This window comes from Ammospiza nelsoni, chromosome 18, assembly GCF_027579445.1.
Source record: "Ammospiza nelsoni isolate bAmmNel1 chromosome 18, bAmmNel1.pri, whole genome shotgun sequence".
Taxonomy (NCBI): domain Eukaryota; kingdom Metazoa; phylum Chordata; class Aves; order Passeriformes; family Passerellidae; genus Ammospiza; species Ammospiza nelsoni.
The window spans coordinates 9,729,039-10,005,308 of NC_080650.1; the positions used below are offsets into that span (position 1 = coordinate 9,729,039).

The 276,270-nt window shown below is 50.7% G+C and overlaps 12 protein-coding genes across 15 annotated transcripts; 5 read left to right on the top strand and 7 right to left on the bottom strand.

The window, feature by feature from the left end:
* The first annotated feature begins 44,986 nt into the window (after positions 1 to 44,986).
* Positions 44,987 to 50,926, top strand: LHX5 (LIM homeobox 5). The gene is made up of 5 exons (XM_059485115.1): positions 44,987 to 45,159; positions 46,750 to 46,973; positions 48,090 to 48,367; positions 49,436 to 49,601; positions 50,559 to 50,926. Exons 1-5 carry the CDS (start codon positions 44,987 to 44,989, stop codon positions 50,924 to 50,926), a joined length of 1,209 nt encoding a protein of 402 aa, XP_059341098.1.
* Positions 50,927 to 53,556: 2,630 nt separating this feature from the next.
* On the bottom strand, positions 53,557 to 58,516 carry SDSL (serine dehydratase like). Of its 2 annotated transcripts, XM_059485116.1 has the most exons (9): positions 58,322 to 58,377; positions 57,602 to 57,756; positions 57,205 to 57,399; positions 57,064 to 57,103; positions 56,834 to 56,973; positions 56,510 to 56,598; positions 55,767 to 55,994; positions 55,565 to 55,689; positions 53,557 to 54,940 (listed from the first exon to the last, which is right to left on the bottom strand). In XM_059485116.1, exons 2-9 carry the CDS (start codon positions 57,659 to 57,661, stop codon positions 54,747 to 54,749), a joined length of 1,071 nt encoding a protein of 356 aa, XP_059341099.1. In that variant the 5' UTR covers positions 57,662 to 57,756; positions 58,322 to 58,377; the 3' UTR covers positions 53,557 to 54,746. The 2 variants fall into 2 exon arrangements, with proteins under 2 accessions (XP_059341099.1, XP_059341100.1); XM_059485117.1 differs by lacking the exon at positions 57,602 to 57,756 and having other exon boundaries at positions 58,322 to 58,516.
* Positions 58,517 to 59,936: 1,420 nt separating this feature from the next.
* Positions 59,937 to 64,291, bottom strand: PLBD2 (phospholipase B domain containing 2). Its single transcript, XM_059485118.1, has 12 exons — positions 64,039 to 64,291; positions 63,820 to 63,913; positions 63,581 to 63,739; positions 63,075 to 63,175; positions 62,472 to 62,686; positions 62,309 to 62,403; positions 62,078 to 62,238; positions 61,439 to 61,534; positions 61,083 to 61,154; positions 60,831 to 60,983; positions 60,565 to 60,727; positions 59,937 to 60,417 (listed from the first exon to the last, which is right to left on the bottom strand). Exons 1-12 carry the CDS (start codon positions 64,287 to 64,289, stop codon positions 60,250 to 60,252), a joined length of 1,728 nt encoding a protein of 575 aa, XP_059341101.1. The 5' UTR covers positions 64,290 to 64,291; the 3' UTR covers positions 59,937 to 60,249.
* A 1,184-nt stretch (positions 64,292 to 65,475) lies between these two features.
* On the top strand, positions 65,476 to 70,987 carry SLC8B1 (solute carrier family 8 member B1). The gene is made up of 15 exons (XM_059485089.1): positions 65,476 to 66,068; positions 66,492 to 66,644; positions 66,742 to 66,794; positions 66,889 to 66,946; positions 67,140 to 67,272; positions 67,365 to 67,532; positions 67,609 to 67,716; positions 67,799 to 67,855; positions 68,008 to 68,138; positions 68,284 to 68,425; positions 68,762 to 68,883; positions 69,049 to 69,202; positions 69,287 to 69,367; positions 69,846 to 69,910; positions 69,993 to 70,987. Exons 1-15 carry the CDS (start codon positions 65,931 to 65,933, stop codon positions 70,188 to 70,190), a joined length of 1,761 nt encoding a protein of 586 aa, XP_059341072.1. The 5' UTR covers positions 65,476 to 65,930; the 3' UTR covers positions 70,191 to 70,987.
* An 878-nt stretch (positions 70,988 to 71,865) lies between these two features.
* TPCN1 (two pore segment channel 1) lies at positions 71,866 to 114,056 on the bottom strand. Its single transcript, XM_059485223.1, has 27 exons — positions 113,921 to 114,056; positions 113,168 to 113,739; positions 96,473 to 96,597; positions 93,886 to 94,062; positions 92,928 to 93,041; positions 91,988 to 92,118; positions 90,728 to 90,816; positions 90,109 to 90,143; positions 89,516 to 89,574; positions 88,682 to 88,781; positions 87,680 to 87,796; positions 86,702 to 86,826; positions 85,082 to 85,130; positions 84,821 to 84,884; positions 84,029 to 84,073; positions 82,777 to 82,833; positions 82,633 to 82,686; positions 82,223 to 82,295; positions 81,918 to 82,025; positions 80,684 to 80,755; positions 79,666 to 79,755; positions 78,884 to 78,999; positions 78,181 to 78,227; positions 77,629 to 77,782; positions 76,205 to 76,341; positions 75,452 to 75,532; positions 71,866 to 74,478 (listed from the first exon to the last, which is right to left on the bottom strand). Exons 2-27 carry the CDS (start codon positions 113,277 to 113,279, stop codon positions 74,356 to 74,358), a joined length of 2,454 nt encoding a protein of 817 aa, XP_059341206.1. The 5' UTR covers positions 113,280 to 113,739; positions 113,921 to 114,056; the 3' UTR covers positions 71,866 to 74,355.
* A 998-nt stretch (positions 114,057 to 115,054) lies between these two features.
* Positions 115,055 to 118,247, bottom strand: RITA1 (RBPJ interacting and tubulin associated 1). The gene is made up of 3 exons (XM_059485435.1): positions 118,012 to 118,247; positions 117,455 to 117,888; positions 115,055 to 116,648 (listed from the first exon to the last, which is right to left on the bottom strand). The coding sequence occupies exons 1-3, from the start codon at positions 118,245 to 118,247 to the stop codon at positions 116,491 to 116,493; spliced, it is 828 nt and encodes a 275-aa protein (XP_059341418.1). The 3' UTR covers positions 115,055 to 116,490.
* An 81-nt stretch (positions 118,248 to 118,328) lies between these two features.
* On the top strand, positions 118,329 to 123,856 carry DDX54 (DEAD-box helicase 54). Its single transcript, XM_059485121.1, has 20 exons — positions 118,329 to 118,369; positions 118,996 to 119,137; positions 119,224 to 119,294; positions 119,371 to 119,556; positions 119,645 to 119,694; positions 119,803 to 119,844; positions 120,077 to 120,172; positions 120,265 to 120,386; positions 120,547 to 120,608; positions 120,729 to 120,860; positions 121,082 to 121,292; positions 121,534 to 121,668; positions 121,884 to 122,105; positions 122,195 to 122,268; positions 122,353 to 122,550; positions 122,709 to 122,854; positions 122,927 to 123,040; positions 123,127 to 123,231; positions 123,385 to 123,488; positions 123,568 to 123,856. The coding sequence occupies exons 1-20, from the start codon at positions 118,331 to 118,333 to the stop codon at positions 123,789 to 123,791; spliced, it is 2,475 nt and encodes an 824-aa protein (XP_059341104.1). The 5' UTR covers positions 118,329 to 118,330; the 3' UTR covers positions 123,792 to 123,856.
* A 298-nt stretch (positions 123,857 to 124,154) lies between these two features.
* Positions 124,155 to 126,279, bottom strand: CFAP73 (cilia and flagella associated protein 73). The gene is made up of 7 exons (XM_059485458.1): positions 126,209 to 126,279; positions 125,607 to 125,757; positions 125,406 to 125,546; positions 125,140 to 125,340; positions 124,834 to 125,055; positions 124,410 to 124,568; positions 124,155 to 124,313 (listed from the first exon to the last, which is right to left on the bottom strand). The coding sequence occupies exons 1-7, from the start codon at positions 126,265 to 126,267 to the stop codon at positions 124,218 to 124,220; spliced, it is 1,029 nt and encodes a 342-aa protein (XP_059341441.1). The 5' UTR covers positions 126,268 to 126,279; the 3' UTR covers positions 124,155 to 124,217.
* A 601-nt stretch (positions 126,280 to 126,880) lies between these two features.
* VSIG10 (V-set and immunoglobulin domain containing 10) lies at positions 126,881 to 133,244 on the bottom strand. Its single transcript, XM_059485338.1, has 8 exons — positions 133,082 to 133,244; positions 132,585 to 132,869; positions 129,640 to 129,921; positions 128,606 to 128,899; positions 128,415 to 128,525; positions 127,789 to 127,801; positions 127,516 to 127,676; positions 126,881 to 127,418 (listed from the first exon to the last, which is right to left on the bottom strand). The coding sequence occupies exons 1-8, from the start codon at positions 133,164 to 133,166 to the stop codon at positions 127,351 to 127,353; spliced, it is 1,299 nt and encodes a 432-aa protein (XP_059341321.1). The 5' UTR covers positions 133,167 to 133,244; the 3' UTR covers positions 126,881 to 127,350.
* A 738-nt stretch (positions 133,245 to 133,982) lies between these two features.
* PEBP1 (phosphatidylethanolamine binding protein 1) lies at positions 133,983 to 137,081 on the top strand. The gene is made up of 4 exons (XM_059485354.1): positions 133,983 to 134,175; positions 134,486 to 134,595; positions 135,194 to 135,294; positions 136,301 to 137,081. The coding sequence occupies exons 1-4, from the start codon at positions 134,041 to 134,043 to the stop codon at positions 136,516 to 136,518; spliced, it is 564 nt and encodes a 187-aa protein (XP_059341337.1). The 5' UTR covers positions 133,983 to 134,040; the 3' UTR covers positions 136,519 to 137,081.
* A 906-nt stretch (positions 137,082 to 137,987) lies between these two features.
* Positions 137,988 to 216,646, bottom strand: TAOK3 (TAO kinase 3). 3 transcript variants are annotated; one of them, XM_059485352.1, is made up of 21 exons: positions 216,521 to 216,646; positions 183,079 to 183,168; positions 181,697 to 181,907; positions 179,077 to 179,148; positions 178,126 to 178,227; positions 177,819 to 177,864; positions 177,125 to 177,221; positions 175,003 to 175,116; positions 173,180 to 173,271; positions 171,212 to 171,305; positions 169,798 to 169,879; positions 166,454 to 166,621; positions 163,531 to 163,737; positions 155,715 to 155,849; positions 146,932 to 147,168; positions 146,075 to 146,203; positions 145,162 to 145,365; positions 142,367 to 142,606; positions 141,094 to 141,306; positions 140,556 to 140,738; positions 137,988 to 139,503 (listed from the first exon to the last, which is right to left on the bottom strand). In XM_059485352.1, the coding sequence occupies exons 3-21, from the start codon at positions 181,814 to 181,816 to the stop codon at positions 139,342 to 139,344; spliced, it is 2,697 nt and encodes an 898-aa protein (XP_059341335.1). In that variant the 5' UTR covers positions 181,817 to 181,907; positions 183,079 to 183,168; positions 216,521 to 216,646; the 3' UTR covers positions 137,988 to 139,341. The 3 variants fall into 3 exon arrangements, with proteins under 3 accessions (XP_059341335.1, XP_059341334.1, XP_059341336.1); XM_059485351.1 differs by lacking the exon at positions 216,521 to 216,646 and adding an exon at positions 215,783 to 215,857; XM_059485353.1 differs by lacking the exon at positions 216,521 to 216,646 and adding an exon at positions 199,797 to 199,814.
* A 3,497-nt stretch (positions 216,647 to 220,143) lies between these two features.
* Positions 220,144 to 237,766, top strand: SUDS3 (SDS3 homolog, SIN3A corepressor complex component). Its single transcript, XM_059485086.1, has 12 exons — positions 220,144 to 220,351; positions 221,818 to 221,887; positions 222,789 to 222,844; positions 223,147 to 223,218; positions 224,596 to 224,615; positions 225,163 to 225,319; positions 227,524 to 227,619; positions 229,284 to 229,345; positions 230,227 to 230,248; positions 230,903 to 231,008; positions 235,290 to 235,374; positions 237,008 to 237,766. The coding sequence occupies exons 1-12, from the start codon at positions 220,192 to 220,194 to the stop codon at positions 237,104 to 237,106; spliced, it is 1,005 nt and encodes a 334-aa protein (XP_059341069.1). The 5' UTR covers positions 220,144 to 220,191; the 3' UTR covers positions 237,107 to 237,766.
* The last annotated feature ends 38,504 nt before the right edge of the window (positions 237,767 to 276,270 follow it).

The following is a 276,270-nucleotide window of genomic DNA, read 5'->3' on the forward strand; positions in this document are numbered from 1 at the left end:
CACAATCCTGCCCGCTTGTCCGACACCCCCTCGCTGCCCTCCCCTCGCTTTGCTCTCCCCCGACCCCCCTCCAAAGCAAGCAGGCAACACTTTGTTGCTACTGAGCTGAAATTGGTCTCCTCTCCGCGCGGCACACAAAGAGAATGGCAATTAACCTTCCTGTTCCCTGGTGACAGCGATCTAATCAGGGCTGTGCGCCCAGGCACTGCCAGCGGCCCCAGGCAGCGCCTTCGTGCGGGGCACGGAGCGGGGAGGGGGCTCCGGGCACGGGCGGGGCACTGCCAGCCTGGAGCAGGGCAGGCCTGGCTCAGAGAGGGGCTCTGGACATGGGCTGGGCACTGCCAGGATGGGTCTGGGCTCAGGGAGGGGGCTCCGGGCACGGGCTGGGCACTGCCAGGCTGGAGCAGGGCAGGATTGGCTCAGAGAGGGGCTCTGGACATGGGCTGGGCACTGCCAGGATGGGTCTGGGCTCAGGGAGGGGCTCCGGGCACGGGCTGGGCACTGCCAGGCTGAACCAGGGCAGGATTGGCTCAGAGAGGGGTTTTGGGAACTGCCAGGCTGGATCCGGGCAGGATCAGGGCAGGATTGGCTCAGAGAGGGGGCTCTGGGCACTGCCAGCCTGGAGCAGGGCAGGCTTGGCTCTGAGAGGGGCTCAGGGACATGGGCTGGGCACTGCCAGGTTGGGTCAGGGCAAGCCTGGCTCAGAGAGGAGCTCTGGGCACTGCCAGGCTGGGTCAGGGAAGGCTCAGGGCAGGCCTGGCTCAGAGAGAGGGCTCTGGGCACTGCCAGCCTGCATCAGGGCAGGCTTGGCACGGGCAGGGGCTCCAGGCATGGGCTGGGCAGTGCCAGGCTGGATTGGGGTAGGCCTGGCTCAGGGCTGGGCTCTGGGCACTGCCAGTCTGGGTTAAGTCAGGCTTGGCTCAAGGAGGGGCTCCAGGCACTGCCAGCCTGGATCAGGGCAGGCTTGACTCAAGGAAAGGCTCTGGGCAGGGGCTGGGCACTGCCAAGCTGGATCAGCCCAGGCTTGGCTCAGGAAAGGGCTCTGGGCACTGCCAGGCTGGGTTATGGCTCAGGACAGAGGGATCCTGTGGGTGGGAATGGGATCAGCAAGCTCCCCAAGGATCAGAAATCTCCTCTCCGAGCTCTGGAGCAGGACACAGATGTGCTCCAAAGGCTGCAGAACTCTCCCAGGAGAAATTCCAACAGAACTGGGGCTCAGCCTGGAGAGGAAAAGGAGATCTCGGTGCCTGAAGGGGCTCCAAGAGAGCTGGGGACAACCTGCAGCAGCAGGACGAGGGGTTGTGGGTTTAAACTAAAAGAAGGGAAAGTCAGGAGATCGAAGCTGTCACCCTGTTTTTTTAAGTTTTTTTGAACTTTCTGATGTTTACATTCTTGTAACAAACTTTCTCACAAACTTTCTGTAAATAACTGATTGTTTTGCATTCTTTTATGGAGGAGGAGAAACTTGATGGGCTGTTGGTTTGTCCAGTGTCACTGGAGAGGTGGCACTGTCACCCTCCAATCCACCGTCACTTTTGGAAATCTATAAATGTTGGAGTCAGAAAATAAACTTCCCTTTTTTCACCTTGAGAACAGCAGTGCGTGCTCATGTTGTTTCCTGTCCTACAGTGACAGGAAGGAAGAGTTTTGTGTCCTGAAGGTGATGAGGTGCTGGAGTGGTGGAGATGCTCCATCCCTGGAAACTCTCAAGGTCACTCATGATGGGGCTCTCAGCAGCCTGGTGGTTGGTCTAGGTGGCCCTCAGAGGACACTTCCAACTCAAAACACTCCTTGATTCTGTGGAATTCTGTGCAGAAACCCAGTGCACACCTGGCCCAGGTTGCCCCAGTTGCTGGTGGCCCACTGGAGGCACAGTCAGCAGCAGGAGGCTCCAAGGGCACTGCAGGAGGTGCCTTCCCTTCCCTTCCCTTCCCTTCCCTTCCCTTCCCTTCCCTTCCCTTCCCTTCCCTTCCCTTCCCTTCCCTTCCCTTCCCTTCCCTTCCCTTCCCTTCCCTTCCCTTCCCTTCCCTTCCCTTCCCTTTTTTTTTTTTTTTTTGTTTTTTAAGTGAAACCCAGCCATAGCCACCCTTACAAAAGTCACTATTGAGCAGTGACACTTTTCAGCAATGCTCTTCCACTCTATTTTTAGGTTTTTTTCCATTTTTGTGAGGATTGGGGATGAGGAACTGCCAGTGCATTACTGCACCACCAAGATGCAACTGCTGGGTTTGTGCTGCATTTGAGGCAGAAAACATGAACCTTCCGAAGGTCAAAACCACAGAAATGTTTTCTTTTCTTTTTTTTTTTTTTTTTAAACCTCTGAAAAATCACTCCAGTGACCAGCTCTCTAATTGTGACAATGAATGAGGCAGAGGTCTCTGGATCAGCCTTTTGCTTTCTGATTAGCCTTACCTTAGATCCCAGCAAAGCAGGAAAATGACAGCGAATTGTCCTCTTGCAGACAAGAAAAAAAACAAAACAGCTTAACCCAATAAACACCACCACTACCATCTCAAAAAAAAACCCCAAACTCAATTCACTTTTTATTTTCTCTTGTTCTAAGGGAAAAAAAATCTTGAAAGTGTTGCCAAACCGGTGACAATTCACCTCTTCCTCACGTATTAGAATAAATTTTCATTCTGTGGCCAAGCAGAAGATCTGCACCTGCACCTTGAGGACAACCTGATGAATGCTGCATATTCCAGCTTGGAGATTTGCCATCATTGCAGGAAACCTTGTCCATAAAAGCCAATTCCTGATCATCTTTGTCATGTTGAGGTTAAAGTTTGGAGCCTTCTGGTGGCCAGGGCTCTTCTGATTGTCCCCTCCACTGCTTGGCACCCCTCAGTGACAGCTGCAACCCAAAAAAGTGCCAACAGCTTCAGTTTCCTAAGTGGTTTAGAGGCCCCTCTGTTCCCTGGGAGGGGATTGAGGGAATCCTCCCCCTGAGCTCACCAGGATCAGCCATTCGGGAGGGGATTGAGCCTCTGCCCTGCCCCGTGCTTCGGGGGATGATCGCACCCACCTCCGGGAGATAGGCACCAACATCTCAATTACACCTAAGGAGGAGCATAATTGAGCCTAAATTGATTCAAACAGAGGCAATTAAAGCAAAACTCGCCCTCCCGCTGGGGCGCCGAGGCGCGGCTTATTTGGAGCTCACAACCACAGCAGAAATAACGCAGGCAGGGCAGGGTGGCACCGGCCCCTCCAGCCGGGCTCGGCTCTCGGGGGATGCCCGCGCCTGCCCCGCGGCTCTCGGGGCGCCGAGGGGCCCTTCAGCACCATGGCCAGCGCCGGGGCTCTTCCTTTTCCTTCTTTTCCCTCTCCCGGCACTCTCCCTGCCCATTCCCTGCCCCTTCCTTGCCCTCTCTCTGCCCTCTCGTTGCCCGCTTCTTGCCCTCTCTCTTCCCGTTCCCTGCCCTCTTCCTTTCCCCACCTTCTCCCTCTCCCTGCCCATTCCCTGCCCCTTCTTTGCCCTCTCCCTGCCCATTCCCTGCCCTCTCTCTGCCCCTTCTTTGCTCGCTCCCTGCCCTCTACCTTTTCCCACCCTCTCCCTTTCCCTGTCCATTCCCTGCCCGTTCTTTGCCCTCTCCCTGCCCTCTATCTGCCCTCTCTTTGCCCTCTCCCTGCCCTCTCCCTGCCCCTTCTTTGCCCTCTCTCTGCCTGCTCCCTGCCTTCTCCCTTTCCCTGTCCATTCCCTGCCCATTCCCTGCCCTCTCTCTTTCCCTGTCCGTTCCCTGCCTTCTCTCTGCCCCCTCGCTGCCTTCTCCCTGCCCTTTCTGTGCCCTTTCTTTGCCCGTTCCTTCCCTCTCCCTGCCCTTTCCCTGCCCTCTCCCTGTCCTCTCCCTGCCCCTTCTTTGCCCTCTCCCCACCCTCTCCCCGCCCACCAAGACCAGCGCTCCCATCTCAGCTCCCATGGAGTTCCCTCCATACAAAGCTGAGGTCATTGGGGTTCTTCTGCCTGGAGGAGACCGAGGAGAGGCTCATGGGGGGCTGCAGCTCCTCAGGGGGAGGGGCAGCTCGGATCTCTGCTCTCTGTGAGCCAGGGAAGGGCTGGAGCTGGGCCAGAGCAGGTTTGGGTTGGGTTTTAGGGAAAGGTTCTTCCCCCAGAGGGTGCTGGGCACTGCCCACGCTCCCAGGGCACAGCCCCGAGGCTGCCAGAGCTCTGGGAGCATTTGGAAAACACCCCCAGGGCTGCCCAGGGTGGGATTGCTGGGTGTGTGTGCAGGAACAGGGGTTGGACTCCATGACCCCTGTGGGGCCCTTCCCACAGGACATTCCATGGCTCTGTGATCCCTCCGTCCCATCACAGTGTCATGGCCAGACCTTGGTGAATGCTGCTTTCTGAGGAACATCCTGGGCTAGGAGGAGACTGGATGGATCCCCAGATCCCCAAATCAGTGGCTGGGGTCGGGAGAATCCATTCAGGTCACCCACCCACCCCCTGGCCAGGCAGAGCCCCCAGAGCACCTCACTCAGAGCTGTGTCCCACATCATGTAACCACGTTTGAAGTGATGGGCAGAGCACAGCTCCAGCCCCTTGCAGCACAGAGCCCACACTGGATGTAGGTTTCTCCAGGTGGGATGAGGCTCCAGGAGGTCTCTAATCCACCCCTGTGTCCACTCAGCCCTGGGTGTCTCCAGGGAAGGAAACTCCACCAATCCCTCTGGACAAATCAGAAAATTGAGGGAATTCTGCCCAGCATTCAGGTGGAACTTCAGCCTCAATTTCTGCAGCACTGAGCAGAGCCTGGTCAATCCTCCTGTCACAGGCACCCCCAGGATCCCCTCCCAGACCTGGGCAGGCCTGGTGAATGCTGCTTTCTGAGGATGTTCCTCCATCCTGGGCTAGGAGGAGACTGGATGGATCCCCAGATCAGTGGCTGGGGCAGGGAGGGAGCATTCAGGTCACCCACCCACCCCCTGGCCAGGCGGAGCACCCAGAGCATCCCACACAGCCCTGGGCGTCTCCAGAGAAGGAAACTCCACCAATCCCCCTGGACAAATCAGAAAACTGAGGGAATTCTGAGGGAATTCTGAGGGAATTCTCCCCAGCATTCAGGAGGAACTTCACTCTCAATTTCTGCACCACTGAGCAGAGCCTGGCCCATCCTCTTGTCACAGACACCCCCAGGATCCCCTCCCAGCCCCCTGCTCCAGGATGGGATCAGCATTGCTCTGTGTGGAGAGCAAACAAGCAGCATCAATTAGCAGTAATTACCACCCCCTCCCCATAACTTAAGAGGCTAATATTAGCCTTCATTTTTAAGAAAGGTAATTTGACGACCATAAATTACAATTATAAAAACTTCATTAGAGTCGGTAGCAATCCATCCACCATTGTTCTAATTACACACTGTAGGAGTAATGAATGCTAATGGTTTAATGTACAATAATTACCACAATTGAAAAATAATAATAATACAGAACAACCTCAGTTATCCAAATGTCATGGGGGACGTGGAATGGGTTGGGGTAATCGTGGTTGCAGATAATTGAGGGGCTCTTCAGAGTGATTAATAGGGGATGTGACCTCTGGGTGGGGAATGAGGAGTTTTAAATGAATGCAGCGTGGTCAAGTGAGGGAAGGCGCTGAGCAGGGAGGAAAAATCAGGAATCTTCTGTCTTAGCTTGGAATTTCACTGGATATTTTCGACTTGAAGTGAATTCATTGGGTTTGCAACTGAACTGTGCCAGCTCCTGATGATTTCTGGGTGTGGCGGGCAGGGATTGAAAGCAGAAATTCGGGACCACGTTTGAAATGATGGGCAGAGCACAGCTCCAGCCCCTTGCAGCACAGACCCCACACTGGATGTGGGTTTCTCCAGGTGGGATGGGGCTTCAGGAGGTCTCTAATCCACCCCTGTGTCCAAAGCAAGCCCACCACTGGATTCAGAGCAGGTTTTTCAAGCATTTACCTCGAACATCCAAGGATGGGGATCGCACCATTCCCTTTGCCCCGTATTGCACTGCTCATTTATTCTCATGGTGAATTTTATTTCCTCACATCCCTTCAGATCCTCTTGGAGCAGCCCAGGCTCAATCCCCAGAGCCCTTTAGCCAGCCCTGGTTTTGTGAGACATCCCTGGAGGCTGAAAGAAGATCCCAACCATGTCCCAGGGACTGATTAGGAACAATGAATTCTTGATATGCTTCCTCTTTAATAGCATCCTCATTTATAAAAACGCAGATAATATATCAATGGAAATTAACTTCACACTTTCCTTAGCCTGGCAGGTTGAGCTGCAGGTGAGTGCAATGTAATTAAGAAATTAAAAGGTAATTTCCACATATGCTTTCTGCTAATCTAACTCGGCAATCATTTAATTTACAGCAGGGGGACTGGCAAGGAGGGAAGCCAAAATAAATATGATAATAGTGGGTTTGGAATGGAATGGAGGAGTCCAGAGGTGTCTGTGTGGAGCCACAGGGAGAGGTGAGCTGACCCTGCCAGTGCTGCTGATTGAAAGCCAGGCTTGCTTTTAATTTCACTCCCCAGAGCTCAAACTTTGAGCCACGCAAGTTTTCTGATTTCTAAAACTAATTTTTTTAAAGTTAGCTTTACATTTCCTCTTCAAAATTTTGTTCTATTTCTCATAACTAATTGTTTCTGCAGCACCTGACAATTTTGACTTCAAGATCACTGCAGAAGAGTAATTTAGAGTAAATTTTGGGGTTTTTTTCCTGGATCAGTGAATCTTTTTCCATTCCCAGCAGCTGAGGTGTACCAAGGAGCAGCTTTGCACTGGGGAAACTGAGGCACGGAGCGACCAAAGGCATTTTCCGAGCGGCTCCAGCCCCCAGCGCTGCTCAGAGCCGGCGCTTCCCCTCGCTGGCCCCTGCATCCCGCAGCCGGCAGTGCCGCGGGGAGGATGCAGGGATGCAGGGAGAGGATTTGGGTAGCACCTGGAGCCATGCATGCCAGAGCCGCCTCAATAGCGGCAGCAGCAGCTCAGAGCCGCGGGGCCTCAGCAGGGGATGCTCCTCATGCGGCTCCGGCTTTTTGTTCCCAAACCTGAGCTGGGCAGGGGGGTCCTTCCCACCCCCTCCTCCACCCCCTGCGCCCCTCAGCAGCAGCTGAGCCGCTTCCTCCCATTCCCCGGGGTCCCAGAGCATTCATATGGGAGCTTAATCCTCCAGGGATGTGGGACACGGGATTAGCGGGGCTCCTGGAGAGAGGGGGCCCAGCTCCCGGCCAGCAATCCCCCACGGTGCCAGGCAGACCCTCCTGCTTGGCACGGCAGGATGGCACAGAGCGAGGGACCCGTGCCTCTGTGCCACCACCCCCGAACGGGGCTGCATTATCCCCTCTCAATAATTTATCTGATGAGTTGCAGCCTGCTTGTGCCCAATGAATTATTCCCCGAGCAGAGGGAGGTTATATTTGTACTCTTCAGGCAGCTCTAGAAATGGTCAAATAATATTTGCCCAGCAAATTGTTAAACGGCAATTCCTCTGTCACTCAGCGAGTGAATTATTCACTGAGCACTTGTTTACCTGGGCCTGGGGCTCCCTGCCTGCCCGTGCACAGCCTGTGCCAGCCTGGTGCCCTGCTTGGTGCCAGTCTGTGCCCAGCCTGTCCTGGAGCAGGAGGGCACCTGGGCAAACAGGCAAAGGGGGGCACATCTGCCTGCACCCCTGAAACCTGGCCACAGTCTGTGCTTCCTTAGGGATGGGATGGGGAAAAGCATGTCTGGAACTGGACAATGCCTTCAATGGCCCTTCCATTCCATCTCACTTTTCCCCTCCTTTTTTTCCCCTATTTTGCCCAAATTTTCCCTTCCCTTCCCTTCCCTTCCCTTCCCTTCCCTTCCCTTCCCTTCCCTTCCCTTCCCTTCCCTTCCCTTCCCTTCCCTTCCCTTCCCTTCCCTTCCCTTCCCTTCCCTTCCCTTCCCTTCCCTTCCCTTCCCTTCCCTTCCCTTCCCTTTCCCTCACTGTCAATTTCCCTTTTTCTCCTGTTCCCCTCTTCTCCTGTTCTCCTTTTCCCCTTCCCTTTCCCATTTTCCCTTTCCTACTTTCCCATTTTCCCATTTTCCCATTCCATTTCCTTCCCCTAACTGTCAATTTTCCCTTTTCTCCTGTTCCCTTCTTCCCCTTCCCTTTTCCCATTTTCCCTTTCCCATTTTTCCATTTTCCCTTTCCCTCCCCTTCCCTTTCCCTCCCCACACACACCAATTCCCAGCACACCAGGCTCTGTGCACTCTCTATTTCCCCCTGTATTTCCCCTGCACGGGCTGGGCCAGCCTGGCCTCTCCAGCCAGTAATTCACTGATTGGAAAATGTTCCAGGGGCTGAGGAGGGAGAGGCAGGAGCAGGGAGCCAAGGGGAGGGGGAGCCAGGAGGGATGAGATGGGAGTTCTCAAACTGAGAGCCCTAATACCAAGCATGTGGCCATATATTATTTTAATAAAGCCAGCACATCCTGCGCTCACGACAGCTGCTCTTCCCTTTCTCTCATCCTGTGAATCTCATTTATTCCTCATTAGCAAAATCACCTGTTTGTCAAATAGGGACAGAGCTGTAAGACATTAAATTGTGTGAGGGCTGCCAGGGGCCTGGGGAGCGCAGGAAGCGCGGGAGGAGGAGGAGATCCTGTGCACAGATTGAAGCCAGGAACTGCACCAAGATCTCTTGAAGGTTGAGATGGGAACGAGGATTTGGGCAAGTGGATTATCCAGCAGCTTCAAGCACTCTCATTTGCTTTTCCCTCACCCTGGGGAAGGATGCAGTGCCCAGCACTGTGTGCAGGGGGTTCAGGTGCACCCTCTCCGTGCTCACCCGTCACCTCTGCAGCAGCAAACAATTTCAGCCCATGGTCACCCACCAGCAAACAATTGTCCCTTTTGGGAGAGGTCAGGCACAAAATTTCAGAATCACCATTATTGGTTTGGGTTTTCTCTAAATTGAGCAAAGGCGCTGGTGGGCCCGACCTGCTCTCTCCGAGACCCAGGCTTTTGATGAATCAGGATTTTCCACTAACATTATAAAAAAACTCCCTGGACTGCACTAAATTAAGTGTCTGTCTCCCCCTCCCAGCCTGGCAATGGAGCCTTTTTCTGCTGGTTTTGCAGCTTACTCACTGCTTTCCCTAATGCCAGCCCCAGCTTTTCGCTTTATCAGTTGAGTGACATGAGGAGAAACAGCTGGCTGCAAACCAAGCTCTCTGGTTTGCTGAAATTCTCCCTGCTTTGGGGAGATTTGGAGGTTTTGGTTCAAACTGGATCCCACCCAACCATGTGTATGGGAAAGATACAGGGGGAAACTTGGGGAGAGCAGGGAGATTTCAGATCCTCCTGCGTGGTTTGGGTGTTGCTGGTGCCTCCTTGCCAGGAACCAGCAGGGCAGCAGCTCCTGGGGCTGCAGCCTCCCCAGGGAAGCTGAGACTCCACATTGCTCCCAGGACGCTCTGGTGCAGTTTGGGACACTCCAGCTGGCGTGGGAGGGTTTGATCCCAGCTCAGGATGAGCTCAGGGATGTGCTGAGGGAGGCTGTGAGCTGCTCTGCAGCCCTGGCTGGCCAGGGCACATCTGCCAACTGCAGCCCTCTGTCCCCAGCTGAGCTGGGACCTGCAGTGGGCATCACCAGCTCTCAGACTGGTCATTTTTAAACTCATGGGGAAATAGGGATTAGGAGGTGAAGGAGAGGACATTGTCTGTGCACCATTTTTCTGCTTCTTTTTTGTGTACTGCTCTTGCTGCTCCTCTTTAATTTTTTCTCTTGTTCTGACCATCCCTCCATCCTCTCTTCATCACCATCATCATATTTTTTCCTCATATTTCCCTTCCCCAGCACACTTTCCTCTACTTCCTCCCCATTTTCCACCCCTTTCCCCATCCAGCTCCTCTCCCCATCTCTTCATCTTCTCCCTGATGTAGAATCCTTCCTCTTGGCCCACCTCTCCATCTCTATCTCACAGCCTCTTTCCATCTTGGGGGACGTGTGTGGGGACACGCAGTGTCCCAGCCTCGTGGCCCACGAGTCCTGGAGCCTCAAGCCCAGCTCACTCCACATCCCAGTCCTTTGGGGGACACTTTGTGAGTCACCTCCACCACAGTGGCCCCTTCCCAGCTTCCAGCTGCCTTTGGTGCAGAGCAGGAGGGGCAGAACCCACCCGTGCAGGCGCCAGGAATGCAGATGTGGATGTGCTGCCTCATGTGCAGAGGGACCATCCCACAGCCCCTCATCCCCTCCAGCCCCTGTGTCCCTGCCCTGCAGAGCAGCCCCGTGTCCCCGTCCCCACCCGTGTGGCAGTGCCACCGTGTCCCCCCGCCCTCGTCCCCCCTTCCCTCCTCTCTCTCTCTCTCTCTCTGAAAGTCATCAGGCCTAGCGAGGTCTTCTCCCACTTATGCAGCTCATGAATATTTAACAGCATCTGCTCTGGAGGCGATAAAGCCTACCAATCCTTGACAAATATGGCCTAATCTTTTCAATTTCGGGGTGCAAATATTCCTTCAGAGTCCTGTTTGTCACCTAGATTAATGACTCCGGCTCCCATAAGCCTTTGGTGCTAATTCAAGTGGTGGCTGCGCATGGCGAGGGATGCCGGGACACATCTGAAGGAGAGATTACTCACCGGAGAGCCCTTCCTGCAGGGCTCTGCTCCTCCCGAGCCACCGGGGACCGGCACCGGGCTCTGCCTGGCTGGTTGTTTGTTCCTCTTTGCAGCTCCCGAATCCCCATCCTGGATCCGGTGTGCCCCAGGGGGATGGAGCTGGGAGGATGGAGGGGTGGCTCCCCAATTCCTGCTGGTTTTCCCCCTTGGATGGCGGGTGGCAGGAGACATGGGATTGTCCCCAATCCTGGCGCCTCGTCATGTGAAACCGCTGCAAACAGCAGCCACCAGGCTGTGGTGTTTGTGAGGGTCACCAGGATGAGGTGAGAGATGAGAATCTGACTCCATGTTCTCAGAAGGCTGATATTATAATATATAATATATAATATATAATATATAATATATAATATATAATATATAATATATAATATATAATATATAATATATAATATATAATAATGTATAATATATTGTATATAGCATATTGTATATTATATATTACATATTATATATTACATATTATATATGATATATTATATATTATATATTATATATTATATATTGTATATTGTATATTGTAGATTGTATATTGTATATTATGTGTTATATGTTATATATTATATATAATTATAATATTATTCTATTATATCATATCATACTATATCATATTATATTATATCATATTATGCTATACTAAAACTATACTAAAGAAAGAGAAGGATACATCAGAAGGCTTAACAAGAATGAATAATGAATAACTCATGACTGACTCCTCAGAGTCCAACACAGCGGATGGTGATTGGTCATTAATTAAAAACAATTCACATGTTTGCACAAACAATCTCCAGACCACATTCCAGAGCAGCAAACACAGGAGAAGCTGAGGCTTCTCATCTTCCCAGGAGAAGAAATCCCGGCAAAGGGATTTTTCAGAAAATATGACAGTGACACCAGGGCACCCAGGTGGCTGCAGGACTGGGCTCCCAGTGAAGCTCCATCCCAGGGAGTGTGGGGTACAAACTGGGAGTGTAGGGTACAGCCAGCAGCGTAAGGTACAAGCTGAGCGAAGAGGGAATTCTTTCTCCCCCTGTTCCAGGACCCCTCCTCACAGGCTGGTGCTGCCCAGGGTAGATGTGGGCTCTGGGCCGGGCAGGGCTCAGCTCTGGGAGGTTTTGGCCGGGCTCTGGATGGTGCTGGAGCTCTCAGAGCCGCAGCAATCCCTGACCGAGAGCCAAAGCAGCCCTGGCACCCACTGCTGGTGTGTGTTTGTTCCTGACCACCGCAGAAAACACCGAGGGGAGCGGGCTGGGAGGGGCTGGGGATCAATGCCCCAGCTGATCAGCGCTATTGATCAGCGCTGGTGGCTCCGTTCCCCATCCCTGTGCCCACAGGGGCTGTCCCCATCTCCGGGGCCGTGCAGGGACAGCCCAGCCCGGCTCAGAGGCATTAACAGCAGCCAGAAATCGAAGATTAGTTATTATCCAGCAGGGGAACAATGGCCTGGCTGGGTGTATCCATCAGCACTCCGGCCCTGGGGCTGGGAATTTGTTGAGATTGCAGATTATTTATTTATACTGGGAGATAGGGGATGCTGGGGGCACAGAGGAAGGAGTTGGCTCCTCTGCGCTCCACCCAAAGGTTCTGACTGAGGGCAGAGGGAGGGATTGGGATTGGGAGCATCCTCCAGGTGAAGAGGGGAAGGGAATGTTGAGATCTAGTGGAAATTTGCAGGTGAAGCTCCCAGCACCATCAGTTTGTGTTGCAAGGAAGCTCCGTGGGATGTGAGACTCTTGGAAAGCAGGTCCAGAGAATCCTTTGCTCCTCTTGATGCAAAATTATTTATTAAATTCTCTCTGATGGAAGTATCTAAGCAGGTCCAGTTTGGAGGGTGTGAGATCTTTAAGGTTCTCATAAATATCATTTTTGGCTCTGAATATGAAGTGTTGGTAAGGGTAGGACAGCCCTAAACTGACAGCTCAGCTCTGCACCAGGGAGCTGATGTTCTCCTGAAAAATGGCTAGACTTGGGTGGAGGAATGAAGAGGTGAAGAAATTGAACCAAAAACCTTTGTCCAATAGTGGCAGCAATCATGGGTGTACACATGAAAATGATCCTGAGTAAAATGTCCTTGCTGCTGCTAGATGGGAAAAACTTCCACCTGATACAGGGAACTGCAGAGCACAGTGAATATTTACAGCTCATGAGCAGGAAGGCTTTATTTTTAGTTTTGTTTTACATTTCCATAGCAAAAAATGCTTCCTCAGCCAGAGAAAAATACAATTGTGGATGAAATAAAAGTGTGAAAACATCTTTTTTTTTTTTTTTTTTTTTTTTTGGTAAGCAATAATCAGAAAAATACTACTTTTCACTAGCTACAGACAGAACAAAAACTTCTGAACAAAGCAAAAGAAAATTTTCCCAGCATAACCAAATCCCAGGGGCTTGATGGAGTTTGGGGTTGAGCTGGGAAGGCTGGGGGCCACCACAGCCAGCAGCAGCTCCCAGGGAAGCTGAAAATAGCAGCTCAGGTGAATAAAACCCACTGCAATGCAAAGGGATGCTCCAAGCAATGCTCTCTCCACTGTCAGGACCCAGAGCATCCCTCTGGCTGTCCTGAGCAGCCAAGAGCCCTGCCAGGGGGCTCAGAGACCCTGGCACAGAGCCCAAAACGCCTGTGGGTTTGATTATTACCAACCTTGTATGAGATCAGCAAACCACAACAGTTTAAGTAGAGTATTAGTGAAGTTATCACGGGGTGAAAAAGTAGATTTTGGGGTTTTGGTATGGGGGTTCTGGAGGCCAGATGGAGGGAACTGGGTGTGTCCAGCCTTTCTCCTTCTTTTTCTTGGCCTCCATCTTCTGCTGTGATGTTGGCACTTACAGATTGGTTTAGAGTAGAAGCTCACTGTCTAACATAGGTGATAGGTATTGGAAAGTGATTGTAAACGTGTTACACGTAGTTTTTAGTATAAAGAGATAACACTGCCCTGGGGGCAGGCAGAGTGCCTGGAACTGTCCTGCTGGACAGACCTCAGCAGGGCAGGAGAAATTTTTTTATAGATAAGAAACAATAAACAACCTTGAGACCGAGAAATGAAGAGCTCTGACTCATTCTTCAAGTGCCGGGCTGGGAAAAGAGACTTTGGAACTTTTCTTGGGGTCACTGTGACCAGCAGAGATCCCGACACTCCCCCTCATCCCCTTCCACCCACCCTTATCCTTGGGGGAAACCCAAACCCACCCTGGCAGCCTCTGGAGTTCCCCTGTGCCCAGAGCTGGGATCTGCCCTGCCCTGGGGTGGCACAGATGGCACCACCAGCCCCGGCCGTGCCCCGTGCCCGGTTTGGGGACAGGACAGGGAGCGTGGGGACCATCCCCAGCCGCTGTGCTGGCATGTCCCCGCTGCTTCCCGCTGCTCCCTGCCCCCTCTCCTGCTATTTTTTCCCCCTGAACAGCCTCCAAAGGCCTTTGTAGCACCGCAGCATCTTTAGGGCCCTCCTGGAACCGGGGCGGGCCGGGGGAGAGAGCGGCTCATTAGCCGGGCGCTTTGAAGTGGGCTCTGTTTGGGGTTCATTTGTATGCCGGCAGAAGGGAAACCTCTGTGTTTCGAGGATGTTTTTCTGGAGGGGCTTCCTGGAAACAAAACAAACATGACCCCGAGGAGCGGCGCGGGGCTGGGCTCGGCACAAAGGCAGCGCCCGGCGGCGGCAGCAGCGCGGCCGATTCCCCTGCGGAGCTGCGGGACTGGCACGGAGAGAGGGGATTTGTGCACAAACCATCGCTGTGTGAGGGAAACAGAACTGCTGGCTCAGCCCCGCAGCCTCCTGTCCCGCCTGTGCCCGAAGGTCAGCACATTCCAGGCGCCCGATGTGGGCAGGGATGGCACTCACAGCATCAGGGACCAGCCCGGCCCGGCCTTGGACACCTCCAGAGGTCACAAATCAGCACAAGGAGGTGCCGGGTTGGGTTCTGCTCTGTGCCACAGGTCCTGACAAAGCAAAGATGACTCCTGAGAGGCCATCGCCTCCTCTGCCTTCAAATCAAAGGGATCCTGAGCTTTGGGGTGTTTGGAGGGATCCCAAAAGGCATTCCTGAGGTTCTCTGTCTGCTTGGGATGAAAGATGGATACCCCCATCCCTGCCCGGCCAGGGCACAGCCGGTGGGAATCTCCAGGAGAGGCAGAAGCCACCCTTGATGAACAGAACACGGATGGCTGTGCCACTTCCCTCACCCTCTGTGCCTCCCTTTCTCCTCCTGCTTCCCCCTGGCTCCGTCTTGCTCTGCCTCCCCTTCTCCCCCCGCCGCTCCCGCGGCGCTGGCGGTGACAGGGAGCAGGGGACAAAGACGGATGGCGGTGACACGGGAGCTCCAGCGTGACCGCCCGCGGCTGATGCACGGGCAGCCCTCGCTGGGTGCCCGTCCCCAGGGCCACGGATGGCAAACTGACCCCTCTGCCACGGGGTCAAGGAGCTTTGAAGGGCAGCAGGGCTTTCCTCGGGGAGGAAAGCAGTGCCCTGTGTTTTATCCGGCACCTGGAGCACCTTGGTGGTGGTTTGGAGCATTGTCACAGTGCTGAGCTCCTCATTTCTGCCTGCCGAGCAGCAAAGAGCCATCCCCCATCTCCTCCTCCTCCTCCTCCTGCCCTGACAGCCCCAAGGGAGCACTGGAGCTCCAGCCAGGTCCATCAGCACTGGGATCCCAAATTCAGAACCCTGAGCTGATGGTGGTGGAGCTCTGCCATCCTCTGCATCCCTGCTGAGGTCCCTCCCTGTCACGCCCACCCAGCTGAGGTGTCCCAGCACAGCCAGCCCTGCCAGAGCTGCCAAGCTCCCTCCTGGCTCCTGGAGCTGCTGGACAGGCACAGAGGATCACTGTGGGCTTGTGGTGTCACCTGATGGAGAAATTATTTCATCCTCGGGATGGATCTCTGGGGTCACCTCCCTTCAACTTCCCCAAGGCAAACCTGGCCAAAACCTTCAGCTTCTCCCTCAGCTCAGGTCTGCAGCACTGCATTTCCAGGATGGAAATGAATTCCTCTGGTGTTTTGTCACATCCTTTGGGTTGAAGATGCAGTGGGCTCCAGCCTGGGAAATACTGTCAGACAAATCCACTGTTCTTCAAACTGCTGCCTCAGGATGGCTGGGAAATTCAGCTCAAAGCCACAGATTCCTGTCACATTTGGCAAAGGAGCTTGCCTAAATAAATGTGTTTTTAACAGAGATACCACACTGGAGAAGTTGGATCATTTCAACTTGATGTTTTCAACTGAAGTGAAACAAATTCACATCTTTCATTTCCCTTTGATAGAAGAGTAAAACACAGGTTAAAAATAGTATGAGCTACTTTATTTTTAACCCATCATTTCAATCAACTTGAATAGAAGAAGAAATCAATTATTTTGGTGGGTGAGGGTGATGAAATTTTTGCCCCAATAAACCAAAATGAGTCGGGATCTGGGAATTTGTTGTGCCAGGTCCTGTTGCTCCAAGGTAGCTCAGGGAGAGGTGACAGCCCTGGGTGGGGGCACTGCCCAGCCATGGCCATGAACCCAGAGCAGTGTGTGCAGCCAGCAGGCTGCCTGAGCTGGCTCTGCCTCCTCCCCAGGCTGTAATCCTGCCAGGAGGAGTGCTTGGAAAAGAGCAAGGAAGGAACAGCCATGCAAGGCCGGACAGATGCGGCCAGTTGGCAGCAGCCGCTAAATTAGCAGCCAATTTCCCGTGCACAACCTGGGGACCTGGGCTTTCAGCTGAGCACATTAAGGCTGGAGCCCCTTTTAATTGCTGCAGATCCTAACATGTGTCCCTCAACTCTGGGGTCTCTGGCAGCCAGGACAAAGGCAGCTCTCAGAGCGGGGGAAATGCTCTCACTCGCTTTATTTAGGGTCTTGCACACCTGGCGCACTTGGGGTGGGCGGATTTAGGGTTTGGGGTTGATCTTTCTCTTAACCCAGTGTTTCCAACTCCATGGATAGCAAAAGTTGAGGAGTTAAGCCAGGCTGGGGGTCAGCAGGGATGCAACGAGGCCGGGATGTGCTCGAGGCAGGACACGGAGCTGAGAAAGCTGTGAGACCCTTAGCAGGTGCTGTCAGCCTTATTCACACCTTATCAGATGGGGGAAGCCCAAAGGGCTGTGAGGGAGGTAATTAATCTTGGTCTCGAGCAGAAAGGCCCCTGGAAAGGAGGGGGGAGGTCAAAATGAGGCACGGTTTGAGGAGAGATGGGAACCTGGTGAACGCTTGAATGCTTTTTTTGCCCTTAATGTGAAGTTCACCCCAGATCTGAAGACACCTTTGTACTTCCCCCCCGATTTAATTTGGATTTTTATTTAGGATCATCAGTTTCTCCTCACCATAAAACACATCATCATCACTGTAAAGCACTTTTATGACACCTTTATCTGATTATCTGAAAGCACTTAATCAGCATTAACTCATTAAGCTTCCTCAGGCCGTGGTGGGAGGGAGGAAGGGCTTGGTGCTGGCTTCCAGTGAGCATCCCCACCTCCACAGGCATTCCAGAGGGAATTCCCTGATTTTCCTCATGGATGGAGGCTGAGGTGGGCACACACAAGGGCTCCTTGGTGGGCAGCTTTCAGGGGAAAAAAGGGAAACCACAACACAGAGATTTTCAGCACCACCAAGGAGGTGCTAGGAGTGCTCCTTGAGATGGAATTGGGGTTTCCCTGATGGAACTTGCCCTAAAACAACACAGAGGGTCTCAGAATATAACACTGAGAGTCTCTGACTGCAGAGCAGGACAGAGTTTGTTAAACAATCCCCTCAACTCTCGCGTTTGTGGCAAAAATGAAAATATCAGGAAATACCCGTTTGTTTTGTGCCAGCAAAGAACCAATCTCACCTGGAACTTGCTGAGCCCTTGCAGTGCCTGGATTTGGCCCTGAGGATGAAGGCCTTGAGCCCCCAGCCCCAGCAGGGTTTTGTGGAGGGGTGGTGGCTGTGGGATGCTGCCAGCCCCCTCATGGAGCTGGAGCCCCTCCAGGAACATACCAGGACAGGGCACCCCCAGCCCCAGCAGCAGCCCTCACTTGTCAGGAACGGCCATTCCCCGGCCTCCACGGCAAATTAGACCCCTGGAAAGGGGTGGTGGGCAGGGTTGCCCATCTGCTCCTGTTTTTGTCCCTCAATTAGGGCTCATTTCCCCGTGCTCACTGTGCTTCATTGCTTTCCGCTTCACGTTCCGCGTGCTTTGCAGGCACCAGCACACGGCAGCTCTGGCTGTCTCCAGAGGGGTTTGCCTTTGCATCCTGCCCATCCTTTTCTCCCCCCACCTTTTCTTCCATCTAACTGTTTTTGCCCCCCAGGTTCATGCAGACAGCACAGCTCAAAGGGGAGGCCCTGACCAAGCATGCCAGGTGCTCCAGGATGCCCCAGCAGTGCTCACACGCCCTTCATTTCACCCCCTGTGTGCTCTCAGACAGCTCCACACCTCTCTGCAGAGCATCCTCTACCTCCAGGGCACTGCTTCTGCCCCACATCCATGTCTCCTGGCTGGCAAAGCCACAGTTCTCTGCCATTTGCTCCTGATCCAAACCATTCCTCCCTCCTGAGCTCCAGCAATCCCATCAGGGATATTCCCTGCACACATGGAGCAGCTCCTTGCCCATGCCCAGGGAGCCACGTGGACCTTCAGGGTGGCCGGGCTGCCCCTGATATCCCCCCAGGTCCCTCTCAACTCCAGAGTGCCCAAATCCTCTGCTCTTTTCTCCAGCAGGAATTGGATGCAAACATCTCTGTTCAAGTCCAGGGCAGCAGGGCAGAGGGGACAAACCTGCTGGGAATGGCACAGGACAGGGAACCCAGAGCCCTGCAAGGGTAGAGGGTCTGTGGTGAGAGGAAGGGATGAAGATCAGCTGTTTCTGAGGCTGCTTCACCATCGTGAGCTTGAAGGGAAAAACATTTGCATGTGGACTCAGGGAGGTGGCTGGGTTTGAATTTTGGCCTGACTGAATGACAAGGTGTGGGCTTGAGACTGGATTGCAAGTCCAGCTTTCATGTCCTGGGAAATTCTGCCTGAGTTTAGGGGGAAAAAATGGAATTAGATGGGAAAAACCTAGATACATTTTTTTTTGGGAGGACTTTGGGGTGCTTGGCTGTGCCCCCCAGGCAATGGAGTGCCAAGGAGCCAGCTCTGCCAGGCTGTTTGTGCTGGGAACTGCCCCTGGGTGGGCTTGGGGACAAATGAGGGGTGTCCCACTCAGTCCTAGCTGGAAAAGCTGGTGGGGAGCAGGAAAATGGTCTGGGGGCTTTGCCCTGCTTGGGTCACTGCTGCCAAGGTTTGGGGGCCATGGAGGGGTTTGGTTACCCCTCCCACAAAGCATCACTTTGTCCTCCCAAATCAAATCATTAGAGATTGTTTGGTTCATATAAAATAAATAAATCAAATCATTAGAGATTGTTTGGCTCATATAAAATAAATTTAAAATCTCCTTGGCATGTCTGTAGGTTAAGTCTGTGTTAGGTAACAGAAGTTCATGAAGGGATCTCCTCCCTGTTTGAGCTCCTATCCTGACTTTTCCTTTTCCATTCCATCCAGGCATTTTTACCTTCCAAAGATATTATTATTTCATTCCCTTTGCAGCTGCCTGCAGCTCTTGATGGCCAAGCAGTTCCTTGACTGATAAAAAAAAAAAAAAAAAAAAAAAAAAGGAAAAAAAGTTGAGCATCAGTCAGTAAATCAGTGGCAAGAGAAATGCTGAATCGTTAAATCTTACACTGGAACCTATTTTAGCTGGCTTTAGAACACATCTCCAGGGCTGTGCATGGAGGCAACAGGCTTTAAAGGCAAAACCAAAATAAAACACTCCAGGGAAAGCAGAGCAGTCCCTGGTTTTCATGGTTAAGGCCAAGGCAGCTCCAGTCCCTGCCTGAAGGTAAAAATCCTTTCCCCTGTGAAAAACTGTGGATTTTGAATTTGTCCTGAGTAAAAATTTAGAAATAAAACAATTCTTTTAAAATGGAGGTTTTAAGTCAGGGGCAGAAGGGAATCATGCAAATTCAGAGCTGGTTTCTGAGCCCTGGCTGCACCTCTGGCTCAGGCAGGTGTGAGAGTGAGCCAGCACTCAAGCAGGATTACACAATCCTGCTTCCACCCACAGGGAGAGGTGGCTCCTGTCCCACAGGGATGCTCAGACTCTTCCAGTTCAGGGCTCAATCCAACCTGGATGAGGAGATCTCACTCCTGCAGTCGTTTCCTCTCAGCAGTGACTTCTCTCAAAGAGTTTTTGCAGTGTTTCAGAGGGACAGAGCTGCAGGCTCCCATGGGGACCTTCCTCCAGGCAGGGAGCACACAGCCAGGTGTCACATCAAACCTGGAATCAGAGACAAACAGGTGAGTGTGAAGGGAAATGGACTCAGTGATGCTCAGACTCTTCCAGTTCAGGGCTAAATACCAACCTGGATGAGGGGATTTCACTCCTGCAGTCACAGCAGTGATTTTGTCAAAGAGTTTCTGCAGTGTTTCACATGAAGAGAGCTGGAAGCTCTCACAGGGACTTTCCTCCAGGTAGATCCACAGCCAGGTGTCACACCAAACCTGGAATCAGACACGAACAGGTGAGTGTGAGGGGAAATGGGCTCAGTGATGCTCAAACTCTTCCAGTTCAGGGCTCAATTCCTGCCTGGATGAGGGGACCCCACTCCTGCAGTCACAGCAGTGATTTTGCCAAAGAGTTTTTGCAGTATTTCAGATGAAGAGAGCTGGAGGCTCTTACAGGGACCTTCCTCCAGGCAGATCCTCAGGGAGCTCACAGCCAGGTGTCACATCAAACCTGGAATCAGAGACAAGCAGGTGAGTGAGGGGGGATTGGGCTGCTGGGTGGCAGGGAGGATGGAGGGAAGGGCGGGACGGCAGGACAGGGACAGGGATGGAGGGAGAGGAGGACACGAGGTGCAGCACACACCTGCCTGCAGGGCTCAGTGGCCAAGGGGCAGAGCAGTGCATTATCCCCTGCTTTCCCTCCCTTCTGGAGCGCAGCAGAGCCAGCCAGCCCCGGGGCCGTGCGGGGGAGCCCAGCCGCATCCAGAGCCGTGCGCCAGCAGCATCCAGGGCCAGGCGGGGTCCCAGCCCTCCGTGGGGTGCCCGAGCGTCTGTTCCCTTTGAAGTGGGAGAGGATTTGGCAGGTCGGGCTCAGAACAAGATGATTGGCTTCCCTCCCTGCGGCACACGGCTCTCCCGCCCCGCGGCGCAGCCGGCGAGCCCCCACAATGTCCCGTGTCCCCCCCGGGCCGGGCTCATTGTCCCCGGGAGATGTCTCCTTCCCCCTCCCCACCTCTCCCTGCGCTCGCTGGCAAACTCTCCCCCTCCTCCTGGATCCAGCCGCTCTCATAATAGCATCCTTTTCATGGAGACAAATTGTCCAGCCGGGGGCTGCACCTGAGGGCTTTCGCCCTTTAACAAATAGCCTTTTAATTTTCTGCCAGAAGGGCACGGAGAGGGGGGCAGAGGGAAAAGGGGGGGGGCGGAGAGGGGGCTGCACAGAGGAGAGAGAATCAATCAGACATCCATCTTCATCATTGCTGCCAAGGGACCGCTTGCACTGGCTGGATGCCCCTGGGGGAAGGTGGGGTGGAGAAGGGAAGGGGTTGGGGCGAGGGGGAAGCAGGAGGCGGTGAGGGGGGGCACACAGAGATCTGTGGTTCCCCAAATCCACATGGAAGGGTGGCTCTCCAGGAAAATAAACAGCAGCCCTCGGAGGCCAGGGAAGGGAGGAGAGGGGGTTTCCAGCTCTTACTCTGCTCTCTCCAGCCCCAAAGTGAGTCTGTGGTGGCTGCGGCCCAGGGCAGAGCAGCAGCCAAGGGGGATCAAAGAACAAAGAGACACGGGGAGAAGCTCCAGCAGCACCTTCTCCTTCCAGGATGAGCCTTATGAGCTTGTCACAAACAGCACTCACAGCTTCCACAGCAAGGCACAAGGGTCAGAGGAGCTGGGAATCCTCCTCTCCCCGGTGCCTGGACAGCAAGGAGGGAGCCAGCAGGTGAAAACAGCACATCATTTCATCATTTGCCTCTCCTCTCCTCCAGATTTTCTTCTGCAAAGGGAAACCAAGCCACGCTATCAGCTTTAGCTGGAATCTGTCGCCTCTCCCACCAAAAGGGGAAAAAAAAAAAAAAAAAAAAAAAAAGGAAGGAGGTTAATTAGATGTTTGCAATCCAATTTACGTCTTGTTTGTGAAACCAGCATTTCAGCTGTAACCCAGCCCGGGAGCCCCCCGTGCCCTCGCTCTTTTGCTAAATTTATTTCACAGCTTTGCAGGACTGGCTCAGGCGGGTCAGAACTCTTCCATTATCATTTTATCGCTGCCTCTTACTCTGTAATTACAAGCTGCTTCCCTCGCCCCCTCCCTCCTCTCCTTCCCCAGCCCCCTCCCAGCACAAGGTGGGAGATGCTGCTCTGGCTTTAAGCTCCTTGCACGATTTGTCTCAGCCACCGAGGCCGGGGCAGCCTGGCCCTGGCTGCAGCAGATAAGGCAGGGAAGGTGCCTGGGAAAGCAGTGGGAGGATGCTGCTGCTCTGCAGGCCCCCCTCCCCAAGGATTAAAATATTCAGATGCACCGATGAATAGCAATGAGAGCTGGAAATGAAGGCCTGGAGACTCAGCTTAGAGAGGTTGGGACCAAGCTGGCAGGGAGGGGATGAGCTGCAGAGTCACGGGAGGATGGGGCACTTCCCCTCCTGTGTCCTGGGCCGACCCTTGGCACTGGCTGGGAAGGGACTGTTTGGAATGGGCCAGGGTTGTGCCAGGAGAGACACAGAGATGTGCTGAGCCCTCATCTGTGTCCTGTGGATGTGAGCAGAGAGGCTTTGCGAGCCCTGCTGGCTAACATTCCAGCAGGAATGGAATGGTTCTTGAGGAGCATCTCGGATGCAGAGCCAGGAACCAGCACGTCCCAGCAGCTCCTGTGTGCACACAGGACAGCCAGCCATGGGGACTGGAGCCCCGGGGCTGGCAGGGCCACCAGAGGGCTGTGCCCAGCCAGAAGGGTCACTGGGAACCACTGGGACAGCAGCAGGATGCCCACAAGGATGATCCCCCCAACCTCAGTGGGGCTTCAGCCTCCACGTGCAGGCAGGGGCTTTGCTCTCCTGGCATTCCCTGCCCCGGCTGTGCTGAGCTGTGTCCCCTCTGTGTCACCTGTTCCCTCTCCCCCAGTCCCCCTTGGCACCAAAGCCCAGACCCTGTCCAAAACTCCAGGAAGGGGAAGGGGAAAGGGGAAAGGGGAAAAGGGGAAAGGGGAAAGGGGAAAGGGGAAAGGGGAAAGGGGAAAGGGGAAAGGGGAAAGGGGAAAGGGGAAAGGGGAAAGGGGAAAGGGGCCACATCCCCCCCAGGGAAGGACCTAAACTCAGGCTGAAGGGCTTCCCTGGCAAAGCTCAGGGAGAGGAAGGGACAGAGGGATTTCCCCACCTCTGGGGTTCTGTAACCTCTTGGTGCGACATCACAGCACTCCAAACATGAGTTTGGGATGGAGGTGGCCCTGTCCCTGTCCCTGTCCCTCTCCCTGCCCTGGGAGACAGAGCCATGCCTTGCTGTGTGTCCAGGCCCTCGTTGCAGCTGACACAGCCAGCAGGGCCCTGCTTTGTTGTAGAATTTGGCTTCCTTTCAGTCACCTGTGACACGAATCAGGCAAGAACTCGCAGGCAGCATGAATACGCACACACAGGGCCAGCTCAATTGCCCATGAGAAGGTTCATGTAATTAACAGGCAGCCAGCTTTTCTTTCATGTGACAAAGGAAGGATGGGGAGGGCTGGGGGGCGTTTTTCTGTGCCCATCCCCTGAGAGCAAGTTCCAGCAGGACTGTTCACAGGAGCAGGGAGCACAGCCAGGCTGTGAGCAGGACCCTGGGGGCAGGGAGGGATGCACCACAGCCCCCTTGGCCCAGCCCTGATTTCCCTCCATGCACAAACGGGGTCCTTTCCCATCCTTGGGGGTGTTAAAGCCTTTCCTCTGTGCAGGGAGGAAAAAAAATGGATAATTTTGATAAAATGTTGGATAAAATGGCACAAGGATGGATCTTTCTGCTGTGCCAAGGATTAAAATATTCAGATGCACCGACGGACAGCAATTCCTCTGAGCAATCCCTCACCCTGTACTGGAATCCCCCCAGGATCCATGAGGCCAGCACTGGACTCACACCCATCACCACAAACACCCAAATTCCAGATTCCAGATTCCCAATTCCAAATTCCCAATTCCCAATTCCAAATTCCCAACTCCAGCTTCCAGATTCCAAATTCCCATATCCCAATTGCCAGTTCCCAATTCCCAAATCCCAATTGCCAGTTCCCAGCCCTGGGGCACACCTGGCCCTGCCTGTGCCGTTCAGCCCTCGGTGCCCAGAGCCGCACGGGCAGCGGGAGCACAAAGACGCCTCCTTCGAACAAAGATCAGAGCCCTGCTCGGAGCTGAGGAGCCGGGAACACTCAAAGCCATTAACCTGGCTGTTGTTAATCACGCAGCATCCCCCGGTGGGGACAGCCCTGCCGAGGTGCCCGGGCTCCAGGTGACACAGGACAGGCTGGGATCGCTCCGGAACCGTGCGGGAGCTGCCCAGAATGGATTCCCGGCGCAGGAAATTGGAAATAATCACCCCGAGGGGAGGCAGGGAGCGCCTGCAGAGCCTGTCACCCTGCTGGGGATAATCCCCTGTGTGGCTGGGCTGGGGCAAGGCGAGGGAATCGCGATTTGTCATTGCTGGAAGCATGGCCAGCCTCGGGAGGAGGAGGAGGAGGAGGAGTTCCAGCCGTGCTGCTGGGAACAGGGAGCAGCGGGAGAGATCCGGGCCAAAATCAGCTCTGGATAGGGAGATAGGGAGAAAATGGGACACACAGGGACACATCAGCTCACACTGGGCAGGGGACACAGAGGGGACAGATCGGCACACACTGGGCAGGTGACACAGAGGGGACAGCTCAGCATAGACTGCGCAGGTGACACAGAGGGACAGCCCAGCACACACTGCACAGGTGACACACAGGTGACACAGCCCAGCTCACACTGCACAGGTGACACACAGGGGACACAGCCCAGCACAGCCTGGCAGGGAATGCCAGGAGAGCACAGTCTCTGCCTGCACGTGGAGGCTGAAGCCCCATCAAGCCCTCACAGCTCCGTGATATTAAAGCTTTCCCCTCATGCATAGAAGCAGGCAGGGGGGCTAATTGCTTCTTATGACACTATAATGGTAGGACTATTTACACTAGATTAAAATCCAATTCATAATGAGGTATAATAACTTTGCAAATGCCAGGATTTGTCAAAGGGTGAGGGAGCAGCACCGAGACAGAGCTGAGCAGCCTCGGACCTGGGGTGCCAGCCCTGCCATGGGGGGAAGGGGCTCTTGGCACAGTGAGGGTGTCACCCTGATTTTTGAAGTTTTTTCTAAGCCTTCTGATGTTTACATTCTTATACAGAACTTTCTCGCACACTTTCTGTAAATAACTTATAGTTTTACATTCTTGTATGGAAGAAGAGAAGCTTGATGGACTGTTGGTTTGCCCAGTGCCATTGGAGAGGTGGCACTGTCACTCTCCAATCCGCTGTCACTTTTGGAAATCTATAAATGTTGGAGTCAGAAATTAAAGCGTCTCTTTTTACCTTGAAAGAGCAGCATGTCCACATTGTGTTATTTCATGTCCTGTAGTGACACGAGGGTAGGGTTTTGTTGGGTTCTCCCTCTTTGGTTGCTTCTTCTATAGGTTAACCAATGGTGGAAGGGGATGAGCAGGACTCTGGAGCACCTTTACAACCAAAAAGGGAAAGGCAATGCCTGAAGTAAGGGGCTCTGCAGTGCCTGGAGATGGGAAAGGGCTGTGGACAAGAGTTTGGATCAACCACAGAGCTGCTGGGTTGTGGGAATCCATAAATTCAGGAGGTTTTGGGAAAGCTGCAGAAGGCAGGCCTCAGAGGCAGCAGAACTGTGATTAGAGCTAAGCAGAAGCCATGAGATTGGTCAGCAGAAAAATGATGTAAAATGTAGAAAAGCAAGGACAAATAGAACAATGATCTGTGTATTAACACTTGACTAGAATAAGTCCCTAAGCTACAGAAAAGTTTATCTAGCAAGATATTAGGAAGTTTGAAGCTTAATAATGGAGCTCTGTGCATTGTGTTTTAAGGCTCACAAGCAGGTATTGTATCTGAAATAAGCAAGCATTGTTTAACCAAAGGTACCTGTGCTTACAGTGATTGGATAGAACTGCTGTCAATGTGCTTTTGATTTGTGTGATTGGGCAAAAAACTTATAAAGTGAGTTGTAACATTGAGTTCTGTGTCTGCTGCCTGAGATGTGAGCTGCTGGCATCTTCCCATTGTCATAACCATGGAATGAGGCTGATGGTGGAAAATCAAACAGCTCAAGGCGGTTCCTGGCAGTCCTGTCCCGTTTGTGATTTGTACACAGACCCCGGCTAGTGACACTGGGCTGCACCTCAGGAGCAGAGCTCTCCCAGGGAGGTTTTGTCCCAGACACAGAGTCCCACTGGGATCCACCAGGTACCAGGGGTGCCGAGGCAGCCTCTGGAGCAGGAACAGGCACTCTCATGGAAAACCTCCCTTGCTGGATGTCACACACAGGGCACACCCTCAGAAACTCACCCTGCCCTCCCAGTGTCACTGTGACCCTTCCCAGCCACCCTGTCCCTGAACCCCTGCAAGGACGGAGCACACCTCAGCCCTGCCCTCCTGTCACCACATTTCTCTCCACAGAGAAAAGCAAAACACAACTCCCCAAAAATATTTCTGAGATTCACATTCCCTGAACCTCAGAGAATGATCAAAACAGTTCTTATCTCATTTGCTGCGCCTGTGCTGCTCACAATTAAAGTACGTTATCAAAATTTGTTTATCTAAAAAAAAAATCAGTCATTAAATTCTAGTATAAGTGTTTTAATTCATTAATTAATTAAATCCATGTGTGTGTGTGCGTGTATCAAAACTGTCAGCTAATAATCACAAAATACTATACGAAAAAACAATTAGGTACTTAACAAATTATAATATAATATAATATAATATAATATAATATAATATAATATAATATAATATATTATATTTATTATATTTATTATATTTATTATGTAATGTAATGTAATAATTAATTAGCCTTCTGATAAGATGGAGTTAGCTGCATCTTTCTCCCCTTCACTGGGGGTGCCGTGTTCCAATACCCTGTCCCCAGAGGGTGCTCCTGCCCCCAGGGGGGACATTTTTCCTGCAGGAAAGCCAGGATTGGATCCAGCCTGGATCTGCTCCGTGCCTCCCCAGCCCATGTTTACGGGTGTGACCTTGGCTGAGCCCAGCAGCACATCACTCCTGACGTGCTCCAAGAGCTGTTTATTTATTTATTCCCTGCCAATGACATGGGCTGGTGGTGCCCTCTGAATTCCAAGCAGGTCTCAGCTCTGTGTTCCTGGTCTGGGTGGCTCTGCTGGAGAGCAGGCAGGGGAAGGAGCCCAGGAGCTCCATTTGCTGGGGGAACATCCCTGCCCAGAGCCTCTGTGCAATCCCTGGGTGCTCAGGGTAGGGCTGGCCCTGCATGGGGGTTTGAGGGATGGAACTCTGCTGTCCCATGGTCGCAGAGGTCTCCTGATGGAGAAAGAGCTCCAGAGTCCATCACCAGAGGGGTGTGACCGTGTTCACAGGGGTCTGAGGATGAGGGAAGAGATGAGGATCTGACTCCATGTTTCAGAAGGCTTGATTTATTATTTTATGATATATATTACATTAAAACTATACTAAAAGAATAGAAGAAAGGATTTCATCACAAGGCTGGCTAAGAATAGAATAGGAAGGAATGATAACAAAGGTTTGTGTCTCGGACTCTCTGTCTGAGCCAGCTGACTGTGATTGGCCATTAATTACAAACATCCAACATGGACCAGTCACAGATGCACCTGTTGCATTCCACAGCAGCAGATAACCATTGTTTGCATTTTGTTCCTGAGGCCTCTCAGCTTCTCAGGAAGAAAAATCCCAAGGAAAGGATTTTCCATAAAAGATGTCTGTGACAGAGGGGGATCTGCAGAACACAAGTCCCAGTTAGGTGGAGGTGAAGGGGTGCTCAGTGAGTGTGAGCCCTGGAGTGCTGACAGGAGTCACTGTCCCAGTGCCACCAAGCTCTCTGAGCCTTCCCACACCTCTGCTGCATCCAAAACAGCCACCTGCTAAAATCCTGGTGGCAAAGCCTCCAGAAAAGCAGCTCTCCAGGGCTGGGGTTTGTCACTTGTCCTGCTGGGACTGCTGGTCCCACACACCAAGGACAAGGAGAGCTGTAAGGAATATTGATTTCCTGAAGGGTGATTCCTCCAAAAAAACTCTTCCCTGATGGGATCACTGGAAGAGCAGGAGCACAGGAGGAGAACTGAGTTATAAAAACAGCAAAAATCTTAACACACCCTATGCTCTGAGGAAAATCAGCTGAGCCTCAAGGGCAGCAAAAGCAAACTGAATTGTACTAAACTCACATCTAAACTCAGGTTCAGGGCACTCCCTGGCTCCATGGAGCACTCTCCCAGTGCCCAGCAGGACACAGCAAGCCCCATTCCAACCTCTCCATGAAATGTGAGTGCTCTTGGCTGGGTTGAAGCCTTGTCCTCAGAGAGTGCTGGCGGCCATAGGGCTGGCCAGGGAACTGCCACAAGAGCCACAAGGGCTCTGCAGGGCACCAGGGCTGCGGGGACGGGGGAGAGCAGGTTTGGGGACAGGGGAGAGCAGGTTTAGGGACAGCTCTGGTCACCTGCAGCAGGCACCTGGGCAGACCCTGCCTCATGGTGGGGCTGTCAGGTTTGAGGAAGAGCCCAAGAAGAGCAGAGCTCCTCCTCACAAAATTATAGAGATCTCCCTAAGGGGAGGCAGAAGATGCTCACTTGGCACCATCCAGCAGAACACAGGGATGTTGGATGTATGAATATGTTCAGGGTGTAAAAGAGGAGGTGTCAAAGAACCCAGCAGGAGGAATGAGGCCCAAGAACACCTCTGACTGCATGGCACCTCCAGCACCAACCCAAGAATCTCCTTGGCCAGGGTTTGAAGCAATTCTCAGCAGCACTGAAAAGAAAACACCGTTTTCCCACCATTTCCCCATTCTGGTTTTGTTTGTGAGAGAGAGAGCGAAGCAGAAAGGGATGGAGGGGTGGCACTGCATCCCAAATGGAAAAAGCCAGTGGCCACTGCCCAAGTCAAATTCCAACTTTATGACATAATGGGCTTTTTCTAAGCAGAGCTTGCTATTAACTCCAGCACTGGCTTAAACCCCTTGGCCTCAGGCACAAGCAAAGCAGAGCTCACACACTGTAAATGTTAATACTGCTTTAGCACTGTAATAAGCTAAAAGGTGGATGCAAGATCTGGCACATTAATTCCTTTTTTCATCTTTTTAGCACATTTCAGGGTAATATGAATAATAAATATTTGAGCTCATGAAGGTTAACGGATGGATAACCCTGGAGACTGGGACTCCCCAGGTAGGAAGGCAGCAGTTCCTTTCCACATGGCAGTGTCTCCAGCAGAGAGCCAGGGAATTTGCCTCCTCCTGAGAAGTCAGAGTTGCTTCTTGGCAGGGAAGTGTTTGACATTAAAACTCGCTGCCCAGCACATTTGTTCACACTTCAAATGTTTGGGCTGGGCAATGAGTAGAGGTGAGTATTTCCAAGCATCACAGGGCAAACCTGTGCAGAGAGGGAAAGCTCCTCCATCCCAGCACTCTGTTCCCACTGAACAGGAGCCAGATTGGTCAGCAAAGGGCTCTCAAAGCTTTTCAGGCTTTAATTAGGTTTAATTCCTCCTGCAGCCAGGTGTGGATTCACCTGGCCTGAGGCTTGGTGGCAGAGCAAGGGAGCTGAGCTGCACCTCCAGAGTTCTGGACTCCGGCTGAGGGAATGTCCTGAGGGCAGAGCACTGCATGGACCTGCCCCATGTCACCACCAGCCCCAGGGACCTGGCCTGGCCTTGTTTTGCATGTACTGTGTTTAAATCACAAGGTTTTGGTGTCTGTGAGGTGACACCAAACACCCTGAGGAGAGCAGCAGGGTGAGAAGCTCTGCTGGAGCTGCACAGCCCCTCTGGATGACAAAAACATGGGGAACAGGGCTGTGGAAGAAAGTCACACAGCCAGGTGCCACAGGAGTGCCCCAGCTCATCCCAGAGCCGTGGGTGAGCTCCCAGGAAAGCAGCCCAGAATGGAGGAGGAAATTCTAATCCCAAACAAGGTCAGGAGAGGAAGGATAGGTCTAGTGACCCAGGGAAGGGTTGGAAACCCATGCTTGGAGAGCAAACACTGGGACATGAGACTCCCCATTGCTTATCTGTCAGCAGAGACCTTGCAGGTAGGAGCACTTGCTGGGGGAAAAGGGCTGAGGATGAACCCAATGTGATCCCTTGGGATGGAGGATGTGGGGCTTTCCCAGACCCCATCTCCTCCTGCAGCTTTGTCCTCCTGATCCTCAGGGTCCAGACACTGCCTGAGGGGCCATGGGGCTGGGAAAGCCCCAATATTCCTGCGGAAGGGAAGGGAAGGGAAGGGAAGGGAAGGGAAGGGAAGGGAAGGGAAGGGAAGGGAAGGGAAGGGAAGGGAAGGGAAGGGAAGGGAAGGGAAGGGAAGGGAAGGGAAGGGAAGGGAAGGGAAGGGAAGGGAAGGGAAGGGAAGGGAAGGGAAGGGAAGGGAAGGGAAGGGAAGGGAAGGGAAGGGAAGGGAAGGGAAGGGAAGGGAAGGGAAGGGAAGGGAAGGGAAGGGAAGGGAAGGGAAGGGAAGGGAAGGGAAGGGAAGGATCCCTGTCCTGCCCCGGCAGGCGGTGCGGAGGCTGCCGGGGTCGGAGATGCTTCATCCCCCCTGAGATCCCTGATCCTCCCATCCCCAGCAGGGCCGCAGGGAGCTGGGACAGGCAGAGATCTCTGTGTCGGTGCTGCTCGGGGTGGGGGGGACAGCCAGGCCAGCGGGGCTGGCCGGGGACACGGCAGGGACAGGCTGGGGAGCGCTGCTGGACAGCGAGCGGAGCCGGGCGGGTATTGGGGTGACCGCTGCCCATCTCCGCTTCCCTGGGTGGGGAGCAGCCCCTGGGCAGCCCCTGGGGAGGTGGAGAGGCGCTGCCCACCCTGGACTGTGCCCGCTCCCATTTGCGCGCTCGCAGCCGCGGCCGCGCATCCTCCCCCAGCGCCGCGCATCCCGGCCGGGAGGGAGGGAGGGAGGCAAGGATGGAGGGATGGAAGGATGGAGGGATGGATGGAGGGGGAGCTGCCCCCGTTTTCGGGGCGCGGATGCTGTGCCAGGGCAGCCATCCCCCAGCCCCCCGCTCCCCTGTCGCTGCGCTCGCTGCAGCGCGGCCCGAGCCCCCTCCCCGGCGGTCCTTGGGGAATATCAAGGGCAAGGAAGAGAAGGGTTACCTGGAGGAAAGGGTTGCTAAGCAACCCCTCCCCCCGACCCCCCCCCAAAGCACCGCAAACCCAAAACTCGTTCCAGGCCTGCAACCAGATTAGCATATTAATGAGGCTGTAATTTCCCCGGAATTGTCTGCACGTCTATGCCCGCTCACAGCACACTGGCCCAGGAGTTTGCTATGCAAATAAACTGGTTTTACAGGCTGTGGCTTAATTAACTCATCAAGTTCATCTTCCTAACAAAAAAGGCAGACTAACTGCGGATTAATGGACCTGTGTTTGCTCTTCTTTCTCTCCCCCTCTCAGCCGCTCCCTCCCGGCGGCTCTGCCTCCCTGCAGCTCCTTCCATCCATCCATCCATCCATCCATCCATCCATCCATCCATCCATCCATCCATCCATCCATCCATCATCCATCCATCCCCGGCCGCTCCAGCCTCGGTGCTGGGGAGATCCTCCAGCCCCACGAGGAGATAAATCCTGGGAAAAGAGATGGGGAGGGGGGAAAGGAATCTTAACACCGCTTCCAGCAGAGTCGGGGAGGTTTTCCTCATCGACTTCAAGGGGAATAAGATGGATCAGGCCTCGAGGATGGTAATTACGCCTTCAGTCGGAGCTGGCAGGTGACCACTTATGAGAAGGAGGTGGCACACGGTGACACTGTCTCTTTAAAATGGCTGTCTGTGCGCGGATCAGGGGTCGGGGATTTTGGGGAGGCGGATTAAGGCAGCGTTTAGAGGGGAGCTCTGGCACTGCTGCCCCTTCCCTCGCCGAGCAGGGTCAGAGTGGCGAGAGGGACGCTCTCCCTCCTGGGTTAATCAGCGAGGCCCTTCTGCCTTCATGCCATGCTCAGAGGCAAGGCGGCTTTTGGAAACCACCCCCAAAAAAGGTAAATATAAGGATTTGCAGAGCAAACCCCGGCGCTGGGGAGCTCCCTTTGAACATCATCACCATCATCATCATGACTTCACCTGCCCTTGCCCACCTCCCTGGCACCCTCCTCCTGCCCTGGGAGCCTCCTGTGTCCCCGGGATGGGCTCAGATGTCCCCACACGGCTGCCACCGAGGCTGGGAGTGCCCAGCCTGGGGCTGTGTGTGGAGCAGCTCCGGTGCAGATGAAATGTCTGAGCGGATCTGCTCCCTTTTAATTCGGGCTGCATTGTTAGTTAATTGTAGTTTGACCTCCAGGGAGGTTTTCCGCGGCTCAGAAGGTGGCCTGGGAGACCGAATTCAGAGCCTGGGGTGGGAATGGCTGCTTTGCCATTCATGGCATGGATTGTGGCAGCCCGAGGAGATGCAAGGAGCCCCGACCCGGGAAAGGAGGAGCAGGTAAATGAATATTGGCAGGGAGGGGCTGAGCACGGACCAGGCTCCTCTTGGGAGCGCCAAGCAAGAGGACGAGAGGAACAGGCAGGGAGTGATGCCCAGGAAATTCCACCTGAACATGGAAGAGCTTCTTTCTTGTGACCAAGCACTGGAACAGGCTGCCCAGGGAGGCTGTGGAGTGTCCCATTCTGGGGATATTCCAGAACCACCTGGGCACAATCCCTTTCTGGGGATATTCCAGAACCATCTGGGCACAATCCTGCGCCCTGTGCTCTGGGGTGACCCTGCTGGAGCACAGATGATCCTGGCTGTGGTCCCTTCCAGCCTGACCCATCCTGTGGCTCTGTGGTGACCCTGTGGCCACCCAGCTCGGGCCCTGGGCTTCCCACCCGTCTGTGCCCATCCCCATCACCCTGCAGCCACACTCCCACAGCCCCTCCCTCGCTCTCAGGCCGCCGGCATCTCCCCATGTGTTGGAATGCTGGGGGACACAAATCCATCCAATGATGGATTTTGGGCTCAGTTAACGTATGAGGTTTGATAACAGGATGGAGCTTTGAAAATGGAGTTTTGAGAATTAGACTTAGGTTGTGAGAGGAGTCAATCAAATGGGTTTATTGGAAAAAGAAAATATCATTAAACTTGTAAGAAAATATAATTATGTTATAATTATTTAATATATAAAAATATAAATATAGATATATAAAACTATATATAATAGATAATATATAATATATATTATATATTATATATTGTATATTATATATTATGTATTATTTAATATTTATGTAATATAAATATATCAAATATAGTTATATTTATATAATTTAAATATCACTAAAAATGTAAGAAGATCCAATCAAATGGGTTTATTGGAAAAAGAAAATATCATTAAACTTTGTAAGTAAGAGATGTTGTTACATGTATAAGTTTGTGCATGTGATTTTAACCTAATTATTGTAGTACACATTACTCGTCTCCTTAAATTAGTATATAAGTGCTTGTGTTTTGCAATAAAGGACACCCATGCAACCCCCAGATCTTTGGGGGTGGCAAGGGGCTGGTTTCCAGCCAGCTGAGCTACCAGAGATCTGCTGGCTGCTCCAGGCACCCAGTTCTGCATCTCCTCCTCAGGAAAGAGCCTCACACCTCCCCTGGAAGTTTCAGAGCATTCAAATGACACTCAGCTGAAGCCCATCCCTCTTCCAGCTACAGCTGCTTTAAAATGGATTTAAGTCGAAGCTTTCTTGCTAAATTTGGTTTCGACTGGACAAAGTCCTTGAAAAAAATCTGACTGTACTCAGAAGCTTCTCTGCATTCACAGGAAAATGGACTGGCTGACCCGAAAGGTCTTTTCCATCTCTAATTTCTGTGGTTGTGTGATTCATCCCTCTTCTTTGAAAGTGTTTCCTACACGAATCGTCTCGTCAGAGGAAAAAAAATATATACTAAATAATCTTTTTCCATTTCCTCTGCTCATTGTCAGAGCCTGGGAGAGGTGAGGGATGTGTGTGCTCCCGCATGAACCCAGCAGTGGAAGAGAAAAGGCAAACCAGGACTCAGCTGAGCAGCAGAGGAGGAAGCTGCTCATGCCAGGTGGGGTAGGAGGAGTTGTGCTGGGACATCCTTCCTTCCTTCCCTGGAGCACAGCTGATCCTCCCTTTGTCAGATCCGGAGAAAACACCGAGCTGGGGAGCAGACCCACTCCCCAGGACAGAGCAATGGCCCATCCCAAGCGAGGAGAGGACATCCCTCAGCCTGCTGCTCCCAGGAGACCAAATCACAGCTCCTCGGGTGCTCCTGGGGCTCAGCATCCCTTACATCCTCCAGGAATTCCTCTCCTGAGAGCTTGCCCAGTTTCCTCTCAATCCTGCAGCAGGAGTTCTCGAGATAGCTGCTTGCAAGAGGCACAGCTTGTTTCAAATCTTGCTTCTGCCACCTGAACCTGAGGGCATTAAATGGGGTTTGGTCCCATTTGGTTCCCCAGTGTCTGTTTAGGAATTCTGCCAGGGGCATCACATAACCTCAGAAAGGAGGCAAAAACCTCCTGAGGTCAGTGAAGACAAGTGAAGAAAGTGCAGCTTTCCATCCTGCAGCAGCCCTGCATGGGGAGGGAGCTGGGAATTAGCCCAGGACAGATCCCCTGTGGCCACCAGGCCCTGCTCAGCCCATCCCAGCCCCTGAGGCCTCCCCCAGTCCTGAACCACCCCAGGGAAGTTGTCCCATCCCTGTATCCCTCCTCTCTCTGGATTTCTGGTACCCCAGTGCTGGGGTTGTCTCCTCTCCCATGGCTCTCAGTGACTCCCTTCTCTTGAGGCACAAACTGAAGATCACCAAATTATTCCTGTTTTTCCCTTGGATAATGCCTCCCAACCCAACCCATCATTTCTTTCCCACGTGTACGGCAGTAGGCAGAGGGTGATGTTCCTGGAAAATATAAATATTATAAACCTGCTTTCAGCCGGTTTCTGCTTTAAAATTTGAGTGTGAGGTTGGAGGGAGGCTCACATGTGCTGGTTTCCAGAAAAGCAGGGGAGCTGCTGTGTTTTGGGGCTGGCACCCCACTTGAAGCCACCAATCTGATGGGAGACAATGGGGGCAGAGCTGTCCCCAAAACGAGGGGCAGAGGGGAAAACAAAAGGGACAAACCCCTGCAGGAAGGCAAACTCAGCATCTGATCCTGGCTCGCTCTCCAGCGAGGTTTGGCCAGGGATTTGGGGATCGGAGGTGGTTTGAATGATAATTACCCATCTTCAGCTGTCACCCTGTCACCCAGGAGGTGTTTGTGTGAAGAATTGTTGTGACCATAATATAGGACTTTCAGCTCCTTTTATTTCGTTGATTTAGTGGAGTTTCATTCTCTCTTTTCTCTCCTTTTCTGGAAGCACTATAAACCCAAAGTCCTCCAGCATCACCCCTCTCTACAAAATGCAGATTTATTTTTTTTTAAACAAAGACTAAAGCTGAAGTGCTTACAGTTAGGGAATCACCCAAGATTTGAGCACTTGCCAGGTACCATTTCCACCCTTAAGAAGCAACAATCCTTTTTCCAGATGACATTCCAGGACATTGATTTTGTTTTTCTTTTCTCCAACATCGCTGCTACTCCAACAAAAGAGGGAAAATGGGTTTTCTTACACAGAGGAGGCAATCCAAGGAGGTGGAAAGCTGGACCTACACAAGCTGAGCTTTGAAATGAAAATCTGCCCTTTTAGGATTAACGAGGAGAGCGCTGATAAAACAAGGGAACAAATTTACAGAGGGAGATATCAGCCCTCAGCTGGCAGCCCACAAGTTGTGGGGCAGGATGCAAAAATCACCCCCAGCTCCCACTCTTTGTGAGGTCAGGCTCCAGGCTCGCTGGGGTCCCTTCTGGCCCTAAAATCTATGAATCTATTGATGCTCTGAGGCTTAAAAAGCAGCAGCTGCTCCTAGGCAGCACCTAGTTCTCATAAGCATTTGGAATAATGGATCCATATTGTGCCAATGCATACTAATGTTAATAATATACATTTGCAGCACACAGTGTGATGGCTTTGGAGACACCCAGGTGTCAGATGGAATCAGTGTCACTGCCACACCGTACCAGGACTCTGCTGCAGGTCCCTCTTGGCTTCTCCAGAGGGAAGCTTTTCCTTCTTGGAAATTATTGTGGTTGTCCCTCGTGTTTCTATAGGGAAAAAAAAAAAAAAAAAAAGAGAGAATTATAAAGGGATTGTAGCAGGATTGGTGCCTGAGGTTTGCAGAGGGTTGGGATGGGGATGTGAGGGGGAACAAAGAGAGGAGCTGTGCCCCAGGAGCTCAGAGGAGAGCCCCTCCCCGGGGATCTCCTCTCATGCACCAACACAGAGAAACCCAGAGCCAGGGCTGGGGCTGCCCCAGCTCGGTCCTGCTGAGGTCTGCACCAGTTGCACAAAGAATTTGTGAGCCAAAGACCTGAGCCTGCCTCTGCCGGGTGTGACCCCCCTCAGATTTCAAGGCAAAGGGAAATTGCCTCTTTGGTTGTGTTTTGGGGTCCTGGGGGCACAGGAGGAGCAGGATCCCCCCTCCAGCCCCACACCCACAAACCATGAGGGGAGAGGAGCACTCTGGGGTGCCAGGGGAAGCTTTTGGAGCTTTGTGAGGGTTTAGAGCATGTGTGGAACATCTTCACATCCACATATATACACACAGACACCTCATCTGCTCATAATTAGCATCAGCCTGGCCTAAAATCCCTGCCAAACTCCCCTGTTGTGCTGATATGCGCCCTCATGGGAAGCTGCCCGTGTCTTTATGGGAATTCAGGAGAGCAGCACTGCACCCAGCAAGTCCTCAACTGTTTAATGCTCATTATTCCAATTGCCCAGCCCTTCCCAGTGCTTGGGACAAGGGGATTTTGTCATCACCCAGGCACTGCAAGGGTTAAGGCTGTGCCTTGGGCTGATCCTTGGCCATCCCTTTGTGAGGAGTTACTTCCAATGGAAAAGCCTAACCTGTGTTCTTCTCCTGATGGTTTTATTTTTTTCCTCTTGCTATTTAAAAAAAAAATTTTAAAAATTAAAACCTATCAGAAATATTAAAAGAAAAAAAAAAAAAAAAAAGGAAGAAAACAACAGCTTCCAAAGTCACAGGGACTCGGATCCCCTTTAAACCCTGCACAGCCTCACAGAGTACCCTGCTTCTGGATTTGCTGTCTTCCAGACACCCTGGGAAGCCCAAGATACCCAGATATCATCGGGGTACCCAGATATCGTGGGGATACCCCTCAGTCAGAGCGGGTGAAGCCATTTTCGTGGTTCTGATTGCGATTAAGGGGGCAGGGGTGCATTTCCAGCGAGGAGAAGGGAGCGGGGCTGGAGGAGAGGGGAACGCAGGAGGGGAAAGCAGCGTGGCCCTGTGCCCAGGCGACAGTGACAGCCCGTGGCCTGTGCCCGGGTGGCAGTGACAGCCCGAGCACCCCAGCACAGCCGCACATTAGGCAGCTGATGAGGTTAGAGAGGTCCGGGGCAGCTTTCCCGTTCCCTGAGGCCACGGAGGAATTATCCCATCCCTGCCCAGCACAGGCACCACCCGCGCCGTGAAACCGCTGCTGGAGCGATCCAGGCCGAGCTCTGAGCCCCATCCCCGGGGCCAGGACACCCCCAGAAAGGGCTCTGTCCCCTGACCTGCTCGGAGAGACGCAAATCTCATCCCCGATGTAAACCATGGGGCGCAGGGATGGTTCGGCTCCCCGGAGCTGGGGCCGTCACAGAAGGCAGCCGTGGGTGCTGGGGGGGACGTGCGTGTGCAAGGCTCGCTTGGGTGTGTAACAGCGGCGTGGGGAGCGAGGATTTGGGGCGTGGGTGTGAGCAGGGGCCGCGCACACGCGTGGAGGAATGCGGGGATGTGCCGGGCAGGGAAGGGAAGGGAGATGCGGGAGGGGATGAGGAGGACAAAGAGCTCTGCGGGCGGACAGGGGGACACCCCCAGCCCCATCCCTGGGGGGGACACCCCGCAGGCGGCCCCTGCTCGCTGTGCTTTGGGTGTGCAAGCGTGTGAGCACAGGAGCGTTCACACAAATACCCGAGCATCGCCTCTCCGTGACACCCGGGGCTGCGTTATTGCCGTGAGCTCCCCCCCTGCGCTGGCACCCGGCTTTTTGGGGTCGCTTTAATCGTTTTTAAAGTGAAAAATAAAAAAAAAAAAAAAAACACACTGAGTTCCCTCCTGTCCCAACGGATCTTGGAGTCCTGGGCAGCGCAGCCCCTTCCCCTCAGGATGAAGGACTGGGGGCATTGCGGGGGTGTCTGATAATTCTGTGGAGGTGTTCCCCAATTTTCCAGTCTTTCTCCGAGAGAAGGGAAACGGGAATTGAGAGAAAAACAGAGAGTGGCAGAGAGATCGGAAGGGAATGTTTGTGAAACGAGAGGGGGAAACGAAAAATAGAGCAGCAGAGGGTGTGGGGAGAGAGAAAGGAGGAGAGAGAAAGGGAGGAAGAATCGAGAGAGGAGAAGAGAAAGAATTGAGGGAGGGAAAAGGAAAGGGGAAAAATAAAAAAAAAAGAAAATGAGGGAAAACGAGGGGGAAACAAAAGGAAACAAAAAAAATAAAATTAGAAAAATACGGGAAAAATGTAAGAGAAATAGGTGGGAAAAGAAAAATAACGATAACAACAACAAAAAGAAATAAAAGAGAAAAATGGGGGGAAACACAGAAAAAGACAGAAATACAGAAAACCAGGAAAAATAAAGAAAAAGGGGAGAAAACAAAAAGGAAAAAAAGGAAAATCAACCAAGGGGAGAAAAAAAAAAGAAAATAAAAGAGGGGAAGATCGAGGTGGAGAGCACGAAGGCGATGGAGAATGGGGCAGGGACGAGGCGGGGGCCGGAGGAACCGTGCTGTTCAGCACCCTGGAGAGCGCCGCGGCTCCGGCGGGACCGGAGGGACACCGGGGACACCGAGGGGGACCCGGCGGGGCCGGGGCAGGCCCGGGGAGGGCTCGGCGGCACCGCGATCCCAGCGGGGCTCTCCATGCCGGGGCTCAGCCCTGCCGCTGTCACCGCTGTCACCGCCGTCCTGCCGGGGGCTCCTCTGCCGCTCGGGACGGGCAGGGCAGGGAGCGGCGTCCCTGCGGCGCTTTCCCCCTGCACACCGCCCCGAGCCCCTCCCGGGGAGCTGCTCCCCCTCCGTGAGCTGCAGAGCGAAGGGTGCCAGCAAGGGAGGACCCGTGTGTCCCCCCGTGTGTGTCCCCCTGTGTCCCCAGCGTGTCCCCAGCGTGTCCCTTGATGTGTCCCCCCGTCTTTCTCCGGTGTGTCCCTCTGTGTGCCCTCGTGTCCCCCTCCCCCATCCCGCCCGCTCTCCCCCTCCCCTTGCCCAAACAACCCCAGGGGAGGGAGGAGAACCCCGAGGGGCGCATCCTCAGGAGGTCACCGCACTCCCCGACAGCTTCGGGGGTCCCGTGTGCTGGCTGAGACCCCCCCAGTGCCCTGCTCAGCCCCGGGGCGAGCTCCCTTCCCCTCCCTGCCCCCTGTGCCCCCCGGCCCCCCCCGCTGCCAGGGCGGGCTCCCCACACGCACCGGGCTCGCTCCGTCCCGCCGCTGCCGCGCGGAGCTCCGCGGTTGCCGCCGGCTTTTCTCATGCAGATTCCCTCTTTCACACCTCCCAAACAAAAGCAAACGGGGGCATCGCCTCGCCGTGTCAACACACACGCTCATTAGCGGGGAGGCGGCGGGGGGAGCGGCTGGGAACGGCTCGAGCAGCCCCTCCGGGGGGGCGGTCGCATCGACGGCAGGTTGGAGCGGGCCGGGGATCACCGGGGGAAATTTGGAGCGAGTTCTTTGCCGCATCCCCCGCCAGTCACTAAGTTTGCGAAGGTGCGGGTTCGCCCGGCTCGTTTCTGGCAGCACAGGATGCTCCCGGCCGGGCTGTGCCCACCCGTGGGACCCCAGCAGGGCCGGCTCAGCCGCGGGGAAGCGTCGGGGCGGTGGGAATGGGGGTCCCGGCATCGTGCTGCAGCCAGGGAGGGCTGGGGGTGCGATTAAAGCTTCGCCGATTATCGCAACGCGCGGAGGAAATAAAAAATAGTCTGGTTAAAATGGCTGTGGAGAAGGATGGGGGATGTGGAAAGGTTGAGGGGAGAAGGGAAAGCAACACCTGGCTCGGCGCTGGCTGCCCCCAGAGCCAGGAGCGGCAGCCCCGGCCGGGGTCCCGCGGCTCTCGGGGCGCTCCGGGACCGCGCTGCGCACCGAGCCCGCACCGACGGCTCTCCGAGCTCCGCCAGCCGCCTCTCTGCCCCTCCTCGAGATTTCTGTGTCTTCACTTTGGTTTGGAATTTATTTATTTTCCTTTTTATTATTATTATTTTTACTGATGGTGTGGTTTTGTTTTGCTTTTTTCCCGTTAAAGGGCCTCGAACGAACCCGGTCCCGCTCCGCCTCTCCCGGCGCTTCTCCCCGCCGCTCGTTTTGTGCCTTTTCTCCCACCGAAACCCCGCGCCGGAGCTCGGAGGGAAGGAAACAAAAATTCGTTAAAACGAAGTAAAAAGGGTAAAACCCCGAATTTAAAATCCCCCGGTTGTTGGATTTTATTTATCCGCGGTGCGGCTGCAGGGCTTGGTTTGTTTGTTTTCTTTTTCACACCCCCCGGCGGTTCCAGCAGCACCGAGGGCAGCGAGGAGCTGGGGCATCCCCGGGCACCTTCCCGGGCCCCTTTTTGGTGTGGGGAGGAGGAGGAGGAGGAGAAGGAGCTGCGGGTGGGCTGCGGGGGCTTTGTGCGGGCCGGGGGGGCCGCATTGTTCACTCGCTGTGCACGCCCGCGCTCACACTCACACTCACACTCACGCTCACACTCACACTCACACTCACACTCACCTCGTGTCCCCCCCCGCCCCAATAACACGGAAATTTCCATGTCCCAGCTGCCTTCCCCTTTTAACCTTGGTATTAATTTAGGACGGATCTTTTTAAACAGCCCTGTAATGCATTCAGACGTTGCTGGAGGTTTATCTTTTTTTTTCTTTTTTCTTTTCTTTTCTTTTTTTTTTTTTTTTTTTGTACCGTGGGTTATATTTACACCCAAAACAAAATAATTACACTTTTGTTGGCGAGAGAAAGCTGGTGATTAGACTGTGGCTCTTTGCAGCAAACCCTTTCTCAGTGGTACACCAGGACAATTTTTCACGGCTGGGTGAAATCAGACGCGGGAGGTAATGAATCCTGTGAGCTATTTAAATTTACAATTTGTAACGCAGTCACTCAGAAACGCCTATGGCCCGGCGAGGAGATGCTTGCTGGGTTTGTTTAATGTTAAAACCTGCCCCGTCCCCGCTCTTACCAGGGGAAAGGAGGGGAGCGCGGGGGAGCAGCGGAGCCGCCGCCTCCCTCAGCGCGCCCGGGCTCGGCATCCTCGGCATCCTCGACCCCGCCGTGATCACCGCCTACAACCCCAAAAATAGTTGGGAATATCTACGGAGTCGGCGGCGGAGCATCCGAACAGATAGATAATTAATTACAAAACACAGGGGGAATATGCAAACCGCGTATTACAAATTCTACAGGGCTTAACTGATTGGAAACAGATTATTATCTTGTTTGTCTTTTGTCTGTTTCACTTATCCCTCTGCCGTCTGTTGTGTTGTAAGTTGATACACTTTATTCTTGAAAGGGGATTTTTTTTTCCCCTTTAATAATATAGTAAATTCCATCAACATCTTGTATAAGAGACGCTGCTTCTCCACGCATTACCCTGTTAAAACACAAAAGGTTTATTAGTTACATATAGGCGGTCTTATGGGCCCTGAATTACCATCTGTTACCGTGGGGGAATGTGGCTGGGGGGAGATTCTTGGGGCTCGGGGTGGCTTTTCCCCTTGGATTTATTTATTCCTCGGCTTTCAAACGAAAGAGGAACCGGAGGCGGCCGCGGGGAGCAGGGGACGGGGTGGGGGTCCCCGGGTGGGGGTGGGGGGGACAGAGGGTGGCGGGGAGGGGACCCACGGGGGTGCGTGGGCACAAACAGAGCGCGGGTGCCGCTCCCGCAGCCAGCACGGGGTGTCCATACAGCCCGGATTATCCATGGGTTATCCATGGGGTACCCATGGGTTATCCATGGGGTATCCATGGGTTATCCATGGGGTACAGCCGCGCTCCGCTCTCGGTGTCGGCTCTGGGCAGCCCTGCCCGGGACACGCGTGGGCCCGCGGCTCTCCAGCCCCTCGACATCCCAGCCGTGCCCGAGCGGGGCCTGCCCGGTGCTCCCGATGCCCTGACCCCGTTCCTGTGCTGGATCCTGCCCCGAAATCCTGGAGGATGCGCTGGGAGCGGGCCCTGCACATCCCCGTACATCCTGCACATCCCACAAATCCTGCTCGTGCCCGCACATCCCCCAACACCCCGAACATCCCTCTACATCCCCGCACATCCCCGCGCATCCCACACATCCCGCACATCCCAAATTCCCCAGGAGCGCCCTGGGAATGCCGCAAACTTGGGCAGAGCGCGGCCGCGATCGGCCCCGGGTCCGGTCCCTCCTCCTCCTCCTCCTTCCCGTGCCTTCGATTTCTTGCCCGTTTCTCCTCTTTTAAACTCGTTGCAGTTTTCATTTCCTTTCTTCTCTCTTCCGTGGCTTTTTCTCCTTCTTTCTTTGTTTTCTTTTCTTCCTCCTCCTCTTCCTTGCTCCCTCTCTCTGGCGCTTTTCCTTCGCCCTTCCCTTTTGGTTTCCATTCTTTTCTATTCTAGCCGTTCTTTCTGTATTTTTATTTCCTCCATTTATTTTTCCTTTTCCCTTCTTTTTCCTTCATTTTCCCCCCATCTTCTTCCTTGCCTTCTTTATTTCTGTGTATTTTTTTTCGTTCATTTATTTATTCTTTCTTTGCTTCTTCGCTTTTCTCTTTTTTTTCTTCGTTTTTCTGTGGTTTTCCTCTGCCTCTTCTTAGTTCCTTCCTTTTTCGTTTCCGTTAATTTATTTTTCCTCATTCTCTCTCTCCTTTTTCCTTTCCCTTTTTCCTTTCCCTTTCTCTATCCCTTTTTGTCCTGCATACATTTTCTCCTTTTCCTCCTGCGCTTTTTCTCTTTTTATTTCCCTTTTCCTTCTCTTTTACTTTTCCTCCCCGAATCTCTTCTCTGTGTGTATTTTCTCATTTCGATTCTCCCTCTTTCCACAAACATCCCTACACACAAAACCTGCTCCGCTTCCCGCCGATGGAGGATTGGTTGAGATTTTGACATGGGGCTTTTCTGGGTTTTCTTTTTGTTGTTTGGGTTTTTTAGGGTTTTTTTGCCACTACCCGGAGAATTTCCCAGCACCAGGAGGCTCCACAGCCACGGGTTATTTCGGGCCGGAGAGGGGGAAAATATATTTTTTTATAAAGTATATATTTTTAATATAAAAATACAGGGATTGTGATTATAGAAAATGAAGGGGAATGGGAAGGAATGTTCGGCCTTCACCTGCCCCGCCGCTTTCCTCCTCCTCCTCCTCCTTCCCGCACGGTTGGACCCCAACCCGAAACCCTCGGGCAGCGCTGCCCCAGGATGGATTTTCCTCCCCAAACCCTCGGGGAAGGGAGGCAGCGCTGCCCCACGATGGATTTTCCTCCCGAAACCCTCGGGGAAGGGAGGCAGCGCTGCCCCAGGATGGATTTTCCTCCCGAAACCCTCGGGGAAGGGAGGCAGCGCTGCCCCAGGATGGATTTTCCTCCCGAAACCCTCGGGGAAGGGAGCCAGAGCTGCCCCAGGATGGATTTTCCTCCCCAAACCGGTGGGGAACGGAGGCAGCGCTGCCCCGGCCCCAAACTGGATCTTCCCCCGAACCCCCCGAGCCCCGGCGCTGCCCCGTCCCCTCCGCGGGGTCTCGGCTCCGCCGCACCTGGAATTAAAGAGAAATCTCAGTGTGGGAGGGGGCGCGGCCGCCGCCCCCCGGGACTGCCCGGCCCCGCTCCCCCCGCCGGGCCCGGGGACAAAGCCGGGGAGCTCGGGGGGGCCGCATACCTCCGGGGGAACTTTTCATGTGCTCCGCTGCGGGAGGGAGCCCCCGGACCCCTCCCCATCCCCTCCCCCGCCCAAATCGATCCCCCCCTCTTCTTTCTCCCACTTGTTGCTCTTGCAGACAAAAGCTTCCCTTCCCCTCGCGCGAAACGAAATAAACCCCCCAAAAACCAGGTGATGCTGTCGCCCTGAGCAACTCGGGACCCCGCAACTCCTCCCCGAGCATCCCTTGAACAGAAACGAACGCAAAAGAAAATAAAAATTAAAGGAAAAAGCGGCGGGCCAGCGGATTTTCGGCCTTGCCCCCCCGGCCCCCCAGCCAGGTGCGTACTCACTTCGCGGCCCAGGTACAAGCCACCCTCAACAATAGAGGCGCGTTGTTTTTTTCCCTCTGTGCCAAGCACAAGGCTGGAGCCAATTTAGATATGCTATAAATTAAGAGGTTACCATGGTTACCGCCCCGCCATTGGCCGCATCCCGGGTGACGCTGCCCTCGGCGTCACCAAATCTGAATAAGGATGCGCGAATTACTAAGGCGGGGGACAAAGCTGGCGATGGGGACAGCATGAGAGTGGCGGCGCGGCGGCGGCGGAGCACAGCGAGGCACCGGGGCTGCCGGCTGCTCGGGGGGGTTCATGCAGGACCCCTCCCGCTGCCGCAGAGCCCAGCAGCAGCGCGGCCGCCGCTCCGCCGCCTCCCGGGCCGCTCCGCACGCACCCACCGAGCCCCGTTTCGGGGGCTGCTCGGTGCTGCTGCTGCTGCTGTTGTTGTTGTTATTTCTCGGGGGTGGTTTGGATTATTCTTGGGGGGGGCATCGTTTTTTCCCTGCCGTCGTCGAGGCTCCGGAGAGAAGAGGGGGAAGAACTTGACAGCAGCCCCGCTGCCCTCCCCTGAATTTTTTGTTGTTCCTTCTTCTGTATTTTGTTAGTTTTTGGTTTATTTCGTTCGGGTTTTATTTTCTTTTGGTTTTTTTTTTTTTAATTTTTATTTTATTTTTATTCTCCTTTATTTTAATTTATTTTATTTCTTTTCATTTAATTTCATTTAATTTTAATTTTTTCCTGCCTTTTTTTTCTATTTTATTTTATTTTTCCATTCTTTTCCCCCGCTTTTTTTTTTGTTTGTTTGGTTTTTTTTTGGGGGGGGGAGAGGATTTTTTTTTTTTTTTTTTTTTTTTTTTTGATTTTTTTTGGTTTTTATTCCTTTTTTGCCGCCTCCGTGTGCCGGCGCGGGGCTGGCTTCTCCTTTCGAGCGTCTCCATCCCCCGGCGGAGGTTATGATGGTGCATTGTGCGGGCTGCGAGAGGCCCATTTTGGACCGCTTCCTGCTGAACGTCTTGGACAGGGCATGGCACATCAAATGCGTCCAGTGCTGCGAGTGCAAGTGCAACCTCACCGAGAAATGCTTCTCCAGGGAAGGGAAACTCTACTGCAAAAATGACTTTTTCAGGTGAGTCCTCACCCCCACCCCAGCGGAGGGAGAGGAGTTTTGGGGAGCTCATGGGGGTCCCCTCCTGTCCGTGTGTCCGGGGAGCCCCGGGGGCACCCGGCGGCCGCTGCTGCAGCCCGAGGAGGGGGCGGCGAGGCTGCGCCCCCTCCCCATCTCCCCACACCTTTCCCCGCATCTCCGCCGCTGCCCCCGCCCGTCCCGCGGCTTGCGGTGACAGCGGGCACCGGCCTGGCACTGGGGTGACACCGGGCACGGGCCTGGCACCCCCAGCTCCCCCCGCACCGCAGGCCCCGCTGGAAGCGGTGCCCAAATCCCCCCTCCCTGGGACCCCGCGCCTTAAACGCCCCTAATGAGCGCGATAAGGCCGGGAGGGAATTCGGGGCCGGCGAGGCAAAGGGGGGGCCGTGACTTATGGCTCCTAATGCTGGCACTACATCAACGTCACGGCCGGCAGCGACACGGGCACCGCTGGGGCCGCGGCCCGAGGGGGACAGGGGACCCTGCGTGGGCACCCCGGGCCTGGCAGCCCCCGGGGACAGCCCCTGCTCCCCGTTCTGCGGGCGGAATTTTTGTTTCTGTGAGGGTTTTTGTTTGTTTTGGAGGTTGGTTTTATTTTTTCCTTGTTTGTTTTTTTCTTTTTTCTCGTAGCATTATATTTTTTTGTTTGTTGGGTTGGTTTGGGGGGCTTTGTTGGAATTTTTTTTTTGTTGTTTTATTTTGCTGTGGGTTTTATGTTTTGTCCTTGTTGCTTTTTATTATTATTATTTTTTTGGTGGGGGTTTGGGTTTTGGTTTGTGGGGTTTGTGGCAGGTTTTGGTTGTTTGGTTTTGTCTCTTTTTTTTTTCCTTTTTTTTTTTTTTTTTTTTTTCCTTGGGAGATTCCTAGTCGATTCAGATTCCCTGGAATTAATTTTTTCTTTTATTTTTTTTTTTAATTTTTGTAAAATCACCTGGAAAAAAAAAAAAAAAAATCACACCTAAACCCAGACCCGCTGTGGGAAGGAAAGGAAAACCGGAGATTTACAAAGCACTCTTCCCGACCTGAAAAAACTCCCTCTCGGCTTGGGGAGCGGATGGGGGATTTGGGACCATGGGACGCTTTGGGGAGCGCAGCTCCCTCCTCCGCCGCCCGTTGTTCTGATCCCCGCACCCGCCGCTCCTTTTCCCGTCTCTCCGGCCGTGATCAGCCCCATTTTCGGGGATTTTCAGGCCGGAGCCCCGGGAAGCACCGGCTGAAACGAAACCCTGCCCTGCCCTCCCCTCCCGCGCGTCCCCTCTGGGGCCAAACCCGTGCGAGGATGTTCGTGCGTGTCCCCCGCGCCTGGGGACACCCCAAAGCCGCGCTCTGCCCGCAGCCCGGCCCCAGGGCTGGCGGGGATGAAGGCTCTCCTCATCCTCGCCCCGCAGGTGCGGTTCGCCCGTTCCCCCAAATCTTCCATGGGGACAATGGAGGAGATCCCCCCGGTGCTGGAGGAGCGGGGCTCCCGCGGGGGCTTGGGGAGGGGGGATCGGCGCAGAGCACACACACAGCCCCCGCCGCAGCCCGTCCTGCCCGGGGCTCCAGCTCTTCTCGCTTCTCTCCCCTTCCCAGGAGGTTTGGTACCAAATGCGCCGGCTGCTCCCAAGGGATCTCTCCCAGCGACCTCGTCCGGAAAGCCCGGAATAAAGTGTTCCACCTGAACTGTTTCACCTGCATGGTGTGCAACAAGCAGCTCTCCACGGGCGAGGAGCTCTATATCATCGACGAGAACAAATTTGTTTGCAAAGAGGATTATTTGAACTCTCCCAGTTTGAAGGAAGGCAGCCTCAACTCAGGTACGAGCGGCTCAGCCCGCCCAGCGCTCCGTTCTCGCCGCCGGGCAGGAGGTTTGGATGTGTGGGGTGAGGGGTCGGCCCGACCCCCGGTAATCCCGGCCGCGGTAATCCCGGTACCGGCAGGAGGGGCAGCGCCGAGAGCGCCGGGCACAAGCCCCGAGCTGCCCGTACCTCCCGGTGGAGGCGCCCCCCGGCCGGGCAGGACGTTCGGATTGGGCTCTCTACAGTTGTGGGGTGAGGGGCTGCACCCCGCAGCCCATCGGGGAGGGAGCGATGCGGGGTGAAAGGCTCGGAGCGGGTGGAAGCCTCGGTGACGCCCCCGTGGGACGCGGACACGCGTGGGGTGCGCTCCCCGCCCCAGCCGCGGCTCTGCCCATCCAGCGGGGCTGCGGGGCGGGGGGAGCCGCGATGCCCCCCCCGAGGGCTGCCCCGGGAGCCCCCCACTCCCTCCCTCCCTCCCCAGAGCCCCCCTGAGAACGTGGCCGCTCCCCCCGCACCGCGGGCCTGATGCTTCGCCTCCTTTCACCCAGAGGCAAAGCTCCCATTTGACTTCCTTGGAAGCTGTCTCTGCGTCAGGAGAGCAGGGCCAGGCCCCCTCCTGCTGTCCCAGCCATGCCGGGCGCCCCTGCTCACCCCCTTCCGTGGGCTCTCTCTCCGTCCAGCACCCGGGGCCGGATCCTGCCACGCCAGTCAGTGGGGCCGCTGCTGTGAGCGAGGCGAGTAGAGCTTGGCCTTGGGGGGTGCTGGCTGAGGGTCCCGGGGGGAACACGGGGCCTGGGGGCGGGGAGGTGAGCCAGGCTGGACACAGAGACCGGGGGGCTCCCCGAACCCCCACAGGGCCCGGCTACGTTTTTCCCGGCGCGGGGATAGAGGGGGAGCGCGGGGGGCAGCGCGGGCATGGGGGGCACCCCCTGCCCAGCTCCCCCCACAGGGCTGGAGCGGTGCCCGGTGGTGTTGGGGGGCGATGCTTTGGGGGGGCAGAGGCCGTCTGCACCCCTCGTGCTCTCCAGCACCCCCAACCCCTCTCCGGGCAAGCAGAGGGGGACAGGAGAGGGGGGTCAATGTCTCCCCGAAGTCATCCACCCCCCCCCTTTCCTCTCTGGGTCTCCTTTACAGTGTCCTCATGTACAGACAGGAGTTTGTCCCCGGATCTCCAGGACCCCATGCAGGACGACACCAAGGAAACGGACAACTCGACCTCGTCGGACAAGGAGACCACCAACAACGAGAACGAGGAGCAGAACTCGGGCACCAAGCGGAGGGGGCCCCGCACCACCATTAAAGCCAAGCAGCTGGAGACCCTCAAAGCCGCCTTCGCCGCCACCCCCAAACCCACCCGCCACATCCGGGAGCAGCTGGCCCAGGAGACCGGCCTCAACATGAGAGTGATCCAGGTGGGACAGACAGAACGACAGGGGGGGGTCCCGGGGGGGGCACAGGGGGTCCCGGGGGGAGCCCGGACGGTTCCGGAGTGGGAACGGGCCAGCCCCGTTTGTGACAGTGGGAACGGGCCAACCCCGTTTGTGACAGTGGGAACGGACCAACCCCGTTTGTCCCTTCCAGCACCACCTCAAACCCGCCCTGCAGCCCCCCCACGCTCTCGTGGGTGAGCGGGGATCCCCCAGCCGTGGGAAGGGATGAAACACGAGGTGTTTCATTCCCGAAACGCGGGGCCGAACAGGATCCCCGGCGTGCCGGGAGATGGATGCTCCAGCCTTGCATCCACCGCGCTCTGCAGGCAGCCGGCACTTCCTCACCGCGCTGCCCCCGTGAAGAAAATCCCTGCGGAAATGTAGGGATTAATGGGCTTTAATAGAGGCATTAATAGGGGAGGACTCTCCGGCTTTGCCGGCGGCGGAGCTGCGATTCCCGGCTCCCGGCAGAGCGGAGCGCGAGTCCCGCAGGAGCGCGCTGTGCCCGTCCCCCCGCGCTGCCCCATCCCCGGGGGAGTCCGACAATAATCCAGGCGCCCCACCAGGCTGCTGAGGCGAGCGGTTCCGGAGGAGCAATGCCCGTGGAGAGGCGGCCACATCTCCCCTTTCCCTTTTATTCCCATCCTCACCGCGGGCTGTTCTGAATCCCTGCCTGCTGCCGCCGGGGCTCATCCCCCTGCTCCCGCTTTCTGCCTGCTCCTGCCATAATCCAAACCCCCTTTTTCCTTCCCACGTTTCCTCCCTTCTTTCCCTTATCCATGGGGAAAATTTCCCCCTCCTGCCTTTTCCAGCTGCAGGGGCAGAGAGGCTGAAGGTGTGCAGCTGCGGGAAGGAGGGGCAGAGTTTTAAATAACCTGGTTATTAGCGGTGTCCCCATGTACTTTTTGAGCAGCAGCAGGAAAGGGGGTCGGTGTTGATTTAAAAAAAAAAAAAATAGATGTTAGAAAAGCCGTGTGGGTGCAAGATGGTGAGCCAGACGGGTCCCTGCTCGCCCACCCGCGCTGGGCACTGACCCCAGCCCGGCCGCAGGTGTGGTTCCAGAACCGTCGGTCCAAGGAGCGGCGGATGAAGCAGCTGAGCGCGCTGGGCGCCCGCCGGCACGCGTTCTTCCGCAGCCCCCGCAGGATGCGGCCCCTCGGCGGCCGCCTCGACGAGTCCGAGATGCTCGGCTCCACGCCCTACACCTACTACGGAGGTGAGGGACCGTCCCTGCCCTGTCCCCTCCTGTCCTTTGTTCCTCCCATCCCGTTCTCCGCGGCTGTCCCCTTTCACACGCGTGCCCGGCCCCACGCACCCCACGCCCCCCCGGCATTGCGGGGCCCCTCTCCCGCGAACAAAGCCCCAGCTGCGGGGCTTTTGTCCCCCTTTCAGGCCGCATTTGCTGCAATTACCTCGCGGGCCCGCAGCATATGGAGGGTCAGTGCGGGCCGGCCGCCCCCGCTGCCCCGGCGGCCCCGCAGAGCCCCCCCAAAATCTGCGCTTTCAAAGCCTCCCATCTGACCCGCGGCTTTCCAGGCACCCCTTGTTGCTCTGCAGTTAGTGTCCAGATCCCTTCCAAGCTGCTTAAACACATATACTAATTCCACATTTTATATATACTTTAATGTATTTTTCCTACTACATATATATTAATGTATTTTTCCTATTATATATATATATTAGTGTATTTTTCCTATTATATATATATTAATGTATTTTCCCAGATTATATATAATTTCCCCAATATGCATATATATTTTCCCATTATATACATTTTCCCCGTTTTATATTTGTTTTTGCTCATTCTGTTTATAGCTATATTTTCCACATCCCCTTTTTATACACATATATATAAATATATGCACGTTATTTTTTCTCCATTAATTAAGCACTAAACTGAGCCCATTTTCTCGGCCCTTTCACCTCTCCCAGCCCGAATTCGCTGCTCTTCCGCACCCCAAAGAAAGGGTACTAGAGAGGATGGGCAAAGAGAGGATGATGGGCAGTGCAGCTCTTAGGATGGGCTCATTCCTCCCAGGTTGGATTTAAATCCCAGCCGTCCTTGGGGTCCCCGTTTGGGGGCCAGCAGAGCGTTTTGGAGGGGACAGCACGGGTTTGGGGCGCAGAGGGATTTCGGGAGACCAAATCCATCCCTTTTCCCCCCTCCCCACAGATTACCAAGGTGACTACTACGGGCCGGGAGGCAACTATGACTTTTTCCCCCACGGGCCGCCCTCCCAAGCCCAGTCCCCGGCCGACTCCAGCTACCTTCAGAACTCAGGACCCGGCTCCACACCCCTGGGACCCTTGGAGCCCCCCCTAAGCGGACACCACTCCTCAGAAAACCAAAGGTACACGGATATGATCTCGCACCCCGACACCCCCAGCCCCGAGCCGGGCATGACGGGCTCGCTGCACCCCATTCCTGGCGAGGTCTTCAGCGGGGGGCCCAGCCCGCCCTTCTCCATGTCCAGCAATAGCGGCTACAGCGGGGCTCTGTCGCACCCCAACCCGGAGCTCAGCGAGGCGGCGGTGTGGTAGGCCCGGCCCGGGCACGCGTGTGCGTGTGCGCAGGGGGAAAAGCCCCCCTGGTCCCCCCAGCCCACGCGTGTCCCCTCCTCGCCCCCAGCAGGGGCTCCCCCGCCGATGCCCGAGCGCATCGCGGCATCTCCGCCCGCCCTCCCCATCCCGCACCCCGGGAGCTTGGGGCCACCCCGCTACCTCCCCCCTCCCGGCAGCTGCCCCCCGAGGCTTTTTGGGGGGCGGTGAGGGGTGCCCAGCCCTGCAGAGCCCGCCGGAGCCGGCCCAGCGCCTCTCGGACCAAAGCTGAACTCGCCTGGACACGGGTCCCGCACCGGGGAGGGGCTGCGGCAGGGCTGCCCCTGCTCATTAGCGTCCTTTTTAATTATCCCCCGCCACAGGAAAGGGGGGGAACGGGGAATAGCAGGGATAACCCCCCCGTGGCCCCTCCCTGGCCTCGTTTTTATTGTTCCCGTTTCACCCCCGAGGGGAAGGTGGGTTTGGAGCCGGATTTTGGAGCGGTGGGGACGATGGGGCTGAGCGGGGCCAGGCCCCGGTGGCTGGCTGAGATTGGGCTCCCACGTGGTGGAACAGACACCAGAAAACAGGAAAAAACAGAACAACAACAAAATAAAACCCCAAACAAAACAATAAACCCCCGAACTAAACCAAGCCAAGCACAGCAGCAGAAATTTCACCCGAGCCTCGACGCCGAGTCCCGCCCCAACGATTCCCAGAGGCTCCGCCAATTTAAGGATGTATTATAGTTTTTGCTTCTAGTTTCTTTATTTTGTATAAAGGAGAAACAAATAAAGTATGTTTTTGTGTTTACTGATTATTTATTGTACTTTAGTCATCGGAGGCTCCGAATTTTTTCTATTTTGAAGGCAGGGAGGGGATGGCGCCGGGGAGGGGGGTGAGAGCATAGAGAGAGGGGGGGAATAAAAGGAAGGAGAATGGAAAAGGAAAGGAAAAAAAAAAAAGTTGTTTTCTGAAAGCGTCGTGGGTTTCCTGTCCCCGCTGCCTCTTGCGGAGGCTGTTAGTGTGAATGGCTCTTGTTGTTCGATGTGAATAAAAAACCTTTTAGTTACCTACTGTTCGGTCACCTGGTCCCTTTCATTTTACTTTATTTGGATTTGTTTTAACACAAGCCCGTGAGGAACGCTGGCCGGGCTCCCCCAGCGCTGCCCTGGGTGAGGGATGTGCCCCTGCACAAGGTGATGCTGCTGCATCCCCATCCCTCCCCAGTTCCCCCCAGTCCCACAGCTCCCCGGCACTGGGAAGGGACACATTACCCAGCTCAGACAGCACAATGCACAATTTCCTTCTCCTGGGGGGCACCAAAACCCTCCCAGAGCAGCCCCAATGGGGAACACCCCAAGCTGGGGTTCAGCAGTGCCAGCAGCAGCTTTTGCCCCATTTTCCCTGTGGGATCTCCTCCCCAGCACCGCAGTTCACTCCCCTTCTCTCCTGCTTTCTATCCCTCAAGATATAAAAATAAAAAGTCCCAGGCAGGCTGCAGCTCTGAACTAATATTTAAAATGCAAAATCATGGCAGAGTTTTTCACCCCCCCACCACCAGCCCCCCTGCTCCTTGTCTTGCAGTAAAACGATATAAACAGAATAAATTACCTTCCCTTGCTGGCTTACCAGAGTCCCTCTCTCCTGACCTGAATTTTAAGTCCTGGCTCGGTTGTAGCAGGGAGCAGCGATGATTTATGGAAAGCCAGCCACAGCTCTGCATATTTTCTCTGTTCAGCCAAGTGCTGGAATTTATCCTTCCTGTGCCATTACTGGCATTAATAACGGGGTGGCCAAGGAGGCACACTGAGCCCCCTCAGCCAGGAGCTGGGGCCAGCACAGACATTGGGGTTCCCTCACCCCCCATCCCCAGGAAAAACACCTCCTCCCTTTTCCCAAAGGGGGAAACTGAGGCAGGAGCACAGCTGGCTGCTCCAGCACTCCCAGGCTGTCAGTGTTAGCAGGCAAGGGGGAATTTTCATAAGGGCAGGGTGATGTGTTGGTAAATAACCCACTCACAGCATCATTTTGAGGAGTATAAAATGGTGAATCACGGGGTGAACACTAGATATTATTACTACTATTATTATTATTATTAATTCAGAATTCAAGGCATAGAGCTGAGGGTTGGTTTTAGGCTGCTGGGACACCCCATCTGTGAGACCTGGACAGAAGAGGCTGCAGGAGGGATGGGGATGATGCTCCAAGCTCCCAGAGGATGGGACTCAGCAGGAGCAGCCATGCGAGCAGGGAAGATCCCAAGGAACAATCCCTGGCACAGAGCAGCTCTGCAGCTCCGAGCTGGGTGCAGGAGCCCAACCCGGGGTCCCCATCACCCCAGAGGTGCCAGGAAGGCAGCACACTCAGGATTCCTGCCTGTCCCCAGCTGCAGAGTGACACAGCTCACCCTTGAGGGTGTCACAGGCACATCCAAAGCCCCCAGCTGGCACCCAGGTGAAGGTAAGGAGGGGGAAGTCTCCTTGCTGGGTCACCCCAAACCCTCCAGCCTGCCCGTGCCACCCTCAGCAATGACCCCTCTGTGCTGAGGAATCACCATGGGGAGCTCCTGACTGCCCTGACTCCCCCTCAAACAGAATAACGGGAATAAATTCCTTTTAAAAGCTATTCCATTTTGTTTTTCGTTTCTTTTCCTGACCTTCTTGCCTTTTTTTTTTTTTTTTTTTTTTTTTTTTTTTTTTTTTTTTTTTTGGGGAAGGGGGAAGGTCTGCAGAAGGTGGAAAGTAATCAGGTTTTGGACCCGGGATAAAAAATAGCCCGAGTAGGTTGGGCTGACTCCCTATAATTAATAGTGTGCCTCGTAATAGGATTCTCCAGCCTTCGGTGCTCCCTGGAAACACCTTTTTACATAAGGTATTGCTCACGACGGAGTGGCAGAGCTGTGATTTATGGGGGTTTGGCCTCCACCGAGCACCTGGGAAGGTGCAGGGCAAGGGGCTGAGGCAGGGAGGGGTTTCAGGTCAGGATGTGTGGGGGGATGTGGGTGAGCTGCTCCTGGGGCTGGCACCCTTCTGCTGCAAAGGGAGGGGGATGAGAGGGGTTGGGGGCAGAAAAATGCTTCTCTCCCTGCCCGAAGCACAGGGCACAGGCTTAGCAGGGGAACCGCACCAGCAAATCGGCAAAATCACCCGGAATGGGAGGAAGGAAAGGGGAGAAAAGGTGGGAGGACACGAAAAGAACCCCAGGAGGCGCCACAGCAAAGGGCTAAAGGCAAACACAACGCTACAGAGAGAATCCCTTTCTCTCTTTCCTGGGGGAAAGGGAGAACGGGAAAAAGAGTGGGATGGGGGAAAAGGGGGATCTTAGGGGCTCTAGGATGGGGTACATCCCCTCCGCATGTCAGAGCACCTCGGAGCCCGCGGGTGTTAAACCCGGCCGGGGATTCCCGCGGATAAACCACCCTAACAAGAGCGCTGTTCTCGTCTGGCCACGGCCAACGTGGCAGGAACGAGAGAGGATTGTAATAATTAATAATCATTACAATAATAATGCATAAAGACAGTAGCACAGTAATTAGTCAGAGAGGGAGCGTTTGCTAATTGAGGAGGGGAGCTGCAGCCTGGGGAGGGAGGAGAGAGGGACACAGGGGAATACCTGGCACGTCCCAGGGGAAAAATGGGATGTGTGGGGGGCTCCAGTCCCCCCTCAGCACAGGCACCACCCCCGTGCCTCAGTTTCCCCCTCCCTGCATGGGCGCTGCGTGCTGTAAAAAGCTGCATGAGGAGCCCCGCGTTCCCAAGCTTTATTTCTGTTCTTTGGGAAGGAAAGCGAGCCGGGCGTGCCAGGCGGGCTCTGCCCGGCGTCAGTGCAGCCCCAGCTGGCTCTGCAGGGCCCGCAGCCGGCCCGTGTGGATGTTGCTGCCGCCGCACACCACGAGCAGCACGGGGCGCAGCGGGCTCGGCAGCCGCCCCTCGCTCTGCAGCCGCTGCAGCCGCCCCGAGTACAGCACGGCCAGGGGGGCTCCGCACGCCGGCTCCACCAGCGCCCGCTCCTCATCTGCGGGGACACAGCGGGGACGTGCGGCACACAGCGAGGGACAGCTCGCCCGGCACACGGCGGCCCCAGTGCCCGGCGGTGTCCCTGTCACCCTGACCCCAGGTCCGGCGGTGTCCCTGTCACCCTGAGCCTGGCAGTGACCCTGTCACCCCAACCCCAGTAGTGTCCCTGTCACCCTGACCTCAGCAGCCCAGCAGTGTCCCTGTCACCCCAACCCCAGCGCCCGGTGATGTCCCCGTCACCCTGACCCCAGCATCCCGCAGTGTCCCTGTCACCCTGACCCCAGTGTCCCCAGTGCCCGGCAGTGTCCCTGTCACCCTCACCCCAGTACCCCCCGAGCTTGGCAGCGTCCCTGTCACCCCAACCCCAGTGTCCCCAGAGCTTGGCAGTGTCCCTGTCACCCTGACCCCAGGCTCCGGCGCTGTCCTTGTCACTCCCGACCCCGGCGGTGTCCCTGTCACCCTCACCCCAGTGCCCAGAGGTGTCCTTGTCACCCTGACCCCGGCTGTATCCCTGTCACCCCGAATCCAGCACCCCCAGGCTCCGGCAGTGTCCCTGTCACCCTGACCCCAGCGGTGTCCCTTGTCACCCTGTCCCCGGCGCTGTCCCTGTCACCCGGCTCACCCAGGAACTGCTGCACAGCCCTCACGGCCTCCTCGTCCTGCACCACCTGCGAGATCACCTGGCACTCCCGGGCACATTCCAGCGCCCGCGCCGCCACCGTCTTGGCTCCCAGGCAGGTGGCCACGCTGGGACACAGGGACAATGCGGTCAGGGCGAGGACACCGGCGAGCCCTGCCAGCTCCCTGCACGCCCGGCTGCTCACCTGGTGATGTCGGGCAGGGTGACGAGCCGGCCGGCCTTGAGCGCCTCGTGGAAGCTGTGAGCGCCCAGCGTCTCGGCGGCGATGACGGGGACATCCTGCCAGCCCACCTGCTGCAGGCCGGCCACCACCCCGGCCAGCAGCCCCCCGCCACCCACCGCCACCACGATGGCGCCTGGCTTGTCCTCCAGAGAGTCCTTCAGCTCCCGGACCAGGCTGGCGTGACCCTCCCTGCAGGGGCAGGGACGGGAGGATGCAGCCCGGGGGCTCCCCTGGGTCCCGGGATGGGGACAGGGACAGGAGCTGGGGATGCAGCCTGGGGGCTCCCAGGGATGGGGACAGGGACAGGAGCTGGGGATGCAGCCCAGGGACTCCCCAGGGATGGGGACAGGGACAGGAGCTGGGGATGCAGCCTGGGGGCTCCCAGGGATGGGGACAGGGACAGGAGCTGGGGATGCAGCCCAGGGACTCCCCAGGGATGGGGACAGGGACAGGAGCTGAGGATGCAGCCTGGGGGCTCCCAGGGATGGGGAGGAGCTGGGGATGCAGCCCGGGGGCTCCCAGGGATGGGGACAGGGACAGGAGCTGGGGATGCAGCCTGGGGGCTCCCAGGGATGGGGAGGAGCTGGAGATGCAGCCTGGGGGCTCCCCTGGATCCCGGGGATGGGGACAGGGACAGAAGCTGGGGATGCAGCCCAGGGACTCCCCAGGGATGGGGACAGGAGCTGAGCCCTGGCAGCACTCACCACACCAAGGGGTGGTCGAAGGGGGGGATGATGACCCAGCCCTCTGTCTTAGCCAGCTCCTGGGCTCTGCTGTTGGCATCATCCCACACCTGGTGAGGGCAAGGGGGGCTCAGCTGGGCTCCACAGAGCCCTCAGAACCCCGGGTGGGTCCCTTGTCCCTGCAGGGCTGGGGGACACCAGAACGGGTGAGGGCTTCCAGGGTGACCCTGCTGTGCTGCAGGGGATGCAGGAAGGTGACATTTTGGGGTGGGGCTTGCACCAATGAGCAGCTGAGGTCAGGCTCAGCCCTCTCTGGACCCCCCCAGACCCCAGTTTTGGGGGTACCTTGCCGTAGACCTCGACGGTGGCGCCCAGCTCCTGCAGCTTGCGCACGGCGGTGGGGCCGCTGCTGCTGGGCACCACCACGGTGATGGGCATCGCCAGCTCCCGCGCTGCCAACGCCGCCGCCAGCCCCGCGTTCCCTCCTGCCCAAAGGGAGGGGGCTCAGCCGCGGCTCGGCCCCCCCGCACATCCCCACATCCCCCAGGAGCATCCCCAGCTCGGGGCGGCGTTACCTGAGGAGCAGACGAAGTGGCGGCAGCCCTTCCTGGCAGCCTGAAAGGAGGAGAGGAACAGGGGAGGGGGCGGCTGTGTGCCCGCACTGTGCCCCCCGCGAGGGCAGCAGCACCCCCCGCACACCCCGTGCCCACACTCACAGCCTGGCACAGGTGCCCGATGCCCCGGATCTTGAAGGATCCCGAGGGCTGGACGTTCTCCATCTTCATGAAGACCTTGGTGCCCGCGGCCTTGGAGAGGGACAGGCTCTCCAGGACGGGTGTAACGATGTGGAAGGGCTTCTGGGGCTTCTGGCCCTCGGCCGGCTGGGCTGCCATGGCCTGGCAGGGGACGTCCTGCCAGGGACAGGCGGTGGAGTCACCAGCTGCTCCGATAGGGACAGGGCTGTCCCCAGTGTCCCCTCCCATCTCTAGGATGCAGCAGCTCTCCCTGGAGGATCCCAGCACTGGCTGTGCCACCCCCTCCTGCACCCTGGCGGTGTCCCCAGCCCCGTTGTCCCCAGGTGCACAGCTTGGCCTGTCCCCAGGCTGGGGTTACCTGCTGTCCCGGGAGATGTCCCTGCTTGTCCTCACCCACACACAGAGGGACAGGTGACATCTGAGGGGCCGTGCCGGTGTCCCCAGGCCGCCGTGCTCAGTCAGCCAGGGGGCAGGGCTCGGACATTGCCCCGGCTGCTCGCTGTTTGCTCAGCCCTGGGCGGGTTTTACAGCCGGTGACCCGCGGGGACAAACACGTGTGGCCCTGCCAGCTCTCACATGCCCTGGGACGGGATGTGGGCTCCCAGGAGATGGGGGAAGAGGAGAGGCAGCTCACAAATAAGTTTGGGGGCCCTCAAGGGTTTGCACTGGGTATTATCTGGTCCACACAAAAACCATGTACCAGCAGATTTTAGGATTTTTGCCCTGGTGTAGCCAGGGCAGCCTGCACACCCCAAACCCCCAGCCAAAACAGCTCTCATTGCCTCCAAACAGCCATCACAGCCCTCTGCTCACCCTGCCAAGCCCCACCCCATGGCAGCTGTTCAATTCTCTCCCAGGTTCCCATCTCCAGCTGGGGGAGACCCCCGGGATGAGCCCCCCATCCAGCTGGCCATGTGGGCACCCCATGGGCAAAGATCCCTTGGGGAGGGGCTGTCCCGAGTGACCCAGGCAGGGCTGGCCCAGACCCAAGGCCCAGCAGCCCCCAGGCAGAGCAGGCAGAGCCCCCTCCCTCCCTCTGGGACCCCTCCTTGTCACCCAGCCCTGGTAAAAGTCCTACCTCTGCTCGGAGGGGCTGGTTCTGTGCACAGCAGGCAGGGAGGAGGAGGAGGAGGAGGAGGGTGGGATCTGGAGGAAGGGCCAGCCTGGCCCGCAGCCCCGCAGCCGCAGGAGGCTCCTCTGTTGTTCTTGGCAAGCTGGAGCAGCCTGGAAGCAGAGGGCACAAGGAGTCCTGAGGGAGGGACACTGAACTGGCACCAACACAGGCCAAACTGGGAGCACTGGGAGCCCCACAGTGTGCCAGCTCTGCCCCAGTGCCAGGGACACTGCACTGGGACAAACACAGGCCAAACTGGGAGCACTGGGAGCCCCACACTGTGCCCAGCTCTGCACACAGCAGTGAAAACACAATATGGGATTTCAGTGCCCTGACCCAAACTGGGCTGCAAACTCCCCAGAGCAGCGGTGCTGGCAGGCAGAGAGCAGGGACAGAGCTCTGGGGCTGCCCTGCTCCTCACGGGGCTGAGCTTTGGGGCCAACAGAACATCCCTGGGCTCCTGAGAGCAGCACAGAGCACAGCCCTGCCCCTCTGCAGAGCCATGCTGCTTTTGGGACACAGGGGCCTGCAAAGGAGGGCAATGAGGGCGATTTCCTGAATGAGGGCATGGGGGGGACACAGCTCCAGCTCCTCTGGGGCCTTTGGAGTGACCCCCTCATCTCATGCAGGCACTCCCATGAGGGTGGGACAGCAGCAGGAGCCTGTCCCAGCTCACAGGGGTGAGGCTGGAGACCCCCTTGGGAGGACACCCCACATCCCAGCTCGGCCCCGGGTGCTCCAGGGTCCCTTTGAACCCCATACCCACCTCCCTGTGCCTGTCCCGCTCCCCTTGGCTCCATCCCTGCCATGAGGAGGGCATGCCAGGCTGTCACCTGCTCACTTCCCTTGGCCAGCGTCCCTGGCTGACACTGTGGCAGCAGCTGGGATAGTTTTTAACAAGTTTTTGTTTGTTTTTCCATGTTTAAGGAAACAAAAAAAGGGAATCAGCAACACTGTGGCATTTCCAGCACGGCCTGTTCCTCTTTGCAGCTCAAGAAGGAACCTCCCCATATGTCTGGGGAAACTGAGGCACAGGGAGCCCAAAAGCAGCCCCCCCACCACGGGGACACAGGCTTACCTGCAATCTGTCCCAGCACAGCAGGGCACAGACACACACCTTCCCCAGGGCACCCATGCCAGTTTTTGGGGTGCCAGCACCCCAACAGCCCAGAGCTGCTCCCTCCCACCCCCCTGCAGCCCCCAGGGCCCCCAGCCCCGGTGGGAACCCGGTGCCTTCAAAGCTCTGCCGAGGCACAGCTCATTAATCCCCCAGTAATGACCTCGTTATTCCTAACGAGCCAGAGCGGATCAAGGGAGCTGCCTAAGAGGATTTTGCAGCTTTTGGGGACGGGGCACACAGGTGCCAGAGGAGAGGAACACAAAAGGCAGGATGAGGATGGTCTGCCACTCCTGGGGGGTGAGAGTGGGGCTCCCCCATCCCACAGCAGAGACATCTGCACCCCAAAAGTCTCACTGGGCACAGGCCCTCCCACCAGCAGAGGAGATCACCCTGTTAATGGGGAGGGGGCAAGACCCCTGAGTGAGCCCAGCTCTAACAAAGCCACCAGAGAGCCTCAGCAGAGGGCAAAGCACAGCCACCAGCACAGAGCACTTTATTATTTACCACAGCCAAACCAGCTCACCGCCCTCCTGTCCACACTGGGGGCGAGCCCCAGCCTCCCAGAGGATGCCCCTTTTCCAGGGAGAGCCCCCCCCAAACCAGGCATCAGCACCCAGGGAAGAGCCTGGAGAGCCCCACAGCAGGGAGGGGACACGCTGGGCTTGTGCAGCACAGCCAGGACCCCCAGAGGCAGAAAGAACAGGGGGGGACCCTGTTACACAGAGCTGAGACCCCCCCATAGGACAGATGGACAGACAGGACCAGCGCCTGCTCAGTCCCAGTGGACCTTGACTGGGGGGAAGGTCCAGAGGTCGGGGTGGCCCATGTGGAGCAGGGAGCTGCACGGGGACGTGCTCCAGCGGAAGGGTGGCACGTCATCCCAGGCGGGGCCGCTGACCGCCACCAGCCCGAAGGAGGGCACCATGCCCGAGGAGGTGACCTGCAGAGGGGACACGGAGCAGGGCAGCGAGTCAGCACTGGGCACAGGCTGCACAGGAGGAGCAGGGCAGCGAGTCAGCACTGGGCACAGGCTGCACAGCCCCAGAGGAGCCCCTGTGGGGTGGGCAGGGCTGCCTGGCGGGCACACCTTCATGTCGATGCCGCCGTGGCAGCGCTGGCGCAGGGCGGGGAAGGGGTAGGTGCCGTTGGCAGGGTTGAGGTCGGAGCGGGCAGAGATGGCGTTCTCGGCGTTCTGGGGCGGGTCACAGCCCCTGCACCGTGACAGGGGGTCCTGCAGGTAGTTGTTGGACCTGCAGAGGGAGGGGACAGAGCCCAGTGAAGCCCATGGACCACAGAAAATTCCTTGGGGAAAGTCCCTCAGGGAATTCCAGGTGTGGGGTGCCCAGCACACACCGCATCAGGCGGATCATGGAGTCCAGGTCATGGACCTGCGTCTGGTTCCTGTGGAAGATCTGGGCACGAGGGTTCTTGTCATAGGTGAACCAGTCACCATATTTCCTCACCAGCTCCAGGTTCCCACTGGTGTTGAAGATCTGCTCGAAGTACCTGGGGAGGGGGAACCCAACAAGCTGGCACCAAGGGGGTGTAAGGTGGGCACTGCTGCCCTTCTTTCCAGGGCAGGCCATGGGGAGGGATGGCACTCACGGCACGTTGTAGCTGGCCCAGTAGCCCTGCTGGTACAGCAGCTTTGTCTGGTCAGCCACCACCACTAGGCCCCTGTGCTGGGAGGAAGAGCACTGGTCAGAGCAGAAGGGGAAAAGTCACTGGGGATAGGGGGGGGCATGCTGGGCTGGGGGGAAGACACACTGGGGGTCCCCACCCCAGCCAGAGGTGCTGGGCACCCATCACCTCAGTACCAGCACCCCAGAGCATTTAGCCACAGACAGCCCTTTTGCCCTGTGACCACCCATTGGGCTGGGCAGGCATCACCCCCTGGTTTTCCCAAACCCACAGGGATGGAGAGGAGACAGCAGGGCTCAGGGAGGAATGGAGCCACTCACGGGATCTGCTCCAGCACTGTCAGCACGCCTGGCGGTGGGCTCGCTCTGCCCGGTGTGAAGGCATTGTAGTCCACCACCATCCACTGGTTGTTGTACCTGGCACGGAGAGCAAGGAATGCATCCCTCTGGCAGCCTGGGCACCCTCCATCCCATCCCACTGATGCCTTCAGTTTTAGCTTTTCTATGTTTCAGATTCTGTGCTGCTTTAGTGTGTAGTTCTGACCTTCATATCAGGGGATGGTGAACTCTCTTCATAGAGTAGGGAGACAAAACAATTCCTTCTCTATCTAGGGACCAAGGACAAATGATCCAAATCTCAGGCCCAAGAGCATAAACAATGGCAGAATGAAGACAGAAAAACAAGAAGGATGGCACTTCATAACCTAAAGCTGTCAGTGGACAATTAACTCCAAGATGATAATGGAGCAGAACTTAAAAAAGTGAGAGACCCCGTGAGCGGTCATGCATTTTGTGACCATTTTGGTTCATCCTGGGTGCAGCCCTGCTTGGGCTCTTGTGCTGCCCAACATGCATCCATTGAGGCTTTTAATAAATCCCCGCTTTATTCTTTACCCCTGCTGTAGATCAGCCTCCCCAAGGCCCCACCACCCCTCCAGGCCCCATTCCCAGCCCACTCACGTGCCGCTGTTGAAGCGCCGGAACAGCGCGGCCCACTCGGGCCCGCTGCGGGCCAGCCTGTTGGCCACGATGTTCCTCAGCCACTCCAGCACGCTGCCCCGGGGCTCCAGGTACTTCCACAGGGCCGGGTTGTTGTTGCCAATGGTGGTTTCCAGCGTGACCTGCAGGGCAGGGAGCGATGGGGAGGGCAGCAGGGCCGGGGGGAGGTGCAGGAGGAGCAGCCCCACTCACCAACCCGCTGCTGAGGATGTAGAAGTCATCCATGGAGAAGATGGTGCCGGGGTAGGAGGAGAACACCTGGATGCTCCCAGGGATCTGGGATTTGCCTGCAGGGGGGATGCAGAGTGTCAGAGGGGGGCTGTGAGGCGCAGCCCCCCCAGCCCAGCCCACGCACCGCCGGCCGAGGCGCGGAAGGGCAGCGTGTACTTCTTGATGACGCGCAGCATGGCCTGGTAGGAGCTCCAGGTGTCGTGGGCCACCAGCAGGTCCCGCTGGCCTGGCAGCAGCTTCACCAGGGCCGAGCAGGAGCCTGAGCCCAGCACACGCTGCGGGGAGGAGCGGTTCAGGGCAGACTCCAGGTCCTCCAGGTCACCCCCCAGCTGCAGCAGCCTGGGGGGAAGCAAGGCGTAAGACGTCAGGTGAGGGGTGCCCCAGGCCTGGAGCTGAGCTGGCTCAGAGCTCTCTGTCCGTCTGTCCATCTCCACCACACCCCAGGGCAGGCGCTTGTGCTGGCAGCACCCTGGTAGCATGAGCAGGGAGGAAAGGGGGAGCACTGAGGCAGGGGCTGTGGGGGGAACCCACCACCCAGCCCATGGCATGGGGAAGAGGATAACCTGCCTTAGCTCCGACTTTCCCCAGCAGCCTAAGACAAATCCCCAGAAAAGGTGGACCTGGAGTAGAACTGGCTGCTCCTGGACATGCAGGGACTGTCCCCACAGCACTCCAAACCCCGGGACAACCCTCCCCCACTCTCCCCCAGCTCTGAGAAGGAGCTTACAGGAAGCCAAAGGGTGACAGGGTGATCCTGCCCCTGGGGAAGTCCAGGCGCCCGTTGTAGCTGTCCTCCAGCCCCTTCAGCTGCAGCAGGGCCAGGCGCACCTGGGGACAGGGGACAGAGCTGGCACTGGCTCCTGTGAGGAGGCAGGCTGAGAGGTTTTGGGGGACAGGGTCCCTCATTGCCCCAGAGGACAGAGCACATCAGTTGGGTCTCAGTGCTGCTGCAGAGGCACAGGGGGGAAGTGTCACTGTCAGCAAGGTCATGACTCAGCACCCATAGCCGAGGGTGACAAAGCCACCTCCTGTGCACCCCAACTGCAGCATGCGAGGCTCTGGCGAGGAGAAAGTCACGAGTCACCTCTCCTCACCCCAGGAAGGAGCATGACCAGGTCCCTGTCATCCCACCTGGAGCTGGGCCAGGACAGCTCACTGCCCTGAGCTGTGCTCTGGGCTAAAGGCCCAGGAGGACCCAGGGGGGCTCCCCTGGTGGGGGCTCCCCATCCTCACCTGGTGCCAGTACTCGGTGTCCTGCCCTTTCTCCATCTGCTCCTCCATCCAGGCCAGGTTGGCCTCCAGGTAGCTGCGCAGCTTCTGGCAGTACTCGCTCTCGTACTTGAAGGGGCCGCAGTAGCCCACCATGGTGTTCATCCAGTGCATGTACATCAGCTGGGGACAGGGCAGGCTGTCACCGCCGGGGACAGCCTGGGAGCCACCAGGACACACATTCCTGGAGGGGTCCCCCTTACCTGCTCGGTGACAGCAGCCTCGGCGAGCCCGGCGGCGTAGGCCTGCAGGCTGTCATTGTACGAGGCGTTGGTGGCCACCTCCAGGAAGGCCCAGCTGTGGGGACACGGCCACGGGGGTCACGGGCACGGCTGGGACGGGGCACCCCACCCACCACGGCTCCCCTGAGGCGACCCCATCCTCGCTCAGCCCCGTCCCGTCCGGTCCGGCCCGGGTCATACCCGACGTGAGGGATGCGGTCATCGAGGCTGGCCCAGGCGACGGCGGCGGGGTGGCGGCCGGGGAGGACGCGCAGCCGCTCGGAGCCGGGCTCCAGCAGCACGGAGACATTGCGGGGCACCGGGGACGGGGCTGCGCCGGCCGGGACGGCGGAGAGCAGCGGGGAGAGGAGCGGGGAAAGCAGCGGGGACAGCAGCGGGGACAGCAGCGGGGACAGCAGCGAAGCCAAAAGCAGCGCCCGCGGGGCCGCCATGGCGGGGACACCGAGGGGCGGGGCCAAGGAGGGACCACGCCCCATTAGCACGGGCGCGTGTGAATGGGCGGGGAAGGGCGGGGCTTCGTTGTGACCACGCCCCGCTGCGCACTGTGGCATTGGCAAGGCGGGGCTGGATTGGGGCGGAGCGTCAGCGTGGCCACGCCCTCATAGGGGTATCAACTGGATGGCCCGATTTGGGGGCGGGGCGTTGCTTTGGCCACGCCCCACAGCTCGCCTCTGTATAAACATCTCACAGGGCGGGGCCTTGGGCGGAGCTTCTGGCGTGGCCACGCCCCCAGCCACTCCGAGGCCGTGGGGACCCCTGTGACTGTCCCACAACGCCCCTGTCCCCCCATGCCACCCACGGCCTCACACTCATACCCACGGTCCCAGCCCCACACTCACACCCCCGCTCCCATCCCGCCTCTCCCAGCCCCACGCCCTCAGGAGATGCGCGCAGGTTCCTCTCCCCGCCTTCGGGGGACACACATGGACCCCTGGTGTGAGCTGTCCCCGTGCTCGGGGCAGGGGGAACACACGGGGCGCTGCTGCTTCCCTCGGGCCCCAGGGCCGCGGCGGCCCCGGCCTTGCGCAATTCCCTCCACCTCTCTGCGGGGGAAGGGCAGAACGCTGCTTGGGGGGAAACGGGCCAGGGTGGGAAATGGACCTTTGAATGGAAAATGGATTCTTTGAGTCCTGTGAGTTCTTAGAATCCCACGGGTTCTTTAAATTCCACGGGTTCTTTAAATCCCATGGATTCTTTGAATCCCATGAGGGTCTTGTGGCTCCGGCCGTGACGGCCAACCTGCGCCCCACGAACATGGCACACGGGGCACGGCTGAGGCTGGGGTGTCCTGGAGCTGGGGACACCGGTGCGGAGAGGAGCCCGGTCGCTCCGGGGGGTGTGTGACCGCCAGCCCTGTGTCTGTGCAGCCCGGTGCCGAGGCTGTCGCACACGGGACACATCCCGCGCTGAGCCCGCCCGTTCTCAGGGCTCACCGTGTGGGGCTGTGTGTGGATGGCTGCCCGGCCTCGGAGGGCCGGCCCGGAGCACAGCGCCGCGTGTGTCCCCTGTGGGAGCCGGCCGTGCGGGAGAGTGTCGCTGTCGCTTTAAGGGCGGAGGGTGGCGGCCCCTTTAAGGCGGGGGGGCCGGCGGGGATCAGCTGCCCGCGCTCGGAGCGGGGCCGAGCCGACACGGTGGGGCCGCGCCGCGGGTGGGGTTCCCCCGGTACCCCCATCCATCCATCCCTGCATCCCCGCATCCCGCCCGGGATCCCCCACACCCCCGGGATCACCATCCCCACCCGCCCCGCTGCCTCTCTGTCCCCTCCCTGTCCCCTCCCTGTCCCCTCCCTGCCCTCGCGGGTGCCCCCGGTCGCTCTCCGCGGGTTGTTGGTGCCATTCCCCCGGGCTGAGCCTCCCCAGCGCAACCTGCCGGCGGGAGGCTCTGCTTTTTATCCTTTTAATTATTTTTAGCATTAATTATAATATCCAATTTTACTATTCATTTTTACCCCCTCCTGGCCCCGCCCGGGGAGCGCGGGATGGGGCTCGGGGGGCAGCCCCCGCTCGGTGTCCCCGGGGAGCGCTGCCCGTGGTAGGTGTCCCCGGGGCTGTCCCCGCCAGGGACAGGGCACCATGGGGCCGGGACCCGCGGGGCTGCCCGGGGCGCTCAGCCTGCCCGGGGCGCTGCCAGCCGGGCCCCCGCTGCTGCTGGACGCGGGGCACACGGTCCCTCCCGCCGGGGATGCTCTGAGCCACGCACGGAGCCTGGATGTAAGTCTGGGCATTTGGGGGGGGCACCGGGAGGGATTTGGGTGCTGCCGGGGTGGTGGGGTCCCGTCCCGTCCCTGCTGCCATGTCCTCACTATCGCAGCAGGGATCTCACCCGGATTTCCTCCGCTGCCGGTTTTCTCCTCCGAAAACCTCTCTGCTGCCCGGCCGGCGCCTTCCCATGGCCAGGCGTGGGTGTGGGCTGTGTGGGGACATGGGTGGGGTGGGGACAAGGGTTTGCACGTCTGCTGGCCCTGGCACAGCCCTGCACCCACGCACGTGTAGCTCAGGTGGGGAAACTGAGGCAGGGCTGACAGTGACCTGGCAGAGCGGCCCCATGGCAGCGCTTGGGGGGCAGTGTCCCCTCGGGGTGGGCAGTGTGCCCTCGGGGGGACCCGGCCGAGCACCCTCCGCCCTGCTCCGCAGTGCTGGGAGGTTCGGGAGCACAACAGCTCCGAGTGGTGCCACTTCATCCGGAGCAACCCCGACTGCCGGCTCGACGGGGGCTTCCTCGACTACCTCGATGGGGTTTTCTGTGTCTTCCCGCCCCGGCTGCTGCCCCTGGCTGTCACCCTCTATGTAAGGATGGGAAAGGGCAGTGCTGGGGATGCTGTGCTGGGGGGGTGTGTGGTGGGGACCCCACTGACCCCTCTGTGTGCCACTCCTGACCCCACAGGCTCTCTGGCTCCTGTACCTGTTCATCATCCTCGGTGTGACAGCAGAGAAGTTGTGAGTGGCCCTGCAGAGGAGGGGACCGTCCCCAGAGCGAGCAGGAGCCCCAAGTAGCCCCATCACCTCTCTGTCTCCTTTTCTGCCCTTCCAGCTTCTGCCCCAATTTATCAGCCATCTCCACCAACCTGAAGCTGTCCCACAACGTGGCAGTATCCTTGGCAAATCAGTCAGGAGGGATGTGGGGACAGGGCAGGGGAGGTGGCCGGGACAGGGTCACTTTGTGTCCCCTTGGTGCTGTGCCAGGGGAAGCCCATTGGGAGGTTACAGTGGGACGAGCGGTCATGTGCTGGCACTGGACAGAGGTGCACAGCACCCATGTCCCCACAGGGAGAAGGACACCAGGTCTTTTCCTTGACGTCCCCTCTCCATGGTGTCACCTTCCTGGCCTTTGGGAACGGGGCCCCTGATGTCTTCAGTGCTGTGGTGGCTTTCTCTGACCCCCGGACAGCAGGGTTGGCCATTGGGGCCATCTTTGGTAAGGGAGCCCCAGTGCCATCTCCTCACAGGGTGACATTTTGGGTTTGTGGGATGTTCCCCTGTCCCAGGAGAGCCCCCCTGTGTCGGCAGGTGCCGGTGTGTTTGTGACCACGGTGGTGGCCGGGGGCATCGCCCTGGTCAAGCCCTTCACGGCCGCCTCCAGGCCCTTCCTCAGGGACATCATCTTCTACATGGTGGCCGTCTTCCTCACCTTCGTGGTGCTCTACCTGGGCAGGATCAGGCTGGGAGAGGCTCTGGGTGAGTGCTGGGGGAGCTGGGCACGGTGGGAGCAGCCAGGGGGTGCCGTGACCCCCCCATGACTCCCCCATCTCAGGTTACCTGGGGCTCTACGTGTTCTACGTGCTCACCGTGGTGCTCTGCACCTGGATCCACCGGCGGCAGCGCGGGGACGGGCTGGCCTCTCCCGGAGCCTGGGAGCCAGGTAAGGGCTGCCCAGCTGGGATGGGACCCCCGGGGTGTTGGGGTGCTCTTCCAGTTCCCCTGCCCTCTCCTCTTCCCCACAGAGATGCCGACAGATGTGGAAGAGCCGGAGCCCTCGAGCACAAACAGCGGGGACTATGGTATGTTGTTCCCTGTGGGATCAGGGCTGGCTCTGCTCTGTCCTCGGGGGTCCCAGAGCCCCCCAGTGACTGAGCCCGTGGGGTGACAGCCCGTGGGGCAGGGGGAGCTCTTTGGGGACACACAGCCCGCTCAGCCCTGTGACATCTCACAGGGGAGGAGTACCGGCCCCTGCTGCCCTCCCGGGAGAGCTCCCTGCGCATCCTCGCCTCGGCCCTCAGCCCCCTGGACTACCGCAAGTGGAGGAGGAAGCCCTGGTACTGGCGGCTCTTCAAGGCCTTCAGGGTGAGTGGGGGGCAGGAGGAGCCCCCCAAGGGGCATCCCCATCCCTGCTGGCTCCTGGGGCTCTGTCCCCCCGGGGCTTTGGGACAGGGGCAGTGGGTTTGGGAGCACCTCGCAGGGTGTGCCAGGTGGGTCTCCCTTGTGCCAGGTGCCCGTGGAGCTGGTGCTGCTGCTCACCGTTCCTGTTGTGGACCCCGACAAGGATGACCTGAACTGGAAGAGACCCCTCAACTGCCTGCACATCCTCACCAGCCCCCTGCTCTGCGTCCTCACCCTGAAGTCAGGCGCCTGTAAGAGCCTGGGGCGGTCCCAGCTTGCAGAAGGGACAGGACTGAGAGGCCACCAAAGCCCTGGGGACTGCAGTAGCCCATCAGAGCTGGCTTCCCATTGTAGGGAGGAGGGATGGACAGGGGAGAGCCAATCTGTGTTTGCAGCTGGATACACCCTCACAAGGCTGGGGGGCTTGAGGTCCTGGGGTGGAAATGGAGCAGGTCTGGCCTGGCCTGGGGAAACAGAGGCACGGAGGGGAGCAGCTCTGTGGGGGTGTAGGGCAGAGGTGGCTGTAGCTGGCAAGGCTTTATCTCCACCTCAAGCCTCTCTGTTCCTCCTCTCCCCACCATGTGCAGATGGGCTCTACCAGATCCAGGGCATCTTCCCAGTCTGGGCACTGGTCACACTGGTTGCCTCTGCCCTGGCCCTCATCATCTTCATCACCACGAGCAACGAGGAGCCACCCAAGTACCACTGTGTAAGGTGTCCCCCAGCCCTGAGCACCCACCAGGGACCAGCACAGCCTGCTCCAGAATGGGGCAGAGCAGGAAGCTGGAGCTCTCTCCCAGTTTCCAATGCCCCAGGAGGTGTGCAGGGTCCTGTGGGATGCACACAGGGACCAGCTTGCTCCTCTTCCCATCAGGTGTTTGCCTTCCTTGGGTTTTTGGCCAGTGCCATGTGGATCAACGCCGCAGCCACGGAGCTGGTGAACATCCTGCGCACCCTGGGCATCATCTTCCAGCTCAGCAACACCGTGCTGGGCCTCACACTGCTGGCCTGGGGCAACAGCATCGGGGGTGAGGGCTCTGCAGCTGCCAGTGCCCCCTGGCACACGCTGGGGTGCCCCTGCCATGCCCCAGGTCTCCTTTGTCCCTCCACAGACACCTTCTCCGACCTGACCATGGCCCGGCAGGGCTATCCCCGCATGGCCTTCTCCGCCTGCTTCGGGGGCATCATCTTCAGTATCCTGTGTGTGCCAGGGACAGGGTGCTGCCACGTGGGGCAGGAGCTGCCTCAGTTTCCCTGCCTACAGACCAGGAGAGCCCCTTGTGCTGTGGGATCCCTGCAAAGGAGCTGGGATCCATCCCAGAGTCCCTCCAACGCTGGTAAAGCCCACGGCGTTCCCACAGTGCAAGGGGACAGTGAGGGGTTTGGGAGGGGCAGGGATACAGCCAGCAGCAACCCCCTGTGGGTACAGGACCCACATCTCCCCCAGCCTGGCAGGAGTTTGGGCTGGAGCATGGCAGATTTGGGATTTTACAAAGGGAAAGAGTGAAGAGGGCTGTGCATTGCTCAGGTGGGTTTTGGGTGAAGCCTCTCCTCGAGTGCTCAGGGTGGCATTCAGCACAGAGACAGAACGCTTCAGCCATGCAGGAAGGAGGAGGATGGGGGGCAGAGGGATGGGCTCAGTGCTGTGTGTCCATCCTGAACGTGCTGCAGACATCCTGGTCGGTGTGGGGCTGGGCTGCCTGCTGCAGATGACCAGCAGCCAGCCGCTGGTGAAGGTAAGGCCGTGGTGACACGGTGACACGGGCCAGGCTGGCAGCAGGAGCCGTTGTCACCACAATCACGCTGCTGTCCCCACAGCTGGAGCCCGACAGCCCCCTGGTGTGGGTGCTGGCCGGGGCGCTGGGGCTGAGCCTGGTGTTCTCCTTGGTGACGGTGCCGGCGCAGTGCTTCCAGCTGGGACAGCCCTATGGCGTCTGCCTCATCGCCTCCTACCTGCTGTTCCTGTGCGTGGCCCTGCTCACCGAGTTCAGGGTCATCCATTTCTCCACCCCCTGAGCAGCTCCAGCCCCGGAGCTCGCTCTGCCTCCCACTGCAGCGGGGCCTGGCCGTGCCCTCCCTGTCCCTGCCAGGGGACAAGGGCACCTCCACCTCACCGTGCTGCTGGAGCTGCCAGCCAGCCCTGGGGCCCTGCTGTGCTCTGGGGAAGGAGCTCTCAGTGCCCACATCCTCTCCTTTCATCTGTAATTTAGGGAACTCTGGGCAGGAGCAGCATCAAAACCTCAGCTGTGTCAGGGGGCAGAGCAGGAGCAGGGCATGGGGAAGCTCCAGCTGGGGGGCACAGAACGGGAGGTTCTGCTCCTGAGCTCACCTTCCCCTCCTCAGGTCCCTGCCACGCTCTGGGACAGAGCTGGGACAGCTGACACTTGGTTCTGCCTCCTCAGCTCCATGCCACGCTCTGGGACAGAGCTGGGGCAGCACAGGGTGGCACTGCCAGAGCCCAGGCACACCTCTGTCCTCAGGAAGGACTGTCCCTGTTGGCACCATGGGCTGGAGCAGCAGACAGGGCACAGCCAGACAGGGTTAAGGGGACACTGCTCCAGGGATGCACTGGGTTTAGTGCAAGCAAAGCCTGAGGGAAACACAAACACCAAACCAAGGGAGGTTGGTTTTTCCCCTGCTTTTTTTAGTAACGTTTTTCAACCTGAGTTTCAGATCCTACTTTTCTCCTCCTCCTGGGGTGGGCAGAGCTGTAGGAAAGGACTTGGAGGTTTCCACAAACAGTGTTGACCTCTGGCAGGACTAGATTTAGGCACTGTAAAAAACTGCAATAAAAAAAACAAACACCAACACAAGCCCAACCTTGACTTTTGCCTGCTGCAAGGGCCATTGCTCCTGCTCTGTGCTGGTCTGACTCAGGCCTTACTCAGCACAGAGCCTTTGGGGTGAGGAGCCTGGGACACCCAGAGAGGTTTTTCCCAAGGGACTGGGGAAGTGGTTTCCAGTAGCTGATGTCCCAAGAGCAGTCACGTGCTGTGACACTGGGAACGGGGTCAGCACGGCTCAGCGCTGGGGACAGGGACTCCTGCAGGGCCCACAGTGCCAGGAGAACGGGGGGGTGGGCTGGGGGTGCTGCTCCCAGCTGGAGAGGACACAGGAACAGGCTGGAACAGAGGGACCCCACATCCCTGCCCCACAGAGAGGGGGTGTTGAGCAAACACCACAACTGGTTCCTCCTCCTTTCCTCCTGGGCCTTAAAAGCATTTCTCCTTTTTCTAACAGACACCAGCAGCTTTCACAAAAAATAACCCTCCCTGTGCCCACAGCCCTTGGCTCTGCCCCGACCTTGCTCTGGCAGCTGCTGGAACGATCCGGGACACAACGCCCACTTCCTGCCACAAAAGCAACCCAAACCCTGGCACACATCCCAGACAGAGGTGCAGGGTCAAACACCCCTGCTGGCCTCAGCACTGCACCTTAAAAAACCCAACTTTGAAAGAGTTATCTTGATGTTTAGGGGAAAAGCTGGCAGGGGGAAGGCAGAAGGGAAGGCAGGCTCTGTAATGTCCTGGAACAGGAATGTGGAGCAGCTCAGTGAGGCATGCACACAAAATATTCCCAACACAAGCACTTGCCACCAGAGAGGGCAGGCAGGCTCCTCTTCAAACACTGGAAATGCTCCAGCATGGCCAACCCCACCTCTGGAATAACAGGGCAAGGAGGAAAGGAAGCCTTTACGAAGCCGAGGATGCTCTTTATTAGTGCGCCTGAAAAAAATCTAGAGAACATCTGACAGACACGTCCATAAAATCAGTTTTTTTATAAACAAAACGCCAGCATACAAAATCCTGCAGTGCTTCCTCCCGTGCTCCCTACAAAATGATTGTCTCCATTGTCAGTCTGTGTGTGGGGGGAGGGAGAGGAGGATAAATAGAAGGGGATGCCCCGTACTCGAACTTTGTTTCCTTCCAAAGTCAAATGGAAGAAGCAAACTGCTGCTGCCCTCCTTGGTTATACAAAAATAATGAACACAGGGGGTATGTGGGGGAGGATCAACACCTTGGAGGCAGCACCCTGACCCCCAGCCCTCCAGGGAGCCCTTTATTGCATGATCAGCCCTCAGTGCCTTCCTCAGCACAGCTTAAAGCCACAGCTCCTTTCACACACAGAAAACAACCCCCAAACTAAAAAAAAAAAAAAAGTCACCGATAGCCCTGCCAGGAGAAATCAGCTGTAGGGGAATGTGGAGATTAACCACAGCCACATTTTTTTCCCCACTAACCTTCATAATGCTCATTCACCCTGGCCACAAGTTAAAGCACAATAAACACCATCTCCTGCAGCCCCAGGACTAATCTGGATAAACCTCCCGGGCTGCCACTCCACGCAGAGCACCTGCAAGAGCAACAACTGCTCTTCTTCATTTGTGGTTGAATTTATGGTTTGGAAAACAGCCCTTTAAGGTCCTTCATGGGTCAGCTCAGAAGCAGTTTCATACCTGCAAGTATCCAGAAAGAAAACAAAGAGTTGCCGTGAGGCACCCGGGGAGTTTGGCAAGGGTTGGGAGCAGCCACTGGTGCGTGTGTGCTGCTCTGCCACTCCTTCCAAGTGCTCCCACTGTGCCATGGAGGGAGAGATTTCCAGAAGCAGCTCTGTCTTGCCTCCCTCTGAAAGTCTCACCCACCCAGAAATGCTCCTGAGCTGCCCAGGTGGGATCAGCCCTCTCCTGCTGTCCTCGTGCCACGAGGTGAGGCCACCAAGGACCGGCATGTGGGACAAGGGGATGGGCACACACATCTCCCACGGCCTGGGGCACTGGGAGAAGGGGGAAGCCTCCTCAGGAAGCTCCACTCTTAATCTGAACCTGAGGAAAGATCAAACAGCAAGAGGTGAGGGAACATCCCAGCTGCCAGGGAGTGTCAGCCCTCAGAACTTCCAGTGCCGACAGGGAGAAGAGGGACTTGGAGAGACAGGTTCAAAGGTGACACAACTGCCACCATCCCACAAACGTGGCAGAGCTGAGAAGGGATCCCTTCTCCCCCCTCCTCCTCATCCCTCAGCTCTCAGGTGCAGAAAAGCAGACAGGTGAGAAGAATTCTTGACTTTCATGTTCCTCCTGCATCCAAAACCCAGGGGAACAGTTGAGTTCTTCAGTGGATCTTCCCAACACCTGACTGAGCTGAACTTCTCCAGCCTGAGAAACATTCCTGCAAGGGAGGAGCCCCACTCTGGGCTGGGAGTTGCTCAGCTGGAATGAGGACTGACCAGCAGGAGTGTGTGATGCCCAGGAGCTCTGCTTAACCCACAGCTGGGCAGAAAAAAGCCAGACTTGGAGCTGCAAACCCCTCCACTCTCCTTCCCAGCCATTTATCCCAGCTAAGGACCTGACAGAGAGGTTTCACAGGGCAGGTGGCCAAGTGGCAGACCCCCACAGCCATGTCACCCTCAGAATCCCCCTCCCTGAGCAGAGAAGGAGCTCTGGGCTTTGCAGAGGTGACCCCAAGGCCAGGCAGTGCCAGGGGCAGGGCTGACCAGCAGTGATGCAGAGACAGAGTTCCCAAAGCCCTGTCCCACCTATGGCCATAGCATGATGAGGTGCTGGCCCTCAGTTCTGCCTCAGAACTACTTGGGGACAGCAAAATTCAGCAATCAGAGCTGGAGCTACTACAGAGCTGGAGCTACTGCTGGAGTGCATCTAGGAGTGCCAAAAGGGAGGGGGAGGGCAGGCTGCCCTTCCAAAAGTGCTGAGATTTCACACCACCTCCCTTTTCTTTGCATAAGGAAGGTGGAGCAGAAACAAAAACTCACTCCCTGATCTTTTGTCCCTAGGTTAATGGTACCCTTTGAGCAACAGGGATCTTCCAAAAGGGCCCAAGTTTTACTGTTAAGCAGGTGACTTCAGCGAATTCCCTGCTGTTAATGGATTACACATCCCTTTCCCCAAGGTCTGTTAGTGCTAAGACAAGCAGCAGCAGCAGCTGGAGCCTGGGAAGGGGCTCAGAGGGACAAGGGCTCTGTTCTGCCCAGATGTGCATCACATCTGTGCGCAGCAGCCTTCCCCTGAGCCCCCTGGGCCTCTGGCTTCTCAGCAACCACTGCTGGGGGCAAGGTTTGATCCCTACACTGGTACACTGACAGATCTATATACACCCTCCCAAAGTCCAGGCAGGCTGGGCAGGAACACTCTAGGTTATTGCATAGAAGGTGGCTGTGTTAGCTGGGCCTAAATGACAGTCTGGGAGCGCTGCCGGAGGCTCAGGGGCTTCAGGGAGCTGCTGGCAGCAGGTGCAGCCTCTTGCACTGGGGGCTGGCATTCCTCCTTCCTGGAGTGCTCCTCATACCATTCCTGCAGCAGGGGAGGAAACAGGCAGGGATTAGGATCACCCCAAAAGGGCAGAGCCTGCTGTCACTGCGATTTTTCCAGGCACAGAGGGCTCTTCCCAAAGCCCTGGGTGCAGCCTAACAACCCAGCTAACTGCAGCATGCCTGTGGTGCAGGCACTGAGGCCAAGGGAACTTCCCACCCTCAGGATGTCCCTCCTGAGCATCCAGGCCTTGAGGATGGCTGTCCCCATGATGTCTGGGACTGGCAGAGCAGCATCCAGGCTGTGCCAATCCCTCAGGCACAGACCAAGCAGAACACACAGGGAGCTTCTCTGCAGGTGATCCAGCCCCATGGTAAATAAAGTGCATTTTCCTTAGGGGGACTCAAGACTCAGCCCCAGTCTGTCTGCTCTGGGGACAAAGGACAGATTCAAATGGTTATAAGATTAATTTTTTCAGCACTAATCATTAGCCTATGACCTTCAACTGCCTTTGGCAGTGACCAAACCCATGGCAGAAAGCTCCTGACCATGGGTGGCACTGGCAGGAAGGTGCTGCTAAAACTCCAGGGAATCTGCTGATTTACCTGTCTCCCATGCTGCTCAGCCTGCAAACCAGGCAGGCCAGCCTGGGACAAGCCAGCCTTGCTTTCTGTGTCAGACAGACACACCTAAGCTCACACACAACCACATTCCAGAGGTTTAAGAGCTCTGTGCTCAGCAGCCAAGCCCTGGGCAGCACCAAAGTGTGCTCACAGCCCCAGCAGAGACCTGGGGAGCCCAGGGCAGCTCAGCACAGCAGGAGTGCCTGTGCACACCCCCACGGTGGTCACTGTCACACCTGCAGCCACTGAGGAGCTCTGATGCGCCCTGTGGGGCAACAAACCCTGGGCTCAGAGAAAGCAGTGCCCAGTGCTTGAAAGGACAGGATGGGCTGTTATCCCAGGGAATGCTCTCACCACAGACCTGCTGGCAGCTCCAGCTCAGCCCCACATACCTGGATCTCCTCCTCATACATCTTCATACTCAGGTCACTCTTGGTCCTGGACCTGCGTCCCAGGAACACTGTGGACATTTGCTGGAGAGTTGGGGAAGGAGGAGGAAACACCAAGACAGACATTCATCAGTCACTGAGCAGCTGGAACTTCAAGCATCACCCACTGATGAGCTCAGGCCATCCCAGGCTCTTTCTGCTGTCACCTGAGAGGCTGCAGCCCCTGTGCCATGATGACACAGGGGTACCATGGCCATTGCTAAAACAAACACTCAGCTCTGCCCAGCTGCATGAGACAACAGTTCTGACACAAGAGCTCATCTTCCCAGTATAGAATGTTTTAGAATGGAAACATAAGCAGTGCAATGGAGAAAGGAAGGGTCAGGAATTAATGCCATCATGCTGCTGCATGGACTGTCCCAGCCCCAGTGCTCTTTGATGGCACAGAGAGACAAGCAGGAGAATTATGAGAGAGTGGCTTCCTTAGAGGAAATATAAATATGCTTTCTCTCCAGTCAGCAGGGGCCAGGACAGCTCTTAGGGAAGTTTTGAGGCAGCAGGGACCAGACTTTGTCAGGGCTATTCAAGGAGCAGCTGCTGCTTTTCCAGAGCAGCAAAATTCTGAGATGCTGCAGTTCCTCCAGCAGCTCAGCCCTCACACTACACAGGCAGGTGGATCTTCTCTCTCCACACAGACACAGTGGCCCTGGCACATCTCCCTCCCTGAAGGTGAGAATTCTCAGTGTTTCCTCTTACCCCATATTTGTCCATCTGCAACACAATCTTCTGCAGCTGAGCTGTTTCAGTAGCAGCTGAAGTCCTCTTGTACAGCTCAATTATGCCAATCACCTCCTCCTTGGAGATCTCCTTCTCCAGAACAATGCCATTGTCTTCTGGAGAGGCAAGAAACAGAAAGAGGGGGAAAAAAAAGTCACCAAGATGAGCATTGCTTCAGCAGCTGCTATGATAACCTGGAAGGCAAAGCTAAAGCACACAGGGCCAAGCCAGAGCTCAGGTGCAGCCTGTTCCTGCTTCTGTGACTGGAACATGGATACGTTCAACCCAAACAAGGCAGGGAGAAAGTTAACTAGTGAGAAGGGCCAGCAAACCTTCTGACTCAAACTATTCTCATCAGGCTCCTTGGTATCTTAAAAGAAAATAAATCTTGTAGCTTTTTTGCTGGCCTGTAAGTTAAGAAATCAAATATCACTTAAGAGTTTCTGCCTTTTGACCTTCACCTGCCTAAGAGAGCTTGGGAGCCCAGGGCTAACCAATGTCCTTCACTGCTCCCTTCAAACTGGGTGCAGGAAGGATCACACATGTTTCTCTAATTAACAGCTTCTGGGACACACAAATTTGATCTTCTGGCACCTAAAAACCCAGGGGGGTGGAGCTTTCACCTGAAGCAACAGCAGGAAAAGGGCTGTGAGCCATGAGTGTGGCTTTGGCACCTGAATTAGCAGGTCAGGAAGGGGCCTGCAGTTCCAGACCCCCCACTCAGGAGGAAAAGGACAGTGAGTAAGTGATGAGGGGGATGCAGAGCCCAGTTCCTACAGGGAAAGGCATGTCCAAAACCAGCACAGAGTCAGCAGCCTGAGCACAACCAGAAAATTTGGGAAGAATTGGACAAGCAGTGTCTGTTGTCCTCCAGGTCGTGGCAAAAAGTGCTGGCAAATCACCTTGGAGACACATCCTGCCACCAGTGAGGGCATTAGTGAGGAAGGGAAATTGGTTTAAAAAAATTATCAATCTTCCCTTCCTGCAAGGTCCCTCATTGAGCTTTGCTACACCACTGCTGCAATGTTTCCTAGAAACCTTGCATGAAACGTACACAGACTTTCTATTTCAAAGAATTTGGCTGAAATGGCTAGAGTGGTTGAAGTTTGTATGTGTGTGTGCACAGATATATATAAAAGCCACATAAATACACCCACCCATGCTTTTTGGGGAATTCTGGGGGAGAGATGAGGGGCAGAGCAGAAAGACCAGACAGAAATATCACACAAAGAACAAGCTCGAGCAAAAGAACAACGAGCAACAGAATTAGCTCAGGATGTCAGGTTAAAAAAAATAATAAAAGATCTGTTTTTTCCTGGCCAATTCCATTTACTCCTAGAGACATGAAGTAGGAAGGGGAGAGAAGACACAAGGCTGCAGGTGAGCCAGGCCTCAGCTCTGACCTTCTGAATCCTGGTTCTTGCGAGTGTAGTTCATGCGGAACACAAAGGCGTCCAGGATGAAAGCCACGATGATTGTCATCACCACCATGGTCACAATGTAGAAGATCATGAAGTACAGACGGCTCCAGTGAGTGGTTTGGGATGTCACCCCTTCCTAAAGAGGAGAGGGAAGAAGTGAGCAGTGCACAAAGGAGGGAGAAGCAGCGGTTAACTGCTTATCAAAGGCACAAAGCAGCATAAACACTCTGCCCCCAGGGACTGCTTGTGCAATGCTCAGTGCCCCAAGAGATCCTTGCAGCTAAAAAGAGATGTTCCTACAGGCAAACACACAGAACATCCAAAGCTGGTGGCTTTGGACAGCAGGGTGACAAACTGGAGCACAGGGTGACTTCATTTGTCGAGCCTGTGAAGCCTGAAACGTGCCCAGCAGCATGGCAGGGGCCAAATGCCTCCCAACAATCAAGGCCAAAAGATACCAGGCAACAAAGGCACCATGGGAGGAAAGGAATGGTGCTGTGGAAGGTGGCAGTCTGTGCAGCCTGCATCACTCACCATGATGATGTACCAGTCGTTGACCACCGTCAGCTCAAACAGTGTCACTGCACACAAAAAGGAGAAAACACACACAGGGAATTGTTTTATCCACCCTGACCTGCTTTACAGTGATTTTTAGGTAAAGTGTCTGACAGGCAAGACTGACGCAAGCCAAGTTTGAATAAAGACAGCAAATCCAGAAAGAATGCAGACCCTCCCCACTGCAATTCCTTCAGACACACAGAACCTGCAGCCTGGCTTCATCTCTGTTTCCTAAAGAAACCAGACCTGACTCCTCACCAGAGAGCATGGAGAGCTCTGAAATCTCCAGGAGATAAGCACTCTGCTCACACATTATGGAAAATCATGGAGAGCAATCAACACATTCAAATTATTCTTCATCAGAGGGTTTAAAGAGAGGCAACGCTGCTGGTTCTTTAGAAGGGCAGTGCCTTAATGCCCTCCTTGAACACCTCTGCTCTGATCACCAGCCAGAACAGATGTGCTGCCTTCCAGCTGGCTCTGAGAGACCTCTGCTTACCCTGCAGAGCATCCTGGCACAGTCAGTCAGCTGGAGCTCTCCAGACAGAAAGAGCAGGATGTGAGTGAGGTGCATTAGCAGGACTGCCTGGAAGAGTCCCAGGCTCACATGAGCATTACAGAGCCATCCAGCTCTGCAGGAACACAGGATAATCTTTCCTAGGGACAAAAGTGCCCTTACCAAAGCTGTTCAGAATGTTGTCAAAGTTGTTGAGATAGTAATAACCTTCCTCCACAACTGTTTTGTTGCCAACTGTGTGGTTCACCCAGCGGTAGGAATCTGCGACTGTGCTCGTGCTGGGTGGAGAAAACAGGAAGAATCAGCAGAGAGCAAGGAAAATCTAAAAAAGTTATAAACACCAGCCCCTCTAGAAGGTGGTAAGAAGAGTGGCCATTTCTACCTCTAAGCCAATATTTGTCTTTCCCTCTGAAAGGAATCCTCTCCCCTTCACAGCACATGGAGTCTTTCTAATCATTCAGCAAATATTATACCAGAGAAACTGAGAGTTTGAGTTCCTTCACTCACACCCTTCAAACTTGGCATTTCCAAGTGGTATGCCATCATTAAAGGTGAAAAGGGCACAGCACAGCTTAGAGTCCAGGAGCAGGTGAATTTCTGTTGGGTGAATTTGCTGCTGGACAAGCAACTCTGGCATCATAGAAACAGAATGGTTTGGGTAGGGAAGGACCTTAAAGCCCATCCAGTTCCACCCCCTGCCATGGGCAGGGACAGCTTCCACCATCCCAGGTTGCTCCAAGCCCTGTCCAACCTGGCCTTGGACACTGCCAGGCATGGGGCAAGAGAAATGAATTATCTCCTGGATTTTTGCCATGTGTTGCCTTAGCTACAAAACCCCACTCAGCCCCAGGCCACTTCTCCACAGGGAAATGGAGCTGCCAGAGCTCCCTGCTGCTGGCTGAGCACCAGAAGCACTCTTGAGGGGGCTGGATTGAGGTACTCACTTGCAGCAGTTTGGGTAGACCACGCCAGCAAAGAACTCCATGCCAACGATGGCAAAGCAATAGTAGAAGATCAGCAGGGTTAACCCCAGGCTGGAGGCATAAACAGAAAGAGCACTGTGCTGCTGGAGAGTTGCTAAGGCAGGGAAACACAAAATGCTAGGCTGGTTGCTCTGGGAGGGATTTCCAAGGGATGGGAAGCAGCACTGGAAAGCCCAGCCCACCCTCCCTGCTGCTCGGGCTCTGCAGCTCTTGGCTGCTCTCATTCAGGGAGCCCTTGGACAAGGAGTTTGCCACTCTCTCACTGAAGAGAGAAACCAAAGAGCAGCCTGGATCCCCTCCCAGCCTGTCCTTTTCTGTTCAATAAACATCTCTCCACAGCTCCTTCACTAAAGAACACCACACACTGTGTGTGCCCTCTCCACATCCTTGCAGCAGGGACCGTGCCAAGAGCAGGGCTCTGCAGCCAGCTCAGGACTCCTGGCAGGGAGGCAGGGCTGAGGAGCAGCTCTCAAGCTCCCTCTGCCTCACCATTCCACAAAAATGCTCTCCAGGGGCCCTGCTGAGGACAGGGAACAGCAGGGGCCAAGGGCATTTGTGCTACTGTTCTTCCCACAGGGGCTTTGTCTTCCAGCAAGAGCTAGGATGGGGGAGAAAAACTAAAAATAACTCTTAGTTATCCTCCTACCACCAAAGCAGGGGGAGCTCAGGGTGCTGGTGTTGTTGGAATTGGAATTGGAAGACGAACACTCCACTGGTTCAGAAGAATCAGTAACTACCCACTGACACATCAGGGCAGGTTGGACAGGTCCCTAGCCTGACCCTAAACCTTCAATCCCCTCTCTGCCATCACCCCTAAATCCCTTCAACAGGTTGCACAGGTCTCCAAGCCTGACCCTAAACCTTCAATCCCCTCTCTGCCATCACCCCTAAATCCCTTCAGCAGGTTGGACAGATCCCCAGCCTGTCCCCAAACCTTCACTGCCCTGTCCCTGCCCTCACCCCAGAGCAGAGGTGGTACCTGGCCATGCGAGGGAACAGCTCAAACATGGTGTCCAGCACGTTCCTGTAGCGTTTCTTCAGCTTGAACAGCCTGAAAGGAGAGGCCAGGAGTTACCCACACCCACAGCTCTCCTGGTGTCAGGGGAAAGAGCAAAAAGGAGAATCCCAGCCCTCTCTACCTTGCAGGGCAATGACAGTGAGGTTTCCTGACTTTCCTAACTTCTTGTTCAAGTGGTCTCTGCTCACCTCCCTGCTGTCCCATCTAAATGTTTATGACACAGGACTGAGGGTCTCAGGGAAAAAAGTCTGTCTTTTTACATGGCATGATGCATAAACAGCTATTTAAAACTCCTAAAAATTGTAAGAACTTACTCATGTACAGGGTCAGGATGCATTCCTGCTTCCCCCAGACACAAGCTTTTCTGTGTTTCCCCCATGACCCAATAAAAATTGATGAAAGAAAACTACACTGTGCCTGCTAATTTAGGATTTGGCAACCCCATCAGCCTTTACAAACACAGCTGCCAAACAGGCTTTGGCAGGGGAGGAACAGAGAAAACATTATTTTTTTTTTCCCCTCTTGAGTGTCATGAAGTGTTCTTAAAATCCTCACTGAAGAGCTAAATTACATCAGCTTGTTTTTAATGAAACATTTCACCTCAAATCCCTTCCCCCTGTGGCTCTGGAGGTGTTTGTGAGGGTACCTCGACATGAGAGGGTTAATCAGCCCTGAACTGCAGAGAGGTGACAGGCCATGGTCTTGCTCCAAGTGTGAGATGCAGTTGGAGCAGGGCAGTGCTTCACCCTAGAAAGCAGCATCCTTTGAAAACTGTAATTTCTGGCAATTCAATGGAAATTATTAAACTGGCTCAGACCATCTCACCCTGACAGAAAAGCTTTTCTCTGAACAGCATCAGACAATTTAGAGGAGGTGTAAGAACCCCACGAAGGCAGACACAGGATAATCTGCCCCCAGTAAATCCCTTGATCTCTATTAGAGATCAGCTTAAGCTCCAAAGCACGGGGTGTTCATATCGCATCCCAAGTTTTTGTTATCTCTCATTTTGATAACTCGGGCTAATCCCATTACCCCACGCAATTCCTGTTGGCCACGGTCACATTCCCACAGAGCAATCCTTGCCCTCTCCTGCTAAGGAGCTCAGTCCCCAGTGGGACTGATGCAAAACAAGCCCTGCTTTCTCCCACCTGCTCTCTGGAATCCCTCCCTTCCTTCCCAGCCTTTCCCAGCTCACCTCAGCAGCTGGAGGGGCCGCAGGACCACGATGAAGTAAAAGGGCTCCATGTCGAATGCCAGTGCCATGAGCCCCAAAAATGCAAACAGGGTGACTGAGAAGTCAAAGCTGGCAAGAAAAATGAAATAAAATTAATGTAAGAGCAATGATTTATCAGCAGACAAGAGGGGTTGGTGCTGCTCCAGCCTAACAAGATGCACGAGGCCAGGGGCAGAAGGATTATAACATTTGGCTGATGGCCTCCTGTCTCCAGGCTTGGCTCAGGCGTTGGTGTTTCCAGCCCAAAAAGGTGGATGTGCACTTACAGATTCCAGCCTGAGGACAGGTACTCCACAGGCCCCAGCCCAGTGGTCTTCAGGAGCAGCTCCACGCCATAGACTGCAACACAAGAGCACAGCAATGAGCAGCCCCACAGGAAAGGCCCATGGGAAGCCCTGCCCTCATGGATGTGTGGTGGTTTTAAAGGATTTCTGATAAACAGGGGTTTAACAGACCCCACCCAACCTCCTCGTTCTCAGTGAGGTGCCAAAGAGACTTTTCCCCTCCAAATCAACACATTTCCCTGTGTTCATGGAGATTTCTCTCTGGAGGAGTCTACAAAACAATCCCTGCCAGGCACACCATTGTTCTGGATGGAGGCTCTACACCCATAACTTCAATTCCCTCCCCAGCTCCTCAGGAAATGACACAGCTCTGCTGGGAGGCATCAGCTTACTTGTGAGGAAGACTATGTAGCTCCAAGGGACATTCCTGGAGAAGAAATTCCCTCCTGCAAGACACAAGAACAGCTTTCTCAAGTCCTCCCTTTTTTCCAACCCCTCAGCACCACAGTGGAGCAACAAGCTGTGATGTTTGCTACCTTGCAGCATGAAGGTTTCAACAAGAATCCAAATTCCATTCACAGCCACCACAGTGTCTGGAAAAGAAAGGAAAAACCCCATAGCAAAACCACTCCTGGGTATCCATTTCGTAGGCCAACAAAAAGAATGCAATATAGGACAAGTGGCATTGGTTCCAATCAATGAGCAAAGGGAACTCATAAATTGTGAGTCTTCCCCCATGTCTTTCTCCAGGCCTTTAAGAGAGGCAGTGCCTTTATGTTCAAAAAGAAGCAAAACTAAAATGTAAAAAAAACCCCAAATTACTGAGCAGGAACAATCACTTAGAAGCCAGCAGGTAGCAGCAGGAGGAAGCACTCTTCCTCCTCTAGAGGAGAGAAGCACAGACTCCCTGCCTCAGGCAGCTCAGCTGCCAAGCAATCCCTCCAGCAGTGAGGATGCTCACAGCTCCTTGAGAGCAAACAGAATGTGCCTCACTGGGGAGGCACTTCCTTATCCAGAATATTTCAGCTGTAAAATAAACCCCCCAAATTCTGGGAAAGCTGACCACCAACCCACCTAAATGCAACAAGCCCCACAGAGATGCTGTGCAGTGAGCCAGGAAGGCTCTCCAGAACAAGGGGCGAGAGCCCAGGCTGCTGGGACAATGCAGCAGTTCTCTCCCTCCCCACCAAAACTCCAAAACTTGTCCATGAACCACAGCTCAGACCACACCAAGGTTGGGAAGGATGTTGAGATGCTTGAGTGCATGCAGAGGAGGCAGCAAGGCTGGTGAGGGGCTGGGAACACAAACCCTGTGAGGAACCCCTTAGGGAGCTGGGGGTGCTCAGCCTGGAGAAAAGGAGACTCAGGGGTGCCCTCATCACTCTCTGCAGCTCCTGAAAGGTGCCTGTGCTCAGCTGGGGCTGGGCTCTGTCTGCAGGAACTGACACAACCAGAGCACACAGCCTTGAGCTGCACCAGGGGAAATTTAGGTTGGATATCAGGAAAACTTTTTTTCCAGAAAGGGTGGTAAAGTTCTGGAATGGCTGCCCAGGGAGGCGGTGGAGTCCCCATCCCTGGGTGTGTTAAACAAAGCCTGGATGTGCCACTGGGTGCCAGGGTTCAGTTGAGGTGCTGGAGCTGGGTTGGACTCCATGATCTTGAAGGTCTCTTCCAGCTTGGTCATTCTGTGAATTCTGTGACAGTTCCTTCAAATTCCTTGGAGGGCTGGCAGAGCCAGCACACCAGAGCCACACGAGCAAGGGAGCCAAGCAGATCATTCCTACTCACACATGGTGTACTGGAACACACGGGACTTCACCAGGATGTTGATGCCTGTGTGAAGGAAAGGATGACAAAACAAATGTTTACACCATCCTCCACACGACAGATCCCTCCCTCTTCTCCCTAGAGACATTTGCCATAGAAGCTAAACAGATCAGCAGATGATTAACTTCCACTTTTTGGGAACAAGTTTAAATATCTTTTAGAATTTTAACAGCAATGAAGTCCTTATTCTTAGCCCCCAAGAGGCCCTGTTTGGTCTCTATGTGCTAATTCTGGGGTGGACAGAGGTAAATGCTCTGTGTTTGGAACAGCAAGGAGGGTTGGGAGCATCAGCAGAGCTCTGAGAGCTCCTGTGGCAGCTGTGTTTGCATCAGGAACACACACCACCTCAGAAGAGCTGCAGGTTCTTAATTCTGAATGGTGACATCCAGTCAGGGAACTTGGGACACGGGGTAAATTGGCAAGACATGACTCTGATGGGGGTTTCAGGCCTCTCTTTTTCCCTTCCCAAAGTGCTGTCCTTGACCTGAATGGGACCAGGCAGCCTAAGAGCTTTTGTGACAACCCAAATCCCACAGTCACTGCAGGAATATTTCCACGACAGAATCCTCCCTGGAGACTCTGAATCCAAATCTCTGGCCTCAGAGGCTCTGGATGCACATGGAGTTGGTTAGAATGCCTTCCCTCAGGTGTTTGCCAGGGACACAAGAGCAAGGCCCTTCAGAGTGTCCTGTCTTTGTAAAGAATGCTGCTCCTGCCAGCTGAGCCCGTGGTGCCATGGACAGAGTGAGTTACCTTTGAAGATGAGGAAGGCAGTCCGTGGCAGGTCATCAAACCAGTGCTCGCGGTTCCGCTTGGCCTGGAAGCACAACAGCCTCGGTGAGCAGCAGCCAGAGCCACACCCAGGCACAAAGACAGGGCAGGGATGGAGACCCACCCTACCCCAGCACTGCTTCTCTCAGATTGCCTTGTTTCTCACCCAGCTCCTCTCTAACCACTCCTTTTCTCTCCCTCCCACACACGGTTTTCTTTCCTCTCCACCCAACAAACTCTTACCTTCCATTTTAAGCCAACAACTTCATAGAAATTGTAAAAATCCTTTAGACTGCAAAACAGAAAGAAACATCTGATCAGAGCCTTGAGGGTGAGCAGATCCTTAATTGTCCCTGTCAGATATCACCAGTGGAGAGTCCTGGAAGTCATTAACTCCTTATCAGAACTGCAGCCACAGCTGATAGGACTCAGCAGTGACCTCCACCCAGCCTGGCCAAAGGTTCCTGATTGACAATAGCCAGAATCTCCTTTCTGTAATGCTTCAGCCTCAAGGGAAACTCTGACTCTGCTGAACCCCAGTGAGAGGAAAGACCTGAGGCTTAGATGCCAGCTCCAAGGGATGGAGATTGCACTGCTCTTCATGAAGAAGTCTTGGACTGGCTTAATTACTCCTACAGTCCTTTTCTATCATCCTTGCACATTTTCTTTTCAAGGTAAAAATGAAGTTTGAAAAAGGACATGAAAGCAAAGAAACTCATAGAACATGAGTGCCTGTCTAGGTGCCCAGGGTCAGGCCTGTAACAGCTTTTGTGTGTCTGGAAGTGAGGATGCTGAACTTCTCTGACTCTTACTGGTGACATTGGTGCCTAAACTCCACAACTCAGTCTTTCTCCCTGTGCCATTTTCAATACTTCTCTGTGGCACTTGACTTCAAGGAGAAGCATCAGCACCAGTTTCATAGGAGACTCACTTGGAACCTGTCTGTGGCCAGAACAAAGGAAAAGGAAGAGAAGGTCTCCTGCTCTAATTCCCTCTTCTCCCTTGCTGGCTGGAGTTAGCTGCACCCACCCCCACCAGAATGGCAATTCTCTGCCTCATAACACAGAGGATGGCAGCCCTGAAAGCACCAGCAGAACCAAATTTTAATTAACAAAACCCTGGGGGGGACAGCCAGCTGCTGGAAAAAAAGCAAAAACTTGTTAAAAGCTGGGAGGCTGCACTGAGTGAGGAAATGCTCCAGGCAGGCTCCAGTGCTGCTCCCCAGCTCCTGCTCCCTCTGCTCTGCCAGGGGAGAGGGAAGCAGCTCCTGCCTGGGAGTGCCAGCAGTGCTGTATCCACAAGAGGGCACGCAGGAACTCCAGCACCTCAGCTCTCAGGGTACCCACCCCTCCCAGCTCCCTAGAAAAACTCAACACTCATTCCACAAACTCAGCCATCCTCTCCAAAGCACTGCCCAGCTGCAGGGAGTGCAGCAAGCTCCCTGCTCTGGGTGCAGCAGTGTGCTGGTGGTGTTTGAGGGTCCCCAGGATGAGGGAAGAGATGAGAATCTTGACTTCATCTTGCAGAAGGCTGATTTATTTTTTTATTATATATATTATATTAAAAATGCTATACTTAAGAAAGAGAAAGGAGACATAAGAAGGCTAGCAAAGAATGATGATAAAATCTCTGACAGACCAGAGCCTTGACACAGCTGGACCATGACTGGTCACCAAGTAAAAAGAATCCACATGAGACCAAAGATGCAGCTTTTGGTAAACCATCTCCAGACCGCATTCCACAGCCATCAGACAGTTATTGTTGACATTTCTTTTCTGAGGCTTCTCAGCTTCTCAGGAGAAAAATCCTAGGGAAAGGATTTTTATAAAATATGTGAGTGACACAGCAGCAGGACCATCCTACCTGACTAAAGGGGTATTGCTCTGGTTCAGTGCTTTGAAGGTGAGATATCTCTCCCTGGCACACATCCGAGGCTTGTAGAACCGCAGCAGCCCTTCAAAGTGCTTGAAGGAAATTCCAGATGGCCTCTGGCAACAAAGGAACGCTGTCAGAAGCAGCAGCAGCACGCAGGAATGAACAGAGCTTTTAATTCTCACTCTGGATTTGTTTTAAGCAGGATTTCATCCGTTATAACTGAGCCCCCAAAGCACCCTGAGCTATTACTTTAACACACCAAGCTCGTCCCAGGGCACAGAGATCAGAAAGCCTTTCTGGCAATGGGTCCCTTCAGCAAATGCAGAACTGTTCCCTGCTGCCCCATCACCTGAAAATTGTCCAACCAGACACCCCAAGCAGAATTCAACCCCTCTTCTTGGGAAATTAGCAGGCAGCCTAAGAGATCCCACCATGGCACTTTTTTAAGACCATCAGCTATGTGCACTAAACATGAACTAATCTGCTAGAAGTGGGTTAGTTATTTTTGGGTCTTATTTCTCTTGCTGCTCCAACAAGTTAAGCAAGAACTCAACTTTCTCCCCACAGTGCTTGTCTCTGTTAAAAGCCGTTTGTAGGTGAACTCCTTCTGTTTCTGCACTGCTCACTTGTGCAGGATCTGGAAAATGGATTGTATTTTCAATTGTATGACCCATCCCTCCTCTCAGTAGTGATGCCTGGTAAGCCAAACAAGTCCTCAAGTGACCCAGAGTGATTCAGAGAGAAATCAATGATCACATGCACTCCAGAACAAACCTCCCTCATTTCACCAAGCCATAACCTCACGCAGGGCTGAAATTCAGAGCACTCTGCTTTTTCTCTGCTAACAGAGGTGAACATGAATGAAAAAAAACCCAGCCCATGGTGAGCCTGATCACAATGAAGAGAGATAAAAGCCATTTTTTGGAAGTCAGCAGCCAGGCCAGGGTGCTGCTGGCCCAGCTGTACCTGTTTGGTGACCAGCAGCCGGTACGCGTGCTGGATGGCCGTGCGCTTGTGCAGCAGCAGGGACTTGAACTTCCTCTTCTCAATGTCATTGAAGGTGTCAAACACAACAGCCAGAAGCTGAGAAGACAGGAAAAAAATAAGAAATAAGTGCTGTTTTGACCTTTATACTCTGCAGGGTTTCAGGGAGGCACAGCAGATGCTGATGGGGTCAGTGAGGTCCTGCTGGCAGCAGGGATCCCACAAAGGGATCCCCAAGATCTGATCCACTTTTTAGAGGAGGTCCAGATGTTTCTGGCCTCTCAACACCTGCTAGTGGGTTTTAAGAGCTACAAAAATGCCAGCAGAAAACCGTATCAAAAGATTAAAATGCCCTGATCTGTCCCTGGAAAGCAGGGTTTGGGGGCTGCTCTCTGGATCCACCCTTCCTGTGAGCTTTGGCTAACACACAGCAAATCCAACCCTCCATCTGGGGAGGCAGTGAAATCCAACCACAAGCATCAAATCTCTCACCCTGGGCTGCAGAATTCCTCAGCTCCTTTGGCAAGGCCTTTTCCAGCACTCACATCCTCCACCGGGCAGCCATGCTCTCACTCTGCAGTGATCAGCACTGCAGCCCTGCCATCCTGAGTAATTCCATCCCCTTCAAACTGATTTACAAAGTATTTCGGGCAAGTCCAGATAATAAAATGCCATTTTATGATAAATAATTAAGACAGAGAAGGATAATAAATTTCATGTAACTGAGTATGTCACTCCAAGCACGATATTAATGGGAGAGTAGTTGAAAGATGCTCATATAATTTGGTTTTCTGTGATTTAGTTCAATTCCTCATGGTTAGACATTAAAAGAGTTCTATCTGTAGCCAAGCTGCCACCTCTAGAAGTGTTCTGCCAAAGGGTCTGAGATGATTGCAGAGCAGTTCTGGGAATGGGGAAGACTCTGCTGAGCAATGAGCTCCACAAGCAGGCAGAGGGAAGGGAAGTGCTCCCCTGGGCACTCACCAAGTTCATGATGAAGTAGAGCTCGATGGAGAGGTACACGATGAAGAACACACAGGACCAGGGGTTGCGGGCGTAGGACGGCATCATCACATCAGGGAAACTGCACCCCAAAGGACACAAGGGTGAACCCCAAAAATCTCATGGTACACAGCCCACTGCACAGCAACAGGCACAGGGCATGGGGGGGGTGTGTGTGTATGAACTCACATCTACAGATCTGCACATTTGTACAAAATTCAGAATAAAAATAAATGTGGCAAGTGCAATCCTCACACACCCCAAACACCAAATGGGATTTGTGGTGTGGTTAAGGGCTATGCTTTGGTACTTAACAACAGCAGTACAGCCTCAGTGCAGGTGTTACCACCTCAGATTTCTTCCATCCTTTGCTAATTTCCTAATCCCCAGGGCTCTGCCTGACAGCAGATCAATATTTACTCACTGCTGTTATCCCAATTTCCCTGCAGACAGGTGAAGTGCAGCACAGGAATGGGAAGCTAGGTCTCAACAGTGAGCTGTTGGCTGACAAAGGAGCACAAACACATTTTCCCTTCTTGCACCAAGGCCTAACAAAGCTGTTTCCCCCTTAGTGCCCTCACAGTGATGAAGACATCTGAGTCCTTAGAGATAACTCTGCAGCTGAGGTCACAGTGTCCTAAAGCAAAATGGAATAGCAGCTCTTCCCATGCAGGCTGACCCTGCACATCTCTCTCTCTCAAGCAGAGGAAAGGGGTCACATATTTAGAGACAGAGCATTTCTGCAGATAAACTCTTGGCTCTGCCAGACTCCTTTGGGACAAAGAGAAAGGCTGAGATAGAAGAGCATGAACTTACTTTGAAGTGGTCAAAAGCACAAAGAGATTCACCAGGCTGTTCTCTAAGGTATTGAAGTACTGAAAGAAAAAATTCTCATGACAAAATGCAAGCAGGAACTCACAGGGACATTTTGTTCAAAGAAACAACCACCCCTCTGGATACAGGCACACCCACAATTCCCTGATGCCTTCCATAGGGAAAAGTGCTTCAGCACTTTTAAATTTCCCTGAGAAATGGTGTGTAAGGGTTAAACCAAAAGCACATTTTTATAAGTATTTTTTCCCAGGCAGCAGCAAGAACCAGTGGCTGCTGGACTCTGACCACAGCAGTGGAAGTGGCTGAGCTTTGCCCCAGACACCTCCTCCCCTGGGGACAGTGGCAGGTGGCTCTTCTGGCTGAATGAAGGCACCAAGAACAAGGAACAACTCTGAGAATGCTCCCTTTGGGACATCCTCTCTTGGAGGAAGCTCCTTTCACAGTCTTCCTCCCCACAGAGGGTAAAGCAGGGTGGCACTGCCAGGAGCAGCCAGTGTTTGATCTCACATGGTTTAATTAACTATGACTGCACTGTAATGCTGAATTCTTAATGAAAAAAAAATCAAGATACTCACTGGATCCGAGTGGTTAGGAGAAAACAAGTAAAAACCTAAAGAGGCAGCAGAGAAAACAGAGGAGGAGAGAAAGGAAAAAAAAAAAAAACAAACAAAAATAAAGTCAGTTCAATGTTGAGCAGTGGAGCAGTTCCCAAAGGGAAGGTCCCACTAACAGCAAATCCTCTCTGACACCCTGAGGATGGGAGTATGTGGAAGACTTTCTCCACAGAGATCTGCCAATAGATGTCATTGGCATTTCCCTGCTCCTTTTGGAAAATAAACTTTCTGGGAATGGTTTGGGCTGTAGCAGGCACACTCCAGACACATGCATTTGTGGGGATGCAGAATCAAGTGTTAACACTGAGGAAGAGCTGGTGGAAGCAGAGCTTGAAAACACACAGCCACTGACTGTGCTCTGGAAGAGGTCAAAAGGGCTTTTGTCTCAAAATTAAATACTCAGCCTTCAGATGTTTTGGATGTTTTAACTCTGCCTGAAGACTGCAGATGAAATAGAATAAATGGAAGATGCTGGCAACACTTTGGATCTGACCAGCTTTACATTCATCCAGGCTGCTCATGCTGCTTTTGGACAATCACTGGTTAAGAGCATCTCTTCTCCAGCCATAATACAACTCACCCAGAATAGCAAAAATCACCATGAAGAAAAGCAGGAGGAGAAGGATGTCAATAAATGGTGGGAGGGACTGGAAGATCTGTCGCAGATTTCTGAAAAATAAGAGAAAACATTAATAAATTAAAATTTGCACATTTACTCCTCCAGGTTGTCAGGGGAAAGAAAATAACCCACCACCACCCCCCACACTTGAGGGCTTTCTTCCCACTCCCTCCAAGGATCAAAAGTAGAAAGCTTGCTAAATTAGGATCATTTCCAAGCTACCCATCTGTCCTTTGCAGTCAGCTCTCAGGTACTGCAAACAACACTAATGTCATGTTGTCAGCTCTGCTTCTGCAGACTGAAGACCAGCCCTGATTCACTGTGCAGTTTCCAGGCAAGCCCAGGAGCAGGGCCAGGGCAGCCACACCCTGTGCTGGTCTCTCTGAGCTGGTTTATACACCCAAGCCCTGTGCACCACCAGCACATCCACACTTAGCTCACAGTGGAACCATCTCCAACACAAATGCCAGTGAAAGACACTGACTTTCCCTGGATGCTTGCAGGATTTTGTTGGAATGCATGAAACAGAAGCCTCTCTGAGTCCCTCAGAGAGAGAAAGGAATGCAGGGATTAAATTGGAACCTTTAGAGAAAATGAAATATATTAAGCCACACAGAAATGAAGTAAAAGTGTAAGCTTTCGTTTTAAGTAAGTAGAAATATATTTTAAGTGTCTTAAGAAACTGTGTTAATTAGTAAAAGCCCTAAAGTCTAGTTTAAATTTCAGTAGTGTTACCTTTCACAAAATTAACTTAGTGCTAGGCATAATGAAAACAGAACATTGCTTGCATTTCTGGATAGAACAGACAGAACTATTTGCATGAACAGACAGAACTACATGTGTAGATTTTGGGTAAGAACTGACACTGCTTTCACACATTAGAATCAAGCTCAGATAGGAAGAATGTTTTAGAATTGTGTTTTTAGCTCATTGGATGATTTATGAATAAAAACCATCTGTATTGGGGTGCAAAGGAGAAGGAAAAGAGGGATAGTAGCTGCTAGCTGCTGCTCAGAACATCAGGACTCTACGCCAGGAAGCTTTAGCACGGACCTCAATACTCTGAACTCTTCGAGACTGACGTATTCACGCAATAAACAACTTTACAACAACTACAACATCTCCCATCTCTTTGAAGACCCAGAACCCATGCCCAACTCCAAGATCTGAGTGCTTTCCCTCCAGCCCAGCCCCAGGAGCGAGGGGAGAGCCCAGCATCACCTTCTGACAGCCCCACAGTAGCGGCAGTCCACGAGGAAGATGCAGCGCAGGGCGCGGGTGATGCGCACGTGCGAGGTCTGGCGCACCAGCACCACGATGGCCTCGATGAACTGCACCAACAGCACACACGTCTGCAAGAAAGGGGGGATCACAGGCAAAGCTTGGCCTCAACACCTGTTCATCTGCACATCTGAAGGACGGGAGGTGTCCCTGAGTGTTGGAACCCAGGACATCCCTCTGGCTGCCCTGCCCAAGGAGCTCAGAGACCTTGGCACAGAGCCCCAGACCCCTGTGCCTTTGATCTTGACCCATGGAGCAAATTACCACCTTTATATGAAGAATTACAAGTCAAAAGAGTTTAAGTAGAATAATAGTCTGTCACAGGGTGAAAAAATAGATTTTGGAGGTTTTTATAATGGGGGCTCGGGGTCCCATGATGGAGGAATTTGGGTGTGCCTTGTCCTTTTTCCTTCTTCCTAGCCTCCATCTTCTGGGTGATGCTAGTACTTTTGGATTGGTTTAGAGTAGAAGCTCACTGTCTAACATAGGTGATAGGTAGTGGGAAGTTATGGTAAATAATGTACATGTAGTTTTTAGTATAAAAAGATAACACCACCCTAGGGGCAGGCAGAGTGCCTCTGTCTGACCTGCTGAATGGACCTCGGCAGGCCAGAGAAAGCATTTTATAGGTAAGACACAATAAACATCCTTGAGAAAAAGAACAGAAGAGTTCTGACTCCTTCTTAGACTTTCTAATGTATTTTGGGGTGACTGTGAGCAGCAGAGATCCTGAGACCTGAGGGGATCTCACATGAATCATCCGGCAGCTGGGACACAGCAGCTACATCACCCTGCCGCAGTGCAGGCCAAGATTGCATCTGGCTCTTTGGTTCTTGGAGGTTCTAAAGGAGAAACCTTGACAATCAAGCAGAAAACTCACCTTGACCATAGTCCTTTTGTGCCTGATAAAGGTTTGGAAGCCCAGCCACCTCATCTTCATGGAGAGCTCAAAGACGACCACGATTAACGCGAACAGCTCCAGGGTAGCGTGGACCTGCCGCAGCACAGGTTCGGTGAGCACAGCAGCACAGCACAGGCCACACTCCTGCCCCTCCTTTTCCAAGGAGCAGCTGGCTTTGACAGCAGTCTGAGCATTGCCTTGTGGCATGCAGGAAAACCCCAAGCCACTCTTTTACAGCTAACATAGCAGTGTTTTTCAAAATTTCTATATCTATTTCAAAATTTCTATATCTACTGCTTTGTGCTTTTATTAAAGCCTGGGCAGTTTTTCTCTAAGCAGTACCAGGCAAGAAATTCTTGAAATCCTTCTGGGCTTGAGCAACACAGGAAAAAACTTATTGATATCTCGGCCTTTTGTTTCAAATGTATCAATAACTTGAGCAGAAACACTTTGAAAAAAGATGGAGACTGTAATTTTTTTTAGTGGAACACACAAGGAGAGCTTCTGGGCAGGGAGAGTTTATACAGAGAAGGGTTTTTCCTTGAATTAGACATTCTGGATAATCACAGGGAAGGTCCCGATCTGTGTTCTAGGAACCAGTGGTGGTGATGGGGTAATGACACCAGCCCTGACAACAGCTTTGAAACCACCTCATCAAAGCCCACAGACTGCTGACTTATCTCATGAAAAAGGAAAAACCCACCAATTTCTGTTACTAAATGAAGAACTGCACAAACTGATAACACAAAATGAGTATCACTTTCATTGTGGTCTGCCTAGATCAGACGGAAAAAGGAAGTTTTGCTGTCTGGCCTATCTGCTGTCAACCATTTACAGAACAAAGCAGGTGGATTTTTTTCCTCTTACTGCCTCCTCCTTCCTCTCGGTTTAGCCATCATTTCCCTCTTCCCCAGGCTGCAGAGGGCCAGGTACTCACAAAGATGCCCAGGCGGAGCATGGGGACGGCTGGGGCCTCGCACAGGGACAGCAGCAGCAGCAGCAGGGCCGTGCTCAGCTCCATCAGGTAGAAAAGGTGGTTGTGTGCAAAGAGGTAGGCAGCGAGCGCTTTGGCATTTTTGGGGTGGGTGAAGAACTTGTCATTATTTTCTCCTTCCTAGGGCAGCAGGAATAAAGGAGGGAACAGCATTAGTGACTCTTGGTACTATAAAAGAGTGAAGAATGCAGATTTTTATAGGGATTTGATACAATTCCCAACAGACTACTCCCATTTACAGCCTGTTGTTGATGTGTTTATTGAGGAATGGACTCTACACACACGGGACATCCCCTTCTGCTCATAACCACATTTCAGTAATGAAACTCTTTAATACCCACAAACTCCTGCTTCAGAAACCCCTGAGGCTTTTCACAATGAGGCAGAGAGCTGGGAGAATTTGTAAAGGCAGGCAAAGAAGCTTCAGCCAACATCCCAACACAAACACAGCACTTCATTTACTTGCAACTATTTCTACATGTTTACAGACTTGTTTGATTAAACTTCTCCAGGACAGAACACGAAAACACCCAGATAAGCTCCAGGGCACCTGGCTGACAGTTGTTCCTCCTTATCTTGGCCTTGCAAAATGTCTGGGAGAAAACATTGGAGCACACACAGTGTTTTCTGCTTCAGGAATGTAGACAGACTCTATGCAAAATTAACAAGTCTCTATGCTGATTTGTCACTCCCTCTTAACTAGAAAGCTTAATTAACATTAAAAGGTCAGATGCTCCATCTTAACACTTTGCCTACAACTGATTTTCAAACAGCTACATCATGACTATTTTTACCCCTAGGATGAAACTTAGTTTGGGGAGATTTTAGAGGGTTTTCATCAGAACCACCCAATAGCTTCTTCTTTTTCTTGAGTCAACAGTTCTGGCAAGGGAGCTTTTGTCACTCACAGGAAACTTGCTGCCTCTTGGGAACTGTCATAAGAGATCACTTTTCCCCAGCAGGGCCACACAGATGCACAAGAAGTGGTGAGGTTTTGTTTAAATTAACATCTTCCCAGGCAGGCAATTACTGCAAGGACAGCCAAGCTATTACTATCAAAGCAGAATAGCTGTGATTGCAAAAGGATAACGAGGTCAGGGAACTCTCCTTTTGGAAGGGAAGCATTCCCCAGACTTGCTCAGGAGAGGGTTCCCAGTGTGTCTCACTGGATCCAGCTCACACTGGGGTTCAGAACAAACACTGCTGGGTCAGAGATCTGGGCTGGAGCAGGACAGAGCCAGCCCTGCACAGAGCCCAGGCTGAGATCAGCAGGGTCCTTTCCATCCACCCTGGCAGGACACACTTGTGGAATGACAAACAGCCTAAATCCTGCCTCCTGGGAGCCAAACAATTCCAAACGTGCCTGGACAGCAAAACCCTCCTATCCAGACCCAACACTTGCCTGCAGCCACTGCTCACAGAACTCTCTTTAACTGATTCTACCTCATTTCAAGGACAGTGTCACCGTGGCCATTGGTGAAGGCAGCAGCAGCAATCATCCCCATCCGAAGGGCCAGACCTGCTGTGCCCATTACCATCAGAGCTGCACAGCTCAATGACCCTTTGCAGAGCTGCTCCAATAATCAGGAGTTCAAACAAAAGCCTGGGATGGAGGCTGAAGCCACCCTGCCATTGTCACACCACGGAGCTCAAGTGTTGTCAAGATCCAGCCTACACTGGTTTAAAATATCTGAGAAGTGAGATTTCTCAGTCCAGCGGGGTCAGAGCATGGAGGAACAAATGGTTTTTATCACCTTGAAGTGGCTTAAACAAAAAAAACAACCTGCTGGGTCCAAAGCATCCCAGAGTTTTGAAAGGGAAGGAAGAGAAGGAAGGATGGACAGTAATGGAACCAGCAACCACTTCAGACTGGACAGCTCTGGGAGAAGCTCAATTTTGGGGGCTAATTCCTCACACCAGATGCACAGCAACCTTAAAAAAGCAAACCCTTTGTTGCAGTAAGGATGGTGTTTCTGCTAACTGAAGCATGGGTGGGGTTTGATTCTTCGTTGTTTTAAATATTATAAATTTCACTTCTGGGCTGATCCTAACCCCAGCATCCTTTAATCCTGTAGAAATCAAGACCTCTGCTTTCTCTTGTGCCTCACATGACCTGCAGGACTTGACTGACACTAATTGGGCCATCCCATGGCCTAGGCAGGATTGGGACCTGCACTTCCAGAACAGGAGAGCACTGACCATTCCCCCTGGAGTGACTGCAGAAATGACAATCTGTGACCAACTGAAATGACAATCTGTGACCAGCTGCAGAAACTTCCATGCCAAGGTGGCAGAACTGTGCATGTGCTGAACCCCCAGCCAGCACAGCCCTTGGGACAGGATTGGGTATTTTGTTGTTGGTTGCCCCAAATGACTCCCAAAGCCCACCTGGAGGTGCCCCCAGCACCGCCCCACTCCCGAAGCAGAATGCATTGAATTTTCAGCCCCAGCACAGAAGCTGTTTGCTTCCCATGGCCAACAACCAGTGTATCTCCTGCAGAGCACTGTCCCCCCACGCAGCAGGGCTCACCTGGAGGTAGATGGCTGCCTCTTGGTAGTTCATCTCCCAGTTGTGGCGGGCAGAGCCCTGCTGGGCGCAGCACTCCCTGGCCGCGGGGCTGGAGGCATCGCTGACCACGTCGTAGCTGCCTCCATCTGCAGCAGAGAAACAGGGATCAGCCATCAGGAGGGCTCTGGGATCACAGACAGCCACAGCAGCTGGGAAGTGGCAGCTGCACACTGACAAATTGACTCTTGGCAGGTAGGAGCTTTAAAGAGACGCTCAAAGGCAGCACTTGCACACGGGGATGCTCCCGGAAGATCATCGGAAGAGACAGCTTCCTACTCAGTGCAGCAAGCAGCTCTCCTGGCTCAGGGGGGTGTGCTGTCATGCCTGAAGCTTGCTATCAGCAGCACAATCTACAAGCAGGCAGGTAAGAGCCACCAGCCTCCCAGGATGGAGAAGAGTGTTTGCTGAAGGAGCAGGAAGAGCAGGAAGCTTTTGCACATATCCCTGGAGCAGAGGCCATGGAAGGATGGACACAGCACTGCCCCTGCCATGGGGCACCAAAGTGAGGAGAGAAGCTGTCAGTATTTTGAGCAGAAAGCCCCATTTCTCCCAGCACTTCACTAAATAACACATCAACACTCTGAGGTGCTGATGAGTACTGACACCCCTCTGATGCAAACAAACCACAAGATGAATTTTCTGTTCACACTGCACGCATTAATTCTGACATTTCTGAGGGCCTGTCCTTCTCACCAGCAAAGAACTACACAACAATACCATATTGAACATGTGAACCAGATTTTGTAAATAAAGATTTTGTTTAAAAATACCCCAAAACAATTAAATTGCAAAACAGCAACTCCCAAGAAGAGCTACACATCCACAGTGCCCTTCCCACAGGAGAGTTATACAGGGCATGTATGTAAACTCCAAAATAACTGCCATTTTTGCATTCTGCAGCCTCAGTGCTATTAAGACAGATGAAAACTAAGCGAGAAGACAATTACTCTACAAAAAGGGAATGTCACTTGGTTTCTTCTTCTGGGACTGGGGGTTTTATTTTACCTTTGACAAAGAATACTGAGCAGAGAACCCCCAGCAGTGACACCTGCTTAGGGCCTGTGGTGGAGCCAGCCATACTCTCAGTTCTTCAGAGTTTCAGACATTTCCCACATCACATGGTTGTTCCTGCTCTCAGAAGAGACTTCCCTTCTACAGTGCCTCATGTTCCCAAAGTGGGTACATGTAAAACTGAGCTTGCCAGCACAGCAGTGCTGATTTCCCCCTTTTTTTTTATGAGCACAGGAGCTGTGGTGTGGCAGCTCGTTCCCTCTGTGTTCAAAGTTGTTATCTGAGAGTGGGCAAAAAGCACCACGAGGTTCTCTTCCCCTCTCATGACAGCCTGCTGAAGATTTGCTGTGACAAAATAATCCTGGATGAATTACTGATTCAGTCTCTCCAGAACACCCTCTGGAGTGGAGAGGGAGCCCATGCCAAAAACTCTGCACCCGCCAAGAGAAATGGCACCATGTGCTGCTGGCAGAGGCAGGGAGTGGGAAGAAATCAGAGCCCCTTCACCAGTGCACAGCCACAGCTGCCTCTTCCACCCCCAAATCAAATTAAGATAACATTTCTCTGGGGTTTGTGAAGACCTTCCAGATTGCACACTCAGGTTGCTGAGCATTCTGCAGCACGAAGCCTGTTTCTCTTCCCTGCTTCCCCCACACCCTTAAAATACCACTCAAAATCTGGACAAATGTTTGAATGAGGCCGGTTCCTCCCCCACACCCCTTGATTTAGCACAGCTCTTGGAAAAAAAAATAAAAAAACTGAATGATGGAGTTTTTATTTATCCATGGAGCTGGAATGGCAGCCTTCTGGTTTGTCTGCTTTTTAACTAAGAGATGACAGCCATATGCAAAAATCAGAAGCGTTATATTGCAAGCTCTAAAAAGTTCTTAAATGTTATTATTTATAAAGCTTTTGCTGGGGATGTGTCTCAAAAAGACAGACTCCCTCAAACTGCAGCCTGAAAGCAAAACCTTTTCATATTTGATGCTTAATAGTTACAGGAGGAGCATATCTTCATCAGAACCTGGGCTTTACATTGCAGAATATACAAAATTTACGAGGATCAAAACACACTGTGACCAAAACAGCAAAGGTTTGTAGCAGTAACCTAAACACCAACACACTGGACCCTGCCCAAAGATGCCAAAATCACCTTTAACCCCGACAAAGATGCCAAAATCACCTTTAACCCTGACAAAGATGCCAAAATCACCTTTAACCCTGAAGCAGCTCTTTTGCAAGAATTAACCTCTCTGGAAAGGACAGGCACTAGGAAAAGACACACTCCAGCAAAACCCAGGACAGGACCCTGCTCTGTGCTTCCCACAGGAGAGCTGTCCCAGCTCTGAGACCAAGGTTGCAAATACAAAACAGCACTCAAGAGATGCAAATCAGAACCAAAAAACAGCTCTAGAAATCAAGATGCTTTCCTGCTGTCTAAACCAGGCACAGACAACAGCACAGGCACGCCAGTGTTCCGGTGGGGAGCTGCATTTTGTGGATCAGCTCCTTCCCCATCAGGTACCAGAAGGTTGATCTAGCATCCCTGAGGCAACAGCATCATCTGGGTCATAAATAATAATAAAAATAATAATAAATTCCAAGAGCAGCCCTCTGACTGTGTGCTTGGCAGCCCTCCAGCGAGCTAATTTCCTCAGCTGCTCCCATGATAACAATGACACAGACTAATGCAAGCTCGGCTCCGCTCGTGCTGCACCACATCCCCGACGGCGTTTACCATCAGTATGGAGCTCAATGAGATAGGAGGATCTCTGCACGGGGCTCCCGGGATCCTCGAGGTAGATGGCAGGCAGCTCCCTCCACTGCATGGCAGCCCCTGGTGCTCGCAGCCCGCCGCTCCTGCCTCCCCTTCCTTCCTTCCCACAGCTGCTCCTCGGGGCAAAGCTCCGCACAAGAGATCCTGCTCTGCTGCCTGCAGAAGTGAGCGCCTTCTCCCCTCCTCCCCTCTGAGGAAGAGCTCCGTGAGAGATCCTTTCCCTGGCTGAGATTTGGGAAGGTCGAGCTGCAGGATGAGGAGTGAGATCCTTTGCCTGGGTGTTTCCCGGGGTGAGGTTTGGGAAGGTTGAGCTGCAGGACGAGGAGCTGCCAGGCACAAGCGTGGTGCTGGCGAATGTGCTGCGCTCTCGTGTTTTGGCATTTAGCACAAGTTGCTCACGATGAGCTAACGGGGAGAGGAGTGGAAGTGCTGAGCAGGCACAGCGAGGGATCTCCGGCACGAAAAAGAAAACAGATATTTGGTGAAGTTTGCGGCGTGAGGGGCACGCCAAAGGAAGAGAAGTGAGCCGGTCACAGATGGCAAAGCTTCCTTCCTTACACTTGTGTAACTTGTCCCAGGCGTTCCCTGAAAACAGAGAGAGGCAGGGAGGGAGGGGAAAAAAGAAAAGAGCGGGGGGAAAGAGGAAAAAAAAAAAGGAAAAGCAAAACCAGCTGGCTGCTTACACAAGGCATCCAGAACGAGACTGCCGGGACTCCAGCATTTCCATTCAGTGCAGCCGAGCATGCTCCTGTGTAAATAGTTTCCATATGTCATCATTACAATAAAAAACAAAAAAACAAGGAAGAAAGAGAAGGAGCATAAACTTTCCAGAGCCCAAACCTCTCCCTCTGCAAAACAAATTCCCTGCTTAGTGGAAGGAAAAACTCTCCATGGGCCGAGAGCAAACAAACTCCTCTCATTCAGAGGAGCTCATGCAGCCATGGGGGATCTCCAGGGCAGAGCTGAGAGGAGAATAAGGGACAGAAAACATCCACAGGAGGCTGGGATAAATCACCCTTCCCAGGCAGCTATTATACATCAAACTCAAGTCACTCTGGAATTCCTGGTTTTTGATGTCTGCACTTCTTCAAATAAATAGTAATTTTTTTCAAAATTCCAACAAACTAGTAACCTCCTACAAATTCAGAGAGTTATAAACCAGCCCTGCAGGGCAGCTCTTCCATTTGCCTTGGAGCTCCCCCAGCCTGGCTCTCATTAGCCAGCTTGCCAGATGTTCTGCCTGCCAGCCAGCACACACTTCCTATGGCCTTGCACTGAAACAGACTGAGATTCCCTCACTGGCTCACTGCCCGCCTCCAAAGCCTTCACTGGACTTCCCAGGGCACTCTCCTAAATGCTTGAGGATGGTTTGGATGATAAGTCTCCATCTTGCCCAGATATTGCTATTTTAGCAAGTACACCCGTGATGACAGAACATATGAAGGCAGAAGTGACTTAAATCAGCAAAAAATATCCTTATTCTGTCATCCACACTGTTCATGCATCACGTGTGGAGTCAGTGTAAGATGCAATATGCAAGTTGCTCCAGTGAGCTCCATGTGTGAGTAATGTTTCGCTTGACAGGCAAAAACAGAAATGCCAAGGACACACAGCTTTGGAGACAGACACATCTTCATCCACGTGGCCTTGCAAGGTCCCTGATCCATCAAAAGAGGGAAGAGGAAGGAAAGCATCACTTCCTGCATGGGGGAAAGGTCAAACTCTCCAGGCACGTGGGCTGGGCAGCTCCAGTCACCAGTGTGTTCAGGGCTGGATGGAGCTTGGAGCAATCTGTTCTCCAAAAATGTGTCTCTTCCTTCCAATCCAAAGCATTCCATGATTTTACCATTCCACCATTCAGTTGGAGTAATTTTTTTCAGGCTTTGCATTCCTCACTGCCATAACCTTCTCTATTTCACCATCTTCACTGGATCTGTAATTCCCAAACTCAGTCACAGAGCCCAAGCTTTTGGTTTAGTATCAACATAACCAGGAATCCCACAGCACTGAACATGAGCCCAAGGAAGAAGGCAGATCCCAGCAGGATCAAAGGTTCTCTTGGTGCTCCTGGATCTCCTGAGCTCACACCCAGGAGCCCTGTGCTGGCTGAGGTTTCTGGCTCTCTCAGCTGCTCCCTGAGGCTGTGGTGAGGATGGACAAGGAGAAGGACAGCACTCCAGAAGCATTCCTCTCTCCTGGAAAGCTCTCATCAGCTGAACACTTACTACAGAAGGCGCAAATCCATAAAAAAACATGGAAACAAGGTAGATGCCTATCCTTCCCCAACACAATCTGTGCAGGCATCTTCAGTCCCAAAGCCAAGATTTTAGTCAAGTATTGGAGTTGTCCCAGCACCAATGATGGCATTTTCCCTCCCAATGGCTCACAGGCCATGCAGCTTCACCTGCAGAGGATAAATCTTCCCTCTGTCCTCCAAGAAGGCTGATAAGAGACTGCTCCTTCCAAGCATTGAGGCACAAACACACATGGGCTTGTCTCTTCAAGGCCAGGCTCACCTACCCCGGAGAAAAAAAGCTGCCTGGAAAGCACAGCTGGTCTGGCACTTGGCCACACATCTCAGAGGTGAGACAGACAGACCGACAGGGAAATCTCTGCCAGATTGGCAGCTCAGCGCCGTGCCAACGGGAGCATCGCAGGGCTGGTCCCTGCTGCCCAAAACATCTCAGTGCCTGTCCTGGTTCATTGTGGGAAGGAAGAGAACAGCCATGGGGAAGTCTAAACAATTTGCTGTCAGTTTGTTGCCTAGGAAAAAAGGGCATCTCCAACAGAGAGCAGTGCCAAGCCCTTCTGCTACAGGAGAAGTAATCTACTTCGGAATATTCCGAGCCAGCGTAACTGAGTCATGCTCTTCCTCGGAGACAACAGCACAGCAGAAACACATGCAAAGGCCTCAGGGCTCTTTGTCTTACTGTATTCTCACAGCACTCCCTTGCTGTGAAGTTCAACAAATAAAGTCACTTCAGCTTCCTATTTAAGACAGGAAAGTTTTTTTAAAAAACACGGACGTTGCCACTTCCTGTGAGGGGTGAAAGGCGACTCCGTCCTCGCCTCGACTCGAGGATGCAAGCAACACGAGCTCACATCCTGCCTCCATCACCACAGGGAGCTGAATCCTCGTGAAGGAGGAGCAGATGTCCCTCAGCATGGTAAGTCACATTTTCTATATCATTGCCTCTTCTCAGTCGTGCTCCTTGCACGGCAGACAGCTGATGGGCAGCGCTGTTTAATTAGGGGAGCGCTGCATCCTCGCTCACATCTGCACTGCACACATGGAAAACCCCCTGGGCACAAAGGAGCACCATGCCAGAAGAGCTAGAGCGTGGTAGGAAATGGTTTAGCCCCAGCAGAAAGCCTGGCTCCATCCAGGGAGCTCTGAGTGAGGCACAGCCAGTTAACCCTTTGCTGTGAGGCTCAGGAGAAGGGTCGTGGTGATTCACCACTTCCTGCACCACCCTCCTGGGGACAGAGACATTTGTAAGGAAGAATAAAAAAAAATTAAATTAAAGACTTCCAGGAAAATTAGGATAATTTTCCCCATGTACAGCAGCCAAGCTCTGTTGGTTGGAGATGCTCATCTGTGCAGTTCACTGCCTCATCTCCCCAGGACACCTGCTCTCCTCTGATCTCATCCCTGAGTCACTCCAGCTTTTTTTTCCTCTTGAAATATGATGTGGGAAGTTTTGGCCAGGAACTGTTTGATCCTGGGACAACTTTCACTCCTGAATACATAGCAGCAAGAGGCAGAGGGGCAGATCTCTCCTTTCTGGGATATCTGGAATCCATAATTAGGTTAGCAAGACTTCAGCAGCTGAAGATGAACTGACAGATGCAGACCACCCCCTGTCTAAGCCCTGCTCCACAAAGCTGCCTCCTGACAGATGTGGGATTAAACCCTCCTGCATCTGAGAGTCCATGAAATATCACAGGGAGAGCTGGAAGCAGGCACTCCTTCAAAATAAAACTGGAGCACAGGAGTTCCTGCCTTAACAGAGCTGCCAAGTCCAATCCAAAGCATTTTTACTCAGTAAAAGTCCCACAGAATGAAAGGCTGCATTAGGAAGCTATAATTAAGAACCTCACTTGTGTCAAGCCAAATTGCTGCTGGTTTCATATCCTTTATTTCTTATCTCAACAAATGAACCACAACAGCACCAGGAAGGAGAAGCCAAAGCCACAACAGAAGGATCACCTACAACTCCCATTATCCATCCTTTCAGCAGCCAATCTGCTCCATAATCTCATCACTCCGATCGTATCACAGCAACAAAGGCTTCACACACACTGAGATAAAATCATACCATAACTGGAATTAAATATCTGAGTCATTGAGGGGCTCTGTGGAACAACTAATGAATGGAAAAAACAATTGGAAGCAGTTAAGGTTTTGCTGAACCGAACCAAAAAGGAAAAACAGGAGAGACAGCTCTGCCTAAGGCAGAGAGAGAGAGGCCAGACATGAAATACACACACACACATTTCTAATTCATAATTTTGGAGGAAGCAATGGAAAGAGACAATATCAGAGTCCCTCAGCTCTAGCATTTCTTTAACATATCCTGTTACATGAAGGAATTTCCTCTTTTTGTTCCAAAAAGGGAAACCAGTGTCTCCTGCTTTTAACACATTAAAGATCTGCTTTGGCTCCAGTAACAACACAATGTCAGCAGTTTAAGAGCACGTTCCTCATTTCAATTCTCCAAAGCAGAGCCTCTGGATTTCCCTGATGCAGCTTGGAAAGATGTTTGATTAAGCTGCAATCTGGCCTTTTAAAGGAGAGCAGTGTGTGCCAGGACTGACTGCCAGCTCCAGCCACCAGCAGCTCCCCAGGGAAGTCACAAATTCAGCACTGGGAAGCAGAGAGGAAGCTTTGGGAGAAACCAGGATTAATTTGGGTAACAAACTTCCAGCAGGGCCAAAGCAGCACTAGAATGAAGAAAGCAGTAATAAGGTATGTGCCTTACTGACCTTCTTTCCCTGAAGAAAGAGGGATAGCAGGAAAATGACATAAATTTAAAAGTTAAATAACAAACTCTCAACATCTTCCCATGACAGGCTGAGACCAATTAGAGTTATTTGCTGTGGTGCAGCAATGCTGAGGAGGTAATTGTGTTTTGTAGTGTCAGAACACGACTCCACCACGCTGATTCCTTTGAAATACAACACTGCCACATCTCCTCTGCCTTGTCCCTCACACAGGGAAGAGAAGCTGCCAACTTCAGAGGAAGACACGTGTAAAGGAGCAGGGAAAAGCAGGGAAAACCCCAGCCCCCAGAGCTGGGGAGCTGTTCTCCATTAGGAAAAAAGGCTTCTGCACATTTGTGGACACCACTGCTGGCAGCAACTGGAGGTTGCATTTAATGGCTGGAGAGGAAGGAAGGAGTTAAACCATTGATGTGGCATCTGCTGAACAGCTGATTTTCCCTCAACTGGTCCTTGCTTCAAGTCCTACAGCCCTCATAGAGAACCACAGCTTCAGAAAATGGACAACTTTGACTCAAAAGTCTTCCACACACACAAAAAAATGTCCTTTGAATCCAGATTTTAGAAGAGCTGCTGCTGATTTCCCATTGTTTGCCTGGAAATCTTGGCTGGCTGGCCTGCAATCTCCTGCCTGGTGCAAAACACCTTCTGGAAGAAAGTCACTCTCATCAATGTACAGACTGCCTCAGCTGCAGAAATCAAAAGTCATCTGCTGATTTTTAAATGCCAGCCTTTAGAATCAGCTGTTTAATCTCTATTTAGTGTGGGGATGGAAGAATAGGTCATACAATGACTGTGTCATCTGGCTTTTCAGCAAATACAGAATATATTCTGTATTTCTTGAGCTTCCCTGTAACACTGTTGCTGGAGTGTTAAACCCTGAACTCCTGACAGGCTGGAATCATTTAATATGATTTTTTAATTTCTCAAGTCCTTTAGAGCACCTTTAACTCTGCTGACCACAATTCTCTTCAGGATTTTTCTCCACTCCAGGTGCTATTCCTTCATTTGATATATATTTATCTACATATCTGATTATCTTTTGTGCTAGCCAGCCCAGGCATGTTGGTACTATAACTTTTTGCTGCCTCTCCAACAGTTTTAAAGCTTCCATGAGCATTTCTGTTTTCTAGGCATTTGTGCTGCCTCAAAGTATAGAAAATTTTGAATGTTTAGTCTTCTCCTTCACAACCACTAGAGATAAGGTCCTGCCACCAGCCATGTATTTGAAAAGATAGGGCTTTGAGAGGGTCACTTCACCCCCCTGACCCAAATGTCAAAATTTTCCTCAGTGCTCCCACTTCCAGGATTGATTCCTTAAGTCTTAATTCTTCATTTGGTTAATGAAGACCAGGAACATATTGGTGCATTCTAGTGAAATCCACTTTGCTTTTGTGCCATAAACTTCCCCAGATCTGTGGGGGATAATGAAAATTCTCTCTGCAAAAACAGTGATAGCTGGAACAAACCACAGGCGTTCCCAAGTGGCAATACAGAAACACACACACATTAGGTGGGAAATACAAGTGCAGCTGAGCTGTCCAGCCCCACAGAACCAGGGGGGTTTAACACAGCTGTGCAGACACATGCATACTAAATTTTCTTCCCTCACACACAAGCAGGTGAAGAAAAGCCTTTTGTTCCAAACAGACATCACCAGAAAAAGCAGCACTGGATGCTCCAAACCCCCTCAGTGTGATTCAAACCACAGCAGTGTCCCCTTGCCATGCCCAGGATCTGTCCCCAAGGCCAAGGTGCTGCTGTGACCAACACCAGGTCACCTCTGGTGTCCCCAGGTGAGGCACAGGTGCCCGAGCATCCTGCAGAACCACTCACAGATGGCCCAAACCCCAACCCTGCTCCTGCAGCTCCCAGAAAGCAAGCAGCCATGTGAAAAGCAGCCTTCTTCTCCACATGCAAAAAGCAATTATGGTAAAGACACAGGGAGAGCCCTGCGAGGTGCAGATCAAAAGCCAGAGACACGGGAGGCAGCAGGAGAGCCCGATCAAATTCACCACACTCTCCCCAGCTTAAGGATCAGAAATGGAGCGTTCTGCCTCATAAATTCTACTTCCAGCAAATTCAAGCCTAAATCCCCTGAAGGCAATAAGGAAAAGGCAATCAACAACAACTCTAACCACTTCCCAGATGCTCCTGTTTAGTTTATACAGCACTTCTTACAGCATTGAAATGGGTAAAATGGGATTTCAACGCAGGGGGGCTGACGGCAGCAGGCAGGATTCCTCAGTGAAGATACCAAGGGCAAAGGAAGTTCTGAGAAGCATCATATTGGTTATGATGAGTGAACTCAGCGTGCTCAGCCTTTGCTCATTTTAATCTGCCAGTACGCAGGCTTGGCTAAAGTGAACATCCTGCATCTACAGTGCCTTAAAAATCCACAGGAACCACAAAATGAGGGGGGAAAACGAACAAAGTGCTGCGTTCCCTGGGAAGCCATGAAAAAACTAATCACTGTTTGTTTCCAACTGTTGTTCCGCTTCCTGAGCCAAATGTTTCCAAGTCAGCTGTGGTGGCTGAGGAGTGACCGGTTCGAGCTGGAAAGCTGTCAATTGAAAATTGCAGCTCCAACACTTTCAAACTCCTTAACATCTTTTATAATGCCAGGACCACCTGTTCAAAAAAAAAGCAGAGCCCCCTGATGACACGACACATGGCTTTATCCCACATTTTCCAATGAAAGCAGTCAGCTCAGGGAGGAAACACCCTGCTTTCCTGCTCTAGGGAAGAGACACACAAAGGGCAGGGGCTCCATCCCTCAAAGCATCAAGGTCATCACTCCCATCTTCAGGCAGTGTGGAGCTTCCAGAGTCCTTGCCCCACTCTGCAGGATCCCCCCTGGATTTACAGTGTGAGGGGATCTCCATCCCCAGTGCTGCAGGAGATGACAAAGGAGAAAGAACCATTTGACTCCAGGATAATGGAACACTACCCCAAGTCTTCTCTACCTTGTAGATGCAGTTACCAGCTCAGATTTGAACAGCATGGGGCATTCAAGACAAAAATCACTGGGTTTTTTTCTTTCTTTTTTTTTTCTCTCTCTGCGTGAAAGAGTCAACAGTGCAGAGATTCTGTTTGACAGAGCATCCCACTGTGAGACACACAACGTGTGCATTGTGCCAACCACTCTCCTGCAGAGCTCAGAAAACAAGGAAGGCTTGGAAAAAATACCCACAATGACTGCAGCCCTCAATACCTCCTGGTGCTTCACTGTGCTTGGGGCTCTTCCCCTGCAGGCACCACAGAGCCACGGTGAGAATGTCTCCACACAAATGCTGCTGAGCTTTGCACAACACAGGGCTCTTTCTCATCAAAGAAAGGCACCAGCTCTACACAAGTGTTTAAGCACAGCCCTGCCTTAAAACCTGAGTTCTCAGGACAAGTGAGATCCCAGAGGAAGGTTCAGAGCAGAAATATTTTTCATTATTTCTAATATCATAGCAAAAGATCCCAAATATCTTCTAAAAAAGCAGCATTTCCCTCCTTCCTCTGAGCTTACAGAGCTCATCACCCAGGGAAACGAATTGTACTGAAGGAGAAAACAATAATCTCCTTATGTTTTGGGTGTTCGTTTCCCTTTCCAAGATTTTCACCCCTCACTCATCTCAGAGGCAGTTTTTGCTTCGCTTTGCTTGCTTAAAACATTCATTTTAAGTCATCTAGGCCAGGAAAGGATTAGAGGAGCCCTGGCAGAAGTTGCAGAATGCAAGGCTGTTAGGTCAGAGAAATGAGACTTTCAGAGGCAGAACCAACAATCCACCACAAAACCACCACTCGTGCTTTGGAAAAAATTCCACTCTCTATAAATTTTAAGCAGGTGCATATTAAGAAAAATGAATCATGCACAGCAATGCAAAACAGCACCTCCTCCTAACAAAGGAATGAAGCCTGCCTGTCCACTCCTGCACCAGGTGCAATCAGCACTTCCCAGGTGAGATTGTGACCCACAGTGGCATTGCCTGACTCACCCTAGGTGCAAGGAGGAGCTGCTCCCCAAAATGAGCCCCCAGTCCTGTGCTCTGGCCATGTTTCACCTCTAAAGGCAGCAGCAGAAGCACTGCTGCTGCTGCTGGAACTAATTAAAGGCAAATTGGTAGAACCAGGGGCCATGACGTGAGGAAATATCCTGCACAGCATCCAAGAAAGGCACCAGATAATCCAAAAGGCTGTTTAAGAGCCTGGCTGTCAGAAATCTTGGGATCTGCCAGGTCCAAAGCAAGCTTGTTCCCTCATCCCCTTCATTCCTTCACCTTAATTAGCTGCAGCATTTCTGACCCAGTGCCTCAGCCCCTCTGGAACAACCCTTGCTTCCACACAAGGATCAAAACCTACAGATCCTGCAGGATTTATTAAATCTTCCTGAAATGCCTCTTTCCCTCCAAAGGCAGCAAAGCCACAATGCCTCCACAAGCAGCACAGGTCCCAAGGGTTTGTGTGGTTGCAGCATTTCCCAGAGGTGGGAAATGTGTTTCAGGTGTTTGTTCTCTGCTTCCTCAGCCCTTCAGGAATTGTTTTACACCTGGAAACCTCACCCATGGCATGATGGTGGAACAGGATGAGTTTTGAGGCCACTCCAACCCAAACCATTCCAGGATTCTCTGAGATGATGCCATGACCAGATGGGATGAAGCTGTGGAATACATGGACAGGTTTAACCCTCTCACTGCCAACACAAACGTGTTCAGGAGCCAGATCCAACACAGAGGAGATTTCTGTCACTTCAGGTTGCATTGGCTACCAAACACATCAAAATCCAGGTAATTCACCTGCCTCAAAAAGAATATTAACTGCTCCAAATCCTAGGTGTCTAGCTGGGGCTTAGTAAAGGATTTTTTTAAAGACAAGTTTGGTGTCTACAACATCCTGTAATGCTGTAATTAGACTCTGTGTTCAGAACCACCCCTGAGTGTCCAGCAGCCAGTTACAAAAGGAACAGCTTTGCTGAGAGCCCCTTCCCACATCCCACCAGGGAACTGTCCCAAGGCAAGGGCAGAGGGCCCCTTCCAGCACACACTGTTCTGCCAACACCCTGGGCTTTCCTCATCCAGCACTCCAGGGCAGCCCCTCCAACCTCACCAACTGAGAAATCTCATTTTCTTCACACACCTTGGGCCACCTGCTCGTCCCCAGCAGTGCCAGGCATGTATTCACCTTCCCAAATAACTCACCTGCCCAATAGGCCAGGCTGGCTCTGGCTTTCCTGACAATTCACTTTTCAGGCAGCAGAAAGTGAGATTGCACCTCACTCAAAGTAGTCACAAGTTCCCATTTTCCAACAATCCTTCTAGAAAACATCACTCTTGGCTGTTGCAGTTGCTCCCCCACCTCCCTAATAATTAGATTTTTACCTCAAGAGCAGATGCAGTTGCTTTCTTGTAAAAAACCCAGAGTTGAAAGATGACTTCTTTCCCCCTGCCATCACCCATTGTGTGAGAAAACAGACAATACCCCATTGTTCCATGTACAACACTCTGAGCTGTACTTTCTGCTCTGAACACACTGCAACTCTACTTGAGGCTCCAGCAATTTCCATGCAGGAGGCAAAGGAGGATCTTGTACTTGATCTAATACAGGATAAATCAATGTGCACTCATTTCGTGTTTATAGCTCCCATCAGCTCAAGGAGAGACACTGTCCTGGAGTTTCAAGGCTATCCAGGCTGCCTTTGTGGATGGAAACAGACACTGCACTTAGGAGGTGTTTTGAGAGCTCTGTTCAAACATTTCCCAGGAGTTCAGGAGGGATGGGAAATCACTAAACCCTGGCAGCTTCTCATCACTCTCAGGACAGGATTTTGGGAAAGGCCAAGCCAGGTTCACATCTCCCTTCTTGCCTTCTATAGAAATTTAGTCTCCTGTTAGTCACTGCCCTCAGGCAGGGGCTGGGGAGCTCAATTGGGGTTTGTGTGAGATGCTCAGATAAGAAGAGCTGGGGAAGGGCAGCTCACATTCATTACTGTGCATCCAGGTGATGCAAGAGCTTCTCCCTGTCTCCTTCAGCTGCTGGAGCTGCAAAGAAAAATTACCCAGCCCAGTCAGAAAACCATCAGCACCACGGGGAGCACATTTTTCTGGATGTGGTCTGAATTCCTGTCGACTTTGCAGGATTCTGACCCTTTGTGGTGGCTGCAGATGGGAGCTCCCTGGAAATCCAGTATCCCAGCACAAGCCAAGCAAGGCAGAGTTTAATATTCCTCCCCATGCAAGTATTTTCTCTCATTAAATGCTTAAGAGCTGGAGGATTTGGGAGATTAATTTTTGCAGCTGGACATTTTCTTTAAGAATGCAATTTTCCACACAATTTTCCTCCTTTAGCTCTCTTTTATTCTAACCCCAAGACACCCACTTACCCAGGAGAGGACTCTCCTGTAAAGTCTGGAAAGGAATTCACTTCAGTCCTTTCTTTTCACATCTGCTACAGGCTTGCTTTCAGAAAACCCTGTTTTTACTTATTTCAACCCAGAAACTTGTCTCCAGTTCCAGGCAATCAACACCAAGTATCCACAACTACAAATTCATTTATCCAAAGACCTTACTGGAACAAAACCAGTCCATGGATAGATTTTTTTTTTTTTTTTTTAATTTAAAAGCACAAGAAGTTCCTTAAAACCACAAGAGCTGATCCACTGAAGCCCAGAGGCACACAGCACTCAGTGACATGGTTGTGACAGGCTGGAGAATGGACTGCAATTCAGAGGGGTTTGTGCACACACGAACACAAAGCAAGGGTGAGATTTAATTATCAGCAGCCTCAAACATGTGATTGAACAAGGGGCAGCTACAGCCACCGTGTCTTTCCCCAGGTGTCACCTGGAAGAGGATGGGGGGTCCTTCACTGCCTGTTGTGGGGACACAGCTCAGTGACAGTTTTGTGTTTAACCTGCCATTGAAACCCCTGGAGTTGATGATGGCCAGGCACAGTAATGAGGGAGATGCTCCTCCAAATTCTGAATATTCAATTATGAGAGTTTAGGCAAAGACAGAAGGGAAGAGCCTCCTGACCTTCCCTGTCCCCGTGTCCTCACCTTCACCCTGGCAGCCTCTCTCCCCTTTGAAGCACTTCTCACACTTTTCCCCTGGAAAATAAAAGCTTCTGGCTGAAAAGGTGACATCCCACAGTTCTGTTAATGCCATTTCAGCCCTCAGCAGCCAAGGGGAGGCAGAGCAGAGGGGACACATTTGACTCCTCAGAGCCTCCACGAGACACAACTTTGCTGCATTTCACAGCAGATTTTCTGTGCAGGCAAAGAGCAAAAGCTGGGCTGCACTGCTGGTTTTTAAACAAGCTTCCTTTTGCCAGTGCTGCTGTCAGTGGGCTCCCTCCCTGATTTAAGCTTCCCGCTTCCCAGAGATAAAGGTGCCTTTCAAGTTGTTGATGCCAACTTTCCCCTCCTAATCCCTCATCCCACCCTGACTTCAGAAGGTTCTGTATCATCCCCCATTGCTTCCAGAGCATAAGCTTTATATTTCTGCAGCAAATCCAACTTTAACAGTGATTAAAACACACAAATAAGAGCCATTTCATTTGAAGGATGCCAGGAAATGAGTTCTCAAAAACCACACAGCGATCCTATAAGAAGCACAAAATTGGTCCCTAAAGAACTTCCCTGTATTTCAATGTGGAGAACTTTATTTATTAATACATTCATTCTCATGCCTCTGCTTTAACACAGTCATGCTGGCTTCAAGCAATTGTTAAGCCTCACACAACTTCTTCTTTGAAGGGATGGGAGGCGAGGCAAAGAAAAGAGGGAAGAGTGATTAAAATTAGTCACAAGGAATCCTATAAATACACCCGTGGATGGAGGAAGAAATCTCTCTTCCATTTAACTTAAAATAGAGGGCTAAACTTTAAAAGACAAACAGATGGGATGAAGCAAGGATAAAACAGAGCTCAAAGAAAGTCAAATGGGCAATTTATTCAGGGATCTGTATTGTGGGGTGGCAGAGGAGGAGGAGGGGAGGAGGAAGAATCTTGATTATCCAAAATTAATTCCTGGGTTGAGAAGCCATAAGGAATGCTTGAGGTATTAAATCTCAGAGGCAATATGGCACAGAGGTTTAATGTAAAAAAAAGGGATCCCTGGCCAGGAAATAAAGCATTTGTTCCAAAAGTTCAGCCTGTGGCAGCAAGGGCTGGATCACAAGACCTGTGTGTGTGCACCTGCAATGGGAAGTCACGGGGATGTGCTGGACAAAACTGCACAGATCCATCCACGAGGGGTAACACCAACCAGAAACTGTGTGAACACACTCAGACACATCTGCTGGCCACGTCCAGCCTGCTGCAGGGTGAGGGCTTTAATGAAGGCACAAAGGAGAAAAGCAAAGCTTCTGAGGGATGGTGGCTGCTGTTTCCCCCTGCCAGTGCTCACAGGCTGGCTATGCCCCACTGAACAGCACATATTGTCTAAAAGTACTCCAGATTCTTTGATAAGAACACAACAAAGACATAGAAGGGATTTATCAACACTTCCCTTCTCGTAAAAATCAGGACGTAAACTAGAAACAGACAAAACAAGCCTTACAAAGCGCAGATGTTTATGGTGCTAGGAAAAGACATGCGATAAGTGCAGTGGGACGGTGCCAAGGGAAGGACAGCGCGCAGGAAAGGGCTTAAGGTCATGGGGGAAACCACAAAACTGTGTGATAGAAAAAGCACTGGTAAGACCCGAGCGGCTCCCGTGGTGTCACAGGGAGCTGTGAGCAATAAAACAAGCAGGACAAGCGGCAGCCGGACCCGCTGTTACCGGGCAGCCCCGACACCGAGCCCAGCTCTGCCGGTCCCAGGGGAACAGCGGCCACCCCTCCGCGACAAGCGCCGTGCGGGCAGCGCCAAAGCGCTCTTACTTTCGTTGGGCAGCTCCTCGCGGTCCGGCTCATCCAGAGGGGCTGAGGCGCTGCTCCCGCTGTCGTCCAGCGTGAGGATGAGCGGCACATCATCGTCCATGCTCACCGCCATGCCGTCCCTCCGGGGCTCTCCGCAGCTCTCTGGGGCGGCGCGGCTGTCAGCAGCTCTGCCGGGCCGGCCCGAGCCTGGGGCGGCCTGCGGGGCACCGGGACACCGCGCTGTGCGCACCCATCTCCGGACAGCGCCGGACAGCGGGCTCGGCGGGGCACTGCGGCCTCAAGTGAGGCTGTGAGGGCTCAGTGGGTCCGTGCGGGCTCAGCTCACACGGCGGGGCCGGGGCTGTCCCTCCCGGCCGGGGCACGGCCCTCTCAGCGGACTCTCAGCACGAAGCGCTCCTGGGCGAGCTGCAGGTGCCGCGGCTCCGGGAGCAGGGCCGGCATGGCGCTAGGGGTCCCGGGCACACATGGCTCCGTCCGTGCCCCGCAGCGCCCCGGGCCGCCCGCAGTCCGCGCACATCAAGTTCCCGGAGCGCTTTTGCGAATTGCGCGATGCCACAAGGTCACGGATCGCTCTAAAAGGTGATGGAAAAGGAAGATGAGGCAGGCCCAGGACGGCGCCACGGGGACAGATCAGAGCCGCCGTCCCTGTCCGGCCAGAGGGACAGCGGCACGCCGCTGTCACCGCGATGGGGAGGCCCGGCCCGGCGCCCTCCCCGCGCCCTCCTCCCAGCCCTGGGTGAACCCGCTCCTCACCAGCCTTCCTTGCCCGAGGCCTCGGGACTCTCCGGACCCTCCAAACCCCCCGGGACCGCCCGGCCCGGGACCCCCGCACCCCCCGGCCCGGTCCGGCCCGGCCCCTCCGAACCGGCGCCCGCAGCGACGCGGCTCTTCCGCGCCCCGCCCCTCGCCTTCCATTGGCTGCTACAGCACGGGCCCCGCCCATAAGGGCGGGACCTCATGGCTCCCGCCAATCCGCGCACACAGCCTGCCCCCACCCCCTGCCCGAGGATCCGCGCTAACACCGCCTCCACTCCCCGCCTCACGCACCTCGCCTCGCCATTGGATAGAAGCGCTGTCCCTCAAAACAGACGCGGGTGCTGATTGGTCTGAGGTGGCGGGAGTGGGCTCTGGGGGAGTGAAGCGGGGGCTGCCATTGGCTGCGCCGAGGCCCCGCCCCAAGTCAGGGAGGAGAGGAGCGGTCACTGGGCAACGGCGGAACGCGGGCGGGAGCGGCTCGGGGAGCGGGCCCGGGACAGCCGCTTCCCCCCCGGGCCGGGACAGCCGCTTCCCCCCCGGGCCCGGGACAGCCGCTTCCCCCCCGGGCCCGGGACAGCCGCTTCCCCCCGGGCCCGGGACAGCCGCTTCCCCCCCGGGCCCGGGACAGCCGCTTCCCCCCCGGGCCCGGGACAGCCGCTTCCCCCCGGGCCGCACGGAGACGGGAAGAACGGAGACGGGCCCTCGCTGTGCGCAGGCCCCGCGGGCGGTAGGAATGGGTCGGGCCCGAGTGCAGCCCAGCCGTGCCCTGGCACAGTGCGGGGCCGTGAGGGGCATCCAGCAGCGCTGGCTCTCCACAGGTCCTGCAGGACACGAACCCTGCCAGGGTCAGCTCTGCTGCTTTTGGAGGGTCCTGCTCCAGCCCAGTGCTCTGCTGGTGTCAGTGTAAAGCAGGCCTGCAGCAACACAGCTTCAAATCCCAATAAGCAACAAGGCAGGGTGGTGTCAAAGGTGGAGAGTGAGATTTGTGTCAGTGCTGAGCTGGCAAAAAACGAGAGCAGCAGCAGGGAGGATCCCCAGCCTGGTTTGGCCTCTGTATCAACAACTCTGGCCTGAGCTGAGCACCAGGCTGGATCTGCAGGGAGGAAACAACTGAACACTTCCCCCACCTCATTTCATTCAGATTTAATGTGGTTTTTATTCCACGTGAGCATCAGCTCCAGCAGTAACAGAGCAGCTTTTGGTCTCATGCTGAGCTGCACAGACCTGGCAGAACAAGAGGACAAGGCAACAGTAAAGCACCAATGTAAGTGAAAATCATGGAACAAAATGCAAACACATTTATACTTAAACAACATCCTCATGTGTAAATAGCAAGAAGTGCCAGTTCTGATCTCCTGGAAGGCCTTGGTGACAACCTGGCCCAGTGTGGGACAGGGAAATGTGGCTGATGAGATGGGCTCTAGTTTCCCCCACTGATTCCTTAGACCCTGAGCACAGCAGTGGGGGTAAAGTGGCCAATCTTGGCCACACAGGCCACTGCTTACTTGATTTTCAGATTAAATCTCTCCTTATTTTAAGAGGCTTCCTCTTTCAAGGACACCAGCTCTCCAAGATCACACTGGACCACACTGCTGCTTGGACTCCAGGGCAGTTCCCCCAGTTTGCTGAGGACTCGCCTCTCTGGATCTCCCACCTGCTGCTGGAACAGCATTCCTGCTCCTGTGTCAATCCTCAACCCTCTTGTCTCCATCTAGTGTCCAAACCACATCTGGGCTCTCTCCCAGCCCAGTGAAACCTGCAGCCTTCACATCAGTGTGCCCACATCCCAAACACAGCTGACCAGGCTGGGATGGACACCAGCACTGCCAACCCCTCCTCTGAGAAGGCCACAGTTGTTTCTTGTCCCTCCAATTTTACCCAAGCTGGAGAAGAGCTGCTGGATTGCCTCAGTGGGAAGCACAGGGAGAGGTCTGAGAGCTTGGAGTGAATCACAAGGATCCTCACTCACCTTCTCAGGTTTTAATAATGTCAGGTTATTCTTGCTTCCTGTCAGGCCCAGAAATGAGCAGGAATTCCCCGCAGTGCAGGCTCCTGGCTGGCTCCAGCTCCACCTGCTGGAGTGGGTCAAGACCTGATCCTGCTGCTGCTCAAGGTGCAATAAAATCATTTCTGGGACAGAATGATGCTCTTAACCTGGCTTGGTGTGTCCTTGGGTGAATGTGTTTCCCTCGGCATGGGAGCTACCAAACTCCCATTAACCCCAGCAGCTCCTCAGCGCAGCCTCCCTGCCCAGGGAGCAGTGGCTGCAAACCCCACTCACCCACCCCATGTCCTTTATCCACTTCTATCCACACAGAGCTGCTTTTCCCACCTCAGCAAAGGAAGTGGAGGAGCTTTGGAGGTGCCCAGGTCCCTCAGCAGCATCCCACAGATCCCAGATTTGTCTCGGAGCACTCGGTGACACCTCACAACCCCCAGGCACACAGTTATGGATCTACTCAGCACCTCCTCATCACCATGAGCTGCCAAAATCCCTGGGCAGGTCCTTGTGTGTCACAAATCCCATCCAGCCTGGGACCAGGGCAGTGCTTTCCTCACCTCTGTGCTCATGCTGCTTTGTCAGAGGAGTCCATAAGGTGCTGGTGGCACAAAGCAAGGACAGCAGGGAGACACCAAGGCACGTCCTGTGCATGGAGGCAGAGGGAATGGAGCTCATTTCCTGGAGAAGGGAACCTTTGGGAGGGCCTCAGCAGCCTCTCAATACCTGCAAAGAGGAGGCGGCCGTGAGGGCTGGGCCAAGGTTTGTGCTCAGGAACAGACACAAAATCAAACTAGAAATGCTGTGACTGGATAAAGGGAGAATTTCCACCCTGAGGACAGTGGAGCAGTGGGAAGAGAGGCTGTGTAGCCTCTATTCCTAGGGGTTTCCACCACCTTGGACAGGTCAGACTAGGGGGATGCCCTGCATTCCTGCAGGGACGAGCACAGGTGGGATGGAGCAGGACTCCTCTCAGCAAAGGTCCCTGTCAGGGCCCTCAGACCCCAACTGCCCCAGCCAGACTCACCTGGGACCCCACCCCAGCAGCACCCCCTGTCCTGGGAGCTGCACAGCCCCTGCCTGTCCCCACAATGTCCCTGTGCCTGGACAGGCCTTGCACTGCACTTGGGGACACTCCTGTTCCCTGCTGCTCCAACCTCCCACTGGATTTCCCAGACAGCAGGAACCTCCTCTGACACCCCTGCACATCACAGGGTGCTGCTCCCACCAAGGCTCTCCTGCTCTGGTGCCATGGGGTGTGCCCTGAACCAGGAGGTCACTGCTCCCAGCACTGTGGTCACCTCTGGCTCCTGGCTTGGCTTCCAGCATGGAGCAGCCCCATCCTTCGTTTCCAGCCATGGAAAAGCCCAGGGTCCTCAAGGGCTTGGCCTCAGGGAGGCCTCAGGTGGATTAAGACTGTGTGTACATCCAGAGGGACACTTGGCATCACTTCCAGGGGGGTCTGGCTGAGCAACCGCCTGCTCCCTTGGCATTCCTGGGCACCGGAGATCCGGACACGCTGTTGGACCGACCCCTCACCCGCGGGCCCCGGGGGGCTGCAGGGGTTGTTGGAGCGCTCTGGTTCCTCCAACTTTCTGTGCTGAGACTGGAAGGAAGGTGAATCCTGTCCGGGGGGGTGCTCAGCCGGCTGACAGACTGAGAGCGTGCTCTGCCAGGAGCAGCCCAGCCCTTGGGGCAAGCATCGCTCCCGGGATGTCTCCAGGCACACAGCTTCTCCCGGGGGCCGGGCTCGGACGTGGCCGGGGGATGGACGGCCCGCAGGGGAGCGCCCCGGCTGTGTGGGGACAGGCCGGGCTGGCTCTGCGGGGCGGGCGGGGGGCTCCAGAGCAGCGAGTGGAGCTTGGCTACATCCTCCTTCCTCATCCGCGGAGCGGCCCAGGCAGCGCCCTGCGGCTTGGCACCGAACAGGGACTCGTCACAGAAGGACGGAGCGTGGCTTCGGGACCTTGCAGGGCGACAAGCGGAGAAACACGGGCTGGTTACAGCGGGGAAAGCAGAGGGGGACTCGAGGGGCTCCGCAGGGCACCGACACGGGGCAGCGCAGGGAGCGCCCCGCGGCGCGGCTCACCTGCACTGGCTGCCGGGCCGGGCGCCGCGCGCTGAGGGAGCCGCCGGAGCCGCCCAGGGCGGCGGGAAGGCGGGCGGCGGCGGGCGGGCCCCCGCGGGCCGGCCGAACAGCGACTCGTCCACGAAGGACGGCCGCACCCGGCGGCGGCCCCGGGGACCCCGCGGAGGGCGGGCGGCAGCGGCAGCCGAGCCACCACCGGCCGGGACCGGGGCTGGGGCCGGACCTGCCGCCCGCATGGCCGCGGCCCCGGGGCGGGCTCGGACCGGGCCCGGCCCCTTCCGCCCCCGCCCCGACACGTGGATCCGCCGCCGGGACCGACATGGCGCCGCGCAACCGCCGCCAGCCACGCCAGGCGCCGGTACCGGGCGGGAATGGGACGGGAATGGACGGGACGGGGACGGGGACGGAACGGGAGCGGGGTGGGAACGGGGCGGGCCGGGCCCGAGCGAGGCGTGTCCCTGCGCCCGGTATTGCGGCCCCGGTGTCCATGTGCCCGTGTCCACAGTACTGGTGTCCTTAGTGCCAATGTCCCCTGTGCCCGTATTCCTGGTATGCGTGTTCCCACGACCAATGTCCCCACGATCAGTGTCCCAATGCCGGTGTCCTGAGTAGCCGTGTCCCAGTACCTGAGTCCCCAGCACCCGTGTCCCAGTACCCATGTCCCCAGTGCCAGTGTCCTAGCACCCGTGTCCCAGTACCCATGTCCTAGTGCCAGTGTCCCAATACCCATGTCCCAGAGCCAGTGTCCCCAGTACCCGTGTCCCAATATCCATGTCCAGTGCCACTGTCCCAGTACCAGTGTCCCCAGTACCCGGGTCTCCAGTGCCACTGTCCCAGTACCAGTGTCCCCAGTACCCGGGTCCCCAGTGCCAATGTTCCCAGTACCCCCAGTCACCAGCACTGGTGGCCCTGCCTGTCACACCAGCAATGCAGAGCTGCAGTGACCTGACCCTTCACCACAGCCATGTCCCCCACTGTCCCCAGGCCCCTGCGGCCCCACTGCCCGCCTTCCCTACGGCCGCCGAGGAGGACGATGGCGCCGACGCTGATGCTGAGCTGGACACTCAGGCCATGGTGCGGGCCCAGAACCAGAAGAAGAAGAAATCTGGGGGCTTCCAGTCCATGGGTGCGTGTGAGGCAGGGGACAGCTGTCCCTGGGACAGGGACTGTCCCCTCCTGCCCATGCCCCCTCACTTGTCCCTGTTCCCCCAGGCCTCAGCTACCCTGTCTTCAAGGGCATCATGAAGAAGGGCTACAAGGTGCCCACGCCCATCCAGAGGAAGGTGAGCCTGGGCAGCGGTGGGTCCCTGCCCCAGGGGGTGGCAGTAGGACAGTGACAGTGACGGTGGTGTCCCACAGACCATCCCTGCCATCCTGCGTGGCCGGGATGTGGTGGCCATGGCCCGCACGGGCAGTGGGAAGACGGCCTGTTTCCTCATCCCCATGTTCGAGCGGCTGAAGGCGCCCAGCCAGGCCGGGCCGCGCGCCCTCATCCTCTCACCCACCCGGGAGCTGGCCCTGCAGACCCTCAAGTTCACCAAGGAGGTACAGGGGACACGGGGGTGAGTGGGAAAAATGGGGACAATGGGTTTGGTTCTGCATCCCACCAATATGTTTATTGCTCACCCTGCAGCTGGGCAAGTTCACCGGCTTGAAGACAGCCCTGATCCTGGGAGGAGACAAGTAAGATGTCCCCATGTCCCCTCCAATCCCTGCTTCCCTGAGCCTCCCCAAAACCTGGTGAGGGGCTGAGCTGTCCAGTGCCACCCCAGCCTCTCCCCTCTTTCACAGGATGGAGGACCAGTTTGCTGCCCTGCATGAGAACCCTGACATGTGAGTGATTGGGGCACAGGGAGGGGACCCAGTGGGGAAATGGCCACCAGCCACCTGGGGACATCACTGGTGTGCCTGATGGGCATTCCTCGTGTTCCCTTGGAGCAACTCCTGTGGGACAACAGGGTCTCTGTTGTGTCATCTTTGGGTGAATTTGGGACTTGCTCCCAGAATGGTGTGGGGACACTGTCTCCCCCTCGGCCTGGTCCTGTCACCCCCTCTGTCCCCACAGAATCATAGCCACCCCTGGGCGCCTGGTGCACGTGGCAGTGGAGATGAAGCTGAAGCTGCACACCGTGGAGTACGTGGTGTTCGACGAGGCAGACAGGTCAGCAGGGCTGTCCCCAGGGCTGGCAGTGTCCCCACAGGGATGAGAAGCCCAGGGAGGCACCTGCCATGTCCCATATCCCCTCCCTGCAGGCTCTTTGAGATGGGCTTTGCTGAGCAGCTGCAGGAGATCATTGCCCGGCTCCCTGACTGCCACCAGACCGTGCTGTTCTCCGCCACGCTGCCCAAGCTGCTCGTCGAGTTTGCCCGGGCTGGTGAGGACCTGGGCCAGGTGGCACTGGGGACAGGGACCTGGCACAGCCCCACAGCCAGGCTGAGCCCAGCACTGGGAAAACCCAGCTGGGTTAATGCTGGCCAAGTGGGTGTCCCCAGCAGGACAGCCCTGGGTGACCCATGTCCTGTGTGTCACCACAGGCCTCACTGAGCCCATGCTGATCCGCCTGGACGTGGAGTCCAAGCTGAGCGAGCAGCTCAAGGTGAGATGGGGGAGTTCAAGAGGGGCTTTGTGCCCCCTACCCCCTGCAATCCCCCTGTTCCTGAGGAGGGGACGAGGGTGGCACTGGTGGCACGGGCTGAGCGCTGCCCTCGTGCTGCAGCTGGTGTTCTTCCACGTGCGTGGGGACGACAAACCGGCCGTGCTGCTCCACCTGCTCCGCAGCGTGGTGAAACCCCAGGACCAGACCGTCGTCTTCGTGGCCACCAAGCACCACACGGAGTATCTGAGGGAGGTGAGTGGCATTTGGGGGTGCCCATATGGGGTCTGCAGTGAGCTTTCACTGGGTTAAAGGAAAAATCCCAGAATATGTGATCATGGAGGTGCTGCATCCGTTCACCCCTCAGAGAGAGGAGGGAGCACATCAGTGGGATTTGGAGGTCCAGGTGGCCACTCTGGAGTCTCTGGCCCTGTCTGCTGAGGGCACATCCATCCATTCTTTTCTCCCCTTCCCAGCTGCTGACAGCACAGGGCATCCGCTGCACCCACATCTACAGCTCTCTGGACCAGACCGCCCGCAAGATCAACATTGCCAAGTTCTCCCAGGGCAAGTGCCCAGTGCTGCTGGTCACCGACGTGGCTGCCCGGGGGCTGGACATCCCCATGCTGGACAATGTCATCAACTTCAGCTTCCCTGCCAAGGGCAAGCTGTTCCTGCACCGTGTCGGTGGGTGCCAGTGCCCTCACTGTGTTGTGGCATTGAGGGACAGACTGGGGACAAAGCAGTGATGTCCCAGCTGGACTGTGAGGGTTCTTGGTACCTTCCTTGTAGAGTTTCCCCTTGTCCCTTGCCAGCCATGCCCCCGTGGTAAATGTCACATGTGTAGACTGCCAGGGACACCAGGGATCCCTTACCTGGGTGGGGCCAGGCTGAGCATGGTTTCCCATCCTCCTCTTGCCCGTGCCAGGTCGTGTGGCCCGGGCTGGCCGCAGTGGCACTGCCTACTCGCTGGTGGCTCCTGACGAGATGCCCTACGTGTTTGACCTCCACCTCTTCCTGGGGCGCCCGCTCGTCCTCGCCGGGGCCCAGGAGATGCCTGCAGGTGAGGGGTGGCTGTGTGGCCACTGGGGTGTTCCCCTTGGCCACTGCTGGAGGTTGTGGTCTTGTGGTAGTGAAAATGGGGTGTTGGGGGCTGTGATACACCCTGTGTGTGGGGGTTGCTGATTGAACAGTGCCGAGCTCCCTGGAGCTGGCAGCTCTGCTCTGATAAATACAGGCTGGGTGCTGGGAGGTGACACGCTGTGCCCTGGGCTGCAGATGCTGGTGATGTCCTGGGCCGTGTGCCCCAGAGCCTGGTGGATGATGAGGAATGCCTGCTGCTGACGGACCACGAGAGCTCTCTGGAGCTGCGCAGCCTCCGCCGCGTCGCCGACAACGCCCACAAGCAGTACCTGCGCTCCCGGCCCGGCCCCTCGCCCGAGTCCATCAAGAGGGCCAAGGACCTGGATGTGTCCCAGCTGGGCATGCACCCCCTCTTCAGTGAGTGCCGGGGGGATGCTGAGGGAGGGGACCCCATTGCCCTCCCCATGAAACTGATCTGTGCCCCTGTCCCTGCCTGACTGCCCCAGGAGCTCGCTTCGAGGACACCGAGCTGCAAAGGCTGAAGTTGGTGGATAGCATTAAGAGCTACAAGTCCAAGGCGGTGAGTTGAGACAGTGGGATGGGATGGGATGGGATGGGATGCCCTTGTGGCTCACTGGGAATGATGCTCCTGCCCTGGGCACAGACCATCTTTGAGATCAACGCCACGTCCCGGACACCGGCCAGCACCGTGATGCGATCGAAGCGGCGCCATGACCATGCCCTGATTGAGAAGTTCCAGCGTGGGCAGCAGGAGAAGCGGGCAGCAGCACTTAAAGGGCAGGGGATGTGCCCAGCCCCTCCTGAGCCCCAGGATGGGGAAGGAGAGCAGGAAGACCTCCAGGTAATTGGGTCACGTATGCAGGAACTGCTGCAGAGCTGCCTTGGCCCGGTGCTGGCAGCACCAGGGCCCAGATCGTGCTGGGGTTTGGGGGCTGGTGCAGAGACTTGTGGGGATGTTGGGGGGACATGGCTCCTGAACCCTCCACTGTCCCCATACAGGACGTGTTCTCCAATGTGGGGGGCCAGAAACGAAAACGGGGCCGAGGAGGAGAAGATGGTCCCAAGAAAAAGCCACAGCAGCTGGCACAGCAGGCTGAGGACTTCTACATCCCCTACCGGCCCAAGGACTTTGAGAGTGAGCGGGGGTAAGTCTGGGGGGCTCCTGCTGCTGTGCCCCCAGCCTGTGTGGGGGCTGCTCTCATCACCCCCCTTGGCAGGCTGAGCGTGGGCGGCGAGGGCAGCGCCTTCGAGCAGCAGGCGGCCGGGGCCGTGCTGGATCTCATGGGCGACGAGAACCACAACCTCAACAAGAACAAGCAGCTGCTCAAGTGGTGAGTGGGCTTTGCCCATTGCCTGGAGGGGGAATCAGTGCTGGGGGTGGCACTGCTCGGTCCCACCACCCCTCTGTCCCTCGCAGGGACCGCAAGAAGAAGCGGTTTGTGGGGCAGACGGGCCAGGAGGACAAGAAGAAGGTGCGGACGGAGAGCGGGCGCTACATCAGCAGCTCCTACAAGAACAACCTGTATCCTGCCATGGGCACTGCTGCCTGCCTGGGCTGGGCACTGCGGGAGCAGGGCTGCACCTGTGTGTCAGGGCTCCATCCCCTGCCAGGGGAGGGAGAACAGTGGGGTCAAGCGAGGAGTCCCCACATGTTCCCTTAACGCGCCCGTCCCAGCTATGAGAAGTGGAAGCAGAAGTACAAGGTTGACGAGCGGGACGAGGATGAGGAAGGGCCACGCAGCAGGGAGCAGTTCAGAGGGAAGCACAGGCGTGGGCAGGGTGAGTACCCAAAGCAAGCAGCAGAGCCCTGCCCTGTTCCCCTCAGCCTGGCTCTGAGCACAGCCCTGTCCCCCTGCAGGCCCCACGCAGTCCCCGGCGCAGGGCAGGGTGCGCTCGGAGCTGAGGAACAAGCAGCAGATCCTGAAGCGGCGCAAGAAGGCGGCCAAGCAGCGCTTCCTGCAGAGCGGGGGCCTGAAGCGGCTGCGGGCGCGCGGGCGGCAGCGCGTGCAGGAGCTGCGGCTCATGGCCTTCGGCCGCCGCGCCGGCCCCGCCAGGAAGGGCAAGCTCAGGAAGAGGATGTAGGACACACGGTGCCTGGGGTGGGAGCTGGGCAAGGGACAGTAAATATTGGTTGGTTTTGCATCCCAGCTTCTGTCTGTCCTTGCTCCAAGCGGCGTGCTTGGGGTGATTCTTTCCCTAGAGACGCAAGAAGAAGCAGGTGCTGTGCTGCACAGCTGGGTGTATTTTAATGTGAAGCACCTTCAGCAGCTCTCTCCTCCTCGTCCTCCTGCCTGGGGTGCTCTGTGCAGGAGGGAACCTCAGGAGTGCCCTGGCCCTGCCTGGGTGTGGTGCCACCCCAGTGTGACTGTGCCACTGCTGTCCATGTTGCCTCTTGACATGGGTTTCCAGACTTGCGGGAATTGCCTGCATACAGAGGGGTCCTGTGGCTCCATGCTGGCCCTGGCAGCCTCTCTCCAGCCCCAGGAGCAGGCAGATAGTCCCCAGGGGCTATTTGTGACCCTGAAGCAGCCTGACACTCCTGTGCTGCTGTGGGTGTGTGCTGGTGGCACAGATGTCAGACAGAGCCTTCACGCAGAGCAGCACCTGTGGAGATGAGAGACTGGTGCCACAGCCATCCTGGGGTGTAAGTGCCCCTGTGAGTCCCCAGCCCCACTGCCCCGGGGGGAGGGTTGTGCTGACCGTGTCCAACTGGGCCTTTGTGTCCTCCTGGGCTCTGTCTGTGAGGATTCTGAGCTGTGCTGTGGTTTGCTGGAAGAGGTTCAGCACAGCCAGCTTGATCTGCCCCAGCAGCAGGGTCTTCTGGGTGGCTGTGCTCTGGATGTGGGTCCAGCAGGACTCCTGGGGGACAGAGTGAGCCCCTGGTCACTGCCCTGTGTCCTTCTGTGCCCCCCAGGCCAGGCCTGGGTAACCCAGGAGTCCTGGCTGTGTATCCCCCCCCCATGCAGAGCTGCTGCTTTTTGGGCAAGTGGGGATCCTCAGCTCAGAAGGGTGCAGCCCAACTTGGCACCTCCACCACACTGGGCATCTCCTTGTGCAGCACACCTGGGGTCTGTACTGCTGCCCCTCTCCCTGGGGGTCCCTGGGCACCCCACATCCCCCTTACCCACTGGCGCACATCCCGCTGGGCAGCCTCCAGGCGTGTGTGGAGCCGTGCCAGCTCGTTCCAGGTGCCCAGGAGCTGGGTGCTGCTCTCCTGACGGTACCGCTGGAGCTGTGCCCTGCCCTGGGCCAGCTGCTCCTGCCCGGCTTCTGCCTCCCGTGCCAGGGCTGCCCGCACCTCCGCCAGCACCCCCAAATGCACCAGCATGGCCGGCACGTCCTGGAACTGGGCAGTGGGAGGCGGCTGAGGCCGCAGGGATGACCCCTCCAAGGGCTTGGGGACACGCAGGATGGCACGGCAGGAGCTCACCTGGCCCATCGCGGCCAGCACGTCCCGCAGGTAGTCCCCGAAGGGCCGGAGGCTCCGCAGGCGCCGGGCCAGGCGCTCCCGGTGCCGCCGCAGCCGCTCCAGCTCCCGCCGCAGCCGGGCGCTCTCCGCCCGTTCCGCCGCCGCCCGCGCCCGCTGCTCGTCCGCCCTCCGCAGCTCCCGCTCCCGCCGGGCCGCCGCCGCCTGCACCGGGGCACGGGGTCAGCGGGGACCCTCCGGCCGGCCCTGCCCCGGCCCCGGCCCGGTACCTTGAGGAAGGACTCGAATCTGAGCACGGCGTCGCGGTGCTGCTCTCGCCTCCGGGCCAGCTGCTGCCGGCGCTGCGCCAGGCGCTGCATCCGCTGCTGGAACTCCTGCGGGATGACAGGGGGCCTGGAGCATCGCCCAGGCTTGTGGGCACCCGAGGGGAGCTGGGGACACCCCTGCCAGCCCCTTGTCCCCAGGCACACCCGCAGCGCCCTCACCTGCCGCTCGTTCTGCAGCTCCCGCTCCGCCTCCGCCACCTCCCGCCTCTTCAGCAGCACACGGGTGGATGGAGGGAGCGTGGCGGGGCCCCGCGCTGTCCCCGTCCTGCCACGGGCTGCGTGCAGCTCGGCCGGGCTGCGGAAGGAGAGCTGGGCAGGGCATCTGCCACCGTGCCACGGGCAGGGCTGCCAGGGGCCGCCGCTGTGCCTGGCCCGCTCACCCGGGGGTCAGGACCACTCAGGCTGAGCCCTGCCTGCATTCACGCTCTTGCCCACCCCTCCCACTTCAGCCTCCCCTGCTTGGAGTTCCCCAGCACCAGCGAGATGGAGCTGGTTCCATCTTTGTTCAATTTGCTCCCCAGGGAAGGACAGGTCACATCACAACCTCAGCTTTCTTGTTAGAACCCGTGAATCCCCCTGCCTGCCCCCAGCCCATGGCTGCAGTGTCCTCTCCTCCCTGACAGCCATCCTGGCAGTGGCACCCGGAGATAGGAACACAAACTGAGATCATGGGGCATACAGGACACGCTGGCCTGGTGCCAGCCCTTGGGTCACCTGTCACGGGAGGGCACAGGGGTGTCACTCACAGCAGCCGCAGCTTGTCCCGCAACGCCTCTCGCACCCGCTCCTCCAGCTCCGGCTCCATCTCGGCGGTGCCTCCTCCTCGCCCGGGGCCTGTGGAGGAGCTGGGATCGGGACAGCCGAGGAGGCGTTGGCAGCACAACAGAGTTGCCAGGGGCAGCCAGAGGCTCCCGCGGCTCCCGGGGATTTTCCTGGCTCGGCTCCGAGCGCCGCTGCGAGGGCGCGGTGCGGGGCACAGGGAATGCACCAGGGCTGCTTGCTGCGGGGCTCCCACTCTCAAACCATCCCATCCTTCCACCCACACTCTGTTCCCTCCAGCCCTCAGACCCCACTCCAGCCCCTCAGAACCCTCTGTTGAGGCTCCATGGCCCTCCAGAGACCACTGTGCACAGCCAGACCCTAAGCACAGTCCCCGGCCCACCCTCAGCCTGCTCCAGCTCACACTGTTCTGACAACCCAGGGATGGCTCAGACCCCCCAGTTTCACCCACAGCACAGACCCTGCCTCTCTCTGCATGTCCCAGGAGAGCTTCCCTTCTGCATGGGCCATCAGATCCCCTGTAAGCTGTCAGGTCCCCTTTGTCCCCCCATATGTGTGCTCATGTCCCCGTTACCCTGCACACACACAAGGAAGAGATTAACTCCTGACTTGGACACAGAGCAACACTGCAGAAGGAATAGGGGAAAAATATTTATAATAAAAACAATTCAGCCTTCCCAGGGTCAGTGTCAGCCATGTCCTGCCCACACAGCCCTTGTTTCTTCCCTTGCCCCAGGACCGCTGTGGCCCCGTGGTGACTTTGTCCATCCCAGAGCTGCTCAGGGGGACTGAGCCAGAATCCCATATGGGAATTCAAGTCTGTCACAGGCATTGAAGTGAGGGAGTGTTCCCATGCTCTGCCTGTGCTGGGTGCCACCTTGTTTTAGGAACACCCAAGACAAAGAGGAAAATGGAAGACAGAAGAAATGCAGAAACAAGGCTGGAGAAGGATGGAGTGAAACTGTGGAAGTGGCAGGTGGAGAGAGAGGTGCCTGAAGTGTCCTGGGACAGGACACTGACAGGCTGTGCTCAGCCACACACAGTGAGGGCCTGCTTGATGCTGGATTCCAGCTGGAGCTCCGTGTGCTTCCTCAAGGAGGGATAGGAGCTATGAGCCTCGTGTCTCTTCTCTCACATCCTGTGCAGAGACCCCACTGTGGAGCTCATCATCATCACCTACACAGGGCACAGAGCAGCAGCATCTCAGCTACAACAGCCAGCAAGAATTCCTCCCTCCCTGGCAGCTGCTCAGCAGGGAGCAGGGGCTCCTCACCTTCTGTGAGGTGGTTCAGGTGAGCAGCCTGGGCCCTGCTCCCACTGACCAGCGCCATGGCCTCGTGCTCGGTGCAGCTGCTCAGGGTCTCCTCAGACCCCTTCCCCTCCTCATCATCTTCAGAGTCCACCAGCACTAGGACATCCCCTGAGTCTGCATTCCTGGGAACAGCAGAGCAAGCTGGATGAAAGGCTGAGGAGAGCCTGTTCCCTGACCTACAGGAAGGCTGAGCAGTGATGCCACAAGGAACTGGGCTGAGGAAAGTCAACTCACCTGAATGCAGCACCTGAATGGGAGAGAAAAGAGAGACAACATTAGAAACTGCCCCTCTGTATGGCAGCAGTGTGCCCCTGCATGGGGAATCATGAGCATTGACTCTGTGATTGCAGAAGGCTGATCAATGCTTTATTCTTACCACACTATGCCATACTAATGAAAAACCCATCAGCCTTGCCAGACAGTCTGATACAAACGCATGGAACTAATTGATCAATGAATTAAAACACCATCACCAAAGTCCAATTAAGGAATCACACTTTGGTAAACAATCCCCATAACACATTCCACACGTGCACAACCACTGCAGAGATTAAGATAAGAATTGTTTTCTCTGAGCTCTCTCACAGATTCCCAGGAAAATCCTGGGAGAGAATTATGTCTCTCTCTGTTCAGAAGATATGTGATTACCACAGCACTGGGAGTGCCACTGGTTTTATTGACTGGACAACCCCTGCCAACCCTGTGCCTCCCCCAGATGGCCACTGGCAGCCCCAAGCAGAGGCACTGATGTGGAGGTGACCTGCCCAGATGTGGCACAGGCAACCCTGACTGACTCCAGCATGCAGGGAGGGACAAGCAGGTCAGGGATAGAGCCCCAGGAAGGAGGAACCAACCCCTACCTCTGAGGCACAGGAGGGGATTGTAGTACAACACAACCCCAGTGACGGTGAGAACAGTCAGGAGGGACAGCACCACCACAGCACCCACGACCCCAACAATGTTCACCGGCTCTGCAGAGAGGGGACACAGATGGATGAGGAATTCCCAGGTGTGCAGCACCCCCAGGCCCTCCTGGCACAGCCCCACTCACGTTTCACCGTGAGGCACACGAAGAGCTCCCTGAGCCCCACGGGGTTCTGGGCCTTGCAGACGTAGCAGCCCCCATCGGTGGCCTGGGAGCAGTTCTGGATGGTGAGCCTGGACACGTTGCCCTCCTGGGCAATGAGGAACCTCCCCCCAGGCTGGATCTCCTGCTGGGGCTGGGAGATGTCCCTGAGCCAGCTGAGCCGAGATGCCGGCGTGCTCTCGGTCACCCGGCACGTCAGGGTCACGTTGTCACCCACAAAGCAGGTCTGAGGGGGCTCAGACTCCAGGGAAGGGAGTTCTGAACAGCCCCGGGGCAAAAGGAAACAAAAACAAGAGTCAAGGAGGGAATGGAGGCAATTAACATAACGAGCAATCAAGCTTCTGGCTGATTAATAATCATTAACAGAAGGGAGGCAGGCAGGAGTCTGGGAGTTGAGCACTATGGGTTTGGCATTTGGCTCACTCAGGAGCCTCCCCAGGGGTGACCTGAGCAGCTTTCATGAGCTCAGTCCCTTCTGACACCTGTCTGCACATCCCCAGGGAAAAATGGTCTGCGGGCAGCCAGCAGGTAGGTGGCAGAGAGGAGAAGAGCAGCCCAGGGATTATTTCCCTTGGGAACAGCAGAGCTCTTGTGAAGCCTTGACAACCCTTGGAAGATAATCACAGCCCAGATTTTCATCAGCCACTCAGATGCCTGGAAGGCACACACAGCTCTTAAACCCACCCTTGCCAAATCTCATCTCAAGCTGCCCACAGCCCCCAAATCACCTCTCACTGTCACACAGGTGTGTGGGAGCTTTCCACAGGTGAAAACACTGCTGGGGTGAAATTTGTTGGCCCCTGAAGATGGGTCCAAAACACAGCTCAGCTACACCTCTGCCATGATGGACACCTGTGCCTCCTGCTGCATTTGTGCCCTGCCATGCCACCTCCCGCCTTCATTTCCTCAGTGCTCTGGAGAGCAGGGAATGCCCAGGGTACCCACCAGCCCCCGTTCACCAGCTTCATTACAGTTAATGAGGCAGCAAAAGCACTCACTTATCTCCACAGTGCAGGCAGGCTGCTCCTGCTTCACCACGTGGCTGCCCACACATGTGAAGACTTTCCTGTGGGCGAGGTGGGAGCTGTTGAGGGTCTCCACGTGGGTGTCTGAGGAGCTGGTGGAGCTGATGACCCAGCTGGAGTTCTCCAAGTCCTGCCCCTCTTCTCTCCAGTGCAGGGTGGGGTGGGGGTACCCTCCAGGCCAGCTGCAGAACAGCTGCAGCATCTGCCCTGACGAGGAGCTCTCAGCCCAGCACTTTGGGGATGCCTGTGGTGGATCTATCAGCAAGGACAGCACGTGGTCAGAAACACTTGCAGGGCTGCAATTCATTTGTCATCATTCCTCTTGGAAAATCTTTCCTGCTCCCTGACCTGCATCCCACAGCCCCAGGTGTGCACAGCTGTAAGTGACAACCAGCAGGGACCAAGAGGGGCTGTGACAGTCCCCACAGCCAGGCCTTGAGGGAGGGAAAAAATTATTGCCACAGCTTTGTCCAATGGAAGTGAGATAAACACAGCAGGAAAACGGAATCCCACTGCCCTGGTGCTCATGGCACAGCTACCACTGAGTCACCGCTTGAGAGCAAGGCACACTTGTGGCTCTCTCCCAGCTGCTCCGTGCACACACAGATCCACACACACACGTGCTGATTTAACAGCCACAGGGATTCTGGACTCTGATCCAGGCAGCATTAACACACTGTGCCCAATGCAGAGCTGAACAAGACCCCACCAAGAGATCCAACCAAAACAAGCCCCACACACCAGAGGTGTCAGAGGGATGTCTGAGGCTTATTTTGGGGAGCATTTATTCAGAAGACTTTGAAATTACTTGAATTAATTAAAAAAACATCATGGCAAACCCTCATGTGGGCTGCAAGAACACACCTTCCTGGGGCTGGTCTCTGCAGGAACTGTACACACACCTCAGGTGATCTTTGAAACCACCCAACTCTGGCAAGAAAGTTCTCTGCAACACTCCCTGTGTCCCACTTCTGGGGAGGATCAAACTGACCCCAAACCCTGGCTGTGGTTAACAGGGCACCTGTCAGCCTGAACCAGCAGAAACTGCCCCACATCAATGGAGCACAGCCCCTCCAGGATGTCCAGGTGGACACAGCCCCTCCAGGATGTCCAGCCAGAGCTGGACTGGACTGTGCTGAGCTCAGAACAGCCCCCTGAAGCCATCAGCTTTACATCCTGAACTCCCAGCCTCTCCCAGCACAACTCTGTCTAAAGAAATGTGCTCCCACAACATTAACAAACCAAATAAAAATCTCCACCCTCCCAACCTCACACAACACCAGCAAAAAGGAGCTGTTGTGGTTTGACCCCCAGGAGAGCCAACAGCTCTTGCATCAACCCACACACAGATGTGCCAAGGAATCCCTGGAGGTGCGGAACTGCACGTCTCCTTCACAGGTGCTTCCCATCCAAAACAAACACAGAACCACAGCCCAAGGCAGGGCTGCACCTTTGTCCTGTCACTAGAATGTTTACTGCTTGTGGGGTTGTCAAAGTGCAGTTTCCAACAAAAAGAGAACATTTTGGTACCACCCATGGGATGGGCTGTCAGCTGGTTATTCCCACACAAAACCTCTACATGTCCTGGGAGGCTTTTCCACAGCAGTGCCAAGTCCAAAATTTGCTCCAGGCCAGGATAAGATGTTCTACCAACAGGGGTTGTAAAAAAACGGGGCTCTGATACAGGTCAGAGGTTAAACTTCTAACTTTTACTGATTCTGCTGCTGAGCTAAAGCATCTCCAGAAATCTTCTCCTCACCTATCAAAGGCTACGCCCACATCACCCACCTTTGTTGTACTCAGACATTAGCGATACAATTAATTCCAGACTAATTAATGAAGTTCAGAGTGCAGCACCAACACTTGGCACCACATAAATATGTGATGCTCCCAGATGTTCTGCCCCAGTGCTCCAGATTTGGGGCTTCTCATCCCAGTGCCTACATATCCACTCCCTGAAGCAGCCTGGGGTTCAACCTTTCCACACCCCCATCTGCACATTCCTTGCTGCAGGAAGAAAATTTTTGTTCCTGTAAACTTTCAAGAGGTTAACCTGTACAGAACAGGTGCAGTGTTTACACACAGGTAGAACGAAGGAACACCCTCAAGGCAAACAGGTCACACACGTGGAAAGAGCAGCAAGAAAGGAAAGGGCCAAGGGAGTACAGAACACCAAAAAGCAGCAGATTTTCCCTCTTCTCAATCCTGAGGGCACTAAGAGCAGCACCAGATCTGGAGGGGACTGTTCCCATGGAATACATGAGGCATCAGGGCAAAAAATGGCTCCCTGGCAAAAGCAGGAATGATTAATTGGAGTGCTTTCCAGCCTGACTTCCACCTATGCTCTGAACGTTTCTAAGGGAATGAATGGATGAAATAGACATGGAAAAGGGAGGAGGGGCTGATAGAACTGGCATGTGTTGATAACAGGTACGCTCCCAGGACACTGCTCCTACATAAACCTGAGGAATTTCGTGCTTCCATCAATGTAAGACTTCTAAGTTGGGAAGAGTTCTCCCACTAAAAGGACGGCACAGCACATCTATCCCAAACAAGGGAAAGCAGACAGCAGGCAGCAGCCCCTACCCCAAGGTTTATGGAGACTCGAGTCAGCCAGACTCAGAGGCAAAAGTCCCCATGGAATAGATACAGAGAATGGAAGATGTGCCCAAAAACTCATTTATCACCAGCAATGAAGAAGAGACACAGCGAGGACTTGAGAGCTGCCATTTCCCCTCCACATGCTAGATCTGTGACAGAACATTTGGACTCACATTTTCGTGCTTGTGAGCAGATGTGAGAGAGATTCTGCACCGTAAAGCCGTCTGCACTTTCTAATATTATCTTTCCACCAGTGCCAGATGAATTTGGGGACGTGGGAGGCCGAGGGGAGGAAGCCCAACTCGGGCATGACTTACTGGCCACCAGGAGCTGCACCCTGTGCTCGTGGTCCGTCTTGTTCAGCACTTCCCTGCAGGTGTAGTTGCCCTCGTCCTGCACACGCAGCTCGGAGATGCTCAGGGAGCTGTTGTCCACCAGGGAGAAGCGGACATCGGGGGGGAAGGAGACCCTCGAGGAGAAGAGAGGCGGGAAGGACTGCGGATCCCCTTGGAACCAGACCACCTCGGTGGCTTCCTTGGACACGTTGCGGCACAAGAGGAGGATGTTTCCTCCCACCTGCCCAAAAACCACTTCATCTGTTCCTGCAAGAGAGAGGGGACGGCGTAAGGGATGGAGGGAATGGGCAAAGCCACCTTCTGCAGCAAAGACCTGGATACCTGCTCTGTGTCAGCCCTCTGGGGTGCTTCTTACGGGACTGCTGAGGGACATCTGAGGTGACTAAAAAGCACCAGCGCACAGCAGGATCAGGAAAAGGGACACAGCTCCCTACTCCCCTCCCCTCAGCCCGCGCTACCTGCGGCCTCCCGGCGCGGCACCAGCCTCCAGAAGCAAAGGGCGAGAACGAGCCGCGCCGGCGGCATCCCGCCGAGCCGCTGCATGGCTGCGCGCCGCTGCCGGAGCCCCGCGGAGGCGGTGCTGCCCTGCCGCCGCCCCGGGGACAGGCCTGGGAAGGGAGGGCGGGCGTGCCCGGTCGGGGGGACCCGCCCGCCAGCCCCGTGAGGGGCCCGTGATGGGGTTCGTCCATGCAGCGGGTCCCACCGCCTCACAGCCGCCGCTTCGGGCGACCGCCATCTTGAGACCCCCCCAACGCGGTGCCGCCCGCCATGTTGGGGTCACCTCACCCCACCTCGGCCATGTGGGGCGGCACCAGCAGAGCGGGGCTGGCGCTGCCCCCGGTGCCGCCCACGGACCGGGAGTGTTTGAACCGGAGAGCGCGGTGTGTGCTGAGCGGGGTTCCCTAAGCAGTGTTCTCTGAGCGGTAAGCGACCCGCACGTTCAGAGACCTGCTCTAATCCACCCACTCAGAGACACCGCACAAACCGCGGAGCGGGAAGAGCAGAGATAAATGGTTGTTCCTCTGTGTAACCCCGCAGCGAGGACCGTAACCACGCAACTATGCTCGGGTTTCTCCAGGACACTTTACACATGGCAGCGTGGAAGCACCAAGGCGTGCGTGAAACAGAGCGCTGAGACCCACAGGGTTGTCCCACTGGGCTCTAGTACATTACTTATTAATTAACCTAATTAGCGGTAGGGACGACAGGGCTGGCCTAGGTAATCGGAGCTCGGCCGGCCCCCCTCGGCTCCGCCTGGGGGCGCCATAGAGCTGGCACGGGGAGGCCTGCGGTGCGTCTCCACCAATGGGAGGGGAGCATAGCGGCGTCTCCACCAATGGGAGCGCAGCAGGGCGGTGCCTCCGCCAAGGGGCTCGGGCCGCTCGGAGCCGCCGCCGTCGCAGCCACAAACGTCGCCATGCCGGTGGACCTGGCCAAGTGGGACGGGCCGCTGAGCCTCTCCGAGGTGGAGCAGAAGCCAGCGCACCCGCTGAGGGTCAAGTATGGCTCCGTGGAGATCGACGAGCTGGGCAAGGTGCTCACGCCCACTCAGGTGAGCAAACCGGCCCTGCGCGCGGGGGTTGGCGCGGCAAAATGGCGGGATGCGGCCGGGCCTCCTGCGCTGTCCCTCCGGCAGCTGCCGCCGGAGCTTCCCCGGGTGCGGGGCACAGAGAGGGGCTGAGCTGTGGGGGCGGCCGTGCTGCAGGAGAGAAAACCCGTGGCTCTCACAGCCAGGGCGAGCTGGCACGAATGGCCTTTGAGCCCTGGGGTGCCGCTGCCAGCGCAGGCCGCGCTGGCCCCGTGTGCAGGGCAGGTGGCTGGCGCTGGCAGCGCGGCCGGTGCTAACGCGGTCATCCCTGCAGGTCCAGCATCGCCCCACCAGCATCGAGTGGGACGGCTGCGATCCCCAGAAGCTTTACACCCTGGTTCTCACGGACCCTGATGCACCCAGTCGGAAGGACCCGAAGTTCAGGTAGTGGGGATGGACAGCTCCGTGTCCTGCGTGGGGAAAAAGGAGCATCTCTCTTGGGCTGAGCAGAGGCTTAAGGAGGAGGTGGGGCTGTGCTCTGCCTAAGGTGCAGCTGTGGGGCTGTGCCTTGTCATAGAAATCATGTCCTTGCGTCTCTCCTTGAGCCAGGGACAGCATGGGGAGGAGCAGCTGCTCTTGTCAAGGATGCTCAAAGTCTGTTGTAGCTGGAGCAGCACAGCATTTGCTGCTTGCTCTAATTTAGCACATATGTGAGTTGGAATTAGGTCTTTGCTGCCAGCAGACTATTAAATCTGGGACCAGCTCACCTTCCTCAAGTGAGCCTCAGCAGTGTTTGGAATCCCCACTCTCAGAGGTCAGGCTGTGCGTTTCCTGCAGCCACATGGGGCTGGTTTTGGCAGGCTGCGCATCCCAACAAAGCAGGGCCTGCTCTGGGACTGGTGCTCTTTGTGTTTGGCAAACAAGGAATGGCAGCTCTTTTTTTACTCCATGCTGACAGCCTCATGGAAAAGCAGCAGCTGGAGTGACAGAGGTTGTTCTTACCTGTGGCTCTGCCAGATTGTTCTGTGCCTTCTCCTTTCAGGGAGTGGCATCACTTCCTGGTGACCAACATGAAGGGCAACAATGTGGGCAGCGGGACCGTCATGTCGGATTACGTTGGCTCCGGGCCTCCCAAGGGAACAGGTCGGTACCTGCAGCCGCTCCCAGGTGCTGCTGTGGATCACACCCAGTGCAGCAGGGTGGGGAGAGCCCTGCAGGAACAATCCATGCAGGATTGCTGGGGGCTGCACACAGCAGGGATCCAGCCTGTCTAATGCACCTAATTCCCTGAGCAGCTGTGGGCTCACCTGGGGTGTGGTGGTGTTCACGGGGGTCCCAGGATGAGGGAAGAGATGAGGATCTGACTCCATGTTTCAGAAGGCTGAGTTGTTATTTTATAATATATATTATATGAAAAGAAAATTATATATTAATGATACATTAAAATGATATATTAAAACTATACTAAAAGAACAGAAGCAAGGATTTCATCAGAAAGCTAGCAAGGAATAGAAAGGAATGATAATAAAATCTTGTGACTGACCAGAGTCTGAGACAGCTGGACTGTGATTGGCCATTAATTAAAAACAACTACACGAGACCAATCAAAGATGCACCTGTTGCATTCCACAGCAGCAGGTAATTATTGTTTACAACTGGTTTCTGAGGCCTCTCAGAAGAAAAGATATTATTATTATTATATATATTATATTGAAAGAAAATGATATATTTAAACTGTACTTAGAAGAACAGAAGAAAGGATTTCATTAGAAAGCTAGCAAGGAACAGAAAGGAATGATAATAAAATCTTGTGACTGACCAGAGAATCTGAGACAGCTGGACTGTGATTGGCCATTAATTAAAAACAACTACATGAGACCAATCACAGATGCACCTGTTGCATTCCACAGCAGCAGATAATTGATGTTTACAACAGATTTATGAGGCCTCTCAGGAGAAAAGATATTATGATATATATTATAATAAAAGAAAATTATATTTTAAAGCTATACTAAAAGAACAGAAGAAATTATTTCCTCACAAAGCTAGCAAGGAAAGAAGGGAGCGATAATAAAACCTTGTGACTGAGCAGAGCATCCGAGCCAGCTGCGCTGCAGGGTTTTGATGGAGCCTGTCGGTCCCTCCGCAGGGCTGCACCGCTACGTGTGGCTGGTGTACGAGCAGGCGCAGCCGCTGGCCTGCAGCGAGCCCGTGCTCTCCAACCGCTCCGGGGACAAGCGCGGCAAGTTCAAGGTGGCCGCGTTCCGCAGCAAGTACGGGCTGGGGGCGCCCGTGGCGGGCACCTGCTACCAGGCCGAGTGGGACGATTACGTGCCCAAGCTCTACGAGCAGCTCTCGGGGAAGTAGGGCCAGGGCCCGCGGTGGGGCTGGGCACGGCGCTCCAGTTGTGTTCTGTTAATGAGTTTGAGCCAAGTGTCCTGCTCTGACAATGTCACTGTCACTGTCCCTGCTCTGTCCCTGTGCTGATGCTCGTGGTATCCTAGCTAGAGAGCTGCCCCTGGCTCCAAACTGACCTGCTTAAGGGAAACAGTAGCCTTTGTGAATTAGTGTCAATTCAGGGGGTCTCTGCTGTCTTGGCATGGCTTGAGGTGGCAGGGGTGTGGGTGCACAGCCACTTTGGGGCAGGTGTTGGCTGTGGAGGCTCCCTTTCCCAGGAGAGAAGAGGGCAGTCCAAGGGAAACTTCTCCCCCCCTTTTTTTTTTCTTTTCTCCCCTCCTACATTTGGCCAGTGCCTCCACATCACCACTACAGTAGTGAAGGTGCAGCTCGAGCTCGAGGGGAGGCAGGAGCTGGCCTAGAGCACTTCCCTCTGTTCTCTGCTGCCACCCAAAGCTGAGACCACTTTGTTCTGTTCAGTCCTGTGGTGCCCTGCCCTGTGCTCACAGTGCAATTAAAAACTTCCCAAGGTACTTGGTGTGCTTGGTTGTCTTCTTGGGGGGATGAGGGCAGTGCTCAGGGAGCAGTGGGTGCTGTTGTGTTCCTGGGATGAGGCTGGACCCTGTGCCAGGGCTCCCATTCCTGGAGGGACACAGCTCAAAGCCATCGTGTCTTTCTATCAAAAACATTCCCAGCCTTCAGTTCCTTCCCAGGGGATCTCCACTGACTCCCAGACCCGTGGGGAGCCCTCCACAGGGGCCCCCACATTACCACAGCAGATCTGACACCCCAACAGTCAGAACAATCTGGGCACCACCAGCTTCCCTGACCTGAAGCCACTTCCCAGCCCAGCTGCAGGTCCCAGGTGCTTCCTGCTGCTCCAGTGAGGCCTGGGGGTGTCTCCTGAGTGTCCAGAGCAGAAATGAGCCTTTGGTAGAGCCTGGTGGCTATAAAAAGGTAAAAAAGGTGAAGCCAGTGCAATTCAGCTTCACAGAATCAGGAGCCTTCCCCCTTTTTTCCAAGCTGCTCTATCAAAGCTCTGCAGTGACATGGTCTGACAAACAGGAATGAGCAGCACCCTGTGAAAATAAAACCCCGGGGCAGTTTTATCAGCCCAGCAATTAAAACATTTCCAGAGGATCAGTGATTTTCCAGGAAAACAGCCCCAGCTACTCCAGCCCAAGGCCCACCAGAGTTAGGTTGGAGCAGGGCTCACAAGGCTCATCCATCCTTGGACTGCTCAGAGGACATGAAAAAATAAAAAATCCATTACCCTGAAAGCCTCCAGTGCCAGGAACCAGCCCTGCCCAGGCTGAGGGACAGCTGTGGAATGGGACAGCTGTGGAATGGGACAGCTGTGGAATGTGTCCCCTCCCCATCCCCACCTTGCACCTGTGCTGGCACACGAGCCACCCCTCCCACAATGACACAGCCAGGCATTGTGATGAACACTTTTATTTACAAATATAATTAAAAGCTCTGACAGTTATTCATGCTCTTCCCTGGAACCTGAAAAATGTTTTTGTTGTTTTGTTGGTTTTTTTGTCCTTTTTTTTTGTTGGTTTTTTTTTTAAAGTGCATGCAAAAGAAGTAAAGCCTTTTTTTTTTCTCTTTTTATTGTAAGAAAATACACAGTTTGAAAGTGTGAATAATGCAATATTTATGACCAAGATCATGGGGTTGGGGGTGGACTTGGGGGAGGAACAAAAAAAAACCCCCCAAAAAAAAACAAATAAAAGAAAAACTGAAAAGGGCTGGGATGATCTAACAGACAGTGTTGAGCTCCAGAACAGAACTGGAGAGTGGGGGGTGGCTGGAGCAGGAAGGGAGGGGGGGAAAGAAGTAAAAAAATTTTTGATCAGAGAAACAGTTAAAATACAATATGAAAATAAGTAAAAGCTCTCCTTAAATTCCTTCTATACACAAAATACACGATTTGACAAAGCCCAATTTGTGCTACTGGGATCCTGTGGGCTCATTTAAGTGTATTCACATTCTCTGCGACAGCAGAAAATGATTTATGATACAATCAAGAATATGCCCAGGGGCCAGGGCTTGTCCCTGCTGCCCCTGGCATGGTTCTCCTAAAAATCACCACGTCGTCACCCTCCCCTCCCCACCCCCAAAAAAGTAATAATATGTCACCACTGATATGTACAGCACGATTAAGTTTTTTTTTCTGTAAAATGTATCAAATTTTTTTTTCAATCTTTAATAAAACTTTTTTTTTATTATTTAATTATTCCTGATGAATAAATACCAAAAAAATAAAAATAAAATAAAATTATGCAGCAGCTAGTTCAGGTAAGGCTGCGGATTCAGTCTCTCTCCCCCTGGGATCGTAGATATCTTTTAATTATTAATATTTTTTTGCTTGTACTTTCATTGATTGGTGGTAAAATGAGTGATTGCTCAGAAGCAACATACATCCACTTGGTGGCTTTTTTTTTTTATATATATTTTTTTTTCTCCATTAAAATTGTCTCCAAAGTTTTCACTGAAACATTTTTAATCATTGCACAGAGACATCAATACTGTGACATACTATGGAAAAGACTGCCAGGAGCTGTCCTGCACCGGGACGTGACGGGGGAAAGGGGCCCCTGATGGATAAGAATATACAGGCACTGGTCCGACACGATGTCAGTAAGAGAGACAGAAAGAGAGAGAGCACGCCCGTCAACATGGGGAATGTTGGGTTTGCAAGTTTTATCCTTACTTGGTTTGCTTTCTGTGGTTTTTGTTTTGTTTTGTTTTTTTTGTTTTGTTTTTAAATGGCAAAGAAATTTAACCTCATCTATAGTCCTCCTTGGGATACTCTAATGTGACCAAATTCCCAAAGCCCATCCGCAGGCTCTCCATGTCAAACGTCTCAATCTCTCGCTCCTGCCTTTCCAACAGGAACTTGATCCTCTCGCTGCGTTCCTTCTGCAGGGCGGCGAGCTCCTCCTCGATCTGCAAGGGGCACAGTCAGCAGCCCCCAGCACAGATCCATGTCCCCTGTATCCCCAAAATCCCCTCTGCAAGGGGCACAGCCAGCCCCCAGCACAGCTCTATGTCCCCAAAATCCCCTCTGCAAGGAGCACAGCCAGCCCGCAGCACAGCTCCATGTCACCTGTATCCCCAAAATCCCCTCTGCAAGGAGCACAGCCAGCAGCCCCCAGCACAGATCCACACTGTGTGTATCCCCAAAATCCCCTCTGCAAGGAGCACAGTCAGCAGCCCCCAGCACAGATCCATGTCCCCAAAATCCCCTCTCAAGGAGCACAGCCAGCAGCCCCCAGCACAGCTCCACACTGCCCTTGTCCCCCAAAATCAATGAGCACAGCCAGCCCACAGCACAGCTCCCTGTCCCCTGTATCCCCAAAATCCCCTCTGCAAGGAGCACAGCCAGCAGCCCCCAGCACAGATCCATCCTCCTCATGTCCCCCCAAAATCCCCTCTGACACAAGCACAGCTCCAGCCTCCTGTATCCCCAATATCCCCTCTGCAAGGAGCACAGCCAGCAGCAGCCCCCAGCACAGATCCACACTGCCCATGTCCCCCAAAATCTCCTCTGCAAGGAGCACAGTCAGGAGCCCCCACCACAGATCCACCCTGCCCCAGGTCCCCAAAATCCCCTCTGACACGAGCACAGTCAGCAGCCCCCAGCACAGATCCAGGCTGTGTGTATCCCCAAAATCCCCTCTGCAAGGAGCACAGCCAGCACCCCCCAGCACAGCTTCACAGTGCCCTGTGTCCCCCAAAATCAACGGGCACAGCCAGCAGCCCCCAGCACAGATCTACCCTGCCCCAGGTCCCCCCAAATCCTCTCTGCAAGGAGCACAGTCAGCAACCCTCAGCACAGCTCTATGTCCCCTGTGTCCCTGGTATCCCCCAAAATCCCCTCTGCAAGGAGCACAGCCAGCAACTCCACCCTGCCCATGTCCCCAAAATCAACAAGCACAGCCAGCAGCCCCCAGCACAGATCCACCCTTCCCTTCTCCCAAAATCCCCTGTGGAGGTACCTTCTGTTCCAGGTGTGCCCTGCGCAGCGACACCCGTTGCTCCAGCTTCTGGAGTTCCCTTTCATGCTGTGCTTCTGTCTGCATCTTTATTTTGCTCTGGTAGGCGTTGAGCAGCTCCATCTCCTGCTGGAGTTGCAGTCTCAGGGCTTGGCATTCTGCTTCCTGGGCCTCGTCCAGCCGGAGCTGTGAGAGCACGGGCAAAACAAGGCTCAAACAAACCCTGCTGGGAATTCCTCTGCTCCCACACAAGTCACACACCACTCTTTCTTCCCAAAGCCACTGGTGTTGGTGGCAGAGGGAGAAAGCAGAAAAGGCTTCATGAGCAGCAGCTGCTCTGCTCACACTGAGGCAGAGCCTCTGAAGATCCAATCCTAATCCCCAGCACGCCAGGGGAGCAGGGGAAGGACATGTGTTCCACAGGACACTCATTCCAAGAGGGAAAGTGCCAGCTGATGTGTTGTTTAAAGAGTTTTGCCAATTCAGGGGCTGGAGCAGTCCCCCCAGGGTGCTGCCAGGCCCCAGAGCCCCCTGCACGTACCGCCTGCGAGGCCATCATCTCATTGATGCTCTGCTCGTACTGCTCGGCCAGGATGGCGAGCTTCCGTGTCTGCTCGTCCTTCAGGCTCTTCAGAATTGTCTTGTGCTCACTCTTTGGAGTTACTTCCAGCTGGTGATTCTTCAGTGCTTTGTACTGCTTAGTTTGCACTTTGCATGTGTCCTGGAACTGCTTTTTGATCTGCATTTCCATAGCCTGCCAAGGAAGGAACGTTGTGAAGAGCACGAAGGGCTTTGGGAATGGAGAAGCTGTGGTATGTCTACATGGGTGGGGTGGTGGGAACCACAGCTCCCCTGTGCATGCTTCCCACAGGGATTAACCAGCAGCAGCAGCAGCAGCTCAGACCCTGCTGCAGCCTGGCCAGGAACTGCATCCCCTCAGCCCTCCTCAGCCCAGGGCACTTCCACTTCCGCAGATCACCCAGCCCATCACCTGCCTCCCAAATCTGCTTTTTCACAGCATCATTCCCCTTCCATGTCCTTCTCACCTCAACCTTGCACTATGTGGAGGCTGCAGACCGGGGAACTAGCAAGGGTGTGACAGAGTGACAGCAGTGTGCTTCTCTCTGATGACCAGTGACCCCAGGGAACAGCTGGAGCTGTGTAAGGGAGGCTGAGGCTGGGTATCAGGGAAAGGCTCTTTCCCCAGAGGGTGCTGGGCACTGCCCAGGCTCCCCAGGGAATGGGCACAGCCCCGAGGCTGCCAGAGCTCCAGGGGCATTTGGAAAATGCTCTCAGGGATGCACAGGGTGAGATTGCTGGGGTGTCTGTCCAGGATTGGAATTTGGACTCCATGATCCCTGTGGGGCCCTTCCTACTCAGGATATTATGTGACACTGGGAGGAGGAACATGCCTCTACCAGAGAGCAGCTCAGAGGTCTGTAAGCACATTGGGGTGTGCACAGAGCTCAGCACACACCAGAGTGCTCTGTGTTCTCTCTGGACTCTGAAATAACCACAAACCCCTTCTCCTCATCATTCTAAGCTGACACCAGCGAGGGTCTGAACAACACAGCTTGTCAGAAACAAATTCTCTAACACTTTGCTTAGGACTGGACTATTTTACAACAGCCTCAATTAGCACAGCACTATAAAAACCCTCTGTGAGCCCTGGGCTATCCCAGCCCACAACCTCCCTTATGCAGAGCTGCTCTGTGCCAAGGGAGGGGATGCAAGGCAGAGCACAGGGAGTGGAGAGCAGTGATCCCACACCACAGGACAGAGGCTGGAGGAGGAGCAAGGACAGCCGGCAGCACCTTCAGGTTCTTTGGTTGCTGCCGGAGCTCCATGAAGTGCTTCCTGTGCAGCTCCCGCTCGCGCCGCTTGTTGTACTCCAGCTGGTTCTCGAGCTCAGTCTGGTGCTGCAGGCGGATCAGGTCCATGCGCAGCTTCTGCAGCGTGTGCAGCTGCCGGTACTCCAGCTCCCGCGTGGACTCGTCGTGCCGGATCAGCATGGCGTGCTCCATCTCCTTCTGCGTCCGCTTCTTGTTCAGCTCCTGCACACACACACACACAGCCCTGCTGCAGCTCCTGCCCACTGCGCTGCCAGCTGGTGTGTCACAGGGAAACACAAACCCAGCAGCGCCATGGGGATGCTAGGAGAGACCACTGAGTGACCATCCATCCATCCATGCTAGGAGAGACCACTGAGTGACCATCCATCCATCCATGCTAGGAGTGACCACTGAGTGACCATCCATCCATCCATGCTAGGAGAGACCACTGAGTGACCATCCATCCATCCATGCTAGGAGAGACCACTGAGTGACCATCCATCCATCCATGCTAGGAATGACCACTGAGTGATCATCCATCCATCTGTCTATCCATGCTAGGAGTGACCACTGAGTGACTGACCATCCATCCATCCATCCATCCATCCATCCACCCACCCACCCGTCCGTCCCTCCATCCATCCCATCCACACCCCTACCCATCCATACAACCATCCATCCATCCATCCATCCATCCATCCATCCATCCATCCATCCATCCATCCATCCATCCATCCATCCATCCATCCATCCATCCATCCATCCATCCCTCCCTCCCTCCCTCCCTCCCCTGCTCTGGGATGGCCCCAGGAGTCCCCAGCAGGTGGCACCAGGACCCCACACAAGCCCTGGGTGCCTGCAGGAACTCGCAGCAGCTTTCACTGAACTCATCCCAGGCTGCTCAGGGTGATGGAATTGGGGCTCTTGTCTGGTGGGTACTGGGAACGAGCTCCTCCCTCCATCACCTGCACGGGAGTGGCCAAGGCAGAGGTCAGTGGCTCTGACACCACCTCAGGTGAGAAGGTGAATTGCCCAGGTGGGATTTGGCACAAGGCGCAGCTCATTTTTAAAACAAGACCGGTTTTGCAGTGCTCACCGAGAGCTCCTGCACAGTCTGGGATAACCACCCCAAGCCACAAGCCCAGGAAGGGGAAGGCACCAGTTCCCTCCCCGATTACTGCACACATTTGTGCCATTTGTGTCTCAAGGTGCCAGCCCCGCCCTGAGCAGCACGGAGCTGACTCCAGCTGCACCCTGACAGATGCTGCTGTGCTCCCCTGATCCCGGCTCAGGTTTCAGCCTCAGCCAGGCACACCAGGGCTGCCCCACCCCACCCGTGCCCAGCCCAGGGCTGCCTCAGCCTAATGGGTTTCTGCAGGAGAAGCAAAAAAATGCAATTATTCTGTTGCACGTTTGGTAATCCTGCTGTAACTCTCAACAGCAGCACCTGCAAACTTCAGTCCCTGTGGCTGCTACACCTGGGACAGGTTTGAGCTGAGAGGGTGGGCAAGGAAACAGGACCAGGGTTTGTTTCCTTCTGCCCTCTAAGGGTGTAGCATGTGTTCACATTTAAGCAAAACTCGACCCCTGATAGGCAAAATTAAAATTTACAGGTAGTGGCGTGCCAAAATGACTTCCCAAAGGCAGGTGGGGCACTGACCAGGCAGGGAGCTGTGGCACATGTGCCTTCATCCCAGGATAGCTCAGCCAGTCTCTCCCAAGCCTGTTCCAACCTGATTTCAGTTCACACAGCATAAACACACACAGTCATTCCACTTCCTTCAAACACTTTCCCATTTGCACAAAAACAACATCTGTGGTTACTTAAAATATGGAAAACACATTTGGAAAGTGTTATTTACTTCAGGCGATCCAAGTAGTTAGTACTGGCACATTTGAACTAGTAGGGATGTAATTTTCAGGGAATAAAAACTCAGATCATTCTGAAAATTAGCTCTCTCCTAAGAGCTTAAATGCAGGAGGTCAGAGGTGTGCTCCTGTTAAATGCCATGCCAGGTCACTGAACTCTGTTCTCATCCCTGCCACAGAGCAGACATGCTGGGACAAGGGTGCTCAAATCTGAATTTCTGGAATCAATAGTTTTGAAGGTGCCTGAGTTGAGATATCTGGATCTCAGCAAAGCAGATGAGCAGCCCCAGGCACATCTGGACTCAAGTGTAGCAAAGCTCTGAACAAGTACAAATGGTACTGGAAAGCCTGAGGATAGCAGGCCAAACACAATTGGAAATTTTTGACCACTCCTCACTCAGTTTTCACTAAAACACCCTCTCATCTGACAGTCTTTATCCAAAAATAACATCCATGAAGAACTCAGATACTACAGTGATGGCCACAGGAGCATGTCCATGTGGAAGCTCTTTCTCCAAAGTGGTGTGTGACCACAGGCAGCCTTGAGGCAAGGGGCAAAATCCAATGAGGGGAAGCAGGGTGTGAAAAGCCGCTCCTTGACAGCCCATATCCCCATCCCACAGCTCTCCCCACACCCCTAACTGGGGCAGGACCCCCAAACCCAACACTCAGGAGCTGGGATGAGACATCAGAGCAAGAGGCCACAGGGTGTTTCTGGCTGCAGTCAACGCTGCCATCCCTCAACTGATCAAAGCAGCCACAGCTGCAGGGAAAACCATTTCCCAAAACATATTTTGCTACATTTTTCTCAATTCTACTTAGCAACTAGAAGCATGAAGACCTAACCAGCCAAGACATGAAGCTAAAGCAGTTAAAGCAGGCTGTGAGAGACGTGAGGAGTGCCATACTTCCCGAATGTTCTGCTGCTCCATCTCGTGCCTCTTGATCATCGTTTTTCTCTTGAAGGATCGGCAGTTTTTGTCGTAGTAGAGTCTCTGCTGGCTGAGAAGCTGGGCCTCCTCTTCAGCCTGTGTGTGCTGCAGGTTCTCTTTGTGTTTGGATATCCTTTCTTGCTTCTCTTTCTTGGGTGTGCTGTGGTCCTCATTCATTTCCTGCAGGGTCAAAACAAGGCTTGTCTCAGCACCACAGTGACACAGGACATGGGGGACCTTGCTGGCTCCTCCTCTGCCACTCAGGCCATGAAAGGACACCAAAATCCACCACAAACCAACAGAACCAGAACCTATCACCTGGCCAAGCTAGCCCTGCTGCCCCTACAGCTGTACCAGGACCCACACCAAGAGTAGGAGGAAAAATGGCCACAGAGCTCCTTGATAATCATTTTCTCACCTTTACCTTAACAGTTAATTATTTTTGCAATATGGTGAAGACACTACTTAAATAATGCATTTTGGTACATTAGAAGTTATTTCTCTTCCTAATTTATGTAACTGATCACAGGGCTTTTAGTCTGGGGACACTGAATGGCTGCTCTGATTACTTGAAAGAAAAAAAACAGATGAGGAGAAAGAAAGGGGAAGAAGAACTCTCTGTGAAGTCCCATTTTCCCTCATCACCCTTGGTTTCAAAGATTCTGCTCTACAGCAAATTGTGAAACACCTGTAGCCACCCTCACAAATTGTTCTGGAAATGCTGCCAGATGCTCCCAGCTCCTAAAGATTTACTTGCTGAGAATCCAAAATTTGCTTCCAAGCCTGACAGTATCCCTTAAACCCCTGGGCTGGCCCAGGTTTATCAAAACAAAAGAGTGGCTCATGTTCATCCCACACCCCTTCAGCCCTGAAAATGAGAGTTTCTCACCTCTTTAATCTTTTCCTTGCAAAGCTTGTATTGTTTCTTCTGACTTTCTAAAAAGGTCGCCAGGTCTTTCTTTTGCTGAGCCAAAATCTGTTGCTGGAATCTCTTTTCATCTGCTGCAGCTGCCTTTGCCTGCAATGTACAGAGAGAGGAAAAAAAAACAATAAAAAAACTAAAAAAGGTGAGTGAGCAGGTGCAGAATCCAGCACAAATTATTGCTGTGGTTTTTGATTTTTGGTCAGTCATTTTGGTGGCTGTGCTAGACAAAGCCATGAGCGCTCAGCTCACACAGAGAATGCTCACAATAAGTCTGAGGGCTTCCTTGTGCTTCTCACCTCTCCACCAATGCCATCCCAGAAGGCACAATGACACCAGTTTATTAGGTGGATGAACATGCTAGTTTTTAGACTGACAGCTTTGTCACCCCCTCAGCTGGGGCAAAGCTCCCACCAAGGTCCCCACAGCCCCTTTTCTGCAGCTGTGGCACTGGTGGATGCCAACAGAGCGCCCATCAGCCAGGAAGGTGACGTGAGGCTGCTCGAGAGAGCACAAGGTCACAGAATCAACAGGTTGGAAGAGACCTTTGAGATGATTGAGTTCCACCCAGCCCTAACATCTCAATTAAACCATGGCACCCAGTGCCACATCCAATCTTCTTCTAAGCACATCCAGGGATAGCGACTCCCCCACCTCCCCAGGCAGACCATTCCAGTACTTTGTGTAAAAAACTTTTTCCTAACATCCAACTTAAATTTCCCTTGGGGCAGTTTAACACTTTGTCCTCTCATTCTGCACCTCAGACCACAGGTTTGAGCAGCAAACCTGGGTTCTCCTGTCCCTCACATCCTCCCAGCACTCACCTCCTTCTCCATCACAGCCACTTGCTTCTTGGCCAGCTTCTCCAGCTCAATGGACGAGTTGTTGGCGTGTGTCTCCACCTCCTTCTGCAGCTTGAGGCGGTGCTCGTCCATCTCGGCCTTCAACTTGTTCTCCAGGGCGATCAGCTGCTTCTGGTGCTGGCGCCGCATCCGCTTATATCCTGACATCTGTTCCCGCAGCTCGTTCTCCTGCTCATGCTCATGGATCTGTCTTGTAACCTGGGGGGGAACAGGGCACCCACTGCTCCATGGCCTTGCTTCCCACACGAGCTCACTGGAGCCAGGCCCTGCTCTGCTCTCAGCAATCCATGGGTTTTGGAGGTGCTGCTGCTTGGTTTCACAAAGCCACGGGGTTTCTCTGTCCTAACTTTTAGCCCCCATCTTTTCCTGAGACTTTTATGTCTGAAAATTAAGCTGGAAATGCCATAATACAAATAAAGGAAGGGAGTGGTTACTTATTGATGCCCTCTGAAGGCTGCCTTCAGAGCAGAGACTAGATGGAGCTAAAGAATAGAGATTAGATGGAGTTATAGAGACTAGATGGAGCTAAAGAATAGAGACTAGATGGAGCTAAAGAATAGAGACTAGATGGAGTTATAGAGACTAGATGGAGCTAAAGAATAGAGACTAGATGGAGCTAAAGAATAGAGACTAGATGGAGTTATAGAGACTAGATGGAGCTAAAGAACAGAGACTAGATGGAGCTAAAGAATAGAGACTAGATGGAGTTATAGAGACTAGATGGAGCTAAAGAATAGAGACTAGATGGAGCTAGAGACTAGATGGAGCTAAAGAACAGAGAGTAGATGGAGCTAAAGAATAAAGTAGGGATTTATTAAGAGGCCTCAACAGATCCACCTTGGGCAGCACAACCCAAAATGGCCACACAATGGATGATTGCTCAGGAGATCCCTCACTTTTATATATTCTGGTCCATTTGTATATTTGAGTTAATTGTCCAATTATAGCTTTAGCCCATGAAGTCCAATCCTTCTGGTTTTCTCTCTTCAGTCCCCATTGTATATGCTCTTGGGTCTGAGATCTGGGTCCGCTGCCCTTGGTCCCCAGCTAGAGAAGGAATTGTTTTGTTTCCCTGTTCTGTGAAGAGAACTCACTACACCCTAATATGAAGCCAGACTTTGACACTAAAGCAGAACAGAATCTGAAAAATATAAAAACTAAAACCTGAGGCATCATTATCACTCCAGGACATGCTGAAGGAGATCTGGAAACAAAGGTGGCTAATGGACAACATTCCTCAGATACTTTATACAGATGCATGACTAAGATCCTTATTCAGATTCAACTTATTCACCTTATTCAGATCCATGGATTCCCAAGAAGCGGCCAGAACCCCCTCAAACCCCCATTCTTTCCTTCCTCCTCAAGTCACCCCCATGCCAATTCAATCCCTCAACATCTATTTTCTGCTACGAGGAGCCTCCTTCAAAACTTCCCCTTAAAATTCAAGATGATGGCAGACTGAGCTCATTCCTTCCCAGAATTGAAAGTTTTCTAACAAGGGAATGCTGTTCTGGAACTGTGTGCTCTTAAAGATTGATCAGATGGTCTAAGCAGATTTTAAACCCTGCTCAGCTGAAACAAACTCACAAGTTCCACATTCATTTCCATGCCCAAGTGTATCCATGTGAAAGGAAGAAAAAAAAAAACACCAACAGGCTGTGCCAAAAATGTTGAGAAGAAAATGCAAATGGTGATGCTTCCATTTCAAAAGAAGAAAAGTGTCCAAGACTAATTTTTATTTTTTTAAAGACAGTCTCAGGAACTTACAAAGATCTGATCATTTATACAATCTGAGAACCAAAAGCCTGGTACATGCGTGGACTGAAGGCCCTGATTCTGTGCAAGGGGACCTTTGCTTTGCCACTTAAGTGTGAAGAGCTCAGGCCTTTGAAGGTGACCGGTGAAGCTTTGTGAACCAGGAGTCCCTCGTGCAGCCTTCCTGATGGATTCCTCCACAGCAACCCAAAAACTGGCCCCTGCATGGTGCTGCTGTCATTTGAAGGCAGTTCTGTGGAGATTTTTGGAGTTTAGATGCAGGATGGGACACACCTACAGAGCTGGGAAAGCTCAGGTTCAAGAGAAGAGCATCTGCTTTAGGGAGCTGCCATCCCAGCGCACTTGCTGGCTCCAGGGCTGGGAGGTGACAGGAAGCCAAGTCAGAGCTCCAAATCAAGAGATGAACACCCTGAATGTGCTCACCCAAGGCAGGCAGCAAGTGCCACCTGTCTCAGTTCAAATGACCCCCAAGACTTGGGAGGAGGGTGAAGAGGAACTCGGGAAGAGCCTCCCAAGGATTGCAGAGGAACCAAAGAACCAGCCTGAGCACAGCCCTGTCACACTCAGGGTGATCAGGGAGGCTGAGCACCGACCAGGAGGTGATGGACAAACCACTTCCTTCCTACAAGAAATTCAGAATATCATTTTGGAGCAGGCTACATTAAATATACCTCAGCCCCTGGTGCAACAGAGCAACCTGTACATGCCTGAGACACAACCAGATCCAAGGCAGCCACCAGGAGCATGTGGATTGAAGGAATGACCACAGAAACACAGACACTCTGTGAGCCCTGTGCTCTGCTACAGCTCAAAAAGCTCTTGGTTTTTCCAAGAGTACCAAGGACAGCTACACTTGGAAGAAGTTGGGAAGAGCTCACAGGAACTTGCACATTTCAGTCAAGTTCAGCAAGAATAAGATCTCTGCCAGAAGCTTCCAGGTAAGGAAAATGTCTCTGAGAATCCAAGTTAATGATAAGGACAGATGCCAGGTGAGACAGGCAGCCCACCAACACTTCACACACGCCACTGCCACGTTCAGTGACATCCAGCTGAGAGAACAGCCTTGGTCAGGCACTTGAACAGAAATGGAGATCTGGGAGCCACCAGCTGTACCAGATCTTCCTGGATGTGCTATTTTTGGGGCCCAGCCCTTTTGTGAGCAATGGGATGTTCTGCACGGCACACTCCGTTCCCAGACCTTGGCAGAACAAAGCAAACAGCAAGAGCCTAAGAAAAAATGGATCTAAGGATCCTCCAGCAACTCTGCCAGTCTCCTTTGGTCTGATCTCTAATGAGATGTAGCATGTGCACTTGTTTTATTTACAGCAAAACTCATTAACTTTTATCCTTGTTTTTTTCCCTGCTCCTCTGCACCCCATTTCCAATTTTGCTCAGCTTTATCATGACAAGAATTCCATCTTGAAAAGATTTCCCATGAAATCTAGGATATTTATCCCTAACAATAGGATGCAATTGCTAATTACAAGCCTAGCTGATAAAGCCTTCCAGTCACAACAGAAGATGAGACATTAAAAAGTCAGAAGAAAACAAAAGCAGTGTCTCATCCTAAAGATGGGAGAGGAGAGCAGCAGACTTGGTGGACATCTCATGGATTTAGTGTCTCTGTTCAGCAAACTCATGATAAAGACTTCATTTATCACCACAATCTCCACTCAAGCCCAACACTCCTCAGGACAGTCTTCAAAGACAAAGTCTGCACATGGTGATCTCAGGGGTGGCAGAATGTGGAGGAAATGAACATTAGTGACTGAATATACCCAGGTCAGTGCCAGAGAAGTCCTTCAGACTATGAATGAATCCAGGATTATGGTTTTAAAGATTAAACTCCAAATGAATGAACACCTCCAGCAACCATTTTAACAAGAAAATTTGGGGATGTTCCATTAATCAGCTTTCTGGTGTTCTTTAGCAAAGACTCTTGGAACTCCATGCACTATTTGGAATATCCTGAGTGGGAAGGGCCCCGCAAGGATCATGGAGTCCAAGCCCTGGCCCTGCACAGACACCCCAACAATCCCACCCTGGGCACTCCTGGGAGCATTATCCAGGTGCCCCTGGAGCTCTGGCAGCCTTGGGGCTGTGCCCATTCCCAGCACCCTCTGGGAGAAGAACCTTTCCTGATATCCAACCTCAGCCTCTTCAGACACAGCTCCAGCCATTCCCTGGGTCCTGTCCCAGGTCACAGCAAGCAGAGATTGGAGCTGCCCCTCAGGGAGAAGCCCACAAAAAACCCCTCAGATTATCATGAGGCAAAAGGTGGTAACTACAAAATTTGTTCTCCATATAACCAGGAAATGTCAGGATCCTTCACACCAGAGAGCTGCAGTTTCCTGGAGCCCACCCAGCAGCACACAACAATCAATCAGGAGAACCAAAAACCTGAATAAACCAGAACAGCTTTCATTAAGGTATGACATTTTCTCAGTTTTTTATCTCTCTGCATCTTTAGCATACACAGAACTGAGAACAGAGATGTCTTTTCCAACTTACTCCCACAGGCAGTTCATTTGCCATAAAATCCAAACTTTCTTTCACCCCTCCAAGATTTTAGCTTTACGTAAGGAAGTTGAGCTCACAACTTCTCCTCCAAACCAGCAGCTGTTTAGAGTTCCCTTTTCTACACTGTTTATCCAAGATACTGAACCTCTCCTAAAAGACAGGAGTTTTCACCTCTAGATAACTGAAATTCCAAGCTCCTCTGTGCTGGAGGAAGCAGAGCTCTGAGCACAACACTGCCAGCTGCTTCTCACAGCAGAGGAGATGAGAAAGAACAAGTCCAAAATTTTAGAGGAAAGGTCTACAAAGGAAGCAGCCAATGAGTCCATTGGGAGAAACTCAACCCTCTGGAATAGAACACCAAAGCTCCAGCAGAAGAGGGAACAGCTCCATGTGAAGGTGCCATTTTCCTGGCCACATCCAGGGAATGCTGCTCCCATGGACACAGACACTTGGCTCTGCAGGCCCACAAGAGATCACATCATTCTTCTGCTGGCATGTGGATTTCAAAGAGAACACCAAGGCCTTTGATAGAGTCCTCACTGCCTGATCCTTCTGTGGAATGAGATGTCACAGATGTGAGGGAGGAATCCTTCCCTGTGAGGGTGGCACAGGGTGGCCAGAGCAGCTGTGGCTGCCCCTGGATTCCTGGAAATGTCCAAGGCCAGGCTGGTTAGGGCTTGGAGCAGCCTGGGATGGTGGAAGGTGTCCCTGCTCAAGCAGGGGTGGAATGAGATGGGCTTTAAGATCCTTGCAAACCCACCCCACTCTGGGATTCTATGAAGTTTTAACTACTTGATCATTGCCTTTGAAAACTGCGAAAGCAGCTGTTGAGGAGATGCAGGAGGAAGGGGGGAGCTAAGGGGTCAAGCTTGAAAGACACCCACAAGTGCAGATCAATGCATCTCTGAAGAGATTCAAAAAAAGCTTTCCCTTGAAAACACTGAGAGGTGTAGCCTCATCAACATGCAGAACCTCTGCCCTCCTTTTCAAACAACAGCTTGCTGAGCTTCAAGAGATTCCTGGTTGTAACTTTTAATTTATGGATCACTGATAAACTGAGAAATAACATGGAGATGTAAGTGCCTGGTCTCCATTTCAGATGGCAACTTTTACTCCAACAGCAAAAATATGCAGGGTATTTTCCACCACTGCTCCAGGTGAGTGATGGTTACTGTAACCACACAAAACTGATTAAAGAGAAAAGTGGTCCAGGAAAAAATGACTACTAAAATTGCTGATTGAATTATGACCTAAGTTAAGTTCCTTCATCTTTCTTACTCACATTTGCCGATTTTCATGATTTTCTTTAATCTGAGCAATATTAAAGCACTACTGCAAGACTCAAAATGGGATATCCACAGCCTGTATCTTTGTGGAGAGTTCATTTGGCTGTTTTCTCTGGAGATCTGTCCAGTTTTCCTCATATTCACATGATGCCTTTGCAGAGTGCCAGGGCAAGGCAATCACTCTCCAAACCACTGGGTCACCTGGAGTGCTCAGCTGTCTAACACAAGCTCCTCTGTGGCCTCTGCACTCCCTGAACTGCTTCAGCTTGGTTTTGGAAAGAGATCCAACCTGAACTTGGGATTACCTTTAGGAATGCCAGTCTTACCTCCATCTGCAATATCCTGATCTATGGGGAGAAGAGCAAGGACTTGAGTGCCCTAGAACCTGGACTGCACCAGGAGGAACAGCTGTGGAGTGAACAGCCCCAGACTTGGTGCTTTTCTTCTAAAAACACTGCCCTGGTCTCAGTGTTGGGGGTGGATTTCAGCAAATCCCATGAAAGGAAGCTTTAACACCCCATATAATTGAATTTGGGGCCAGAACTCCCATTTTTGATTCTCTGCAATACAGGCCACCCAATGCTCCCAACTGCACAACCTTTCTGTGCAGGAAGATGTTCCCAGCTGCTGAGCAATGGGAAGCAGCCAGCATGTAGGGAACCATCAGAGCTTGCTGGTTTGCTTGTTTTCAACCCCTGTGGGACCTTGGGCACCCATTCACACAGAAAAATCTGTTCCAGCTGCCACTGAAAGAGTAAATTAACACAGAGAGATGAATAAAGCCTGAATTTCTGGGTTTGCACTACAAATTCCAGGCATGTTCAGGTCTTTCTCCCTGTGTTAGCTCCATGGCTGACTTTGCCCTTCCCATAAATATTGGACAGGGAAGCAAGAAGAAGTTCTCCCTTGGCCAGAGGAGCATCCAGCACCTCTCCCCACAGACATCATCTAGGCACTGTGATAAAAAGTGCTCCAATACAAGCACTGGCACCCAGATCCTGTGCAATGGGTTTAAACTTTCATTTTTTCCCCCTAGATTTCAATTTCAGAACATGAAGAGGTGGGAATGGAAGATTATCAAAGGGAAAGCTCATCACCATGAAATATTTCTGTGGCAAACTCAGGGTCAGTTCTGCCCCACCACACAACCTGGAGTGCCCAGGCTGGTGTGTTGGGATCTTCCCTCTCCACTGGGAAGGGGAGATGTGTGTGAATAATGGGGATAACAGAGCGTGTTCCACAGAAAACCCAAAAAAAGAGAAGCTCTCCGAAAAGCTTTCCATCTTCCCCACCCAAAATTAATTTTATCTTTATCATCACTTGGTCACTGAAGTAGAGAGAATCAGCAAACCCAAGTGAGTAAGGAATGAAGGCAGATACAATCCCAGCCCCACAGGAGGCTGCCATGGGATTTAGGAGTGACCTTGGGATATCAGCTGTGTTCCCCAGAGCTCAGGGAATCCCTCACAGCCCGTATTTCCACTGGCTCCCAAAGGGGCCCGGCCATGCAATCCCTTCAAGCCACCCCAGCAGCCCAGGGGTGACATTTCCAGGGAGGACAGGAGCTCTGGGCTCTGCTGCTCAAGGCAGGCCATAAGGTGCAGCAGCTTTGCACAGGGAGTAAAAGAACATGAATATATTCATCACACATATCAATTTATCAATGAAATTGTTATGTCTGGAGTATGATATATGAGTCATTCATTATTTCTGCCCTACAGCCAACCTAACTGGGTCCCACTTTTATCTGCTCAGCGCAGGCAGTAGAAGAGCTGGCACTACACTGGGTGAAAACACACACAGACACACAAAAAGGAAAAATTCCCAGGGCAGAGGGTCTCCAGGAGAGCAGGGATCCTGCCCCTGTCAGGTGTGCTGCATGGAGTCCTCTAACACACACATTTCTAGGTCACTTTAAACTGGGGGGAGCAGGGGACACCAGCCTGGGGGGCACTCAGGGTGTGGGCACCCAGAAACACACCTGCAAAAAATGGGATTCAGATGCTCCCAGGAAGCATCTGGGCAGAAGCCTGAATGCCACAGCATCGTTTTAGATTTTAACAGCAGCAGCAACAACCACACAGAAAAATTTGTGCTGCTGGCACTGCTGCTTGCCTCCAGTCAGCACCTTCAGCTGTGGTCACACACACAGAGGCACAGCCCGTGCCCTGAGCAAGCAGGAAGGAGTGGGAAGCGGTTCTGGGGATGCAGAAATGGTGGTCTGGAAGGAGAACCCCCATGGTGGAGGCAGGAGGAGCGGGAAGGGGAGGGCTCGCTGGTGTCATTTCGGGGTTGGTCCAGGATGATGTCATAGCACTGAGCGAGTGCCATGGCCAAACCGTGGGGACTCTCCAACGCTCCCCGTCCATCTGACCTCTAATACCAGCGGGCTGAAATATCCAACAGCACATTGGTTTTCCCTGTGAAGGGCCATTTTTCACTGCTGTCCCTGGAAATGCTGCTCCCAGCCCGGTGGACGCGGGGTGGGGGAGGCGGCACACAACTAACTCTTCCGGCACACACCCCTTTCCCTACTACAAAGGCATCCACAGCAATCACATTTGCAATAGTACAAATCTTGATGGATTCATCCCATCCCCCTCCCCTTTGTAAGCCCACAGCCCACTGTAAACCCTCTCTCCCTTATCGCAGCCCAGCAATCCTTCCAAAGGATCAGGCTGCAAAATGCAGACACGGTACATTGCTTGAAATAAATGAATGAATGAAATTAAAAAAAAAAAAAAAAAACAACAAAAAACACCAGGCAGCAGCTCAGGGCGGGCAGCAGCGATCTTATTGTTCCCAAACCCATCTGCATCTGCATCTCCACGGCGTTCCAGCAGCTCTCACACCCCTCACACACTCTTTATGCACATGCAGATAAATATATTAACAAAAGGGACAGGTGGGAAATGGAGGGGTGGGGTGGGAAATGAAAATGATATTAACTTCACCCAGGAAGGTGGGCTATCTCACCCTGGAAATGCACCGAGAAATTAAACATATTTCACATTTAAATCTCACACACACACATAGAGGTAAAATCTCTTTCAGTGCAATATCCAGTTGCTATGCCAACAGCACCAACAGCATGGAGGGATGGCAGCGAGGGGCTGGGGAGCGGGGTGGGGTGGGGTGGGGTGGGATGGGGGCTCTTACCAAAGATGCTGATTTGATTGTGGCAAAGCGCTCTCGGTTCCGGTAGTGGAGGGCCTGATTCTGCACTGACTGGGTAGGCCGCACCTCAGGCCTGCGATCCCTGTGGCCCACCTCATCCCTTATAAATACATGATCCTGCAGAAATGGATAAAAACAAGGAGAAAGTCCGGCTGTGCTCTTCCCGCGGCGGCTGCCTCTCTCTCACCCCTCTGTCTGCACAAGCGCGGCTGTAGGAGAGGCATAGTTCAGCTCTCTGCTTAGCCCCGGCAGCTCCCACCGTACAAAATGAATAAGCAACACATTGCAGCTCGGCTCGGCGCGTCAGCTGATCAGGATGCCTCTGAATCCCTGGATCGGGCTGCCTTTTTTTTTTTTTTTTTTTTTTTTTAATCTCCTTCTTTCTTTTTTTTTTTTTTAAACCTCCAGTATTACATATGTGCCAGAAAGAAACGAGGCGGGAGCGGGAAGCGGAGCAGGGCGATCCGAGTCCTCGGGAAGGTCGGGTTCAAGCACTGCGAGCCAGCGATCCCGGTGAAAACGTGATTCCCATGTCTAGGCACGGAGATCCTGTTCCCTTTTAACACCACAGCAACATCCTGCCTCATTCCCTTTGCCCAGCGCCGTGCCCTCGATAGGGTTTCTTTGTCCCTCGTTTGCTATCTGCTGGTGGGGACGAGCATCCTGGCTAAATCCACGGCAGGCTAGAGAGCACCAGGAAAGCCTCCGTGACCACTCAGGGATCCTGCTTTCCAGTCATGATCCTGCACAGTTCTAGCACTTTCTCTCCACAGCCCACAAAGGATTTTTTTTTTTTTTTTTTCTTTTTAAAGCAACAGCTCCCAGGTTTTAGCAGGAATGGTTCCCGGTGCAGCTTCCCCTCAACTCCCTGGCAAGGCTCTGCCAGGAGAGGCTGTGCCCTTCCCAAACGGCACAGGCAAATTTGGGAGTGGAACAAAGCTCCAGGAGAAACCCTCCTCAGAAATGCCAGCAAAAAAACCACACCACCACAATTGTCCCAGTGGGAATGGTGAGTGCCAACAGTCAGCACACCTGCAGGCTGCACCCTGGGCATGGAGCAGCCTCTGGACACCCGGCACACCCCGCTCCTGCCCGGCCACACTGGCACCCACCAGTGTCATGACTCCCACCCTCAACCTCCAGCTCCTAAATCCTCTCAGGAAGACTGAGATTCTTCCTGAATTAAATCGAGTTTCCAGTTCTTTGGGGTGCAAAATAAATGCTGCCACTGCCTAGAAAGCCCTGGCAGGGAAGAGCTGCCTCCATGAGCAGGAGCATCTTGGCCACCCTGCCATGGCCCAGCAGACACCAGGAAGGTGAGAGAGCCCCACAGGGAGAATCCATGGAATGGTGTCTCCATCAGGACACTGCTGTCATCCCCATGCTCCTTTCCCACCCCACAGACACCTGGTTTTCCCCTCTGCTGGCCTCCATTTCCAGCTGCTTCTCACCCACACACACTCAGCCCTTTTCAATAGGATTCTGGAAATGAGTTCAAGCAAAAGCCAATTGGGTGCAGAAATGCTGATATTAAGAGCTGAACACCACATTGATTAGAAATGTTTTTACCCCAAAACCTTTCCTTATCCTTCCTTTTGGGCACTCCCAGTCCATGCTTACCTTTCCCTTTGCTTGGTGCCCAAGGCCAGCACAGAGCCAAGCCTGCACCAGCTCCTCCACACACACACAAGGACACAGAATGAGCCAAAACAGCTAAAAAGGACAGTCCCCCACATAGATATGGAGAGTCACAAAATTTGCAGTTTCATTTTACATTGGACATCCTTATACTGGGCATTTGTGGCACTGTCTGACAGTAAAGGCAGTGAGACAACAAGAGAAATCACTGGAAATTGGGCTGATCTCAGATTTCCAACTTGTGCACGCTGGTGTGATGGGCAGAGCACTTGGACTTGCCCACATTCCTGAGACAGGCACATGTGAGGCTCTGGAACAGCCATCCCCAGAAGATCCTGATTAAACATTTACAGTCCAACAGCATCTCTCAGCTTACTCAGCCTCACCAGAGGGATCCCAAATCCTGCAGTGAAGATCTGCCCCAAACTCACCCACCTGAACCACTGAGGAAACAACAGGAGCCACCAGTGCTGTGCTCCAGCCATGAAATGAAGCTGGGACAGGACAAATGTCACCCCTGGTCACACACAGAGCCTGCAGCAGCACCTGGGAGTGCACAGAGCCTGCTAAGCAATACCCCAATCCCTGCACCATCCTCCTTCTCTCCGTTATGTTGGCATGGCAAATATCCAGAGAAGCTGCAAATCACTGAAAAAAAAACCCCCAACTTTTTAAATGGGCATTCAGACTTTCCAGAATGCTCCAAAACATCACCTACAATAACAAGTTTAAGTTGTAATTGCTTTTTCTACTGGAAAATGAATCTGTGATTTACTTTTTGTTATCTAAGAGGTGGATTTTTAGAGGGCAGAGTGTCACCCTGGCCTTGTTTTATGGGATCTCTGGTTACCTCAGTGCACATGAGAAGCTCAGAGCAGAATTAAATTGCCCTTTAGGAATGTGAATTATCCACATTCTGCACTTCAAACTCAGCTGGGCAAGGAATGGGAAAATTCCTTTGCAACTGAGCAAGCCAAAGGACCAATTTCAAGGGGACAAAAAACTCAGCTGGTAAAAGAAATAAATCTATGAGCAGCCACATCTCCATCAGCCTTTCTCAGATGAGGTGACTGATGGCAAAGACAAATATCTCCCTACAAAACTAGAAAAATGGAATTTTGATACTTTTATTTTAAAACTAAATTCTTCTTCTCCCAAAAACTTGATGAGAGACACTGCAGTTGCAACTGTTGGCACAGATAAAGAAATTTTGTTTCCAACTTTTAGCTTCAGATGTGTGGGAAACAAAGACACAAAATTGTACCTCAGCTCATGGCACCCAATATATAAAATCTGACTGAAGGCATCCCAGAAACTCACCAAGTTTGGGTCAGAGTACCTCTCACCCCATATCTACATTTCAAACCCTGGTTTGTTTTTAAGGAATGTATTTGTATTTATTTTTAGTAATGTATCTTCTATATACATTTCATTTCCCACCTGTTTTCTGTGGGTTTTTTTGCAATATTTACCTTAAGGATGCAACTTCAGGATGCTCAGCTCACAACTCATTAAAATCCTTTTGTTCAGGGCCAACAATACAGAATCTTCAACTTCCTACTCAAGGAATAATTTGTTCTTCTGACTGTATCATCCACATAAACAGTCTTTAGGTTGATCCAAACAAAGGGGAGATTTGGCTGGGACATTGCCTGGACAAAACCATTGTCAGATATTAAACTGAATTATGTGAGAGGAGCTGGTGGTGCTTCCAGTGGTGGTCCCAGCTGGATCTGAACGGCTGCTCCAGGTGAACTTTCTGAGCCCTCACAATGAGTTTGTGTCAAACCATGAGCTCAAAATCCAACAGAGAGTGGATTTTGCTCCCAGTCCCATCCCAGTTCTACCACACACTGGCTTTTCATCCTTCTCCTCACTGAAAAAAGGCCTTTACCATCCAAATTCTGCCCAGGCCAAAGCTGGGACACCTCCACCTTCTCCTCAGGAGCAACATTCCATTTCCCACTGGGGTTTTTTGCTATGCACACCAAATAAAATCTCCAGAAACACAGGAGGAGTCATTAACTGCTGCCAGTCTCCTACACAAACAGGAAAGGCAATTTCCAAGCCACACTAAGGACTTCCATGGAATTGCAGCAAACCCCTTTGTGCTTTCTAGGAATTTAAAGAGCAAGGAAAACAACCATGTGGCACCATTTGTCTTAATACACTGCTTTAAGTGCCTTGATAATCAACAGGGAGGTTTAAGCTCTCTCCATCACAAAATTCCCCAGAAATGCTGAAATTAATTGGAGCAGCAACAGGAGATGTGCACAGGTTAATTTACAGGATCTGGAAGTCACTCAAGTTGCAGCAGTTATTGTAAATGTACTTCATTATTGCAGACATTGGGTTAGAATTTGTGATGATCAACTACAAAGATCCTTTTTCCATCTTTCTGTTATAAACCAGATCTTAATCACAAGTTTTCCCTGACATTTGACTGGCCAAGTTTCAGAAAGCACTGATGATTTTAAGATTGAAGCAAGAAACAGCAGCAGCTGAGCACTGCAGTTGAAAAAAACCAATATTGTACTGGCTTTTTTGTTTAGATTAAAAGATTACAACATCTTATTATTATAGTTTGGCAGAAATAAAATAACAATAAATTCATTGAGGACAATGAAATAATATTTCTGGGAAGCCACCTGTGTCCACACTGCTGAACAAAACAGGCGACAAAACATCTCTGATGCACCAGCTGATGCCTATACTCACTTTATTCTCTTACTCTGGGAGCCAAAAATCTTTATCCTCATTTTTAAGATGAATTAACTGATATTTATCTGATTATAAAATCTGGGTTATGTGTCTTTGAAGCACAGTATACTTGGAGTTTTACTCCCTGCCCCATTTTGCCATTTTTTGGGGCTCTCAGGTACAATTGGGTTTGTATCAGAGCTGTCACTTACTCTTCAGCTCTCAACCTGTGCAGCTGAAAACTCCTGTAGGGAGATGGATGTGACAATGTGTATCCACAGGCAAGATGCCCCTTGCATGGAGTAGCAGAGTTATATAATGTATTCAGAAGAGAGTTCTAACACTGGACACACTGAGATGTACATGGAGGAGCTCACCAACCTGCAGAAGGGCAAGGAAAACTTCCTCATCCAAGCCAGACATCTGAATTTCCTGAAAAGAATATGCTGGTGATTCAGGTGTCCTCCTGAGGGAGCAGGGTTTGATCCCAAGGATGGGCTCCCTGCCTCAGTAGCTCACTGACTGCCATTTTTTTCTTCCCAGGACTTCAGGACACAGCTATAAACTAAATAACACAAAAAGCTCCAGATTCAATTATGGCTTGTTATTAATTTCAATATTTTGGTGATTTTTCTTCCAGCTTAACAGGTGTGAGTCACTTCTGTTTTAAGTACAAGTTTAAAAACCATGGAGCTCTGCTGTGCTGTGGTTGTTTTCCACAGAGGATTCGTCCCAAGTGCAGCAAACCCCAAAGCACCTTGGCTGCCATCAACTAGCATAGCCAGTGACAATTAACCAGATCAGAACACGTCACTCCACTTACCCTGTGACCACAAAACATTTTTGGAAGTTACAGCCAACTAGCAGCTGTTAAAAAAAAGAAAGAGAATGAGTTGTTTACAAGTGCTCTCAGCCCATCAGCCTCTCCCCTAAGCCTCTGCCTCAGGGTGGGTCACAGGACAGATGCTGGGGTGCTCCTCAGGTGCCCGAGGCTGCTCCCAGCCAAGCAGCGCCCAGGGATGATCCAAACAAAGGGGGGCATTTGGCTGGGACGTTGCCAGGACAAAATCATTCTCAAATATTAAACAGAATTATCTGACAGGAGCTCCTGGTTTCCTGCAGGCCAGCCCAGCCTGGCTCTCCACACCAGGAGAGCACTGGGAATCTCACACACCACACACTCCTCCTGCCTATGTTTTACCTGCATGTGGCATTCTGGGGCTGTGGCCCAAAACACCAGAAGGGCTCTGATTTTTTAGAGCTCTGAGCCACAGAAAATATCAACACTCCAAGCCATTTTGCCTTCTTGGACCCTTTCCACAATCTGGAGGTTGTTCATCAGCACAGTTGTGGAATAACACAATTTTATACAACACTTTTGACTTCACCCATGTACCCATGTCAAAACCACCTCATATGTGACCCTGTACCCACAAAATGCTGCTTATGTTCATCAGTATTTTCTTTTTAGCCTTTAAAGGCTAATTAAATGATTAGAGCTTAAATTCAATTTCAACTCCAGGCTCTTCCCATTGTGCTTGTGAGGGGCTCCAGAGTGATACACAAAAGTCAGCTTCATCCCAGTTTCCAGAAATGCAATTAATTAAAGCACAAAGATAAACTGAAATCTTGGCAGAACAAGGAACTTTACCTTGAAAATAAAGTGGGATGCATGTGGATATACATGTCCAGCTCCAATTTTAGTCTCTTCACATGTATTAATACACACGTGAAACAGTTTTCCATTTAAAATTGCATTACCCAAAGTAATAAAGAATAAAAAAATAGTGTACTAAATTAAAACAATATATTTGCAGACTGGAATATGTCCTGGAATATACAGAGTCCAAGTCTGCTTAATGAATTACATATAGCAGAAGGGAACATTTTCCAGTGGAGAAGGAATCTACTCCAAGGATCAGCAGTTTTAGCCAATCATTAACTGTTCTGTGAAGACCATCAGAGCACACCTGGGCTTTCTGCTCCAAAATTACCCTAAAACACCTGTGTTAAGTGATCTAGAGGGGATTTCTTTTATAATACTTGAGTTACAAGTGTGCAAGACATTTTGGGTTTTTTCAAACCAGATTAAAACTTGCATGTGGTGTCCTCTTTGTGCATCCTACACATAAGTCTAGGAGGACTGAATTTACAGTATCAGAAATGCTGTATTTATACTTTACAAGTGTCATACAACCATTATAAAACATAATATTAGTCTTAAAACAAGCAGGAACTCCACTCCTTTCATAAATGCCATTTGTGTCTGGTGGGAGCAGCTCATGTTTTGATTTTATCAAATATAACAACTCTGAGCAGTGATTATAACCTATGAATTCTGTGTAAATCAGTCCCTCAAACTTCCATTTTAATGCACAAGTAAATATGGCTACTTAATAATGTGAAATTAAAGTTAACACACATTTTGAAAGCCTACACAAAATAAGAAAGAACTCCAATCACAACCACCCAGAACATCCATCAGCGGTGCTGCTCTTCATTCAGGACAGTTCCACGGGCTGGCATTTGGTACATAACACCTTAATTTCACCTTTCTGAATAAACAATCTTCTCTAAAGATGCTGCCAAGTGTCTTTAGGAAAGAGGCAAACCCCTAAAACCTTTGCAACTTCTCTGCCAGTATCTTTAAATATGTAAGACCGTGTTTTGTTGAAGACAAAATGTTTCAATAGTTCTTAATACTCAACATCACAAACCCTGCACTTCAGGAGGAAAAACTGCTTACAAATATTTAGTTAGTTACAACCAAGCCTTACTGTAACCTTACAAACAAGAAACTCATACTTTTCATGCTGCTGCAATGTTTTAGCTCCTCTGGCAAAAAGCACATGTACACTTTGAAGTTCCTTGCAAACGAAACCAACACAACCAACCTACATTTTGCTGCCCACTAGCAAGTGACACTGCCAAGGCCAAGCCAAAACTATTTTAGTCAGACAAACAGTGGAGATGAGATGCTGGCTCACAGCTAGACAACCTCATCTCAAGATCCAGCCCTAGGAAAAGGAAAGGCATCAGATCACAGCATGCAGCAAAGCAGCAGGAAAGCATCGAGTGGGACTCGACTCCAAACGTACCTGGTGGGAAGGGTCCAAAGCTCTGCACACTTCCACTCCTCACCAGGGAAATCCAAGTGCAGGCAGGTTTGAAACACACACTGGGCCTGGCAGAGGGTTAGCCTGGCTGCCAGGACCAACACAGAGCACAGCACAGGCATTCCCAAGGACGTCCCAAGCAGAGGAAGAGGTGCACATGCAGGGCTGGGCATGCGGGGAGCCTGGGTGACCCTGCCTAGGCACTGACAGCTCCTTGAGTAGCAACCTCTTTTCATGGGCAGAGGTTCTTTAGATGATTTAAAGACAAAAACCCCACAGAAGTTGACTCTGGCAAGGCCAGCAGCAGCTCCTGCTCTCAGCACAGAGCAGCAGGGCACACGTACCTTCTTGTGAACAACGGAGGACGTGGAATTAATGGTGCTCTCGTCACTATGCATCATGACCAGCTCAGGGCTGCTCTCATCCAGGACCTCCTGCATGCTGCTCACACTGCTGCTCTGGCTGCCTGTGCTCACAGACATGCTGGGGATGGAATGGTTGCTGCCCAGACTGTCCATCTTCCTACTCAGGTTTGATCCATGCTCACTGTCCTATAAAACAAGGGGCATCAGTTACAGATCCTGCAGGACATCACCTGCCCAGCACGTGCCTGCAACGCCCAGAGTTTGTTTTAAAGGTGACTCTGCAGGCTTCAAGGGTCTTTGGGCATTATTTTGCCAACTGCACATCTCAAAGGGCTGTTTGGGTTCTGGAATGCTCCATACAGGCAGGCAGCTCCCGCCTTTTCCCCTGCAATCTGATCACATCAGGTTTCAAGCCATTTTTTTTCCATGTATCCTTAAGTCTGGGCATGGTTCTTGGCTTGATAGGAGACATCCAGGAATACTGGATGGCTGGTGGAAAGAGCCTCATAATTAAGAGAAATTATCCAAGTTTGAATTAAAACAATGCTTCAAGTCAGGATCTGCTATAACACATTTCCTGAATCAGAAAATATGTAAGACAAGGAATCCATATATTATTTTGTATGTTCTACATGGTGTAGAGGTTTTAACCTCCCAAGCAGTCAGCAATTCCATTTTATCAAGCTAAAAACCCCTTGAACCTTGTGTTTTCAGCCAAGATAAAGGTGAGTGAAGAATCTTAGCAGCTGACTCAGATGAGCCTGCATTATTACAGGGGTAAAAACTTGGATATACATAAACAAAGATTCCTCATGTAAGAGGTATTTATGATTCTACAGCCAAATATCAGGAGTTAGCAGCCTTTTTTCTTCTTCCATACCCATAGGAGTACAGTAATGCCAGAGTATGCACTTAGTCTGGACTGATTGAGAGAATTGATGGAGTCCTTTATAATTAACTAGTGGCACCAAAAAGGCTCGTAAGGAGCTCACAGTGAGGACAGAACTCTGAACATCCTTCAGCTCCTGGGGTGAAGCAGCCTTGACTCACTAAAATGAGCAGCCTGCTGCTGCATCCAGTTTGCCCTGGCCTCTGAAGGGAGCTTGGGGAGAATTCCATTACAAATCAATTAACAGGGAACTCATTCTGTTGGAGACCGACAGAAAGATAAAATTGAGACTTGACAGATTTGCCTTTGATTGTGTGATTATTTTTTAAGCAATCAGCAGATCATTCAGAGCCTGTGTGAGAGCACTTAAAATCCAGAATAATACTATTTTACAGAGAACACAGGGGAATGAAAATATTTTCAGGATGCTTATGTAGAGTTGCAGAAGAAATCACATAATGAAGGATCTGAGGCTGTGTCATTAATGAATGTTTCTGCAGGAAGGACAGAGATGAGATTGCATGTGCAACCTGGCTTCCTAACTTCAACTTTCACCTTCTTGGGAGGGTTCTGAGGAAAGTATTAGTAATATTTTGCATGTTAAGTATTTTTAAGGCTCATCTTCCACCTTAGAAAGCCCAAGGTAGAAGGAGGAAGTGCCTGGTGGCATTTCCAGTGGGGCAGGTTGTGTCCCCAGCTCAGCAGCACGTGCTGGGTCTGCCCTCCCTGCCCAGTTAGTGACACACACACACACATGAGCAGTGACACCTCCTGTGCTGGGACAGGGCTCAGGGGTCAGTGCAGAGCATGCTGTGCACATGCAGAGTGTCAGCTGCATCCCTGCCCTCCCTGCAGCTCTTCTCCCTGCTCTCCTCAGGAGTGGGGACAGGAGGAACAGAGACAAACCTCGGAGCCAAACACCACCAGTGTTTCCTGTGAGCTGCAAGTGCTCAACAGCCAAGTGGGAAACCATTCCCTGCTCTGCTGACAGCTTGGCACTTGTGGGGAGAGAAACTGGGAGGTTTCAGTGCACAAATCTGACAATCCCCCAGTCCCAGCTAAGCTCCAGGTCTGGAAGCTGGAGGGGACCTCCAATCACAGCAGCTGCTGCTCTTGCTCCTTTGGGGCATCCTCACAAAGTGTCAGTCCCCTCCTCCTGCAGCTCCCACATGCCCATTTCTTCAATCAGTTTAGCTTTCAACGAGCATTTGACACCCCCAAACCTCACCCCCAAGGCCCTGAAGATCCTCTGAGCTTGGGCACCTTGCTGTGTGTTATTGCCTCACTCCACTGGAGCAAAGGAGCACAGACATCCATTTGTCTCAGTGTTTTTCACTGAGAAGCAGGCATGGATTTATTTATGCATTATGCCTGCACCAAGTGACATTAACTTCCATCTAAGCTCATCAATTGAAAAATGACTGGTTTCCTTCTCTCAGCCACAGTTAGGGTCAATTATCATACACTGATTAAGTGGCTTGTTTATTACAAGATTTAAACTGAAGCTGCATTTTAGGTCTTTAACCTTTTTCTTCCTTAACATTAAAGAATTTTAAAAAAATAAGTCCTACTAATTCAGTGATTTGCTTTTCAGCTCATGAGAGGCCAATTACTTTACAGTAAAGTTATGGTAATTGAAAAAATATTAACATTAATGGAGTTGTTTTGACTGTGCAGATGAGAAAGAAAAGCTTGGGCTGTCAAAGACCCTCCTCCACACAGGCTGGGAGCCACTTCTCACAGAGAACCTCCCTCAGAATGAGTTTCTTCCCTAAGGCTTCCAGAAGAATGGGCAGCACTGGAAAAAATCCAAAGTTCCACATGTACAGTAATTGGCATCTTTAACACTGAGCAAGGACTTTCACTCATTATCCTCTCCTGCCTCTCTGCTGATCCAGATGAGATTCCAAAAACATTCCTCACCTAGGCTGTGCTTGTTCTAAGGACAGGAACAGCTCCCTGGCCCTGCAATGACTGGTAACAGTGAACGGGGAGCCAAACCCTTCCCAGTACCTCCTCCTCCTCCTGGGACTCGTTCAGGGGGCCATTCCGGGTCTCCTGGAAGAGGATTTTCTTCATTTTCCGGTACTGCAGGTTGTCCAGCTCCCTCACTGCATCCTTGGTCCTCTGGATCAGGTCGAGGAGCACCCTGGGCGGCCGCTCCCGGCGGACAAAATCGTGCTGGGGAAAAGGAGACACAACTGGGATCACCCCTGGGTTCAACTGGGACCAGGGGAGGATTTGTTAAAGGAGACACAACTGGGGTCACCCCTGGGTTCAACTGGGACCAGGGGAGGATTTGTTAAAGGAGACACAACTGGGGTCACCCCTGGGTTCAACTGGGACCAGGGGAGGATTTGTTAAAGGAGACAGAAATCTCACTGGGGTCACCTCTGGGGTTCAGCTGGGACAGTGGGGACTCGTTAAAGGAGACAGAAATCTCACTGCAGACTCTGGGGTTAAACCAGGGAGAGTGGGGGACTTGTTAAAGGAGACAGAACATTTCACTGCAGATTCTGGGGTTCAACTGGAACCATGGTGGGATTTGTTAAAGGAGACAGAACACCTCAGTGCAGACTCTGGGTTAAACCAGGGACAGTGGGGGACTGCAGAACATCTCACTGCAGACTCTGGGGTTCAACTGGGATCAAGGGGGACTTATTAAATGAGACAGAACCCCTCACTGCAGACTCTGGGGTCAAACAGGGGCCATGGGGGATTTGTAAAAGGAAACAGAACATCTCACTGGGGTTCAACTGGGACAGTGGGGACTTGTTAAAGGAGACAGAACATTTCACTGCAGACTTTGGGGTTCAACTGGGCAGTGGGGGACTTGTTAAAGAAGACAGAAATCTCACTGGGGTGAGCTCTGGAGTTCAACTGGGACAGTGGGGACTTGTTAAAGGAGACAGAACCCCTCAGTGCAGACTCTGGGGTTAAACCAGGGACAGTGGGGGACTGCAGAACCCCTCACTGCAGACTCTGGGGTTCAACTGGGACCATGGAGGACTTTTCAGATCCCTGAAGTGACACTTCCCATTCTTGCAATTTATCTGTTCATATTCAAGAACTGGTAGTAGCCTTTCTGAAAGGCTCCACACACACTGAGCTCGTGGTGGGGTCAGGTTTTCTGAGCTCTCCAGGCTGCACAGATGATTTGTCCCTTCCTGAACAAGTTCACTCAAAACACACAAGGTGACACTTCAAACCTTGGAGGCACAGGAATGAACAAAATGCATCCAGAAGAAACAATAATCAACCTGCAAAGATTTATACTGCATCCATCTATTCCAATTCACACATAAAACTTCCAAACATTCCAATTCACACACAAAGTTTATTTATACCTAAAACTTTTGCAGCCAGAGTTGGAATCAAATCAGGCTCTTGACAACTCCTGCACAGGTTTTAAGTGCAGAATTAATAAATTCCTTAATGGCATTTAGGAACATGGTTAAAGCCTCTTCTCTGCTTTATCAGATACATTCTCCTGAACTGTACAGCTGGCAGTGGATATAAAAGTCTCCAGCTCTCCCATTTAACCTTGGCTAAAGCAGACAACCTGAGTGAACACTTGCCAATGCTTTTATGGGATCCCTAGAGCTGGGTGTGCTGCTTCCCAAGAGGGATGGCTTTAGGGCACAACCATCCTCTGCATGATTGTAGAAAAACAGAAAAACTGTGAAAACTGAAAAATTGGCAAAGGGACAAAAATGGGTGAAAAAAGAGTTGTTCTCTGCTGCACATTGCAAATCCACAAGGGGCTTTTGTTGGAGCCTCAACAGCTGGACCCACCTGCAAGGAAATCCTCAGGAGGGGCAGCTCTGCCTGCTCAGCCTCCCAGCCCCCTGGGGGCTCACTCAGCAGTGAACTCATCCCCTGCAGCACATGCAGCCCCAGCCACCCTAAAACAGGAGCCTTCAACAAGAGGGCTGAAAGGATGAGCTAATCATCTTTTAATGATTTGTAAATAAACAAGGAAAGCATCATGCCACAAGCTGATTTCTCGTTTTTAATTGAATTCCAACTGCTGTGCATTTGAGTTTTGCTACTGGGGACAGCCAGTCATTTCAGTACCCAATTTTGCTTGTAGTGATGGTGTTTATTTTTGAATCAGAGCTAAAAGTTCTTAACATCATTTCACACAGAAACAAAATGAATCATTTCTGCTCCTCAATGCAGATAACCACCATTTATTTCTCTGTGAACAGTAACAATCTGCAGCTTATTTATGATGAGCAAAAAAAGGAACCCATTTTTATCTCATTGTAGATCATTTTTAGAAAGCAGCAAAGCATTTGGAACCATGATCTTGAACCTGAATCCATTCTATGTGTGCACTCAAATATTAAAATGTGACCATGTGAAAAGCGTAGGGCAGACATAAATATAAATAAAATATAAATATAAAATATGGAACAGACAGGATTTCACACTCAGATCTCAGCTCTAATTGTTTGTAGAGACTCCAACCTAAGGAACTCCTGAAATGACATCCTTAAATGAACTCAGCCTGTTCCTAGAGAGCAGCAAGGCTGCCAATCCCCAGGAATGAATCATTCCAAAACTCACAACATAAACCTATTAGCTGGTCAGGGTGCCACAAGCAGAACCAGGGAACAAAACACTGATTATTTACCACAGCACAAATGTACCACAGGAAATAAAAAAATACACCAGGTGCCAAAGGGAGCACAAACAGCTCCTTCATCATTTACCTGGAGAGGTCATTGGCAGCCAGAGGGAGAGCAGGGCTAATAATCAACTTTAAGAAAGGTAATACTTAAAAGAAAAGCCTGATGGCAAAGGGGCTGGACAGGATTTCACATCCCCCTACCTTCTAATGGAAGGCTGCTCCTGAATTTCCCAAAAGCAAAGCTCTTGGAGCTGTAAACAATTCCTCTATTTTCCAGGTAAACTGAACCCAAATGACTTAAACTGGAACTGATTCATGATTCCCTGACAAAGCCTTGGCAAACTCTGCACACATCACTCCGGGTTCCCCTCCTACAGGCTCTTGGCAATTAGGGACCTGTAAAAACTCCTTCCAAAGTGATCCAGTTATTTCCAAAATGAGTTTAATTAATTGGGTTCAGTACAGAAACCATTAAAAGGATTTAAACAACTTTTGGTCTGGTGGTTTGATTAGGGGAGGAAGTCAGCCTTGGCCTATCCCCTCAATGCTATTTTTAACTGCTAAGGGTGATGCATGAATGGAGGGAAAAAGAAAACAAAAAAAAAAACCCAACCAAAGAGTGGATTTTTGTAAGGGCAAATATTTGTTCACCATCTATACAATTATTTTGGTAGACAAAGAGATTTTCCCCAAGATTTCTGGAAAAGATTTGATAAATTACCCGTAACAAATCTGTTGATGATGGCCTTTCCTGAGGTATTTTCTGTAAGCAGTAATCAACAAATCCCCTAAAGGAGTCTGACCTGCAAAAATCAAAAAATAAAATAAAATAAAATCTTAAAAATATAAATTAAAAAAGAAGCTCAGGATCTGGAATATATTCAAACTTATCAGTGTAAAGCAAAAGAAAAACATTGACTGATTTGTTCTTAAGTTCTAAGGCAGAAAAAGTAATTGGGACTTTCCAAATTCCAAGCTGATCTCCTCAATTCTTTCCCAATTAAAGGCTGTTGAAACAAAATGGATACATATCTATCTCCAAGTACAAACTGAAAACCAAGTGAGAGCTACGTGTACCAGTCACCATTTCTGATTTTACTTCAACTGCTTACAAACAGAGGACAGTGGAATTATTGGGAACTCCAGAAATGCACTCACTGATCTCTGGGAGTCACAGAGGGAACCCTGCCTCAATGCTCAGCTCAACACTTGAGGCTTTATTTGAGGTTTTATCCCAGCTGGAAAGAAGGAAACTGCTTTTTGTGGACTCAAAAGGAGCACAAAAGGCACCTTGGTGACTCCTAGAGAGCAAACAGGGCACTGTAAACAAGGGCTTGCAATGCAGAACACTGATGTGGGGCTGTGTTTATCCACAGCTGCCTCTGCTCTGCACTGCAAATCCTGCACAGAACATGGGGATCACATGCAGGCAGCAGAGCAAGCTCCTGGGACCCTGAAAAATGGGCAAAACAGAGAGGATGCAAGAAGGAAACTGGAGTGGGCTTGACACAATGATCAGCAATGAACCAGTTGTGCTGCTCAAATGGCCAGCAGAGGAATGGGGGAACTCCACACCTCAGCAGGAGCTTTTGTTTCAATCCTTCTGCAGATTCTGCCAAGCATCACCCAACAGCAACACTCCAATCCTGGGAACTGGGAACCCATAGAATAACCAAATGTTCTTGTATCCAAGCCTGGAGCAAGGGAGCATTCACTGGCCACAGAGCTCTGAGGGTTTCTGGAGTCCTCCACTGACAAAAATATCCAATTACCTCCACATTCTCCTCCCTTTCTCCACATTTCAGCTGCACAGCAATGCTAACAACCCTTCTGCCAAGAGATCTTTGGGAGCTGGAAACTTTGCTGATGCTCAGCCATGGCTGGTTTAACACATCTGAGAGTATTTTAATTCCTACAGCAGCTACACCCCAGAATTAACACCTGCACACTTTTAGATTGTAGAACAGCCAGAGGGACAGAAGGTCAGAACTGAGCTAGCATACACAAGATTTGAGAACACACACAAATCACTGCACTGCAGCCAACATGTTCATTGTCAGGCCTGACCTGTGCAGTGTCACAGGGCATTTTCAGGGAAATAAACAAAAAAAATCAGCTGTTAATGGTTCTCTTACCATTCATTTGATTGTAACCTAGGGGAATCGTTCTGGGCTATGTGATATAAGGCACTCATCGCATTCATGTTGAAAAGTGGAGGCTTCCTTTCAGCTGGAAAGAGAAAAGAACAGAAAGGTGTGATAAAGCTGTCTGGAAAGAAAGGAGAAATGTATAGAAGTATGAGCAGAGTATCACTGCTAAACCAATACCCAGTGCTGTTGTCATCACACTTAGGCCAATTATTTTAATATTCCAAGTTAGACCAGGACACCCACTCAAGGAAAGCTGCTGTTCACTTGGAGAGAGATGACAAAATCCAAAGAGAGCAGGATACAAACTGTAAGAACTTGCAGTAAATCTTACTTTAACTGCAACATCTCACACCTGATCTGCTGTGGCAAAATCAGCTGAAACTGAGTAAAACTAATCTCAGGCACAGTTCAGGGCCAGGACACGCTGTGTCAGTCCCCACAGATGTTGGATGCACTGCTGGAACATGTGGATTAGAGGGAAAAGTGGCTGCCTGCCTCATTTGTCACTGCAAGGGGGACAGGTTACCCCATTCACTGGCCAGATGTGCCATGAACTCCCCCTCACTGAAATCCTCCCCATCCTTGCACCCTGGCCTCTCAGGAGGGCAGAACTCACAGTTCTGGGGGAGCCTGGTTCTCCCCAGGGTCAGTGGTGCCAGATTTCTCAGTTCTTTCAGGCCAGAGCCTTTGCCATGCAGGCAAAGCACCACATCTGCTTTTCCTGAATCACTACTCACTTCAGCTACACCAGGAATTAAGGCATCAGCATTCAAAGAAAGCCTCAAAGCATTCAAAGGGCTGCTCAACAAGAGATCTCCTCCCACTGCTGCCTGAGTTCGTGCTCACACAGGGAACCATGCAAAGTTTGAAGTTTAAAAAAGTTTAATGCTTCTCAAAAGGGTATTTTTAAGGAAAGCAAATCCATCATCTTTGGAGTTCCTGAGTAAAAAGCTCCACAGAAATGTTGGTACCAAGACTACAGAGGGTGCAGAGCCTCTCCTGCTGCTGTGATTTGCTCCTTGGGAGTCTGTGGCACACCTGAGCTCCACACAAACAAAAATCATTGGCCATGCACAACAACAGAAGCCTAAAACTTCTAATTCTGGCATTCTTTATGTCAAAACACAGACTGTGTCAGCATGCTGGCACATGAAATACAGCCATGTTAGTTCTGGTTATCTACACCATCTCAATTCTGGAGACAGCACTTCTGCACATCCCTCTCTTTGTTATCAGCATATTTCTGCTGATTAAACATTCACCAATGACATTGTCAGCGAACTCACCCACACAATGAGTTATTGGTGTACTGCTGTTAAATAGAATCTGTATCAAGACTGATTTTTGAAAATAATCTACTCAGCACATGCAGTGTCAATACCCAAACCTGAAACACACACTTAGAGTCTGCTCTGTGTACCTGCCACCACATCCACCTCTGCTCCAGGCTCTGTGGATGTGCATCTTTTGCCCTCTGAAGTGCAAACCCTTTTCTTCTCTTCCCATAAAGAACCTGTCCACGATGATTCATGGCTCAAACTTTTCAGCTGAGACTGAAGACTTTTGTTTCAGAGAGCAGGGAAGTAAGAAGAATTGCAAATTAAATGTAGTTCCCTTCTGACACACAATCCTTAGGACACCAGGTCTCTTGGCACAACAGCTGGGACAGCTTTCACTGAGTGCAGCTTGGAAAACACAGGTGACATACCATGGTTTGCTCTCACTCAAGAGCAAAGTGCTCTGGCTCTCCAGGGAATAACTGAGCACACCAGACTGACATGAAAGCACAGAGCATCAGTGATTTGCCAGCAGAAAAAGATTGAACTCAACTATCAGGGCGCTCCAAGTCATTTTAAAGAGGAAAACTGATGAGGAATAAGGATCTTCCCTTTTTGCAGGGGTTCCTAACACACTGCAGAGTGAATCACCCACCTCAGCTGTGTGTTGACTCACCTAACTCGATGCATGTGATCCCCAGAGACCAAACATCCACCTTGCCATCGTACTGCCCCTCGTCCATTGCCAGGATCACCTCTGGTGCCATCCTGCAAGCACAGAGCAAAGGCTGAGTCAGGGACACACAGGGACACTCCAGGGACACCACCTGAGGTGGCTCCAGCCCCTTGAGCAGAGGCAGAGGCCAGCAGAGACAGCAGGGCGATGAGGAGGAGTGTGCTGGAATAGAACAGGCACTGACCACAGCAGCAGCTTGTCACAGGAGGGGGGAGAAGCAAAAGAGAAAGGGTGAGAGAAAAAAGAGGAATGGGGGAAAAGTGAAAGAGGAAAGAGGGGAGAAAAGAAGGGGGAGAAAAAAAAAAGGGGAAAGGGGAAAAAAAAGAGGAAGTGGGGGAGAAAGCAAAAGAGGAAAGGGGGAGAGGAAAGAAGAGGGAAGAGGGGGAGAAAAGAAAGGGGAAAGGGGGAGAGAAGAGAAGCAGCAAAGGGGAGGAAAAAAGAGGAAAGGGGAGAAAAAGCAAAAAGGAAAGGGGGAGGGGAAAGAAGGGGAACGGGGGAAGAAAAAAACAGGAAGGAGGGGAAAGTGAAAGAGGAAAGAGGAGAGAAAAGAACAGGAAAGGGAGGAGAAAAAAAGGGGGAAGAGGAGAAAAAAAGAGGTGGGGGGAAAGCAAAAGAGGAAAGGGGGGGAAAAAGAAGGGGAAAGGGGGAGAGAAAAAAAGGGGGAAAGGGGGAGGGAGAGAAAATAAGGGGAAAGGGGGGGAGGAAAAAAGGGGGAAAGGGGGAAAAAGCGAAAGAGGAAAGGGAGAGAGGAAAGAAGGAGGAAAAAACGAAAGGAAGGGGGAGAAGTGAAAGAGCAGAGAAAAGAACAGGAAAGAGGAGAAAAAAGAAGGGGGACAAAGCAAAAGAGGAAAGAGGGAGAGAAAAGAAAGGGGAAAGAGGGAGAGAAAAGAAAGGGGAAAGAGGGAGGGAGAAAAAGGGGGGAAATGGAGGAGGAAAAAAGGGGAAAAGGGGGGTAGTTCCAAAGGCATTGCAGCTGCAGGCTGACAGCAAGGGCTGGGAGAGCCCCAGAGGCACCCCGTGCACCCTCCCCCACGCTGCCCCTTGGCACACCAGGAGCATTTCAGCAGGAAAATGCAGCCTGTGGGGGCAGCCATGAATGGAACAGGGAAACTGGGAACAGTGGTGGTCCAGGATAAAGGGATGAAGTGGGGACAGAGAAGCAGCAGGCCCAGCCTGCAAAAATTCAGCCTCTTAAATTGTGTTCTTCCAAAAAAAAAAAAGGCTTCCTGCCAAACGGCCTCATTCCAAGGCTGGGCCATGGTGACCTCCCAGCACTGCCTGGGGCCTCTGCCACAGAATCAGTGGAGCATGGAGCTGTGCTGGTCCTCAGTGCTGGGAATGCCAAGGAACTCGGGCGACCCCTCAGCAATTCCTTCAGAACAGGATTGAAGTAGCTGTGTGACTTCCAGTCAGAATAACAGGATCCCCTTTCTCCATGAATGCCCCAGTCCCATCACCTGGGACAAGTGTGAGGCATTTTTAATCCCCTTTTTCCATGAATGCCCCAGTCCCATCACCTGGGACAAGTGTGAGGTATTTTTAAGCCAATGGCACTGCAAGAGTGGAGCCATTTCCAAGCACTGCACGGCCCAAATCTCTCCTTATGGCCCCTGAGCAAGGACAGACTTCCTGAAGATCTGGACCCAGGGATGTCAGGAAAACTGCTTGGCCATTTTATTCAGGTATTGTTATTGAACTGTGAAGCACTGGAAAGGGAAGAGAGCAGATCTATAAAGGACTGAAGCCCTGCAGGCTTCACTCACCAGTAAGGCGTTCCCACAAAAGAGTTGGCAGGGGACACTATAGATGCAGACCCAAAATCAGCAAGTTTCACTTGACCTGGTTCTGTTAGAAGAATATTTCCAGCTTTAATATCCCTTTAAGAGAGAAAAAAAAAAAAGAGGAAAAAGAAGTAATTCAGCATGATGCAAACTCTGGTGAGATGCCTTTGTCTGCAATTTGTAATGCTGGGACAGAGACACAGAGAGGAATTCACTGAGCGTGTAACCTCTGTTCCCCCATTCCCTGGCAGCACTGCTTCAAAAGTATTATTATGGAATATTTCACCCACAAGTGCTGCATCCCAACACTTCTGCTGCAAGACAAGTGCTGAAGTCTTGTGTGTGCAAGAATGAACACCTCAAAGTAAAAGAGAGACAGCACAGGCTGTCCCCTTCACTGTCACCTCCCCTGTCACCCTTCCTGTACAACAGCCAAAGGGATGGAGCACCTCTCCCTCAAGGAAAGGCTGAGAGAAATGGAATTATTCAGCCTGGAAAACAGAAGGCTTCAGGGTGACCTAATTGTGGCCTTTCAGCACCCCAGAAAGATGGAGAAGGATTTATTCCCTATTACAAGGGATGGAGGGACAGGACACAAGGAATGGCTTCCTATTGACAGAGAGCAGGGTTAGGTGGGGAATTATGAAGGAATCCTTTCCTATAAGGGTGATGAGGCCCTGGCACAGGGTGCCCAGAGAAGCTGTGGCTGCTCCTGGATCCCTGGCAGTGTCCAAGGCCAGGCTGGACAGGGCTTGGAGCCACCAGGGATAGTGGAAGGTGTCCCTGCCCATGGATGGAGTGGCACTGGATGAACTTTAAAGTCACTTCCAAACCAAACCATGCTGTAATTCTATACCACGGCTCAACAGCCACATCAGGTATCAGCAACATATCTGCCAGCCTTGAATTAAATAATAACTTAATTATTATTTATATTAAATTAAATAATTTAATTATAATGTTAAAATAATTTTATACTACTTCAATAATAATTAACCATAATTTAATAATAATTTTAATTGCAATTAAATAATAAAAATGCCTGAAATTAAATAATAAAAAAATCCAATAATTCCCTCCTTTTCCACGCGCGATCAGCCGCGCGGGGCTGCAGTGCCGCCGCCTCGCCACCAGGTGGCGCCCCCGCGCCAGGTCCCCGTGCGGGGCCGGACCCGCGGGACCCAACCCCAAAATCGGGTCCTCAACCCCAAAATCGGGTCCCCAAGCCCAAAATCGCGTCCCCAACCCCAAAATCCGGTCCCCAAAGCCTAAATTCTGCCCCTTCTGCCCTGTCCTCGCCGTTGCCCCTGGCAGAGGCAGCTGTCGCTGGGGCTGCGGCAGCAGCACGGCGCTGCTCCCCGCCCAGGCAGGGCGCGCCCTCCCGCCTGTCCCCTTCTGTCGCAGCAGCCACAGAGCAGGGATGTGTCGCTGCTGCTCATTTCTGGCTGAGCAGATTGAGCTCCCCAGCTCAGCAGGGAAAAGCTGGAATTCCCTTTGTACCCTTTGGAGGAAATCCAGGTCACAGAAGCACAGCATAGCTGGGGCTGGAAGGGACCTCTGGAGATGACCCAGTGGAACCCCCCAGGAGCAGTGACACAGGAACGTGGCCAGGTGGGGTTGGAATGTCCCCAGAGAGGGAAAATCCACATCCTCCATGAGCAGCTGCTCCAGGGCTCTGCCACCTTCCATGGAAAAGTTCTTGGATTTCTCCTCAGGTAGTTTTATCCTTGACTTACACTTCTATCACCTAATTGCGACTCCATCACACTTCTGTGGCCTCCCTCCTACCAAAAACCAGGCTGTGCAAAACCAATACAATTTTACTTATTCACATGAAAATATGAAAAAATATCTAGTCTTAGAAATAGTCTAGCTCAGTGAACTCCTATTTATTTGGCACATTTAGGGTGATATTCTCCTATCAGTGTTCAGTGCAACATTCCTGGGCAGCCTTTGTTACCAGGGTCTGCACAGAACAATTGCCAGCAAGGCAGAGAAAATGTTGGTAGAATAACTTTTTCCAAAGTTGTTAGAATAAGTTTCTAAGCAGCTTTGAGACTCCAGGGAGCAGCAGAGGGAAGGGCAGCAGCAGCTGCAGCCTCACCTGTGGATCCTACAGTGGGAGTGCAGGTAGGCCAGCCCCTGCAAGGCACCGTGGGTGATGGCAGCAATCTCCACTTCCTGGAGTGGCTTCTTGTGAACTACAGAGGGAAAAAAAAGCAAGAAAATAAAACAAAACAGAAGAAAATAAATGGGATATTTTTCTGAGAAAGTGTTTTTTAAAGAAAGGAATACCACCAATCTGCTACAAAGAGAAATTAGGGAAGAATTCTTCCCTGTGAGGGAAGAACGCAGACTGTGACCCTGTGATCTTGGCCCCCAAGGAACACTAATTTTTGTAAACTTTGGCTTTGATTCCCTATTTTGACTCAGATTCCCCTCTTTCTCTTTCTGTTCCAGTGTTGAGGTGACAGCAACCTCCTGTTCTAAAACCCATCTGTAATTATTCCTGCACACAGCAAGGCAAGGACAAGGGTGATCTCTGCAGGATTTTATTATGGATATTCCATAACCAGGCAGCCTAAAAAGGCACAGATTACAGGAACATACCTGCACACTTTTATACCTTCATTTGACAAAATTAAAATGTGCATGCCAACTATCTGTAGCACTGGGAAAGACTCAAATTGCTCCTAGAGAATGGAGCAGGACAGACAGAGCATCTGCAAAACTCCACTCCCATCAAACTCAGGTGGGGGGCACTGGCAAAAAGAAAATCCAAGATATATCAAACTTACCTTCTAGTAAATCAGAAGCTGATCCTAAACAGTACTCCATAACCAACTGCAAAAAAAGAGAACATCGTGCCTTCAGGTATCTCTGGAAGCATTTTGAAATTAGGAAACATCTTTACATTCCAAATTTAAATTGCATGGTGGCTTTAACGCCCCGATTAAGGGGGGAAAAAAAGTAGTAAGTTTTGTTAGCTTTCCATCAGAAGATGCAAAATTTGACTTTATTTTAGTGCTGTTCAAAGCTATTTCAGAGCCTGTGCTGAGGGTTTGAGTGCTGCAATGTCCATTTGCTCCACAAGCCCTCACTCACCCATGCTGTGTGCTCCTTCAGGTAACAGCCCTTGTACTCGATGGTGTTGGGGTGCTTCAGCTGCTGCAGAAACTTGACTTCTTTTATGATATCCTGCCATTTCTAATGAAAAAAGCAGAGCAAAAAGTATAAATACATTTGTCTTTTCAATCCTCTTCATCCTTTCATTCACCACACACTGTAGGTCAGTCTGAAAAGCGACCATAAAATGATTTTACAATATGAAGATGGAAAGTCAGCGTTGCAAAAGCACAGCTGTAAATCAGTTGTCTGGGTCTCTCCTGCACTGGGATCCCCCCAAGATATATTTAACAGCTTGAGGATTGCCAAAATAATTTTCTTCCTCATTTTAACTGCAATACATTTCACTTAAATGCTGCTGCTTTGCTAACTGAAGTGTTCAGTGGCCTCAAAGTTAGTAAGAAACTACAGAGAGTAGCAGTGAGCTGCTCACCTTCTGTAACACAGCACAGAACCACTGACATTTGGGAGAAAAAGCAAGGAAAAATGAGTTTAAACCAGCCCTGTTTGCTCTTAACAAACAAACACACCCTGCACATCCACACAGCAGTCCAAAGGATCAGCGGGTCCAAGCTCCATACAAAATAAGAGGAACCATTAACACAAAAACTGAAATGAGACTGAGATTAGCAGCTCTTTGCAATTTGATAGATTCTCAAAAATTTAAGAGAGATGTGCTCTTAACACACTTCTTAATAAAATTATTTCTGAAACAAGCCCCATCCAGGCATTCTGAATCCCCACTCACTTCCTTCAACCGAACTATTTGTCAAAATTTGCATAAACTCATTTTCTCTCTGCAAACCTCCATGATTCCCATGGAAGGGAGCATTAAAAGCTGTTCTGCAGGGGTCAAACCAGAGCTGCAGCTCATTCCACTGCTCCCATTTCCACAGCTCCTGAATGCCCAGCTGCCTTTATTCCCCTCACCTCATTTGTTTGCTTTCCACTGTAGGACATCTTCTTGACTGCCACCACCTCATTAGTGTGGGAATTCGTAGCCTGGAGTAGGGAAAGAGACACATTGAAAAAAGCAAGAAATAGATTTGAAAAATGCTTCATTTTTTCTTCCCCCCCCCCCCCCCCCCATGGAGTGAGCTGTGCCTGTGGCAAATGCAGGATTTTTTTTTTTTCTCCTATATCCTTGCAAGCTCCTGCACCTCAGAGGCATCTTCTTCAGGATGTGATTTACCACACAACTGTTAGGAGACTTTCCCCTGATTTTATCTGGCCATATCCACTGTTCCTTCCTCAGACTTTGTGCTATTGATATGTAAAATGCCCAAAACTGCATCAACTGAGAACCCTCAAAACACAGTTTTACTGGAATTACAGTAGAAGCAGTTTTAGATGAACCTTTGGCAAAATGTTTGCCAAAGAAACAAATAAAGAGGTGTATCGAAATCTCCATGATTTCATCCAAAAAGTCCATACAACACTGACATTCTTAAATAGTTCTTTCAATTTCCAGCTTCAAGAAGATGATTCAACCTGGAATTTATCTAAATTTAAAAGCTTTCACTGTACTAGACCTTAATTTTGTGATGAAGATTATGCAGCCATCAAAATTCTACTTTTCTGCTTGGATGATGCAGGGATGGTAATTAGAGGCTAAAAATTCAAGTTTGGAAAGATCTCTCCTTGCCTGGACTGGCACTGCCCTCATTTCTGCTTGTTAAGGGTAAAAAACATCAAGCTTTTGGTCTTAAAACAGTTGCTGAAATCTCTGTACCTCCAACCATTTTTTGGGACAAAAAAAAAAAAGTAGTGACAGTTTAAAGCTTAAACTATAATAGAAGCTAAATGTGGTAAATCCTCCTTTCAAGGAATGTATTAACTAATGACATTTTTTTGAGGCATGTGGGGACTTCAAAGAAAAACTGTGTTGAGTGAACCAGTGGGGCACAGGAATTACTGAAGGGGAGGCGGCACAGGCCCCTCACAGCTCAAATGAGGCAGAGAAAGCGGAAAACGAGAAACTCTGAAGCCCTTCCCCAGCACCTGCACCCTGATTCAGCACAGAGGAGATCAAGAGTGTTTCACTCAGATGCATTTATGCTTTCTTTCTGCCTGTCACATCAATTCCAAGCAGCTCCACCTGGCCATGGTGTCTGTCCCTCCAGCTGGGATTTGTCACTGAAGGACACATTGCCACTTTCCCTTCTGGAGCTTGGGATGCTCCTGGCTGAGACAATTCCAGGGCTGTGTGAGCCCACCTGGGAACAGCCATCTGCTGAGGCCTGTTTTGAGATGATACCTTGAGAAATTATATTGTTATCTCTCTAAATATACATGAAATGCTTATATGACATAAAATTTAAGGTTCCTCTCCTTACAACAGTTCCACCAACACCTCCCATCACTTCACACAACTCCAAACAGTGAATTAGAACGCTTAAAACAACTCATGCTACCTATGGCCAAGCTAGAGGTGTCAGGGACCTATATTATCTTAATACTTTCCTGTCTGATATTCAGAAACCCAGCTCCAGTGAACCTGATCCTCCTGAGTGGCTGACCATGGTTCCAAGCAGCTTTAATTTGGCTTTAACTGATTTTTTCAATATTGATTCTACTTCGGTCTCACTAATGCCAACTGGATTATAATTATTTCCAATTCCAGTGTTTTGGATTTGGCTTTGTTTGATACCAACAGTAAAAGCATCATTTTTCTCATTTCCAGATTAAATGAGATGTGTATCAATGAATGCCATACATCATCCTGTGTGAATTCTCATTCCTCTGAGGAACTCTCTTTGCTTTTGCCATAAAGAAAATTGTAGAGATTTCCAAACATAAGAGCTCCAAGTATCTTGAGATTTCAGTTTGGCAAATTAATTTTCAGCTGTTTAAATTCAACTTTCAGCACAAAACACCATATACTTGACCTGGATAGCTGGGTGCACTATTAAGACTATAGTAAACTGCTACTATAAATATGTGGCATTCACGTTCTGTGAAAAAAACATCTTCTCACAGGATTTTTCACCTGGGAAGCTGAGAAGCCTCAGAGAAAAGGAAAACAATTCTTATCTCATTTGCTTCTCCTGTGTTTTGCTCCTTTGGAATGTGTTTGGAGATTGTTTACCCACAGGTGATTGTTTCATTGGATTCTGCTGTGAGTTGTTTTGACTCATTGGCCAATTGGGGCCAAGCTGTGTCAGGACTCTGGAAAGAGTCAGGAGTTTTCATTATTATCTTTTTAGCCTTCTGTAAGTATCTTTTCTGTACTCTTTAGTATAGTATAGTATTCTTTAATATAATATAGTATCAAAAGTAATAAATTAGCCTTCTGAGAACATGGAGTCAGATGCATCATATATATATATATATATATATATATATATATGTATATAAATACAGCTGGAACATTTAAGAGATCAGGAGTGGTTTGGAAACACTTCTTTTTGAGATGTGTTATCACAAAACTAATGCACACAAAGCACTAAAAACTCAAGGAACACCTCCTTCTACAAATGCTCAAAAGCCTCCAAAACATCACTTAAAATTATTCTGTTCTCCAAAAAAAAAAATAACCAACTCTACTCACAAAGTAAACTGCTCCAAAGCTTCCATGTCCAATTTCATGCAAGCCCACGAAGATTTCCTCAGGATCATCCTTGTAGAAGAGGTCAGCAATCTCCGGGTCCTTTGGCACCCCTTTGCGCATGGTGAGGCGTGTCAGGAACTGCTCTGTGCTCTCCAGTCCCAGCCAATTCCTCCCCTCATCCACAAAGCCCTTTGCAGACAGCTCTCAGCACCTGCTGGCAAAGTTCATCTTTAATCTGCTTCCCCTGCACGTGGTTCTGTTCACACCTCTCTGACAGCCACGCCAGAGGAAACACTTCCAGCAGCAATAGCCTGCACCATTGCTTCCTCCCCACAGCTAATTGTTTTTAATTATTACTCCTATTTAGATAGAGAGATTAAAATGCATTCAGGACACAACAGCTCTTTATCTCACACAGGAAGCAAGTGCTGCAGTGACACTGAAGTCCACTTGAATTCAAGAGTCCTGTTGCTATGCAAAACATCCTGTGGCAGGAGTTTGTTATTCTTCACGCCAGGCTCCCAGTGTGTCAGTTTTTAGACTCTCTCTGTTGTTCCTCCTACTTTCCTGGGCTGTTTGCTTTGTTTCTCTACTCCCAGTTGCCAGCTGGTGCTGGTGGAAAAGTCAGCTGCTATTCCACAGCAACACTCTGCAGCCCTGTAATTGTTATTTCTCATTTATTTACTCAGAGCTGCATGACAGCCAGCGCTGTTGGTTTGTGATTGCTCCCAGCACATGGAATTGCTTTTGAAGAATCCTAAACTCCATCCTATAGGGAACATCTTTGCCTCCCTAAATTCTTCCTTAGCACAGAACTGAGCTGCATCTAAATGAAGACTTTCAGTATTCAACCCCAAAATTTTATTTGTGAGGAAAGGGAAAAAAAAAAAAGCCAAAAAAAAAAAGGGAAGAAACATCCTAATATCAGGAAGTTTTCCATTTCTTAACAAAACATCTTTAAAAATCTGCATTGACTCATTAAATACTCATATGCAAAGCACTGATGGGGGCCTTTACTCATCTGCTTTTGGCAGAAAATGCAGCAGAAGAGCTGCAGCTGAGTCACTTGGAGCAATTTCCATCAGTCTGGAGGTACTTTCACACCTGTGGTCAGCACCTCCTTTATTGAGGCCACATTTTGTCTACGCACAACAAACTCCTGCAAACACACACCAGGACCTTCAGCTATACCTAAACCAGGGCAACATTTACTGGGATACCAGCTGAAATGTAACAACCAGATAAATTTTAAACTAAAACACACACAGAAAAGGCTTTAGAAGGTTTTGGAGTTCAAGTGCCGCCTGGATAAAGGCAGAATTTTGGCCTGGCTGAGGGTCAGTGACGGAGCAGAGAGGAGAGGGGCAGTGAGAGGAGCTCACCTGGATAGCTGTGGCACCAACCATGCTCCGTGGCTCACATTCCTTCCAGCAGCATTGTCCCGTGCTCCCAGCCCTCCAGAATCTCCTCCTCTGCAAAGAAAAACAAGGAACTGGATTTAGAGACATGACTTTGAAGTTTTACACCTTATTCTAACACACAAAACCACCACATCCAGTAAAGGCCAGTGACCACAGGGGAAGCACAAGGAGAACTGGCTGAGAACGTTAATGGGGGGTCTTCAGGTGAGGATAAGCATTTCCTATGCTCCAAAGCCCTTGGACTATATAGCACTGGAGGACAGAAAACCAGGAAAAGAGGTTAAATGTCACGTTATTTGGTTTTTATAAAGACTCTTAAGCTTGCTAGGGCACAGGAAGCTCCGTCTCAGACACTGCTTTTTAGATAATTTATAAAAAGGAGAAAGCTCAGAAAAAATCCCCATCCCTGGCAGTGCCCAAGGCCAGGCTGGACAGGGCTTGGAGCACCCTGGGACAGTGGAAGGTGTCCCTGCCATGGCAGGGGTGGCACTGGATGGGTTTGAGGTCCTTCCAAGCCAAACCATGCCATGATTCTGTCAGAAGCTGACAAGGCTGTGTCCATTACTTGAGTCTCTGAGTTCTGCCTGATGGCACAGAAGGTTCCAGGGAAAACCCTGGGCATCAGGGTCAAACACTGCTGGATCCCAGCAGGGAGAGGATGAGCAATGAAAAGATGGAAAAGGAGCACCAGCCAGTGAGCCACACCAGCAGCAATCAGGTCACCGTGAGGGATGTCCCCACTGCCATGGGTGTAGGGACACCCCCAAAGAGCCACTGCTGTCCCCACACAGGGAGAGCTGGGAATAGCCTGAACTCATGGAAAATGTTATCCTGCAGCTACATGCACAGCAGAAATGCTTCCAAGTTAAGCACAGTGCAATAGTCACATTGCCAAAATCTGAATTAATAGGCACCTGATTTAATGACACACTAACTCATGCTCTGCTTTATTAGGGAAAAAAAATAAATGAGCAGGAATCTTTCTGTTAATAGCTAACATTACCAAAAATGTTATTTTTGTTACTTTATCTCACCACAGGCCAATAGCATCAAGCTGTTAAAAGGCTATTTGAAGAGCACCAAAAAAAGGTTCTGCACTGTTTTGCTTTTAAAAAAAATATCTCAAGTATAAACAAAGGCAGATGAATGAAATGCTTATTCATTTTCAGCTGATTGGCCTCACCCAAAGGTGCTATATTTACTACAGCCCTGCAGACAGGGCAAAGAATGCAGTATTTCAGGTCTGGCATTCTTCAGCCAACAAAAAAATCCATTTGGCTTAAAAAAAAATAAAAACAAACTGATGGAGAAAACAGTTTATCCATCTCCAGTCAAACGAACCTCTCTGCCATTAGGAAAGGCTGTGCAGCTCCAGCATTCAAGGTATTTAAAATGGGAGGCTAAATGTCAATACTTAGAGTTAAGCCCTAAGTAATAATGTCATTTTCCAATTAGGGCAGACATGAGTAGTGAGGCAAGTAAATCTTCCCGGTAAATCTGCTCAGCAGGGCTATTATTTCCCAGTAATGAAAACCTAAAAACTTAGGATGGAAAGGGAATCAACAGCAACCTGAGTTGTGCTGGTTGAGCACAGAGCGATCCACAGGACCCCACAAAGCCTGAGAGCCCTCTGCAGACACCAGCACAGCACCAGAGGCACGGTTTGGGTCCTGGGCAGTGTAAAACACCACAGATACACATCACACTTCCATTTGGGCTGGCAAGGTCACAAATCCAATCTTAACAATCCAAATCTCCTCTAGATATGGAGACTGAAATAAAAATGGTTTAAATCAAGGCAGAGCATTGTAAGAGCTGAGTGCCATTAGTAGAAAAAACTTAAGTTCAAGATATGGCAAATTTGAGCAGGTCCTTTTCATTACCAAAGTGCTGAATTAATACACTGAGAAACAATTTCTATTAGAAGCTGATTTCTGCTTTTCATCCTTGTAAAGCAGCATTTGAGACTCTGCATGTCCTGAAGACCCCAGAAGGAAACATCATTAATCACACTGGCTGTGACTTAGGGGAATGACAAGTGACTCAAGATTTTGGGGGTTTGGGAGATCAGGATTGTGTTCAGACAGCAGAGTTCCCTCAATGCTAAGCAACCCTCCCATTTAAAAACCATGAATTAACTACTTTTGCTACACAAAGGTTCTCTCCTACCACTTACAACTTCCAGGTGCTGTATTAATACAAACAAAAACCACCTTGGCCTGAAAATAAGAACAAAACACAACTGGAAGCATCTTTAAGAGAAGCTAAACTGACATTTCCAAATAATCCGTGGATCTAAAATTATGTCGGTCAATGAGATAAACTTGAGAAGTCAAGAATGTGTGGCTTGTGAAAACCCAGTTTGAATTGCATCTCACAGCACCATAGGGCTGTTTCAAATGTGCCCAGAAACTCACAAAATTAATTTTAGTTCCTAACTACACCAGGGTACTTCCCAAAACAAGGACAAAGTTTTCCACTCCATGCAGAAAAACAAACTACAGGAAACAGGGTGGACCAGCAGCAGATTCCACTCAGAGGAGGAGCAACATGACATGGCTCATGCACCCATTTTTAGATGCCTATTTTGAGGGGAATAAATTCACACCAGAATTATTTTCCCAGGAATGGCAAGCACAGAGCCCCACTTCATCACTTCAGTCTCTCCAAAACCTGGAACAACGCGTAAAGAAGGGAATTCTGAGATAAATTCACCTGATAACTGAGTAAGAAACCTTTTGAGCTTGAAGTAAGGAAGGTGCTCAAGTTCCCCTGCAGTCCCCACCCACAAACTGACATGGTTTTGTTGGTTTGATTTGGGCAGGTTTTGTGTTGTTTTTGAGAAGCTGGAGCTCTTCCCCTTCCCTTTAATTGGTACATATGGCTGCAAGGCCAGGCCAAACACAAACCCTTCATCCTGGCCTGATTCCCTCACATGAAGACCACAACCTTGGATGAAGAAGCTTTTTGGAGAACATCTGGAACTCCACGTCTTAAGCTGTTCAGTGTAATTTCTTTTGGTTGTTAAGATTATCTTGCCCAACTAACCTGATGCAAGTGAACACAACATTTGTGGTTTTTTCCAGGCATTTCACCCATTTTAATGCTTAAACCAGGCAGATTCACATACCTGGCACAGAAACTCAAATTATGAACAGAGCACACAAAAAGCATCTCTACTACAGCCTTTGTTTGCTTAATTAATCACCAATTCCAAGACCCTCAGGAAAGATTTCACTCTGGCCCAGAAGCAGCAAGTCCTCTCACGTCCTCCCCTCAGATTTCTGTGAAGCAAAATGATTCACCTGGGATGGAAGTGGAACAGAAGGTACCCAGTGACCTTCAGCAGGAAGGACTAATACTGCTGAGCATTTGGGGCTCTGCAGGCACCAGGGCAGGGCCCTGAGGGCACACAGCAGGAGGAGCAGGCTCAGGACATGGGGACACAGCCAGGAAGGCTGGACAGACTGACCACAGCCACAGCAGCTCCTCAAACACCACCTCTAGTGATGGTTTTCTAAGGAATAACTCCCCACAACACCCAGGTCAAGGGCACCCCCATTCCTGCAAAACACCTGGGTGCAGCCACAGCTGTTCAGCACCTCCAGAAGTGCAGGAATTTCCCTCTGGAGTGTTGGCTCTGCAGTGCACCTGGAATTCCATCCCAGGGCTGTGCTTGGGGGTCAGAGCAGAGCTCGTGTGTGCATCAGGTCATGAGGAGTTCACACATTACTCATGCTAATAAAACCCTGAATCACAACTGCTCTGACCCAGGCCACTGCTGCACGCTGCCCCTGGGGGATGAAATCCAGCTAATAACTTGCAGGGCTTGTTGGAGCTTCACAAAAACAGCTTTATTTCCTGATGAGGAGCAGTAGTTTTAAAGGAAACATTCAGTTTATGCTTCCCCTACGACCACCATTTATACAGCAAAAGACAGTAAACTCATTAAAAATTAAAATAAGACAACCTTATTAAAAAAAAAAATTAAAAATAAAATCAGTGGGCTTAAATTCAAGAAACAATCAGTTTTAGTCATCAGGAATGTTTCAACAAGTATGAAATCAAGCCACAGGCCAGCCCTCCCCAAAGGAATAGTCCCAGTTGTGCTCTGAAATTCCACTGTTTGCTCAATATGTATAATCACAGCTACCCCAAACCATGGGCTACAGCCTGGGCTTCAGTTTAAAAGTCAAACAGCATCTCATTCTCACAATAGACATGTGATGAAAAAGCAAGAGTCACTGGGTGTAGCTTCCCAATAGCTTAATTTAAAACAATTTAATGAAATATGTATGCCCTTGTTAAGTTTAAGGGTAATTAACATGTCTTGGATTAGAACCTGTATTTTACCATAAAATCTAGAGAGCATTGTTAGAGTTTCTCAGGTTTATTTAACAAGATTAAACACTTTCAGTCATGAAATAAACCTTGCCTAATTAAAAATAAAGGGAAGAAAAAAGGCTTCCTGCTCCCAGCAACAACATTTCATAATATTTCATCATGGCACACTTGAAATAATTCAGCAGTACATCTGGAAGGGAGGAAAGATCTGGGAATCATTTTAAACCCTAACATACATAAGCCCAAGTAGCATCATACACAGAAATACAAATTTCATCAGATCCTCTCACCAAAACATCTCTAAAAAGCATCACAGATGGGTCATGAAATTGAGAAAATTGCCTCCCTATTTTCATCATCTCTTTAGTGTTTTTATCAGGCTCCTCATCATGTTGCTTAAAACTCCAGACCATTATAAATTGATGAGTATTATGCTGTGTGTGCTACTCAGAGGCACAAATAAGTCACTGGATTTGTTTGTGGAAGCCTCAAGAGACACCAGCACACTCAGATTTTCCTACCTATTAATGTAATGGCTTCCAAAGAGCTGCATCCATTTTGTGGTTTAAAGCTATTTTTAGGTACTTTTAAAAAAGAGTTTATATTTTGACCAGCACATAATCAAGAAAAATAAAACAAAAAACCCATCCAGCAGGTGACAAATCTATTCCCAGAGGTGTCCAGAGTGTCCAGGGTGATGGTGCAGTGAGATCTGAGCTGCTCCTCTCACCTGCATCACAACTCAGAGCTGCAGCATCCCCAGGGACACTGAAGCCACCACAGTGGCCACCAGGTCATTTAAATAGCAAACAAGGCTGAAACCTCATCTCCACCTCCAGTTCAGGTTTTCCTGAAGTCTAAGAAGTGACTGCCACAATAACTCTGAACACAACAGAATTCTTTGTATTTTAAAAGTAGTTTCCTTATCATGACTTAGATGGCCTGGTTTCTGATTTGCCCCTTAAAGGCAGAAACTGCAGGGACTGTTAGATTTAATGACCTGAGGTGAACATATAATTATGTTACTGGACAGTTACTGTGTGCTAGGCAAGGAAAAGCTGTGCTTTAGGACAGGCACAGGAACATATTTATGTAAAAAAAATCCTGGGATTTGCCTCCATTTGGGGCAAAATGTGATTTCATTATGTAAGTGCAGGGCAGTGAGTGAGTCCTGGTGTAGCTACATGGATTCTGTCATAACATTAGCTGACTTTGAAAAAGGAGTTTTCTATTTTAAAATTCTGTTTATTCTCTTTGTGCAAGAAAACATAAACTCAGGTTCTGATTTTCTGGCAGCTGCCTCACAGTAAAAGTGGCCAGAAGAAATCATGCAGGAGGTCCTTACACAAAATAAGGAAACAGACACAGGCTGTGTGCATGAAGGAGGAAAAGAAAAGGCATTCCCTGGTCATGCAGGGTGAGAACATCTCACAACAAACCAAACTGTAGAGGTTTCACTTTTTTCTTCTCTTTCAAGGGAAGGGGAAGGTGTATGTGAAGCACGTTCTTCAAGAAAATCCAGGGATCTTCACCATGGCTGACTACTAATAAAACAACTATTAATAAACAACAAGTATTAATAAAACCCTCATAAAACAGCTCCAAACATCAATTTTACAGAAGGTGAGTTGCACAGTGCTGTGGATGCTGTTCCTCCTCCTCTCCATGGATAAAAGGGAAATGTTTCTCATCCTCCCCTACTGCAGCTGGTTTATTAAGCAGAGAAAGCCACAGCATTCCAACACATTTCCACAACACTCCCAAGCTGGCTTTCCACACTTCCATGATAAAAATCCCTCAAGACACCTCTTTTTCACTGTGTTATAGTTCCCCCTTTCTTTTCCCCCTGAATCTGTCCCTGCTACAACTTCTCCTTTCTGAGCCCTCCTTCCTTCCTGCCTGCTCTGTGCCAGGCAGAGATAACACTTCAGGAAACTGCCTTGGCACTGCCTCACTTTATCATTTCTGCCCCTCCTGCCCTCTGTGACTCCAGCACACCCAGCTCTGACCCATTTACAGGCACAGCCATTAACATAAACAACAGGAATTTGTTCCATGCTGGTATCTGCAGAAATGGCTACACCTGTTCCATTCAGGTGCCAAAGTCTGATTCTAGTTTAAAGTTTTCTAATTAAACTAGAAAAAGCTTATTTGGGAAAACCCAACAAACTCCATTTCACATGGGAATATTATTATTAAGGGATGATAGACTTAGTCTAGCAGGTACCAGCCAAGGAAATATCAGTCATTGATATTACATGAGTTACCCACTGGATTTCTCAGTTTATTCTTTTATAACCTGCAACTTTTATGGCCATTAATAAAAGAGATTGATAGAAGTGAAATATGAGGGGCTAACATCCAACATCTCCTTATTACCATCTAATAAGTGTGTCCAAGAAGAGTGTGTTTATCCTCTATGAAAAGAGCACTGGATGGCTGAAAGTCTGGAAAGAAGAAGGATCATGTGCTGATTTTATTCACAGAGAACTCCAAGTTTGCTGTATCAGTCATCACATGCATTTGTACAACATCCCCCTCACGGATCCCCCTTCTTCAGGATCATTTGAACACCCTTGTGACAATCACAGCCCTTAGCTGCACACACAAGTTATCCCAGTTATCATGAAAATACCAAAATATAATGGGTAAGAAAGTAATAAACAGATTTTTTCCTGCCACAATACAGCAAACCACCCCCAAACAGCACGACAGAGACTGCTGAGATGGGAATAAAACCCACAGTGAATGATGCCAGTTTTCATGCAGGGTTATAACTGGGAATAATGAATGGCTCCTTCCAGTAGGAGGCTGTAATGGAGATCACGCATGACAGGGGGGAAAAGAAAATTAAAAAATAAAATTAGGAAATAATAAGGAAGAAAAACTTTAATATATTGTCATATAGGTCCTTTACAAGTTCCAGAGTAAAGCTATGAAAGAATAAAAAAAAAAAAAACCCAAACAAACCAAAACCAACCCCAAACCAAAATCCTACAGAATTCTAAACTGAAATAGCTCATTTGCTTTAACAGTTTAAAAATAAATCTGAGTTAAGACTGAAATTACAGCTACCACACCATGACATTATGCCATTATATGGGAATATACAACACTCAGAGACTCTTTAAATAACTGAGATAACTCTTGGATAACTGAGAGGTCCAGGTCTGTGATTTCAGCCTTAAGTTTTGTCATCAGCATTAAGGTTTTATCAGGTCAGAAAAGGCCCTTAATGTTGCTTTAATGCAGAAAAAAACTACAATTTTAAATTAGAACTGGAAGGCAAACAAAAATTTGCTTCACTGAGCACTGGAATCAGATGTATAAAATGAATTTAACATTGCAGCTCAAGTCAGAGCCTTCTTCAGGCAGAAACAGTTTTGGTTCCACCAAAGGGAGGTTGGCAGGGACAGGAACAAGAAAGTCACCTGGATTAGAATGCACAGCTTGTACCTGTCCTCTCAGCATTCTCTATTCTCTATTTTTTAAATTAGCATTGCAGCATTGAAGAATTTTACAGTTTCAATTCTCATTTTAAATAATCTATGCTTAAATTTCATTTTTTCCACTCGAAATTCCACATGCAAGTTTCAGTGCTGCATCCTTGTGCACAGGGACGTCCTCAGAGGAGCTTTAATGTGCTGAGATTTAATATTTCAAAGTGTTAAAGGCAGAAGGAAAAAAAAAGATCAGTAAACTCCAACTACTTGGTGTAAAGAAAACAAGGCAGAACTAAGGGGAAAATATGGGATGTGACTAATCTTCTCAGAGGCAAAAAGTAGAGTCTGTCTCCCAGGACCTGGTGGGTCCTTTTAGGAAAAGTGGAAGGTAGATCACCATGGAAACAGAGTATTTTATGAGGTACTTCAGCAGTGCAATTTGCTATGATAGGAACATAATCAGGAGAGCAGAATTCCCTTCCAACCAACTAGAAAAGCTTTTAGCACAAACACCGAGTGCATTTCTGTCTGCTGGAATTCCCAAAAATGAAAAACGGGTGCAGCAAAAGGCACCACGGATATCAGCTGGAGAAAAAACATCATCCAAGCTCCAGTTCAATTTTCTGGTCACTGATGGAGCTTTCTGAAGGCTCCCAGAGCCCAGGAAAGGGAAGCCAGCAGGAGGGGAGGGACAAACTCCTGCTGGAGTCCCCAGATCACATCAGGTCACTGCACAAAAACCCCAAGTGACAGCACTGGGAGGAGGCTGTGGGACAAGGGGAGATTCTGGGGGTGGCACTGATGGACACCCGTGGCATTTGAGGGCAGGGGGACACGGAAATTCAGGTCAGGGACATCATTGAAACAAGAAAATATCACAAAACGGACAGCAAAGCAAAATGAAAGGTCACCATAATTTAGAAATATCTCTACTTCTGCATGAGAAGCCAAGGGACTGGCAGCTGATGCTGAAATATGTGCTCAATGGCTAACAAAATTTCAGGCTTATTGGCAAACACTGCACAGGAAGAACCATGTGGAGATTGCTCTAAGATGTGACTGAGCTTTATTTTTGCTCTAATGATAATTTACTATTTTGAATCGCCACCAAAAAAAAAGCCATTGAGCAGTTTTCTATTTTTGAGATGGAGTAATGGCACAGATTTGTGTGTACTGAATTAGCAGCACCAAAAGGGTTTTGGTCACTTATCTCATAGATAGCTTTGTGATAAAAACACACACAGCCAGGTCCACCTTGAGTGACTCAGACCTGAGAGATCTCAGCAGCACAACAGGGGCTGCTGAAATGCATTTGGTACAAAAATAGGGTAACAGACAGCAAATAGTGATATTTTCAGCTACTCTACACATTGCTGAATTTTAAATTAATTGTAACCACACAGGAAAAAGACCTGGGGGTTGCTGCAGACAGGCTCTCTGAAAACATCTGCTCAGCAGGCAGAGGCAGTCAGAAATAGGCAAATGGAGTGTTGGGATAAATGCAATGACAAAAGTAAGGATGGACATAAAAACATTACATGTTTCTATTCTGGTTATAGCAACAAAACCTTCTCAGGTGATGAATTCACCCATTTGCAGCTCTGAGAGCAAGGCTCAGATGGGAAACAGAGAGGTTTCCCTCAGTGAGGAGCCCCAGACCAAAGCAGAGTCCAGCAGCATCTCCTGGGCTGGTCCCCATCCCTCAGGAGATGCAGTTCAGGACCCCTCTCAGTCACACACAAGTGCACCACACATTTCCCTGTGGATTTACCTCAGGAGCTCTCTCTCCATCCAGGATTTCACAGTGAATCCCTGGCAGGCTCCCACAGCAATCCAGCACATTCCCCCCTCACTGTTCCCTTTCCTTCACACACACCTGCCCAAACCATCTGACTCCAAACCTGCTGCTACCCTGACAAGGAACACAAAACCTGCTTTAAGCCACATTTATTGTTCCTGGTAAGGAATTATCCTTGCCAAATATTATAATATGGCACTTCAGTGTATTCCAACATCTAGAGTGACAGCTGAAGAAAATGAATAAAAACTCTTGATTTGTTTTCATCTAACAGACAAATTCCAGTTATACTTTCTAGGGCTCTTTGGAACTGTCAAACTTGTTCCAAGGATGTTCTGGGAACCAGAGCCATGTGAAGTATGGTTGCTGTAGATAAAACACTGATCAAACCCTCAAGCAGCTTTCTGTGGATCCTGTCACCACCAAGGCTGGCTCAGGGCTGGTCCCCACTGACAAACAGCTACATTTGACCATGGCCAGAGCTAAAATATTACAAATATTGCCATGAAGCATCCCAGTGTTCCACAATTTCCCAATTTGATCTAAACAACTTTCTCAGAGCCACTTGAGCAGCTAAAGCCCAGTGCTTTCCAGAGAGAGATGTTCAGGCATCACTTGACCACTGAAAGCTTTGTTTATTTGGACAAATATTGAGATAAAATAGCTCCAAGCCACCAGGACTGTGTGAGCAAGGCCCAGTTACACAAATATTATTTACATCCTCTGCTGTGGCAAGGCTGCTTTGCAGGGGGAAAAAACCCTGAGCTCAAGACCACCAGATAAGGCTGGGCATCCTTGATTTTCAGTCTTGAATTTTGACAGAAAAACTCTCAATTTTCTATTTTTAAAAAATGCTCCACTACATTTTTTCCTTCAAGCCTTGCCTTGAAAGCAATGCTAAACAAAGCAGACTTTGAAGGCTGTAGTAGAATTTCAGTATTGTAATCTTAAATCTCATGCAATTAAGCAATTATAAACTTTTCTAAGAGAAACCAAAATGCTCTTTTTGCTGAATAAAACATCTATATAGTTCATTCACTGATATGATCTCGATGCCCTACTTGTTACCTTTTTAACCAGGGAGGAAAAAAAAAGCCTGAATGGAGATTAAACAAAACATGAGGTTTTTGTCTAAAGACAACTAATCTTAACTGCTACAGTAAAGCTTTCATCACCAGGAATGTCTCTGCCAACTGTGTTTTCCCCTGCAGGCAATGTTGTTGGACTTAAAACAGAAAAAAATCAGTCATTTACGTCAGTCTATTCCAGTTCTGCTTTCTATTAAGACAGACTGGAGTCCTTCCCCAGCAGCAGGGCTGGATAAACCTCCTGCTTTCCCACATTTCATGGTGCGAACCTCACCTGCTTAGGGGGCAGATACTCAGCTTAAATTCCTCTAAAAAATGTATTTATGTGAGATACAGGGTTCTAAACCACAAAAATACACACAGCATTAAAGGCAAATTCTTCTGAAATAATCCAACTTTTTTTTTCCCAGTTAAAAATACACAAATATCTATTCAATCACTCCTACCTTGTGATTACAGTTTATTTTCCATTTACCTTTTATAACTTAGATTTTGGGGAAGCGTGTGTTGAGGAAAGGAGCAGGGAAATGAGGTTTGAGGGGTTTGATACCTTTGGTAAGCAAGACATCAACAGATGAAGCAAATTTTGTCCTGATAAAGAATATCACCCAACCCCACTGAAGCCCCAGAAATGCCCACAGGATAAAGGTTTTCTGCTGTTTGATGATATTCTGCATAGCCCTGAAGGTATTTGTGCAGGGAGATGTCAGTGCTCAGGAGAAAATACTCTTTTTTGGATCCATAACAAGTTTATGTACAAGAAAAAGATGTTCAGTTTCCCAGAGAGATGGTCCCCTCACTTGACCCTTCAGAGAATATAAATATTATTCTGGTTTGCAGATGGGAGAAATTAAGGGTGTTCTGCCTGACAGTGAACATTTTCAGAACCATTTTATCAGGCTCAGCCATCCTCATACCACAGAGAAGAGCCTTCTTTAGATATATACTTTATATATATACATATATATATATATAAAATATTGTATTATTATATTATGTATATATATATGTATATTATTATTATATTATATTACATTTAATTATTATTATATTATACATTTAATATGTATATTATTATAATATTACATATTATACATATTATGTATAATATGTATATTATTATATTATGTATATATATGTATATTTTTATATATACAGATATATACATTAAACAATGCCATTCTGTGTTTTTTATAACCTAGAATTGCTTTTAAATATCTGAAAGAAAGTCCACATGAAGGATTCTGCATCCACACCTGTCAATTCAACACCCCAAATAACAGTAATCCTCTAAAAAACACAGAAAGGGTATTTTTAAGTGAGAGAATGGACACAAACTTAACTCAAATGCTGCTACATCCTTTGCCTTCCCATTCCCTGAAGCCAAATTCCCTGAGCACAGCTTCCCTTTTCATGACATGCTCTGTACAAGAGTCTCAAACACTAATTAAGCCTAACAGTCCTCAGAGATGTGAGCACAGCTATAAAAAGGTTTCTGGATCGCGTGGCTACTGAAGGAACTGGCATCTGATCAAATTTTCAAGACTTATTCTCCCTGCTTTATGAATAAATCAAGGAATTCCCAGTTTTTGCAAGTCTCCAGCACTGCTTGGTGCCTGGTGTGCATATTAACAGCCCTGTTTTATGGATTCAGCATCCAAGGCAGAATGAACCTAAGGGGATATTTGTAGTAAAACTATGAAAGGATCCAATCCCATCATCTAAGTCAGGAATATTTTTAGTTGGGGACAGTTTCTCAATTGCAGGGCTCATTATTTTGTTCTGGTTAATTTCGAGCACAGCTGAGCCACTCTATGAATGAAATATGTTTTTCTGCAGACTGAGGCATAGTGCCACTAATCAAAGGAATGAAAAATTCTGGTATTAACTAATAAATTTGTGATGGTTCAGTCTTCTACTTTATGGTCATGTCAGCCAAAAATGCTAAAGGAGGGCAGGGGACTTTGGAAAGTCACCTGGATCAGGGTCATTACTGTACAGGACCTTACAGACTCCTAGAAAAGGAAATTCTAGACAGAAATGATGAGGGAAAAACTCCTTTATGGGTCTCCCTAATTAATCAATACTTAGTATAAATGTATAACTAAATCTAGTATGATAACAAGAATGGTCTTAGAAAAGCTACCCTGAGTTTCACACATGTAATGTTAAAGCCTTCAGGGGAAGCTGCACTGAACTCTTCTGCTAAAGCTTTTTGTATTAAATAACTATACATTTTGGTGATTTTTCCTTATAATGCTGAGAAGAATTAACATTTTCAAAAGTGCAACTACAGGGGAAAAATACTGAATATTTGTATACAAACAGCACACAGCAGAACTGCATACTTCTAACCCAGGCAAATTTAACTATTATGTGACTTTGGAAAAAAATAAATATCAGCAATAACCACAGAATTTATTTTGCAAACTCAAACACAGAAGCTTCCAACCATTTGAGATGATGCTGTTGGGAAAAAACTCAGCTCCACATTTCTTTGGTGAGAAGGGAACTTTCCCACAGCAAGGTTCCAGAGCAAGCCTATACTGTGCTTAAACTGTGCATGAATGATGGATGAAGGCCAGCAGAGGAACTGCCTCTGCTGCTGCTGCTCTCTAGGGAAGTGCAGCGTGCTGAGGCTCAGCTCCAGGCTTCCTCTCTTCCTCCCTGTCCCACCTACCCCAGCCTGGGCTGGGCACCACCAGCTGAGCCTGGCTTTGCAGAGCTGGCTCCTTGGCCTAAGGCAAGGCTGCAGGTTCCCAGTGAGAGCTGCTGCTCCCTCCAGCGCCACGCAGCAAAAGCCATTTCTGCACCCAGATCTGAGGCAGAAAAGCACTGAAGGACTCTCCCTTCTCCCAGGAAAACCTCCAGTAACAATGTAATTCCATCCTTGCTCAGATATTTCACTGTGTGCTCCACAAGATAAGGCACACACTGCTCATTTTGTGTTTCTGAACAAAGGAACTGCCACCCAAAATCCAGGGCTGGGAAACCCAGCCAGTGTTTTTCTGTTCACTTCAGATTAGCCCCCAACACCAGGATGGGTGACATTCCCATAAAAATAGAGCCATAAAACACATCAGGGAGATAAATACCACCCATCCTGGGCTGCCAAAGGAGTAAATTCAGGGAATATTCCCCAAGAATGAGATGGTCTTGAGTCTCAAAGGAGGTAAGGGCATCCCACAGAGCCCTGTACACCCACAGCCTGGCACTACACTGCTCCCCAAAGCTTTACATTTTATTCTCAGCAAGCCAACCCTCACTTGGCTATGGAAAAGGGCAGACCACAAGGATCTCTTGGATTTGAAGTGGGTCTGGAGATGACAGCACTCTACTAACACTCTGGGGCTCCTCTGGAGCACCATGTGCCTCCAGGCAAGACCCATCCCTGCGTGGGAATCCAGAGTTCCACATGGGAAGAAAGAGGAACATCAGCTGCTGAGGCAGCAGGTTGAGTTTATTTGGATAATGCTGCAATGAGAACTGATCCTGAGGCTCCACAGGGCAGAGCTGGGGATCTCATCTGGCACACTCAGCCACAGGAGAGCCACTCCCTTCCAGTTCCCTTCAAACCACCTCTGCCCTCTCCTCCACCATGGCAGGAGGGAGCTGTGCTCCATGCCAGGCACCCAGCACCTCCATCCAGCTCCTTGTCTCTTCAATCCCAGCTCGCTGGACATGGCAGCAGGGCACAGCTCCAGGAGGAGGTTGATCCCATCCAGGGGAATCCCACTGAACCCAAACCTGCACTGTGACACCCTGCAGAGGCCCTGTGAGCCTGCTGGCCCTGGCACAGCACCTTGTTATTGGATTTGCTGGGAATATATGAAGGCAGAATGATGCATCTGACCCCGTGTTCTCAGAAGGCTAATTTATTTCTTTATGATACTGTATTACATTAAAGAATACTATACTACAGTACAGAATACAGAAAGGATACGTACAGAAGGCTAAAAAGATAATAATGAAAACTCCTGACTCTTTCCAGAGTCCTGACACAGCTTGGCTAAAGAGTGAAAACAACTCACACCAGAATCCAATGAAACAATCACCTGTGGGTAAACAATCTCCAAACACATTCCACATGAGCACAACACAGGAGAAGCAAATGAGATAAGAACTGTTTTCCTTTTCTCTGAGGAAAGCTTCCCAGGAGAAAAATCCTGGGCGAAGGGATTTTTTCAGAGAACGTGAATGCCACACTCTGTCTCAGGCTGGAAATGGGGGTGTGGATCCTATTTGTCATCTGTCAGAGGTGGGGCAGTTCATTCATTATCTCTGTTCACTGGGCAGTTTTCTTTATCTCTCCCACAGCCAATCCTCCTTCCAGGAGATCTCTTCCGTTCAGGGGTCATTAATTATTAATTATCTGCTGTCCATGGCCACTGAGTGTCCCTGCAGGGCTGATCCAATCCCAGCATCCCATGGGGAGATGCTGCGCCCAGGGCAGGAGCCAAGCATTCCTGCCTGGATCCAATCTGAGCCTGGCACAGCACAGCAGCCTTTGCCCCCTGCATTGCCAGAGGAGCAGCTTTCTGCTGCCCTGCATGGCCAGAGGGAGCCCAGGCCCATCTGCAGCAGCCCTGGAGCTGCAGAGGAAAACTCCCCCCTTGTGCAGGATCCCTGCTGCAGCAGAGCCACAGCTGGCACTGCAGGAGGGCTGAGCCCCCATGGAATGGGGCTGGGACACCGCCCTGACACACAGGAGTCAGCTCCTATTCTGACTCTGGCAGTGGTTTTTTTTTTATTATACTATTGCATTTGTATTTTTAGTTTTCCTAGTAAAGAACTGTTATTCCTATTCCCATGTCTTTGCCTGAGAGCCTTTTAATTTCAAAATTATAATAATTCAGAGGGAGGGGGTTTACATTTTCCATTTCAGGGGAGGCTCCTGCCTTCCCTAAGCAGACACCTGGCTTTCCAAACCAAGACACACTCCCAAGCCCATTTGTGTATCTGGGATCAGCAGGAACCCAGGAACTCCCCAGGAGCACAGACCCACTGCCAGGGACACAATCTGCTGCTGCTAAGGGACCAGAGCTGCTGCTCAGTGACATGTGGCTCAGGGTCACTTTCAAGAGCATAAAAACCAAAAAAAAAGGAAAAGAAAAAACATGGGGAAGGTTTCTCAGAATTATAAAGAACTAAAAATAGAGTCACCCCCCCCCCCAGTGACAGCAAGGTAAAACTGAAATTTCAAAGCAGAAACACATTTTCACAGGAGTGCCACAGGACAGAAAGAAAAGAAAGCATCATCACCTTTATAAAGATTCTGCTTAAGCATCCTCATTAAAAAGGAATAAACAGTAGCAGTGTGTAATCACTACAGTAATCCAATATATTTTTGTGTCCCCAACACTCAATTAATTTTATTGAGACTCCAGAGCTACCATACACAGCTTGAGAGCGTGTAGCATCTGCTACTTCCAAGATGAGTCATGGTAGGAAATTCCCCTGTATTTTCTAGGAACCAGTCAGGCAGCCAGTGATTGAAACAGTGCTGTGACTGTATATAACACCCACACAAATGAGAAGAAATAACTTCTATCAATAAATGTACACATTATATTTAATGTACTCACTGCAGATTTCAAGTAAGAGATTACAATTAGAAAGATTGTTTTGGGAAAACATTCCCCAGTTTCATTTGAATGTAATGTAAATTTTGCAAGAAACGTTAAAGGTCAGAAGAGGCTGGAAGAAGAGAAACTAATTTAAATAAATTGCAGGAATTTGAGGACATTTTGAAGAAGGGAAGTAAATATGCAACACCCCACAGCACTTGCCTCCATTTTCAAGTGCTGCATCACTAGCTCTATAATCTCTTACCACATCTGTTCCTCCCTAAACTTCAAATCATTTGTTTTTAGGGGTTTTTTTCTATACTAATATAAAAGTATAGTTTAATCATTAGCATAAAAATACTAGTTTTTTGGTTTTTTTTCAAGTCTTCCCCTGTACCTTGTTATAGGCAAAACTACAGAGGAGCAAATTCTTTCTCACCTTCTGACTTCATTCCAAGACACCAGACTGGAAATGCTTCATTTTCCACAGCCACGCTGCCTCCTGCATGCCCAGATGTTCCAAATCACGGAGATACTTTGTGCTCACTCTGCCAACAGCTGGATCTGTCACTGTCCCCTCACTCACACCTGTGACAGCCCCACAAAAGCCTCTCTGAGGACACATCCACAGCAGCTGCTGCCTCCAGACTGGCCTCAGGAGTAAACTCTCAACTTAAAAGCATCCTGGTCATGTCCACCTCTCACTTCCAAACAAGTTAACACAGGCACTGAGATGTGCAAAATTTAAATTTACCTGAGGTAAACCAGAAAAATTAGGATTTTAATAATCAGATGGCCTCTAAGGAAGGAACACAGCCTCACTGACAGCACAGAACTAATTCTTGCTTAGCAAATATCGAGTCTTTTGCTAGGCAAAAAAAATTCAAGGTGCAAACCAAACTTGGGAAGTTATTTTATACTGTGTTGATCAATTTTAATATTTTTAGTCCATGATCAAAACAGCTGCAAAGAAAGCACATGGATGAAGAGCTGCAATGAAGATGCACACAGTTTTGGAGCACTGGTTGTGTATTTCAAGTTATAGACACATTTTTGGGTTTGACTTCTAATCAAGAGCTCAGCCATTTGTGTGCAAGCAGGCAACTAATAACCCTTCCAGATAAGGCCTGGGGCTCCTAGAATTACCAAACAGCAGCAGGCTCACCTTCAGAGTACACCATGGCCTTCTTGAATTACCAGGACTCTTGATAAAAATCCAGTAGGACAAAAGAGAAATTCCACCTCACTTTTGAATACCTGAAAGTCACAACCTCATTCATCAATGGAGAGAGCCTAAAACAAACCCACCACAAAGCAGCACCTGGAAGGATTTCTGCTCACACAAGACCATGGACACAGAACAAGATTCACTCATTTTCACCAAGGGACTGCAAAGAGGGGCACAAGCCCTTGGTCTGAGGACAAAAACCTATTTGCTATCCCAATAAAGAGATAAATCCAGAAGTGAGAGTTTGGTTTTACTGAATATGAGTCCCCAAACTCATGCAGGCTCCCTCTGCAACCCCAGACCAGTCTTCAGCTTTCTTAAGGCAAAACTTCTGGTGAATTGTGACACCACCCACTTATCTGCAATATTTATACTGACAATTAAGTTCTCCAAGCATGAACTTAAATATATATTTCCACCTAGTTTAGCTAAATGTGGCACCCCATTTCAATGGTCTGCCATCTTACAATAAAAAAATTAGTAGCAGGATGTCAACAAGAACAAAGAACTAATACACAGAGTTTTCCCCAGCACTCACAGAACCCCTTGCCAGCATCAGATATCACCTAAAATTATTTTTTTCCCCCCACAGACATTGAATTTTCTTTAGAAGACTCCTGGTCAGGGGATTTTCAGAAAACACCTGATGTAAAGTAAAGCTGGAATACTTTGCAAATATTTACACTAAATTAAGTGTTTGTTCCAAAGTATCAGATCACTACAGTTGGCAGCAATAAAGCAACATAGAGCAGGCTGCAGGAATCCATAGCTGGTTTTAGTTCTGAAACAGAGTATCAATTTTATCAGAATTTCTTCCTTTTCATACATCATATGGCCTTCAGTTGCACAGCAGCACTCATTCAGTACCAAAGCAGAATCCACAGATGTCAACACAATCATATTAATATAGTGTCTTTATAGCTGCAATCAGTGCTACAAAGGGGAGACGAAGACACAAAATCTGAATATTATAACCAAAACTTCTATGTTCACAAGTCTACCCAATTCCCAGGTCCCTCCTGCTTTCCCAAAACCAGAAATCCAAATTCCCTGAAGCACCAGGAAAGAGCACAGACAGGCCTGTGCATACAATGGCCTCCATTTGCCCTTATGCATTTTAAGTTATGCTACAGGAAGCAGCACTGAAACACAAACCAAACCAGATTTGTCAGAGGTCTCTGGGACTCTGAAGAGCAGCTCATGGGCAGCTGTTACAGGAAACCTGCTCAGCAAAATGGCCAGAACACATTTGTCATGTGTCACCTCTCTGGGGAAGTGCCAGCTGCCTGCCCAGGAATTGGAATCAGCAGGAGAAGTGTGGGTAATGTCAGTAATTATGTGCATTATATAAGGTGTGCTTGCAACACTCCCATTTCCTTCTCCATAAAGATTAAAACTGTGGCTTCTAAGCATCTTAACTGTTTGATGGAGACAAGCACAGCACTGCTGCTCCCAAGAACTGATTCTGCAAGCCGAGGTTTAAGATCCAGCAGTGTCTCCCAGCAATTAGGGCTGCTGGCACATGAGGTCGGCCTGGCCAGAAGCTGCACCTCAGGAACACCTGCAGAATCCATGCACTGACCTGGCTGCCCCAGTCTGAGTTCCAGCTGCCAGTGCCCACAGCTCACAGCACCCCGAGGGATGCAGAAGGAGCTCAGTTCTCAGCACAGCCTGAATTAACTCACAGCAATCCTACACTGCACCTCAGCACCCACCTCACCTGGATAAAAGGAGGACCCAAAGATTTCACTGGATGCATAAGTAGATTTAAAATGCTCTTTTCCACAGAGGATGATTCAGCTACCCCACTACACACACACAGAACATGTATAGCTTCAAAATGCTTTTTAAAAAAAATATCAACCCACCCAGAAATCCATCTGCACAAATCCTTCAGTATACAGACCACCAGCCCTCAGCACTGCATCATTCATAGCTCTGGTGAAGAGCTGAATGGGAGCACTGCCATTTTTAAATTGTGTTATAAAACCCATTTCATATCCATGCCTGCTGTGTGAGTGTTACTCAGGAAGACACAACAATTCCCACAGTGTGTGCAGAACAATAACACACAGGCAAACATGGGGACATGAACCAACCACTACACTGTAAATATGACACTGACTTCTGTGTCTGCAGTGAGAAACAGCTTCCAAACCTGGAAATGAAATATCAGTATCAAGCTTAAAGATTAATAAATGAGTTGAGGAAGCCCATTTGCTGTGCAAGGGCAGGACAAGGAGTGTTTTGTCACCAAAGATTAGCCAATACACAGGAACACCAAGGGAAGTACAAACAGAAAGGACATTTCACATCTGAATGAGACATTTAACCATTTAATTCATTTCCATCATCACAGGAGCTTTACAGCCCTTTCAATCACAGAACCAACACAAAGCTAGGGAAAATAATCCAAGTGTGCACCTGAATTGCAGCATTCCAAACACAGGCTCCCAGAACTTCCTCATCCTCCCCTCCTATCACTCATGGCCAGAAGAGACTGGACTTTCTGAGAAAGTGAGATAAAGTAACAGTCAAAACAAACACAAACCACCCCGTAAATCTCAAAGGGTAACCCAAGGCAAACACTCCACAAACCAGAGAGATTTTAAAGGCTGCACAGAAAATGTGTCCTTCAAAAGGCTGCACTATCTTCCCAAACAGGGACACACAGCCCAAGCACTTTACGGACAAGGAACAAGATGACCAGCACATAAAAAGAAGTGCATTGTATTCATTTGAAGCATTTTTTGACAGCCAATTAAAATATATCATCATTAAAATTAAGTACAAGCCAGCAAAAGCTTTCCAAACAAATTCCACAGCAAAATCTGATTTATGCTTATGGTTTGGGATCTGGGTTTAAGTCAGTCCCAACACAGGCAGCAGAGCTCTTTAAGTACCTGCTCTGAGTTCCACAGAGATAAATTCTCTCAGCTCCTCAGCAGATAAATCTGGCAGCCTTACACATTGGCTCAAGATTGCCATTTGAACCACCAGAGGTTTCTTGATTCAATTCAGTAAATGCATCATTTGGCATCTAATTTAGGAGGGAGGACAACATTTTAAAGCTGTTTCTGAGAACAGTGGAACATGCCCAGATCACTGTAGAGAGATCATGGAAAAGCCACAAGGAATTCAGATGGTTAAAGGCACTCCTGCCATGATTGGCCTGGAAATGCCTTTTTGCCCTGTCCTTCCTTCCAGCATGGATTTATTGAACCCATAACTGAAAGCATTATTCACCATCAGCTCTGTCTGATTTCAGATAACACTCTCAGACTTCACTGCAGCTTCTCAAAAAGAAAATGTGAAAGGGCCACCCTAACAGTGGCAAAGACAGAATGATCCAAAGCTCAGGGAGTGAAATGGTATTTGGGGAAAGCAGCTCCTTCAAGATCAACATAAAAATGCTTTGGTCATAGAGAAAAGCTGAACTCCAGCATACACCTGTTCTCCCATCACAAAAAACCTTGCTCTAGATCACAAGACTTCAGCCTTTTACAGCCAAACTGAGTCAGCATGAGACAGCTTAAAGCAGCCTGAAAATAATCTCCAAACTCTATGCTGCTACATGAACTGCTTGTGTGGTACTCACTGTGGCAAGCAGAAGACTTCCATCTATGAAAACACTTTTAATTTTCTTCCAGAAAGCTGGAATAACCACTGTTAATGCTGCAGCAAATGCACATGGCTATGCACTTGACCCAAGGATTGCTGAGTTTTGGTGGCATTTAATCACATCAGTATGGGGGGAGAAGGGGCAGGGAGCCAGGAAAACATCACTGTGTGCCTTCAGAAAACCTGTTATTTTTAACAGTGCAGTTTAAGATCAGCAACCCTGAAGCAAAATGGCCAGAACATTTTCTTCCACCGGTGCTGACAGCACACCAAGAGCTCTCAGAGGGTGAGCATTTGAGGCCAGTGCAGCAAAACAGAGATGCCAGGGAGGAAAGCTCACCCACTGTGGCAAAAACCATGAGAAGGGTGAGTTTATTCATCCATTATGCTGGAGAGCTTAAAATAGAAACATTCTATATGTCTCACCTCAGGCCAGGATGAACAACTGAACAGAAGTGAATCACTTCTGTTAGAGCAAATGACTGGAAAACACTGATGGAAACTGAGGCTATCTTGCCTCTCCCTCCAACCCCGGAAAAAATCCTTATTGCTGCATGTTTTTACAATGAGGGAACAAAATCAGATCCACTATTTTTGCTTTCTTTTTCCTTTAGTTAAACTGGAGAAACAGAGGTTGATCTATGAAGCCTCACCTCTCCCTGCAATCCCTGCTATGTCTCTATCTTTACCCATGGATGTAAAACTGCAAAATCAACAGAGGACAAGAGACATTTGGGAAATGCATCACACCCAGTCCTGCAGCTCTGGAAGTTTAAAAAAAAAGAACTTAAAATCTTTCATGAATAAAATTTAGTTTAGTGCATTTTGGTATGAAAAAAAACCCTTTAAAACAGTAACCAAGAGCTTAATTTACCAAACACAGATTAACAAGAAAAAAAACCAAAATTCACATTCAAAATGAGGTATTCTGAAGCTAAAAATAGCCAGGCAGCTGCAATTCCCACCTACTGCAGGCAGAAGTGCTTTGCAGTCCCCCTCCCCAAGCAGACACACGCTCACTTCCTTCTTCATTGCAACATCAGAGGCTCAACCCGATGTTAACAAGCCACAAAGTCCTGCCCAGAACTTCAAGTCACGCCCCAGTAATTACATAAAATAAGCTCTAAGTACAAGTGGTTATAAAAAAAAAAAAAAAATCAATTTACTCAGCTTCAGTTTTGCTTTTAATTCCAAAATATTTTGGCTTGTCGTAAAACAGAAATGCAACTTTCATTTGAGGCTTGCTCCCTCCACCCAGATGTTTTATTAACTGTTTTTTTTTTTTTTTTCCAATCTCACTGTGGAACATCAGCACATTCATTTATCTCAATGCTATGCCAATACAGGGATCAAACCCTCTGAAGGAGGACATTTTAAGGAGTGTTTGATCCTTCCTTTTTGTACATAGAACACAAAGGATGATAGCAGTAGTGGGGGAAGGAGAGGAAAAAAAAAAGGAAATGGAGGATAATGTAAAACTAAAACTCAATTGGGCAGATGTCCCACTCAAAGGTGGTCCAAGATATCAGAGCAACCTCCAAAAGCAGCAAAGATCCTCCAAAATCTTTGCAAGCTCCCAATAAAAAGGCAAAATGTTCTCCCCTGACCTGACCTAAAAAAAAGGCAGCACACAAATTCCTGCACAAGAAAACCCCTGTACACTGCATGCAGATTTTCCCCTGAGAAGAAACGTGACAGTTTATGGAATCTAAATTTTAACAATAATAATTTTTGTTCTCCTGGTGTGCCCTGACACCAAAAGCCCAACAGAGCCAGGAGAAGGCTCCAGGTGCTGGAGCTGACCTGATGCTGCTGCAGAGGGAACAATACCTGCTGGGCACAGCAGCCTGGGCAGGGTGGGGACATCCCCAAACAGGAACCAAAACCTTCCCCTCGCACACACACACAGCTCCCTGGCCACCTCCGACCACCAGCTTGTGCTCTTTGGGGTTAAATCCCCTCCTTTTTACAAACCAGCCTGCCCCAGCAGCACAGAGCCAGCACAGCCGTCCCTTCACTCATGAACACAACGAGTTCTGCCAGGTTTTCCCACTCCCTGCCCAGATTCTGCCCCGCACAGCAGAGCAAACCCTCGTGGCTCTGTACAGCAGCTCCTCCTGCCAGGGTGAGCGGGAGCTCCTCAGCTCCACAATCCCCTCTCTGACACAATTTCCAAGCTGCTGGAACACAGAGGCACAGAGGGGGTTTCATCCTGCCCCTCACAGCTCTGCTGGGCAGGAGTTCCTAATTTATGAATGATGACACCAATGAAACATCCTCTTTGTTCAGAGACAGAGATCAGAAATATTAAAGTTTTCTGACTTCCTCTCTCCACACCCTCGAGGCTCTCACCCACAGCCTCACTGACAGCAGCTGCAAACGCTCTCTGCATGGGGAGGCCCTGACACCAGCAGCCAAATGCTCTTTAAACTGAGAGGTTTTATTCTTCAAACACCCACCACAATCTCTCTGGATGGCTCTGGAAGCCAGGTGGGCTTCGCAGTGCTCAGAGAGGCTTCTCTTGTGCTGCACTGTTTACCCAAAATAATGATTTTCCTGAAGAAAAAAACAAACAAACTCTCCTCATTTGTATTAATGAAACAGTCTATTTGTAAACAATTAATATAAATTGGTGCTTCCTTTTCTACCTTTAGGATCTTGGTTAAATACTGCAAGTAATTCTCACACTTAAACAATAAATTTGATTGAATATTATGAAGTAACTTTTCACCTTCCTGTCACATGGGGCCACGGCCTAACATTTTAAAAAGCCACTGTATACCTGAAATAAGAAATATAATTTAATATTTGGGAATACCTGTATCATCATCTAGTCAGTGCCTTGATACAGACATTCTGCTTGGGATTTTCCCCCACTTTTTAAGGCAGGGATACTTGTCCATGTAAATGATAAAAACAATGAGCAATGAACATACAGCAAATTGTGTCAGCCTTTCAGAAAAGCCTTTCCTCAGTTAAAGCTGAATACATATCCTTGAAAAATAAGCAAGTGCAAGTAATATAAAGCATCAAAATTTGGATTCCTAAAAAAAGCACTTCAAATAAATAAAACCCAGTGAAAGGAGGGATAACAATGATTTGGGTCTTCCCCAGGACAATCCAAAAGCTGCTGGAGCTAACCCACGCCCAAGAAACAGAAAGTGAAACTCGTTAATTTACTCATTAACTGAAATCCAATAGTGACAGGGTTTTGTTTGGTTTATTTTTTTTTTTCTTTAGAAAAATGCTCCCAGTGTAATTCAGTAGAAGTTTGTACCATCCATCCTCATCCTCTGTCTGTTGCTATCTCCAGATCTCTGCCTTTGCTAGCCCTGGTTGTTTCACAGCTGGACCAGTTTGCTGCTCTGAACCACCCCTGGCAGCCAAAGATTTGTGCCAATCCAGCTCAGTGGGAGAAAGGAGAGGTGGAATAACAGCTGGTTTTGATTCAGCACTAAAATCAGCTCGAAATTAATATTAATTTGCAGACTCATGATTTTAAATTCACCACCAATCCATTTCCTGCTCCCAACTCCCTCCAGCCCTGTATTTCAATAGCAACCTAAGTTTCTATTTTTCCTTTCAGTCAATACATTTCCAATCTGCCATGACACAGAAAACAACTTTTGGATATAATAATGAAAAGATGAAACTGCAAAGATAAATAAAACTGTCTGGATTAGGACCTCCAGCTGTCAAGGCTGCATCTTGACTTTCAAGTGAGTGTGAATTTTAAGAAAGTCATTAAAGTTTAATAAGGTTCTATTGCTAATGACTACTTGGTTTGGGAAATAAACACTGGTATATTCCCAGAAATTGGGATTTTGCCTTTCCTTGCATAGTTATGTTATTATAATGGTGGCCAGAAGGGAAGGAATTCTGAGATACTTTTTAAATATACCAGCAAATTAATTTTAAAAGCCACAGTGTCAGCATTCACACAAAAGGTTGAAGATTACCAGATCTAAGAGGTTTTTAATAGTTGGTTTACACCTTTTAATACTAAAATTTCTATTGCTAATACATTTTTAAAGGTGTTTTTTTAAATTTTGTTCTATTTACAGAGCGAAAACAGGGCAAATTCCGAGTTAGGCAGACACACAGGAAAAACTCAGCTGATTTCACAGCATCTCTTTTGGCATGAAAAGGTGCTAAGGGCTCACTAGTGGCACAATAAGTCATCATCAGCACGCTGAAGTGCCCAAACCCACTGAGGCTACGGCATGACCTGCATGCAAAGCCAGCCGTGAAATGGCAGCGAGGCGCTCCGGGCAGGCTCCAACACCCTGCAGATGCTCCAGCTCTGCTCCAGCTTTACTCCAACCCTCTGGATCTGCCCAGGGTAATTGCAGGTGAAGGCAGGAACAGCCTCTATCAGAGCTTCAGCTATTAAAGCTCCTTAATGAATGGTCTAACAATAAGCCAGGCTTAACCAGTTCTCTCACTGCAGGACCTTAACCATAATAAACCCCTAGAACATTCCTGCAGCATTTCCCAAAGATCCTACAGCATGAGCCTACTAACTGTGCTCTCACAGCCTGGGAGGCAGGTATTAGTCAGCCTTTTTTTATTTTTTTTATTTAAGTACAGATAAAAAGCGAGGCAGAAAGCTGGCAAACAACTTCCCTGTGGATACACAGCTGACTAGTGGCATACAGAATCCAGATCTTCAGGATTCCAGCCCTGTCATCAGCCAAAAGGCCATCATTAGGAGGAAAGAAATTAGTCTGGTCTTATAAATAGCATTTGAATATAAGCCTTGCTAAAATATTTGCAAGGAGTTGACCTTAAACACCAGCAGGGCTGCACTGGTAGCCTGGGGCTCCAAGCAGCAGCTTGCACAGCACTGGGACTGGGATCCCATCCCTCTGCCTCCCTGGGTATCTCCAGGGACGGGGATCCCATCCCTCTGCCTCCCTGGGTATCTCCAGGGACGGGGATCCCATCCCTCTGCCTCCCTGGGTATCTCCAGGGACGGGGATCCCATCCCTCTGCCTCCCTGGGTATCTCCAGGGACGGGGATCCCATCCCTCTGCCTCCCTGGGTATCTCCAGGGACGGGGATCCCATCCCTCTGCCGCCCTGGGTATCTCCAGGGACTGGGATCCCATCCCTCTGCCGCCCTGGGTATCTCCAGGGACTGGGATCCAGCACAGTCTGTCCAACAGATCAGACCACAATCTCTTTTGACCACCTCTGGTTTGGGGTCAGCATATCAAAAAATGTAAGATTATTCTAAAAATATAAACAGCCTTGCTCTAAAATACTCAGGTAGCAGGAAAAAGCAAATTTACAACAAGCCTGAGTCAGCAGCTTTCTCCTTTAAAGCACCAAGTCAGACGGGCAGAAATCTTCCTGTAATACAAGAACTGGAAACCTGCAATGTAAAAAAGGTGCCCAACACACCTAAAATCTGGAGCACTTGTACAAGTTAATCATTGAAACTGCTCAGACTGTATTATCACACATTTATGTGTCATTTCTGCAGGTCTCAAAAGCCTAAGTGAGATATATTTTGATTTATGGCATTTCCATATGGCCCTACAAAGAAGCAGATCTTTTTCTGCACTACAGCTTCAATACCTGCAGTAGGTCTAACTCCTGGGCTACAATTCCTGCAGTAAAATATTAAGCCAAATACTGATTTTTGCAACAAAAACACTCTTATGTCTCATTCTGTAAGAGCCTAACTTCATTTGGAGTAATGTACTTTCTAGTAAGGCAACCCTATGATACCAAGTGGAAAACTACAAAAGCAGTGTTGGAGCAAACAGAAGAAAATAAGTCTTTGTGTAGCAAAACAGTAATTCCTGTAGTTACTCATTTATTCTGGTTTTAGGTACCTGTGCTGCTCCCTCCCACCCATGTGAGCCATGCCACACAACCTCAAAACCACAGCAGGAGCCAAGTCCAAGGAAGAGCTGGAAATGGAAAATTTGTTATCCTCTGTGGGGATCCCCACACATATAAAAAACACACAAGGAATTTTGAGAAAAGGCTGCCTGAGTGGAACAACAAGTTGGAAGGTTTTTAATTTTTATTCCTCACTTTAGCAGCTAACTGTTGTTACAGGCAGGAGAGCCATAAAATCCTATTTTTGGCTGTCTGCCTCCCAAATGACAGAAAACTCCTGACTCTGAGAACATGAATGTCTCACACTGCAGCTAAAGGCTCGTGTCTCTTAATGAAAAAGCAGCAGAGAGAAAATTCCCTGTGTCCTGCCCAGGAAGACCAAACTCCCTGGATTTTTATTATGCATTAAAGCACCACTGGACTGTGGCACAGCAGATGAGACCTGACTCTCAACAGAGCCTGTTTCCATCCCAGCTCACATTTAGGGCTCAATTATCTTATCTGCTCTGCCACTCGCATACTTTCCAGATAAGAAATGTTTTTCCCCTCTTTTCAAGAGCTAAAACTGACACCACTGCCAGGGTTGAGATTAGAAATGCCAGAAATTCAAATTCATTTGGGTTAATGCTTTTTTAAAAAATATTTAATGTGCAGGCTAAGGCTGGGAATTGGAGTTAATTGAGATGCTGGGAGTTTTAACAGGGGGAATGGGAGCGTGGTCCCCACGTGAGTTTCCTCACAGGGTTTAGGTCAACCAGCAGTTCACCTCCAGTTGAGAAACTGCTCAAGAGTTTGGGAGGGAAGGAGGGAGGGAAAAAAAGCCTGTTTTCCTCTTCCAATGTATGACTAAGGATGAGGCAAGCAAAGGGAGGATCTAAGATCCTGAAGGCGATGGTTAACAAGAGGTCATTAGTTAATTCCCTCCAGGGTAGATACAACTTCCTTTTATTAAATAACAGCAGTTTTTAATGATGTCAAATATCTGCTGGCATTCTAAAGGACACAGCATGCTCAAACTTTACCTGAACCAGGGAGAATAAGCAGAGACACACAAGAAACCCTGAACTGAGAGGCAGATTGTCACTAAGGAGGAAAAAAGGTTCATCTGACTTTTATCTCAAAAATTTACAATAAATATTCTTTCTTAATTATGTACTTTTGGCCTAACAAAACTAAATTTAGCATAAAGTCAGTTTTAATCAGTACTTTAAGATGCACAAATAAATCGAGTTGTTAGGAAAAAAGAAAGACAAACACAAGCACCATTCTAAGGTTTAAATGAAGTTTCTTGCTTAAATCATTTCTGAAAAAGATTAATCAATGAAGATTTGTGAGCAGCCATTAATTACCGATGTATGACCAGAGCACCTGGGAGCTTCAGTTACCCTGCAGCAAGACCCCACTGAGCCAGAGCAGAAGCAATGCCTGCTCTGGAGAGATTACAATCATCCAAAGATGAAGAGTTAGGAAAAACAGGAGAGCACAAGGAAATAGGTGACTGGAATTTATGTTCTCTGCAGCTGCACTTTAGTCCACTTTCCCCTGTGCACTGCAAGGACCAAGGTGTGTGTTTGTTTCCTCTCCCTCCCTCAATATAAAAACATAAACCAACACTCCAGAAGTCACATAAAGACAAAATAACACAAACAAAACACAGAAGGAAGGTGTTTTGGATAGTAAGACTGGAAGAAAAATATTTACACATTTTAATACCTCTGCTTCCCATCTGAGAGAGAAAGGATTTTTTTTTTCAGGTTTTTTAAGCTGTCATCCCACAGAGCAAGGCTGTACCATAGCAAAAGGGCAGACACTCAACTTTTGAAGCATTCTGTTGCCATTTAAAGGAATCCTTTGAAATTACCACACAACACAGTAGTGCACCCAACACAAACCAACAGCCAGAGCTGTTTACAAGCTCTGTGCTCAGTGTTAGACTGAAAACCCCAACCCTTTTTGCTGTGTAATAAATCAGTGCTCCACATTTAACAATTTTCAGTGGTACCATATGCTACACAGTCCCATATGTTCCATTACAAGGGAGAAAAACATCATCTCAACATGAATCATCACTGACAGTGTTCCTGTAAATCTGGCTTAAACACTCACAACGTTCAAGGGCAACACTAAATAAATCTGCTCAATATTATGCCAGATTCTGTGCAACAGAATCACCGCTCACACATAAAAATTAGGGGAAAATGAGGTTTAATGTAGGAAGTGAGCACAGTCTGCATCTCTCTAAAAACAGACTTACCACAATGTTTGACATTCATCAGTTCCAATCTAATAATGACATCCTGCTCACAAAATGTTGATGGTATCTGGTAGTCCCAACATATTTCATCCTAAACTGCTTGATATGTGTGGAAATACACACACTGCATACAAGATCCATTGCACCAGTGCCAGGTTCTGCACCACAGGGATCCTGGGTGCAGAAAATACAGGAAGAACTTTCTGTAGAAAAGTAACAAACCGAAACCAAACCCATGTGTGTGTTTTAGACTCCAGGGGAATGCAGCTGGATGTTTAGCCAGGATTTTGGGTTAACATCTCCACTCTCACAGTGACAATTTCCTAAAAACAACTTTTTCCCTCTCTTCCAAAAGACAGCAGCACCAAACCTGCTCATCCCAAATCAAACTCATGCAACACCAATGTCACCATTTGCCTTTCTTTTGAGGAATTCCTTGGGCTCTCAGGTAACCCAGCATCATAATTAACAGTGACAGCAGGAGGAGGCACAAATGGAGACCAGATTGGGAGAATGTCCCTATTTGAAAGCCTTTAGTAGCCAAGGAGGGAACATGAGTGACCACAGGCTCCCACAGAATGACTGGTGTCATTAAATTCTAAATCAACCAGAGTCCAGTTTGACCTAATATTCAGGGTGGGGAAAAAAAGTAATTACATCAACATCAAGCTATTACCTGTCCAAGGGCATAAGTGCCTAGTTCATTAGCAACTCAGACAAACTTGTTTTGTAAGCTCCCTATATTAAATTTGAAATTTCCCTGCCCTTACAAATTAAACTAACAATTTGTGACACAAACATGAGTATATGGACAAGAAATCTTCCAACCTGCTCAAATCCAGTGTGTACTTTGCCATCCTGAATAAGAACAAACTTATTAGCCAACTTAATTTTAGTATTTAATTCATTTAAATAAATTAAAAATACTTTTAAAATGAATACTAGCAGTACTCCAGATTTCTTGAATCTTAGAGCAAAAACCTACTGGTCTTTAAAAATATATATTTTTCATATTTCCTATGGGATTTTAGAAGTGAATTCCCATGGTTTAGTTGTACAGAATAAGGACAAGATGTCATTTTAGGAACGTTGCTCTTTAATGCTGGAAATGGGGCTTTATAACAATTGAGAAGCTGCCAGAGTACCATTAATAATCTGGATTTCCAACATCCTTAGGTACCTTAAGAGATGGATGACCACACCAAATTAATTTACTTTAATTTCTATTTGAGCTTTCCCCCTCATTAATGAGGAGCTGAGACAATCACAGATGAGAGTTCCTGACACACAGTGCCACTACACATCACAATGAAAAGTCAAAACCTGTGCTGCCCCTGTAGAAATCAGATTTTCTTCTTTTCACCCAGAGGGAACCCTAAATTTACCAGATCAATACTTTCTAAAACACACTTCACTCAGAAAATGAGAGCAAAGCTGCCACAGTGATTTCAGGGAGTGATAAAAAGACTGTCAGGGATACTCACTGAGCTGCCCCTGAAGAACTGATGACCAAGCAGGCACCAGGCAGTTGCATCATGTTTATTACACAGCCAAGGGCAAGCAGATCCTCCTGGTTTAATCAATGGCCTCCAAATGAGGAAGTAGTTTGAAAACAGCAAGCATGAAACAAAATACTCTTTTGGGTTCACTTTTTGAATTTTTCCCTGATGTGTGAAAGCATGTCCATTAATAAAGTTGAGCATGTGCTGAAAGAGAACTTTATAAAAATCTACTTCTTGAACACCTTTGATTCCAAAACTGCACTTTTATTCAAACTCAGTTTGGTGTAAATGCTGTGACTGAACTGTAGAGGGGTCCTGTTTAAAGACTCTGAGCTCTGTCTTAAAACAAAATATGTATTTCCTATTTAAAATCATTAACCTTAGACACCTTTTGTTTTTGGGCAAAAGCAAAAAATAAATAAAATGTAAAGTGTTCCACAAACACCTCCCTCCCTGGCATTCCTCATAACCTGGATGTTGCAGCATCCCACGAGGCTGCAGAACAACCTGGAACAAAAACCTGTAAGAGGAGAACACAACGAGTCTGTGTTCCTGCTCCAAACTCTCTGACCACTGCCCTGCTCCTCCTCTGCTCCCCAGCAAACTCCAGCCCTGCTCCATCCTAACAGGGCTTTTCCTTTAAAAGAACACAGCAGGTTACTCAGAAGGAACAGAGCTCACTCCTGCTGAAAGTTTCCCCCATCCAGCAACACATAATGGAAAACAAATCTAACAGTGAAACGCTGTTGATGCAAGAGCCACGTTTAGAATGCACACAAGTAGAAATACCTCATCTTTAAAAGCTTTGACTTGCTAAGATCCTTTTTAACTGATAATGATGCAACACAGTAAAAGGGAAGTGCTTAGAGAGAATCACTGTAAATAACACACACACAAACAAGAATTAGTTTGCAATCTGAAAGCTCTTGTACAGAGAAGGGTGGATGGAAACAACCCAGCTCAAGGTTTCCTCAAATCAGATGCCAGAGGAAGTTATATGATGAGTTGGACAGCAAATAAGAAATCTGGATTTGATAAATGAGACATTTATGCAGATAGGAACAGCTTGCAGCCTCACTGTGGGTGCACAGAAGAATTGTCAGATATCTGTATGGAGCTCAGTGTTAAAAGACAGATTGCAGACAGGTATTTATATTTTAAAAATGCCCTATATTGTTATATTAGCCCCTGAGAACACAAAAATAGCTACCTACCAGAAATAGCCCCATTTTAAGCTCATAGAGAGGACAGGCATGGTGTATTATCTCTTTCCACAAACAATCCCTCAACACAGAAACACCAACACGTGTCCTCTCACAGATCTGGTATGGGATACATCACAGTAATGACCACTGGCAGAACAAGCTGCATCACTGCCAGCACTGCAGCATTCTAAACATTTGCTAAAATATGTCAGCAGACCTTAGGGAGCAGAGTGGAGCCCACTTATTCTCAACAACATCAGCACCACAAACCTCAGCCAGCACTGCTGCACCCAGCAACCTGAAATCACCCTGTGGAACTGCATCCACGTGGATGCAGAGCCCGACTGCTTCCACTTTCTTTCGTGGATCACTGTCCACACAGACGGGCAGGGAGATCCCAAATCCTCCTGGCACAAGCAGGGCTGGAATCAGCACCGCCCGCTTGGCTGTTTTTAAACAAACACGGAGCTGCTGCTGGGCTGGGCTGTGCGTGAGCCCAGCCTTGCACACAGCTCCCAGAGCTTCAGTGTCCCACGGGCTTCTCCCCCAGCTGGGGACAGCAAACCCAGCTCCGAGCTGGCACTTCTGCCCAGGCTCAGGAAGGGAGCAGGGAAAACCAGGAATCAACCAGGGCTACCGAAGTTTAGAACTGCCACAGTTGTAGGATTAGGGAATTCATTCCACTCACGTTACTGGGGAAGGGGGGTGAGGAGACACGAGGAGATGTATTTATACAACAGAATTCTGAAGGCTGAGTACTTGCCTCGTGTCCTCCTTCCTTCTCCTTCCCACGCAAGTGCGAGTGCTGCTCGATGGCATCCAGCACCTACAGCAAACCATTTCTGGGTGTCATTAAAAGGACAGAGACATCTGCTCGCACCGCACCGACGTCATTGCTTCCAACTCCGCTCAGAGCTGACAGGAACGCAGCTCCCTCTTCTTTCCCGGGATTCACGGGCTCGCACGGATCCCGGAGCGATCCCGGGGCAGCGCCGCTCTCCGAGCCCTGCCCGGCCCCAGGTGGAGGCAGCGCCCGCTCTCCCTGCGCTCCCCACGCTCCTACCGGGGCGTTCCCGTCCGCTCGGGGCTGCTCTGCTGGAGCTCCCACTTGCAGAGAGCGCCCGGGGACAGCTCCCGGCACACGGCAGCGAGGGAAGGAACGGAGGGAGAAGGGAAGCGAGGGGAGAAGAGAAGGGAGGAGCGGCTGTTCGCGGTGCCCCGGCACGGGGTGCGGGGAGCTGCCCTGTCCTGCCCGGCCAGGCTCTCTCAGACCGCACAGCCCGCACTCACAGCCCCGCGGGAGCTGCCCCGGCCCCAAGCAGCCCCTGCCGTGAGGCACCCGGGACAGCCGAGCCCCGCGAAGTGCCTTAACCAGCCCCGAACGCCGAGAAGTGCCGGTATCAGCCCCGACCGCGCTGCCAGCCCCAGCGCTGCCCCCTGCCCTCCGCGCCCCGCCGCGACCCGCCTGTCAGCGGTGCCGCTCCCTCTGCCGGTGCCTCACCTGGTGCCGGCCGGCGGCAGCGGGCCACGTCCGCGGGGCCCGGGCGGGGAGGAACGAGGAGGAGGAGGAGGAGAAGGAGGAGAGGGGGACGGAGCGTGTCCGCCGGGCCGTGCCCGTCACCGCCGCTTCCTGCCCGGCCCCGCTCGGCGCTCGGCTGCGCCGCCTGGCAGCTCGGGCCGGGCCGCTGAGCGGCACCGCCTCACCGAGCCATCGGTGCTCGATTGAAGCGCCTGCGCGGTGCCGCGGAGGGAGCGGGCTCTGAGGGAGGGCAATGGCGGGAGCGCCGTGAGGGGCACGGGGAGAGCAGCACTCCGCTGTGCGTGAGGGGTGTTAGGACCTATAGTGGTCTCAGGTGTGCGCGGGGCTGGTTGGCCCGGAGCAGGTCTGTGTGTGTGAGGGCTTATGGACCCATAGTGGTTTCAGGGGCTATGGAAACCTCAGGTGCGTGCCGGGTTGCTGCGGTCTGCAGTGGTCTCAGTATGGGGAATGGATGTTGGGACTATATCAGGCTCCGGTGTGTGTGTGGAAAAGTGTCAGGGCCATAATTAGTTTAAAGGTGTTTGTGTGCGTGTTTGTCTGCATTGTCAGGGTCTGTAGTGCTCTCAGGTGTGCGGGCTGTTGGGACCCACAACCACCTCCTGTGTGAGGGGACAGTGCTTGGGCCCAGTAAAAAGGCAGCTCAGAGTGTTCAGTCCTGTGCTGCAGGTGTTAGGGGAGCCCTGACAGGACAGGACTCTGTGTCCTGTGGCAGGAATAGGCCCCTGTACCAAAAGAAGCAGCTGGGATTTGGCAGCAAAGCCCCACAGGAAAAGGAGCTGTAGCAGGGGTTGAGAGCTCTGCTAGGAATTGCTCAGAGCAGAGGCAGGGTAAGGTGTGTTCATGCTGTTTCTGCCACACTTGGTGGCCTCTGAACCTTTACACTTCTTAGTTGTAGAGACTTATTTGACAGGCAGGGTTAATTACTTCATTTTTCTAAATAAAACTGAAGGAGCAGAGCTTTATCTGCCAGTACTTCATGCAGCCTCATTCTGCCAACTCGCTCCTGACAGCTGTTCCCCTTCTTGGGCTTCTAGAACCATCCTCAGAGTGCTGTGTGAAACCACAGGTACAGAAACCTGAGAGCCCTGAGTCCCCGATGAGGGGTGTTGGTGTGTCCTGTGCTCAGAGGCCAAGGTACAATACAGCTCTTCTCAGTGTAGTTGAGTAATTTCACACAATGAGTTTCCTGTTTATAAGCTGAGCTCCAGAACCCTTTTTTTCCCCCTCTTTCTTACGAGTGGAAAGAAGAGCGGAGTGAGCACGACCCATCTGTCAGCAGCCCTGTGAAAAGCTGGTGCTGAGCAAGCAGGAGGCAGAGATCCCTCCCCAAACTGAGCGAGTACAAAGCACTGAGGGAGTTGTGAGGAGAACATCTCCGATAGAAGCAGGAGCCAACAACAACAGCTCGAAGGGGAGCTTTACACTTTCCCTGACAGCTCCTTGGGGCGGAGACAGTTAAGTTTCTGCGTTTGTAAGGGAAACATGGCATTCCTTAAAGCTGAGCCTCCTCCCTCGTGTTCCCACTGAATGCCTGAGAGATGACAGCAGAGGGTGTCTCCAGCAGGCTCCTATTAAACAGGAGGAATTAGCACGGAGGGAGCCGCAGCTTTGAGATCCCGGTTTTGACCACAGAACGAGCTAAAGTTTTGCAGTTTGCAGTTTTTTTACCCACTGGCTCCTGCTCAGGGGGTTCCTGTGCCCTGTGCTGGTGCCGGCACCTGCCCGATGTGGAAGGGCTGTGCTGGGAGGGCACTCAGCTCCGAGCAGGACGTGCTGAGGCAGCAGCGAGGCAGGGCAGACCATCCTGGGGAGGGCTGCTGAGGCTCAGGCACACTCAGAACTGGTTTGGTGTCCCCAGCAGCACAAAGCCGGCTGGCAGGGGAGCCTGTGAGCCGAGTGTGCGGACAGATGGAACAGATACAGACAGGAAATGGGGGAGAAAGGGGAAACGCTGGTGTTTGTAAAGCTCCGAGGGGGCTCTGGTTAGTTCTTGAGTCCCGCAGTCCCGTTTCTATTTTTAGCAGAGTGTCTGGATGGCTTTGGGAGTGCTTTAGGAGCTCCAGGCAGGTGTGAGCGCGGGGAGAGCACAGAGCCATGGGCACCAGGAGCTCATGCGATGTGGCACCGCCACCCCGCCCTTTCCTGTTCACCCCGGGGCCGCGGGCAGCCGTGCCAGCCGCGCTGCCTGAGTGCGGAGAAGGGAAAGGAGGGGTTTCCAACGTGCTGATAACCCACAGCATGCCTTGGGAAAGGCGTGGTGGTGGGCAGCTCTGGTGGGGTCTCTCCCCCGGGACAAAAACGCTCCCAGAAGTTCTGGGAGCTGCTCGGGGGTGGTGCTGGCTTTTGGCCGTGCCTCAGCCCCGTCCCATGTTAGAGGCAATATTGACTTAAGGAAAGGCATGGAGCATATTTGGCATGGGTGTTCCGAGTTAAAAATTGTCAGTCTGGGCAAACAGACCTTTGGGGTGATCGGCAGGAAAGCCGAGTGGCTGCGCTGCGTTATCGCTGCCCCGTTGAGAACACGCTGTGACCGACCTGCTGCTGCTCTGGGCGCTGAGCACCCGGCTCGGCGGGTTGGGAGAGGCGCTGCAGGTTCTGGAGCTCGGAGCTTCAGATCAAACCCATTTTCTTCCCCTCGCTGAGGTGTTTGTAGTGCCTCTGTGAGTCAATAAGCTGTGCATGTGAGGAATGCACCTCGCAGCTGAAGGTGAGCGATTAGTGTGGCTGTGCTGGAGGTGATGAGATTAATTAGTCGTTCCCAGGCGAATTAGAGCTGCAGAAATAAGATACATGAGATATTTACTCAAAAATGCCACTGTGAGGCATTTTCAGATGGTAGTGGGACCCTGCATAGGACTCAACACAGAACATGTGTCTTGATCTTTAATTTTGTGGCAGTGCCCAGTCAGGAGAATAAGCAGTACCTGGCAGATGTGAGGCACGTGTCCTACCAAAGCTGCTGTTCATCGGCACGAGGCACCTGAATCACCTGGGTGAGATCACAGGGCTCTCTGTGGCGGGGCTCTGCCGGGAGGAACGTGGAAGTAATTTCTCTATTAAAATATAATAAATAAATTCTATAGAGTGCGAGTGTCCTAACGAGTCCATCCTCCACTGAGCAAGGGACTGCTGTGTGTATCACTGAATGGGCCAGGTTGGAAGGAATCACAGTGGGATCATCAGCTCCGGCAGGGTCATCCCAGAGCACGAGGCACAGGATTGGAATATCCCCAGAGAGGGACACTCCACACCCTCTTTGGTCTGTGTTCTGCTGCTCGGTCACTGCACAGTGAAGAAGCTCTTCCTCATCTCTAGGTGGAACTCCTTGTGCATGTTTCTGCCCGTTGCTCTTGTCCTATCTCTTGGCACCTCTGAGCAGAGCCCGTCCCACGAACAGGAGCGCAGGTGGCTGCAAGCCGCCGAGGAGTTAAACGCTACCGCCAGCACAGCCCAGACCCGTGCCACGCACCGGACGGGACCGGGACTCGAACCCGCAACCCTCAGACCCGCAGGGCCCGCGCTGGCCGGGCGGGGGCGCGGCGGCCCCGGCGCCGCCCGGAAGCGGAAGCGCGGCCGCGGTTCCCGCCGCGGTTGCCGAGCGGCGGCCGCTCCGTCCCGTCCCGCCCGCGGCCATGAGCGCGGCCGGGCTCGTGTCCGCGCCGCCCTCAGCCCCGCCGGGGCCGCCCGCCCCCGCCATGGCCCCCGCGCCCGACTACTACGAGGAGGAGGAGCTGGAGAGCGCCGAGGAGGAGGACGGCGAGCGGAGCGCCCGGGCCCGCGACTCCGATGAGGGTGTGTGGGGAGGGGGCGGGCCGGTGCCCGGGGACGGGGGGATGGAGCGGGGGCTCTCCCGGGGGGTGTGAGGGGAGCGCTCCATTCCTCACGGTGTTTGGGGAAGGGCTGGGGCTTCAGGGGCTCGGGCTGCGAGAGCAGCCGAGGGAAACACGGTGCTGTCAGGGGGCAGCGGCTCCCGAGGAACAGTGAAGCAGAGAAGCCGCTGGACAGGCGGAGCCGTGGCTTCCCAGGGGAGCAGGGACAGTGGGACACGGGGAGCGCTGGGCAGGGACTGGGTGCGACAGCAGAGGGAAAACAGCGGAGACATCCGGGGTATGGGTTCTGACTCCGTGGTGTGAACGGGGAAGGACAGAATTAGAAAAAGTATAGTAGGGGAGGAGGATGTGACAGCACAAGAACTAGAGAGGGAGGGAGAAGAGGAAATTAAGCAAAAACCCAAGGTAGCCAAGAGTGCAGAGGGCATAAAGCGATAGATAAGGGGGGTGTAGGAGGACTCTTGGACGGTGCCTGTTACTGGCAGCCGAGTCCCCATCCCCTCTGGTTACAGATGAGATAATATTAAGCGTATTAAACATGCAGAGGGAGACAGGGTCAGTGGTCAGAAATCCACAAAGGATTTCCTAACAGAGTATGGAAATCCTTTGTGCTGGCCCATACATTGAAGTACATTTCTTGCAGTTAAAAACCTTCTTGGTTTATCTTTGGTGCTTTAAATTTTATCTTAAGTTTAAACTGTTTGTAGTTTAAGAAAAATCTAAGGTTTGATTTAAGGGGCTGGGCTTCCCAGCCATGTGTAGTGAATTAGCTGTGGTTTAGGTTTCTCAGCTGTACCCTGTAAAGTCTGGAGGCACTTGCCCCTCTTTGGCAAGGTAATGGATTCTTGGCTCCCCACGTGTTACAAATAAAAGCCTGAAAAGTCTTAGCAGCAAACTGGCAATAAAGTGATTGACTTTATTTACAGTTTATGCTGTTTATAAAGTGCAGCTATCTCTATGGCAGTGCTGGTATCTGAATGCTGCAGTACTAAGTGAAGTATAGGTGAGAAGCTCAGGTCCCAGGCAGTAACTGCTCCCTTTGCTGAGAGCTTTGTGGTCAACCTGAGCAGCACTGAGTGGGTGGGAACTCCAGTAACAGGTTTGTGAAATGTCTTTCAGAGTCTTCAGGCTGTTTGTGTCTCACCTGTGTGTGAGTATTAATGTAGAGCCCCTCATCTTAAATGAGAAGAAATTCCCAGGCTGAGGTTGAAGCTGTTCATGCAAAACTCACAGTTGCAGGAACATGAGATGTTTCATTTCCCTCCTGAATTCATCTCTCAGGTTGTCTTTGATGCTAAATTGTCTGAGGTTTGGGGATTTCTTTTTTGTGTGCCTGTTTCCTTGTTTTTAAATAATTTACTACTGAGTTTGGTTTTTCTTTTTTAAATACTTTGTCAATTTAAGCAAGTTGTTTTTTGCCTTGTTTAGACACTGAGGATGCCAGTGAAACAGACCTGGCAAAGCACGAGGAGGAGGACTTTGTAGAAATGAAAGAACAGTAAGTAACCCATTCCAAATACAAATAAGGTGATGTTCTATCTATTTGTGGGTTTAGGGGTGTTTATTGCATAAAATTTGGCAAAGTTTTGTGCCAAGATTGGGAGTTTTAAGTCCTTACCCCAGTGGAACAGCTCGTGAGTCCATACACTTTTATTTCTGTTCTCCCCAGTTACTTTCTCTGTTCTATATAAATTCAAGAAATTAAGGGCTGCTGCTGTTTTAGGCAAAGAAATAATTATGAGTTCTGGGATCTGCTGCAAATGGATCCTGCTGCAGATAAATCCTTCAAATAAAATAAAGGTTCTGCTTTAGATAAGCTAAAGAAAAGTAAAATCCTATCCAAATGCCTTAAACAATTGAATTCTAGTCCTGAACCAGAAATGGACTTTTGGGAGACTTGAAACAGTCTGCCCATGGTGTGTAGGAGAATTTGCAATATTTTGAGTTCTTGCTTACTGGCAGAGACCTGTTTTTTATATAGGTCAGGAAGACTTGGCCAGTGTTAAACCACAAGTGTGAGGTAAAAGAAATGCAGGCTTGCAGCAGCACCAGGAGTAGACTTCAGTGGGTTTTTAAAATAATGTTGGGCAGCTAGTACACAGCTAATAAAACTTGGCATAGTGCAAGAATAATTCTGCTGTAAAGTTTCTGATGTTTGTAGATCTAAATTTCATTTTAGGATACAACAGCAACAAAAAAAATTGTATTTTATCCAAATTTTAAACCAATTTTTAAGACAGAATGAGAACCTTTCATGGGAATAAAATTCTTTAAGTTTGCAGCTCACTTGTTTCCTGAAGTTCTGAGAAGTTTTTGATTCTGTGTAAACATGTAACCTCAAGAGATGGTGCAATAAACAATGAGTGCTTGGCGTTTAAAGTTTCCTGCTGTGCTTGCAGGATGTATCAGGACAAACTGGCGTCTCTGAAGAGGCAGTTACAGCAGCTGCAAGAAGGTAAGCTTAGAAAAGTAGCTTTGGTTTTTTATTTTCAGCACTTTTCAAAGGATGGGAGCAGCATCTTTCACTGCATGTTGGCTCTCAGCTGTGCTGCAGGATTAAAAATGTCACCTGCTTCCCATCTTTTCTCCATATTAACTCCATTTGTAGTTAAGCCTCTCTGCTAAAACACTCCTTAAAAGGAGTAATCCACTTTTTACAAAAGCAGGGAATGTGCTTTGAGTGGTGCCTGACTCCTTGAGGATATTTAATACTGGGGGAAAGAAATACAATGGGAATCTACAATTTATTTCCACTAGGTACTCTTCAGGAATATCAGAAAAGGATGAAGAAGCTGGACCAGCAGTACAAAGAAAGGATAAGAAATGCAGGTGAGTGGAATTTCTAAGACACTGCAAATAACTTAAATGTGTGTTTTGTATAACACTGAAGTAAAAAAACAGGTAATTCTGTCCTTTAAAGAAGAGGAACTTGCTGGGGCTCCCAGAGTACACCAAACATGACAGGCTCTGCCTTGATGATTTTCTTTCCTTGATCAGCATTGTTTGCTGCCTGATAAACAGTTTTAGCCTTCATTTGTGTGAAGCAGCACAAATAAAAAGATTATTCCCTTTTTTCTATCCCACAGTGTCCCACTTTGCTTTGTTGTTTGGTGGCCCCAGCTGAAGCCTTTGGCTGCCTGGGCTTTGGGCACTGCTCTGTTTCAAGGAGCAAAGTTAATTTTTCAAGTGCCCAGTGCTTGTCCTTCTGGGTGGTTTTGTTATGTTGCTACAGAGGAATGGCTTGGGAATCAGACCCAGGTGCTTTCCCTCTCTCTTTCCTTTTCCCTTTCCAGTAGTTCTCACCTTGGATATTGAATCAGGGCCTTTTACAGAAGGCATTGTGTGGATATAGGAAATGCAGCTGCTTCTCCTTTAGCAAAAACAAACAGTTCTGTATTTCTGAAAGTGCCTGGGAAAGGTAAAGGATTTACTTGAGGAGCTGAAGTGGTTTGAACAACTTCTTGTTGTCAGGAACCTGTCTCCTGAGATGAATTTCACTAATGATTTAGGGTGGAAAACACCTCCAAAAAGACCTTTCATATGCACTAGAGCTGCATCCTGACAGGCCTGGGCTGTTCTGATACAATTAAGGCCCAGTGCAAACTGGTATTTCTGGCTGGCCACGAGCAGTGCTGCAGCAGCAGAGTTCTTCCACAGGAGGGCAGGTGATGATCACTTGGAATTTCATGAGTAAAAAATCCAGCTGCCTTGTACTACAGGAATATAGCTCTTTTATGTTTGTCCTTGCCAAGCTGAGGTTTGTTAAACCAACAGTTTCCATTTACCTGCATTTGATTATCTACATAATGCTGCTTTCATGCTTTGCAAATAGAAAGTTTGATTTTTATTACAGCAAGTTTGATTTTTATTACAGCATTCTTATATTTGGTGTATATCTACTACTGTTCTTAATTTTTTTTTTAAATAACAGAGTAGTAGAGTGTTGCTACTACAGCCTGAACTGAATAGTGTGGAATAGTGGAAGCTTTTTGAGGTGACAATCTGTAACAGTGTATTTTTGTGGGACTTTTTCATAGTCACTTTATTTTCAGCATAAAGCTGTGAAGTCAGAGTAGAGATTGGATAGGTACATGAATTATTTGCTTCACTGCCTGTCTTGGCTGCAATATTCAATGGCTTAAAACGTTAAGGAAGTAATTTGGTACAGCTTTGAAGGTAATAAATTAAGTCTTTCTTGTGTTTCAGAACTGTTCCTGCAGCTGGAAGTAAGTACTCTTAATTTATCAAAAATATGCATTAATTAGATGGAAGAGGCATAAACCTTGTTTCATCAGCCAGTATTTGGGCTTGTTTTCCCAGAAGGTTTAAAGAAATTTTCTTCCTCTGGCTGCCTTGTTGCACTTGAGATGTAGTAGAGCTTACTGCTGGTATTACCTCAAGTAACTTCTGCACTTTGTTTTTAAAATAGAATTAAATATTTGCTGTTGGGCTCTTGTATCTGGCTGTGCATTGGGCTGGTCAAAAAGGGGTTTTTAAATTGATGAGTGCTGATTATAAATCAGCAGAGCTCTCTTCTAGGGACTTGATTTGTTGTGCAGCATTGAAATGTCTTTTTACAACTCATTCTTTTGCCAATATTATAGCACTAAATGGTATTTGGGTGTTTTTCTGTAGATTGTGAATATTGATAATCTTTAGAACTTGGGCCAGTTGTGAACTGAAAAGCTGATCAATAAAGCATTTGAAAAGCTGTTGTGATATAATTAACTTGAGTCCTTAATTAACCTTCTTGCTCCTTGGGTTTTGCATTAGACAGATCAGGTGGAGAAAAATTATGTGAAGGAAAAGAAAGCAGCAGCAAAGGAGTTTGAAGATAAGAAAATTGAGCTTAAGGAAAATCTGATAGCAGAGTTGGAAGAGAAGAAGAAGATGATTGAGAATGAAAAGCTAACCATGGAATTAACAGGAGGTAAAGATGATAAGCACCTGTCATTTGTGTTAGCCACTCTGCTCCTGCTGCTTAGGAAAAGAGCTGTGAAGATGTCAGTGCTGGTTTACACAGCTGGTGGGAAATGCCAAGAGGGGCAGAGCACGAATTGATGGCCTTTGAATGGAGAAAGCAGCTCCAAATTCAGTGAATTGTTAACAGGGGAATCAAGCAGTGCCAGTGGAGCAGCAGAGGGGATGATGGCCTTGCTGATATGCAGGGAGAGAGGCTGCTTTGGTTCCCTGATGCAGCAATAAAACTGTTGAGATATGTCACAATATTGGCCTAATCAATAATGGAAGCTTTTAAAGCTGTGTCCTTTCCTTGCTGCAGGAGTGGGTGGTCAAGCAGTTGAAGAAAGCCAAACAATAAAGGTTGAAACCTGCTGCTTAAAGCCAGAAAACAAAGATTGTGGGTTACATTTGTGTCCAGGCTCTAAAAAATTTATATTAAATGGACAGATTTTTTTGAGACAGTTGGTACCCTTGTGTTGTCATTGCAGGGGTTCCATATTGTTGTCTCCTTATCACAAAAGTTTCACACCTTGGTGTTTATCGTGGGCAGCTCCTCAGAGCACTGACTCTTCTTCACAAAGCACCAACTGACTCCAGTTCCCTTCTCACCCAGCCACCCCACTCTGTTATAGCATCTTCTTCTCATTGCTTACAGCTCTGGCCTGTAGAGTCAGGCCTGTTCCTAATCTTTGATAATTGGCCCAGCTGCAACTCCTTAGGGGTAAGATTACTTTCTACACTATCCTTTGTCATCTTATATCCCCCTACACCCCTGGTGCCTTGCAGTGCTCTGTGGTGGTGGTGGACACAGGGCAGCTCAGTCAGGGGTTAATTATTCCTGCAGAATTCTGTTCCTGTGGTGCTGAGCCAAAAGGTTTGATGTTCTTTGGGAGCAGCTCCCTCACTTTATGGACTGGTAGTGTGATTTGGTTGCTGAGGCCTGTCCATGAATTACACCCTTCCTATATTTCTTGCATAGTATTTACAGGTTTTATATTCACTAATAATGTAGTTAATACTCAGAAGTGAGAATTAAACCCTGTTTTGGTATATTAAATGGTGCTCTTGGCTTAATATAAACTCTTAGGGCTGATGTGGACTGGAAAGCATCTTGAGTTATGCTGTTTCCCTGGTAACTTTTATTTATTTATGAAATCTGGTCTCATGGTCATCCTTGTTCACCCTTGAGATGAGCAGAGAAGGAATTTGGTGTATTTGGCACAGGCAGAGCTGCTCAAGGTTTTTGTGTCTAGTGGGAGCCAAAGGGGCTCCCCAGATGGAAATGCTTCCCAGAGGGTGATTCAGGGGTGCTTAGAGATGAGCCAGTAAATCTCAGCTCAGAGAAAGGGAGGTGGGATGATGTTTGGCATTTATGGTGTGGTCTTTTGACTGCCAGTTCAACATACCTTGATGAATTAAGGAATGAGTTGTGAGAGTTTAGTGCAGTTGTTCAGTAAAGGTTACCTGTAGGCATTTGGACAAAATAAGTTCAGATAATTACTTGGTGATGAGACTGGCGTTTAGGTTTTTAACAGACTTTCTTTTTCCCCAGTGCATATGCTGCAGTTTACTTCCTGTCAGCTGCTGCTCTGTGTGTTATTAATTAGGCTCATTTCATTAATCATTCTTAGGTAATCTGAATTTAAATACTGTTTGTTTGAAATCACTCCAGCAGACTTGTATCAGTCTTCAATGCAGAAATTTCCTCTAATCTTTTGACAAAGCTGTTTTTCTGCCTTGAAGATGAGAGAGCAATTGATTTGTAGCTGATGTTGTACATGCTATTAATGATCTGAGTTGGGCTGGGAAAGAACTCCATGAGCTTGGCCTTTTAAATCTGTTCCCCAGCAGATATGGTGAGCATGAAAGGGACTTGCCTTGAATCCTTGTAGCATCATTGTGCTGCTTATCAGTACCTGGAGCAGCTGTAACCATGGCAGTGCAGCACTGAACAGTGACCTGATGGGAGAGAACCTGGATTCACTGTCAGCACTTGCATGCACACACACACACACACACACCAAAAAAAAAAAAAAAAAAAAAAAAAAAAAAAAATCCAATTTGCTGAATGAAAGAGGAAAGATTATTTTCCCTGTGCTTTGTATAGAAAGCTGCTGCTTCTCACTCCTTTCTCTCTGGTCTTATCAGCTTTCCAACTTCATTTCTCTGCAGATTCAATGGAAGTGAAGCCCATTATGACGAGGAAACTGAGACGGAGACCAAATGATCCAGTTCCCATCCCAGACAAGAGGAGGAAACCTGCCCCTGATATCCTTTCCTGGAGTCACTGCTGGCTTTGCAGCCCCTGTGCTACCCACACCTTAGCTGTTTTGTACAGCAAGGAAAAGGAAATGAAATGCCAGGATCAGATTTTAACCTGGGAAATAAATACAATTGTCATGTGTAATGTGTGCTAAAGCAATACCAGCAGTTCTACAATTATATATATATATATATATATATGTTAGAGATCCTTTGGTATCCTAATTTAATCCTTACAGTATCATGAGATTAAACTGTTCTCACTGACAAAAAAAGTTGAATTCTACAGGCAATTTATTTCACAAAAGAAAAACTTTAAAAGAACATTAGATATATATATATATATGCTGAGATAATTGATTCCATAGATAGTAAATGGCTTTTTACATGAGCCAGAGCTTTTCTCATTTCAAGACGTGACAAGGCATTTGCCAGAAAGATCATATTTGTCATATCCAAATAGTTTTTCCATTTCTGATAAAAGCTTCAGATCTCTAATCCAGAAATGCATAGCAAAAGCAAAGATGCTAGATTTGTTCTTTGAATAAGAAAAGATGAAGATTCATCTTGTTTTCACGATCACAAGAGACAGAAAAACATGTCTGTGTAATCCTTAGGATCTGCCTTGCTGCATGTCTCAAAATTAAAATGTTCCTTGGCTTCTGGAAATATGTTTTTAGCTCCTCTGTGATGATAGGCACTTTTTCTATTTGTGTATTAAATTCACCTGGAGAGGAAGGCAAGGATATTTGCTTTGCAGGGGTTTCTTATTAGATTCTAAACCTGTATTTCTTAGATTAAAAAAACTTATCTGAGTGACTCTCATTTTCTGAAGGCAATATCAAACCTTGAACTTTTGGAGTTCATGCAGGATGGTCATAAGCATCTCCAGTTTCAATTAACCTCCTCCTGGTTGGAGATTCTGTTCACTCTTTCAGGAAAAAAAAAGTCATTTATTAGTGCACCTATCTCATCCAAAATAAATGAGTTTCATAGTGAACATGACCTGCTAATTGAGCATGATACAGCAACCACACAGTGAAAATCTCTGCCTTTGCTCACTGGGAGAGGATTAAAGTCCATCAAAACCAAAATCCTTGAAATGCAGCCCAGCAATTGTTAACTTTATTGTAATACTTTTGGCTAAATACTTTTTATGAAGAAACAGAAGTACAGCAAAGCTCTAATAAGACTGTAGTACACTAATTTCTATTTTCAAATGTTTTGGGTTTTTTTTCAGGTGCATTGTAGGCTCTTATTTATCTCCAATCACACAAAGTTTTATTTAACTAGGTTTAGGTGGGATTTAGCTTCATTGTAGAAAACCTGAAGTGAGTCTTGTTTCAGCTCACAGATTCTTCTCCACAGAAATAAAAGATGAAAACCACTGAAAATGCTGGTGCTTGATGCTTCCATGAAGTAAATGTCAGTGCACTCAAGGTTTTTCATTGATGGTTGTGTCTGAATAAGTTAAAATGATTTTGCACTCTGCTGCTAAGATGGTGGGGATGGACTTGTATTAATTCCTCTGACAAAAAAAACAGCTCAAGTAAGACATTTATTAAAATCCTGGAAACGTTTTGGCTTACATTTACTCAAGTGAAATGTCATTGACCTTTAATTTTTAGCCTTGCTTGTCAAGAGCTTATGGAAACCTTAATTCTGGATACCTCAGCTAAATTACTTGTTGACTGATGAGCAAATAATGGAGGACCTAAGAACGCTGAATAAGGTAGGGATTGTTGCTTGACTGTATTTCTTCATTTTCAAGAGAAGGCAAATGCTTTCTCCTGAAGAGAACAGAGCTCTCTTTAATGTTCATTTTTGAGATATGGCACTATTTCATCCCTGTAGGGTTTCTGAAGTAGCACAAGAAAAGATTTAGCAAGATGGTATCTCCTCTTTTTCATTGAGGTTTAATTAACCTAATTTAAATGACTGTCACCTAAAAATGTTACCTTGTGTGGGAACCAAGGGATGAGCTGTGTTAAGGAGTTTCTTCCTCATGGCTGAGCAGATGTCAGTGTGTTTTTGGGAGATCACAGGCTGCCTTTGGTTTAAGCCTTAGTGTGGGGTAGGATTTTTTCATTAATTTTTTTTCTCCCTGCTGACAAAAAAGATTTCAGCAAGCTGGATAGGGGGCAGTGTGCATGCTTATAATTTTTTCTGGGTTTGATATTGTTTTCTTGCTGAGCACTTGAAGGCTTATCTAATTTCTTAGAATATAAGCTGCTCATTAAGGCATTTTGAGGATGGTAGTGGAACATTGGTTTTGTGCCAGCTGTTGAGGTTTCTCTAATGATTTAGCTCCTGTATTTTGTGTACCCTGAGAAATGTTGTATCACATTCAAAAATAGTGTGTTAGATGGGTTTGACTCTTTGGAGTGGGTTGTCTGAATGCTCTCAAGTTGTTTTTTTGGCCTTTTGGATCATTGTACTGATTATCTGCACCTTTGGCTGTTTAGAGCACCCTGGTTATGTGTTAGGCCACTTAACAGAGCATTTAAAATAGAAATACACAGAGTGTGGAAAGTAAGATATCTGCAGTTATCAGTGCAGCTTCTGTGGCTCCTGTCAGATCCCTAACACTGCTTTTTTTCTCTTCCCATGTAGCTTAAATCACCCAAGAGACCAGGTGAGTTACAGATGCAGTGGAACTGGTTCATGGGGGGCTGCTCTGAGCAGAGAATGGTACTGCAGATGTTTGGCTATGCAATAATTGCTGCTCTTTGTGTGGTGCTTATGTTTGCCAGGGATGGGAAGGGAGGCATGAGCATCTTTGGTGGCTGAAACAGCTGGAAAAAAGAAGTTTTCCATTATATTCAGGTGCATCTGGGCACCTTGTCTGTTTGTCAGCTCCATTGAGGGATTGACCTTATGTTAAGGTGCCTTAACATAAGGTCAGTGTTATGCCTTCAGCTCTCTAGATGTGCCTCTACACTTTATTTCAAGACAGAGTGGGACTAACTTGCCTCAGTAATTTTAACCAAATTTAACTAATTCAATGTGGATTATAACTAAAACAAAATCAAGGACATATTGTCCATCCCTTACCCATGAATGTTTTTTCACATAAATGCTGTGTTTCAGTGAATATTTTAATTCAGAACAGAGGTCAAGTTACTCATCACAATATATAATATTTTCCTGATGGATATTTGAGTTTGCAGCTTTCTCTGCTTGCTATTTCTGCACACACAACCTTATTAACTGCAGTTTTGCAGTCAGATGTGCTGCTGTGAGATGGGCATGTGCTGATCTTTAACCAGAGTGTCTGTGCTGTCCCCAGCCTCCCCCTCCTCTCCTGAGCACCTCCCAGCAACACCAGCAGAGTCTCCAGCACAGAGATTTGAAGCTCGGATAGAAGATGGCAAACTCTACTATGACAAGAGATGGTGAGGCCTGAGGAGGTTTTGTTTCCATCAGTCTGTGTTGTGTTGTGAGGAGGCAGAGGCTGCAGAGAGAAATGGCTTTTTGAGCAAAGAATTGGTGGACAAAATGCTTTAGGGCAGAGGTTTGCTGCTCCCTCCACAAGCTCATCATGGGCCCAGCAAAGCAGAGGGGATGATGGAATGTTCACACCCTGCAGGCTTTCAGAGATAACTGGTGTCTCCAATAAAAGGAGACTGGAATCTTGTCCATGGCCCACTGTGGCACTTAGGAAGTCAAACCTAATAAGAGTAGGAGAGGCAGCAGCAGCCACAGTGGGATGTGACTGAAGCTGCCCAGTTTGGACACAGACACTCCATGATTTGCTGTCAGCAACACTCCCATTTCTGAGCTTCAGATTTGTGCCCAGCACTCCACAAGGTGGCAGAAGAAATGTCATCCAGCAGCTGCTCAGGATGAAAGATGCTTCTAATAAATCCAAATAACCTTTAAAGATCAAACCCACCTGGGAGAGGCAACTTCAGAATTGCTGATTGGATTTATCTCTGTTGAGTTTTATGGCCATACAGCTGTACAAGCCTCACAAAACACAAGGAAAATATTAAATTTCTGCAGAGGAAACTTAGATCTTACACTTAATCCATGAGACTTGCAAAGCTGGATAATCAAGAGGGCAATCTTGAACTTGAGCAGAAAACAATTTGCTTTCAAAAAGTCATTGCTTATTTGTGGCCTACTTCAGTGTTCTGGTGGCTCAAAACAAGTGATGAGGCTGTAATTTTATCACAGAAGTAGGTGTGCGGCTGGGTTTTCTTACACAGCAATCCCCTTGGCCAGTTGGTCAGTTTTTCTTTCTGCCTGAAGTTTAGTTGAGAGTTCAGTTTACACAGTTCTCATAAAAGCTGCTCCCTCAGTTTAAACATTCATGAAGAGTAAAGCAGATAGTAACTGAACAGGCTACTTATTCCACAGATTCATCAAGGTTTTTAGAGGTTTTTTTTGCTTTTATAATTTTTTGTGTGTGTAAAGTGACTGTCCCCAGGATATATTTGGATGAATATACTCTTCTTAGAATTTTGAAGCATATGGAGTACTTGAAAAGTGTTCATGAGTAAAAAAAGAAAGGGAAAAAAAGGCATCTGAAGTAATCTGTCAGTAAAGCTCAAAACTTCTCATTAAATTTAAACCTGGAAGAGCTTCAGTGAGCCCAGAGCCTCAGCAAAGCACCAGCTCTCTCTGAAGGGTATCTGGCTGTGGCATAAAGCACTTAACAGATATTTTCACCTTGCTGAATTCACCTGTCATGGGGGTCTTGCTGTCAGGAATTCCAGCTGTTGTTTTTCCTGGCTGCCTTGTTCTTATGCTGTTTTTAGATCAGTATCTTAGATATTTTTGGTTGTAATAATCCTGCTTAGATTTTTTTGATTGATAATAAGTAATAGTGTAATAGTACTTGTGCAAAGTAGCCGGTGTTTTAAAATAATGAAGTAACTGAGTTGGTAGTGGGAGGGTAATTCTTCCTAAGGTGCATAAAGGATGCTGGCATGCACAGAAATCCTAAACCTGACAGCCCAGGAATGACTTTCTCTGTTTCCTGATGCAGCCCTGCATGACAATTACCTGAAAACAGGGAATGTTTAATGCCAGTAATGAACCCCCTGAAGTCTTGCAGAGACATTTCAGACATCTCCAGAGTGGAGTGTTTCAGGTGAATGTGGAATTAGGCTCAGTTATTTAATGCTCAGAGCTCTGTGCTCCCCATCAAATCCTAAACCACAGTTCACTGTAAAGCAGCCATCTTTGTGCTCTTAGCTTTGCTGCATACAATAATGCTGAGGGGTTTCCTTCAATCTTCTGATAGAGTTGCAGTTGGAAATCTTGGCCTTTCAGTAAAATACTTCATAGCAGGAAATGGAATTATTTCTGCTTGTCTCACTTGGTGTTTTAACTACTGCAGCAGTGAGAGTTGTTTGGCTCTGCTTTCTTGAAAGCCAACTTAAACCCCACTGCATTTTTCATCTGAGGTAATTTCCTCAGTCCTGTCCCTCTGTGGATATATTGGGCAAAAGAGTGGGACATTGTGATAGTGTTCACAGGGTCTTAGGATGAGGGAGGAGACGAGGATCTGACTCCATGTTTCAGAAGGCTTGATTTAGTATTTTTTGATATATATTATATTAAAACTATACTAAAAGAGTAGAAGAAAAGGCTTCATCAGAAGGCTGGCTAAGAATCGAAAAAGAAAGAATGATAACAAAAGTTTGTGGCTTGGACAGAGTCTGAGCCGGCTGACTGTGACTGGCCATTAATTAGAAATAACCACATGAGACCAATCACAGATGCACCTGTTGCATTCCACAGCAGCAGATAATCATTGTTTACACTTTGTTCCTGAGGCCTCTCAGCTTCTCAGGAGGAAAAATCCTAAGGAAATATTTTTCATAAAAGATGTCTGTGACAGGACATGACCAGGGTGCTGATGCACCAGAGTGTGCCTCCAGCTGCCTTGTCTCTGTGAGTGTGAGACAGGTGAGACAGCTTTTCAGTGAAACACTGCTGACTTGGCTCTCTGCCTTTTCTGGGTACAATTAGCATTACTGATGGAGAGTCATTCATGGTGTGAAATCCAAGGGCTGAATGAAGCCTCTGACGTATGTGTTATCAGCTTTGGAATTCACTGCTAATCAAAAATTGCAAGTGGGGGAAATATTTCCTTGTCTGGGCACAGCCAACACTTGAGAGCTGTTGTTTGCCCTGGCTTCTCCTGCACTCCTGCTGATTGTATCAAGATCAAAACTCTTGCTTAAGTACTCCCAGCATGGCATGGTAGGGCACTGCTGGACTGAGATTGTTGTCTCATCTTAGTGAGGCCTGGGGTTTGCAGCAGCCTATTGAGTTCCTCTGTATCATTTAATGACATCTGGACTTGCTAAACTGAGATTTATTTTTTGGCTCAGATCATTGTTGCTTTGCATTGCCCTGGAACCCACTGACATTGTTTCTGTCAAAATGAGGGAGAAAGACACCTGTGTCCAGCCATTGTTTTAAAGGTTGCAGGATTTGGGGATTTTTTATTCCCTCACCACCCCAAGGGTAATGAGTCTGTTTGGAAGGCTCAAAGCTGACACTTTCCAGCTGCTGGCAAGCACTGTGAAAATTCTGAGTGCTGAATTTTCCAGTAGGAAGAGATTGTGGAATAAACCATTGGAAGACTTCCACATGTACAATATGGTTATTGTAGAAATAACTGTAAAGTTTCAATAAATCCCTGCATTTTTTAAATGGCAGTCAGACTGCAGGGGGTTGCACTGGGTGGCTACTGAGGGAATATCTGTGCAGAGAATCTGCAGCTTGGATTGCCCAGATAAAATCATGATTAGGAGAAAGGTGGAAATACAGTCATGCTTTTATAGCTGTAAAGTATTTTGGTGCTTGCTTGATTAAGATGATTTACTTACAAATCACCTGTTCCACTGTAATTAGTTCTGCCTATGGAAGAGAATGAGGCAGAATGAACAGAAAGTGGAGGTTTGGGGCTGGCACACTGCAGCACTTGGAGAAATGTGGGCTATGAAAGAGGGGAGTCCACAGAATCAAATTCAGAGTTAGGAATTTCAAAGTCTCTGTTTTATACACAATGCATTAAGAACAATACAGAGCTTAAAATATGATCTAAAATGGATATGTTTAGTCATGGACTCCTTATGGCAGATATTTACAGCTCATTACAGAGTCAGTTACCCATTAGTTACCATTTTGGGTATTTTCACACAATAGGACAGCATTAGAAAATTGAGGTCTCATTAAACAATGCACAGACTGCACTGATTGAGAGTAATTCCCTTTTGGTGGTGGTGGTGCTCTGGTAATTCTGTATTGGGGAGCAGCTTGAGAATCTGTGATTTGCTCTGTCATATTTTGTCAGGCAAAATAAGGAGTTGCCTTCTGAAATCCATCCTGAGTCTGGAATGGGAAAGGCTGCTTGGATTAACCCTTGAAGGCTGGGTGTGTTGTCAGTCACTGTTCCCCTGGGCTGTGCCTCTGCCTCTCCCCTTGCAGTTGTGAAATCTGTTTTTCAGTACCCTTCAGTGCAGAGTTGAATGTCAGTTAAGACTCTCCTGCATTTCAAATATCATTAATGCAGGATGTGTGTGTGATCAGATCACCACTATCTTGCAAAAATAGAGAAAGTGGTGTGGAAAAAAAGGCAGACTTCAAATTTACTCTGTCCAGCTTTATCAATAATGGATTTGTGCATTTCCTCTTTTTTTTTTTTCTTTTTGCAGGTACCACAAGAGCCAAGCTATTTACCTGGAGTCGAAAGAGAACACGAAGATCAGCTGTGTGATCAGTTCTGTGGGAGCCAACGAGGTTGTGGCTGCTTTTATTTGGCAGCAGAGGGGGGAGAGACAGGGGTTTAGTAAGGGCTGAAGATAGATACCTGTCTGGGGTGTAAAAGAAGCTGAAGCCAAGATAAAACTGACTTAAGAAATCTCTTTTTGAGCTGGGAAGAGACTGGGTTTGTTTCTGAAGGATAATTCAGTGTTTTGCAAGCTCCTGCAGCACTTGGGCAAAGGGAGCACTTTGGTTTTTGCTTGCAGATTCCAGACACTTCAGGGAAAGAAATAATAGATTTGAGTGCACTTCTCCTTAATCAGCCAATAAAGGAACTTTAATTTGTTGTGGCAGCTAAGGGAAAACACTTTATTTTCCACAGAATGAGTTGCATGTGGGATCTGTTTGTGTCACAGCTGTTCCCTTGCAGTGGCAGTTGTGGCACTCTGTTGTTCAGATAAAAGCAGTGGTAGTGTGCTTATGGGTGCATTAAAATTTGTTAAAAGTTATTATTGTAATTTAGCAAAACTAATGTTTTGCTAAAATGTCATTCCATCCTACTGTGGTAGAATATAAAATTGTACATGTTTGTTTCCTACAGTTGCTCAAAGTTTATGGATTTTTGAATTATTTTGGCAAGCAAAATATGCCAAATCCTTGGAAATGTTGCAGTTGGGAGATGATTATCAATGAATGTTGATTTTAATTTCTCTGGAGAAATAATTGAAGTAGAAATCCAGGCAAATACTAAATTCATTTTATGCTAAGGGGTCCTGTTTATAAAGTCAATTTATAACTAAAATAATAGAGTTAAATCAATTTACTTGCCAGGCCTGTAACTAATATATGAAGAAAAAAAAGTTTAGGGTAAATCACAGGCCATCATAACTTTATAATCCATTGCATTAGGAAGTATTGCACTTCCCTCCTAAAATACTGCAGTACTAAGGAGTGGATAATTCTTACTCAGTGTATTTATTTAAATATGTTGAAATGCATCAGAAGGATATAATGCAGAGGAAATTGCTCAGACTTGATTTTTAAAGTACAGGTTTTTAGATCTAAACACCTTGAAGGTGATTTCAAAAACTCTCTGGAGTGGCTGCCTTGGTGGCAGCAATTTGTCTTGTGGCACGTGGTGTGAATCCTTCCATGCAGGTGCTTAAAGGAGAGGCCCTTTTATCTCCAGACACAATTTCTGTGCTACATGGTGGGAAATGCTTTGTGGAACAGAATCAGAATAAGCTTTTCATTTGACTAATAGTTACTTGTCTGGGCAAATCCCAGGATAGATAATTTTATCATCTGTGGATCTAGAGAGACTTAGTCTTGATTAGGCAAAGCTCAGTGCCACGGCTCTGTTGTGAGCTGTGGCAGGAGGAACCTGCTTTCCTGATGGTGCTTGAAAGTCATTTTTCTCGAGGACTGTTTTGAGCAGGAAGTTAAGGAGGTGAAGTTAGACACCTTGTTTCATTTTCTACTCAGGTTGCAAATGCCTCCCGTGGGGAGGGAGAGGGGATTAACCTCATCGATCTGTGCCCCTGAGGGGCTCAGCTCTGACACTAAGACACCGAGTTAATTTGTCTGTGTGCTGCTTGCTGTGAGTTTTCCCTTTTTCTCCCCTAATTCATCTCCCTGCCCCATTCTTTCTGCCCTTGCTCTCCTGCAGATCTGGGTGAGGAAAACCAGCGACAGCACCAAGATGAGGATCTACCTGGGGCAGCTGCAGCGGGGCGTGTTCGTGATCCGCCGGCGCTCGGCCACCTGACTCTGCTCTGCCCTGTCCTGGTTTCTGTCACATCACCAAACCTCTGCCAGGGGCTCACAGGCTGCTCACTCCTCCCTGCAGCAGGGAACAGTCCTGACCTCTGACGAGACACTTTGTGGCTGGCCACATAATCCCCAGTAGTCCTTAAACCTTTAGTGATGCCCAAGCACTGCCCTGGACTATTTCTGGATTTTGCATCAAGCTTCTGTATGCTCTCTCTTTGTATTTTGGGTGACTGTTTGAGAAGACTTGGCATTATCCTCCTTTTTGTTGTTGTTTTGTGGTGCACAGATGGGACTCTTGTGTCAAAAACATCATCATCATGTTTCTGTTGGGAGTCAGACCAGTGGAAGAAGCTTTGCTTGTCGAGACCTGAGGTTATTTGTGCTTTTTTGGCCTTGTTTTCCTGCAAGGCTCAGGAATTTGGGCAAAAGATGAATCCTGCCAGGTTTCAGCTGCAGCTGAGAGATGCCTCCAGAATATCTGGTGTACAACATCAGCTTTATTGGATGGACTGTTGAAAGACTGGAGACTTTTTTAGGATGGTGGGAACAGCTCAGAAGCTGCTGAAATACAGTGATTTTAATGTAGCTCAGAGTCACGCGTGGTTAGTCAGAAGCTTCCGTTTCTCTTCACATTAAAAACCCCTTCAATGAACAAGCAGAGTATGTCTGTTTGCTGATCTAATTAGCTGGGATAGGTGGATGACTAAATTAAAGGACTAATTACCTGGATTTTGCAGATAGCAAGGCTGTATGAACTCTCTGTGTGTCTGTAACCACTCAGAGATGTAAAGAGGCAAACGATCGATTTCACTTTTTCCACTGATGCTCAGAATCACAGGTTATGGTGGGATCCTGCTGACAGGAGATCTGTAATGTCCTCCCAAGAATCCTGGTACAGAGTAGGAAGCGGCCTTGTCATGCTGTTAGCTGGAGCTTTCATTCCCTGAGATGTTCTTCAAAGAGCTGCTCTTGAGGGCTGTTTTAATTGCTGGAGGTAACACTGAGTTTCTATACTGGCCCTCCTGCAGCACAAGTAAAAATGCCCAAATAATGACATTAAGGTGCTCCTTAGGTGTTTAAAGATCTGCCTCTGGCATTCCTTTATTATTCCCAGTCCTTTGCTGATGGCTGGAAGCACCAGTGCCATGTGTGACTGCCTTGGCAGGGGCCACATGGTGCCCTGGCAGTGCTGTCACATCTCCACCTTCTGTGCAGAACAACTCAGTGCTCCTTTTGATTACTAGTCAAAAAGTTGTAAATCCTGCCTTTCTCAATCTCTCTCACTTTGAGGCATCTTTTGAGGTTTTGCTTTTGAGCTGCCTTCCTGTTAACACCCATCCAGCCCAGCCTTTCTTTGGTATGTGGATCAGTGCAGTCCAGGGAAGGGAGTTGCAAGGGCTGTGCCCATTCCTTTCCTGCAGTTGGGTGGCAGTCACATCCCAAAATCTGCTGCCTGTACGTGGGTCTGGAGTGGAGTGTGATGGCTGAGCTCCTGATGTGACTGAGACACCTGACTTGATTTTTGCATAGTTTTGAGGATCTGGAGCTCTGGCAAGGCAGGAGAGGGTGTTTCCCACCCTTGACAATGTGCCATCCCTGCTGCAGCTTAGGCAGCCAAATGCAGCAGGCTGGATTTTGTCAAGTTAACAGCTTACTTAATATAACTTAACATTCTCTGCACATGTCACAGGTTTTTGATAAGGTGATGATGTACCAGGCAGGATTTGTCACTGAGTCTTTAAATGAACATCATTCTAATAATAAAAAGTGCTGAGGAAGTAGCAGGATTTATTTCCTCTCTCTATCACTTTATCAATACAGATATTTGTGGGAATTGCTGGTGACTTGTGCTCAGTGTTGGGGAGGTGCTTTGCCAGCAGCCATCTGCTGCTGTGGTGTTCCCTGTTCTGGGGGAATTTTGGGAGTCACAGAGGTGTGAGATGTCAGGGTGTGTGTGGGACAAGAGAGGGGCTCCATGAACCCATGGTCAATCAGGGCAAACCCTAATCTCAAACTCTTCCACACCAATGTTATGCCTCCAGGAGGGATGTGAGAGGTTTGTACAACTTCCTCCTGTCAGAATTCCTTGCCAGTTTCCCCAGTGCCCCTGGGTCAGCCTTGAACTGGTAATTTCTGCTTTTGGCAGCCCTCAGGGGTTGTACTGCTGTAAATGGCTCAAACTTAACTGCTACACTGAAGGAATTTTGTTTATAGGCTGCTTCATCCTCAGTTTCTTAATGAAATGAAGGTCTGCCTTGCCTCTGTTGATCACCATAAAGAGTAGCTGTGTCTCACAGAGTACATGAATATTGTATCCTGGATTTTTTATCCTGGCAGGCTGTTCTGCAATGGCCTGAGCCATTTGTGAGGCTGGAAGTGATAAAGTGCAGTGCCTTGCTGTGCACTCAGGGAAGCAAGTGCTTTTTTTTTTTTATTTTTTTTTAATCCTAAAAGGATGCACAAGTAGTTCTGTGGTGAGGATGAGGCATGTGGAGATCAAGAGTGGAGACATCAGCTGTAGAACTGAAGATTTCCTGCCACGGGTTGGAAAAATAGAGACAAGTTACTCAAGGAGATGGACAAGGTCTTGCTTGAATTCTAGGAGAAAATTGGCTTTTCTGTCTGTTCTTTGCCTGCTTATCATCAGTCTTGAAGGATCCCAACCCTCTGAGCAGAAACAGCTTTGCTGCAGGTATGAAACAATTTAATCCTCATTATGAACAGCATTCAAAGCAAATTCAGGAAATGGCTTTAACTCGTCGTTACAGTAATTTTAAAGAAAGGTGAACCTTCTGCCAAAAATAGACTTTTATTGAGGGTTAAATTGCAGTTGGCTGAGTCATATTAAGCTTTTCTGTTTTTTTTATTGCCTTGAGAAATGGACTGTGATGTTGATATGTGCAAAATAAAAAAGACATTTCACCCCCCCAGCCATTAGATGTTCCAATGGAAGGAGGCCAGATCAGGGAGCCAACTTCCAGGGTTTTTTTGACATCATTCTCAACAGAAAAGTTTCCAAAAAGGCTTTTTCCAAGGACAAATGGTAATATACAAAATTGGCTTTTTTAGTTTATGTGATCTGCCTGGAATTTTGTAAAGAGACAAAGGGATTTAATGACAGAAACTTTAATTGTTTGCCTTGTTTTTTGTAAATTTCTGGGGAACTTAAAATAAAGGCTAAAAGAGCAAGGAATAGCTTTGTGGATAACTGAGGTTCTTCCTCCGTCAGAAAAAAGAAAAAGCAGCATTTGTGTTCTTATTCCATAGAAGCAAACACTGAAATATTCAGGAATTCTGAATGGGTGTCTAAGGTGTGCTGTTACTCTTTTTAGTTTGTCCAATTCTAAAGGTAAGAATTTAATACACAGTGAAGTATTTAGAAAACACAAGAATGCACATTTCTATTTTTCTATGATTTATTGGAAACCTGTCATCACTGAAACCTTAAATTTCATACAGTTAAAAGAATTCCACTGTTGTAATGTTTTGCTGAATGTGGGAAACCCCTTTAATATTTAACATCAGCTCAAACTTTGGGGATGCCAAAACATCTTGTAATACTTAAGTGCCTATCACTTTACAGTGGAGTAATTCTGTTTATTTAGATTCCTCCTTTTTAAGCAAGACTGCCTTTCTGTAAAATATTGATTTCAATTTTTAAACAGGCATGAAAAACAGCTTGGGTTTATGAAAACCAAAACCTCCCCAAAATATTTGGGGATTTTTTTCCCTCCAATGTGATGTTAATAAATAAGCAGAAGGGGGAGAGTGGCTCAAAGAAGCCTTGGGACCAACATTAAAATAACATTTAGGTGACAACAGAAATGCTAAATATTCTCCATGGTGTATATCTAAACAGGATGGGTGTCTCACCTCCCCTCACATAATTAAAATGCTGAACAGCAGCACAGGAAGAGTTACTTAAGCCTTTGGTTCTAAAATAGCAATGCTCAGAGCAAAGCCAGGCATTTGTAGGGCTTTGGAACCGAGAGCTGTAACCCACGGGAAGCAGCTGCTGATTTATTCCATCAATCTCACATTTGAAAGCTATCAGTTCTCTGGATGCCTCAGGTAGCTTTGTCATTTTTCATTTAGTTCTAATTTGCATCCCCATGTTCTGCCCTGAATCCTGAGAGGGGGGGAGAAAAGGCAGAATAATGATGAAATGTACATTTTTCATTTCACTTTATTAAGGTTCCTTATTTTTATTGAATTTAGGATTCTTTCCAGGGTGGTCATTGCCTGCAGATCTCTGCAGGTTTAATGGCCAGCCCAGGTCATGAGAGCTAACAAGCTTTAACAAAAAATAACTACAAATGCAAATCCAGAGAGAAAAATGATATTTTCAGTCAAGGTTTCTGCTTGGTGGTTTCAATCCTGTTTGGAATTGGTGACTGAAGGGTTTTTAAGTGAACAGTCTGGTGCCACTGGCTCACACAGGTTTGGAGGACAGGCTCAGGACACATGGATGTCTGCTGCCATCATTAAATGAGCAGATAAGTCAAGTTTTTTGTTTGTTTTGGGCTTTTACAGTTTTTTTTTCCAGGTTGTTTGATAAATGATTGATTTCTGTCACACAGTTGAAGGCAGCTGCTGATCATGTCAAGTTTCTGTTAACACTGAAAAATTACTCATTCTGGAGAAGAAACAGCCTTTTGCCCTGATCTAAAATTTAGCAACACTGCCTAATGGCCACAGGAATATCTTTTTTCTGATGTGATTAGAGAGGAAACATTCCAAACCTCACACATCATGAGGCATCACGTAATGGGGAAGGCTCTGAATACTGATGATGCTAAATCATGTAAAGCAGTTGCACAAAATGAGTGGAAAAGCAGGAGGCAAAGATTCTGCTGGGAAGGATTTCTGGGGTGGTAAAAAAGTCTCATCCATTGAGACTGGGAATTGCTAAAACAATTGGTTCAAGGCTGTGTGTAAAACTGAGACAAGAAGGAGAGTGTGACCTGGAACCTGGGATGCTCAGTCTGTAATGGGATCTCAGCATTAGAATATTGATTAGGTCTCATTTTGGTCCAAGCCTGGAGTTTTGCAGTCCAGGAAAGAGAAATAAAACATGACAGGGTTGTTACCAGCCCTGCCTCAGCCTCTTGGTCTTGTCCTCCCCTGAGGGAATTCAAAACTATGGATTTGTTTCCTCTTCCATTGAAATACCAGTTTTGGGAAGAGCTTTGAAAGTCTGGGTGAAATACAGAAATGCAGTTTCTGTCCCCTGAAGATGATAAAACCTTCTCTGTTCCAAGGAAGGGACAATTGGTGGCAATCCAGTGAGTGGCTCTGCAGGGCTTTGCTCCTGGAGGATTTCATCCATCTGAGGAGACACAGGTTCTTGCCTGCCATGTCCAGGTGCTATGAAGGGGAGTATTTACAGATATTTTGGGCTGCAAAGCTGCAGTTTTTGTGCACTCATACCTGGGCTGCTTGTGTGGTCTGGGCAAGAGAAAGTGGAGTGTGGAAGGCAGATCCTGGACTGCCCTTGCAGGGAATCATGGAATCCCAGAATGGTTTGGGTTGGAAGGGACCTTAAAGATCATCTTCCAACCCCTGCCATGGGCAAGGACACTTTCCAGTAAGTGCCAATGTCCCACCTGGCCTTGGACACTGCCAGGGCTTCCCTGGGAATCTGTGCCAGGGCCTCAGCAGTGCAGTGAGGAGTCTCTGGAGCAGTGAGCAGGGCTGGGCATCTCTTAGTGCTAATCTGGCTTTCTCAGAGAAGTTTGAAGGTTTTGTGTGCTCTGAAATCCCATGAGGGATGCAGTAGAATGTGCTGGCTCCCCCAGTGCTGATTCCCTGGGGGGGAAATCTCATCCATGTGCCTTGAAATGGATGTGAACAGCCTCAAACACAGGCTGTGGCCTTCCTGAGGCCTGCAGTGCCTCTTTATCTTGTCACCCAAGCAAAGGTATCAATAACCCACAGAGCCTCCGAGCAGAGGGGTTCCTCCCCATCCATCCTGCCTGGCAGGTGCTCCATCTCGATTATGCCTCAGCTCTGCTCCATCTGTCATGTTCCTGGCCTGGATGACAGAGCAGGAAGGTGCTGCTGGTGGGAGCATTTCCTGCCTGCCTAATGGGGCTGTAATTAATGGCTGCAGCCAGCCAGCCAGCCGAGCAGAGGCACCAGACCTCTCCTTCAGCCACCCAACCGTGCTGAGTTACACACCCTGCTCCATGGTGGTGCTGCAGATTTACGTAAATTCTGAGGTATTGCTATGTTTAATTCATATGTGTCACAGTGAACCTTTTCACTGCTTCTGCAGCCTTTTATTGCCAAGTACCTGGCTGGGTGGAAGTGGTGCCTCAGATGAAGGGGAATGTGCTGCAGGGTCAGGCAGGCTCTGGGTACATGGCCTGTCACTAACCCGGAGGTGTCCCAGCCCTTCACCCTGCTGGTCACTTGTTCCCTCAGCGAGCTGAGTGTGCTGCAGGGACAATCTCAAAAATGGAACTGTTCAAGGGGCTGCTTTGGCTCTCACCCTGCTTCCCCCACCGTCTCCTTTGGGAGCAGACATGTCCCGAGGTCCCGCTGGAAGGCAAGGCCATGAGGGCGAGCTTTGCTGCCTGGGCGTTTAACTCAGCCATCATCATCATCAGAGCACATGGAGAGCCTCGCTGTCCATCGAATATTGGGATTTTTACCGTCTGTGTTTTTGGGATCTCACCCCTGGCACAGCCTGGCTGAGGTGTCCCTCAGTGCCCTGGCCAAAGCTCGAGTCTCTCGGGGCACTGTTACAGATTAAATTCGGCAGCCATTAACTGGCTTAATGAGCCTCTCAAATGGCTTTGGAGAGGAGCACAGGCTCCTGCTCGACCTTCTGCCCCTGTTCCCCTCTGCTCACACGGCTTGGCTGATGGTGGGGTGGGACTCCAGCACTGGGGTTTTGGGATGGCAGATCACCATAGCTCAGCCCTGTGGTGGCCTTTGGGGACAGAGGGGGTGAGCAGGCACAGCTCTGTGTGCATTAGTGAGAAGGTTCCCTGAGCACTGAGACCCTACAGGGCTCCCATGCACACCTGGCTCGGGTGTTCCATCCCCTCAGGTGTTCCACCCCCTCAGATGTCCCATCCCCTCATCCCCTTGGGTGTTCCATCCCCTCAGGTGTCCCATCCTCCATCCCCAAGCCAAACTCCTCCCGCGTTTCCAGTTTCACACCTGCTCTTGACATTTATAAACAAACTCTCCCATGTTCATCCACTTAAAAGCAACTGAATCCCTTCTATAGGAACACTTTTCTCCTCTTTCCTGTTGCTGTGGCAATCGGCACTGCTGAGCAGGGCGGGAGGGGCCAGCCGAGCATCCATCCTCCTTTCCTGCTGGGGCTCTGCTGCCTGTCTCGCCGCTGATTTTACCCCCATAGTGGTTTTGAAATACGAATCTCAAAGGTTTCTACAGAGAGAAGTAAATGAGAACAAACACAATGACTCATTCGGGGAGGCTGAGGCACAGGAGAGCAGTGATCAGCCAAGGGCTGAGAGCTGGCTCTGGATCTCAGCTGGAAATTACATTCTCCTTCCTCAATTTAGCTTTCACTCTGGGCTTGAGGGCAACTTAACCTTCCTTAAGGGTTTGAGTAGGGTTTTGGCTATGTCAGAGCTTCACCCACACCTCTGAGTGCATCATCTCTTGGGTGTCACACTCTTGGCCCTTCTCCATGCAGCTGGCCAGGCCATGGCTCCCTCTGGAGCAGGTCACTGCCTGATTTCTGGATCACCAGCTACATTTGGTACTTGAGTGTGAGAAGCTGGTTGCACAAACCATTGGAAGAGAGCACGTTTTCCTTGGCAGTTGGTGAGATCAGGGGATGTTCTGTTAATCACATCCACCCGAGAGCAGGCGGCTGGCAGATGGCAGCTCCCTGGGGATAATTAATCATTTGTTTGTCCAGGATGTTGAGTGTGGAATGGCAATGTCCATGCGGATTCTAGGGGAAGCTCAGAGGGGACCTGTGGCCCTTGGAAAGGAGGATCTCCCTCTCCAAGGTGAAACTCATTAGCTAAAGACAATAAAATCCACCCTGAAGGGATCATGGGCTTTCTCCCTGCCACCTTTGGCTCCCCCAGGGCATCAGGCAGCTAAAGGATTGCAAAAGGAGAGGAAGAGAAACTGCCTGACATCTGTGGGCTTTGATCTGCTGTGGAAGATCTCTCCCCTCAGCTTGGGGAGAGAGGGGAACGTATTCAAAACCAGAAAGCAAACGCTTGTAGGTTGGGTCTGTAAGGAGCAACACCCTCAATTGAATTTCCTCCTGGGGAATGAGCAGCAGCAGAGTGACAAAGCTCTGCTGGCCACTGTCACAGGGCAGCTGAGCACGCTCTGCCAAGGGGACAGGGGGCACAGGTGCCATTTGCAGACAGCATCGCTCTCCCAGCAGGCAGGAAGGAGGGGAGAGGGCAGGCAAACCTCCCTGACGTGTTTGTTTTGCTTTATTTTGTTTTTTGTCAGGCTTTCCTCTGGATGTCTCCTCCAAATCCTCCCGTCCAAAGGCAGCTGGCTCAGCAGGAAGGTGGGAGCACAGGATGGGCAGGATGGAGATGATCGATGAGGGGAACCCCCTCCCTCCCTCCAATCTCTGAGGCCTCTGTGTGCAATTTAAAGTGGGGAAAGAAAGACATCTGTACCAAGGATTTGTCAGGCTTGTTCCTGGCAGATAAGCTGGTTTTACCGAGTGGCTTGACATGTAATTCCACACACTGTGTAGATGTTTGTCTTATGTTTACCTAGAGGAAGAGATTTTCTATCAATCCTGAAAAAATTAACCTTGTGTAACGGTGCATATCCTCGGTGAAAAAGAGTGTGAGGATCTGTCAAAATGTCAGGCTTGCCTGGAATGAGGGTCCTGCAGAAGACAAGTGGCATTAATGTCTTTGAAGATGTTTCATTTAGGAGTAATGGAGTCCCCAGGCTTTTGGGGGCCCCTATAATTGAACTGAAGAGGTTATAAAGCCTAGAAGGGAAATGCTGGACATGCAGAGACACTCTCAGAGGGAGAGGGTCAGGTTATTTCTACTGTAAAACAGCATCACAAGGAGGTGAAGAATTGTTCCTAAATTACACTCCTCGGCCTGGATCATTTTAGGGAAGTCAGTAAGACTTGGAAGTTTGCTTCTAGGGCAGAAAAGGGCTTGGGGCTGGCTGAGTTTTAGTTTAATGGTGCTCATGGAAAGAAACACAACCCCCTTCTGCTCTCTGAATCATCAGGCAGGTTTGCAGGACTGCAGAAATGAGTAATTATAAAAAAAAAAAAAAAAGGAAAAAAAAGTCAGGAAACTTCTTGAAGCTTCCACATCTGTAATGCTGCAAGTCAGCTCACAGTGTCTCCTCTCTGAGGAAAAACCCATGTTCAGAAAGTACCTCCTTTAGAGCCTGAAAATGGATCCTTTACAATGTGTATTTTTCCTACCAGGGACAGAGTGTTTGGATGGAGCTGTGTTTTCTGCCTCATACACTGAGCAGAGTGTTCCTCTTGACAACTTCATGTTGGCTTTAAAATGCTTTTTGAAATAATGCTCTTTCTCTTCTGAAGGCTCTCGAGCTCTTACAAAAGTGGAGAAATTAGCCTGTTAGTGAGGAACAGGCACAGAGCTGTGGTGCCTGCACTGCTGGCAGCTTTTTGCTGTTTGCCCCAACTTGCCAATAACCAAATAAAACAACACCTGTTAATTGTCCTTTCTTTGCAAAATCCACCAATTTCATAAGCACTAGGAGGGTGAGTCTGCATTGCTCACGTTGAGGTTTGACCTTGTAAATCCAGGTTTGCTGGAGACCTGCTGCTGCTGTCAGGGGTACAAGCAGTGTTTACAGTTTGCTGTTTCACGGGAGGGACTTTCTGTTGTGGGAGATGTTGTTTTGGCCTTGGACACCTCCTCTTAACAAGCTCCTTCTCCAGGGAAGCTTTGAAACCCGCCTGAGGTTCTGCATTGGCTCTGAATGAAAGGTGTTGTGCGTCTGAAGTGCCCGGCCCAAGGGCTCTCCAGCAATCCAAACAGCCAGCACACAAAACCATTAAAGCTCGAGTGCCTGGCCATGATTACCTGGAGGCAGTTTGCAGCTGAGTCCTGCAGGAACCGGCTTTGTCTGAAAAACCACCCGCGGCAGGTGGGGAAAGTCCCGGTAGGTCTTGTTGATTCATCAGGGTGGGTGGTTTAGTCCTTCAGCCAAGGTGAGTGGGAACAAGCACAAATGAGATCAGGGAGATGGTTTAAAGAGGATTCTGTGCTTTCCCCCTCTGCTGAGGCACTGGAATTTCCAGCTTGCATGACTTAGTGGCCCTGGTGTCTTCTATCCTGGAATCAGATACACGGCCTGGAGGAGCCAGACCTGACCTGCTCAGGTCCATTTGCAGAGTGAAACCCCAGAAGTGCAGCTCCTGTGATGCCTCACAGCTCCTCCATCTGCAGGCACCTCTTCCATGAGGAACACAGAGCTTTTATTTTTTATTCTTCTTATTATCATTTTTATTTTTTAATTTTACCTCTTGGTACCACACCAGCTGGAGCAGCTCCTTCCAGGGTGGGGAGTCTCCTGTGCACGCTCTGCTGAGCCAGAAACTGCTTGGAGTTGAGCATGCACTTCCCTCCTGAGGCTTAGAAAGCTGTATCTACATTTTTGGGGATTTTTTTCCCCTCCAACTTATTGAGGTACGAAGGGAAGATTATGGCACTTGATGATTTAATCAACATAATCTCTAGATAAAACATGCTTATGTTATACTACGGGGAGATATTAATTTATGCTGGTTTGCTTCTCCAAAGGTAAATTAAATCATTAGTTTTAAGACTGGATTAGTTGCACATGTGCCCTGCCTCTTAAAAAGGCAGTTTAGGAGTTCTTAAAAGCTTCTTGGCTTGGCATTTCCCAGGAGTCATCGAATCCTTTCAGGGCAGGTGCCATGAAAAGTGGAACTGTGGTACAGTGCCTAAAGGTGGGACAGGGGAGCTGCTCCTACCCCATGCCCCCTTCTTGGCTAGGAGTGGTGTTAGACGAGCTTGTTAATTCAGAGAGAAGGCTTTGCCCAGCTCTGGAAACCCGAATTGCTCCTTTGAGCCAGCCTTGAGCACTTGAGCTGGTTCAGGGTGTGCTGGACCAGACCTGCCTGGAGCAGTGTCCACATCCATCTCCCCCTGGAAGGAGCGCCGGGACACCCAGGGGGTGTCACCCATCCACCAGGCTGGGTGGGCTTGGAGCATCCTGCTCTGGTTGGAAGGTGGAAGGTGTCCCTGCAAGGACAGGAGTTTTAAGGTCCCTCCCTACCCAAACCGTTCTGGGATTCTGGGTTGATGTGCTTGGGTGACCTTGGGAATTCAGGCAGCACCTCTGATCTGCCTGAAAATCCCCCCAGGTGTATCACAAAAGCTATATGAGGGCAGAACAAGAATTAAGAGCAGGAGATACTCACTAGAGTGGGTAAAGGTGTCTCAGCTCTTCCACACAGGCAGGGAAACTGAGGCACAGGGTGCCTCTCCTCACAGAGGGCAGTAGCAGCAGTGAAATCTGGGTTGGAGCAGATGTGCTGAGCCGAGCCAGTCTGCTCCCCTTGGGAATGCCCGGGGTGGAGGTGTCCCGACGCTGGCTCCCCCCGGCCCAGCGGGAGGTGAGCTGCCAGAGGCCCTCGCAGCAATTTCAGGGCTATTAAGGATGTGCTAATGAGCTTCCTGCACCGCTTCCAGCGCTGCACTCCGCCTGCTCTGCCCGTGCACTGACACCTCCGTCCCGGAGGACAGCAAACACTCCGCTGGACTCTAACTCCATTTATCGCGGATCTGGGCATCAGCGGGGCTGCTGCAGGGCTGAGGAGAGGACTTTTCTCAGCCCTCCATCAACACAGGGAGCCGGCACTCAAGGCACCTCAAAGGAGCAATTGCTGTTCCCCCGGATCTGGGGCAAAACCTCACAGAATGAACGAGCTGGTGCAATGCTGCTGTGGGTGAAGGGAGAGGCAGAGAGGGCTGCTGCAGGATGCTCTCAGCCATCCCTGGGCTCTGGGCTGCAGGGTGCTTGTCACTGCCATATTTTCTGAAAAATCCCTTTGCCAGGATTCCTGAGAAAATGAGAAGCCTCAGCTTCTCCATGTTTTGCTGCTCTGGAATGTGGTCTGGAGATTGTTTATCCAAACATGTGAATTGTTTTTAATTAAAGACCAATCACCATCAGCTGTGTTGGACTCTGAGGAGTCAGTCATGACTTTTTCATTGTCATTCTTGTTAAGCCTTCTGTCTGTATCCTCTTTCTTTAGTAAAGTTTAGTAGACCATGATATGATTTGATTTGATATGATATGATAATAAATCAGCCTTCTGAGAACATGGAGTCAGATTCTCATCTCTCACCTCACCCTGGGGAGCTCACAAACATCACAAGTGCTCTCAGCTATGCCTGGGTGTGGTCTTTGTTGGGGTCCCCAGGACGAGATTAATCTGACTCCATGTTCTCAGAACGCATATTCCATTCCATTCCTCAAGAATAGAGAAAGGATACAGACAGAAGGCTTAACAAGAATGATGATGCAAACTCGCGACTCCCTCGTCCAGAGTTTGACACAGGTGGATGTGATTGGTCATTAAGTTAAAACAATTCACATGAAACCAATCAAACCATGACCAGTTGGTAAACAACCTCCAGACCACATTCCAAAGCAGCCAACACAGGAGAAGCAATCAGATAATTATTGTTTTCATTTCTCTCTGAGGCTTCTCAGCTTCCCAGGAGGGGAATCCTGGGCAAAGAAGATTTTTCAGAAAATGTGACAGTGACACCTGGGCTGTGTGCAGCAGGCTGCTCTCAGCCATGCCTGGGCTCTGTGCTGTGTGGGATGGTCTCCGTGCTCCCAGGAAAGGCCACATCCATCTGCTGTTCCCATGCCTTCCTGGTGCTGTTTCCCTGGTACAGTCAGTCCTTGGGGTGGCTCTGCACGGCATCTCTGGGATGTTTGGGATCTTCCCCTGCTCTGCTCTGCCTCTCTGCATCCTGGGGCCATCTGCTCTGCCTGGGGTGGGTGTGCTGGGGGCTGCCAGGATTGCTGTTCCCTGTGGGACAGAGGCAGAGCTGGGGGAAAGAAACTTCTGTGTCTCCATGGAGGTCAGGACAGGGATGAATCCACGAGGCTGTACATCACACAAAGGGTGGGAAGCAGGTGTGGAGCTTTTCCTGCTGTAGCTCTTCCCACTGCACTGCTGGACGTGGGTGCCTGAGCAAAAAGCACGGAGAGCCCTTCTTGCTTCATGACTGCATTTCTCCCATTTGAATATTCAGAGGCATTTTTTTCTGCTTGGCTATTTAGAGGCAAGTGTCTCCTCCTGTGCACTGTGCTTTTGCACCTGATTTACTGTGTGGAATTAAATGTTAACCAGGGTGGCTGATCCAGTCTGCTCTGAGCTGGGCACCTCCTGGATCTCCAGAGGCATTTCAGGAATGGAATCAGCTAATGGAACCCTTTGCCACCCCATAGGTGTGCCTGGTGTTGTGTTCAGTGTCACTGTTATATTTTCTGAAAAATCCCTTTGCCCAGGATTTTTCTCCTGGGAAGCTGAGAAATCTCAGAGAAAAAAGCAAAACAATATTATCTCATTTGCTTCTCCTGTGTTTTGCTGCTTTGGAATGTGGTTGGAGATTGTTTATCCAACATGTGAATTGTTTTGACTTAATGACCAGTCACAGTCAGGCTGTGTTGGGACTCTGGAAGGAGTCATGAGTTTTCCTTTGGCATATTTTAGCCTTCTGTAAGGATCCTCTCTCTATTCTTTAGTATAGTTTTAATATAGCATTCTTTAATATAATATAATGAAATAATAAATTAGCCTTCTAAAAACATGGAGTCAAATTCATCATTCCTTCCTTCCAATGACAGGGGTCTCAGAAAATATCAGAGTTCAGCTCTTCTCCAGCGCCCCTGGCCACAGGCAGCCTTGAGAAGCATCCGTGGGGCTGAGCTCTGGCCCCTCAGTTCCTGTGTGACTCTGTGTGTGTGCAGCTCCTCAGGGGCTGAGTTCTGGGGCTGAGCCTTTCCCCTGGTTGATGCCTGGGCAGGGAATGTCCCACACAAGGTGGAGATCACCTCCCTGCTGCCACGTGGGTTTCTGTCTCACCAGAAGAGGGCATGGAAAGGTGCCCAGCCGGTTCTTGTCACTCCTGACTGCAGGCGGCACGGATGTGTCACCGGCACAGCAAAAGGGGAACAATGTTATTTTTGGCTGGATCAGGCTGTTTTTTCTCTCCAAGTACCACAGGCTGACACGAGGTGCTGCTGAACGCTCAGTCTGGTTTATCTTTGCCTTGGTGAGCAAGGGGGAAAAGCACTTTTTTTAATTTTAAAGAAAGTATTTGTAGCCTTTCATGCTGGCAGAGCCTTGGCAATAAATCTGGTGTGCAAGGTGTATTTTGACTTGGTTTAATGTCTCTCCTGCATCTCCCATGCAGCCATCTACGACTTGTCCTGCAGCCAAGAGGATCCAGGTCAGTGCTGGGGAGCAGGACTGTGCTGCCACGGGGATCTCCACACTGCAGCCCTTGCTCTGCAGCCAAACAGGTGCGTTTGGAAGGACAGCAGAGGTGGGAATCCCTGGCTGCAGTGGGAGAGGGGGGACCCCACTGCTGCTGAGCCATCCTGCACTGCCTAACACAGAGAGATCAGACCCGAGACAGCAGGATTATTTATTGAGGTGTTTGTTTGAAGTTGAATGGACAGGAATCACATCTCCAAACTGTAAAGAATGAGCTTTTAGCCTTTTTCCTTTCCACAAAACAGCAGCAACATCTCGGCAGGGATGTCAGGGCGAATCTGTTTCACTGACAACAAGATTGTTCTGTCTAGACGGGGAAGCGCCGCCAAACCGAGGGAGGCTGCGGAATAATTTAAAGCCAAAATACTTTACAGACATTAAATTTAAAAATAAAAGCTGGCTTGACACACAGGATGCTTGATGGATAGCTGGTGTGAGGGTGGGATGGCAGTTGGCTGTGACACAGAGCGTGGTGGCAGGGATTGGCAGGTGTCCCTCAGGGTGACCCTGACCTGTCACCTTTTCTGGATAATTTCCACCAGAATTGGTCCATGGAGGCCTCTGAGTGGCCTGTGGAGCTCAGTGCAGGGATTTTCTGCCACATCTTGAATTCTGTAGCTCTGAGGCAGCTGCCCAGCCCTCCCTGCCCCCTCAGTGCCACCTCCTGAGTGGCACCAGGGAATGCTGGAGCAGAAAGGTCTGGTGGGTGGGAGATGAGCCTGGCATTCCGTGTCTGCCTGGAGGGGTTGGCAGCCAGGGCTGTCTGAGACTCAGGGCTGTGGTGGTGAGGCTGCAGCCAAGCCAGCATAAGGAATTTCCTTTCTTCTGGCAGAAAAAGAAAGATGAAATATTAAAAGCATGGCTTAAAGGCTGCTGTATATATATAAAAAATCTTTTTTTCCCTTCTGCTCAGCCCTGCTTTGGTGTTGCTCAGAGACAGCAGCCAGTCAGAGCAGGAGGGATGCCAGACTTCAGAAGAGAGCAGGGAGTGGGCTGAAGCAAGGGAGAAAGAGGAGGATTGTCTCAGGTGGGTTGATTTCAGAGCTAAGGGTGAATGCTGACACTTCAACTCCACCACAGCCTTCAGGACTTCAGTTTCCTGTTCAGCATCAGGAAACAAAACCTATTTTTTTGTCTCTGTCTCTACAGGTGAGGGCAGTGCCCTCTGAAGCAGGAGGACACCTCCATGTGGGCCACTGGATGAGGGAGGATGGGAGGAGAAGAGGGCCCAGGCATTCCTGGAGAACATCCTGCAGGCTCCCAGCTTGTCATTTGTGCCATCCTGGTGAGTTCAAGGGTCCCTGACAGGTGTCTGAAGTGGTGTGAGGTTTATGTGAGGTTTCTCCAGGGCCAAGCTATTCCATTTGCTTCTGCTGATGCCCTTGGGATCCGGGCAGCCAGGCACACTGACAGCTCATGCTGTGTCCTGCTCTCAGGAGATTGGGAGGCTCTCCAGCAATCCCAGCTGCTGGGTGGGCAGCAGGAGCCAGCAGCATCCCACAGGAGCCTTCACAGGACTGCAGGAGGGAGAGGGTTGGGTTGGACTCGATGCTCTTCCAACCCAGAATTCTGTGAATTCTGTCCAGGTGGGGCTGGGCTCTTTCTCCAGGCAGCACTGACAGAACCAGAGGACAAAGCCTCAAGCTGTGTCAAGGGAGATATAGGTTGGATGTTAGGAAGAAGTTTTTTCCAGAAAGGGTGATAAAGTTCTGGAATGGCTGCCCAGGGAGGCGGTGGAGTCCCCATGCCTGGGTGTGTTTAACAAAGCCTGGATGTGGCACTGGGTGCCAGGGTTTAGTTGAGGTGTTGGTGCTGGGTTGGACTCCATGATCTTGGACATCTCTTCCAGCCTGGTGACTGTGTGAATTCTGTGAGGTCTGACGGCTGCTGTGAGCTGGAGGGATCCAGCTCAGGGTGTTTAAAGCTGTTCCATCCTCGTTTCTCTGTGCCAGCAGGTCTTGATGCTCAGGGATGTGGGAAAGGGAAGATGCAGGGAGTGGCTTGGAGCAGGGTTACCTCTCCACCTCTGCAGGCACTGACAGCCAGGGCTGTTTAACTGCTGATCAAGGATGTGCCCAGAGGAAGCTGGCAGGGGACACAGTCGCTTGCTGGAGCTCACAGGCTGGGAGGAGCTGTGAAACACAGCTTGACCTCCACTCCAGCTCCAGCTGCTGCCTGGCCTCAGCCATCAGCTCCTGTGTGCCTCTGGCAGGGCAGGGTGGGGACAGGCAGCAGAAGGGAGCCCTGATGTCCCTTTTCCCACAGCCCTGAGCATTCCCCTGCCTCCTGCTGCCTGTAAAACACCCTGTGATTAATTACACCACTCTGTAGCTGCCGAAAATTTATTTAGAGTGTTGTGTTTGCTGCTGCTGCCACTTACACAATGGCAAATGTGCCGTGGCTGCTAATGGGTCACTGAAGGGGATGAGAGCATTGGAGCTGCTCTGGGAGCAGGGCAGGCAGAGGGAACACTGCCAGGAAGGTGAGACAGATCTGTTCCAGTGGAATGGTGCTTGCAGGAAATTGCTTGCTTCCCTGATAGCATCCAACTACTTTGATAAATCATTTTTTCTACTAGTTTGTTTAGCTTAAGCTTTCTCATCCCTGCATCCTAAAAATTAGTCTAATAGGAATTTTTTATCTCTAAGAGGTTTGGAAATTATTTTCCCTCAAGGATTTCACTGTCCTGGGAGTGCTCAGAAAAAGAGGGGCTGAGGGGGTTGTCAGCTGGAGAAAAGAGCCTCAGAAAAAGCCTTCCTAAAAATGCTACTAAAGGCATGCAGAAATCAGCCCAAGCTGAACCAGCTGATGGCCCTGCTGTTGAATTTTAATGTTTCTGTGGGGCTGGTTTGTGTGAACTGAAGCAGGCTGTGTTTATTCTATAGAACTCTGTGGGTATCTTGCACTGCATGTCACTCCCTCGGTGCACTGAGAGCAATTCAGCTCCAGGAACCATCACCACCACTGTTATCTTTATTGCCAGTCCTGCCTGATAAGCCTGCTCCCTCCAGGATGGCTGAGCACAGTGAGTAGCCCAGACCTGTGTGTGTGTGTTCAGGAGAAAGCAAAGCTCGTGCTCAGGAGCTGCTTGCTGGGATCCCAACAGCAGGAGCTTCAAACAACCCCAAGGGCTGCTTAAAAAACATGGAATTTGCAGAGCTCTGCACAAGCAGTCCCTGGGTTTGTTCAGCACTTTGGGATTCAGGTGGTTCTCAGCTTGGAGGGGCAGAAATGTGCTGTAATTCTGTGGGTCCTGCTGTCCTTCCTGACATTACACTGCAAATTCGTGGCAAAACTCAGCATGGAGTTGGGCTGGGACTGGACTTTCTGACCCAGGGTTGTTTTCTGAGCTGTGTCCCACGTGGGAGGTGTCTGGGGTCTGGTGTCCTGCAGGGCAGAGCTGCACAGGGCTCCTGGCCCGGGGTGAGGCTGGGCTGGCAGCCTTGGTGCACAGATCCTTGTCCATGGTGGCAATGTCCCTGCATCTCAGATGGCTGTGGGAGCCAGGAGCCCTTGTCTCACCCATGCCAGCTTCTGGCTGCCTGCTGGCACTGGCAAACAACCATTCCCCTCCCTCCTGCTGAGCTGCTGGTGCCCCTTGTCCCCTCCATTTCAGCTTTCTCAGGGACTGGGAGCTGCTGGAGGTGGGATCACAGCTGGCTCCTCGTGGAGTCCTGACAGCTCCCAGGGCACCAGCAGCTCCCAGGTTTCTCTATCTGCTGTGCCTGGTGGCACCCCTGAGCTGTCCAGAAGCACCCAGGTGCTGTGGATGCAGCCTTGGCTGGCAAAGGGAGCACTCCTGGCTCGGAGCATCTGAGGAGAAACAGTTCAGGTGTTCACAAGTCAGTCATGGCTTCACCTGCTGTGCTGGCTCTTGCTGAGGGGTGGAAACACTTGGTGAAGGTCCCTCTCTGTGGGCAGAAGGGGCTTGTGGAGCCTGGCAGGGCTCTCTGGGGAGCAGGGGTGTCCCCAAGCTCCTGGCCCTGGGTGCTGCAGGGAGAGGCTGTCCCTGCCCAGCAGGGCCCTGGCATGAATGGGTGCTGGAGGGGCACAGGGCAGGCACTGCCAGGCCCTGGGGAAGGCAGAGAGCTCCTCCCTGCTCCCTTCTGAGGCCACGGGATGTGGGAGAGAAAGTGACTTTTAGAGAAATAAAGGAGACTTCCTTTTGGGTCAAGTGCTCTGGAAGGGAACGATTTTGAGATGAAAGGCTTTTTGCTCTGGTAATACAGACTCACATTGCCTAGAGGGAAGTCTGCCTTATGCCAGGCTGCTTTTCCCTCTGGGGGCATTGAGATTGCAATTGAAGATGAATTTTCAACATACAAAAGAGAAGAAGAAAGCTGAGAGAAGATTTTAAAACATATCAGGGGTTCTCGTGGTCTGTTTTAATTTGTCAGCTTGTCTCTCTCACTTGTAACATCCCTGTTGGGGGCAGGGATTGTTCCTCCTCTTCCCTTTGTGACTTGCTCCTTCCCTCTGGCATCTTCATCAATCCCAGGCTCTGTTTTAATATTTTTCAGGTTTTTTCTTTTTTTTTTTTTCTCTCTTTTCCTTTTTTGCACCTAAGGCTGGTTGACAGAGCAGCAGGAGTTCCTGGGTGATCCCTGGGCTGGAAGAGATCACAGAGAGAATCACAGAATGGTTGGGGTTGGAAGGATCCTTAAAGGCCATTTAGCTCCAAGCCCCTGCTATAGGCAGCAATGTCAGCCACTGGATCAGGGTCTTGGTTAGCAGAGGGTGAGGAGAGAGCAGCCCTCAGCCTTGGGAGCAGCCAGGTAAAGCCCCCTGAAAGGTCTGGCATGGACCCTTTCCCTGTCAGTTTATCATCTGAAGGGTCTCTTTTGGAAACATGGCACATTTGGATCTGGTAAGGCCATGGGGAGCCTCAGAGTGTTTAATTTCTCTGCTTTCTGCTGGTTTCTCCCCCCCTGCCCTGCAGGGATGAGGCACACGCTGGGCTCTGCTGCTGCTTAGTGTGAAGTGCTGTAAAACCCCAGCATTGATTTCTCAATCAAAGGTGTCTGTTTGCTCCTTGGTCTGTGCTTTAATGCCTGAAAATCCATTTTTCACTCCCCAACAGTTTGCTGTAAGGTTTTTAAATCAACTGTTGTGCTTCAGAGCTCTGGGAAGAGAATGGATTCAGTCGAGTTGGCTCACCAGTGAGTTCTGAACCAGACAGAAAACAGCCAGAGGCTGTGGGGGCTCTCCAGTCTCAGGTGAGACCTTTGCCTGTGCATCACTGTGGTTGGTACAGGCCAACATTGTTCTCCTTGTTCAGCTTTCTCTCTTTGGAAAGCTGTGGATCTCCCTCCTGCCCCACAGTGACCCTGGCTCAGCAGCTCTGTGCTCCTCAGGCGTTGGGGATTTTAGGCTGAAGTTTCAGGGTGTCCTGAAAACAGATGCCAGAAAAACCTCCAGACTTTTATATGATATTAAAAAGGAACACCATGTTCCCACCTGTGCTTCCCATATTTTCTTGGCAGTCACAGCGTTTGCTCACTGTTCCCAGAGCTGTTCCCAGAGCTCTCCAGGGGCTGCACAGCTGCCCCAAGCCCTGCTGAAATGCAGCTGCTTTTGGGGAAGAGCAGAATGGCTTGGGGCAGCAGGGAGTGCTGCAGGAATTGCAGCTGGGGACTGAGCTGGGACAGCTGCAGCAGCTCCTGCCTTGGCCTCTGCCCCTCCAGCAGCTCTCCTGGACTACAGAAATGTAGTAAAGGTGTTTAACCTCATCTTTCCCCGTGCTAGAGGAAGGAAAATGCCATGGAAAATCCTTTCCAAAGGTGGGAGTGGGGCTGCTCTGCAGCCTGGGAGGTGCTGCTGGAGACTCCTGGTGCTAATTGTATGCAGCAGATTTATCTGGAAGGAGCTGAAGGATGTGCATCAAGGATGTCTCAGCTATTCAAGTGAGAAATCAAATTAAACTTTGCATCAAACAGAGGAGCTGCTCTGTGCTGGGAGTTGTGTCGGATCCATTAAGGTTTTCCTGTGCCAGGGCCCCAGAGGCTGGTGGAGAGGAAAACCAGTGCTGAGTGCAGGGGCTGTGTTTGCTGCTCACCTGGATGTGTCAGTGATGTGGGCAGCAGGAAGGGGATCAGTGCTTTAACCTTCAGGACAGCTCTGTGTGTGTGTGGGGAGGGGGACAGTGGCTGCACAGCAGTGCCTGTTCTGTGTGCCCATCAGCAGGCACTGGGGGATCCTCAGGGCTCAGCCCCAGGGAGCTGGAGCTCTGGAAAACACTCTTGTCCCTGTTCTCTCCTGATCTCCCAGCAATAGGCTGGGACATGGAGCCCCTTGGGAACCCTGGGGTGTCTGGGAGGCAGCTGGGAGAAATTCAAAGGAAAGCAAAACCATCAGCACCACACAGAATTGTGGCTCTGACTTGCTCTCATCAGACACAAGTGCACGTGTGCTGCAGGCAAGGGGCAGATCTGGACAGCACATTGCTCCCTGCACAGGGACAGACTGCTCAGAGGCTGGTGGAGCAGACCTTGCATGACAGAGGTGGCAGCCTGAAGGAAGCTGCCAGCCTGGTGCCAGGGGGATCATCTGCTGGGAATCTGTGCAGGATTTTGGCTGCAGAACGATTTCCCCACACAGCACCAGAGGCTCTGAGGGCTCCCAGGTAACCAAAGCTCATCCAGCTCTCACCATGGTGATGGTGGGATGCACCAAAGAGCTGGCAGGAGGAGGAGAGGAGCACTGAGCTTCCTGCAGTGCTGAGTGCCAGAGGGTTCTCTGCCTCGTGTCCCCAGGCCCAGCCTGGCAGCTGCTCTCTGGTTTGGTCTCTCTTCATCCCTATGCTCTGCTTTGGAAGCTCTACTTGGTGTTTTAAAGCCGTTTGCAGCGCTGCTGCTCTGCTGCCAGGAGTAAAACTGGTCTGGCCTGGGATGTACAGACACATCCTGGTGCTGGAGCACAGCAACCCCTGACAGGCAGGGCTGAGGCTCCTTGGGTGTCCTGCCTACTGCTGCGGCTGGATTAGGGCTCTCCAGCCAAGTAAATATCTTCCCTTCTTCCTTTTCTGTCACCTTACAAGGATTTTCAGGAATTTAAGATGCTAAACCCCAATTAGGCAGCACTTATTAATTTCCAACCTGTAATTTATTTACGGAGTGCTGCCGTTTGCAGCAGTGGGAGCAGGTAATTGCTGCAGTTTGCTTTCCAGGCTGAGAGCTGAGAGCCTTGGGAAGCCTGAGTGTGACAGCCAGGGCTGGCTCTGGGTGCAATCTTCCTCCCAGGGATGTCAGATTATGGTCTTTTCTGACCCACAGATGGGGCAGCTGAGAGGTGTTTTAAAAATTTTTATTCTATTTTCAGTCTCATGAGAAGGGTGGGACAATACAGATGTTAGAATTCACACCATCACAATCAGAAGCCAACTATTTCCTAATTACAATACACTATAAGTGTTTCTTGGCCTATCAGCTTTAGCCACACCATGCTGTAGATGCCTTAAAGCCAGTCATCTAAAATTACCCCTTGTGGGTCCCACTACAATGCAATTTTCACAGTTCTATTTCTCTAAAGTATCCAGTCTCATTTGCCATCTTTTGAAACTTGTTTCTAGTTCCATTTCTCTCTCAGCAATGTCTGTCCTATTCCATGGCATTTCTAAGTCAGCATTTCTTATCTCAAAGTTTGCATACAGATGCACAGTATGTGAGGTTTCTGTCAGGCTTTGAGAATTCTCTACAAATCCATTTCCTACATTTCTACCTCTCTCTTGAATGGAAAAAACTTTTTTTATGGGATACAAGGAGCTGATTCTCACCAACACAGCTCAGCTTTTGCTGAAGGCAGTCCTGTCCTGGGGCATGGGGACAGGCCAGGGGCAGCAGTGCCATCCTCTCCTCATGGCAGTGCCTTTGCTGTCTCAGTGGTTCCCTTTGTTTGTCCTGGAAGGATATGGGTGTCCTCATCCTGCTCCAGAGCTCCTGCAAGGCTGGACAAGGCACCTGACTGTGGGTGTGAGGGTAGAGCTGAGGGAAATCAGTGAGGCCAAGGCAGAGCCCTACACACTCATCCTTGAGGCCACCAGCAGCAGGGATGGATCTGTGCAGTGTGATGGCTCCAGGCTGTGCCTTCCCCTTCTCCCCTGGCACAGCGTGCTGCTCAGAGCTGCAGAGGTGCTGAACCCAAGCTCTGCTGGTGTGTGACCAGTTCCTCTAGGGCTGGCTGAGCTGTTTTCCTGGGACACTGGCTCCTCCAGGATGAGCTGGAGGATTTTTCATCCAATTTTGTCTCCATTTTGTCTCCAGCTGGGGCTGGGCTGAGAGAAGAGAGCAGCCCCCTATGTTTTGGGGGTGGAGAAGCTCTCCCTGCTCCAGTCACTGGGTTGTCTTGCCATCTACACCAGCAACACCTTCAGGAGTCTCCCTGATGGCTCTTTAGGGAAATTACTGGAGGTTCATCAGAGTGCCAAACCACTGCCTTCACCTTGTTGTGCTACCCAAGGACCCCTGGAAAATGGGGGAATAGAGCTGCTCCCCTTTCCCTCCCATGGGATGGGATCTGCTGGGGATGGGTGTGCTTATGTAGGACTGTGAGGTCCTGGTTTTGGCTTGGCTCCAGAGGCACTGCCAAAACTCCAGTGTTTCCTGCAGACTTTGACAAATGACTGCAAAATATTCTGGTTTTATCTTGTGGCCTCTCAGGAGGCTCCTCCTCAGCCCTGCTGAGCCTGCCAAGGAAGCAGTTGTACCGAGCCACCATCTCCAGTTGATGCATAGTTCCTGTTTGTGGGCACGGGAAGTGTTCAGGCTCCCAGGAGGGGGTAGGGATGGGAGCCTGGATGGATTGGCCATCTGGAATGCTGCTGGGCCATTTGGTACGGAGGATCTTGCAGGAAGAGCCTCTGGTGCTGCAGTGAGCTCTGTGCTGTTGGGATAATTTCTGGGAGCTCGTGCAGGCAAGTCCTGGCTTCTGAAATGCCTGAAACCAGTGAGCTTGGACCACTGCCTGCTGCTGGGATGATCCTCTTTAATATCCCTGTCCAAGTATCCATGGAGAAATGTGACCTGCTTCTTCCTAGGCTGAGCATGCCAGGATGCTGCCAGAGGGGTCCTGGGTTTGTTTCTTGATCCTTTTCCTCTAGCACTTGGTGATACCCCATGATGTGTAGCAGGGAGCCTTTCCTCTCTCTCCATGGCTGACCTGCAGAGCAGGAATCTGGCCCTGGAGCATCCCCTGCCCTTTGTAGGGCTCGAGTTCAGCAGTCCCCAAACTTAAAATGCAAATGAAATGGAAATCTGAGGGGCAAAGGGGCTGCTGACTCCCCTGCTGGGCTCTGCTCCTGCAGAAGAAGTATTGCTTGTGTTCCCCTTCCCCAGCTAGCCTGGGCAAGGTCTTGGCAGGATAAAGGAAGGCAATTTCCTCAGCTCCTGCTCAGATCCTATTATGCATTTCTCAGAGAAGAGGAGGGAGCACCCCGAGCTTCCTGGAGCTGTGGCACTGTGGGGTTGTGCAGCAGCACAGCCCTGCAGCCCCGGGGGAGGCTGGAGTGGGCTGAGGAGGGGTTACCCACTCACAAGGAATCAGGTTGATGTCATGGAGCCAGGTTAATCTCCTGGAGCTGGGATCTTGGCTCTCTGCTGGCTCCTGGAGTGTGCAGGCAGCAGAGGAGCAGAGGCTGTGCATGCAGATGCGTTGGTGGGGAGATCAGGATGGACAGGGTCTGCACAGGGCAGGAGAGCAGGGTGTTCTCCTCCTCCTCCTCCCTCTCCTGCCTGGTTTGAGTTGTCTTCTGTGTGCCTGAGCAGTGCAGGGCAGGGTCTCTGAGAAGGGTGGTAGTGGAGGGTGATGAAGGTGGATGCTCCCAGGGGGTTACAGGGGAAAATGCCCGTGTTCCCATGCTCCAAGGATTTTTTTCAGAGAGCCTTGGAGGTGGCTGGGTAAGGTCTGTACTGTCCCTTGGGCAGGGATGTACCCAGCACTCCCTGCCCATCACCCCTGCCCTGCAGGGCTGCACTGTCCCAGCCTCTCCTGATCCCACAGCCTTCAGCCCAGCTTTGTCCTGACCTCAGTCCCTGCTGCATCTCCCAGCCCTGAGCTGCTTTTGGGCTCTGAATCCTCTGGAATTGTGCAGGAATAACTTCAGCCAGGGGCTGGCTGCTGGCTGGGGCTGAGGGCTGTGCTGCCTGTTCCAGTGAGGGGATGTTTCCCTGGTAAAAGGGCTGAACATGGAGCATGGCTTTGCTGCTCTGTGCTCTGGTGGTTTGGAGCTCAGCTTTAAATGTGGGTCACTAATGCAAAAGCTCTTCTGCAGCTCATTGCACTTTACAGGAACATGCCTGTGCTGTTGGGGTGCCTTTTAAAGCCTCTGACCATTGTGCTCTTCAGCAGCTCAAGCCACACACAGGAGAAACCCATGAGATGGAGCATCCAAGGCACAAATGACCCTGGATATTTCTTTTTCCTCTGCATCATCCCATTCAGACCTTGTCCAGCACCTCTCCCTGGCAAGGCTGCAGCTGGCATAGAGTGACTGCTGCATTTGGGGCTGCCTAGATTAGCCCTGACCCTCGGGAGCAGGGCTCAGCTTGCTCTGGAGGTAAAGGAGGCTGTGTCCTCCCCTACAGTGCTGGGATTGCCCTCAGCCCATTCAGGCTGGTAACCAAGCACCTGAAGAAGAACAGGTTGGTAGGAGGCAGGACAGGCATTGCAGTGACAGCTTCTTATTTAATGCATTTGCTATACCTCAGAAGAAAAATTTTTTAAAAAACTTTATCATAAGCCAAGATGGTTTTCCCTCAAGAAATCCTTCAGGTTGGGTGTTTCCAAGACCAGGAATGGAGAAACCATGGGATGTTTGCATGCAAATAGTCCTGCTGTGCCACACAGAGCACTGTCCTTTTTTTTCTCTTGTGTGGTGCCTCTTAGAGCTCTGAGGCATCCCCAGACCCTGTGGAATGTGTCAGGCTTGCAGCCAGAGGTGCTGCTGTGGCTCCAATACCATGTACTGTTCATGCACTCTGGGCACAGCATGCTGGGACTCTGGGGCTGCTGCTAGAGCTGACAACTTCTAAACTTGCTCAGCTCTTATTTCTCCTTCTCCTGCTCGTGGTTCTCTGCAGCTCAGCCTGATGTCCTGCAGCAGATCCTGCTATGGTCAGCAGTGTGATGGATGCTGAGAGCTGTCAGAGGGTTAAAAAAGGGCTTAACACAGAGGAAAGGAACTCCTGCTCTGCCAGGGACCTTGTTGGAGAACTTTATCTAATTAACCTCAGAGGTGGTTGCTCACAGTGCTGTTGTGTGCCACCAAAGAGCCCAGGAACTGCCTCCATCAGGTGTCTCCCCTTGGAAATCCTGGCCAGACCTGCAAAGCAAAGCTGTGGGGGCATTGCCAATCCAGATGTTTGACACAAACTGCAGGGACATTGCACAGCTCCAGGTCCCTTTCCTGAGCTGGCAAAGCCTCCTGAAAACTCCCTCAAAGTGCTTCCCCAATGGATCCAAGCACCTCAGCTTCTCCAAACCCTGATCTCTGCCCTGTGAGGGTTTGTGAGAGGAGCTCCAGGCACAGGAGGTGGATGGGGGGCTCTGTCTGGCTCCTCAGCCTGGCTGTGGCTGCCAGAGCAAACTCCTGCTGTGTGTGAGCATCTCCAGCCCGGCTCTGCTGCACGAGGAACACAGTCCTGCTGTGTCCCAGGCGATCAAGGAGAGATGTGGCTGCACAACCTGCAGGAGCTGTGCCCAAAGAGGGCACTGCTGGGCCACATTCCTCCCCAGCATCCTTCCTCCCCACCGAGTGCCTTCCCAGCCCCAGGGGCTCACTGGGCTCTCCTCTGCAGAGCTCAATGCAAACACCCAGCCTCGAGGATTTCTTGAGGGAAAAATCATCCTGGCTCATGAGAAGGCTTTTTTTTGTTTTGTTTTGTTTTTTTGTTTTTGTTTTTTTTTTGTTTTGTTTTGTTTTGTTTGTTTTTTTTTTTTTTGTTTTTCTTCTGAGGTGTAGCAATTAAATAAGAAGCTGTCACTGCAATGCCTGTCCTGCCTTCTGACAGCCTGCTCTTCTTCAGGAACCTAGGTGAAAAAAACCCACATACATCAGATGTGCTTTTCCTCCTGTTCACATTTCTTCTTTGCCTTGACTCACCTATAGGGAAGGCTCCAGGTCCATCCTACTGCTGAGGGTCTCCTGGAGCTGTCAGTCCCCAGGTGTGTCCCCAGCAGCTCCCTCTTTGCTCACACCCTCAGGTGGCTTCTGCAGGGAAACACTTCTGATGAAATCTTCCTTGTCCAGGGGGAAAACCAGGGAGATATAGGATGGGAAGCCTGTTCTGCCAGAGAGCTGTCAGGGAAGGGAAAGGCATTCCAGGCTGAGCTCTGCTCTGTGGGAGGAAAGGCTTCAAACAGCAATTAGCCCGCACTGCCATTTCCAGGGAAACAGCTCTTGGTGCTCCGGACAAAGGGCTGCAGGAGGCAGGCAGGCTAAAAGCTCTAATTCTGGGAGGATATATTTAGGTGGGCTTTTTTCCTTTCAAAGGAAGGTAGGTTAGAAAGGCTCTGACTCCTTGAAATAGACGTTCCTTCCACAAGCAGCTCGGAGCTGTGTCAGGCACTGGCTGTTCCCTTCACCCTGCTGCTGGTGACAAACCCCCAGCTGGGCTGGCTGGGAACTGCCCTGGGTCACAGCACAGGGCTGGAGGAAAGGGGTCTGCCTTCCCTTGGAGCTGTCACACCAGGAGGCTCTCTGCTGCTGCTCACCAGCTGTGCCATTTATTCTGTTAGCTGGGAAAGAGCAGTGTAAATGATCATTCAGTCTGGCTGAGTGCAGCACAGCGCAAAGTTCAGCACCAAGCCAGGACTGTGCTCTCCTGCCACCATCCCTGAATGTCCCTGGTCCCCTCTGGTGGCATGTGCTGGCCTGTGGGGGCATATTGTATTTGTGGGGTGCCCTCTTGACAGGGAGGAATAATGGATCTGACTCCATGTTCTCAGAAGGCAAATTTATTATTTTATGACACTACATTATATTAAAGAATACTAAACTATACTATACTAAAGAATACATAAAGGATACTTACTGAATGCTAAAAAGATAACAATGAAAACTCCTGACTCTTTCCAGGGTCTCAACACAGCTTGGCCAATGAGTCAAAATAATTCACAGCAGAAACCAACGAAACAATCACCTATTGGTAAACAATCTCCAAACACATTCCAAAGGAGCAAATCACAGGAGAAGCAAATGAGATAATTATTGTTTTCCTTTTTCTCAGAGGCTTCTCAGCTTCCCAGGAGAAAAATCCCGGGCAAAGGGATTTTTCAGAAAATATGGATGTGACAGGGGCAGCTGTGGGCCTGCAGAGTGGAGCCTATGGCAACAGGCCAGGTCTCTGTTTGACCCAAAGGGGCTTCCTTTGGGATGCAGAGGTGTCTGAGTGAGAAACTGGGGAGTGCAGAAGGAGCAGGAGAGATAACATTGCTCTGTAATGCTGAGAAGTATTGTACTTGCAGGGAACCCCCAGTGAAGGCAGGAATGATGAATCTGACTCCATCTTCTCAGAAGGCTAATTTAGTACTTTATTATACTATATTAGAGAATACTGTACTATACTAAAGAATACAGAAAGGACACTTACTGAATGCTAAAAAGATAATAATGAAAACTTGTGACTTTTTCCAGAGTCCTGACACAGCTTGGCCCCAATTGGCCAATGAGTCACAAAGCACACCAGAATCTAATCAGACAATTGCCTGTGGGTAAACAATCTCCAAACACATTCCACATGAGCACTACACAGGAGAAGCAAATGAGATAAGAATTGTTTTCTTTTCCTCTGAGGTTTCTCAGCTTTCCAGGAGAAAAATCCTGGGCAAAGGGATTTTTTCAGAGAATGTGAATGCCACAGAGAAGCAGAAGGAATTCTCTCCAGCTGTAGGGCTGTTCCTCAGGGTAGGTTGGCCTCCTTGTGTGGGAGATGTCCTGGTGATGTTTGGGCTGTCACCCACAGAGCCACGAGCTGCTGACACACTTTGCTGGCTGGCTGGATGTGTTGTGCTTTCCCAGAAATGTACTTTCCCCCATGTGGCTGGGCAGGCTGTGATCCCAGACAAGGAGCTCCCAGGATGGTGCTTACAGAGGGTGAGAGGAACTGACAGAGGAGCTTTTTCCCATCCTTTGCTTCGGCACACCTGGGCCTGCTCACTTCCCCAAATCTTGCTGCTCTTGGTTACCTTGTGGTGTCCCTGCTTGTGACAGGGGGGTTGGAAGCAGATGATCCCTAAAGTCCCTTCCCAGCCAATCCATCCTGTGTTTCTGTGAGCTCCTGGCAGCTGTTTCTGTCTCCCTGAAGTGCTCCTTCCTCTGAACTCCTTCCACTGATACTTGTGTCCATTCTGTGCTGCTGTGTTTGGCCTGTTCTGCTCCCTCAGGTGTCCCCAGCTCAGCCATCCTCTCCCACAGCTCTGCTGGCCAGCACAGCTCGTTCCCAGGCTGGGGAGCTTCACCTGGAGCAGAGCCCCCTGTCACACTCTGCCCACGTGCCCTGTGCCTGTGGGGGTCTGTGTTTGTCCCCCTTCCCCAGAGCAGTGGGAAGGGCACATGCTGGGCAGGGGAGGAGGAGCTGGGAGGTGTCACTGGGGTCCCTGCGACTCAGGGATTGCCATGAGCTGTGCACAGAGGCTTTTCCAGTGGTCCTGGGGAGGAGCTGCATCCTCTCTGCCTTCCCAGGAGGGCTCAGAGCAGGCTCCTGCCCTCCCCTCTGAAGGGTGGGGAGAATTTATTGAGGTTATTCACATGGCTTTGGTGGTGTTTAGTCTGACAAGAAAACTGCTGTTTGTTCCTGTTTGTGCTCCACGAGTATCACTGAGGCTCTTGCTACCCTCCATAAGCCCTGTGCCAAACTGCTGTAGGGACAAAGTGAGCTTTGCCCTGGCAGAAAGGAGCCCCTGGCACTGGGTCCTTTCCCCACAGCTCCTCTTGGCCGTGCCCAGCACGGGTGGTGTTTGTTGGCAGGGCTCCCTCCCTGCACTGCTGCCTGCCTCGTGCTTGTTCCTGAGAGGAACCAGCAGCGCCTGATGGTTCAGAGACAAATCTGGCTCCCAGGAGTCAGGGTAGAGGTGAAGGATCTGGAAATCTGAGGGTGAAGCTCAGAACTCATTCTGGGCTTTGCTGGAGTGAGCTGCTTAACAGCTGCTGATCAGCTGCTGTGGTGCCCAATTCCCTCTGCCATGGAGCAGAGAGGTGGGAACAAACCTTGGCAAATCAGCTCTGCTCTTCTGGGGAAGCAGCACGGGCTGGGAACATGCTGGGGCATGGCTCATCAGCTGCACCCACGGGGCTGGCAGTGGGAGCTGGGGCTGGCTGAGCCAGGCTGCAGGGCTGGGATGTGGTGCCATGGCTGTCCTGGAGCTGTCCCTGTCCCCCATGTCCTTGGATGAGTGAGGGGCTGGCAGGTTCAAACCCCAGCTCTGGCACTGCTGAGTGCTTGAGCAGCTGCCAGGGTCTGATCTGCCACCAGTGACTGCGGCCAGCCCTGGGGACAGGGTGGCTCGTGGTCCCATGGAGAGGGGGCAGTCTGTCCTTGCTCCCTGCCCCACACAGCGCCCAGCCTGCTCACCCTGCTCACTTGGTGGAGGGTGAACTCGCATATATTTCTGGGCAGTGATAGCATCTCCAGCCAGATCTCCTTTAATAAGAGGTGCCCCATTCCCTTATCTGCCCTCTGCAGATGTACAGGGCCCCCCTTTCCCTCCAGACTGGGAGGAAGCAGCTGAATCACTGCCACAGCCCCTTCTCTACCCCTAAATATAAAGGGAGGTTGGATGGATGGCAAAGGAAGGTATGAACACAGCACTGCCCCAGTTTTCTGTGGCTCCCAGGGCTTCCTGGAAGCTGCCTGCTGAAAAGGGAACGTCCTAACCAGGGAAGTGAGAGCCAGAGCATGTCTCCTGGCCAGAGTGGCCACCATGAGCCAAAAATGTGGAAAAATAGATAGAAAAAGGGAATGGGCATCACTTCATCTATTACAGAGCCTGGAAAATGCAGCAATTGGGAAGGGAACAATGGGATGGGAAAGTTCAGTGGAATTACTAGCAGTGAGGAGGAGGAATTGATTTTTAGCATATGAAAAATGAAAGGGGGAGAGAAAAAAGCTCTCAGCATTGCTGTTGGACTTGGAAAAGCTGAGTGTGTGCTGTTCTCTGTGGAGAAGGGATGATGCCTTCAGCTCATTTGACAGTGACCTGTGGGAATCTGTCCCCGTTCCTGCCACAGCCCAGGGCAGCAGGGTTTGGGATTGTGGGGGCTCGGGGCAGGCAGGGCCTGGGGCTGGAGAGGAGCAAGGAGTGAGGAGCAGCTCTCTGGATGAGCCCTGAGCTCTGCTCTGGGGGCTGGGCTCCTGGGAAGAGCTCGATGGAGGTTTAGTGTGAGGTTATGCAATGATTGACCTGACAGGAGTGGGTGTGATGGAGCCAGCTCAGCTCCCAGCCTGGTAAGGCTGTGGTGCCGATACCATCAGGGCTTAGAAATGGAGTTTTCTTTGATCAGAGAGTCCTGAATGTGGTACCCTGCTGTGGAAATTGGTCTGGGAGAAGCTCAGTGCTTCCCCAGGGGCCATCCCCATTCCCCAGGCCAGGCTGAGCTGTTGGAACAGCACCTGCAGGGCTTGCAGGGACATTTGGGGTCTGTCCACTGGTGTCAGGCAATGCCACCCCTTGTCCCCAGGCCCCTCAGTGCAGACCTACCCCTCCCTGCTGTCAGAATTCCCTGTTGCCATGGTGGCTCCCCAGGTGTGAGGCTCTCAGTGCTGTCTCCCCCATGCCCAGCAGAGCTGTGTGTGCACCTCAGGGTGCCCATGTGCTCATCCTAGCCTGCAGAGCTGCTCCATAATCCCCTTGCAGCATGACTGGGATCTCTCCTGAGCTGGGGAAGGGTTTACTTGGAAGGTCTGATCAGAAGGTTCAGGAGAGGCCAGCAGGGCTCACCCCACTGTGAGAGCACAGCTAAACTCAGCCCTGAGTCACTCGTGAGTCAGCAGTTTGGGGGCAGGGAATCTCAATTTCTCTTTTCTTCCTTTTTATTTTTTTTTCCCCTTTTAACAATGATGCCTCCCCAAGGTAGGCTCCAGATTGGATGGGTTTTGTTCCTAACCCAGCACATTGCCTGCCTGCAGTCCTCTCCCCTGGAGCATTCCTGAGCCACCCAGAAGAGTGAGCTCCATCCTGTGATCCCTGCCATGGCCAGGGCCTGTCTGCAGCTCAGCAGCCTCCCTGCCCATCATCAGTGGCCCAAGGTGTGGAAAGCTCTACCTGGCCAGTGAGTTCTTGTGCTGGCAAAGCTCTGTGGGCAAGCAGAGCATCCCTGGAGCTGCTTGGAAACACAGTGAGGGAAGATCCACCCAGATGCTCTTATCCCAGCGTGGTGCACCAGTGCTGCAGCACTGCCAGCAGCAGCTGAATGCTCTGAGAAACCCACGTGAGGGTTAAAACAAGGAACACCAGGAGATGCAGATGTGCTGGGCCTCCAGAGCTGCTCTGTGACATGCTCAAGCCTCCTCCAGACCAGTCTGAGTCAGAGCCTGAGACGAGAGATGCAGGACTTCAGGGGGCTCTTCAAAATGCATTTTATTGTATCCAAGATGTTACAGCAGTCCAGGGTTATGTGTGACAGAGCTACAGCTACAGGCAAGCCTGAACACACTTTAATTTTGGTTACAATGCATTGTATATTTTTCTTCACTGTGCATTTTAATACATAACAACCAATCAATACCTTTACTATTACCTACAACCTATCATTACTACCATTACCATATTATGGTCATTACTAATCACATGAGTTAGTATGGTATAGTTTAAACTTAAAGTTGTTTTTCAGTTTTCTTGCAGTGGAAAATTCTTAGATATTTTTTCTACTTGCCCCATCGACACATCTTGTTTGCCTGTGGTATCTTTCTGCTTGGTAAAAACATCTTTTTGTTTGTGGTCAGCTTATACTTTGCTCTAAGTCATAAAATCTGTTTCCAGCTCAACATAACTTTGGCTTTCTTAGCTGTCCATTAAGGCTGGCTGAGCAATCCTCAATTTACACATCTATTATTCTTCAATATCAAAACTTGCTTCTATCTCTGTTTTGTTCTCAGGTTCTACATTCAGAGATCTTTCTGCCAAGCATACATATCCGTGAGACTTTCCTGTCAAACTTTCATCCTCCCCAACAAGTCTGTCCCTGTGCCATGTGTGGAGCTCCCTGGGGGCTGAGATGGAGCAGAGCTCTGTGCTGAACACCCTTTTCCAGGCTGGAGCAGCCTGGCCAGCAGCTTCTCTCAGTCCCCAGTAGTAAATCCTGGGAGCAGAGTCCCCACTGTCGCCTGTATCCATTTGTGTGAGATCCCACTGAGTGTGTTTTGCATAATTTGTTTCCCAGAATGAAGTGTTTTACAAGCGCAGCTCCAGCGTTTAATCACCTTGCAAAAAAGGAGATGAAAAACCATCCCGGTGCCTGGGGCTGGGAAGTGCCTGGAGAGGAATCTGGAGGAGGGACCGTGAGCTCATCCCATCGTGTGAGCTCTGAGGGCCCAGAGGAGCGGGTGTGGGCTGGCAGGGAGCCTGGGGCTGGACAGAGGGCTGGAAACACCAGAGACGAGACACCTGCAAGGAGCCAAGCCCCAGCATCCTGCCCAGCAGCTGGATCTGCTCCCCAGCCTTCCATGCCTGCCCTGACTGGAGGAGGAGATGTGGATGCTGTGCCCCCCAAGCCTCTGCAAGCCAGCCCCACTACAGCTCCTGACACACAGCTTTTCCCTGGGGCCTGGCACTGCTCCACTTCTGTTCTGGGTAAAGACACCCCAAATCCTGGCCACTCAAGTATCTTCCCAGCTGAATTTGTGCATTTCTGGCAACAAAGGCAGTCCAAGCAAGGCTGACAACACCTGAGCCAGGAAACTACTTCTGGTTCCTGCACAGAACATGGCCCTTCCTCAAGGCAGTTGTACCTCTATTTTGATTAAGGATTGCTGGCCAGCTTCCATCTTTCTGGCCCTGGGGATAAATCAGTGGCTTGCTGGACTGTGTAGGGCACAGTGGGTGCTCCTGCCCTGCTCTGGGGATGCCAGTGGGTGTTGGCCTGGGGGGCTGTCACTCTCACTGTCATTTTTTTTTTTATTCACAGCAGGTCAAGGATGAAAAATCAAAATAATGGCCAAGAATCCAGCATCCACTTGCCTTCTCTTCCCCTCGGCAGAGCAATAAATCCAGTTAAGGCATTGCAGTGGGCGAGTACAAGGTTACCCAGCCTGGAGCCCAGGCTGATGCTGCCCAGCACCCTCAAGGTGTGCTCTCCTCCTGTCCCTGCCTGCCTTTGATGCGCTGCCGGTGGTGATCCCTCAGCCGGGCTGGCAGAGCAGCAGGAGCCTGCCCGTGACTAATGAGCTGTTTGTGCTGCTGCCCGGGCCCGCTGGGGCTCTGAGAGCCGCGCTGATAAACCGAGTGCCTGCTCCTGCTGCGGGCATGGCCCCCGTGGCCTCCTATCCAAAGGAGCTCTGCTGTGAGCGCTGTTCCTCCTCTTCCATGGCAAAACAGCCTGCTCAGGGCTGGTCCTGCTGAGGGCCAAGGGCTGAGGGCTGAGGGCCCTGGTCCTGCTGAGGGCTGGTTCTGCTGAGGGCCAAGGTTGAGGGCTGGTCTTGTTGAGGGCTGAGGGCCCTGGTCCTGCTGAGGGCTGAGGGCTGGTCCTGCTTGAGGGCTGAGGGCCCTGGTCCTGCTGAGGGCCCTGGTCCTGCTGAGGGCTGGCCCTGCTGGCCAATACCACAAGCAAGCCTTCACCTTTAGTAATGAAAACACTAAATTACAAAAGGCTATCACACCACACCACATCCAAGAAAAGGACCAGCTAGCGTGGCAGAGCTCAGAAAATGTAAAAGGCTTAAGTCCTTTAACTCAGAGGTTCAGATCCTCTCCCTAGCTTAACTCAAATCATCTCCCATGACTAACTACCCTCTCTTAATCAACCTTAATCAACCTCATCATAGCCCTCCCCTATGCCCTCCCAGTCTTAATTGCAGGGGGCTGAGGGCTGGTCCTGCTGAGGGCCCTGGTGCTGCTGAGGGCTGGTCCTGCTGCCCAGCAGTGTAAGGTGGGGATGACAGAGTGTGGTTAGTCCCGAGCAGGGCCATGGGCTCCAGGAGCCTTCAGGCCACCCCTGTGCTGTAGACATGACAGCCTGGTCAGAGAGTGAGAAAACGAGGTAAGTTTTTCCAGAATCGGCCTGGGAGAACTTAGGGAGTTGGAGATAAACAATGATGTCCAATTATTATAAAGAACCTGCAGGTGTTGTTTTCCTAATGTCTGTTTTCTTGTTATTCTTATTGTTTCTAAATGGGCATCTTGTTAATTAGCCCATCAGGTGAAATGCATTGATCAAATGACCAATCAACTACACCTGTATTGGACCAGTGTAATAAAAGAAGTGGTTCAAAGTAAAGACTTGTGCTTGTGCCACTCAGCTTTCTGATTGTCTTTCTGTCATTTCTTACTAAACAGTGACACTGGTGTGGCTGCCAGCTTCACAGAGAGGGTCTCAGCTTTGAGCTTGGGCTCTGGGACATGCTGCAGGAGCAGCACCACCCCTCAGGGAGGCACGTACCCCTCCTTTGGCTGTGAGAAGATAATGAGCTGCTCCGAAGGATGGGTTTTGTTGGTGCTGCTGAACAGGAAAGGGAAGGAGCCTTGGGAGCAGGACCTCCTGTCCCTCAGCCATGTGTAGGGTGATGCCATCCAGGCAGGAGATCTGCAGGGCTGGGTTGGAGCAGCACAAACAGTGCAGAGGGATGGGTGCCTGCCTCTGCCCTGTTATTTATTGTGCCATAAATCTGAGGCAAGGAGCAGCAGTGAGCGCTCTGAAGGGTTTCACACGTGTCACTTGTGTGTGTGTGATGGAGCAGATGCTTCTCCAAGCCCAGGGGCTCTGTGAGCAGGGGCTGCTGATGGATGGGGCAGCCTTCAGCTGCCTGTGCAGTGACATGGACCTGCTTCCCTGTGATCTGGGACAGCAGGGACCCTTCAGGAGCAGTGTCCCACCTATGGGGGTACCTTCTGTGAGGGCGCTTTGTGGCTCATGCCATCCCAGGGAAGCAGGGACCACTGAGGGGTTTTCTTCGAGGAGCTGCTGTTGATTTTGTGTGTGTGCTCATCTGACAGCCCCTGAGCCCCTCGGATGGTCCTGGCAGTGTGTGACAGCAGAGCTGTCACTGGTGCTGACAGGAGATGTTCCTGCACGGAGCTGTTCCTGTGGGACGAGCTGGGGTGACACCTCTGCACGGGGACAGGCCAGCACACAAACCCCAGGAAGGACGTGCAGGGATGAGTCTGATGTGTGTGGCCCACTCGTGGGGTGAGAGGCTGAGCAGGCACTGACAAGCTGGACATCAAACCTGGGTCAGCCAGGAGACATAAATCCTGGTATTTGGGATTAGTGCAGGTAATTTGTTTTAAAGACAGACAAATCCCTTTCCTGGAGGTGCCTGCCTGTCACGGGAGACGTTCTTTGTCTCCGGAGGAGTTACTCCAGCTGAACAGCTCCTGCTCTTTCAAGGGCAATGGACTCTGGAGTTGCTAATCACTGGGCTGGAGGATTTTTTCCCCTAACACTTGTTGGTGATTGCTTCCTCCTCCTCCCTTTTGTGTTTCTGCAACACCCCAGGCTTGGGAAGAACCATCTGCTGATCTGATTAATGGCCCTCTTCTGAAAAAGCAACAGAGACAAATGTCCTCCTGAACATGGCAGAGAGAAATGGAGAAACAGGCTGGCTAATTTTCAGCCATTATTTTGGAACCCAAACTTCTTCCCAGTATCAATTTAGCTATTATTTCGAAAACTAATTAATTTTCACTCAGGCAGCTCCAAGAGACCTCTGTTTAGATAATTAAGAGCCCATAGATTATGAAAATTCCTGCTTTTGGATCCCACTGCAGTGCTTGCCTTCAACAACACTCCCACCATCGTCCTGCTTACCAACTCCTTTCATCAATCCATCTCTTTTTTTTTTTGACAATCAAGAGTAAATAATTACCTATGATGGATTTTGTTGCTTTCTTGCAGCTTCGTTCTTTTTTTGGTTTTTTTTTTTTTTTTTAGTCCTTAAATGTTCTTCAACCAGGCAATTTTTGAGGTGGTTTTGCAGCTAATTACAGCCAAGCAGAGCAAATTGCTTCTGCTGCCTTGAAGAGCTGGGGAAAAGTTGGACTTGGCTTACAGAAAAGCTGGGACATAAGGTATGAGAAAGTAGATGCTAGAAAGTTAGGGATGGGAATTTTTTTTTCTCTCTTTTTCAGGGTTGCATGATGTAACCTGAATTTAAAACATGAATTGCTGGGCTGGGGCTGTGCTGACCATCCCTGCTGGCCTCTCGCTGTCGCAGCTCTGATCCTCTGGGACACCCAGTCCCTGGGGGATTTATCTCACCTTTCCAGGCTCAGAGTGATCTATTTCCCTGGAAGTGAGCCACAGGGAGAGGGCTTCGGTGTGGGAAGGGCAGAGAGCTGCTGGTGCAGCACGCTGTGAGGCGGGGATGCTTCTCCCACACCGGCCCGGGTTTACCTCTGCAGACCGCGGGTTTAACAGAGCCCTGCCTAGGGAAGATCGCGAACGATTTCATTTCCAGGAGGACAGCCTGCACAACAATGCCGAGCAGGAACAGCTAATTACTTGTCAGCTAATTACTGTCCCCGTGTCCCCGCAGTGCCACCGCTGCTGCCCTGACTGCTGCCTGTCCTGGCTGCGTTCCGCTGCTGCCTCATGCACGGCTCTCGCCTGGCTCTCAGCTGCTCTCTCTGCCTCCCCCACCTCCCTCAAGTTTATTAATGAAAACCTTATCTGTCTGCGCAGATAATGCCGGGAATAATTAGTACTCAGTGAGCTCTGTCGGGCTCCTCGGCTCTGCCACCCCCTGCCCTCACCTCCTTCCTATTTGCAGATTCCCAGGTGCTGGGTTTGTGCTGGGGATCTTTTGGTTTGGGGTTTGGTGCTTGGGTAGTGATGGGGATGTTTTGGTTTGGGGTTCTTTTTTCGGGGGGGAGAAGGGGTTTACATCTTCCTCACCCTGTGCAGTTTTCAGTCTTCCTGGCTGCATCCACAATCCCCATTTAAAATCTGTGACTATGGGATTGGTGTCTGTGCTCTCCACACAGTGCACCCTGAAGCAAAAGCAGTCCCATGGTGGGTTGGGATCGGTGATCCTGAAAGTCCTTTCCAGCCCATCCCATGATTCTGTGGAAACCATCTGAGTTTTCCTTGCTCAGGGCAGACCTGGTGCATGTGGGGAGCTGCAACCACATATTCCAGAAGGGTTCAGTCCCCAGAGACCTGGCTGGGTCACAGCTGACCCTGGGTCCCATCCCTGCAGGGCAGCAGGGGACAGTCCTCTGCATCAGGGACCCGTCCCAGCTCTGCTCCGGCTCCTTTTTTTTTTATTATTGTGTTTATATTCGTTGTTTCTTGGCTCAAATCTTTCAGCCTGATAAAGGATGACAGCGCTTCTTGAGTGCCTGGGATGGCATAAATAATTCTGGTGCTGAGAGCAAGATTTACAGTGATATAAATGTCAGGAGTGAGCCCACTTTGTATTAATGGCCTTATTAGTTATGTTGCTGTAAAATTCTGATACTCCAGTTGTTAAGCAGCCATGGCTTTGCTCTGCAGCATTAATTCAATAAATTGGGCCTTTTTTGATATAAATCTTAGAGTCTGCTGTGCCCCATTAGAAAATCCTTCATGACGTGTGGGAGATTTTCAAATGGCTTTGGCTGAGGCACACCTGGGGATAAAAAAGCTGCTTGGTGTGCAAGTGTGGGGTGAAAACACTGAATCCTTGGGTCACAGCTCAGCATCTCCTGTGGGCTGGGGACGTGGCACAGGGTGTCACACAAACACCTCAGGGGCAGCCCCTGGAGCTCTGGGGGTTTCCAGCCACCAGCTCCGTGTCCAGCTGTGTCCCAGAGGTCACCTGTCACCCAAAGCTCGACTTGGCTGCAACCCCAAGCTCTGGCTCACCCAGGCACTGAGAGCAGTGGGGAAAGGAGAGAAGGGGCTGGGAGGGTGGCACTGGAGGGAGGAGACGCCCCTAGCACTGCTCTCACCGCTCTTTGTGTCCCTGTCGCTGCCTCTGCTCCGCTCGCTGCCGTCACCTCCTCCCCGTTAATCCTGAGATGAGCTGACAGCCGGGACACCTCTCCTCGCCTGACCCCAGCCCGGGGTGTCCCTCCCTCCTCCCTGCCCCGGCCGGGCTGCCAGCCTCCTCCCGCGGGACAGGTGCCACTGCTGTCCCCATCTGTCCCTTCCCTGGAGCTGCCGCTCCTGCCACGGCTCTTCTGTAACTCTGCAAACTTTCCACCGGCGAGAGGTGCAGGGAGGGGGGGGAGAGCACCACGATAATTGAAAATAAATGATGCATTCTATGAGAGAAATGTCCTGGTAAAGCCAGCTCGCTGCAGAGGGGTATGCATTTGTTTGTTTGTTTGTTTGTTTGTTTAGTTAGTTAGTTAGTTAGTTAGTTAGTTAGTTAGTTAGTTAGTTAGTTAGTTAGTTTTTCTTCCTAGAGTTCAGATGTGCCTGGGAAAAAGGGGGTTTGGTAGGAAAGGAATGGCACTCCCAGAGCAATGGCACTCCCAGGCTGGTGGGGATTGGGTTTCCAGTTGTGGTTTGGGCTGGA

Coding starts and splice junctions, on each gene's coding strand:
- LHX5 (XM_059485115.1), top strand. CDS start 44,987: ATGATGGTGCATTGTGCGGGCTGCGAGAGGCCCATTTTGGACCGCTTC. Junction 45,160..46,749: donor TGCAAAAATGACTTTTTCAG/GTGAGTCCTCAC, acceptor TCCCCTTCCCAG/GAGGTTTGGTACCAAATGCG. Junction 48,368..49,435: donor TCAACATGAGAGTGATCCAG/GTGGGACAGACA, acceptor GCCCGGCCGCAG/GTGTGGTTCCAGAACCGTCG.
- SDSL (XM_059485116.1), bottom strand. CDS start 57,661: ATGTCACCTGTCCCTCTGTGTGTGGGTGAGGACAAGCAGGGACATCTC. Junction 56,599..56,833: donor CCGTCGAGGTCTACGGCAAG/GTACCCCCAAAA, acceptor TGCCCTCACCAG/GTGTGGGATGATGCCAACAG. Junction 54,941..55,564: donor GGCTGTGCAGCAGTTCCTGG/GTGAGCCGGGTG, acceptor GTGTCCCCGCAG/ATGAGGAGCGGGCGCTGGTG.
- PLBD2 (XM_059485118.1), bottom strand. CDS start 64,289: ATGGCGGCCCCGCGGGCGCTGCTTTTGGCTTCGCTGCTGTCCCCGCTG. Junction 63,914..64,038: donor GACCGCATCCCTCACGTCGG/GTATGACCCGGG, acceptor GTGTCCCCACAG/CTGGGCCTTCCTGGAGGTGG. Junction 63,740..63,819: donor AGGCTGCTGTCACCGAGCAG/GTAAGGGGGACC, acceptor CCCTGTCCCCAG/CTGATGTACATGCACTGGAT.
- SLC8B1 (XM_059485089.1), top strand. CDS start 65,931: ATGGGGCCGGGACCCGCGGGGCTGCCCGGGGCGCTCAGCCTGCCCGGG. Junction 66,795..66,888: donor GGTGTGACAGCAGAGAAGTT/GTGAGTGGCCCT, acceptor CTGCCCTTCCAG/CTTCTGCCCCAATTTATCAG. Junction 68,426..68,761: donor CACCCTGAAGTCAGGCGCCT/GTAAGAGCCTGG, acceptor CACCATGTGCAG/ATGGGCTCTACCAGATCCAG.
- TPCN1 (XM_059485223.1), bottom strand. CDS start 113,279: ATGGCGGTGAGCATGGACGATGATGTGCCGCTCATCCTCACGCTGGAC. Junction 84,885..85,081: donor TTGTTGGCTTAAAATGGAAG/GTAAGAGTTTGT, acceptor TTGTGCTTCCAG/GCCAAGCGGAACCGCGAGCA. Junction 77,783..78,180: donor ACGACTGGTACATCATCATG/GTGAGTGATGCA, acceptor TCTCCTCTTTAG/GAAGGGGTGACATCCCAAAC.
- RITA1 (XM_059485435.1), bottom strand. CDS start 118,247: ATGCGGGCGGCAGGTCCGGCCCCAGCCCCGGTCCCGGCCGGTGGTGGC. Junction 117,889..118,011: donor CGGCCCGGCAGCCAGTGCAG/GTGAGCCGCGCC, acceptor TCGCCCTGCAAG/GTCCCGAAGCCACGCTCCGT. Junction 116,649..117,454: donor CCGGGGCCCGCGGGTGAGGG/GTCGGTCCAACA, acceptor TCCTCTTTGCAG/GTATTGAGAGGCTGCTGAGG.
- DDX54 (XM_059485121.1), top strand. CDS start 118,331: ATGGCGCCGCGCAACCGCCGCCAGCCACGCCAGGCGCCG. Junction 122,106..122,194: donor GGGCATGCACCCCCTCTTCA/GTGAGTGCCGGG, acceptor TGACTGCCCCAG/GAGCTCGCTTCGAGGACACC. Junction 122,269..122,352: donor AGAGCTACAAGTCCAAGGCG/GTGAGTTGAGAC, acceptor CCCTGGGCACAG/ACCATCTTTGAGATCAACGC.
- CFAP73 (XM_059485458.1), bottom strand. CDS start 126,267: ATGGAGCCGGAGCTGGAGGAGCGGGTGCGAGAGGCGTTGCGGGACAAG. Junction 125,758..126,208: donor CGGGACAAGCTGCGGCTGCT/GTGAGTGACACC, acceptor CTCCTTCCGCAG/CCCGGCCGAGCTGCACGCAG. Junction 124,314..124,409: donor CAAAGGCCCAGTTGGACACG/GTCAGCACAACC, acceptor TCATCTCCACAG/GTGCTGCTCTGCGTGAAGGC.
- VSIG10 (XM_059485338.1), bottom strand. CDS start 133,166: ATGCAGCGGCTCGGCGGGATGCCGCCGGCGCGGCTCGTTCTCGCCCTT. Junction 128,900..129,639: donor TGCCTGCACTGTGGAGATAA/GTGAGTGCTTTT, acceptor GGGGCTGTTCAG/AACTCCCTTCCCTGGAGTCT. Junction 127,419..127,515: donor CCTGAACCACCTCACAGAAG/GTGAGGAGCCCC, acceptor TGCCCTGTGTAG/GTGATGATGATGAGCTCCAC.
- PEBP1 (XM_059485354.1), top strand. CDS start 134,041: ATGCCGGTGGACCTGGCCAAGTGGGACGGGCCGCTGAGCCTCTCCGAG. Junction 134,596..135,193: donor CGGAAGGACCCGAAGTTCAG/GTAGTGGGGATG, acceptor TTCTCCTTTCAG/GGAGTGGCATCACTTCCTGG. Junction 135,295..136,300: donor CGGGCCTCCCAAGGGAACAG/GTCGGTACCTGC, acceptor GTCCCTCCGCAG/GGCTGCACCGCTACGTGTGG.
- TAOK3 (XM_059485352.1), bottom strand. CDS start 181,816: ATGCGCAAAGGGGTGCCAAAGGACCCGGAGATTGCTGACCTCTTCTAC. Junction 178,228..179,076: donor GTGGAAAGCAAACAAATGAG/GTGAGGGGAATA, acceptor TTTTTTCATTAG/AAATGGCAGGATATCATAAA. Junction 177,222..177,818: donor AGCTTCTGATTTACTAGAAG/GTAAGTTTGATA, acceptor TTCCCTCTGTAG/TTCACAAGAAGCCACTCCAG.
- SUDS3 (XM_059485086.1), top strand. CDS start 220,192: ATGAGCGCGGCCGGGCTCGTGTCCGCGCCGCCCTCAGCCCCGCCGGGG. Junction 222,845..223,146: donor GTTACAGCAGCTGCAAGAAG/GTAAGCTTAGAA, acceptor TATTTCCACTAG/GTACTCTTCAGGAATATCAG. Junction 227,620..229,283: donor GAGGAGGAAACCTGCCCCTG/ATATCCTTTCCT, acceptor AATTCTGGATAC/CTCAGCTAAATTACTTGTTG.